General features: G+C 41.1%; 4 protein-coding genes and 1 long non-coding RNA gene across 10 annotated transcripts in view; 2 read left to right on the forward strand and 3 right to left on the reverse strand.

Annotated features, from left to right (window-relative positions):
* The first annotated feature begins 1949 nt into the window (after positions 1-1949).
* On the forward strand, positions 1950-180142 carry taok1a (TAO kinase 1a). Of its 5 annotated transcripts, none has more exons than XM_087977314.1 (20): positions 1950-2104; positions 95197-95420; positions 97516-97587; positions 114737-114838; positions 115607-115652; positions 120497-120593; positions 123487-123600; positions 126729-126820; positions 127789-127882; positions 135359-135440; positions 137321-137488; positions 137958-138164; positions 142545-142679; positions 146061-146297; positions 149753-149881; positions 154028-154231; positions 154603-154842; positions 161508-161720; positions 170623-170805; positions 172349-180142. In XM_087977314.1, exons 2-20 carry the CDS (start codon positions 95289-95291, stop codon positions 172808-172810), a joined length of 3009 nt encoding a protein of 1002 aa, XP_087833440.1. In that variant the 5' UTR covers positions 1950-2104; positions 95197-95288; the 3' UTR covers positions 172811-180142. The 5 variants fall into 5 exon arrangements, with proteins under 5 accessions (XP_087833440.1, XP_087833441.1, XP_043574340.1 ...); XM_087977315.1 differs by lacking the exon at positions 1950-2104 and adding an exon at positions 2121-2254; XM_043718405.2 differs by lacking the exon at positions 1950-2104 and adding an exon at positions 2601-2731.
* On the reverse strand, positions 163773-166512 carry LOC148141871 (uncharacterized). Its single transcript, XR_015752240.1, has 3 exons — positions 166260-166512; positions 164995-165151; positions 163773-163991 (listed from the first exon to the last, which is right to left on the reverse strand). It is a non-coding gene; the product is annotated as an uncharacterized LOC148141871 (long non-coding RNA).
* A 4885-nt stretch (positions 180143-185027) lies between the features above and the next one.
* Positions 185028-194771, reverse strand: LOC122563995 (protein ABHD15-like). The gene is made up of 2 exons (XM_043718407.2): positions 193904-194771; positions 185028-186106 (listed from the first exon to the last, which is right to left on the reverse strand). Exons 1-2 carry the CDS (start codon positions 194671-194673, stop codon positions 185629-185631), a joined length of 1248 nt encoding a protein of 415 aa, XP_043574342.2. The 5' UTR covers positions 194674-194771; the 3' UTR covers positions 185028-185628.
* Positions 194772-252615: 57844 nt separating this feature from the next.
* Positions 252616-253605, reverse strand: LOC122564214 (armadillo repeat-containing protein 10-like). Its single transcript, XM_043718909.1, has one exon. The coding sequence runs from the start codon at positions 253603-253605 to the stop codon at positions 252616-252618; it is 990 nt and encodes a 329-aa protein (XP_043574844.1).
* A 25728-nt stretch (positions 253606-279333) lies between these two features.
* The window catches only part of tp53i13 (tumor protein p53 inducible protein 13), a 48831-nt gene continuing 39806 nt past the window's right edge, over positions 279334-288358 (forward strand). Inside the window, exons 1-2 of one of the 2 annotated variants that reach the window (XM_087977331.1) lie at positions 279334-280963; positions 284076-284150. In XM_087977331.1, the coding sequence (XP_087833457.1) occupies positions 280808-280963; positions 284076-284150 (231 nt within the window). In that variant the 5' untranslated portion in view covers positions 279334-280807. The remainder of the gene's footprint in view (positions 280964-284075; positions 284151-288358) is intronic. The other variant, XM_087977330.1, reaches the window with a different exon arrangement.

Here is a 288358-nt window from a genome sequence, read left to right on the forward strand (position 1 = left end):
AGGGGGGGAGAGAGAGAGTGGGGGGAGGGGGGGGAGAGAGAGAGTGGGGGGAGGGGGGGGGAGAGAGAGAGTGGGGGGAGGGGGGGGAGAGAGAGAGTGGGGGGAGGGGGGGGAGAGAGAGAGTGGGGGGAGGGGGGGGAGAGAGAGAGTGGGGGGAGAGAGAGAGTGGGGGGAGGGGGGGGAGAGAGAGAGTGGGGGGAGGGGGGGGAGAGAGAGAGTGGGGGGAGGGGGGGGAGAGAGAGAGTGGGGGGAGGGGGGGAGAGGGGGGGAGGGGGGGAGAGAGAGAGTGGGGGGAGGGGGGGGAGAGAGAGAGTGGGGGGAGGGGGGGGAGAGAGAGAGTGGGGGGAGGGGGGGGAGAGAGAGAGTGGGGGGAGAGAGAGAGTGGGGGGAGGGGGGGGAGAGAGAGAGTGGGGGGAGGGGGGGGAGAGAGAGAGTGGGGGGAGGGGGGGGAGAGGGGGGGAGGGGGGAGGGGGGGAGGGGGGGAGAGGGGGGGAGAGAGAGAGTGGGGGGGAGGGAGAGAGTGGGGGGAGGGAGAGAGTGGGGGGAGGGAGAGAGTGGGGGGAGGGAGAGAGTGGGGGGAGGGAGAGAGTGGGGGGAGGGGGGAGGGAGAGAGTGGGGGGAGGGGGGAGGGAGAGAGTGGGGGAGGGGAGAGTGGGGGGAGGGGGGAGGGAGAGAGTGGGGGGAGGGGGGAGGGGAGAGTGGGGGGAGGCGGAGGGAGAGAGTGGGGGGAGGGAGAGTGGGGGGAGGGAGAGAGTGGGGGAGGTGGGAGGAGAGAGTTGGGGGAGGGGGGAGGGAGAGTTGGGGGAGGGGGGAGGGAGAGAGTGGGGGGAGGAGAGAGTGGGGGGAGGGAGAGGGAGAGAGTGGGGGGAGGGAGAGGGAGAGAGTGGGGGAGGGAGAGGGAGAGAGTGGGGGGGAGGGGGAGAGAGGTGGGGTGGAGGGAGAGTGGGGGGGAGGAGAGAGTGGGGGGGGAGAGAGTGGGGGGGGAGAGAGTGGGGCGGAGAGAGTGGGGGGGGAGGGAGAGAGGGGGGGGAGGGAGAGGGGGGGAGGAGAGGGGGGGGGAGAGAGAGAGGGGGGGAGAGAGAGAGAGGGGGGGAGAGATCGTTGTGTGTTGGGGGGTTGTGAGAGAGAGGGGGGGGAGAGAGAGAGTGGGGGGGGGAGGAGAGAGTGGGGGGGGGAGGAGAGAGTGGGGGGGGGAGGAGAGAGTGGGGGGGGGGGAGAGAGTGGGGGGGGGGAGAGAGTGGGGGGGGGGGAGAGAGTGGGGGGGGGGGGAGAGAGTGGGGGGGGGGGGGGAGAGAGTGGGGGGGGGGGGGGAGAGAGTGGGGGGGGGGGGAGAGAGTGGGGGGGGAGGGAGGAATGGGGAGAATGAAGCCGGGAAGAAAGGGGCAGAATGGGGAGGGGGAAGGAGAAATGGAGGGGGAAGGGCAGTATAGGGGAGCGAAGCGTCAGAATGGGGAATGAGGAGGAGAAGGGGAGAATGGAGGGGGGAGAATATGGGCGGAGATAATTGGTGGGGGAGAAGGTGAACGCGAAAGGGAATCTGGAAGAGGTTCACGGAGAAAGGAGGGAAGAGATAGCGGAGAGCGGGGAGGTGGAGCTCCCTGGGTGGGGGCGGGGCTGGGGTGTGGGGGCGGGGCTGTGGTGTGGGGGCGGAGCGAGAGCGAGAGCTGGAATCTCGCGAGGGGCAGCGCGCGGGGCGGGTGCACGGGATTTGCGGTTGGAGCGACAGCAGAGGCAGAGGGAGAGGGAAAGGAGGAGGTGGATAGAAATAAGTCCCTCCATCAAGACCCCATTGAAAACAAACAAAAAAAAACCCTTTTAAATATATATATATATATTCACACACGACATCGAAAACACCAGGCGGGGTTGTCCCTCCGTTTTGCTTTTGAAGGTGTTTGGGGGGGGGGGGGGGGAGGGGAAAGTGAAGGCGGAGAAGGAAGGGGAGGGGATCCACCGAGAGACTCAGGGCTGGAGTTGCCGAGTTCGTCTGCTCTCCCTGTACCCGGGGGAGGGCGGAGAGACCGCCAACTGGGGCGGATGCTGGAAGTGGCGGCGGTGGTGGCTGCGGCGGCCGGAGACGGGGAGGCCGAGAGCAGTCTGTGAGGTAAATGTGCGCATAATCCGTCCCTTCACTTCCGCCATCTTGAGGGCGAGAGAGAGAGAGAGGGGAGAAAAATTGGGAGGAGTTTTTTTTTGCTCCACTTCTGACAATTTTCTCCTCGATTTGTGGCCGGATTGCAGCCGCTTCACATTGGTGAGTCCGAGGGTTTTCTTATTTTCTTACCTTTCTCCCCCCCCTCCTTCCCTCCCCTCCCCTCCCCTCCCAGTAAAATTATATCATTCACCACCCCCCACCCCCCCACACACACACCCTTCAAACCACACCACCCTCTTCACCCATAAATTCTCCTCAATGACTGTATATTTTAATTAGGGAGAAATGCAAGATTCCGATGCCCCAAATTCCTTCTCTCTCTCTCTTTCCCCCCTCCCCTCACTGTCTCTGACTGCAATGCTGGTACGAGCTTGCGTACATCCGTCATGTCTGTTTGTCAGAGAGGGGGAGAAAAAACATTAGGATAAAGAAAGCCTTTATTAGAATGGCAGCGTCTGTGTTTTTCACCACTTTTTTTTGAAACGAATGGTTTTCACTCAGCTGCGGGTCGTTATTAGTTGAACGTTTTTCGGGTGTTTACAAACCTGCAAAAGAGTCGTGACAGTATTCTCGAAGGTTGGTGTTTACGATCCTTTTTTTCCAGAGAATTTTATGGGCCCCCTCCCTCTTTTTTTTTTGGACCGTGTAAATGACAGATTTGTCCTTCAATTACAAAAAGCAAGCCTTCCCCCACGCCTTCTAGTTCTGTCAGTATTGATAAATACTGCGCTGCATTGAGAATAATTTAAAAGTCCAATATAGGGTGAGGGAGGATTGTAATCATGCTGAAAAGGGGTACCTTCATTTTAATGTTTTGATATCTGAATTTGGGATATAAAGTTCTCCAACATAATTGTAATGAGTTAGTCGTCGTTTTGAGTAAAATAAAACAAAAGCCATAAACCGACCTTTAACTTGTGCAATGCTTGACATTTTGCTAGCCCTAGATGTTTATGATTTATTCTTAGATTGTGTAAACTGTTGATTAATATAGGCTGAACAAAATATTTTTGAACATAAATTGCTAGAATTCCGTAAACTAATATATCTGGAGTAAATTGTATTATTTTCATGTCATTTTTTATCTCAAAAAATGATTACCTACAATATATTTGTCTTCAAGGAGATTGTGGTACAGTGTTAATGTCAATGGACTAATAAGCCAGAGGTGCAGAGAGGGTTCACTCCCAACTTGCTGATGAAATTTAGGTTCAACAAATTAATAAGTATGGAATTGAAAATTAGTGTCAGTAATGATGAAACTGTCAATTGTCATTTAAAAAAAAAATTAGTTTACTAATCTAATTTTGGGCAAGTGTTCGGAATTCCTTAGCTGGTCTGGCCTAAACGTATCACCAGAATCCTGAACTACCCTCAAACTGCTGAGGAAACCACTCAGTTGCACAAAACTGTTATAAATACCAAATAGACTTCAAGAAAGTGTTTCATAATCATCATCTCAAGGGCAGTTATGCTAAACAAGTAGGGATATGGTTGTGATTTCATTCCAGATTTTCAACATGATACACAATCTCTGAATCAATATGTATAGAAATATTAATATTTCAAGGAAGTAATGAGATAGTATTGGAAACAACTGATTCTGATTGATGTTTCTCACTCTATGAACCTGTAAAGTCTTGTGCAGCCTGTGATAAATAGTGGTGATGACACATTTGTGGTTTGATGTAGATAATCCTGCAAGTTAACTCCAAATTCATAGTTATTCATTGCATTATGAAACGAGGGAAAAACTGCAGAAGGTATAACACCTGACCCTTGACTCCTCCCTGCTCACAATCCAAGGTCCTAAAGTCTTTCCAGGTGAAGCAGCATTTCACCTGTACCACCTCCAATTGTGTGTATTGTATTTGCTGCACTCAACATTGCTTACTTTACATTGGAGAAACTAAACGCAGACTGGGTGACTTCTTTGTGGGACACCTCTGGTCTGTGCACACGCAGGACCATGACTTTGCCATAGCCGGTCATTTTAACACCGTGTCATGCTCGCATGCTCATCCGCCTATCCTCTGGATGTAGATTTACATCCAGAACTCAACCTGAACTACAACTCTTCTCAAAACTCGCTAAGGCTTATCCTCTGCTTGCTGCATTGTTCCAGTGAATCACAGAGCAAACTGGAGGACCAACAGCTCATCTTCAGACTAGATACTTTACAGCCTTCTGGACATAATATTGAGTTCAACACTTTTAAATAACGAACCAGCTCCCATATCTTCCCTTTTTTAGCTTCTTATTGGGTCCTCTCTTCCCTCACCCCATCCCAATGAGATCTAGCTGTTCTTTCATGTTTGGTGGGAGACGCACCATTGTTCTGCCATTTTCATATTCTGATTACTTAATCTGAACTATCAATATGTTTCTATGTCAACACCCTATTTCTACTAACCCACCCCCCAAAAAAAATTAGCAGAAATACTGTCCCTCCACATTTCACTTCAGCTCTGATGAAGAGTCATGTGATAGTGAAGAAGGCATTTGGTATGCTTTCCTTTATTGGACATAGTATTGAATGTAGGAGTTGGGAAAACAGGATATTGGTTAGGCCGCTTTTGGAATATTGTGTGCAATTCTGGTCTGTCTCCTATCGGAAGGATGTTGTGAAATTTAAAAGGGTTCAGAAAAGATTTGCAAGGATATTGCTAGGGTTGGAGGTTTTAAGCTCCAGGGAGAGGGCTGAATAGGCTGGAGCTGTTTTCCCAGGAGGCTGAGGGGTGACCTTATAGAAGTTTATAAAATCATGAGGGCCATGGATAGGGTAAATAGACAAATCTTTTCCCTGGGCTGGGGAAGTCCAGAACTTGAGGGCATATGTTTATGGTGAGAGGGGAAAAATTAAAAGGGACCTAAGGGGCAACTTTTTTTATGCAGAGGGTGGTGTGTGTAGGGAATGAGCTGTCATTTGAAGTGGTGGAGGTTGGTGCAATTTCATTTAAAAGGCATCTGGATAGATATATAAATAGGAAGGGTTTAGAGGGATATGGTCCAAGCGATGGCAAATGCGACTAGATTAGGTTAGGATATCTGGTCGGCTTGGACGAGTCGGATTGGAGGGTCTGTTTTCATGTGTGTCTCTATAACTCTTATCTAGACTTGAAACATTACTTTGCTGTCTCTCCATGGATGCTACCTGACCTGCTGTGATCTCCAGCAGTTGTTGCTTTCAGTAAAAGGAAAATCTAGCATGTGTATACATGGAGAATAATGATTTCTGGGAATTGTAGCAAAGCACTATTCTGAAGGAGGGATTCAGATGACAGAAAATTGTGAACATTTTAGACCTATCATCTGACCCCCCCACCGTTAGTTAACTGCTGTGCCATTTCTATACATATTTTTGTTCAATGAGGATTTTTTTGTTCAGTTTTGACTTTTCTGTGAGACTGTTGACTGCAGCTGCAAGTTTGTATTGTATGCTGGTACAATTGCAACATTTAAGAGGCATTTGGATGGGTATATGAATAGGAAAGGTTTGGAGGGATATGGACCGGGTGCTGACAGGTGGGACTAGATTGGGTTGGGATATCTGGTCGGCATGGACGGGTTGGACCGAAGGGTCTGTTTCCATGTACATCTCTGACTTTTAAGTTCATGGAAAACTTTTCATTGGTGTGTAGGTATGCCCTCACTTTTATAGTCTGGAAGTTGGAGCATGGGAGAATTACTTTCAGGATTTTTACAAAAAAGTATGATGTTTAAACCTGTGCAGAACATTTCAAGGCATCTGTAGTTGAACAACTCCTGAACGTTAAATTTGAGTGAAGTTTAATGATTAAAATGCTGCATTTAAGTAGTAAAGAGGGGATTTTGCTGGTAATTTAACATGGGTGAATTCTAAACTAAATCTATTACTATACAGTGAAGGAAGTATTTGTAATAGCTAAATTGATATACTGCTTGTATTGAACCTAAATAAAGAAATATTAAATTCTATAATTTCAGGTGGCATCATCAGGAAGAAAATAGTATAATTTTATTACAAGGTTTATAGAGGATTATTTAATTGTTAATCATCCAAATGATTATTTGTCACAAGTTATCCGTTTTGACTTGGAAGTTGGAAAATGAATACTTTTCACAAAATTCAAATTTGATTTTGCGAAGAGAAAACTATATTTTTAAATATAAAGTTATTGAACAGAGACCATGCATTTATAGGTTTTCCAATTAATTAATTTGTTAGTGACCATTTTAAACTTTAAAAATTCCTTCTAAAATGCAATAACATTTGCAAAGAGATGTCTGACAGATTTCTAAAGAGTCACTATTAAATTTTCAACAAAATCTATGTAGTTTGTCATATCTGCGGAATTCTTAAATTTCAGTTCTATCAAATAATATTACTATTTCTTTTGTTTACTCTTTATTCATGGGGAGGGATGAAAGATCAATCCTCTTGTTACTACTTCAAAAATCTCAATCAAGTTTGTGATATGAGATTGGGTTGGGATATCTGGTTAGCATGGTTGAGTTGGACCGGAGGGTTTGTTTCTGTGTTGGTGGGCGGCACGGTGGCACAGTGGTTAGCGCTAGACCCGGGTTCATTTCCTGCCTCAGGCGACTGTGTGGAGTTTGCACATTCTCCCAATGTCTGCATGGGTTTCCTCCAGGTGCTCCGGTTTCCTCCCACAGTCCAAAGGTGTGCAGGTCAGGTGAATTGGCCATGCTAAATTGCCCGTAGTGTTAGGTGAAAGGGTAAATGTAGGGGTATGGGTGGGTTGCGCTTCGGGTCGGTGTGGACTTGTTGGGTTGAAGGGCTTGTTTCCACCCTGTAAGTAATCTAATCTAATCTCTGACTCTGTGACTCTATAACTGAAAAATCCGATGATGTGCAGAGTGCAAATTAGCATAGACTTACTAGACAAAACCTCTATACTTAATACTGGATTATTGGAAATGTCTCCTGGTCTGTCAGAATAGTGAAAGCAAGCACTGATATCTGTTGACTGAATTGTATCTTTTTTGAGAGGCTTATTTGCAATTTTAGCTGTCTGCTGTCGGCAGTTTGCATATATCGGGGTGCAATTTTTAAAATTACTGTTACAACAGTCCTTTGAATTGCTGTTTTGAGATTCTGGAGGCTTAATTTTAAGCTTTGTAACTAAGATGTTGCAGAGATCTCAAATTACCTTTGCTAATTGTAGAAGTAGCATTTGAATTAAAGCACGTGTTAAAAAAATTCTCAAAGCACATGATGTTTATCAAAAAATAACTTTGACCTTGACCAGTAAGTTTCTCATTTTCATTTTTGAATATTCCCTGCATTATTTCATGTAAAGTTGACATTTTCTATGAAGGAAAGATGCATTTTCGCAGAGAATATTCTGCTGATTCAAATTTACTGATCCAGATGGAGAAGGGTTATTAAAAATTATTTTGTGGTATTCTAGATTTTTGCCTTCAGTATTCTGATTTTATTTTAAAAATGTTAGATTTTTTTTACTTTTTTCCCTTTTTTTAAGATTGCGTAACTCTTCTTTGGTTTACAAATACAACCTAGAAGCAATTAATTTGTTGATCACAAGTTGGCAATGCCACATCAATTGTGTAAACTGTACATGATTGAAGGTGAAAGTTTAATTCTCAAGATGAGGATGTCTGGTCTTAGGAATAACAACTTGAGGTGCTGTATTTGTTTCAGCTGTTGCTATTTAGGAAGGGACAAAACAAAGTCAGCCAAGACTTGTACTCACCGCTGTGCTTTAATTTTTGCTGGAAGATATGCATTTGGGGTGTTTGATTAGATATAATCAGGGTTGATAATGCACTTCACTATTGATTAGCTTGCCAATATACTCGCACATGGAGAATGATTTAGCCTACCATTGCTTTTGAATTGTACACTAGCAAAGGATTGTCTTTTCAGGGTGAGAAGAAGGAAAATAAACATTTGTTCTGTGGACAGGATTTCTTTTTGATGAGGGAGGTGGTCAAATTTAAGGTAAATTTTGTGGCAATTTTTACTTGAAACACTTTAAAATCTATTCAGCCAAAGATACATAATGCAATTCTTGGTTGTCAAGTCTCCAAAATGTGAGATTGTTGCTCTTAAGCATTTTTCATATCATGTTTTAGTTCTGATTCTGATCACATTGCAAGGTTTGTGAAGGTTTGTAGCTCAGGTTGAGGTTTAGGGTGTAGGTTTGCTCGCTGAGCTGTAGGTTTGAGATCCAGACGTTTCATTACCTGGCTAGGTAACATCAGTGGCGACCTCCAAGTGAAGCGAAGCTGTTGTCTCCTACTTTCTATTTATATCTTTCTCCTGGATGGGGTTCCTGGGGTTGATAGATGGCATCTAGATCTATGTTGAAAATGTGTTGCTGGAAAAGCGCAGCAGGTCAGGCAGCATCCAGGGAACAGGAGAATCGACATTTCGGGTATAAGCCCTTCTTCAGGCTTATGCCCGAAACGTCGATTCTCCTGTTCCCTGGATGCTGCCTGACCTGCTGCGCTTTTCCAGCAACACATTTTCAGCTCTGATCTCCAGCATCTGCAGACCTCACTTTCTCCATCTAGATCTATGTTTGTTTATGGCGTTGTGGTTGGAGTGCCAGGCCTCTAGGAATTCTCTGGCATGTCTTTGCTTATCCTGTCCCAGGATAGATGTGTTGTCCCAGTCGAAATGGTGGTTTTTTTTCATCCGTGTGTAGGGCTACGAGGGAGAACCACCTATACAACGTATTCATGAAGAACGGATGCTCAAAAAATACAGTGCGCAGATTCCTCAAGACCAAACACAGCCAGAAATCCTAACCACCTTACCATACATCAAAGAAGTTTCAGAAATGACAGCTAGACTACTAAGACCCCTCAGAATCCTAGTAGCACACAAACCCACCAACACTCTCGCACAAACTAACAAACTTAAGACTCAGTATAACCCATGGACAAAACGAACATCATCTACAAAATTCCATGCAGGGACTGCCACAAATACTACGTAGGACAAACAGGAAGAAAGTTAGCCACCAGGATACACGAACACCAGCTAGCCACAAAAAGACACAACCCTGTCTCCCTCGTAGCCCTACACGTGGATGAAAAAAAACACCATTTCGACTGGGACAACATATCTGTCCTGGGACAGGCTAAGCAAAGACATGCCAGAGAATTCCTAGAGGCCTGGCACTCCAACCACAATGCCATAAACAAACACATAGATCTAGGTGCCATCTATCAACCCCTCAGAAAATGAACAGGAAATGACATCACCACAAACCCCAGGAACCCCATCCAGGAGAAAGATATAAATAGAAAGCAGGAGACAACAGCTTCGCTTCACTTGGAGGTCGCCACTGATGATGTTACCTAGCCAGGTAATGAAACGTCTGGGTATCAAACCTACAGCTCAGCGAGCAAACCTACACCCTAAATCTGATCACATTGTTTCAGTTTTGACTGTTTTGGTTATTTGATATTGTTTCTGGACTTTTTTTTTAAACAACCCTACTCGTGTACTTTTTCTGTTTTGTAGAATGGTACAATTTAGATTTTTTAGTTAATACAAACATTTTGACTATGCTTTGTAGATGGTATTTTATGATGCTTGGGTCTTTGTATTACAGTAGGCCTGAACAAGAAATAGACTTCAATATTATTGTTTGGCACAATGCATATTCAAGTTAAAAATGACATGACACAGCACAATTTAACATTAAGTTGTATTTGATTTAACTAAATGTCAAGCTGACTGGGGCAACACACACATTCTATGACGGGCGAAACAAACACACGCATGAGAGTTCTTAGAAGCATGGCATTCTAACCAGACTCCATCAATAATCACATCAATTTAGATCCTATCTACCTTCCCTTGAAAAGAAAAATAATCAAAATGACATCATCCACCTTAAGAAACTAAGACCTATAAATAGAGAGGTGGGGCATACCACCCACGCTTCACCGTAGACACTCACTGATGATGTTACCTAGTATGGTGACGAAGCGTCTGAAAACAAACCTTCAAGCTCAGTGAGCTAACATACTTACCATCAACCTGAGCTACAAATCTTCTCAAATTGCTGAGCAGAATTTTTAAAAAGGTTTTTAACTCAAAAAGTCTTTACTTGCCCAGATCGATAAGTTTGCCTTGAAAGTTGGACCAAATTATGAATTGAGGCTTCAAAGTTGATCAATATTGAGTTTGACTTGCAATGTTGTTTTCTGTGCTGATTGCCAAACTAGAAATAAGTAAAGTTAGTAGTTAGCTGATAAATAGTATAAAAAGAAAATATTAAAGTGACAACTAATGTTAAGCTTGTTTGTAAATCTAGTTATATACGTCTTGAATTTCTGTACAGATTTTAGCAGAAACTCAAAGGTTCAGCTTTCTGACTAGTTTGTTTCTACTGTGAAGTTATTCTGTTTTTATTACAGACACAATTTCACTTCCTTTCAACTACTATGTTTTTCACTAATAACACAACAATGATAGAAAACAAATGAATAATTACGAACATAACTAAATCCAATACCCAAGTCTTTCTGTAGTGAATAGCGTTACAGGATTTGGATAGGAAGCACATTGAGTAGTATTAAAATCTGCAAAGGAATTAACAATAAAGCTGAGCATTCCTTTTTCAAAAGGATAGGATAGATTGCTGAAGAAAAGATATGTAGTGATAAGGGCATTGAGATTAAAAAAAAGAACTTGATCAATAGGATAACAGCAGTTGCTGGGTGGGTTATGAACTAGTACAGATCGGATTGAATAGTCTATTTTATGTTATCATTTCTAAATGGCATATTAGCTGTCTGCCTTGCAACTCTCCCGATACCAAATGTGCTACTACTTTACTTAGGACTCCAGGAACAATTTTTGGGCTCTTCACTCCTTCGGGCATTTAAACTTTGCCTTAACTCTGTGCATCACTTTACCCTTGGGTGTTAACTTATTTAGCCATGATGCTGAATATGCACTGATGAAACACACTATTCATTCTATACCCTCTAAATTGCTTCAGTATGCTCATATCCTGACCTAATTTAGCTGGGCATTCTTCCTAAATCTTTGGGCTTCTGCTTCTCTTGTGTCCGCTTGGCTCAGCGATAGGCATTTTACCTGAGTCAGAAGCTTTTGGATTCAGTCTCCATTCAGGACGTGAGAACATAATGTATGCTAATATTTAATTGAATTCTTGAAAGTGAAATTGACTTTCCTTGGAGATGTTAAACTAATGCTCCATTTCCCATTTTGGTGGATACATACTCGCCTGTGGGACTTTATGGATTGCTGAACTCACAAGGGGAAGCCACCTTATAGTGTGGAGTTTTAAAGTTTCCATCTAAGTTTAATGCAAAAGAAAAGTGCAGTGCATAGAAACAAAAAAGAGAAAGTCATTCATTCTGTTAATGGGCAGTTTTCTCAGTCCCAAAATAAAGTTTATGACTTTGTCAGAAATTAAAGCTCTGATTATGCAAAAGTTCCATTGATATATTTTAGCAAAATGACCAGAAGTTCATAGTTCCTCGAAAGTGGCGATGCATATGGATAGGATAGTGAAGGTGATGTTTGGTATACTTCCCTTTATTAGTCAGATCATTGAGTATCGGAGTTGGGAGTCATATTGCAACTGTATAGGATATTATTGATTAGGCCACTTTTGGAATGTTGTGTGAAGTTGTCTCCCTCCTATTGGAAAGGTGGTGTGAAACCTGCAAGGGTTCAGAAAAGATTTACAAGGATGTTGCCAGGATTGGAGGATTTGAGCTATAAGGAGAGGCTGGATAGATGGGGGCTGTTTTCCCTGGAGCATCGAAGGCTGATGGGTGACCTTATAGAGGTTTATAAAATGATATTGGACGTGAATAGGGTAAATAGACAAATACAACTTTTCCCTGGGGTGGGGGAGTCCAGAACTAGAGGGTATAAGTTTAGGGTGAGAGGGGAAAGATTTAAAAGGGACCTACAGAGCAATTTTTCATGCAGAGGGTGGTGCGTATATGGAATGAGCTGCCGGAGGGTGTGGTGGAGGCTAGGACAATCGCAACACTTAAAAGGCATTTAGATGAGAAAATGAACAGGGAGGCTTTAGAGGAATATGGGCCCAATGCCGGCAAATGGGATGAGATTAGGTTAGGATATTTGGTCAGCATGGACAAGTTGGACTTAAGGGTCTTGTTTCTGTGCTGTACATCTCTATGACTCTAAATATTGAGCAAAGTTCTGATCTACTGTCAAACATCAGCAAAAACAGATTAATTTGTTCACTTGCTTCATCGCTGTTTGAGAGACCTGTGATGCTGGTACACTTATGAATGGTAACTTCATCTCTGAAAAAGTCTTGGTTGACTGTGCAGTATTTTGGAATATTCTTTTGATGTGAAGAAAACTAAGAAATGCAAGTTCTGTATCTTTGTTAAAATTCTTCTTGAAATCTATCTTTTCAACCTATTTTTTGCACATACCCAATAATTTCTCCAAAGTGCCACAAGCTTTGTGCATTTATACGTTAACTTTCATGTAAAATATGAGCTACTTGAATTTTGTTTGCAAACAATGTAAAGTTTGACCATGTTCCTGATGTTTTGTATTTAACTTTATGGCACACAATTTTTGAACGGCCCTATGTAACTGACTTAAGCTACTTAAACAATCTTCGTCAATCTTTATTTAATTAGAATCTGAGATGTATAGCACAGAAACAGACCTGTCGGTCCAACTCATCCATGCTGACCAGATATCCCAAACTAATCTAGTCCCGTTTGCCAGCCCTTCACCCATATCCCTCTAAACCCTTTCTATTCATATACCCATCCAGATGCCTTTTAAATATTGTAATTGTACCAGCCTCCTTCACATCCTCTGGCAACTCATTGCATACACGCACCACCCTCTGCATGAAGAAGTTGCCCCTTAGGTCCCTTTTTATATTTTCCCCCCTCACCTTAAATTTATGCCCTCTAGTTCTGGGCTCCTTCACCCCAGGGAAAAGACCTTGCCTACTTACCCTATCCGTAGCCCTCATGATTTTATAAATCTTTATCAGGTCACCCCTCGGCTTCCAACACTCTAGGGAATAGGCCCCAGCCTATTCACCTCTCCCTATAGCTCAAACCCTTCAACTCTGGCAACATCCTTATAAATATTTTCTGAACCCTTTCAAGTTTCACACCATCTTTCCAATAGGAGAGAAACCCGAATTGCATACAGTATTCCAAAAGTGGCCTAACCAATGTCCTGTAAGGCCGCAACATGATTTCCAAACTCATATACTTGATGCTCTGACCAGTAAAGGTAAGCATACCAAATGCCATCTTCACTATCCTATCTATCTGTGACTGCATTTTCACTTGCGCTCCAAGGTCTCTTCGTACAGCAAAACTCCCCAGCAAGACAGTTGTGCTAGTATTGAGGTACAAAAAACATTGTGAAATTGATAAAAGTGGCAAATCTTTTGAAAAAACAAGACAAAGGTAATTAAGCTGTACATTTTTCATGGTGTATGAATTTAGCTTTTGGATTGGATGGGTTCTTGAAACTTCAAGTTCTGCAGGGTAGGGTGAGGGAACAGGGCAGACTGATTTGCTCTGCAGAGTCAACGTGGACTCTGGGCTGCTTAGACTCTTTTCTTGTGGCATAAATAACTTTTGAGTGTTTCTTGACCAAGATATATGTCATGGTTAATGTTGAAAGACTTGTTTATCTATTTTCACAGTCCAGAGAATATTTGTATATAGTAAACAATCATCCACAAGCAACAAAAAAACTCAGTTCCTGGTTGGTGTGCCGGTGTTCTGTAATCATGAAACTGACCATCAATAAGTTCATACTGACGTTGTTTCAGTGTAATAAGACCGTACGTCATCCATTTCGGGGAATGTGGGAGGTGACCGTTTTGTGTGTTTGCACGGTATTACAAATAATATTACTGTATATGCTAATTATTTATTCAAGGTCAGGCATGCTTCAGTGTTACAGAAAATAATATCTAACTTTGTAAATCTGTGGACTGTATCAATACTCTTTTACAATGAAATCGAGCCATGCTGTTGTAACAAGGTATGATGCAGTGGCTTCGACATTACTTGGTAAAATAGTTAACAATTCACCAGTGTAGAATACTACTTCAGTACCAAAGTTTGTAGTATTGATTTAGGTAGCCTTGATTATATCTCATTTAAAGCTCTGGAAGAGTTGTCATTTTCAGTTGAGAATATAATCCTCCTCATACTTATTATTACCAACTGCATTACATGCCAAACATGATTTTGTAATCTCTCCTCCCAGACAAAAAAGTTGTCATTTTTGGTTGGTTAATATTCTAGAACTGGTGCTGGTGTATTAAATTCCATGTTTTCAAATGTAAGCTTAGCTTTGACACTAAATTTACTAGTCACTCAATAAAACAAGGCTGGCAGTATAAGTATGGTTTATCTTCCTTTAAACAGCATCTGAGTTGAGATATCCTTGATTGGTCAGTGTCCACATGTCAAGCTGGATTGAAGTTTTGTTTTCCTTTAGCGGCCTTTTTTTCCCCCAAGAAGGTTCAGCTTTATACCAGAGTTTATGGATGATGTGCATGCACATTTAGCTACATTGCTGGAGTTGTTGCACTTTGTCTTTTTGTCTTTGCAGTAAAGATAAAATAATTGTATTATCATTAACTTGGTAAAATTATAGAATATAGAATTTTTAACAGACTATATTAATTTGTTTCAAAGTTTCAAAATTTCTAACATCACAGTCTAGTGTTTGTAATACTTGCTGATTAGGCTGGAAGGATCACAATTAGAGCCAGCAACAGCTGCAAAGCAAAAAAAATTCAATTGAAACTATTTACAAATTTTTTACACTGTTAGAATTCCATTGGGAGTTTTTTTGGTACACTTTGTTTTTGAAAGCCATTGGTGCAAGTAATTAAATGACCACTGACTGCATGTTAACATTCTCATCCACGCAAAAAGCAGAATCTAGTGTAGGATATAGCGGCTAACTGACAACAACGAAATCAGATCATTGTGAGCAAATAGATGATTTGTAATCTGCCAAATGTTCAACTTTATATCAGTACTCTTGCATTTGCTGAGTATAGTAGTCAAAAGCAATTCTTTCTGCAGGAGAAAGATTTTTTCCCCCAAAATTCTTGTGAAATAAAATAAATGAAGCACTTTAACAGATTTGCTTCCTCAAATGATGAGACAAACATTTGTAAAGGCTTTTTTAATATATTCATCAAAATGTTTATTAATTAGGAATATTTTGATGTCTGCTCTAGTGCCTATTAAGTATAGCCACCTGTGTGTTTGTGTGTATATATGTGTGTGTGTGTATGTATATGTATATATAATATATACACCATACGCGCGCACGTGCGCACACACGTGCGCGCACACACACGCACGCGCGCGCACACACACACACGCACACACCAACCTTTTCAGAGATGTTATTACACATCACTGGAGCAGGTGGGACATGAACCTGTCTCCTGGCCCAGACTGGGGAACCCTGTCCTTGCACCCACAAGAACCACCAGTTTATGCTCACAGCTCTGGAAGCAGGGTGTTGTTAGCTAGCCAAAGAAACAGAGCCCAAAGGTCAACCTAATGTATCATGTGTGAGTAAATAATCCTTGAAAACATTGGATTTCAAAGTTGAGAACTCTGTGTAATAAATTAAAGATGCACTGTTGACTGTCATTTTAGGCAATGATACCTGAATATATATACCTAAAGTATGTTTCACATTCTCGGCTAATTTAGCTGGAATTTGCAAAGGCACCATTTGTGGTTCTATTTTTTGAACCTGCAAGAAAGAGAATTGGCCATGCTTATTGCTCACTAGTAAGACCTTTATTAGTAAGTGTACTTGCATGGTTTTTGAATAAGTTGCTTCTTGATACTTTCTACATTCAAGTTGCATACTGATTCTTAAACTATTCAGTTTCACATAAATCTGCGTTACAAAAGTATTAGGGGCCTTTAATTTTTTTATAGAGAAATCCGAGCACCCAGTAATTAATTTAGTGAAGTATGCCACACGTGTTTGGTTTTTTTAATAAAAACCAAAAACAATAGTTGAACAAAGTAAACACTATAGCTTATAAAGGCTAATTCTATAAACTCAGTTCTACTTTTTACTTCCTTTCAAGAGTGTGCTTTGTCTTATGAAATCTTAAAGGTCTCGCCACTTTTACTGGCACCAGTCTAAAAGATATGCCACAGACATCCGAATTTATTTTAATTTTGGTATTCCCAGTTGGATACTATTCCTGGTGGCATAAATTACACACAGAAAATTACATTAACTTTTGGCTAAGCCCTCCTCCAGTTTTCTTTAAAGGTGTCATACTGTTTATTCTTAGTTTGCTTTGATGGCTTTGACACAGCTCTTCCAAAGGTAACTATTGAAATTGACTGCTATCTAGTGCAAGACTGAGAATCACTGATTTCTCCCACTAACTGCAAGCCAGAGCAAATCTTTTGGCTACTCTTCCCTCCTGAAATCCAAACTGAAATGCCTTTTTTTTTTGCAAATACACATGGATAAACTAACTGGAAGCACCTTCTAACAAAGGTTCACTCTGAATTCCTGCCAAGCTTGTTGACGGAATCTTTGTTAAAATTGTTCTTAACTATCAATTCTGGTATTGCAAGACAAATGTAGGTCAGTTTTTGTGCTTAAATCTAAGTTATTTAGAACTGCATTTGCATCGCAGGTATTTTTTGGTTTCTCAAGCCGATGCTCCCTTTATCTGCAGTTAGAAATTTGTTCCTTAAAATTCTAAAACCTGAGTAATAAATTTAGTTTTTTGCTACACTCAATGAGGTAATGAAGGACTGTATGCACTTGTGGAACTTACTTTTGGCAAAATCTAGGATCTCCAGCTGAGAATGGAAATGGCAAACTGTGTAGTCAGGTTGGCTGGAGATTTTTGGGGAGAATGGTATGAGGAGGACCATTGTATCTCTCTTTTCTAAGATTTGAACAATTGCTTAATTGTTCCTTTCTCATCAAACAGTTATTTGTCACAGAAAACGGGCAAATGTCCTTAAGGAATGACTACTTCAGTGACATGGCATTGTACTGACCATCATACCATTTAAAAAATCAATAGTCACATTATCTTTTTCATTGTATTCTCACAGATTACAGTAAAGTCAGTGGGTCTGTCATCCGAATGTCAGTGACACATGACAATCAGTGATGATTAAGGAAGTGTTTCATGTGTATTCATCTATGAATAGTCATAACTGTTTTAGGTATTGGGAGGCAAACTAATTCACATGATCAAACATATTGTCTGTCAACAAACCAAAGTTGCTCTTTCTGGTATGTCACTGTTTAAAGCTATGGAAGTGAAGCAACACTGTTTCCAAACCTTGCTGTAATTAAGCTTTGATTTTGATTATATTACTCGTTTTTCTGTAGCTGCTGAATCTGATTGGGATATGGTTTCATGATACTGACACTTTTCTATTATATCTCCCGACTGATGATTATTCATGCTTAAACTCATTCCATGACTTTTGGCAGCTGATTTGACTGTATAAAACAACAGAATCAATCTTCATCTGTCTTTAATTTTGCTTATTAATACTGAATATGAACCTTGGTTACATTCACTATTTTCCAATCTAAAGAACATTCTCTGGATCTAGGGAGCTTCAGAAGATTAAAACCAGTACATCAACTATCCCATTAACCACTTCTTTTAAAACTGTGGATGAAGTTCGTGCTGACTTGTTCTGCTTGTCCTTCCAACAGTTTGCTCAGTATCACTTCCTCAATGATTTTAACTTTCTTGATGTCCTCCTTCCCTTCCAAGTCTTCTGTAGTAGAGTTTAGAACAAATTCCTTGATAGTGTATAAAGGTAGCAAAAGCACCTTGTTCCATCAACTCCCTTACTCATTCAATTCTCAGCTCCTTTTTTCAAAGTTGCATTCAGAGGTCGCTGTTTATGTGCTTTGAAACTAAAGTTAGCTCAGCCCAAAGTAGAGAAAACTTTTACTCTGATTTCTTTAGAATCTTAGAATCCCTAGTGTTGAAAGAGGCCATTTGGTCAATCAAGTCTGCACCAACCCTCTGAAGAGCACCCCACCCTGTCCCTGTGACCCCATAGCTGCTCTCAACTTGAGAGCTCAAACTTGCTCAAGTCTGGATGAAATTTAAACTTAACAGTGCATTACAATAAAATATTAAACTTGAAATATAGACAGTTAGATTTTTAGGAAGAGATTTAAGAATTCCCTTACTCACCTACTTTGTGCCTGAACTATGTTTCCACAATCTTTGGTTTAAAAATTATTTTGCCTGAAGCTGATCCTATCCACAAAGTTGGTCGCTCTCCAGATCAACATGATGCCATTTGCAGCCATTTGAAGAGGCTGTTCAAATTATTGAGACGCTTTGGAATAGCTCTGTTCTGGAGAGTCAGTAGGCAGATAAGATCTACCCATTTTAACAGTCCTCCAGTGAGAAGTGCTTGTATGTCAGGATGTCTCTAATACAATGAACGTACAAATTTGGCCATTTTGATCTACCCACTAACTTTAATGAGTTGTGTGTTATGTCAGAATGTATAACCTGCAGATTCAGCTGAAGTTGATCTTGTACTGGACATTGAGCTTGTGATGAGCATGATATATATTTGAGCTAATGTTAAAAATGTTCTTTCACTTTTATTTATATGGTGGACTTGGCCGTCATATGATTAAGTAAGTTAGCTGTTTGCAGTCAGAAATCCAGAAGAAGAGTCTCAACATGATTATTGTAATCGGGCAACAGTATCTTTTGAGGTATTTGTAGCTGAGACTTGTAATGTGTGCATTGCGCTAAAGACTTGATTAATGAGTTTCAGACAGGTTCTCACTGACCCACTTCTAATTTGATTTGATGTCCTTGTACTTTGAACTTATAGTTTTGCAGTGCTGCATAGTTAGCTCTTCATCATGGCATAAATTTGACTTGACTGAAGTTCATGCTCCTATTATTTGAATTGTGCAGTTTTGTTGAAAGATTTGTATTGTTAGACAAGTGACTCACTTGATGAAAGGATGCAAGGTTCTTATTTGATTAGAAACTGTACAAGATTTCATGTGTCATGGGAAATTTAAGTGATTATGCTGATTTATTTGACATATACCTTTGAATGTTGTTAAATTTGTTCCCAATCAGTTGTTTTTATCATTGCTTCAAATTTTATTTCATCTTCAATGAGCACTAAATTAACTTCAAGCTCTAAAGTAACATAGGCTAAGAAATGTTGATTTATCTATAAATTTACACATGCAAGTGTAGTAGATGTTAGTCTGAAATATTCAAATGCAATAGCCAACACAACATATTGAAGTTTCAATAAATGGAAGGCTCTGAATGATTTTTATTGCTCAATGAATAAAGAAACATTTATGTTGAGTTTATTACTACTTTCTGTCGAGATTTTCCTTTATTCTCAAGGTTCAACATGAACTGGAAAATTGGAGTTTTCTAGGGTGTGGATGCACAGCTGCATTTCATTTGTATCTTCTGTCTTACTATGGAACCACATTTCTAACCCTTGCCCTGGGGTAGAGAAACAAGCTATAACCTTTTGGCCTGTGAAGCACAAAAGAATGGACAGATTTCACTTGTGCAAGCTTTTGAACCTGGGCTTTAGGATGTGAGTTTTACATTCTTCTTTACCAAATTGGGGATTCCTAATTGTTTTAATTAAACATTTTCAGATGTATTCACTACAGGATTAATTCAACTTAAAAAGTATTGAATCAGAAGCTGACAACATAAAATCTTATTGCTACAACTGCAGAGTGATTCTAATTGGTTGAAGACTTCATCCAAAAAGGGAGCATTAATCAGTTTTGATATGAACCTTCAAACTTCTATCACTTTCATTTGGGCCATCTCTGACTCTTCCCCTCCTTAACATGTCTTTCTCTCCATTTTCAGGGCTAAGCTGTCTACTATCATGCATTGGAAATACACCAACTCCCACAGCTATCTTGACTACAATTCCTTACATCCTGCTTTCCGTAAGGACTCCATTTCATTCTCCCAGTTTAGCCAACTCCAGTGCGTCTGTTTCAGAAATAGAGAAAATAGGAGCAGGAGTACATTTGGTAATTCTTTCCTCTTTTAAATGTTACAACCTTGCTAGAAATGCTGGTATTTTATCGTACAAAGGCTATTATTTATAAGAGAGCCTTAATGGTGAGCGGTGGCAATTTTTTCAACCTGGGAGAAGGGAGCAGTGCAGCATAAGGTCCACATGTGCACTTCCAGCAGAGGTCACTGGGTATGTTCTGTAAAAGTCTTTTCCCATGTCGAAAGTAGATATATGAACCATGCCAAACCACAAGTGTAATTCATTGCCTATGACTGTACTGTAATAAGAGAAACCATAAATAAACATTCTCATTATAGCATACACCTAATTATAACATTTATATAATAACTCTGGTTATAGTCATTTAGGTTTTGTGATGTTGAAGATTGAAGAGAAATTTCAAATTTATTGAAATTTTGGTTAAAAATATTTAATATGAAACATGAGAAACCAATTGATTCTAGTTTATAAGGTCACGGTCTTGTTAGAGTCAAGGGCCTGTCTTTATTGCCATCCCTAATTTCTCTGTATAATGTAGTGGTGAACTGCCTCCTTGAACCACAGTGGTCCGAATGGCAGAGTGATGCCCACAATTCTTTTAAGAGGGAATTCCTGGATTTTCACCCCACAACAGTATAGGAATAGTGATTATAATTCCAATGAGGATGGAATATAATTTGGAGGGTACCTTGCTGATGATGTTCCCACGTATCTGCTGCTCCTCTTCTAGGTTTTGAAATGTGCTTTCCATAGAGTTACTGCAGTGCATCTTGTAGATGATACACTTTGCTGTCAGTACGCATCAGTGGTGAAGGGAGTAAATATTGGAGGTGGTGGATGGGGTGCCAAACAAGCAGACTGATTTTGTCCTACATGCTTTCAAGCTTTGAGAGAATTGTTGGAGCTGCATCAATCCAGGCAAGTGGAAAGGATTCCACCACACTGTCTTGATTTATGCCTTGTAGATGCTGGACCAGCATTACGGGAAACAAGAGATCCTAGGTGCAGAATTCTCAGCTTCTGATCTGGTTTTGTAGGTACAGCATGTATATGGCGAGTCCAGTTCAGTTTCTGATCAGTAGTACTATCCCAGGATGTTGATAGTGGAGAATTCATTGAAGGTCAAAAAGCACTGGTTAGATTCTCTCGTTGGAAATGCCATTGCCAGGAATTTGTGTGACACAAATGTTGCGAACACATCAGTTCAAGGCTGAATGTTGTCCAGGTCTTGCCTCAAATATGCAGGGACTGCTTCAGTATCCGAGTACCACCAAATGTTCTGAACAAGCACCTCCATTTCTATCATTATCGTAATGGGGAAAGTCATTGATTCAGCTGAAGGCAGTTGGGCCTTGAGGAGCTCTTGCATTGAAGTCCCGGAGCAAGAATGCTTCATCTCCAATAACGAAACCATCTTCCCGATAGATGAAAGAAGGGCTGTAGATGTCATATACATGGACTTTAGTAAGGCGTTTGATAAGTTTCCCCATGATTAATGGAGAAAGTCAAGTCACATGGTGTGCAAGGTGGTTGAGCAACAGGAGATAGTAGTAGTTGAAGCGAGTTTCTCGAAATGGAGAAAGGTGACCAGTGGTGTACCACTGGGATCAGTGCTGGGGCCACTGTTGTTTGTGATATACATAAGTGATCTGGAAGAGGACATTGATGGTCTGATCAGTAAGTTTGCAGATGACACGAAGATTGGTGGAGTAGCAGAAAGAATAGGGGACTGTCAGAGAATATAGACAAACTGGAGAGTTGGGTGGAGAAGTGGCAGATGGAGTTCAATCCAGGCAAATGTGAGTTGGTGCATTTTGGAAAATCTAATGCTAGAGCGAACTATACTGTAAATGGAAGAGCATTGGGCAAAGTTGACGAGCAGAGAAATCTGGGAGTTCAGGTCCATTGTACCCTGAAGGTGGCTGTACAGGTGGATAGAGTGGTCAAGAAGGCCTTCATCGGACAGGGTATTGAGTATAAGAACTGGCAGGTCATGTTAAAATTATACAAGACTTTGGTTTGGCAGCATTTAGAATACTGTGTACAGTTCTGGTCACCACATTACCAAAAGGATGTGGACGCTTTAGAGAGGGTGCAGAGAAGGTTTACAAGGATGTTGCCTGGTATGGAAGGTGTTAGCTATGAAGAGAGGTTGAGTAGGTTAGATTTGTTTTGATTAGCAAAAAGGAGATTGAGGGGGGACCTGATTGAGGTCTACAAAATCATGAAGGGTATAGGCAGGGTGGATAGAGGTGAGCTTTTTCCCAGGGTGAGGGATTCAATAACAAGAGGTCATTTGTTCAAGGTGAGGTGTGAAAAGTTTAAGGGGGATACGTGCAGAAAGTACTTTACGTAGAGGGTGGTAGGTGCCAGGAATGCGTTGCTGGCAGAGGTAGTAGAGGCAGGCACGGTAGATTCATTTAAGGTGCATCTGGACAGATGCATGAGTAGGTGGGAGCAGAGGTTTACAGATGCTTAGGAATTGGACGATAGGTTTAGACAGTGGATTAGGATTGGCTCAGGCTTGGAGGGCCAAAGGGCCAGTTCCTGGGCTGTAAATTTTCTTTGTTCTTTGTTCCTTTATGTTAAACATGAATTCAGCAAGTGGAAAGTTGTCCCCTCATTCTCATTGACTCCAGTTTTTCTAGGGCTTGATGCTGTACTTGGTTAACGGCTGCCTTGATGTCGAGGGCAGTCACACTACTTCACTCTGAGATTTTATCTCTTTTGTTTGTTTTTTGGATCAAGACTAATGAAATCATGAGCTGAGTGGTAACAGTGGAACCCAAACTAAGTGTCAGTAAGCAGGTCATTTCATTACAAGTGCCATTTGATAGTACTATGTCAAAAGTTTTTTTTCTGTCATTGCTGATGACTGAGGGTAGTAATCATCTTATTGGTTATGCAAGTAACTTTCCTGGTCAATTTTCTATATTGCTTGGTACTTTCCAAGGTTGTATCAGTATTGGAATAGGTTGGCTGAGAATAGGGCTATTTCTGGAGCATGTTTTCAGTACCGCAATTGATATTATCAGAACCAATAGCCTTTGCAATATCCAGTGCCATTTTTTGTTATCACATGGAGTGTATCAAAAGACTTGAAGAATGTTATCTCTGATGCTGGGCACCTCCAGGAGGAGGCAGAGATGGATCATCTCAATATTTCTGGCTGATTATTGTTGCAAATGTGTCAGCCTTCTCTTTTGGACTCTTGTGCTGGCTGCCTCTCCCAGGTTTTCTACAGTTCCTAGGACAAAGTTGGGGTGGATGAGCCACTGAGCCCCACAGTAGACTACATTCTTGTTCTACAAATTTGGTCATGCTTTTTTTTTGGGCAGTCAGGGACTTGAATGGTGAGGACTGAAGTGCCTCTGATGTTTGGCTTTGAGCCTCATTAGGATGGCTTCTGGCAAGATTAGCAACAATTTACATGTATGACGCAGTTGAAAACTGGATATCAAGAAAGAAGTCAAAATCAACGTGAAAAGCACAGCCACAGTTGATTGGTTGTACAGAGGAACCTCGATTATCCGAACGAGATGGGATCAGTTAATTGATTCACTGCCTCTCCTCTGGGGCTTGGAGTTTTCTGAAATTTACTTTTTCTTCACTCTGCCTGCCTTGCTCCCCCTTTGTCTCAGGGTTTGTTTCTGAGGAGACGCCCATTTTTTTGTGTAACGAACCTGCAACATTGTTGAAGCCTCCAGCCTTTCCTCTCTCTTCCACCCCGCCCTGCTGCCTTTGAGGTGGTGAGTCTCAAAATAGCGCGTGCACACGCAGCCCCACACAACTGTTGAGCCTTCTCACTATAGTTTTTGTTCCCCATGGGTCTGTATGACGACTTGTACGTTTTCTGGATTACGAACAAATAATCTGATTAAGTTAAGCATTGCCTCATGTAGGTTCTTTGGTGAAATTGGTGAAGAACCCTCGTGCCCCAATTTTCAAAATACTTAATTCTAAACCACTTGGGTTTTCCCAGTTTATATTCACTTGATTGAAGATTACTGTTAAAATAACATCTTCATTTTTTTCTCTGTGAAAAGGTATAATTGTCTTTATGTTGACCAGGAAATTCTATAGCATACTCCAAGTTAGAGATATCTGCTTCTAGGTTGATGATTTTGTTGACCCTTTGTGTTTCTATGTGACAGCACTACAATGTCTCCTATTTTGTCTGGTGTCACTTCTAAAGGCAGCATTTCTGAAATTTGTTGCGGTTTTCATCCCTTGAAATTAGCCACAAATCTGCTTTACCCTCTGAGAGAGTTCCCTATTGCAACATAAACCTCTACTTCTGGTGATGTGTATAACTCAACTATGGAAGAAAACTGGAAACTTGCATGCATTTGGTTGGTGCTATTACAATTCAGCTGTGGCCATGATATTTTAAAAATGTATTTAATATTTTTATGCATTTGCATTTTAGATGTTTTTATATTTTATATCACTTTAGAAGTGAGAGAACTGGAAGCAAATTGATAGATAAAACAAATTGACCTAAAAATCCATTATAATCAACAGTCACCATTGGCCTGAAGTTGTTTTAACTTTTTAAGTAATTTTCTATTAATTGCATTTTTATCTTTGAAAAAAAAACCTGAATGGACATAAATGAAAACTTACATTCACACTGAATGTGATAATGCAAAATATTGTTCAAAATCTGAATATATTTGTAACATTTTCCAATTCTGTCAGAACATGACTCTTCCTCTGTCCAAAGATATTGCTCAAGTTCTCTCTCTTTCAGATTCAACGTCAATAGTATTTTGTCTTTATATTGCATGGATTTTATTTTTACTTTGTGAGATGAATATTTGTCAACTATGGCAACACTAAATATTGTACAAGGCTTCATCCTGGTTCCATCATCCTTTTGCAGCTGTGTAATATTATTGCTGTATTTGTTTTAAAAATGTCAATGCCATTGTTGAGAGCTGACCATTGCAAATAGACAGTGGAAGAGAAATTGATTGCATTTAGACTAATTATGTAAATGTTGCAACTATATAGTAAACCCAGCCAAATCTTGGGAGAATAACCTTTCTATTTATAGTACCAAAAACAAGTATGTCCCCTTTAGAGGGCATTATAATATTATTTTCAGATTAGTGGTGCTGGAAGAGCACAGCAGTTCAGGCAGCATCCAAGGCAGCAAAACTGAATATTCACCTGTGGAAGGTTCTCTTTTAAAATTTTCATTGAAACCTGAAGGAAGTGTTGAAATCTGTTTCTGGTTGAAACAATAAAATCATGTTAAACTGACTTTGCTATAGTTTATTTGGGATGTGAAGTTTTGATTTTGAATTTTAGATATCTTCTCAATTTATAGTAATATTTTTGTTTCAAGCTACTGCTAATTGATTTTCCTCCCCTTATCTTGCCTTTTGTGACTTGTTTAATAAGGCATCTGTCATCCCCTGGAGCTTTACCTATGTACTTATAGTTCAGACTTGGATTTGGTCGACAATTTTGGAATTAGGGAGACTTGTATCTGTTTCCTTGGCTGCACTGAATCAGAAAGCCAATTAAATGCTCAGTTTAATTCCTTCACCTTTTCATTGTCTATCTCCATAAAAATGTTGAAAATAGAAGCAGGGGTAGGTCATTCAGCCCTTCAAGACTACTCCACTATTTGTTCGGATTATGACTGATTTACTGTCTCAACGCCATATTCCTGCTTTCTGTCCATGCCCCTTGATGCCTTTAAAATTAACAAAGAAATCTCTCTCGTATATATTCAGTGACTTGTCCTCCAGAGCATTCTGTGGTAGAGAATTCTGCAGGTTCACTACCCTTGGATGATTTTTTTTCCTCAAGAAATCATACTGTTATCAAATTGCTTTTTGTGTATAGAAATAAGTTTACAACCATCATTATTCCACACATATGATCTCAATTGAAAGCTGTTTTGACAATGAAATAAGTTTTGTCTTGCTGGATTTGGAGTGATGGCTCCCTCAGTTTTTTTGAGGGAATGACTGAGTGACTTGTTTAAATGTATTTTTGTTTTTGCATTGCCATTTAGATAAGTGAAATGGTCAAAAGTCAAATGACACCAGGTTATAGTCCAGGGTTTATTTGAAATCACGTGCTTTTGGAGTGCTGCTCCTTCGTCATGTGAAGTTGAGAATGTGTATAGGGTATGAGCAGGTAGGAAAGAGTTAAGTTTTGAGTGTTTGTGAAACGAGGTTCAGCTGAGCATGACTCAGATCAGATAAGAACTTGCAGTTAACAGTGGGGTGCTGGAGGCAAGGGTAACGGGTGAACAAGGTGGAAAAGCATTCATTATGTCGAACCATTTAACAATATTGCAAACATTCAGTATGTAAGGTCCATTTAACAAGGTGAAAAGTATTCAATGTGAGGTGGGGTGCTGTACCTCTCTATGACACTAAATGATAGCATGTCAGAAGGGTCTGTCAGAAAAGTTGTTATAAAATCACCTGGACAAAAATTTGACAGTAACAGCAGTCATTTCTAAAGTGCTACATAGATGAATGATGTTGGGCAACATTTGTACTGCCTAGTGTAAGAACCCAAAATCTTGCTTGAGTTGATATTCAAAATGCCACATCAAGGTACAACACCAATCCACAAAGCTTGTGAAATATTGAAAAATGTATCAAAATTGTAAAATAGAAAGCTGCAAGAATGATTTTTTTTCAGATTAGGAAAAACTGGAGAAACTTTAACTCTTCAGGTTTTGACAAACATATCTGAGAACTGTAATGGGTTAGTATTTGCCAAGAGCTTGTGGCTTTATTTTTCATTGCTTTCATTATTTCAAGATACTAACAGCAAAAATCAGGAAGAAACATTTCAGTGAAAGAGGGACCGGAGACTATAGGTTAAGTCTAATGATGATGGCTGTGTTTGCTGCCACCGAGGAGCATGCGTAGCAGCAGCAAAATCGCTGAAATAAGTTGAAATAGAAACATGATTTTAAAAACTGAAAGAAACCATAAAAATGAAAAAAAAAAGTGAAGAAAACAAAACTGTTTAAATAGAATTTTAATTTTTAAATTGTCCACATATGCATTTAAAGAAATTGAGGTGAGCATGTACAGGCAGAATTTATCATCAGGTGGTTGGTGTAAACAGACCCATTCAATGGGGAATAAACATAAATAGAAAGTTTTCCTTTACCAAATACTATGCACAAGAAAATGAGTGTTTATTAGAGAAATGGAGGCGCAAGATTTGTATTCTTTTAAGAAAATTCTAGTTGAAGTTTTGATCGAATGAATTAGGATGAGCCAAAAGATCTTTCTCACTATAATTATTTGATGATTGCGGATGGTTGTCATCGTTTTCCATAATAAAAATAACTTTTGTTTCAGTCACATTTGGGTCCTCCAAGCTAGTTTCTAAGATTAGATACAGCAGTGCTTTCTTGACTCTGATCTTCTGATTGCATCTGAATATTAGGTACTGGGCATCATATGCTTTGTAGGATTGGATCTTTGTTGTGAGCTGCTCCTTGCTTCTTATTATCTCTGTTAGCTATTTCCTCCCTCCTGTTACCAGAACTTGAAAGCCTACATGCACTTTCAGATTTGCAAAGAGTTTGCGACTTTATTTTTCATTGCTGTTTACTATCTTGAAATAATGAAAGCAAAAATCAGGAAGAAACATTTTTAAAGCATGTATGTTGTACTTGATGTAAATTATGGTAGGAGGTAGCAAAGAAAGAAGGCAATATTGAGAGCAGTGGCTTGGGAAAGCTTGTAGAATTAAAAAGGAATGCTCTGTGGTATCTATTTTAAGTTATATAAATTTACAAATGGACATATGACAATACAGAACTTGAGCATTGCTGAAAGGAGAGACATTGTTAAAGCAGTTCATCTTACATGTAAAAGGAAAACAACATTTGAGATGAGAGAAATAATTAGCTGGTGGATTCTGGTAGAAACATTATCGCGGAGAATTCAGCAGATGACGATTGGTTCAGTTTTGTTTAAATTTAAAATATGCAGGTTCGCTGTGATTGGCAAAGAAATTTCCCTGAGAAATGAAGCAAAGTATGGCTGTCAGCTGTTTTGTTAAGCTGAAACAGGAACTGTGCTTGTACATTCTTTCTGTCTGCATAGAACAGGGCCCTATGTATTAATATGTTTAGCTTCCAGTATGCACAAGTGTGCCACACTGAGCCTGACTAATGATCTTAAACTGGTTGTTAGCAACATTCTCCACAGACTCCGTATTATTTAGCAAATGCTATTCAACCACAGAATCACATCAAATGCTGGTTGATAGCACAGGCCAGTTGGGCACGGTTAACTCCTTGATTGTTGTGAGCTGCTGGACCAGTATGCTGTTTGATATGATCTGCTGGTCTTTGGGTCATGCAACGTACATTTTTAAATTCATTCAGGGGATGAAAACATTGCTGGCTGGGACAATATTTATTGCATTTCTTAAATTGTCCAGAGGACAGTTAAGAGTCAGCCACATTGTTGTGGGTCTGGAGTTACATATTGACCAGACCAGGAAAAGATGACATAAGTGAACTAGGTGGATTTTTCTGACAATCATCAAAAGATTCATGGCCATCATTTGATTCTTCCAGATTTTCTGTTTATTGAATTCAAATTCCACTGTGGTGATATTTGAACATGGGTGCCCAGATCATGATCTGGGTCACTGGATTAACAGTCCAGCGATAATATCATTTAGGCTATTGCCTCCCCCATAAATGTATCTGCCTAGCATCACACTGACACAGAAATTTATTTCCATTCCTTAGTGTCCTGGTTGAGAAATTGGCCAGGGGATTCTCTCCTACAGTCTACCACAAACCTACCTTCACTGGATTTCCTATAGGCTATCAGCCTGTGTAAGGTTGGTTTTTCAGCAACCTCACAAATAGGGCCCAAGCAGATTGTTTACCCTGCAAGCTTGATGAAATGGGGCACATCAGAGCTATCCTATGGGATAATGGTTACCCTGATCAGAGTATTTCTGGCTGTATACTGTATTGCACAAATTCATGAATGGATGCAAAGGTGTCACTTTTGGTCTTGATATGTTCCCAATATACTTCCAATTATGTATGTCAAAAATTTGAGCAGCAGTCAAAGTGGGCTGCTTCATGACTTTACTCTCCAAGGCAACAGTGTTACGATGGAGTCCAGGCTGAAATCTGCTGAGTTACCTGATCTCAGTATATTGCATTGTGCCACCACTGAAATACCTTGTTATTTAAAAACATTTTTACATATTAAGTAGTCATGACTTGAGGCTAATTGTCAATGATTATGGTGGAAGCGCAGATGGTCAGTAAACTTACAAAAAAATTGAATAGGTGCTCATGGGAATTAGTGTTACAGGAAATAATCCAGCGAAAGGGACTGACCAACTGCTATGCATGGAGCCACTATAGATGATCACCCTTCTTGTGATGTAACAGCAATTTAAAAACATCAGTTCTAACATACACATGCATTGTGAGGACACAAACATAATGTAAGCACATGCATCTTTGTGGTCCCTAATAGCCCATTAGTGTTTGATTGTCATTTGGATGAGTAGACCAACAGTGGTTCAACACCTTCACAAAAGATTGCTTACCTTCATGTACACCCTGACCTGAGAGAGCCTGGTACTTTATAAGGCTTGCTCTTTTAGCACAATTTAAATAAAAAAGGCTAACTCATGCAATTTGTCAATGTGCAAGGAAGTTTTATTCTATTTTGCCTTTTTTACTTTTGCTGCAATACTGCCATAATAGGAATTACAGTATAATTGGTCAAAGTTCATAGATAAAATGTTTGTTTAGCTTTACTGGAATTTCCTTTGTGTTATAATGGCTCTTCATAAAGAAAATGTGCTGTATTTAGTCCTTAATTTGCTTTTCACAAAAATTACAGTAGTGTAACTTGTTTATATTTGAATTTTATAATGTTTAAAGGCACTTTGTGACAGTATCATATATTTACTTTGATATTTTACAAAAGAACTTCATTTATTGTCCAACTAATTAAACATAGTTCCTAAACCTTATGTAGGGGTGGGGAAAAAGATCTCATTCGAATCTCTGTTTAAGTTGACTTAGTTGGTCAATGTTTGCACGTAGATAGGGGTTCTTATAATGAGTTCTGAAAGATATGAAAGTCCTCAAAGGTTGATTTGCAAATCAATAAATTGCATAGTTATTTCCAGTGCTAGCTGCTACAGATGCATGTTTGAGCATCAGATGAAGAGGAAAGTAAGGTTTGATTCTGGACTCTGCCATATTTAAATATGGTAGGCATTTCTCACGAACACAAACAGAAATTGCTGGAAAAGCTTAGCAGGTTTGGCAGCATCTATGGAGAGAAATCAATTAGCATTTTGGGTCCAGTGACCCTTCCTAAGGACTCATTTCTCTCCACAGCTGCTGCCAGACATGCTGAGCTTTTCCAGCAATTTGCTTTTGTTTCTGATTTCCAGCATCTCCAGTTCTTTAGGTTTTTATTCAGCATTTCTCACTAACAAGGCTTGCATTGCAAGTGTCCAAATGTTGCGTGGTGCTTTTGGAACTCTATTGTTCCAAGCAGACAATACCTTTTGAGAGAAAGGCAAATGATTAGCACAAAAAATGGCAAGAAAGTAGTGGTAGGATAGTGGTAACAAGCCAAAGGTGCATGTTCTATATCTCCACGTTACCAAACCTCCCAAGACAATTAGCAGTTATTAGTTTTGCCCTTGAAAGTTTAAATTTCCATGCTGTACTATTTTGGTGCTTCTCCCAATTCTTCCTTCTATGTTTTGAAAATTCTCAGGACATCCCTTCCTGAGATATTTTGAAAGCCGGATGCATAAAATTATTCCCTTGCAGTTTTTGTTGTGCTGAATCATAGTAAAGTTCCTTTGCTGCAGTGAACTTGATGCTGAGATGCCTTTCATTTTAGTAGAGAAAATTAATTTTCAAGTTTATCGTACTTTGTATTTTTCATGACTTAGATGGGCAAATGTATTGGTAATTTTAGGAAAATTGGTGTAGTACTATAATGCTACCTTACATTACGTAGGCTAATATTTTCAGAAGAAATCCAAATACTTAGCTTTGCTTCTTTGTTTTTCTGCTTATGCCTGTATATGTGAAATTCCATTTTTTGGGGTCAGAGGCTGGTTATAGGTAATTCCTTTTTTGTTTCAAGAACAAGATGTTTATAATGTAACTTTGAAGTTGTGATTTGGGTTTTTTGCTCTTAGATTTCAAATTTGTTTGATTAAAATGAAACTATATTTTCCTCTAACTTGGGGAGTATAATTTTCAACTGATTTCTGCAGAATTATGTGCGTTAAGTAGAAATGTTGCTGTTCACTAAGATGAGAGCACTTACAATTTTAAAAATATTTCTAAAACTAATGCGTCCAAGAACGAGAAACCTATCACCAAAAAAATCTTGCTACTCAATGGCATGCTGGGTTATTAGGTTATGCAATGTATATATTGTGCTTCAGTACTAACTAGTAGAAATTGTAATCAATACTGTCCAAGTTAAAGTATTTCATGTGTATACTTACCTGAATTCTGTGACGATTCAATGTGAAGCTTGTACAGCATTCAGAATTCAGGCATAAATTTATCATAGTACACTAGCATGCAGCTTCCCATTTTTGTTCAGCATCTGTGAATGGTACTTTGACTTTCTCATTATGATTGGAGAGAGTATTAAATTGTACAGGACTTTCCAATCCAATTCTTTCTAGATAGATGCTGTTTGACTTTTGCTTTGACTTGTAGTGATGAAGCTCCTTTTAGAGATTGGACATGTTTTCATTTGGACTGAAGTAAATATCCTTGATGATCATGCTGATCATTGCATAAGTGGTAGGCTATGACCATTTCCATAAGGGAGAGTCCAGCCAACTCCCCTTGACACTCAATGTAATCTGTCTCCATTAACTAGAAACAGGGACAAAGCATATAATTACTGTGGCAATATGAATAAGTCAGAGGCTAGGAATTAGTACAGTATTTACTTCCTGAATCCCTAAAGCCTGTCACCCATCTGCAAAGCACAAGTCAAGTTTGTGATAGAATACTCTCTACTTAGCTAGGTGAGTGTGGCATCAGTAATAGTCAAGGAACTCGACACCATCCAGGGCAAACGAACCTTAAACATTCATGCTTCTACTACTAACACCCAGTGATAGAAGGGCATACCATAAGGACCTTCTAAACCTGCGACCTCAACCACCCAAGAGCAGCTGCACGTTGGAATGCCAGCACCTGCAAGTTCCCCTTAGTATATTCACTATCCTGAATTGGAATTTTGTTGTTTCTCTTAATATTGAGAGATCAAAAATCCTGAAACTCTCTTCCTGACAGTGCTGTGTCAGCATCTGTGCTGCAGAGCAGTAGTGCTTCAAAGAGGTGGCTCACCAATGCTTCATTAATGCTCTGTAATTACAGATGGACAATAAATATCGGTCGAGCCAGTGGCATCCTGTGAAAGAATTTGGGGATAAAAAAGTCAAATACTGAAAAAATTTAAATGGTAGTAATAAATTCCACTTAGTATTTTATGCACTCTGTATGAGTCAAGATTACTAATCCATTGCACAGTTCTCAGAATGAAGCATTGATGCTGCCTCACACTGATGATGCTGAGGTATGTTGTCCCTGCTTGTTGGTGAAAGTGAAATTTGTTGTCCATTTCTTGTGCCCAAGTACATAATTGCATCTCTGAACAGGTTGCTTAGAAAATATCTATTATCATTAATTGCTGCTGCCACTAAAAGTCATTCATAAATATTTCTAAACTTGATAATGTGTTTGATTGCCAATTTGAGTTTTTAAAAATACTTTATTAGGCTACTTTACTAATCCAAGAACCAGTCAAGTAATCAGAAACCGATACTGCTAATTATTTGACCTCATCTATTTGCTCTGATCCGTAAGTATTCCAAGAATCCTGGATTGGAGGTTCAGGAAAAAAAGCAAGTTGAGAAAAGAATAATGCATTTCTAATTCTCTCTTTTTGCTAGTTAAATGTAGCACAACAGTTCACACAGAAAAATCTAAATTTTAAAAAAAACAACCAGCCTTAACAGCTTTAAGAACTTCATAACTGAATATCTTTATATTTAATTTTTTTATCTTTATCTGAATCTACTTTGGAAGTCATACTACTAATGCTTTTATTCAGCCAATTATCACAATTCTTTTAGGATGTTGCATCTACTTAGGCGTTTCTCACTGAGAAATAAATTAAAATAAAAAGTAATTTGTAATGGGCTATTTGTTTTCCGAAATATTTTTTGTAAATGCTTTCACCCTTTTAACGCGTAAAGGCATCAGAGGAAGTTTGTGTAAGAAAGAAATGTATTAAAGTTATGGCCTCATTATTTAATAAAAAATGGGTTGCATCATTTTCTGGTCTCATCACTATTGAGACAACTTGAGACAACAAGTCTTCCTGGCTTTTTGTCAGAAGTAAGTTTAATGCTAATGACAAACACCTACAGAGTGTATTGTTTAGATAGCATGGATTTGGTAGTAGAATTGATATCATACCAATTAGAGGTTAAAATAGGTAGATTTTGAGTTGAGAGCCTAAAATATCATCATTGTTTCCACCGATTAGTTAATGAAAATAAGGAAGTAAAGAATTATGAGATCCCCAGACCAGATGATTTCTTCCTTTTTCAAAGGGTGTTTTAGAAGAAGTAGGTGAGAATTTGACAGATGTCCTAAGCCAAGTATCATGTTCCAAAATTCTTTCAATGGAGGATCATTTCTTGAATTAGAAAATTCCACATACCACACACTATTTACAAAAATTGGAAAGGAAATCAGGGAATGATAGGCCAATCAGGCTCCTATCTGTTGTTGTGAAATGAATAGAGCCAATACTATTAAGGGTAGGAGACTTTCAATATGTCAAATGGATTTAAAATATCACAGCTGAGACCAGTGTTTTGAAGAGGTGGTTAAGTAATAGTTAGGAAGACTTAGGGAAGTTACTTGTTTGTCAACTTCAAGAAAGAATTTGATGCTTCTTATAGGGTTCTGCTGTCTGCAGTTGTAGTTTATGGAACTGGAAACACATTGCATCCTGCCAATTTGTTAGTCAGCCGAACAGAGTAGGGGGTACATTTAATTAGTGGAATATAATTAGTCGTGTCCTGTAAAATCTGTTGGGTTCTGAACTATAGCAAATGTATTTTGATGTATGCAAATGAGAGATCATCCACTTAGGAACTGAAAAAGACACAGCAGAGTACTTCTAAATGTTGAAAAGCCAGAAACCATGAAGGTTTACAGAGTGGGTTGGAGTACGCAGATTATCAAAATGTCATGAACAAATATCGAAAATAATCAAAATAATGGAATACTGACCTTTCTAGAAATCAAAGGGGTGGAAGACATACTGTAATTATATGGATACCTGATTGGACCCCCTGAACCATTTGCTATACTACTTCTGAGGAAGGACATTTTGGCCTTGGGAAAAGGTGCAGAGTAAATTTACAGCACACTACTTTGAGCATCCAATTTGGAAAATTTATACATGTCCAATTTGTAGTCCTGAAGTTTATTAAAGGCTTATCACACTTTCCAAGATTTTAATTGAAAGGCATTGATGAGAAAGAGAAATTAAATCTATGGGTTAGGGAAACTAGGATTAGTTGGCAGAGTCTAAAAATTAGAGTCAGAGTTTTCGGGAGTGCAAGTAAAGAATACTTCTGCCCAAAATAGTTTGTAGAAATTTGGAACTTTTTTTCCATTAACAGGAATTTGTTAGATCAGTTAGTTTTAAGTGAGGTGTATAGATTATTGTGAACTAAAGGTATTAATGGATATAGGACAAAGAAAGGTATATGGAATAAGGTTGCAAATTTATTGTGAATAACAGAAATTAAATGGCCTGTATTCCTACATGAAAATCTTTTGTACATATCCCAACTTGATAAAATTCAGTATAATTTGTAACACCGTCACGAGTCATTGTGGAATTTGTGGTAGAAATATAGCTATTAATTTTCATCACTATTAAAGGATAAATCAACTCAAGAATTGATGTCCGAGTTACTGGTATTATCAGTACTCAGTTATATTATGAAGAAATTCAGATTTGAAACAGGTTGGGATAGTGTGAAAGTGCCGACTAAACATGTCAAAACGTTTGGGTCAATTCATTCAAATATAAATTAATTTTTACTGGCATACTGAAACTTAATTGCTTACAAACAGCTTTATTGGCACTGAAAATTACCTGCAACAATGGAATCACATTCATCACTAAGAGATTTGACAAAATGAAACTGTTTTAATTTGCCTTGTCATATCACTCCATCTTCCCTCTCACTTTCTTCATATTGTTTGATATTGAATTAAGTATTCTAACTCTCACATCATGGTTGTTTTAGTCCCAATATGAATTCTTCATTCTCATTCTTTAAGGAAGATTACATTTGCTGTCATGTTCATCCAGTCCCAGTTTCAGATTTCCAGAAACTGCAAATTCTATTGCAGAAGCCCATAGTAAGTCAGTATTCACTGCTGACCTCAAAATCTGGGCCATTATTTTCAAAGCATCTGTTGGTGTAAAAGTGTTTTTAAAAAATTGCCTGAACTGGAGTTTACATTTGTATCAAACCAGAAGGTGTTACAACAATGGAGTAAATTGTTGAATACTCGGGTTTGATGTGTATTTTGCTTACAAATTATGTTGCACTGAGAGGTGCATCTATCTCATTTGAACCTTGATGGCTTTTCCGTAGTTTATCTATGATTAATGTGATGCAGTAATTGTGTAAATGGTAATTACAAATGTTGGTCTTAGGTAGATCATGCGTTAATCATTGGCCAAACAAATCATTAGTATGTATGCTTTTTATTTGGTCTTATCCAATAACATTATACAGTACAAGACACGAGGCATGTGGCTAATATCCCCAGTTCCCATGTATATATCTTTAAAAATGTGTAAAACTACTTGATGCATTACTTAGTTGGCTATTGTGTAATGAATGGAACATTTTCTATTGTTATGAAGGTTTAGGTGTGTACTTTACCTTTTGACAGACAGCAAGCTGGCAAGGAACTGGGTAAGGTCCTCAGGAATGTCACTGAACAAAGAGACCTTGGAGTACAGGTTCTATTTTGGGGCTTCTTGAAAGTGGAGTCACAGGTAGATAGGATGGTGCAGAAGGCATTTGGTATGCTTTCCTTTATTGGTCAGAGTATTAAGTACAGGAGTTGGGAGGTCATGTTGCGGCTGTACAGGACATTGGTTGGGCCACTGTTGGAATATTGTGTGCAGTTCTAGTCTCCTTCCAATCGGAAAGATGTTGTGAAACTTGAAAGGGTTCAGAAAACATTTGCAAGGATGTTGCCAGCGTTGGAGGGTTTGAGCTACAAGGAGAGGTTGAATAGGCGAGGGCTGTTTTCCCCGGGTCATCGGGGCTTCTTGAAAGTGGAGTCGCAGGTAGATAGGATAGTGGTCTATAAACCTTAGAGGTTTACAAAATCATGAGGGGCATGGGTAGGATAATTAGTGTCTTCTCCCTGGGATGGGGAAGTCCAGAACTAGAGGACATAGGTTTAGGGTGAGGGGGAAAGATATGAGAGACCTAAGGGGCAACTTTTTCACGCAGAGAGTGGTACGTGTATGGAATGAGCTGCCAGAGGAAGTGGTGGAGACTAGTACAATGGCAACATTTAAAAGGCATTTGGGTGGGTATATGAATAGGACGGGTTTGGAGGGATATGCTGGCAGGTGGGACTCGATTGGGTTGGGATATCTGGTCAGCATGGAGAAGTTGAACCGAGGGGTCTATTTCTGTGCAGTGCATCTCTATGATTGACTGAAAGCATAGTGTGCTGAACAATTTAAAAACATATAACATTTGGTTGAAACAGCTGGAGTTGTATTGCCATGGAACAATCAGTTTAAATTATGCCCCAGATACTAAAATCCAATTGAATTTGAACATTGGTTTTATGTCATCTCAAACAGTAATGAAATGTCTTGCTGTTTTGGGGCATAAAACTGGACATTTTGAACAGTGAGGGGGAGAATAGCAAAGAGCGTCAACAAGTACAGACTGCTAGCCGAATAGCTCTCTGAAAGGTTGTGCAGCAGAAGATTGAAGAAAGATGACCCAGGAACATACAGAGGAAAATTTACAAAGATGAATCGACAACTGGCTGGTTTTTGGAGTGAGATATTTTTCTTGTAAATCTTAATTAGGTTTTTTTTTAATCAGACTAGTATTGTAGAGTGGGGGTCAAAGATAAATTTAAGAGAAAGGAATTGTAAATAGTTGTTTTAATGTTTTCTGTTGAACTTAAAGAATAAAATTGTTAATTTTAACTTTAAATAGTGAAATCTGGGATAGTTCTTTCCTCAAAATTTAACAGTTTATGGCTGAGGTGAGCTTCTGTGTCTGGTTTAGGTTAGCAAAGGGTTTTACCCTGTTGTAATACTATTACAAAGGTTTTTGTAAAATAGTGCAAATTCAAGCGTTCTAACTTGATCTTAAATGCACATGGTTACTTAAATAAAGTGTTGGAAGCCAAGCTAACAAGGCAATGTTGCTAGATGAATTAAGTCAATTTAATCATTTTTAAGATTAATCTTACTGATAAAGAAGCTAGTGGAAGTACTGAAGGAAACTATACATTGCATTTATAAACTCCAGCTTAACTTAAAAATAAATTGAGCAAAATACTGATGCCATTCAAGCTCAGCTGTTCCATTTCCAATGGGCTGACTGATTCCATTCTCCAACTTGTCTTTTTTTAAAATAAAAGCTTTTTCATTTTTTTAAAGTCACTTTGCCTGTTTCTCACTTCTTGTATTTTGATGCCATTGGAAAAAAAAACTGAAATGTTTCCATAGGTGCTAACTGCTCTCTAGTACTTGGTGCACTTAGGCATTATTCATGTTTGATAATGTACTGTTCAACTATGATTGGGGTGATGGGGAGATGTGACAAATACAAGTGAATTAATCAGAGTACTGGCATGCACTTGCAACAATCACAAACACTGGATACTCTATCCCCTTTTTTCAATCCACGATGCAGCAAGACTGTTATGCTTTCATCAACATATAGGATTAAATATCAGATCTTTTTTAGTCCATATGAAACATTTGTTCACTGCAAACTTGTAAAGCTACCATGGAAACTACTGCACCATGGTTAATTCTTAATCAGTTTTAGAACTTGTGTTTTTCGCCCCCAAGACTGCTGCTTGTCCGAAGGACCAATTCTGTCCTGTTTATCAAGTCAATAGTTTCTCAAAATAATCAATAGATTTTATTTTTAATCAGGTTAGAAACTCATTTTACTTCCTTAAAAATTAAATACGTTGCAAATTTCTGTTAGATGCTTCTCAGGCTTTAGTTCTGACACACCATATTCTAAACTATATTCCTAAATGTGCATCTTCAGTAATAATTCTAATCCCTACTGAGAGTGAAATCAGAATTCTGACTCCAGTAAGTTAAAGTTGGAGATTAATTGACATTTGACTTGATTGACTCCTGACATGTTGCTGATTTCTTTCGTCAGGTGAGGAGAACTTCCAGTATTTTCTGATTTTATTTTGGGTTTCCAGCATCTGTGATGCTTTGCTTTTGCTTAACTGGATTGATTTTGTTCATCTGGAATCATGTTGTTTAATAATTATTTGTTGGGCCGAAGTTAATACTTTGTTAATATAGCCGTGATTCAGGTTTTAAAGTATTGCATTTCAAGAGGTTTGCATGCAGTCAGTGCACTATCAAGTTTTAAAAATAGAATGGGGAGAAAGTATGCCACTTAGTATATTGGTGAGAATTTAAGAATTGCAGTTTTACAATAGGTGCATGTTTTTATTGGTGACTTTAAATGAACAGCTTTGTGTTTTGTTTTGAATCCAACTCTGAAGGTTTGGATCAAGTGGGTATTCACCTCTGGCCCTAAATTAAGGCATCTTGAATAAATGCTATAACTTAGATAAATTGATTGTATTCATAAATATCATGAATCCACCTAGATTCACAGTTCACTGGTCTTAAATTTAAAATTGTTACCATCTGAAAAGTTGTATAGAGCAACTGTTTAACTGTATTAATGTTTTACAGAATGCTGACATCAGTTTGTGTATTTGTATGTTTAGTGTACATATATTTTGGAGAAATCCATTCTGGAATTTTTTTATTCATTCACAGATTGTAGGTATCTCTGATCCAGTATATATTGTCTATCCATATTTGGCCTTCAGAAGGTAACCTGGGCAGTGTTTGTAGAGGAATAAGATGGTGTTATTTTCTGGGTCTGTAGATTGTGAAGGAGCAAAAATGGCCTTTGCAGTGATATGTACTTCTTGTCAGATGTGGGAGTTTAAAGAGAGTTTAAAGGTTACTGTGGATTATATCTGCCATAAATGCAGTTGGATGTGAATCTTATCAGATCGTGTGGATCAGTTGGAGAGACAGATAGAAGCGATGAGGAATTTGCAACAGCAACAGTGTGTGATGGATGGCAGTTATAGAAAGGGGGGAAAAGTCTCAGAAACAGTCACATAGATGGGTTAACTCCAGGAAGAGTAAGCGAGGTAGGCAGCTAGTGCAGGAGTCTTTTGTGGATATACCCATTTCAAACAGGTATGCTGTTTTGGAAAATGTAGGGGGTGATGGATTCTCAGGAGAATGTAGCACGAACAGCCAAGTTTCTGGTATTGAGACTGGCTCTAATACAATGAGGGGTACGTCGGCTTCCAAGAGGTCAATTGTGTTAGGGGATTCTGTAGTCAGAGGTACAGACAGACGTTTCTGTGGCCAGCAGAGAAAAAGCAGAATGGTGTGTTGTTTCTCTGGTGCCAGGATCAAGGATGTCTCAGAGGGTGCAGAATGTTCTCACGGGGGAGAGAGGCCAGCAGGAGGTCATTGTCCACATTGGAACCAACGACATTGGAAGGGAAAAGGTTGAGACTCTGAAGGGATATTACAGAGAGTTAGGCAGAAATTTAAAAAGGAGGTCCTCAAGGGTAGTACTATCTGGATTACTCCCAGTGCTACGAGCTAGTGAGGGCAGGAATAGGTAGATAGAGCAGATGAATGCATGGCTGAGGAGCTGGTGTATGGGAGAAGGACTCACACTTTTTGATCATTGGAATCTTTTTTGTGGTAGAAGTGACCTGTACAAGAAGGTCGGATTGCACCTAAAATGGACAGGGACTAATATACTGGCAGGGAAATTTGCTAGAACTGCTTGGGAGGATTTAAACTAGTAAGGTGGGGGGGGGGGGTGGGGGGGGGGAGGGGGGGTGGGACCTAGGGAGATAGTGAGGAAAGAGATCGATCTAAGATGAGTACAGCTGAGAACAGAAGTAAGTCAAACAGTCAGGGCAGGCAGGGACAAGGTAGGACTAATAAATTAAACTGCATTTATTTCAATGCAAGGGGCCTAACAGGGAAGGCAGATGAACTCAGGGCATGGTTAGGTACATGGGACTGGGATATCATAGCAATTACAGAAACATGGCTCAGGGATGGTCAGGACTAGCAGCTTAATGTTCCAGGATACAAATGCTACAGGAAGGATAAGAAAGGGAGGCAAGCGAGGAGGGGAAGTGGCATTTTTGAGAAGGGATAGCATTACAGCTGTGCTGAGGGAGGATATTCCTGGAAATACATCCAGGGAAGTTATTTGGGTGGAACTGAGGAAATAAGCAAGGAACGATCACCTTACTGGGATTGTATTATAGACCTCGAATAGTCCGAGGGAAATTGAGAAACAAACTTGTACGGAGATCTCAGCTATCTGTAAGAATAATTGGGTAGTTATGGATTTTAACTTTCCAAACATCGACTGGGACTGCCATAGTGTTAAAGGTTTAGGTGGAGAGGAATTTCTTAAATGCGTTCAAGACAATTTTCTAATTCAATATGTGGATGTACCTACCAGAGAAGGTGCAAAACTTGATCTACTCTTGGGAAATAAGGCAGGGCAGGTGACTGAGGTGTCAGTGGGGGAGCACTTTGGGGCCAGCGACCATAATTCTATTAGATTTAAAATAGTGATGGAAAAGAATAGACCAGATCCAACAGTTGAAGTTCTAAATTGGAGAAAGGCCAATTTTGACAGTATTAGGCAAGAACTTTCAAAAGCTGATTGGGGGCAGATGTTCGCAGGTAAAGGGACAGCTGGAAAATGGGAAGCCTTCAGAAATGAGATAACAAGAATCCAGAGAAAGTATATACCTGTCAGGTGAAAGGGAAGGCTGGTATGTATAGGGAATGCTGGATGACTAAAGAAATTGAGGGTTTGGTTAAGAAAAAGAAGGAAGCTTATGTCCGGTACAGGCAGGATAGATCGAGTGAATCTTTAGAGTATAAAGGCAGTAGGGGTATACTTAAGAGGGAAATCAGGAGGGCAAAACGGGGACATGAGGTAGCATTGGCAAATAGAATTAAGGAGAATCCAAAGGGTTCTTACAAAGATATTAAGGACAAAAGGGTAACTAGGGAGAGAATAGGCCCTTCAAAGATCAGCAAGGCGGCCTTTGTGTGGAGCCACAGAAAATGGGGGAGATACTAAATTAATATTTTGCATCAGTATTTACTGTGGAAAAGGATATAGAAGATATAGACTGTAGGGAAATAGATGGTGACATCTTGCAAAATGTCCAGATTACAGAGGAGGAAGTGCTGGATGTCTTGAAATGGTTAAAGGTGGATAAATCCCCAGGACCTGATCAGGTGTACCCGAGAACTCTGGGAAGCTAGAGAAGTGATTGCTGGGCCTTTTGCTGAGATATTTGTATCATCGATAGTCACAGGTGAGATGCCGGAAGACTGGAGGTTGGCAAATGTGGCGCTACTGTTTAAGAAGGGCAGTAAGGACAAGCCAGGGAACTATCAACCGGTGAGCCTGACCACGGTGGTGGGCAAGTTGTTGAAGGGAATCCTGAGGGACAGGATGTGCATGTATTTGGCAAGGCAAGGACTAATTCAGGATAGTCAACATGGCTTTGTGCGTGGGAAATCATGTCTCACAAACTTGATTGAGTTTTTTTGAAGAAGTAACAAAGAAGATTGATGAGGGCAGAGTAGTAGATGTGATCTATATGGACTTCAGTAAGGCGTTCGACAAGGTTCCTCATGGGAGACTGATTAGCAAGGTTGGATCTCATGGAATACAGGGAGAACTAGAAATTTGGATACAGAACTGGCTCAAAAGTAGAAGACAGAGGGTGTTGGTGGAGGGTTGTTTTTCAGACTGGAGGCCTGTACCAGTGGAGTGCCACAAGGATCGGTGCTGGGCCCTCTACTTTTCATCATTTACATAAATGATTTGAATGTGAGCATAAAAGGTACAGTTAGTAAGTTTGCAGATGACACCAAAATTGGAGGTGTAGTGGACAGCGAAGAGGGTTACCACCGATTACAACAGGATCTGGACCAGATGGGCCAATGGGCTGAGAAGTGGCAGATGAGTTTAATTCCGATAAATGTGAGGTGCTGCATTTTGCGAAATCAAATCTTAGCAGGGCTTATACACTAAATGGTAAGGTCCTAGGGAGTATTGCTGAACAAAGAGACCTTGGAGTGCAGGTTCATAGCTCCTTGAAAGTGGAGTTGCAGGTCGATAGGATAGTGAAGAAGGCGTTTAGTATGCTTTCCTTTATTGGTCAGAGTATTGAGTACAGGAGTTGGGAGGTCATGTTGTGGCTATAGAGGACATTGGTTAGGTCACTGTTGGAATATTGTGTGCAATTCTGGTCTCCTTCCTATCGGAAAGATGTTGTGAAACTTGAAAGGGTTCAGAAAAGATTTACAAGGATGTTGCCAGGGTTGGAGGATCTGAGCTACAGGGAGAGGCTGAACAGACTGGGCCTGTTTCCCGGGAGCCTCGGAGGCTGAGGGGTGAACTTATAGAGGTTTACAAAATTATGAGGGGCATAGATAGGATAAATAGGCAAAGCCTTTTCCCTGGGGTCGGGGAGTCCAGAACTAGAGGGCAGAGGTTGAGGGTGAGAGGGGAAAGATATAAAAGAGACCTAAGGGGCAACGTTTTCATGCAGAGGGTGGTACGTGAATGGAATGAGCTGCCAGAGGAAGTGGTGGAGACTGGTACAATTGCAACATTTAAGAGGCATTTGGATGGGTATATGAATAGGAAGGGTTTGGAGGGATATGGGTCGGGTGCTGGCAGGTGGGACTCGATTGGGTTGGGATATTGGGTTGGATATCGGCATGGACGGGTTGGACCGAAGGGTCTGTTTCCATGCTGTACATCTCTGTGACTCTAAGTTTTGTCCAATCAATAAACTTCTAAATTGTACTGCCTAAACAATTGAGTCATTTGTAAACAGCAATCAATGGTCCTAAAATCAAACCCTCGTGGGACCCCATTCAGGTTATTCAAAAATTATTTTCCTTTAACAAATTAATACTTGGCTAATGTGAAAGCTGTCAGGAAAAGTATTTCCAAAATATAGAACAGCAAGAAACCAACAAAATGTTTCCTGTGCTCTTGCCATTTAAGAGGCATTTTCAGTTCATATTTAAATCTCAAATATTTGTGGGAAACAAATGCAGAATATATTTGTTAATATATTCTGCAATGAAACTTTCCAAATAAATCCATCGGAATGACAGTGGCAACTTTGGTAAAGATCAACATTGTTTGAATTTGCAATATGAAAGGGAGCAGTGAAGTCTTAACAATTAACAGAATTTAACCAGCTCAGCTGCAAGTTCTAATGTTCTCTAAAAACATCAAACTCAAAACGCACTCTTCTTTTTGTGAACACTCTGCATTAAAAACACAGCAGCAAAGATATTTTAATACAATACTCTCATCTGGGGCTCAAGGCACTCAATCAATTTGTTTTAAGATTACAAGTTTGATAATTTAATAAAGGACATAATCTTATATAATTTCAATGTAAAAACTAAATCTACCCAATTATGTAACCCACAAAACGCATTGAATTGAGATCCTGATTCACATAAGTCAAAACACTGACTTAAAGGAATTTTCTGAGCCAGTATTTTAACAAATCAAGATAATTAAACATAAAACACTCTCAGCATGGCACAATTTACATTGAAACTTTGCCCCCCAACCCAAGTATTAGTACAACCTTAATTTTGGCGTTTTTTGTTTTTTTTTTTTGCATCCTCTTGCTGAAATTACACTTCTACACATTCCATCTATAAGAAAAAGACACACCATCTACCCCTGGGGGATTCAATTTCTTGCAGGTCAGTAGAGAAATTAACTCTTTAATATAGGGTTTGCCTTGTTTTTTTGTGAATGGGACATAACTGGGCAATTTTCCCACAGTACTAGGTAACTGCCAGTGCTGTAGCTGTACTGCAACAGCTTGGCTAGGATCATATGTTGTGTAGTACAAATCATCAGTATTATTGCAATGTTGTTGGGGCCTTTAACTTGTGCACTATCTAGTGTCTTCAAGCTTATGCTTATGTTGGGTGAATCAAATTGGTTCAAGGCTGGCATCTGTGATGCGCACCGCAGGAGGAGGTAGAAGCTGAGGAATGATTACAGTAGTGGGTTGCCGTTGTTGCCATTTCCCAATGTTATTGGGTATTATCTTTAGACAGAGGATAAGGTTGCCATGTGCTTCATAGTGGTGATATTTTCTTCTTTGCCTTGGTTTGGAAATACGTTGAAACTGAACACGTTTTAGCGCTGCTTTTAGGATATGGTACTTTAATGTTAAATATTTTTTGATTTTGGTCAAAGCTGCATGAGCATAACACTGTGGCAAGGGTAATTTTCCAGACCCTTTCCTTATGGTACAAATTCACTGTTTTTGACAGCCTTTCCAATGTATGATTTCTGTTAAAACCTTAATATAAAGTTGAATAGCAAGTTTTATATTGTGGTTATTTCATAGTTTTCAGAAAATTGTTTTGCATAATTCTCATATTACCAGGGACAACTTCATGCTGCACATATCAAGTAGCTTCTTTATGATGAACAACAACATCATATTTCAAAGTAATTGGATCTTCTATGAAGTGGATGCAGTGATAAAGGGAAGTCTTTCCCTTATCGCTCTTCACCACCTTTCCTCACTGCGGTTAATTCATACTGTTGCTTCCATTTCCTGTCAGCTTTTACCTCATGTGGCTGAGTTTTACTGGAGCATATCTTTCCTAACATGTCATTAGATAAGCTCTCTTCTGCACCCTTAGCTTCAAAATTTATCATGTGCTACAATTGTCAAAACTATAAGCTGCTAATGGCTTGGAAAGGGGAACTGGTGGTCCTGCATTCCAGGACCACCAGTATTTTCCCTTAAACAATGGAACTGAGAGGGGCGTGTGTTTAAAGGTCAGATTGGATGTAACAAAAGGGATAAAAAGTAAACGGAGATTGGTTCAGAAGGAAAGAAAAGTGAGGGAAAGAAATTGACATTTTTAACATTTCCAGCTCAACAATTGACTACATAGAGTCATAGAGATGTACAGCATGGAAACAGACCATTTGGTCCAACTTCTGGATTAGTGGTGCTGGAAGAGCACAGCAGTTCAGGCAGCATCTAAGGAGCTTTGAAATCAACGTTTCGGGCAAAAGCCCTTCATCAGGAATAAAAAATGGGTTTTCGGTGTCTTTCACCTGTCATCTTAAATCTATGTCCTCTAGGTTTGGACTCTGCTACCCTGGGGGAAAAGACTTGCCTCTTCACCCTATCTATGCCCCTCATGATTTTATAAACTTCTATCATGTCACTACTTGGACCGAAAGGTCTGTTTCTGTGCTGTACATCTCTATAACTCTATGACACTTCTCAGCCTCCAACATTCGAGGGAAAGCAGCTCCAGTCTATTCAGCTGCTCCATATAGCTCAAACCCTTCAACCCTGGCATCATCCTTGTAAATCTTTTCTGAACCCTTTCAAGTTTCGCAACATCCTTCCGATAGAAGGAAGACCTGAATTGCATACAATATGCCAAAATTGGCTTAACCAATGTCCTGTGCAGCCGTAACATGACCTCCCAACTCTTACAATCAGTGCATCGACCAATAAAGGCAAGCATACCAAACGCGGCCTTCACTCTTATTTCTACCTGTGACTCTACTTTTTCAAGGAACTGTGAACCTGCACCCCGAGGTCTCTTTGTTCAGCAGCATTCCTCAGGACCTTACCTTGATTTGATTTTCCAAAATGCAGCACCTCATATTTACCTCAGTTAAACTCCATCTCACATTCCTCGGCTTATTGGCTCATCTGATCAAGGTCTCATTGTACTCTGAGGTAACGTTCTTGGCAGTTCGCTACACCATGAATTTTAGTGTCATTGGCAAATGTACTGAACATACCTCCTATGTTCACATTCAAATTACATATATAAATGACAAAAAGCAGTGGACCCACCACCAATCCTTATGCACACCGCTGGTCACAGGCCTCCAGTCTGAAAAGCAACCTTCCACAACCATCCTATGTCTCCAACCTTCAAGCCAGTTTTGTGTCCAAATAGTTTGCCTTGTATTCTGAGAGATCTAACCATGCTAACCAGTCTACCATGTGGAATCTTGTCCAGTGTCTTACTGAAGTCCATATAGATCATGTCCACCACTCTGCCTTTGTCAATCCTCTTTGTTACTACTTCAAAAAAACTCAATTGAGATAGTGAGACATGATTTCCCATGAAGAAAGCCACGTTGACCATCCCTAATCAATCCTCGGTTTTCCAAATGCATGTAAATCCAGTCCCTCAGGATCTTCCCCAGCAACTTGCCCATGAATGAGATTGAATAGTTTAACTTGTTACCCTTCTTGTCCAGAAAGATTGATTAACATTGAATGAAAACTATCAACTTATTAAGCTGTGTGTGCTGTTAAATTCCAGTTTATAATTTTCTGTGGCAAGTTTAATGAGTGTTCAGTGTACAAATCCAATAAGTTCCTAATGATAGTGAAGACTCTAATGATGAGATGTCTTCCACATAAAGTAACTGACAGAGCAGCATAATTTAGAAGGGTGATGAATAAAAAGCAAATAGGAAGAAGGCTTTTTCATTCACATAGTGAGTGAAAGAGTAAGGTTGATTAGGGAGCAAAAAGGAGATTCCAACATGGAAGTTGGTGGACATCACTGAAATGTTTAATTAGTACATTGTGTCTGTATTTACCGTGGAAGCAGATGCTACCCAGACTATGACATAGGCTATTTATTCACTTCTGTCACTGGAAGATTTCCATGAATCAGTTATTGGATAGACTACTGCTTAAAGTTGGCAAAGTATTAGGATGAATTCAACAATACTAAAGGTAGACAATAGGTGCAGGAGTAGGCCATTCTGCCCTTCGAGCCTACACCACCATTCAATATGATCATGGCTGGTCATCCTTAATCAGTATCCTATTCCTGCCTTATCTCCATAACCCTTGATTCCACTTTCCTTAAGAGCTCCAACCAACTCTTTCTTAAATGAATCCAGAGACGGGGCCTCCACTGCCCTCTGGGGCAGAGCATTCCACACAGCCACCACTCTCTGGGTGAAGAAGTTTCTCCTCATCTCTGTCCTAAATGGTCTACCCCGTATTTTTGGTTCGGCACTCACCCATCAGCGGAAACATGCTTCCTGCCTCCAGAGTGTCCAGTGCTTTAATAATCTTGTATGTCTCAATCAGATCCCCCCTCAGTCTTCTAAACTCAAGGGTATTCAAGCCCAGTCGCTCCAGTCTTTCAGCGTAAGGTAGTCCCGCCATTCCAGGAATTGACCTCGTGAACCTACGCTGCACTCCCTCAATAGCCAGAATGGCTTTCCTCAACTTTGGAGACCAGAACTGCACACAATACTCCAGGTGTGGTCTCACCAGGGCCCCGTACAGCTGCAGAAGAACCTCTTTGCTTCTATACTCAATCCCTCTTGTTATGAAGACCAGCATACTATTAGCCGCCTTCACTACCTGCTGTACCTGTATGCTTACCTTCATTGACTGGTGTACAAGAATACCCAGATCTTTTTGTACTGCCCCCTTACCTAAATTGATTCCATTTAGGTAGTAATCTGCCTTCCTGTTCTTGCCACCAAAGTGGATGACCATACATTTATCCACATTAACCTGCATCTGCCATGCATCTGACCACTCACCTAACCTGTCCAGTTCACCCTGTAATCTCCTAACATCCTCCTCACATTTCAACCTGCCACCCAGCTTAGTATCATGAGCAAATTTGCTACTGTTATTACTAATACCATCTTCTGTATCATTAATATATATTGTAAAAAGCTGCAGTCCCAGCACTGATCCCTGCGGTACCCCACTGGTCACTGCCTGCCATTCCGAAATGGAGCCATTTATCGCTACTGTTTCCTGTCAGCCAACTAACTTTCAATCCAAGTTAGTACTTTGCCCCCAATATCGTGCGCCCTAATTTTGCTCACTAACCTCCTATGTGGAACTTTATCAAAAGCTTTCTGAAAGTCCAGGTACACTACATCTGTTGGATCTCCCTCGTCCATCTTCAGAGTTACATCCTCAAAATTCCAGAAGATTAGTCAAGCATGATTTTCCCTTCATAAATCCATGCTGACTCTGACCTATCCTGTTACTACTATCCAGATGTGTCGTAATTTCATCCTTTATAATAGACTCCAGCATCTTTCCCACCACTGAGGTCAGACTAACTGGTCTATAATTTCCTGCTTTCTCTCTCCCACCTTTAGTAAAAAGTGGTACAATATTAGCCACCTTCCAATCTGCAGGAACTGATCCCGAATCTATCGAACTCTGGAAAATAATCACTAATGCATCCACGATTTCTCGAGCCACCTCCTTCAGTACCCTGGGATGTAGACCATCAGGCCCCGACGACTTATCAATCTTCAGACCTAACCGTCTCTCCAACACCAATTCCTGGCAAATATAAATTCCCTTCAGTTCAGGTCCTTCAGCCACTGTTACCTCAGGGGGATTGCTTGTGTCTTCCCCAGTGAATACAGATCTGAAGTACCAATTCAATTTTTCCATTTCTTTGTTCCCCGTAATATATTCCCCTGTTTCAGTCTTCAAGGGCCCAATTTTAGTCTTAACCATTTTTTTGTCTTTCACATACCTAAAAAAGCTTTTACTATCTTCCTGAAAATAGTAATTGCTCAGGCACTGGCCATAAATTTTTCAGTGTTCTGTAGGCTTGGGGATGATGCCAGAAGGCTGGAGAATAACAAACATTACATTCTTACTTAAAAAGAAGAATGGATCAGCCCAGCAATTACAAACCAGTCAGTTTAACTTTGGTGATGGGAAACCTGTAGGAACAATATTTGGCCTAGCATTAATAGCATAGTAATGTGGGTGAATTGAAGACAGCCAGCATGGATTTCATAAGGGAAAATGTTGTTTAACTTGAAGTTTTTTGAAGAGTTAAAAGAGACAATTGATGAGGGGCAATGCTGCTGATATGTCCAACATGGACTTCCAAAAGGCCCAGCACAAAAGTGTCAGCTAAAATAAAAACACATGGAATAAAAGTGACAGTAGCAACATGGATGCACAGTTGGATGAGTAATGGCCAATGGATATTTTTCATGCTGGAAAAAGATTTATCTGAGTTCCCCAGGAGTTGGTATTGGAATATTTCCATTTCAAAGTTTACAAATGATACATGGGTGTATAATGTACAAGTGCAAAAGGTTATGCTTAACTTGTATATTGCACTAGTTAGATGTCAGCTGGCATTTTGTTTTATTGTTCTTGGTGCCACTCTTCAGGAAGGATGAACACATTGGAGATGGTGCAGAAGAGGGATTTGAAACTTCAGATTGTGAGGACAGATTAGAAAAATTGGGACTATTTACCATGGAGAGGAGAAAGCAAAGTATTCAAACAGTGAGACTTGATGGGGAGAGATTGTTCTTGTTCATAAAAAGGTTGAGAATGAGAAGGCACAGTAATTTGCTGAAGAAGCAAATGTATTGAGGAAAATACTTGTTCACACAGTAATTAGGCTATAGAATGTAATGTGTAGAAGTGTAGAGAGGCACGCTCAGTCAAGTTATCCAAGACGTTATTGGATTTTTTTCCTATTGAAATAATGTCAGGTTTCAAGCGAAAGATAAAAGAATGGCACTAAGTCGTAATACTCGTTTGGAGAGCCAATGCAGATATGCTGGGCTGAATAGCCACCTTCAGCACCATAACAACTCTGTGATTACGTAAAATTGACCAGAAAATCTGACTATTAAATTTAATCGTATCTCTTTAGTCTTTGAATTTTGCTGGCAGATCATATACTTAATGATAATGGCATGTGTAAATAATAAATTTTTTTCAGCACAATCCATTGGTTCAAGTTTCTCCTTGCACCCAGTTTTGTTCAGCTACAAATTGCTTCTCTTTTTATCCATATTTTTAAAAAAAGTTGTACTGTCACTTTCTACTCTTAATTATTGTTTCTTCCAATACTCTGCTGTAAAATTTTGCCTGTTTTAGTTTTCGTTCATGTCAGAAAAGTGATTCACCCAAAGATGATTTAACTTGGCAGGGTCAAGATGTGGTGCTGGAAAAGCTCAGCAGGTCAGGCCTTTCCTGATGATGGGTTTAAGCCCGAAACCTCGATTCTCCTGCTCCTCAGATGCTGCCTGACCTGTGCTTTTTGCTGCACCACACTCTTGACTCTGATCTCCAGTATCTGTGGTCCTCACTTTCTCCTCTCTCTTAACTTGGCAGGGTACTGTTGATGTTGACTTGTTGATTGGATTGGGTTTAGGTAATTAAGGAGTGAGGGATCTAGCCAGTGGCCAGCAGAGTGTACTAAGACTATGCCCTGGACTATAGGCCAATAATAGATGGCGTGTACTGGTGTGTTGATAAAAGTTAGTGTGTGCGGAGTCCAGCAAGGTTTCTGATGCAAAATGGAGGGTGGTGGAATCTAGTTGGGGGTACAGGCACAGTATTTCAATCATGAATGAAGGTTAGGTATAATGTAGGTGAAACTGTAGCACAGTTCCTTTAGGATCCTTTAGGATATCTGTAGGAGTACTGGCCAGCATGTATATAATGTTTGGTGTATAATCCTTGAATCTTAAAATTACTGCTTGACAATTTGTGAAGCATTCAAACAGCAAACTCTGATAGGAATAGAACTTTTTATTGTATGTCCTATATCCTGTGAAATTGCTTACAGTGAATCAAAGCATATGAAAATAGAAATTAGAGGCAAGATGTAGATCTGACATCATTTTTAGGAGGAGAAACAGGGTTAACATTTCAGGTCTGTGACCTGTCAACAGAACTGCCAACTGTTTGTGTCTCTGCATGTTGCTAGGACTGCCAAATATTTTCAGCATTTTCTGCTTTTACTTTATTTTTTGACTTATCATCTAATCTCCACTAGTAATGTATTTTAATTAGCCAATGTGTACCTGAACTTGTCAAAGGAAAATACTTAGTTGAATTGATGCTGCTGTTAGTTAATAACTCATTGTCTTCAATACCCAAAGTGCAGAGTTAAATTTAGCTGGATGGTAAAGTGTGGGCACAGTGAAGGTACAAAGTGATTTACAAGTCCATTTACGTATGGAAATTGAAAAGTACAATTGAATGCTGGCCTTTGTCAAGAAGTATACTAGGTGTTACAAGACATTTTTTAGCTGTAAAAAGCCCTGGTTCAAGTAATTGAAAAGATATCAGGAATGGGTGATTGGCATTATTAAGATACACTGTATGGAGGAAAATACGGCCGTTTAAAATAATTAAATTTGAGCAGTAAAGCCAAAATATTTTTGAAAATGTTTCATTTTTCATTTCTAAAGTCTCTAATGAAAGTTTCTTCTCTTACAGTACCCAAATATCTCAAGTTGTTGATTTTGCTACCTATGCTAAATAATATGCGATAATTTTATTATAGTATTAAAGGAATGTTAAGATTCAACAAGCAATGATCAGTAAATTTAAATCTTATTTAACAGGAGGCAATCTAAGCTTCACTGTGGATAGAACTATTAACATTGCTATTTGATATGAATATGATTAGAGCAATAGCACAGACATAATTTGTTAATTCATAGGTTTCTCTTTATAACTTTTGATTCTTCCTTTTTATGTTATTGTAGCATGTGAGAAGATTTAAACATTTCTTTATATATCTCAGATGCATTTAGCCAATGTTATTTTCTTATAAAGAAAAAATTACTGTGGGTCCTGAAAATCAATAATAAAACAGAAAATCCTAGATTTTTTTTTGCTATGTTGTGGAAAGCATCACTTGCATTAACAGCAAAATTATGTTCTGGACACACTTGAATGAACTAATGATTTTATTGTTTCCAAAACAATGCTGTAGTTTCATTTCACAAAGAAAAGGTTACTTATTTTCTATAGCTTTTGAAATGTGAACTAAATATATTTTTAGTTTTTTATGTTTGATAACAACAAACCAATCCTGTTTCTATTTGGAAAGAATTGAAACCTTACCTAGACTCCACACAGTCATCTTGTGTTTATTTTTCACACATGAGCAAGAGGTGTTGAATTTGGATCAGTTTACTTCAGCACAAAACAAAATGACCACATATTTATTTGAACGCAGTAAAATATAGGCCAGTATGCATATGTGCCAGGAACAGGTTAGTTAAGTTGCTTAGTGTTGATGTTACTGCCATCAAACTTCAAAATATTGTTTCTGAAGTGGATTGTAGAAAAAATTTTGGGTTTCTTGAAGCAGATTAGTTAGGAACCTATTTTTGTGTGATGAAACTGACAACGCCAATGGGCTTGAGTATTACTGAAAACAACAAATGCTGAAGATCATGGCTGCTCAGACAGCATCTATAGAAAGAGAGCAAGCTAACCTTTCGAGTCTTGATGGACTTGGACATTAGCTTGTAGGGTACGTGATCTTATATTTTCAGTTGTGATTATACTTGTGAGCCATAATCTTGGCTCAGTATTTTTTGCAATGAACTGTGATTGGTTTATAGTTTCCATTGTAACTGGTGATGCCAAAACACCAAACTCTTGTTTTTTGTTTGCTGGTGTTCAGTGAGATGTACTGACATTAATAAAGGCTTTACATTGTAAGATCTTAATAGTAAATAAATTGAAAGGTGACTATTTGGCTTTTTGTGAGGTTTTGTTAGAATACTTTAAAATTTAATCTTCCTTTTTTTCAAATATTTTCCATTAAAAGATCAATTAATCTGTGCCTCAATCTTAACTTGCGACTGGTGTCCTATACTACAGCACTTCCTTTTGCAGATGCGTCTTTAATATTAGCCTAATGAATATTTTGAATTCTTATATCACTGCTATCTCACTCTTGAGCTATTTGCCTATATAAGCACAAATTTTGTTCTCATCTTATGATTTTATCAACTACTACTACTACACATGTTCAGAAATTATGTAATAAACCTCTTCATTATCAGGGGTCATTTCATTGTTGTTCCTCTTAAAACAAAATCTATGTATAAACTCAAAAAATAACATGTACATCCTTCTAAGTCTCTCTAATTGGAGCTACACTCACTTCAGCATTGGTTCCCAAATCTTTATATTCATGCTGTCCTGTTCTACATATACCATACACTAACCTTTCAAACATACTACTTGAGGAATTTTATTGAATGCTGTTTGAAAATCTATATGTGGTATATCAACTCCATACCTTTTGTCTGTATTCAGTTACTGCTTCAAAAAATTAAATTTGAAAAGGAAATCTTTTTAAATATGTAGATAATTGATAGACGTACAATTCTAAATACTCAGTGGTTTTATTTTAAGTTGTGAATTCTGCAAGGTTTTCTATTAGCTAGCCTATAGTTATATTTTCCCACCACGTGGAATAAAGGTGTCGCCATGGCTATACATATTCAGTTCAAATATGCATTCTGTATATTTGTGGATTTAAAAGCCTCTGGTGTCTTCTGACTTTCAGCAGGTGACAGATCTGGCTTGAATTAAAAAAAATCAATTGTTTTTCTACAGTTGTTTGTACTAATCACTATTTATCTTCAGGTTCACCTTTGTTTGCATCTTAAATTAATAGTATATGAATCAGCCTAGGTTGGTTTACCACTTTTTGTAACATTTGACAGTACAGAATCGGAGACAACATACATTAAGTTTGTAGATTGAATTATGGCATTTATGCTTCTGATTTTAAATACTGCAGATCATATTAGTTTTGATAACAAACACCTCAATATGAAGCGAAAGCTAAATGGAAATCAATATTCAGATTTTAAAAACAAGACTTTGTAGTTATATTTTCATTTTCAGATAAAAATTTTGATCAGTGACCACTTTCCTCTTGAAGATGGTTATAGTTTTTTGAGTTAGGCATGCACAGTTAACAGTCAATGTAGTCAAAAAAATAGCCATTTTCTCAAGCTTAACTGTCGATTCACTTAACCGTGTCAAGTAATTCCTCTAAATGAATGTATCATCGATCATAGTTGTAAATTTAACTTTGTGGAGATGAAATGCTGTCCTTAGATTGGACTGTATAAGATGAGAAGAAGGGTGTTTTATGTTATAGCTTGAAAAGACAACAGTTAAAATGTGCCATGTTCATGTGCCTGACCTCATTTGGATTAAATCTGGGCCATTTGAAAATTAAGTGGGACAAGTCAGTCCTTCATTACCAGTACCAAGGGCAAGTTGGATAAGTTTGCCCAAAAGTGATCTGTTGTGTCAAAGTACTGTAATTTCTATACTAAGAAATACAGGGGTCTGCAGTTTGTGAAAATCCAATTTACAAACACTCATACTTAACATACAGGGGTGTATTTACATGGATTTTAAATTGAATGTTTCCTCGTACTTATGAATGGTTATTTTATATTGGCTGCATTATTTTCTGCCTTGCATACAAATTGACTTGTTAATGAAATCCAGAATGGAACCTATTCGCAACCTGAAGACTTATTCACAAATAAGAATTAGATTTCTCTATTTTTGTACAAAGTATGTTTAGAATATGAAACATTTTCTTATTTGTGGCTTGTTTTAAGCCATAGATCACCAACAGAATTGGTGGCTCCATTCTGATTTCAGTGTTCATTTGCCCCCATGCCACTCTGTTATTCATCTGGCTGCACAGTTCTCTTTTCTGATTACAAGTAGCAGGACTTAGTACTTGATGGTAAGGTCCTGGGAATGTTGCTAAACAAAGAGATCTTGGAGTCCAGGTTCATAGTACCTTGAAAGTGGAGTCGCAGGTAAATGGAATAGTGAAGAAGTTGTTTGGTATACTTGACTTTATTGGTTAGAGCATTGAGTACAGGAGTTGGGAGGTCATGTTGCGACTGTACAGGGCATTATTGGTATGGCCACATTTGGAATATTGTGTGCAGTTCTGGTTTCCCTCCAATAGGAAGGATGTTGTGCAACGTGAAAGGGTTTAAAAAAGATTTATAAGGACGTTGCCAGGGTTGGAGGGTTTGAGCTATAGGGGGAGGCTGAATAGGGCTGATTTTCCTGGCGTGTCGGAGGCTGAGGAGTGAACTTAAGAGGTTTATAAAGTCATGAGGGGCAGGGATAAGGTAAATAGACAAAGTCTTTTCCCTGGGGTCAGGGAGTCCAGAACTAGAGGGCATATATTTAGGTGAGAGGGGAAAGATTTAAAAGGGACCTAAGGGACAATGTTTTCACACAGAGGGTGGTGCGTGTATGGAATGAGCTGTTAGAGGAAGTGGTAGAAGCTAGTACAATTACAATATTTTAAATGGCATCTGGATGGGTATATGAATAGGAAGGGTTTAGAGGAATATGGACCAAGTGCTGGCAAATGGGACTAGATTAGGATATCTGGTCAGCATGGGCATGTTATTCCAAAGGATCTGTTTTATGTTTAAAGTGTCTGTGGATGCCAAGCATCTTAGAGTTCGTACTTATATGTGTTCTGAGATGTTAAAGGGTTAATTCATTCTGCTGGCCTGCAAAATAATTGGATATCCCGAGGATAGGGTAGCATGTCTTTGTCTTGCAGGTAGAATGTAAAAACGTTACATTGCCATCTCCTATCATTGTCTGTCCAAGGGATAGTTCTGTTAAATTTTTGGAGAGCAGTCCATATATTGTACCTAGCAAGCTAATAGGTGCCTGCAAGAGAGAAGGCCAAAAGTCATCAAAAAGGTTTTCATGCAAAAACAAACTCTTGTACAGAAGCTACTATTGAGTTGGTGGATGCACCACAAGTACCTTTGATACATCATGGTTTTTTAAAAAAAATATCTTTAAATGCAAGAAGCATTTCAAGCAACTCAAGGCCAAGATGTTTCATGAATCTGTGCATTTATGATATGATGGGAATTTCTGTTGAAAGGTACAATACAGAGTGAGTATAGACATAAGGAGAATTCTGTAGTGTGCATTTTTCACATTTAATTTAATAATTGTCTTAGGAAATTCCAAACTTGATGGAAGACTAAGATGTTTAAGATAGTAGCCAAAAGAATTGTTTTAAAACATTGGCCAATTTGGTAATCTCTTCTATTTAATGGTTAGCGTGCACGCATGCGCTATGTTTTAAAAAAAAAGGAATGCTAATTCAGAAACACACTAATTTTCTGTTATCTATTTTCAATTGTTGAGAGGTAGTGCTGACAATCCTGGTTTGGACATATTATAATGCCAGGTAGTGGTAATGGTTGGTGAGTCAGATCCCAGAGTGAAACTTGGCTCAACAGATCATAAGTTTAACTTTTGCATTTGATTACTGTGGTTTGTCGCCACTGAACATATTTACATAAGGATGCCAATGTTCTTTTGTTAAATAACACAAGTTTATTATACTTTTTTTGAAAACAAAAATCTATATTTGACAGTTTAAAAAGCAGAACAAAGTTTCAGTCTATTCCCAAGTATTATCCTTTTCAGGTATTCAATTCCTGTGAAGTGTTACTCTAGTCTTAATACTTCATTACAAACTGACTCCAAATGTGATGGCTTAGAGGTGTTCTAGTGGCCTAGATTGCTTTTCGGTTCTGAGAGCCTAGAAAATTTCTTTGCAACTGTAATGGCCTAAACAACCACCACCACGACACACACACACACACACCTTTCCCCCCCCCCCCCCACCCCCGGGAAAAAAAATCCGGCAATGCAGAAAGCTCGATACAAACTCTCACAATTTAGAGATTTCAGAAATCAAACTGTTTAAGTCTAGAGCTTTCTGCCCAACTTCCTTTCTGCTGGGATGAAACTGAACTACAAAACCTGATTCTTCTGACTCCCTCAATCTGTGTTATGGTACCTGGTCTGTTTTACTGGCCATCGAAGCTAACTGTAAAACCTCATCAGTTAACTCCATAGGTATCTGATTGAAGCATTTAACTTAAATCACTTTTTATTTTGGAAAAATGTAGTTTGTTCATAGCTCCAAATGACTTTCTGACCTTTAAAAGTATCTGATGTGATTGTAACCTCAAAACTGCAATATTTCTTCTTTCTATTTCAGAATGCTGCTACAGTGCATGAGGACCAACAAATCCATTAGCCTTGTTAATTAAATTTAAAATCTGTGAACGTAGACACCTAAATCTTATTGCTTGTGCACAGCTTCTATTCTCATCACACTTTATTCAATCAAAAGTAGATGACCCCCACACTTCCCTAAATAGAATTTTCCTGCCGTTCCTTTTTTTGTTTTTGTCACTGACCCTTTTCAACTCCAGCACTCACCTCCCATTTATATCTGTACTTTCTAATTTAGTATCACCTGAAATAGCTGTTTACAACTCTGTTCCTTCATTTAAAGATGTGCAGGTTAGGTGAATTGGCCATGCTAAATTGCCCGTAGTGTTAGGTAAGGGGTAAATGTAGGGGTATGGGTGGGTTGCGCTTCGGCGGGTCGGTGTGGACTTGTTGGGCCGAAGGGCCTGTTTCCACACTGTAATGTAATCTAAAGCATTCTTAAGTAAAGTGCTGAAACTCCAGTGCAGAGATCATCCTGTCAAATGGAAAACATTCACATTATTCCCAGTGTGTGTCTGCTGCCTTGCAGAGTGCTGCCAATTTATGTCACCGGATTCCATGCATTTTATTTTTGCTAACCTCTTGTGCAGTGCCTTTATCATGTACCATCTGAATATCTACATAGTCAAGGTGCATAGACACTTGGCTAGCTATGACCATCTGAAAAAAATCAACTAGCTTAGTTAGTCAAACTTAGCATTTATAAATTGCTGGTATAGTTTTTTTTTTACAGAACACATACTCAAATGTGAACATTCAGTTCCTTCTCCAAAACTTAAACTAAGCTCTTTAAATATATGGCAAAAACTGCAGCTATTATGCCTATGCTGAGTAGGAGTGTATTTAACAAAAGCAAACTCAATCTTGTGCTGTTGCTCGCCTCTTTAATTTCCTATTACTCCATCATTGATACAAATGGTCCCTGACTGTGTTCCTTGTGTACTAGGTCGCTTATGCAAGCTTTTCTTTGCTGTGAGGAAAGATCCAACCAAACTCTCAAAATTGCATAAAATTCCATTGTTAGAAACGGTATCCCTAAAATGATCTCAATGTTTCCCTTCTCCTGTCTAAAGCATTAGAAACCTTTGCGGTAATCTTGAAATTTAGTTCACCAAAAAAAACCTGAAATTATTAATACTGTTTTAGAGGCCCAGTGCTGTCCCAGAACTGACTCCACCCGGGTTGGAACAGCTGTAGTTGACTTTTTTGCTCGACTTGTTTTGGCTCAGTGCACTGGCTGAGTTGAGTCATGAGTCTCTGGACACCTAATAGGCCAGTTCTTTTCCTACACTCTTCAGTTAAACCTGAAACAAGTTGGCTCCTAGTATGGCACTGTAGCAAAGAACAAAAATCAAACAAACGGTGGAAACTTATTACAATCCAACCTAAATGGCCTCATCGGGTAACGATGAATTACAGCCTCTGCAGTGCTCATTGGTCCTTTTGAAGGCCACTATCATACCAGTAAACACAGCATATTCCCTTTCAATGGACAGCTGAGTACAGATGAAACCACAAAAGAAGGGTGGACAGTTGGATACTATGAATCCCTCAAAGTCCTGCTACTTGGACCTGTTGATAGCTACTTTGGCAAGGCTCACGAGGAGGCTCTGTGGCCCCCCTGACTTGGTTTGCATGTAGATCAAGTGTGTGAGCCTGAAGTGTAACCAAAAGCTTTTCTAGCTTCCCCTGCCCACTATTGTCCACTATTTCCTACTCTAGCCTATCCAATTATGAACATAGGCAATTTATTTTACAGGTGAATCTTTTGTAATGTGTGTGTGTGTCCCATTATCTACCCTATTCAGAATATTCAATTTCATATTAATAGATTTTAGCCCTTGTTATCTGTATCTATTTTCAAATGTCCCGCTTAATGCCTCTTCTGCAACAGCACTGTGCTCTGCCTCACACTAGCTAAAACAATGTTATTAGAGATACCATTCCATTTCATAAGGAACAGCCGTTCATAATCTTAGTATTTTGTTGACCCCACTATGAGCAGATCTGGGCAAATCTCACCTGATCCCTCAGCACCAGCTCCGTAGCCAAGAAAGCCCAGCAGCATCTCTACTTTCTGCATAGACCGAGGAAAGAACCCCGCCCTCCCCCCAGCAAACCACCTTCATTGAGAGTACCCGGAGTTGTTGCATCACTGCTTGGTTTGGCAATTGCACCATTTCTGATCATAAGACCCTACAACAGTGCGGACAGCTGAGAAGATCATTATGGTCTCTGTCCCCTCCATTACAAACATTTACACCACATGCTGCATCCAAATCGTCAAGAGCATTGTGGAAGACCTCACACATCCCTCACTCAAACTCTTCTCCCTCCTGCCATTTGGCAGCAGATACTGGAGCATTCGGTGTCTCATGGCCAGACAGTGCAACAGTTTCTTCCTCCAAGCTAGCAGGCTCCTTGACACTATGATCGGACTCTCTCTGATCTGAAATTCTTTGCATGACTTTGAATTGCTGTTAGAACAATGTCAGTTAATTATCATTCTTTACACTGTAATTTAAGTGTTTTGCACTTATGCACTTTATGCCGCCCTTTGTGTGATCATGTAGCACCTTGGTCCTGAAGGAATACTGTCCCGTTGTTTTTACTGTATCCATTGTATATTGTAGAAATGACAGTCTACTCTACATCACACGTTAGGATATATTGGTCTTTGTGGGAATACAACATAGGTTTTTAGGAGCGATACATTGTCTTAAGGAGATAAGTTATGAGGAGATATTGTAAGAGTTGGGCCTGTTTTCTCTAGAAGTTAGAAGGTTAAGGGATGATCTGATTGAAGTCTTCGAGATGTTAGCAGGAAAAGACAGGGGAGATAAAGATAAACTGTTTCCTGTGATTGGTGATTCTAGAGCTAGGGGGCTATACTCACAATTAGGGCCAGAGTGTTCAGGAAATATGTTAGGAAGCACTTCTCCACCCCTTTGGTAGAGGTTTGAAATGCCCTTCCACAAACAGCAGTGGTTCATAGTCATACAGCACGGAAATAAATCCTTCGGTCCAACTCGTCCATGCCGACCAGATATCGCAACCCAATCTAGTCCCACCTGCCAGCCCCTGGCCCATATCCCTCCAAACCCTTCCTAATCATATGCCCATCCCGATGCCTTTGAAATGTTGCAATTGTAGTAGCCTGCACCACTTCCTCTGGCAACTCATTCCATACCACCCTCTGCGTGAAAAAGTTGCCTCTTAGGTCTTTTTTATATCTTTCCCCTCTTGCCCTAAACCTATGTCCTCTGGTTATGGATACCCCCACCCCAGGGAAAAGACTTTGTCCATTTATCCTATCCAAGCCCATCATGATTTTATAAACCTCCATAAAGTCACCCCCTCAGCCTCTGATGCTCCAGGGAAAACAGCCCTAGCCTATTCAACCTCTCCTTATAGTTCAAATCCTCCAACCTTGGCAACATCCTTCGATATCTTTTGTGAACTTTTTCAAGTTTCACAACATCTTTCCGATAGGAAGGAGACCAGAGTTGCACGCAATATTCAAACAGTGGCCTAACCCATATCTGGTACAGCTGCAACATGACTTCCCAACTCCTGTACTCAATACTCTGACCAATAGAGGAAAGCATACCAAACGCCGCCTTCACTATCCTATCTACCTGCGACTCCACTTTCAAGGAACTATGAACTTGTACTCCAAGGTCTCTTTGTTCAGCAACACTCCCTAGGACCTTACCATTAAGTGTATGAGTCCTGCTATACCTCCAATTTTGGTGTCATCTGCAAACTTACTAACTATACCTCTCTTGCTCACATCCAAATCATTTATATAAATGATGAAAAGTAGTGGACCCAGTACCGATCCTTGTGGCACTCCCCTGGTCACAGGCCTCCAGTCTGAAAAACAACCCTCCACCACCACCCTCTGTCTTTGAGCTAGTTCTCTATCCAAATGGCTAGTTCTCCCTATATTCCATGAGATCTAACCTTGCTAACCAGTCTCCCAGGGGAACCTTGTCAAAGCCCTTACTGAAGTCCATATAGATCACATCTACCGCTCTGCCTTCATCAATCCTCTTTGTTACTACTTCAAAAAAACTCAATCAAGTTTGTGAAACATGATTTCCCACGCACAAAGCCATGTTGACTATCCCTAATCAGCCCTTGCCTTGCATAATACATGTACATCCTGTCCCTCAGGATTCCCTCCAACAACTGGCCCACCACCGACGTCAGGCTCACTGCTCTATAGTTCCCTGGGTTATCCTTACCACTTTTCTTAAACAGTGGCAACATGTTAGCCACCCTCCAGTCTTCCGGCACCTCACCTGTGACTATCGAAGATACAAATCTCTGTCAGAGGCCCAGCAATCACTTCCTTAGCTTCCCACAGAGTTCTAGGGTATATCTGACCAGGTCCTGAGGATTTATCCACTTTTATATGTTTCAAGACATCCAGCACTTTCTCCTCTGTAATATGGACATTTTTCAAGATGTCACCATCTATTTCCCTACGTTCGATATCTTCCATGCAAAATACTTGTTTAGTGTCTGCCACATTTCCTGCGCCTCCATACAAAGGCCGCCTTGCTGATCTTTGAGGGGCTCCATTCTCTCCCTAGTTACCCTTTTGTCCTCAATGTTTTTGTAAAAACCCTTTGGATTCTCCTTCACTGTATTTGCCAAAGCAATCTCATGTCCCTTTTTTGCCCTCCTGATTTCTCTCAAGTATGTTCCTACTGCGTTTATACCCTTCTCAGGATTCACACAATCTATCCTGTCTATATCTGACATATGCTTCCTTCTGTTTCTTAACCAAAACTTCAATTTCTTTAGTCATCCAGCATTCCCTATACATACCAGCTTTTCCTTTCACCCTAACAGGAATGTACTTTCTCTGGATTCTGATTCTCATTTCTGAAGCCTTCCCATTTTCCAGCTGTCCCCTTACCTGCGAACATCTGCCCCCAATCAGCTTTTGAAAGTTCTTGCCTAATACCATCAAAATTGGCCTTTCTCCAATTTAGAACTTCAACTTTTAGATCTGGTCTAACCTTTTCCATCACTTTTTAAATCTAATAGAATTATGGTCGCTGGCCCCAAAGTGCTCCCTCACTGACACCTCAGTCACTTGCCCTGCTTTATTTCCCAAGAGTAGGTCAAGTTTTGCACCTTCTCTAGTAGGTACATCCACATACTGAATCAGAAAATCTTCTTGTACATGCTTAACAAATTCCTCTCCATCGAAACCCTTAACACTATGGCAGTCCCAGTTGATGTTTGGAAAGTTAAAATCCACGCACATAACCACCCTATTATTCTTACAGATAACGGAGATCTCCTTACAAATTTGTTTCTCAATTTCCCTCTGACTGTTAGGGGGTCTATATACAATCCCAATAAGGTGATCATCCCTTTCTTTCTTTCTTTCTTTCTTTCTTTCTTATTTCCACCCAAGTAACTTCCCTGGATGTATTTCTGGGAATATCCTCCCTCAGCTGTAATGCTATTCCTTCTCAAAACGCTACTCCCCCTCTTCTCTTGCTTCCCTTTCTATCCTTCCCGTAGCATTTGTATCCTGGAACATTAAGCTGCCAGTCCTGCGCATCCCTGAGCCATGTTTCTGTAATTGCTACGATATCCCAGTCCCATGTTCCTTACCATTCCCTGAGTTCATCTACCTTCCCCGTTAGGCCCCTTGGATTGAAATAAATGCAGTTTAATTTCTCTGCTTTATCCCTGCCTGCCCTGACTGTTGGACTCGCTTTTGTTCTTAACTGTACCAGTCTCAGATTGATCTCTTTCCTCTCTAGCTCCCTGTAACTCTTTCTTCCCCCACCCCCACAGCTTACTAGTTTAAATCCTCCTGAGCAGCTCTAGCAAATCTCCCTGCTAATATATTAGTCCCCTTCCAATTTAGGTGCAATCAGTCCTCCTTGTACATGTCACTTCTACCCCAAAAGAGATTCCAATGATCCAAAAATGTGAATCCTTCTCCCATACACCAGCTCCTCAGCCATGCATTCATCTGCGCTATCCACCTATTCCTGTCCTGACTAGCTTGTAGCACCTGGAGTAATCCAGGTAGTACTACTCTCGAGGACCTCCTTGTTAAACTCCTGCCAAACTCTTTCTCATCTCCTTCAGAATCTCAAACTTTTCCCTTCCTATGTCGTTAGTTCCAATGTTTACAATGACCTGCTGGCCCTTCTTCCCCCTTGAGAACATTCTGTCCCTTCTCTGAGACATCGTTGATCCTGCACCAGGGAAGAAACACACCATTCTGATTTTTCGCTGCTGGCCACAGAAATATCTGTCTATACCTCTGACTACAGAGTCCCCTAAGACAATCAATTGATTAGAACCTGATGTACCTCTCATTACATTAGAGCCAGTCTCAATACCAGAAACTTGGCTGTTCGTGCTAAGTTCCCCTAAGAATTCATCACCCCCTACATTTTCCAAAATACCATACTTGTTTGAAATGGGGATAGCCACAGAAGGGTCCTGCACTACCTGCCTACCTCTCTTATCTTTCCTGGAGTTAACCTATCTCTGCGTTCCCTGCCCCCGCCCCGTAACTGCCATCCATCACATCCTCTTGCTCTTGTAAATTCCTCATTGCTTCTAACTGCCGCTCCAACCGATCCATTCGATCTGGTAAAATTCACAGCCAAACGGCTTTTGTTGCTTCTGTAATTCTCAATAACCCGTAAACATCCGACAAGAAGAGCATATCACTCTACTAAAGGCCATTTTTGCTTTTTTCAATCTGCAGACCCAGAAAATAGCACTGTCGTCTTATTCTACAAAACACTGCTCCAGAGTAAATTAATACCTATGGCTTATATTTTAAGTTTAATCAAGAGACATAGCTCAATAAAACATATAATCAAGGAAGAATCCACTGTACTCCCAACTGCAGACTTATTGTAAGACCATGCTTAAAATCCACTTATCTGTTTCTATGCTGTGACGTCTCCCAAACAGGTTCCTCCAAGATCTGTTGTGAATTTCACTCTTTCTCCTGCACTGACTTCACCATGTGCTTCCTTTGTCTATCATCTTCCTTTTAAAAGTGCTGTTGTTTTGACTTTTTTTTTCCCCTCAAGTTCTAAAACAATGCAACAGCATATAAAACAGAAATTGCTGCTCCTGGAATTAGAGGAAATCACCTCCAACACCTAAAATACCTCAAAAAAGGAGCATCTGTTACAGCCAGAAATTGTTCCTGTCCTCCATCTTGGATCACCCAGAATCCCTTGCTGGATTCTAAATCTGAGAAGAATAAATTTGTTTAGCAAAGGTATTAAGGGATATGGGCCAAAGGGCAGTATATTGAGTGAGGCCACAGACCAGCTGCGATCTCCTTTGGATGGTGGAACAGGCTTAAGGGGCTGAATGGCCTACTGTTCCGATGTTCTTAGCTGTTATACCAAAGATGTCTTTGCTAACGGAGGCATGCATAATAGCTGTGTATCTAAACATCTGCATGCTGAATTGATCATGACGGCGATTTCCTGGGCTTCCATATTTTTTCTGCAAGGTCATCTGCAAGTGAGACATGAGGTTGCTAGACATTGACAACTGGAAGACAGCCAGTGACGTCATGAAACCCTGGAGTTTTTGTTTGTTTTGAAGAGCATTGGAAGAGATGAATAGAAACAAAAAGCTCAGCTGGTTGAGAAGAGGGCCCTGAGAAATCAGGCCAGTGAATAGTGACCTTCTCAGTCTACTCTTCGTCGACAGAGACTGCCATGCCAGAGTGGAGTTCCTGACCTACACCTGCTTAATGCAGAAGTGACCACTGCGATGCAAACCATCATCTTGAGAGATGGAAGGCTGCTGCTGCCACCACCACAAATGATAAGTGAGCAGTTAATCTGTTTTAGACCAAGTTTGGTTGTAAATGAATGGTGGATCATACTTTTTCAGGTAGACATATAGGCAGTGTGAATGTGTTTGAAACATTTTGAAACTGCTTTTATTTAACTTCACAATACAAAATTAGTACAGACAGCATATTTAATTTTGGGGCAATAACTCGGATTGGCATCTAATGAGCGTAGGCAGTGAATAATTTGGAAGGAAGTGGCTGCCCAATTAGAGCTGGATTTCTGCCTCCTTACACTAATGTGTTGATTTGTTTTGTTTATTTTTAAATGAGCCCTTGTGAAGCTGACCTTAGTATTCTGTCCTTGGATTCTTGAAGTCCTCTGGACAGATTTGACCTCAATTTCTTTGTTTCTCTTAATCCTGACTCATTTGATTGTTCTGTGTATAAATTCTATTGAAGTTATTGCCTTCATCATGATGATGTATAATCTGCTTCAGAGGTGTTTTAGCATTCACTATCAGTGAAAAACCACAGTGTTAACCATTATTTCTAGAAATGATTGAGGAACTTTAAAAACAAAATATCTAGCGAGTTTGCTACATCACTATAAAGCAACTTTACATGCTGTGAAACACAATATCCAAGAATATTAATAAATCTAAATTGCATAGAAAGAAAACATGATCAATAAAATTATGTATTTGAGCTGGAGGATGTTTTAAAATGTGAAAGATGCACTGGGGATATTATGAACAAAAAGGTTTACATGAAAATGTTTTGTTCAACTCCTTAACACAGGATTTAAATTTTCTAAAGCATGTTTGAGGCTGTTATACATTGTTAAAGCTTGAATGCAAAATGCTGCTGACTTGGTTCTTAATAAAATGCATAATTGTTAATATGTGAGCCTTGACATTAAGATCAAATTTATCTATAAGATTTATTAAAATAGCTATGATCTGTAATCTGGGAGGTTAAAACAATGACTGCAGATGCCTGGAAACCAGATTCTGGATTAGTGGTGCTGGAAGAGCACAGCAGTTCAGGCAGCGTCCAAGGAACAGCGAAATCGATGTTTCGGGCAAAAGCCCTTCATCAGGAATAAAGGCAGAGAGCCTGAAGAATGGAGAGATAAGTTAGAGGAGGGTGGGGGTGGGGAGAAAATAGCATAGAGTACAATAGGTGAGTGGGGGAGGGGATGAAGGTGATAGATCAGAGAGGAGAGGGTGGAGTGGATAGGTGGAAAAAGAGATAGGCAGGTAAGACAAGTCCGGACAAGTCATGGGGACAGTGCTGAGCTGGAAGTTTGGAACTAGGGTGAGGTGGGGGAAGGGGAAATGAGGAAACTGTTGAAGTCCATATTGATGCCCTGGGGTTGAAGTGTTCTGAGGCAGAAGATGAGGCGTTCTTCCTCCAGGCATCTGGTGGTGAGGGAGCGCCGGTGTAGGAGGCCCAGGACCTCCATGTCCTCAGCAGAGTGGGAGGGGGAGTTGAAATGTTGGGCCACGGGGCGGTGTGGTTGATTGGTGCAGGTCTCCTCCCAATGTAGAGGAGACCGCATCGGGACCAACGGATACAATAAATGATATCAGTGGATGTGCAGGTAAATCTTTGGTGGAAGGCTCCTTAGGGCCTTGGATAGAGGTGAGGGAGGAGGTGTGGGCGCAGGTTTTACAGTTCCTGCAGTGGCAGGGGAAAGTTCCAGGGTGGGTTGTAGGGGGGTGTGGATCTGACCAGGTAGTCACGGAGGAATCGGTCTTTGCGGAAGGCGGAAAGGGGTGGGGAGGGAAATATATCCCTGGTGGTGGGGTCTTTTTGGAGGTGGCGGGAATGTCGGCGGATGATTTGGTTTATGCGAAGGTTGGTAGGGTGGAAGGTGAGCACCAGGGGCGTTCTGTCCTTGTTATGGTTGGAGGGGTGGGGTCTGACGGCGGAGGTGCAGGATGTGGACGAGATGCGTTGGAGGGCATCTTTAACCACGTGGGAAGGGAAATTGCGGTCTCGAAAGAAGGAGGCCATCTGGTGTGTTCTGTGGTGGAACTGGTCCTCCTGGGAGCAGATACGGCCGGAGGTGGAGGAATTGGGAATACGGGATGGCATTTTTGCAAGAGATGGGGTGGGAAGAGGTGTAATCCAGGTAGCTGTGGGAGTTGGTGGGTTTGTAAAAAAAAAAAAATGTCAGTGTCAAGTCGGTCGTCGTTAATGGAGGTGGAGAGGTCCAGGAAGGGGAGGGAGTGTCGGAGGTGATCCAGGTAAATTTAAGGTCAGGGTGGAATGTGTTGGTGAAGTTGATGAATTGCTAAACCTCCTCCTGGGAGCACGAGGTGGCGCCAATGCAGTCATCAATGTAGCGGAGGAAGAGGTGAGGAGTGGTACTGGTGTAATTTCGGAAGATCAACTGTTCTACGTAGTCAACAGAGACAGGCATAGCCTGGGCCCATACGTGTGCCCATGGCTACCCCTTTGGACTGGAGGAAGTGGGAGGATTCGAAGGAGAAATTGTTAAGGGTGAGGACCAGTTCGGCCAAATGAATGAGTGTGTCGGTGGAAGGGTACTGTTGGGGATGTCTGGAGAGGAAAAAAACGGAGGGCTTGGAGGCCCTGGTCATGGCGGATGGAGGTGTAGAGGGATTGGATATCCATGGTGAAGATGAGGTGTTGGGCGCCGGGGAAACAGAAGTCTTGGAGGAGGTGGAGGGCATGGGTGGTGTCTCGAACGTATGTGGGGAGTTCCTGGACTAGGGGGGAATAGGACAGTGTCGAGGTAGGTAGAGATGAGTTCAGTGGGGCAGGAGCATGCTGAGACAATGGGTCGGCCAGGGTGGTCAGGCTTGTGGATCTTGGGAAGGAGGTAGAACTGGGCAGTGCGGGGATCCTGGACTATGAGGTTGGAAGCTGTGGGTGGGAGATCACCTGAGGTGATGAGGTTCTGTATGGTCTGGGAGATGCTGGTTTGGTGATGGGGGTGGGGTCATGGTTGAGGGGGCGGTAGGAAGAGGTGTCCTTGAGTTGGCGTTTGGCTTCAGCGGTATAGAGGTCAGTGCGCCAGACTACCACTGCACCCCCTTTACCTGCTGGCTTGATGGTGAGGTTGGGATTGGAGCAGAGGGATTGGAGGGCAGTGCGTTGTGAGGGTGAGAAGTTGGAGTGGGGGAGGGCAGTAGACAGGTTTAGGCGGTTAATGTCCCGGCGGCAGTTGGAAATGAAGAGATCGAGGGCAGGTAATAGGCCAGCGCGGGGTGTCCAGGTGGATGCAGTGTGTTGGAGGTGGGCGAAGGGGTCCTCTGAAGGTGGGCGGGAATCCTCATTGTGAAAGTAAGCTCGGAGGCGGAAGCGATGGAAGAAGTGTTCGACGTCACGGCGTGTATTAAATTCATTGATGTATGGACGGAGGGGGATGAAGGTGAGTCCTTTGCTGAGGACTGATCGTTCGTCCTCAGTGAGGGGAAGGTCTGGAGGGATGGTGAAAACTCGGCAGGGCTGGGAGCTTGGATCTGGTGTGGGTGTGGAGCTGGGAGTGGGGGCGGAACCTGTAACCGGAGTGGGTGTGATGGTAGGGGGAATGGGGGTGGAGTCATGAGCAGGGGTAGTGTTCCCCTCGGGGTTCTGGGGGGTGGGGATAGTGACAGTGGGATCTGTGGGGGGGCGTGTCTGTAATCTGTCCGCTTTACAGGGCATGCTAAGGATAATAACGAAGGGCACCAATCAAAGATACACTTCTCCCTCGTCCCAAGAAACTCTACAAACCCCTGTAAATGAATACACACCAGGAGTTGAACTAGAAAAATACTACATGTACTGAAATAAAAATGGAATGTATTGGAAACACTCAGAGGGTTAGGCAGCATCTGGAAAGAGAGTAAGGTAAGGATGAAGCTTTAGATTGATAAATGGACTTGAGTTATGGACCTGATATCACTTCCCATTATGTGTTCACCCACTAATCCATCAAAACCATCTGCTTGGCAACATTATTGGTTAAGTTGTTAAGTATAACTGTCGTTTGTGGACATGTTGGATCTATTACAGAAATTGTCGTAATGTAAGAAATCAAATAAAACTCCATTTGGAGGTGTCATTTAACAGTATTGATGTCGTGTTATCCTAGGCATTTCAGAAATTTACATTGTACAAGACAATAACACAAACATGTCTCCTACTAATGGTGACAGAGCATTTAAAATAATTATTTATTCTTGAGATGTGCATGTTGCTGACTATACCAGCATTTATTCCCCTTCCCAAGTTATCCTTGTGATGGTGAGTTGCCTTTGTGAACCGCTGCAGTTCATTTAATGTTAGTCGACCCATAACACTGTTTAGAGAGAGAGTTCCAGACCTTTTAAGAAGTGACATATTTCCAGATAAGAATGGTGAGTGGCTTGGAGGGGAACTTGCAAGTGATGGTGTTCCCATGTACCTGCTGCCCTTGTCATTTTCGGTGATAGTAGTTGAGTTTGGAATGTCCTGTTTAAGAAGCTTTGGTAACCATCTGCAGTGCCTCTTGTCGATAGTACATTGTGCAACTGACGTCGATGGTGGAGGGAATAAATGCTTGTGGATGTGGTGTCAATCAAGTGGCTTCTTTATCCTGTATGATAAGCTTTTGAGGCTTGTTGGAGCTACACACTCAGTAAAGTGAGGAGTGTTCCATCACATTCCTGACTTGTGCCTTATGAACAAGCTTTCAGGAGATGGGAGGTGAGTTACTCACTGCAGGATTCCTAATCTTCAACTTGCTGTTACAGCCATAGTTTTATGTGGCTAAGCAAGTTCATTAATAGCCTCCAGGTGATGCTAGTGCAAGATTCAGTGATGGTAATGCTATTGAGTGTCAAGGATTGATGGTTAGGTTCTGTCTTATTGGAGGCAAAAGTGAGGACTGCACATGCTGGAAACCAGAGTTTAGATCAGAGTGGTGCTGGAAAAGCACAGCAGGTCAGGCAACATCAGAGGAGCAGGAAAATCGATGTTTTGGGCAAAAGCCCTTCATCAGGAGTAGAGGCACGGAGCCTCCAGGGTGGAGAGATAAATTGGGGAGGGAGGGTGCGTTGGGGTTGGGGAGAAGGTAGCAAAGAGTACAATAGGTGAATGGGGGTGGGGAAGGAGGTGATAGGTCAGAGGGGAGGGTGGAGCAGATAGGTAGGAAGGGAGATTGGCAGGAAGGACAGGTCATGAGGACAGTGCAGAGCTGGAAAGTTAAAACTGGAGTAAGGTGGGGGGAGGGGAAATTAGGAAACTGAGTTTTCAGGAACTGTTGCGTTGCAGTGATAGAGTCCCTACCTCTTGGCAAGGAGCCTGGGATCAGATCCCACCTGCTCCAGAGGCTTGTGATAACAGCTCTAGACAGGTTGATTAGAAAATATTTACCTTCAGGAACTCCCTACCTCAGAAACAGGAGGCATGAGTTCAAATCCCATTTGCTCCAGAGATGTGTAATAACATCCCTGAACAGGTTGACTAATAAGAATTAATAATTCTGTAGGAATGCCTGCAGAGGTGGCTTGGAGCTGAGTTAAATGGTATGATGTGCTGATTTTGCAACATTTATTAATAATCACCCTTGAGGTAGCAGTTATGAATTGTCTTTTTGAATAGCTGTGGTCCAAATGTTGTAGGTGCACCCATAGTGCTGTTAGGAAGAGAATTCCAGTAATATGACCTAGTGGTCATTGCAAGTCAGAATTGTATGCAGTTTGGAGGGGAATTTGCAGGTGGCAGTGTTCCCACATATTTTCTGCTGTTGTCCTTTTTGGTAGTAAAGTCACATGTTTGGAAGGTGTCGCCACAGGATACTTTTTGCAAGTTACAGCGGGGCATTTTCTATTTAGTACATGCCATTCTGCTGTAACACTCGTTTAGCTAACACTAATTTGCTGTAACATAATTGATGAATTGGGGAAACTGTTTTTAAAGTGTAAACTTTTAAAACGTGTGTTAGCTGTAATGCGATTGCATCGTCAACTCTAGTGCTGTTTTTAAAGCACGCATTTTTTTATAATGTGTGGCTGCACAAGAATGCAACCATAGCGTTATAGAAGAATTACATATAATAAATACTGTGGCCATTCTGCATTAGTAGTGAAGGGAGTGAATACTTAAAATGGCACATAATGCTAATTAAATTTGACTGTTTTGTTCTAGATGTAGTTTTTTAGTGTTGGAACTACACATCCAGATAGGTGTTCTGTTGCAATTGTGACTTATGTGTAAAGTTAGTATCTTGATTATTGATAGACTTTAAGAAATCAGGAATTCTTAATGCCAAATTCCTTATCTCTGACCTACTGTTCTAGCCGCATTTATATGACTTGTCCAGTTAAAGTTCCTGGTCAATGGTAATCCTCCAGAATATCAATGGGGAAGTTCAGCGATGGTTTCTTGTGCACCATCTGATTTTCCTTAATTGAGTAAATGGCAAACCAGACACTGTTTTGTTTACTGTATTTGTATTGCATTCTTTACATTGACATACTGATATTGTAGTGTATTTTCTTCAATTCTTAATCGAGACATCAATTAACTTGCACATGAAGTCAGATTGCAAAGATCTCAGTTGACACTGGCCATTAAATTTAAAAATTGCATTTTTAGCACAGCCTTCATCTTCAGTGACGCTTACATTGTCTTCTGAAGATGTCATACTGGACTTGAAATATTAACTCCGTTTCGGTCTCCACGGACGTTGCCAGACCTTTGAATTTCTCTAGAATTGTTAGTTTCAGATGTCCAATATCCATAGTATTTTGTGTTTATTCTTACATTATCTTGATTTATTGTATAGATTTTTAAGTGTGAACTTATTAAAAATTCTCCAAACTTATGTAGTGATGTTGAAAATAAGGGAATTGCTCAATCAAGAAACCTTTTGTGCCCTCTAAATTTGAAGTGGGCAGATGAATGTATTCCATATAAAATCTCATTTCAATGCGATATGTTCATAATAGATCCATAAGGAAAGGGCTTTTGTGGCGTAATGGTAGTGTCCCTACCTTTTGAGCCAAGAAACCTGAGTTTGAGGCATAATGGATGTAGGTTTGCTCGCTGAGCTGGCAGGTTCATTTCCAAACATTTCATCACCCTACTAGGTAACCTCTTCAGTGGGCCTCCGGGCGAAGCACTGCTGATAATTCCTGCTTTCTATTTATGTGTCTGGTCTCTTTGGGTTGTTGATGTCATTTCCTGTTCTTTTTCTCGCAGTGGTAGATGGCGTCTAACTTGGTGTTTGTTGATAGTTGCAGTTGGAATGTCATGCTTCTAGGAATTCTTGTGCATATCTCATGTGTGTATGTTACATACAGATAAAGAAGGACACCACTTCGACTGGGACAACACATCCACCCTAGGACAAGCCAAAAAGAAACATGCACGAGAATCCGGTTTCCTCCCACAGTCCAAAGATGTGCAGGTCAGGTGAATTGGCCATGCTAAATTGCCCATAGTGTTAGGTGCATTCGTCTGAAGGAAATGGGTCTGGGTGGGTTACTCTTTGGAGGGTCGGTGTGAACTTGTTGGGCCGAAAGACCTGTTTCCACACTGTAGGGAATCTAGATATACCTAGAAGTATGGCATTCTAACCAGAACTATCAACAAACACATTGAATTAGACCCCATGTCCCAACCCCTGAGAAAAAGAATAGGAATTGACATCACCAACCCAAAGAAACCCAAACATATAAATAGAAAGCAGGAATTATCAACAGTGCTTAGCCTGGAGGCCCACTGCAGTTGTTACCTAGTAGTGTGACAAAACATCTGAAAATGAACCTGCCAGCTCAGCGAGCAAACTTAGATCCAGAACCTCAACCTGAGCTACAAATCTTCTCAAAACATGTTGAGGCGTAATAGTAAGCATGGAATTCATCAAAAAAAACCTCAAGCAACAAATTGGTAACTTTTTAAAAAATTCCTTCATGGGATGGGCACATTTCTGGCTAGGCCATATAGCAGTTAATGAGTCAGATATATTGCTGTGGGTCTGGAGTCGCATGGAGTTCAGACCAGGTAAGGATGGTAGCTTCCTTCCCTAAAAGACATTAGTGAACTGATTTTTTTTCTGACAATTGTCAGTGGTCGTCATTAGATTCTTAATTCCAGATTTTTATTGAATTCAAAGTCTGTCATCTTCCATTTCAGAACTTAAGTGAATAAGTAATGGAATTTGCCAGTGAAGGGGGTGGCATCTAGGCTGAGCTTAGGAGTTAAATCAGCTACCTTCCCCCTCCCAACTCCACCTCCTCCCATTTATCACTCAGCCCCGATCCACAAGCCTCATTTCCTGATGAAGGGCTTATGCCCGAAACATCGATTCTCCTACTCTGATGCTGCCTGACCTGCTGTGCTTTTCCCGCAGTACTCTTGACTCTGACCTTGGATTATCTTTGGTGTGGCACTCTGAGTTGGCCACTTGAGAATTTGCATGGAACTGAGTTGACTTGCAGCTTTGGGGTCTCCTGCTTTTCCTGTTCTTTCTCTTGCCCCTTTTCATGCCCTGATCCTTGCCACCGACCCCCTCTCTTTCTCACCCCTTCTCTCTCCAGCCTCAGCTGAATCTACCAGCCAGTGTAAGGCCAACAACTTATCCTTCTACAACAGTAAGGTGAGCTGGCAAAACTCCATCCACTGCAATCTATCATTGAATGATGGTTTTAAGAAGGTACCTTGGGTTGAGGGCAATCTAGGTAAAAGGCCCATTCCCCAGGTCCTGTTTCATTCCTCCTGTAGATGCTGGAACTAAAATGAAAGTGGAAAGTTTTTATGGGCAAATACACCACAATGGCTTCAGCCTTGTGCCGTTCATTGGTTATTTCCTGCTTTTGCTAGAGAGGCTCATCAGTAAGCCTGCAGCAGGACACATGGAAGAAGAAACTGCTTTTAATTAGAGAAGCACCCTGCAAAATCTGAGTGAGGTGAAAATTAAAGCAGATGTTGGGCTATATGAAATGCTCTAGTGGACTATGAGACCCTCGGGCTATAGGTTGGGCACTGCAACTCTACACCAATTTATTATTCATAAGATCTTAAAGCAGGTTTTATTTCTCTCATGTATTTTGTAGACTACCAAATTGTAATTGATGCCACTTTGTTAGGTATAAATCTGTTTCCTTGTTGATTTAGACACAAACATTATTTGGCCAAGAATTTAGTGCCCTTGTTGACTTATGGCCAAATGTTTTGAGATCCTTCTTAAAGGATAGTATCCTGTTAAGGCAAAATCTGAGAAACTGGTGGAAGTATGTTTCTTCAAATTAAAGCTGCAGGATAAAATTATATAACAAAATGTGATGTTGTTTTACTTGATACCCAAAAACAGAGTCTTGACATAAATATTACTTGCATGGAAGTGAACAGATGAAGGAAACAGGGAAAAAAGGTTAGATTTTGACTTTGAGCATTAAAGTGATGTTACTTTACAGCCAAGCTGTTATCCAGTGTTCATTCCTTGTTAAAAAGAGTACTGCTAATTATCTGACATCATTTCTTTAATCCTGATGGGAGTTTATTAGGAAATAATATGACCTACTTGGGAAAGAAAATCCTCCAATCACCCAATAAACCTAGTAAAATAGGTTTGAGTCTTGCATTTTCAAGATCATATAATTTGATTAAAATAAGTTAGAAACACCATTTCCTAAGCTTGGTTGCAAATGTACCCGTTCCATCACTTTTGAAGTTTTTGAAACACTAAAGGACATGGAGTGCAATTTTTTTTTGTTTGAAGAATGTGATTACCCAAATCCAGACTTAAACTTTGAGCAATACTGTTACAGAATATAGTTGTTGTCATGTTGACATGGAACTATATCTCCTTTCCTGCTAGAAACTATGTCTCCTTTCCTTTGGACCTCTATGTTGCACCGACCTGTGAAGCCAGTCTGAAACCCATCTCACCTACACTATTTCATTTTCATCCATATGTCTATCTAATGACCATTTAAATTCCCTTAAAGTTGGCGAGTCTACTACTGTTGCAGGCAGGCCATTCCAAGCCCTTACTACTGAGTAAAGAAACTACGTCTGACATCTGTCCTGTGTCCATCACCTCTCAATTTAAAGCTATGACCCCTCATGTTAGCCATCGCCATCTGAGGAAAAAGGCTTTCACTGTTTAACCTATCTAACCCTCTATCTAACCTATCTTGTGTGTCTCAATTAAGTCACCTCTCAACCTCCTCTCTCATGAAAACAACCTCAAGACCAACAATCTGTTGATCAAAATGCTGAAACTCCCTCCCTCATCAATACTGAAAGTATGTCAACATAAATGGTGTACAATGCTTCAGAGGAGCAATTAGGGATGGGCAATAAATGCTAGAACCCTGCTATGAAAATACCATCCCTTGTGCAAGTTTAAAAAATTGACAGATTTGATAGTTTCTACATAGTGTAAATGGGTGGGGATTGCATAAGAAGTCTATGTAAACCCAAATGCTCTGTTTAAGTTGGGACATAACAAATACATTGTCAGTGAAAATCTGTATAACATAAATACATGTGGTTTTACATCTCCGAAGAATCAGCTACTTAAAGGCCGTATAAGTTCAGTGTGGGTGTTTCAGTTCAGTGCAGTGGTGAGTTTTTACTCCTGTTTCCAAAAGATCTGTTTCCATTGGCAGGTTTGAATTTCATTAACCTCAAATTTTACTTTTCTAATTGAAATATGTCGGAAAGCCAAAGGGAAGTACGAAACTGGTCAGTGCGGTTTGCTTATCAAGTCTGTAGATCTGAGTTGGTAGATGGCAGATAATATTATAGTTTATTCCAAAAAGTAATAATATACAGAAGCAAGAATAAGTCAGTAGGTATCCATAGTAAGTATTCCTTCTGTTACAAAACTGATTTACTCTGTGACCTGAGCCTATGGTGAAAGGTTGGAGATGGGAAATTAACTGATTGTAACTTATTAACTTTCTGAATTAAAGAATACATTTGTTTAGAACTTTTCACAGGTGTGAGGTATTGCAAAGTGCTTTACAACCCATTAGGTACTTAAGTTCTTTTGTGATTTAAGAAGTGTGTTCTCAAATTTGTGCTCACCATCAAGTCATATCTAATCTCTTTGTAATATTGACTGATCGACCAGCAGTGTGCTACCAAATGAACCACGACACGCGTTTTATAGAACAAGAAACTGAAGTATCATGCAATAATAGCCTGGCCTTTTCCAGAGTTGGCTGTGCAATAACTCAAAAGATTCCTGCACAGGTCATGCATTAGTTGGCCTTTTTAGCAACTGCAGAAAAGAATTTCAAATGGCTGTGCACTTAAACAGATCATTTGCGTACTACTGAAAAAAAGTTAGACATTTTGCCATTAATGCCCCTTATTTTCAGAGATTGACGCAAAAAACAATTGCAAGTTAAATAAAATCCAAGTACCATGTATTGTGGATGTTGGAGATTTGAAATAAAAACTAAGTCTAATGTTGGACTTAATTTTAACTCTTTCTTCATAGATAATGCCAGACCTGTTGAATTTCTCGAAAGATTGAAAGTTATCCTTTTATAATTAATAAAACCTGTTTTACTTCAGTTTAATGATTTCAGTAACAGATATAAAACAAATCCAATCAGGTCAAGCAGGTTATAATTTATGTTTGAAAGTAATGAATTTTGAGGGTTACGGAGTTGGACGAGAGAGTGGGACTTCGATTGCTGGTACAATCACAGTGGACATCACGATCAAAAGTGGACTTTGGACCCCTGGAAAATGGCACCAGGGAGAGTTTTGGGGGACAAGGAAATGACTGAGGAACTGAACTACTTTGTGTCAGTCTTCATGGTGGAAGACATGAGTAATATTCCAAAAGTTCAAGTGAGGGAGGAGGTAGAGCTCAGTATTGTGGCATCACCAAGGAGGAAGTGCAAGAGAAACAATGGCCTGAGGATGGATAAATCACCTGGACCAGATGGATGACACCCCAAAGTTCAGAGGGAGATAGCTGAAGAGATAGTGGATTCGATAGTGGGGGCATTAGTGGTGATGTTTCAGGAATTGCTAGAATCGGAGTCCCAGAGGACTGGAAAAACACTAATGTGACACCCTTGTTTAAAAAGTGAGTAAGGCAAAAGACAGAAAATTACAGCCTAACCTTGGTCGTGGGTAAGATCCTGGAATCCATTGTGAAGGATGAGATTTCTGACTACTTGGAAGTGTATGGTAAAATGGGGCAAAATCAGCATGGTTTCATCAGGGGTAAGTCATGCCTGACAAATCTGTTGGAATTTTTTGAGGAAGTAACGAACAGTTTAGACCAAGGAGAGTTGGTGTTAGCTACCTGGACTTCAAAAAGGCCTTTGACGAGGTGCTGCACAGGAGGCTACTGAGTAAGATAGGGCCGGTTGGTGTCAGAGGCAAGGTGTTGCATGGAAAGTGGTTTGGCTATCTGGCGATAAGTGTTCTTCTCTGGATGGCAACCAATGACAGTTGGTGTTCGCAAGGCTCTGTGTCAGGGTCACAGCTTTTCACTTCATACATTAATGATCTAGATGAAGGAACCAAGGGCATTCTGGATAAGTTTGCAGATGATACAAAGATAGGTAGTGAGGCAGATAGCATTGAAGAGGCGGGGAGACTGCAGAAGGATTTAGACAGCTTAGGAGAGTGGGCAAAGAAATGGCAGATGGAGTACAAAGTGGAAAAGTGAGAAGTCATGCACTTTGGTAGAAAGAATAGACGCATAAACTTCTTTCTAAATGGAGAGAAAATTCAAAAGTCTGAAATGCAAAGAGTTGGGAGTTCTAGTCCAGGATTCTCTCAAAGTTAAACTTGCAAGTTGAGTCAGTATTTAGGAAGGCAAATGTAATGATGGCATTTATTTTGAGAGGCTTTGAATATAAAAGCATAATGTACTTCTGAGGCTCTATAATGCTATGGTGAGATCACATTTGGAGTATGGTGTTCAGGTTTGGGTCCCATATTTCAGAAAGCTGTACTGTCTCTAGACCGAGTTCAAAGGAGGTTCATGAGAATGGTCCCAGGAATGAAAAGCTTAATATATGAGGAGCGTTTGAGGACTCAGTTTATACTTGATGGATTTTAGAAGGATGAGTGGGGATCTAATTGAAACATAATACTGAATGTCCTGGACAGAGTAGATGTTGGGAAGATGTTTTCGTTGGGAGGAGAGACTAGGACCCAAGTGCATAACATTAGAGTAAAGGGATGACCTTTCAGAATAGAGATAAGGAAAAACCTGTTCAGCCAGAGAATGGTGAATCTATAGAATTCATTGCCACAGAAGGCTGTGGAGGCCAGATCATTGACTATATTTAAGACTGAGATAGGCTCTTGAGTACCAAAGGTTACGGGGAGAAAGCAGGAGAATGGGGTTGAGAAACTAATCAGCCATGGTTGAGTGATGGAGCAGACTTGATGGGCTGAATGGCCTAATTTCTGCTCCTCTGTCCTATGGTCTTATAGGTCGAATGGCCTCCTTCTGTACTGTGAAGTTCTATAATCCTAAGAAATTGGGCAGGGGAAGGGAGGTCTTTAAGCCGTTTGAGCCTGCTTTGCTATTCATTGAGGTAATGGCTCATCATCACCTTTAACACCATTTACTAGTACCACAATAGTGCAGAGTAATTTAAGCAGGTAGATCTATCTGTATTCTTAAATATGCAGAATTGTAATCTTGTCAGACAGGTACCATAAGAGGGTTAGTCTTCTCATACACCTGCACATGCACCCTCACCCCCATGTTAGGATTAAGGAGTTCACGGTCATCTTGTCCAATATCAGCTGCTCCCTCCATCATCTCTAAGCCGAAAGTTTTAAAAGTAATACTGCTTTAAACTTAATACTTGCTAAAATGAGGCTCAATATTGAGGAGGCTTGATATTGAGGCAATAGATCATCAGTTAAGTTATTTATTTCATTTTGTTTCTGTCCTCCTGGGGAGATGAAGTGCATTCATGCGTGCTCTTTTTTGGATGGTTTGCTCCTTAATTTTAACTTTAAACCTGAATTAGAAAATGTAAAGTTTCTGTTCCACTGAGAAGTGCCTAAAGGTGTTGTTTTTTTGGTATGCTTTGGGAAGCAGTTGTATTAAGAAAAAAAAGCAAGATCTTGCAGTTGTAATACATCTTTCTCAATAAAACAATTTGCATTCATTCTGGCAATTATGATTATTGTGTATTGCATTTAATAATTCAGGAAATTAGCTGCTTAACTTTTACACTTTTCGTTATTAATATAGTGATGAAATCCTATAGTTGGCTTAACTTAGTCTTCAATTTTTGCATGTCATGGTTTTTTTAATTGTACAAGGTCTCTACTCCATTGTTTTAATATGATTAAAGAAAATTGGCAAACTCTTCACTGAAACATTCTCCATATATCTACTTTCCTTTGTATTGGTTACAATCAACTTGGAAATAATGGAAGATTTATGCTTGTGCCCCAAGAACTGCCCTAATTCAAGAACTTGCATGCAATTCAGTGTGACATAAAATTTAGATTTCTTTTCAACAGTGTCATATTTATAGAGTCATAGTCATACAGCACGGACGCAGACCTTTCGGTCCCTCCGGTCTGCGCTGATCAGATATCCCAATCTGACGTAGCTCCATTTGCCAGCATTTGACCCATATTCCTTTAAATCGTTCCTATTCATATACCCATCCAGATGCCTTTTACATGTTGTAATTGTATCCACCTCCACCACATCCTCTAACAGCTCATTCAATCAGCCATGATCTTATTGAATGGCAGAGCAGACTTGATGGGCTGAATGGTCTACTTCTAGGTCTTATGATCATCTTGACGTACTTTCCTACACAAATCTATTTGAATAATGCTATTATCAAAAGGTTTTAAAGCATAAATAAATTTCCTAACACATTGCATGTTATACTCTGTTGATATCTGAGTTAGAGAAAAGAATTAGAATTAAGTTTAAAAGTGCATGGGGCTCTGAGAATCAGTCATGTTGGTACAGAGAAAACTGGCACATTATGGTGAGGGCATATGGTTGGCTGTTGAGTTCACGAGCATGTAATTTAATTTTTTATTGGTGTTAAGCACTTCATGTGGATTGTGAAATGTTGGAACACGACAAACATCTGTATGATGATTCCAATTTATTGAACCTTGAAGGCAACTTGTGGCTTCAGGGAATTAGATTTGTTTTAAAATCCTGTCATGATATGTAAACGTTAATATTGAAAGTGATTTTCTAAAGTCAGACTATTAAAAAGTCTGTAATTACAATCAACTTTTAATATTATAATTTAAATTCACAGTTGTTTGCATCCCACAGAGGTGTGTTAACTTCTGTTGGATCATCAATTTATTGCAACTTTTCTGTATAATACCATTTAAGTTTTTGAAAATATTATTGGGTTTCATATTAAATTTGAAACTACCTATATTTGAGAGAAATTAGTGTTCTTTCTGAAGATTTAGCATTCTAATCAAATTGTTTATTTTGAGATTTTGTGGAACTAAGATATGTAGTTAATTACATGTGTGTTATTGCACAAAGACATTTAGCTTTTAACATGCAGTACAAAATATTTGTGATGCAAGGCCTAATCTGCCATATGCAAATATATGCTGAGGCATTGAGATCACAAAATGCAGGCTGTGGCATTGAATTTGAAACCACGTCAACAGCATTTTCTCTTCATACTCCGCTTAATATACGCTGATGTCTGCAAGGCAACATCAAGGTTTTTGTTGGTGATAAGGAATGGTTTAAGTTTAGAGTAATGGAATAGTTGCCTTCCAAATTATAGAATGTAAAATCTCAAACTGTAAAAACAATGCTTTGCCTTTCCTTAATATTAAGGGAACCACTATTACTACTACCAACTTTGTGGGCAGCTTCAATCATTGTGATTTAAATGTTGCCAAACTGTGTCAACATTACTTCAGAAACATCAGTCTTTCTGATAAGTTGAATCTTGATGGCAGCCCTTCTTAGTAACTAAGGCTCTTGCTTTTTGTGAAAGGAAGTTGGTTGGTGGGAATTGGAGCAAGGAGTGTGTGACTCTTATGAGTGATGATGTAGACAGATCTTTTACAGTAAAAATGAGCAGCCAAGTTGTTTCAAAAAAGGTTTTCCAGATTTCCAGGAGTGGCACGGTGGCTCAGTGGTTACCACTGCTGCCTCATATCACCAGGGACCAAGGTTTGATTCCGTCTTCGGGCAACTGTCTGTGTGGAGTTTGCACACTCTCCGTGTCTGCGTGGGTTTCCTCTGGGTGCTCTGGTTTTTTCCCACAGTCCAAAGATGTGCAGGTCAGGTGAATTGGCCATGCTAAATTGCCCATAGTGTTAGGTGCATTTGTCAGAGAGAAACTGGTCTGGGTGGCTTACTTTTCGGACGGTTGGTGTGGACTGGTTGGGCCGAAGGGCCTGTTTCCACACTGTAGGGAATCTAATCTAATTTCCCAGGTGGTCATTAACCATTTCATTCAATCAACTTGGTGCTTTGAGGTGACATTCAATTCCTGGGCAGAAAGTTTTGAGCTAAGGTTAGGAACATGTTAACAGTTATCAATACAAAATACTGTTCATGAGGGCTTCCCTCCCTAACACATGGTAAACTTGTTTGTATTCAAAGGAAACTTCTAAGGGATAATAAAATTACTTGGCTTACTGTTGAATCTTTTGGATGTTTCTGGCTGAAAAGAGACCAGCAACCTATTAAGTCTTGATCAGCTAATGAATTTTGAATTTAGAAGTTGGAATATTGTAATTTAGAGCAACATGGAAAACTACTTTTACCATGTATGTTATGAAGAGAGGAATGTGACAGCATTTTGGGTTCTTAACTAAGTCAAGAGTCACATGTTGCCAAGTTGTAGTCCAACCGATTTATTTAAAGATGCCAGCATTCGGAGCGCTGCTGCTTCAGGTGAAGTGGACAGTGGCGTACAGGCACAGAACATGTAGGCAGAAAGATAATTCCAGTTTGTTGAGAATATCAACAGGCAAGCACAAATGTGAGTAGAGTATCGACAGGCTGAATAGCAAGTCTTTGCAGGTATTCGAGCGTCAACAGATTAATACAAATGGTGTGAGTCAAGTGTCGACAGCTGAATAGCAAGTGAAGGATTTCTCTGCCTTAATTAAGCATTTCATAGGCCATCCCTTCACTTGGTTTTCAGCTTACGATGTTTTACTCTCACTGTTTGTTTGTATTAATCTGTTGACATTCTTGACTAGCTGCAGAGACTTATTATTCAACCTGTCGACACTGTACTCACGTTATTTGTACTTACCTGTTGATATTCTCAACTACCTGGACTACCTTCCCATTATCTCTCCACCAATATAGTTTTTGTGCCTGTGAGCCTCCCTCCACTTCATCAAGCTTATTTTAAATAAATCTGTTGAACCAAAACCAGGTGTTATGTGACTTTTGACCCCAGCCCAACACTGGCATCTCCACATCATGGGTTCTTAACTGATCTATCTCACTGTTTATCACTGAATTGGATGATTCTTTGAGTGGCTTCAACCTCCAGTGCAGATTGGAGCCAAACAGTCTTTTCACGGAATGCTCATAGTGCTCACTGTTGGTAGTTGCATCAAATTTGAAACAGACACTTGAGTTTTGATTTTGATGGTAAAGCAGTTCAAAGTGGCAGTTTTAGTTTGTTTAACTTCAGTGAAATTAAACAAACTAAAACACTTTGGATGAAGAATGGTGAGATGTTCCTACATCTATTGGATGCAAGTCTTCAACTAGGCCATAACCCTACTATAAAAGTCTATAACACTCAGTTGTGACGTAAACAAGAAAGATAAAGGCCTGAATGTTCTTTTTCAATAAGCACTCTCATTTGAGTTTGGGGCAAATGCATATTTTTTGGCTTCCATTGAGTACTTTCAGTAAATAACCTTTTTATGAATGCTTAGTAATGTGTCAGAAACTCAAACTAAAATGTTTGATTTTGGAGGATTGTAGCAATTTAAGAGTAATTCTATATGCTATGCAACAGGGGCTTTTTTTTGTTCTGAATACTTTACCTATGTAAGCTATTTAGAACAATAAAAGGAAAAATTTTAATGCCCTGTCATTCAAACTTAAGATAGAAACCAAGCGAGAGAAAAATTTTGAAGGAAGTGAGAAATTGAATCTAAATACTTAGTGAGTTAGATGTGGGGAATATATATACTACATGTGCACTTGCTGCTAAAAGAATAACTGGTGGCAAGAAGTGATTATTTTCTGTAGTAACAAAAAAGTGATACAATTTTATAACTCAAATCTTTGTTTTAGGAAAGTATTATATAATTTTACCTATAGAAGAAAGTTATCGACATTCTTGGGTGACTTCATAAAGAGCTTCAGTTTATAGTTATCAGCCTAATCCCAGTTTTAGGTTATGACAATTCTTTGGAATCTTAGCTTTCATGTGCTGCCAAATTTGAAAGAAATAATTAATTCCATCCATATCCAATTCAATTTTACATTCTCACCTCTTGTCCTAAAAAGCCCTCTCTGAACTCCATGTTCCTAGTAAATAATTTTGTGCTGTAGGATAAAATAGTGATTACTTTTCACTGCAAGTTTATCAAGGGACAGTTTGCAGTCAATTAAGAATATATCCGTGATTTGTGCAAAGCTTCAATAATTTGTGTAAATTAAGAAAGGGATTTCCTATTTCTCCATTATCAAATATCTCTAATCAGTAAACTTGAATTTGAAAACCAATAAGAAATCGGTTACTGGTGCTCAGTATTAATTTTATATTCTGTTTATACAAACAAAAAAGTGATGGACAAAAATATAAATTTAGTTTGTGTGTGTAATTTTTGTTTTTCTAAGCATGTAATAATGCCACAAAAAGACAATTTCTCTGAAGTCAATAAATTGAAAAGGAACTTCTCATTGTTGACTTCTCATACTTCTGTGACCACAGTCTAAATGCACTGAAGTGCAGTGGGTCACATGGACACCCCTGCTGTGCAGATGCAGGATCAGCATAGCAAACATTCTTCTGAGAGTAAAGCGTACACTTACTGAAGACATTTGTCAAACAATAAAGCCAAACAGAAGTGAAGCCACTAAAGAAGCCAAAGAATAATCCCCTCAGCTGTCTTCCTGATTGTGCCATGTGACTTCATGTCATGCTGGCAGCTCACTCTACTAGCCAAATCAACAGATGTATGGAGAACTGCATGCTGGGAAAGCAGCAGTTGTTCTTCAACAACAGTGTCCTTTGTAAAAAGCCACACTGCAAAAAGATACAACAGTGTGACATCATCTTATCCGAAGAACATTACTGTTCTTGATTTTACTGTGTTCAGAATCCTTCTCCCCCCCCCCCCCCCCCCATCATTTTAAATTCATACTGTGATCATATTGTCTATTGTTCAGTAAAATGCCCTGAAATGTTTCAGAATTTATTTTTATTAATAGTGAGTACAACTCTTATATTCGATGCATTTTGTCAGCAGCATTGTATAGTCTGGTAAATGCCATATAGCAAGTTTTTTTTTGATGAATAACAGTTGCTGTATAGAAAGAAGTTTCAGTTATCATCGTGCCCTTTGTGTACACAAAGAATGAAGTTATATTACTAACTAGATCTTGTATTTTGTGTGGTTTAAGATTTGGAAAATATTAAAAAGGGAGAAATATTAAATGTAATTTGCAAAATTGTGGACCTCCATAAATGTGTATGCTATTTAAGGAATCTGTTAACATTATTGTGTTGCTTCTGTTACAGATGTTGGATGTAATTGAAATTTAGATATTTTGACTAAGGTGGATGCATTTAAGCTGTTTTCCGATGCATCCAAAAAACATGCCACTATTAACATGACCAATTGATTAGTTTTATTTTTGCCAAGAAGAGATCGTCATAGTCGATTTACCTTAAATCGTGGCTTTACTCTACTCATGAGCTTTCCATCCTACAGTGAATGCCTAATTCTAAGACCTCAGTTTGATTAAACTTTTATCCTTTCACAGGATGAGTGTTGCTGGCTAGATGTTAATGTTTATTGCTCATTCCAAATGGCCTTTGAGAAGGTGCTACTGATCAGGTTTCTTGATTGATTGCAACCCATGTGGTCGAGATCAGTGGTTCCCAACATTTTCAGTATCAAGGCACACTTCAGTGAAACACCATTCCATGGCGCAACGACTTTTCAGCTGATTTCGTTGCTCATAAACTTCACATTTACATGAATTTGCTACAGTTGTGGCCTTAATAGAGAAGTTTCTAATATAGTGCATACAACAAGCTAAAGAAGAATCCGAAGCTTTAATGTTTCAAATCCACGAGAAAAAATACACCATCTTCAACTGTAAGTGCAGACACAATTTCAAAGTCTGCTCAACTCAACTATTTGCCAACAGGTAAGGGGAAAGCAACATCTCCTGTCCATAAAAATCCAAAGGTCAGACACTCTTATTGTACTGTCTCTGAATAATTCTTGCTTTTTTTTTGGCTTCAGATATTTCATTGACTGCATTAACAGAGGAAGTTCTTCTTTTGACAAGAAACCTATCTATTTTTTCTTCGAATCTAATCTAGCACTTAGATCAGTGACCCAACGAAAAGAAAATTGTGGCGATATGTACAGGCAGACAGGCCAGTTCAGCAGTGGTTCAGTTGCGCAGCGATACAATCCTCAACGATTGTGCATGCACAGACCAAATTTGTAAACTTGCGGATTTTCCATCATCCAAATGTGCAGTATCAAATCCTCGTGCGTGGTATGGGAAGTCAATTTGAAGCGGCGCTTTTTCTCAACAATTTGGCAGTGCATGGACTTCTCACAGAACACCTCTGTTGCCTTCTCTGATCTTGTTCCATCCACAGGACTGTTAGAAAGGAAGCTTTAGGATTTTGATCCAAAGGTAGTGGAGGAATGATGTAGTAGTTCCAAGTCAAGATGACAAAGGGCTTAGAAGGGAGCTTGCAGACTGTGGTGTCCCTTTGCATCTACTGTAGTTCTTCGTGGTAGTAAAGGTGAGGGATTTAGGTGCTGTCAGTGGAATTTGAGTTGTGCAGTGCGCCTTCAGTGCATTTTTCTTGTAGATGGCAAACACTGCAATCACTGTGTCTGTGGTGAAAGGAGTGAATGTTGAAGTCCGACTGATGGGATGCCAGTTAAGCATACTGCTTTATCCTGGGACAATATCAAGCTGCTTAAATGCTATTGGTGCTGCACTCAACCTGGCAAATTGAAAGTATCCCATTACACCCCTAACTTGTGCCTGGCAGATGGTCAACATAAGTTGTTCATTGCAGCATTCCTATTCTCTGGCCTGTAGTTGTTGCCCTATTAATTATATAGCTGGTCAGTGATAAGCCCCCCAGAATGTTAAGAGTGAAGATGGCATTCAGTAGTATTACTATCAAGGGAAGATATTTAGATTCTCTAGTTGAAGGTGTCATTGCCTGGGATTTGAGTGGCAAGAATGTTTCAATATTGGAGGAGTCTCAAATAATGCTAAACCTCATGCAATTAGATTAGTATAGGTTACTTAGTGTGGAAACAGGCCCTTCGGCCCAACAAGTCCGCACCGACCTGCTGAAGCGCAACCCACTCAGACCCATTCTCCTACATTTACTCTTTCACCTAACACTACGAGCAATTTAGCACGGCCAATTTACCTAACCTGCACATTTTTTGGATTGTGGGAGGAAACTGGAGCACCCGGAAGAAACCCATGCAGACACTGGGAGAATGTGCAAACTCCACACAGTCGCCTGAGGTGGGAATTGAACCCGAGTCTCTGGTGCTGTGAGGCAGCAATGCTGTGCCACCGTGCCGCTTTAATTGTTAATGAACATACCAGTTTCTGATTTAATGATGGAGATGAGGTCATTGAAACAAGTATTGATGGTTGGGCCCATGAGACTACTCAGGAAGTTCTGCAGAGATGGATCTGAGATGATTGACCTCCAACAACCACAATCAGCTTCTTTTTGTGCTCTGTATGAACCCAGTGTGAGTTTTTGCCTGATGACTCCAGATTAATTGGGGGTGCTTGATGCCACAATAGGTCAAATGCTGCTTTGGTGTTAGAGCAGTCACCCCCACGTCCCCTCTTGTTTCAGCCTTATTAACCATTTTTGGACCATATCTGTGATGAGGTCAGGAACTAAATCACCAGGTAGGTGTCACTTGATAATACTGTATACCACATCTTCCAAAGTTTCCTGATGTTTGTGAATGTACTTACCGGAAAGTATAATTAGCAGGTTGGATTTATCCTGTGTTTGTGGACAAAACATGTCTGAGCCATTTCCTGTGTTTCAGGTAAATGTGTTTCTGTACTGAAACAGCTAGGCTAGAAATGCAACTAGTTCGAGAGCACAAGTCTTATTGTTGAGGTGTTGTTAGTATCCATAACTTTTGCAGTACTATGTGCCTTCACCCATTTCTTATATTTGAAATGAATCAGGTTGGCTGAAAGCTAATATTTGTGATACTGGGAGACCTCAGGAGGAGACCAAGATGAATCATCTCCTTGAGACCTCTGGGTGAAGGTGATTGCAACTGCTTAGGCTTTGTTTTTTGCACTGATCACTAGATGTCCATCATTGAGAATGAAGTTATTTATGGAGCTTCCTCCTTTAGTTATCATTATCTCTCTTTATATGTTTAACTACTAACATTCACAATTGAATGTGCCAGGGTAACAGAACTTAGATCTGATCTGTTGGTTGTGCGATTGTTTAGCTCTGTCTGTCCTATACTGCTCATATTGTGGCATTTGGATAGTCCTAGACTGTAGTTCTATCAGTTGAGACTTCATTTTTAGTTATGCATGTTGTTGCTCCTGACATATCTTCCAGTGTTCCTCATTGAACTAAGGTTGATGTTCTTAGCTTGATTGCAATGATAGAGTAGCGTATATGCCAGGATATGAGTTTATGGATTGTGGTTCAGTAAAATCCTGCTACTGATGGTCTAATGAATGTCCAGTTTCGCATTTCTAGATAAGTATGAAATCTATTTTGCATGTAGATAGTACCACACAAAACAATAGAGGGCATTTCAGTGTGAAGACAGGACTTTGTTTCCATAAGGATTGTGTAGTAGTTACTCCTACCAATTCTGTCATGAACAGATGCATCTGCAACAGGTAGATTTGTTGGGTCCTTTTTCCTGAGATCCTTGCATACTTGATGCAACTGCAGACGTTCTGTGAATGACTAAAATTTTATTAAGCACAGTGCAGAACAAACTTTCTGGAGGAACTTTAACATACACTTCGCCGGGCTTGCGGAGACGTGTCAAAGATCTCTCTGAACAAAGGGACAGTTCTTCCTTTATACAAAATCTTTACATCACAGTCAGTAATGCCAACAAGACAACCCCACAGTCACATGCCACTCAAGACACAATGCAGTGACCACATCATTTCCAGAAACAATATAATGTAAATCATGCCTTAATGGTCAAATCTGTTATGAATGTTTTTAAACTGTAGGAAGTAGTCAAAATTCCAACTGTATTGTGCTTATTGATCTCTGAATAGGATGATGCAATTTTTTTACTCTGAATAACTAGGAAATGGCCATGCAAGTGGCACTGGCGAGGGATGGGAATGTAAATTCCTTACAATCTACCTGTAAGTCAGAGGCATCCCACCCTAGCCTCGGGACATCCAATTTCCTGCAAGTCAGCTGAGCAAATTAACTCTTTGATAGCTCAGATTTCTGTGAACAAGGTCAAAGATTTGTTGTCTTCCTTACTACCTAACAAAGGCTCAAAATAATTGGCTAGAAACATCACTCAAGCTTCAATATCTCCTTGAAGGCAAGAGTTTTAGCCTCTACCTGTTGTTGTAAGTTACTGAAATCCTTTTGGGGTCTTATGCTAGTTGTAGTGTCATTACCTCTGGGCCAGAAGGTCTGGGTTCAAGTCCCACTTGTCTTGGAGGTGGACCACAGCATGTCTGAGCAGGTTGATTAAAATAATTAGCATCTATGTCTTTTCGGACTCACCTAGTTCAGTGATCAGTAATTCTGTGAAGTAAATGTTGGTGATGGGCTTTGAAGACCCCCATCTAGAGTATGTCAACTCCCTCACAATTGTAAACAAAAGTGTTAACATCATTTAGGGCCTATCTTGCAATGGAACAGGATACACTCCGGAATGGTGATGGTGGCATCTGGGACATTAAAGTATGACTGCATGTCAGATGGATATTTGACTGGCCTAGACACAAGGTCCCAGACATCAGTAAGGAGGATTTCAAAGTCCTTGTCAGAGGTGCATCATTGTACCTGGTACTAGTTTGATACAGTGTGGTCAGGCCAGTTTCATTCCTTTTTAACTCTGTTGCAGTTTGCTACAACTCAGTGGCTTGCTAGACCATTTAAAGGGCATTTGAGTAAATCATAAATACGAAAGATTGGTTACTTTGAGGGATTGTTTTTCTGCTTAATTCAATGATTAAATTTTTTTTAAAAACTGGTGCTGGAAATCAGAAACAAAAACAGATATTGCTGGAAAAACTCAGGTCTGGCATCATTTGTAGAGAGAAATCAATTTAAAATCAGTCAACTCTCTCCACAGTTGTTGCCAGACTTGCTGCGTTATTCCAGCAGTTTGTTTTTGTTTGTGATTAAATGATGGTTTAATTTAGATTGAGCTATATTCTGCAAGAGGTCTCCTTGTTTGTCAGCTGGGCAAAGCATTTCCACCCAGGACCCAACAACTGGCAATAGTAACCTGCACCAAGAAAATGGGGGGGAGGGGGGTATTATTGAAGTCAGTGATTCGTGTTTGAGATGCTGGTCCATGAATATAGTGAGAGCGCGAATTGGCTTTGGTCGTGCTGTTTCCCATATTGTCAAATAAACTGCCACAATTTACTGTGCAAGATCATTGTCACATTAAAAGGTTCACATACCTTAGGAAGTAGAAAGGAACCATTTTCAGAGTGGGTTTTTAAAAGCTGAGAATATACAGACAGATTTAAGAAATAGACTGGGAAATTCGATTATTAAAAATGCTAAAAAGTTGACACTGATGTTGAATCATTATATAATTTAAGTATTCAATTCAAAACATTGTTAGCAGTCAAAAATGTTGTGCATCTGTTGTGTTGAAAAACATTTAGTATTTAGTTGAGCCATATGAGAAAAGTGCAAAAACATGGCAAAAAGATTTATCCCTTATAGAGGGCTTCCCAAATTGGGAACCAGCACCCCAGGTGGGATTGTGATCTGAAATTTTGGGTTTGTGAACTGTGAAGAAGCAATGGCTGTCACGGAACTGTATGAATTCATAAGTTGTTTTTGTGCTCTAGAAGAGAGACCACAACCCAGTCTTTCAAGTTTCCTCTTCTCCAACCCCTGTCCAATCCCCCTCCCCAGTTCTCAGGGGTGGTGACAAATTTCAAGAGTCAAAATGGGAACACAGTATAAGAATCATAGTCACACAGTATGGAAACAGGCCTTCAGCTAAACTGGTCCATGCTGCACTACCTTTTACCTTTGGTTAATGAAATTTTATTAATTTAAGGTTTAAAGTTAATAGTTGATCGCACATCAGCTGCTGACTGTGGAGTTGATCAAATGAATGTAAGACTGTGATTGTGCAACTCTGACTCTGTTCTCTCCTGATAAGTGTGAACATCATGTCAAGACTTTTAGAGCTTTCCCTTTCCTTCCTTCTGTTTCCGTTTTTCTTTGTGAACACCCCCACCCTGTACAACATCCTGTGGGAAACGAAATTCCATCTATATTCTCACTTCTCCTTAATATCTTGAAATTCAAATGAATCAGCTCAATTATCTAAATTTCTGTGAAAACAGCGCTAGTTTGTGTAATCACTCTTAATTTTGGAGTAACTTAACATTGCTTTCGTTTCATGCTCAGTATATCCTTCCAAATTTGTAATGTTAAGAAATGTAAACAATATGTGGTCTAACCAAAACATCATATAGCTATTGTGTAAGTTTGAACCCTTTGCATTCTAGTTCTGTAGATATAAAGGTCGGGATTCCATTAAATGTTTTGATTTCCTTGTACTTGGCCAAGTCTGCTTTGAGCATTATCCATTCAGAAAGTACTCTGACCTATCCTTTTTCGGTCCAAAGTGAATGATCTCTCACTTGAGTGCATAGAAATCCATTGGTCGTAATTTTACCAAATCACTAATATTGTTTTGATTTTATGTTTCCATCTGCATTGCTTACAATGCCACCTCTCTTTGTGCCATTGTTCTCTTTCCAATATATACATACACCAATTAAATAAGCAATTTTCTATGTTCTCTTTACTATAAAATAAAGCCATGTAGCAATGTACCTGATCCACTGTTTTGGCTTGACTCATCTTTGGTGAGATTGAAGAACCACATGCTTGAATGGCACAAATATGGAACAGTTCTGGTCACAAGATGCATCCCTTGGTTATATTCCTTTGCAAATATATGCCACAGTGGCAGCTTTCATAAAAGTAAGACACTCAGACTGCTTAGAGAAGTTATTGATGCAATTAAATCAGAAAAGATAAAGGACTCCCAGCATTGGGAATGAGAGGTGTTGCTAATTTTCCTGTGGTTTTGCGTTTTAGTTTACTTTTTCCTTTATTGTTGTTGTCCTTATTTTCTAAGAGATTTGTCTCTCATTTCATATTTGCCTGGAAAGAAACATTGTGGTGAAATAAGAAAAAAAATTCAGTAACATGGGAGAAGAAGTTATTAGATCAGATAAACCACGCCTTTGATCTTAACTATGTTTATCTTTCTAATTTCTTTATGAAAATATATCTTGATGAACAAGTAAGTGTTCCATCAGGAGTTGGGGTAAATTAATATAGATATGAGTACTCAGGTTATTAAAAGCAAGCTCACAAGTACAAAGTGTTCAAAAAGAAACATGTTGTCTTATCAAAGAACTTTGACTCAATATTTAAAACAAAGAAAGTTTACAGATCAAGCCTTTTTACAATATTGTAGCAGTTCTGGATATCTTCCCTTCAAAAAGATATTACTGGAAAGATGTCGAGGATGAATTAATTGAACAATGCACCTGGCGAAATTGGATACAGTGAAATGATTTACTTAAGGTATTTAAGGTAAACTGTCAGGGTGGAACGGCTATGTTTTTGCCTTGTTAGAGTAATCCAGAATATTATCATAGAAATTGAGGCGATCCACTATAATAAATGCAGGGCTTTTTTCCACACAAGTAGTATTAAAGTTTCGTAACTACCCCAATAGATCATAGTCAAGGTCATTTGACATATTTACAAGCAAAAAGATTCTTGATTCACTCAATTGCTGCCCCCTTCCTGTGTTCCTCATGGTTTTTAACATGAAAATGTTTGTGTGGAATAACTGACTGCAACAAATATATAATGCTTTTAGAGGCATTCCTAGATCTTATACAGCAGTTATTTATACTTGAAATTTATATTTGTTATAAGTAGTTGCAGAAAATCAAAAAGACAATGGTAACCTTTATATCTAGAGGACTAGAATTAATTTATTGTTGTCACGTGCCGCGATACAGTGAAAAGTATTGTTTTGTGTGCTATGCAGGCAGATCATGCCCTACGTATTGCATTAGGTAGCAGAATAGAGTGCAGAATATACTGTTACAGCCGCGGAGAAGTTGTAGAGAGATCGATCGATCCAAATTAACATTTGAGAGGTCTGTTCAGCAGTCTGAGAACAGCAGAGAAGAAGCTGTTCTTGAATCTATTCATACGGGGATTCAAGCTTTTATATCTTCACAACGGAAGAGGATAGAAGAGAATATAACCGGGATGGAAGGGGTCTGATTATCTTGGTTGTTTTCCCAAGGCAGCGGGAAGCATAGATGAAGTCAATGGATGGAAATCTAGTTTGCATGATGGACTGAGCTGTATTCAGGATACAAGGAGGTAGCAGTCAATCTTTAGCTCTTTAAAGCCATGGTTAAATCACACAAATACCGTAATCAATTTCATGCAGTACACCTTTGGAAACACTTCTTTGTCTTGATACATGTGCGGAATGGTACAAGGATTTTAAGGGTTACCTTATGACAAGAAGTTAGTCTCAAGTTATAACATAGTATTGTTCTGATTAGCTTTGGGGATATTAAGTGGAACAGAGTGTAGTTAGGAACAATCTTCACTGGTTTGGGAATGTCCACCTTTGGGAGTTGGAATGCAGTGTGAATGAATTGTCTTAAAATTTGAACATTTCAAGACTGAAATCGAAAATACTTCACACAAGTGGGTGGTAAAAGTTCAAAATATTCTGTAACAAATGACAATTGATTGATCAATTGCTAGATTTTTGTTATCCAAAGATATTTAAGAATATGAGGCAAAGGTAGTAATTGCAGATCAGCTACGATCTCATAGATGGTGGAATTGACATACTAGACTACTCTTGCACCTGTATTCCTTTTGACTAAATTATTCAGTTTGAATAGCGACTAAACCTACATAGTTTATGTTTATACAATTTCAAAGTTATCAGATCCTGTGGGGTTCAAATTCTGGCTAACTTGTGATCTAATGGCAAGTTAGGTTAGATTCCCTACAGTGTGGAAACAGGCCCTTCGGCCCAACCAGTCCACACCAACCCTCCGAAGAGTAACCCACCCAGACCCATTTCCCCCTGACTAATGCACCTAGCACTCTGGGCAATTTAGCATGGCCAATTCATCTGACCTGCACATCTTTGGACTGTGGGAGGAAACCGGAACACCCGGAGGAAACCCACACAGATACAAGAAGAATGTTCAAACTCCACACACAGTCGTCCAAGGCTGAGAATCGAACCTTGGACCCTGGTGCTGTGAGCCACTGTGTCGCCCATGAAGAAAATTTGTTTCTTTTTATTTGTTTTGCTTGTTGCAAATAAGGCAAGATTCTATATTTCTGTATTCTGTTAGAAATATACTTTTTTCCCTTTTCTTTTCACCTTGAATCTAAAAATTGATATTAATCTCTCCTGCTATGTTGTCACTATTGTGCCTGCCTACTTTTGGCATTGCTCTGTGCTTGATGAAGACGTAAAATATAAACGATCATGACATAATGTGTTCCCGTGACAGTAAAGACTTTTGGTCCATATTGCCATATTACAAGTGTGTTGATGAATTTGTATGACTGGAATTTTACTAAGTATGACTATTTTGAAAACTTTCCAATGAAATATTCAGACTTAGTCATTGCAATATCTCATTACTTTAATTCATAGCTTCCTCTTAAGAACATTCTCATTCAAAGTGTCGTCATGTTTCAACCACCACCACCCCCGCCCCCGTCAAACAGAATGCACAGACACAATGTTTGCCTCCTTCATCTTTATTCTGGGTCCCGGAGGGAGAGAGAATGGTTGCCCATGTGCACAGGGGTGAGAGTTCATGGTCTTCCCTGAAACAGCCGTTTGTCAAGGAATTATGTAGTCATTTTACAGGGAGGAGCAGCCAGATAAGGCAACATACATATTGATTGGGTGACTGTTACAATCAGCGAGTGTCAATAGTAAAGATTAAACCATCTGCTACACAATGAATAACTGGCTTCACAATGAATACTTTTCACCTTATTAAATTAACCTCGCATACTGAATGCTTCTAATATTGTTAAATGGCTTGATATAATGTCTGCTTTTCCACCTTGTTAGCTCATTACTCTTGCCTCCAGCACCCTATTGTTAACTGCAAGTTATGAGTCATGCTCAGCTGAGCCTCTTGTTTAAAAAAACTCAGAACTTAACTCTTTTCCTGCCTGCTTATACCTTATGCACATTCTCATTACACATTCTCAGGATTTGCAAATTCAATAATTTGCAATTTTTATTTTTCAGTTGCTCATGTTCAAGAGACCTCATTCATGCAGAGGCATCAAGAATTAAGGCATTGTGAACACAGATAGTCAGACGGCTAACCACACAGTAGGATGCCATCAACCAACAGAGCAGGAAGCCTAAAGGACCCAGAAATAGCTGAACTGTTCTACAGAGACGATCCTGAAAAGCTGTTTGTGGATTTACGAGAAATTGGCCATGGCAGCTTTGGAGCAGTTTATTTTGTAAGTATGTTATTGTAAAAGAATGAAGTTAGGCACTTTTTCATTCTGGACAAAAGTTATGTATTTCTTTTAATTACTGTCTTGCACTTCATTTTTTAAGAAAAGCTGTTGTATGGTCTTGCCATCTGAATTATTTTGCCTTGTTTATCCATCCTTATGTAGAGAGTGAGGACTGCAGATGCTGGAGATCAGAGTCGAGAGTGTGGTGCTGGAAAAGCACAGCAGGTCAGGTAGCATCCAAGGGGCAGGTGAATCGACATTTCTGTTTGATTCTCCTGCTCCTCGGATGCTGCCTGACCTGCTGTGCTTTTCCAGCACCGCACTCATGACTTTACCCAGCCTTATGGCTATTATGTGCTAAAATTAATGCTTTTTAAAACCAAACACCTGTTTTAACATGTTAAGACACACATACATAGCAGGTAGGACTTAAACCCAGGCCTTCTAGTTTTAATGCATGCGCTAAGGTGGCTCTAATTGTAAAAACCGAAAGAACTGCAGATGTTGTAAATCAGAAACAAAACAGAAGTTCTTGGAAAAGCTCAGCGGGTCTGTGAAGAGAAATCAAAGGTAACATTTTGGTTCTGGTTCTGAGGAAGGATCAGCAAACCTGAAACATAATAACTGCGATTCCTCTTCACATGCTGCCAGACCTGCTGAGCTTTTCCAGCAGCTTCTGGTTTGGCTCTAATTGTGCCACCTTTATATTTATAGTTGAAATATATTAGCTTACTAAAGCAGACAGAAAATCCTATGAAGTATCCAGCTCCTCAATGTTCTTAATATCCTGCTCGCATCAGTAGACACTTTCACTTCCAATAATTAAAGCATGTTCTTGAAGTACAGTTTTAATTCTCTTCCTGTAGAATGTAATTTGCCCTGTCTCTGAAATTCTAGTTGTTATTTGGATATTAGCCTCAAATCCTTGTTAGCTTTCATTAAGTAAGTTATGTAAATAATTTGATTTGTTACTGCAGAAACTTTTCTATCTAACAACCTTTTTTGTTTTTTGTGGAAATCTCAATGAAATTTTCACCCTACTAACTTTATGTATATCAGAAGGCATGCATGCTTACTGTTGATTCATACTTCATTGTACAGGCCATCAACAAATTCTGCAGTTCAAAAGTATTAAGAAAAATATTCCTTTATGAAAGGCTATGGTTGTGGTGAGGGAGAAAAAAAGCCAAAGGCTTGCCTTTTTTTTGGTGAAGGCTCCCACATTGCTATGTTTGGAATAAGTATCAGTGCTTATTTGGCAGGGACAGCATTTAAAACTGAAAATAAATTCTTTATTTTTCTCATATGAAAAGAAAAAGGTGAACATGGATTTCATGTAACAAGGTTGTTTTGAGATAAGACTGCAAGTTGTTTGAAAAGATTGTTACAACAAGCCACTGTGTGCAGGCAGCAGTTGAGTAGAATTCAGTGTTAAATGGTATAATAATTAATGACTTAATGGATTGCTATCAGCTTTGAGTTTCCAAGTCCAGGACAACACAGATGAGTCTCCCGCTGCATGTGCTTCAACTCAAAGATGAGAAACAATTGGAGAGACACGGTGGGGAGGAAAGATTACCAGAAGTTACACTGTTATAATGGATAGCTAGAGACAGATAGTGGGACATGAGGCAGGAAATCTGACCATTTGAATAGTGAAAGGAAGGCTTAGTTGGGACCCTGCAGAAAATGCATAGGGGTGGAATGATGCCTGAGTATTTGCAAAGATGCCTGAGTATGGTAATATGTAAGTTGTAAATCACAAGTAAAACTGGGAAACATTTTGTTAAGAGAGGAATTTGTCCAATCTTCAGGTTCAAAAGGTCAAATGGTGTGTCAACACCAACAGTTAGAGGGCAGATAGGGAGTTTAAAACGTGTGAGGACCTTGCCAAGAGGTTTTCTGTTGCTTGCACAGAACAGCAAATGAGGATCTCCCTGTCTAGCCCAAATCGGTTTCAAAGATTAGCCCCTATCTGATCAAAAGTATTTAATTATGGTTGTTATTTTTGTGTTCGGTACTGCTTTGTTACTTTTATTTTAATATTCAGTATCATTTCTTGAACTTTATAATATTCTACTTTAAATCTTTATAGGCACGAGATGTTCGCACTAATGAAGTGGTGGCTATCAAGAAAATGTCATATAGTGGCAAACAGTCTAATGAGGTGAGCACATTCCAAAAATATGTTTTGAAGAAATTTGAATGCATAATTTCTGCTAGTTGCAATTAAGAAAGAAGCAAGCACATGGGCAGATGGGATCACTAAGTTCTACAGAATGCTGAGAGATGGAAATAGAAGAATTTGCAAGTCAACCATAAGCATTTCTAGAAGCTGTATGTACAGGTAGAGGATTCAGACTGCAAATCTGTTTGGTCTATTTGCTGACAATGAGATAGAAATCAGAGTACTTGTATGAATTTGGACCTGAGCTTTATACTTAGGCCACCAATAGGACATTTTGTTAGAGACATGCCTGAACGGAAATTTGTATTGGTTAGCCAAGTTTGATTTGTATTTTTACGTGTCTTTATTATGTTGCATGTGTAACACTACTTGAAATGTGACACCTACATTGCACGTCAAGTGTAATGTTTTGTACAAAATATGTAGCCACTTTGATTGTGAACTTCACACTTTTCCTACAGTGTCTTGTAGAAATTCCATTAAAAGTAAGAATTTTTATTGTGCATTTTTTGAAAATCAATTGCTGATCAGACTTAGTTTATTGTTAGGCATGTGTAACTTTATGAATGCTAGTTACTTTTCCACTGTACTTTGAAATTGTGAGAGAAATACTTCGGAGCAAGTATGAAAATATCATAGGAGTCCAGTTTAGTGTTTTCAGTTGCATTATTAGAGGAAACTAATTCTGCATTCCAAGTAATTTTTCCATTGAAACTAATGTTCTTTATCACAGCAATGAAATTGACCAAATTCCACTAAATCTTTCAGGCTTAATTATTCTGTCTATCTTTCAATTAATGTGTTGCAGATTTTCTTTAATAACTTAAAACACAGTCCTGCATTAAGGTGAAATCTAGGTATTAAACAAAAGTATAATACTGATTGGCTTATAAAAGGGCTTGCGCGTCATCAGGAAATCTCTTAATACCAGATATTCAGTTAATTGAAGTGTTGTAGAGTAGAAAGTGTTATGTGGAGCATGCCTGCACAAAGGAAATGAGATATATGGCCATTTAATCTGGCATTGTTTGAGAAATAAATCTTGACCGTAACAGGAGACATCCTCACTTTTGTTTGACTTAATGCAAGGGATCTTTTACATCTGCCGGAATCAGCAGATTTAGTTTGTAAGGTTGTAAAAGCAATAATCCCCAGCAATCCAATACAGCATTCAACTATCATTCTGGCATGTGAACTCAAATAAGGTGCTTGAAGCCATAATTTTCTGAATAAGGTAAGTGTGTTGCTAGTGAGCTAAACTGATATTAGCAAAACTGACTTTTTATGAAATGATTTAGTAAAAAATCTTAGAAATTGATAAAAGACTACGAGTCCAATAACTTCCTAAATCCATAATCCTAATTTTTGCAGCTCACTGTGCAATGCTGTACTTTTTTTTTGTTTTCTACGGTTGTGTGGTCTTTCCATGTTATAAATCATTCATCCACTTCAAAGGAATGATGCATTGATGAATTGTGAATTTTAGGAGTAGATTTAATGTCCATCATATATCAGTTTTTTTTTTTGCATGAGACCCTCCAGAAAGAAGCATTAATTTTTTTATACCCTCCATTCAATTCTATTTCCATATATACATAAAATAAATTTCTGATACATATGCTATAAGTAGTCTATTACAAAAACTATGTATACATTATCTCCATGGGTACAAATAATTATCATTTGATGCCTGTGTTGCCTTGTGTAATTTTGTTTTTTTTGGAATCGGACATTGCTCACTTATTTGGACAATGTATTCTGCACCAAAGTAAACCTACCATGATTTACATAATTGCACCGTAACTGAGATTACCTGTTTCAACCTCCATAATGTCACTCCAATTACCCTGGTCTCAGCTCAAACCCTCTTTCATGCTTTTGTTACCTTTTAGACCTGACTACTGAGTTGCAAAATTCTCCGTGGACTTGATTGTGTTGTTGCCTGCTCAGGTGCTTTTTAATATGACTTTCCTTGGAGCAGCAACTGACTTGTCAGAACTACCGCTGGGTGCTTTAGCTAAAATCAGAAACTCAACCTGTGCTGAAAAAAGAGAACACATACTACCAATACATAGTTAAGCTTGGAATAAATAAGTACATGGAAGTGAGATTTTGGCACAGCCTCCATCCAGGAAACTGACTGGGGAAGGGAGCAGAGATGAATATGCTCTTTGTCCAAGTCACAACCCTTTAATTGATTCAGGTAGCAACATGCCTTTTGATTCAGAACTGTTATGTATTAGTTATGTGTAGTTAGTGTTACGTTTCAGATAAATTTTATTAAATAAATAGTTTGGAAAGCTAAGTCATCTAGGTAAAGTTGGAAACAGTTTGATTCAAACATTTTGCACAGTGGGAAAATTAAGCTCTAATATAGCACTGTGATTAATAGTAGTAACTGGTGGTGATGTTCCGAAAGGAACTTGTAACTCTTGAGCTATATTGAAAAAGCTGTGCAAAAGTCAGGTGAAAGACTATAAGAAAAAAGCATTTTTCAAGCTTCAGTCAGTATTTACATTTTCCATTTAATATTCAAATTGACTTGAGCTAGTTAAATCTTCTGTGAGAACAAACAGTGCATATTTTAAATGTTTTTAGTTCAAATTTATACTTACTGTTGTTTGGAGAAGGCATTCACAAATTAAGAGGAATATAACTTCAGAGCAGTTTTCTAAATGTATTCCGAAGCTGCATATTTTCATCATTTTAGCTGAATTTGATAATATTTTTCCTGTTCTTAGTAAAATCAACCAAAATGTAGTTAATACAGCTTAGATCATGACAATGTATTAACAAAGGATATGCAAACTGCTTTTGAATAGGTATCATGTTAGTGCTGTATAATTCCATGTGTACATCTGAACATTAACATAACACAGTACATGTTTTTAAAAAAAAAATTTGCTTTGCATTTCCTGTTTATAACGCTTCCTGCAACATTTTTTTTCTCTCAATAATGGGATTGTCCATCCTTCGTGTGCTTTGCCTGAAGGCAAATCCTGGGCTGTTGTCTGACAGTGCTTTATCCTGAGCTGCTTTTCTTGGCAGTTTCATCAGTGGTTTACTGTTGGCTTCCACAGTCAGGGGAAGGGGAGGAGGTAGGTCCTAAGTCTACCTCAGCCAGAACAGTAATCAAAGTTTGTGAGAACATTAGTAGCTTGGATGCTCATTGTTGTGGTTCTGTTCGCTGAGCTGGGAATTTGTGTTGCAAACGTTTCATCCCCTGTCTCGGTGACATCCTCAGTGCTTGGGAGCCTCCTGTGAAGGGCTTCTGTGATCTTTCCTCCGGCATTTGTAGTGGTTTGAATCTGCTGCTTCCGGTTGTCAGTTCCAGCTGTCTGTTGCATATTAGGTCGGTATATTGGGTCCAGGTCGATGTGCTTATTGATTGAATCTGCGGATGAGTGCCATGCCTCTAGGAATTCCCTGGCTGTTCTCTGTTTGGCTTGTCCTATAATAGTAGTGTTGTCCCAGTCGAATTCATTTTGCTTGTCATGTGTGTGTGTGGCTACTAAGGATAGGTGGTCGTGTCGTTGCGTGGCTAGTTGGTGTTCGTGGATCTGGATCGTTAGCTGTCTTCCTATTTGTCCTATGTAGTGTTTTGTGCAGTCCTTGCATGGGATTTTGTACACTACGTTAGTTTTGCTCATGCTGGGTATCGGGTCCTTTGTCCTGGTGAGTTGTCGTCTGAGAGTGGCTGTTGGTTTGTGTGCTGTTATGAGTCCTAGTGGTCGCAGTAGTCTGGCTGTCAGTTCAGAAATGCCCTTGATGTATGGTAGTGTGGCTAGTCCTTTGGGTTGCGACATGTCCTCATTCCGTTGTCTTTCCCTTAGGCAGCTGCTGATGAAATTGCGCAGATATCAGTTTTTGGCGAATACATTGTATAGGTGTTCTTCCTCCTCTTTGCAGTTCTGGTGTACTGCAGTGTGTTGCGGCCCTTTTGAATAGTGTCTTGATGCAACTTCTTGTGTGTGTGTTGGGGTGACTGCTTTTGTAGTTCAGGACTTGGTGTGTGTGTGGCTTTCCTGTATACCTTTGTAGTGAATTCTCCATGAGGTGTTCTCTGTACCATCACGTCTAGGAATGGGAGTTGGTTGTCCTTTTCTTCCTCTCTCGTGAATCGGATTCCTGTGAGTGTGGTGTTGATGATCTGGTGTGTGTTCTCTATTTCTGTGTTTTTAATGATTACAAAGGTGTCATCCACATATCTGACCCAGAGTTTGGGTTGAATTTGTGGTAAGACTGTTTGTTCTAATCTTTGCACTACCGCTTCTGCTATGAGTCCAGAGATGGGTGAGCCCATGGGTGTGCCGTTGATTTGTTCATATATTTGGTTGTTGAATGTGAAGTGTGTTGTGAGACACAGGTCCAGTAGTTTGAGTATGCCGTCTTTGTTGATAGATTCAATGTCCTGTTGTCTGTTCTGTATGTCCAACAGGTTGGCTATTGTTTCTCTGGCTAGGGTTTTGTCGATAGAGGGGAACAGTGCCATTACATCGAACGAGACCATGGTTTCTTCCTTGTCTGCATGCATATTTCTAATGATGTCCAAGAATTCCTGTGTTGATTGTATAGTGTGTCTGGATCCGCTGATCAGGTGTTTCAGTTTCTGCTGTAGTTCTTTAGCCAGTTTGTGTGATGGTGTCCCTGGTAGTGATACTATGGGTCTGAGTGGGATGTCTGGTTTGTGCACTTTAGGTAGTCCATAGAATCTGGGGGTGTTGTTGCTTTCAGGTTTCATTCTTTGTAGGTCAAACCTGTTTATCTGTCTGTTTTTTTTTGTAGGTTCCTCAGTGTGTTGTTTATCCTATTGGTGAGCTGTGGGATGGGGTCAAACTCCCTTTTTTGGTAGGTGTTGGTATCTGCAAGTAGTTGTGCTTTTTTGGATGTAGTCTGCTTTGTCCAGGATGACCGTCATTCTGCCTTTGTCTGCTGGTAGTATGATTATGTTCTTATCGTTTCTTAGTGATTTTAGTGCTAGTGATTTTCATTATCGTTAATTTCAAAACCACCAATCAGGAATGGACCCGGACCATAGAACAGGCTGTCACCATAGGACAGAACAGGACCACACCGCAAGAAAACGGCACTAAAAGAAAAAATGGCCGAACTAACACACAACAGAGAGGACACCACAACACACACCTGGGTTAGAAACCTCTCCCACAGACAGCTCTCAGACACGGAAAGAACAATACTGGCCAAGGGACTCAACTACAACCACAGGGACGCCAAGACAGCAGACTTCCTAGCAGCACTAGAATGCACACTCAGGAACAATGGACTGACAGAAGAGACACAAGAAACAGTGAGACAAAGTATCGTACCTCTGATAACAAGGAAAAGACAAACACATAATCTCAACACCAAGGACAGGGAAGCACTAAAATCACTAAGAAACGATAAGAACATAATCATACTACCAGCAGACAAAGGCAGAATGACGGTCATCTTAGACAAAGCAGACTACATCCAAAAAAGCACAACTACTTGCAGATACCAACACCTACCAAAAGAGGGAGTTTGACCCCACCCCACCGCTCACCAATAGGATAAACAACACACTGAGGAACCTACAAAAAAAACAGACAGATAAACAGGTTTGACCTACAAAGAATGAAACCTGAAAGCAACAACACCCCCAGATTCTATGGACTACCTAAAGTGCACAAACCAGACATCCCACTCAGACCCATAGTATCACTACCAGGGACACCATCACACAAACTGGCTAAAGAACTACAGCAGAAACTGAAACACCTGATCAGCGGATCCAGACACACTATACAATCAACACAGGAATTCTTGGACATCATTAGAAATATGCATGCAGACAAGGAAGAAACCATGGTCTCGTTCGATGTAATGGCACTGTTCCCCTCTATCGACAAAACCCTAGCCAGAGAAACAATAGCCAACCTGTTGGACATACAGAACAGACAACAGGACATTGAATCTATCAACAAAGACGGCATACTCAAACTACTGGACCTGTGTCTCACAACACACTTCACATTCAACAACCAAATATATGAACAAATCAACGGCACACCCATGGGCTCACCCATCTCTGGACTCATAGCAGAAGCGGTAGTGCAAAGATTAGAACAAACAGTCTTACCACAAATTCAACCCAAACTCTGGGTCAGATATGTGGATGACGCCTTTGTAATCATTAAAAACACAGAAATAGAGAACACACACCGGATCATCAACACCACACTCGCAGGAATCCGATTCACGAGAGAGGAAGAAAAGGACAACCAACTCCCATTCCGAGACGTGATGGTACAGAGAACACCTCATGGAGAATTCACCACAAAGGTATACAGGAAAGCCCCACACACAGACCAAATCCTGAACTACAAAAGCAACCCCACACACACACACACACACACACACACACACACACACACACACGAAGTTGCATCAAGACACTATTCAAAAGGGCCGCAACACACTGCAGTACACCAGAACTGCAAAAAGAGGAGGAAGAACACCTATACAATGTATTTGCCAAAAACTGATATCTGCGCAGTTTCATCAGCAGCTGCCTAAGGGAAAGACAACGGAATGAGGACATGTCGCAACCCAAAGGACTAGCCACACTACCATACATCAAGAGCATTTCTGAACTGACAGCCAGACTACTGCGACCACTAGGACTCATAACAGCACACAAACCAACAGCCACTCTCAGACAACTCACCAGGACGAAGGACCCGATACCCAGCATGAGCAAAACCAATGTAGTGTACAATATCCCATGCAAGGACTGCACAAAACACTACATAGGACAAATAGGAAGACAGCTAACGATCCAGATCCATGAACACCAACTAGCCACGTAATGACACGACCACCTATCCTTAGTAGCCACACATGCAGATGACAAGCAAAATGAATTCGACTGGGACAACACTACTATTATAGGACAAGCCAAACAGAGAACAGCCAGGGAATTCCTAGAGGCATGGCACTCATCCACAGATTCGATCAATAAGCACATCGACCTGGACCCAATATACCGACCACTGCAACGGACAGCTGGAACTGACAACCGGAAGCGGCAGATTCAAACCACTACAAATGCCGGAGGAAAGATCACAGAAGCCCTTCACAGGAGGCTCCCAAGCACTGAGGATGTCACCAAGACAGGGGATGAAACGTCTGCAACACAAATTCCCAGCTCGGCGAACAGAACCACAAGAACAGTAATCAAACCCATGCTGTTAGTTTGCTTGATGCTTCAGGTTAATACTATGCTAACTGGCTTCCAATAGGATTATATATCTAAATGAAATTTCCATTTTATAATTGGAAAAATATGTAATTTCTATGCTGGTTTGCTGAACTAATTGACAGTTCTCAAAAAGATTTATTCAATCATTTCTTTGTAAATGACATTTCTGATATAGTTTTAAAAGGAATAAAAAAAAAAGTTGAATATTTTACCACACTAAATTTATCGATTGATTTGTTTTAAGTACCTCTTTAATAATCTCTATTTAAATTTTGTCTCAATATCGAGGATGTGGTGGAGGCTGGTACAATTGTAACATTTAAGGGGCATTTGAATGGATATATGAATAGGAAGGGTTTGGAGGAATATGGGCCTGGTGCTGGTAGATGGGACTTGATTGGGTTGGGATATCTGGTCGGCATGTACGGGTTGGATCGAAGGGTCTGTTTCCATGCTGTACATCTCTATATGACTCTATAATATCTCAATTGTTCCCAAACGTTTAGGGTTTATCCAGTGTAGTAGGGAGAAAAAGACTAGCACTTATGCTATCACTTTATTGACCAATGTCATAGCGCTTTACAGTCAGTTTGTTTTTGTTTTGAACTGTAGTCTCTTGCAATATGGAACTCTAAATAGGAGCAGTTTTAATATGTGATTTGTAAAATTTCTCAATGTAGTAATAGCATTTAACATAGCCGAATTGGGCATGTTTTCCATCTGTCACTACATATGTTTATTTGGATGCTTCAATATTATTTGAAGCAAAGCTTTAAGACCACTTTCAAAATGTTTAGGATACTTAAATGCCAAATACTCATCAAACTAATAGGTTCAATCCCCATGGTCCAGTAAATAATTTAGTTTAATAAATGCTATTTTACCTGTTCAGTCAACGTACATCAAAACTCTGATGCCACACTGGACACATCATGAGCTCCCATATTGTTACAAAACAGCAGGAGCAAAGAAAATATGTAAAAGCAAAAGGAAAGTTATTTATTTAGGTTCTATTTAAATAGAGAATGCAAGATCAAAACCTAAGAAAGGTTTATTTTTGACATGCCTGAATATTTAGAACTCTGGTTCTTAGCTATTAATCCTTCAACAACACGGAGGAATTTTTTTTTCTATTCAATTCATTGAAGAAGTGTCTTAAGAAGCTGGTCAGATTGTTTTACTTTCCATTCAAATTTTTCTGAAAAGGATATTTGTTTTAACGCCTGGATTCCTGACCGTTTTGCGAAATTCCAGTCGTAACTAGTTATATTTCCTTTCTGACCATGTATAGCACAAGACAAATAATAATGATCTTGAGTTTGCAAGGTTTTTGACAGTGAGCGATCAGAGGCAGCAATTGGTGAAATCATTTCATTTGATTAATTTTAACCTTATTATTTTTGTTCCAATGCTGGTAACCTATAAAACATTAAACCTCTTTGAAGAGATGAGACTGGACTTTTATATTGAGATCTGCATAATAACTAGTACTGAACAATCTATCCTGTCTTATGGACATTATTAAATTAATTACTAGATTTTTTTAAGGTAGCTTTAAACTCAGCTTCTATATTCCTTCCATTTGTACATTTGAATCTTTGGCTTTTAATATTTTTATTAAAATGATTAATACTTTTCATTTCTTGTTGGCTATTCATCTGAATTCTTTAACTTGTTTGATAGCTTAAATAGTTTGATAACAACGCTAAGGTTTGATGCTAGCAATCCCCATTAAACAACACTAAAATTAAGCTCTTGTCATAGAGATCAGTGCAATTTTCTTCAAGGCTAGTAACAAAGAACCTTGCTTTGCTCTAGACCGTACAGTCCTGGCCCATGTTGGAAATTTGTACAGTTTGAGTTTAATCTTTCTTAAAAATCTTTCTTACATTTGACTTGCTGTTTGAGATGTCAGGAAGAATTTTATTATTGCAGTATTAAACTTAGCTAAAATAATTAGCAAAAGCATTTTATTTAATCCATACTTGTGCCTACGTTTTATTCTGTTTTTCAAATATAGTTAAACATTAGTTTTAAGAATTCATGTCGTTTGTTACCACATCCATAACATTGTTCAGTGTTTCCCCATTCTCAGCTCATGCTTCTGAAAATCTCATCCGCATCTTTCTTTACCTTAGACTCAACCAATCCAACCTACTCTTTCTGGTCTTCCATGTTTGTACTCTGTAATCCAACAATATGCCTGTTTCTTAAGTTGCAGCAAGGCATGCTCTCTGACTTGCATTGACTCCCAGTCGAGCAGGATCTTGATTTTTAAAATGCTCATCTTTGATTTCAAATCCCTCTGTGGCCTTGCCTCCTTAACTTTGCCCATATCCCTCTTAAAGCCTTCCTATTCATATACCCATCCAGATGCCTTTTAAAATATTATAACTGTACCAGCTTCCACCACTACTTTTGGCAGTTCATTCCATACACAGCATCCTCTGCATGAAAAAGTTGCCCCTTAGCTCCCTTTTAAATCTTTCCCCCCTCACCTCACCGTAAACTTATACCCTCTGGTTTTCGACTTTGCTACCCTGCAGTAAAGGACCCTATTTACCCTATCCATGCTCCTTATGATCTTGTGGTCACCCCTCAGTCTTCAACACTCCGGGGAAAATAGCCCCAGCCTATTCAGCCTCTCCCTATAGCTCAAACCCTCCATCCCTGGCAACATCCTTCTAAATATTTGCTGAACCCTTTCAAGTTTCACAACATCGTTCCTATAGCAGGGAGACCAGAATTGCAAGCACTATTCCAAAAGTAGCCTAACCAATGTCCTGTACAGGCACAACATGACCTCCCAACTACGACAGCATAACTTTAGTTATCTGAACTTCAATTATTCAAAGTTTGGATTATCCGAACAAGATCTGAGTCCCATAAAACGTTACCAGTTATCCGAACAAAATACTATCTGCCCATCCTATTCCGATAAACACCTTCACTATCCTATCTACCTATGACTCCACTTTCAAGGAACTATGAACCTGCACTCCAAGGTCTCTTCGTTCAGCAACACTCTTCAAGACCTTACTATTAAGTTTATAAGTCCTGCTCTGATTTGCCTTTCCAAAATGCAGCACCATTTTGGCCCCAAGTTCTGAAATTCCTTCTTTTAAGGCACTCTTTAAATCTTCCCCTTTGGCCAAACTGTTGGTAATTCAACCTAATGTTTCCTTTTGTGATTCATTATCTTTTTTTGTGTGTAATACTCCTGTGAAGCAATTTCAGACATTTCATTACACTAAAATCACTGTGCAAGTTGTCATCACCTGTTTTGAATGAATGCTGGGTTTCACTATCTATTTGCATATGGCAACCAAGTTTAGATAAATCGGCATTTCAAACAACTTTTCAACTGAAAGTTAAACCTTTACAGTCAAGATCTGCTATAAAAGTTGAAAGTTAACACTACCTAGATAAAGTTTTTAAGGATACAGAAGCAGTTAACATTGGACAAAATGCAGGTAAGATGGTGCAGAAAACAATTTGCAACAATATAATGATTCCTAAAATCTGTGGAAGGAATGTAGCAAATAATTTGTAGCATGTTATCTGACTTTTGACCTAAAGAGGTGTCACTCTAGGTCAAAGAGGGTTTGCTCTAGTACCCTAGTATCATGTTAACCTTCGAATGAGCACTTTCATATCAACATTCATGTTTTTTTGACTGTTACTGACACACCACTGTTGTGATGTTGATCATAGCATCCATACAATAAGTAATGCACAGTGTCTCGCATGTTAAACTGTAGGCTTGTTGAGAAATTATGATATACATAACTAAGCTGGGAACTTGTAAAAGATTCTCAAATAAAGTGCAACAAGCTTCACACATTCGTTTCAATGTTTTTAGATAATGCTTTAACATGGTAGTTAACTGATACTAAATGTTATATGCTGATTTTTACTTTTTGAGTTACTCGCAGTTATTCACACCAAAACAGTCCGTTGTTGCTTGAGTACAACAGATGAACAAAACTCTGCGTCTGTGATAGTTGTCTTTTCAATTACAATAGCAGAATTCTTTCCCAGATTACTGTGGTATCCTTTGAGTAACAACCCTTACATCAGAATTTACATTTTGTGCCAAATTACTGCATGTGATCTGACAATAGACATAAAGGTTTTGTGGCAATAAGAAAAGCACGACTGAAATGCTCAAGTGGAAAATCATGCATGTTGAGTTCTAAAATTGTGAATTCTACTGTCATAGCAAGTGATATTTAAAATTTTAATTGTGATAATTAATAGCTCTAATTTTTGAAAGTTATCAATAAATATGCTCACAGAAATATAGGGCTGAATTTTAACAAAACAGTTGGCTCGCTGTCGATTTCAGGGAGTCATGAAAGGTTTCTCTCTGTGAACTTGGTTGATTTATCTTATGCAATTCTGTGCTACTCACTTCATTGTGTATGAATTATGTATATTATACCTCTACGGCTTAGAACACGTGCAGTCATGCTCTCACCAGCAGTGGAAGCACTCGCCAGTGCCAGGACCTTCCAGGATTTATGCTCCTATGCCTCACACTATTGTGCTATATTTAAAGCCCAGCTGTGCACCAGGTCAAAGACTGCCATCCAGGAATTGCCCTTCACATTGCATATAGTAGGACGGGAATGAAAAAGAAAAGCTTCTGAGAGCACATAGTTGGCCCGCGTGACTGTTCACTGGAAATAGAATTTCATAAGCAAAGTTGTATTGTCTTTCTGCATCATCATCTGTCTGACTGTCACAGTAACTATCGTTGCAGTAGCGACACAATACGGGCTACTTGTCCTTTACACCATACTATGTTAGAACCCTGTCTGAAGGAGTGCTCCTTTCCCTAACACCCGACATAGAATGCCAACTTGTCTTTGTTCTATTTGGGGGCATCACATCTTGTAAAGCCTTCAAGCTGGGGTTCAAACAGTTTTTAACATTAACTTTTAATTGAACAACGGGCATTGAGAAGAAACTACAAGCAAGAGAAAGGAAAACAGCTCCCACATCCAGCTTCAAGGTCATAGAGCAACCGCTACTGAAATAATAAATATCCTGGTTCTCTGGGAGTTTGACCGCATCCATTGAGGCTGCTTTTATTGGTCCAATCTTTTTTAAAAAGAAACCCAAGGCATCTCAAACTATTTTCTTTATTGGCTCAGTGTAGACTGCTCACCACCATAGTAGTCTCGCATGGCACACTTGACACATGATACATAGTTAAAATACAGACAAAAAAAGGAAATAATTGGCATAGCAGTATCAAAACACTTAACAAAATAATAAACTACTCATTAACTGTTCCACTATAGTAGCATCCCATAAGCGCACCCTTGGCAAAGACAAGTCAGTAAAATAGGTTTCACATATGCAATTATAGCATTGAGAAGAGAACCCATCTTTTAATTCTAACAAAGGGAGAGATGTAATGGCTTTCACTAGCCCAACAGCTATTGATAGCTAAACAAAAAAGTCTTGTTTTTCTGGTAGGTTGACCCCATCCATTTAGGCTGCTTCTGGTGTTCCAAATTTTTTCAAAAAAACTAAGGGATTTGGACCAAAAGGTCTGTTTCCGTGCTGTGCTAGTATATGATAGTATAGACTGTTTACTTAATTGCTGTGGTTCTGTTTGCCGAGCTGGAAGTTTTTGTTGCAAACGTTTCGTCCCCTGTCTAGGTGACATTCTCAGTGCTTGCGAACCTCCTGTGAAGCGCTTCTGTGGTGTTTCCTCCGGCATTTATAGTGGCCTGTCCCTGCCGCTTCCGGTTGTCAGTTTCAGCTGTCCGCTGTAGTGGCCGGTATATTGGGTCCAGGTCGATGTGTTTGTTGATGGAGTTTGTGGAAGAGTGCCATGCTTCTAGGAATTCCCTGACTGTTCTTTGTTTCGCTTGCCCTATAATGGTAGTGTTGTCCCAGTCGAATTCATGTTGCTTGTCGTCTGCGTGTGTGGCTACTAAGGATAGCTGGTCGTGTCATTTCGTGGCTAGTTGATGTTCATGGATGCGGATCGTTAGCTGTCTTCCTGTTTGTCCTATATAGTGTTTTGTGCAGTCCTTGCATGGGATTTTGTACACTACGTTACTTTTGCTCATGCTGGGTATCGGGTCCTTCGTTCTGGTGAGTTGTTGTCTGAGTGTGGCTGTTGGTTTGTGTGCTGTTATAAGTCCTAGTGGTCGCAGTAGTCTGGCTGTCAGTTCAGAGATGTTCTTGTATGGTAGTGTGGCTAGTCCTTTGGGTTGCGGCATGTCCTCGTTCCGTTGTCTTTCCCTTAAGCATCTGTTGATGAAATTGCGAGGGTATCTGTTTTTGGCGAATATCTTGTATAGGTGTTCCTCTTCCTCTTTTTGCAGTTCTGGTGTACTGCAGTGTGTTGTGGCCCTTTTGAATAGTGTCTTGATGCAACTTCTTGTGTGTGTATTGGGGTGGTTGCTTTCATAGTTCAGGACTTGGTCTGTGTGTGTGACTTTCCTGTGTACCTTTGTGGTGAATTCTCTGTTCGGTGTTCTCTGTACCATCACGTCTAGGAATGGGAGTTGGTTGTCCTTTTCTTCCTCTCTCATGAATCGGATTCCTGTGAGTGTGGAGTTGATGATCCGGTGTGTTTTCTCTATTTCCGTGTTTTTAATGATTACAAAGGTGTCATCAACGTATCTGACCCAGAGTTTGGGTTGAATTTGTGGTAAGACTGTTTGTTCTAACCTTTGCATTACTGCTTCTGCTATGAGTCCCGAGATCGGTGAGCCCATGGGTGTTCCGTTGATTTGTTCGTATATCTGGTTGTTGAATGTGAAGTGTGTTGTGAGGCACAAGTCCAGTAGTTTGAGTATGCCATCTTTGTTGATGGGTTCAACGTCCTGTTGTCTGTTATGTCTGTTCAGCAGGTTGGCTATTGTTTCTCTGACTAGGGCTTTGTCAATAGAGGTGAACAGTGCCGTTATGTCGAATGTTTACTTAATTGGCTTGAAGCTGAACGCTTGATACTTCTGTCTCAACCTCTCCATTTAAAAAAAACTTGTACAAAATTCATCCCTTAAAGCCATGGTTTCGTCACATCTATCATGTACAAATCCTGTTTCTTTCAATAAGGTCGTGCCTCATTCATAGAAAAAGAGAAAATGTGTGGAGGAGTAGGCTATTCAGCCCTTCAAGCCTGTTCTGTCTTTCTGTATGATCATGGCTGACCATTCCCTGTTCCTCTCCTCATGCCCTGTGATCTAAGGACTATACCTAACTCCTTCATGACCTCAACTGCTTTTTCAGGCAGTGAATTTCACATGCTCTTCGTTCTCCAGGTAAAGAAGTTTCTCCTCATGTCGGTCCTAAACGTCAATGAGTAAGCCAAACCTACTCAACCTGTCATCGTAAGACGGCAGCTATCCACCTCCCGATTCCTGGAGCCAACCTGATGAGCCGTCCCTAGATTGCCTTCAGTATCGGTATACCTTTCCTTAGATAATAGGATAAAATATGGTCTGACTATTCTTTATATAGTTTCAGCAAGACCACATTTTATCCTATTATCTAAGGAAAGATATACCGGTACTGAAGGCAATCTCGGGATGGCTCATGAGGTTGGCTCCATTCCCTTTTGAAATAAAGGCCAACAGTTGTTTTTCCAGCTGTATTACGCACTGACCTTGGATGCTAGCCTTTTGTGATTTGTGCACAAGGACTCCGAAATCCCACTGTGTTGCAGCTTTCTGTAGTCTTCCCCAAATTAAATAACATTCAGTATTCTATTCTTCCTGCCAAAATGTATAATCTCAATTTTTTTTCACCACATTATATTCGATCTTCCAAGATTTTGCCTATTCACTTAACCTGTCTATATCCCCCTAAAGCAAGACTTTAATGACCTAGATTAGATTAGATTCCCTACAGTATGGAAACAAGCCATTTTGCCCAACAAGTCCACACTGACCCTCTGAAGAGTAACCCACCCAGACCCATTCCCCTACCCTATATTTACCCCTGACTAATGCACCTTCTACTATGGGGAGTTTAGCATGGCTAATTCACCTGACCTGTACATTTTTGGATTGTGGGAGGAAACCAGAGCACCCGGAGGAAACCCACGCAGACACACTGAGATTGTGCACACTCCCTGCAGATGGTCGCCTGAGGTGGGAATCAAATTCGGGTCCCTGGTGCTGAGAGGCAGTAGGGCTAACCACTGAGCCACTGTACCACCCTCAACGTAAGTTTGAGCTGATTAAATGACAAAGATTTGTCCATGTCAGTGTCTGAGATTCACTATTCCAACAAAGTCCAACAACCACCTCTTGGCTTTCCACAGCAATGCCATTTATGAATGCCTATCATCAACATAACATAACTTGAAACATAGCATAATTAAATTGAAAATTAGTTGAAAATTTATTGCTGTTCGTCCACTGTTGGCTTAAAATGCTGAAACTCACTAGCTACCAGCAATATGGATATAACTACGCTTTGTAGATTGCAGCTATTCAAAGTCTTACCATCACGTTCCAGGGCAAATAGAGATGGGCAATAATTATGTGGCCTTTCTCGCACTGCCCACTGCCATAAATTAATTCTAAAAATAAATTGATGTTATGGTGCTCTTCTAGTACCCTGGCCAAATTTCCATCCCATGCTTTACCTAAATTTACAACCGTGATTTCCAATTCTTTTAAGATTGTATTGGGGATACTTTTTGGTTTTCAGGGAATACTTGAAAAAGTTGAGCTAGAAACCAACAATTTTGAAAATAAGGATTTTCAAATTCTGTCCAATATCTATTATCTTTCTCACCTTCTTAGGATCAAGGTCCATTGCTCTCATGGTATATAGGAACATCTCTGAACAGGTTGATTACAAAATGTCTAAGGCTGTTGCGTGCATTGGAAGTGTCCCTATCCCTAGATCAGGAGGTTGATGAGGAAATATTTACCTCTAAATTCGTTATTGGTGAGGTGGACCTTGTCAGAAGTATCAGCTTGTGTTACAGCAGAGTCTATTTACTCAGCTAATGACAATCACAGCTTAATCAAACAGTCGAGTTATACAGCAAGGAAAAAAAAGGCCCTTCGGTCCACTGTGTCAATGCTGACCAATAAGCACCAAACTACACTAAATCCCATTTACCCATATGAATTCTAGCAAATTTAACTCATGCCTGAAACTGACAGTTTCCTGAAAATAGTCGGGTTATTTCTCTGATAAATGAAATATGCTGGTGAGAATTCTAGGAAGAGGATAAGCTAACACTGATCCTTATCACTAAGCCAGGAACCCCAGGTTCAAGTCCTATCTCCTGTATCGATGTGCAATAACCTTTCTGAGTAAGTTAATTGAAAAATCTATAATATTTAATTTGGAGGCAAATTGTGAACAGAAAGCAAAATGAGTGCAAAAGGAAGATGAGAATCAGAAAGGAAGATGAGAATCATGAGACATTTAAAGACAAATTAAAAGTTTTTAAAAGAAAATTCAAGAACAATTCAATTATGAAGTGAAACCTCACATTCCTAAAAATTAAGTTTCAGTGCCAGAAAAGTTACTGGTAATAATTGAGGTGACCATAAAATTAAAATTCACTTTATGAAAATGGGCAAACTCTTTCACTTCTGGCAGGCTTAGTGAGTGTCTTGTTGCTAAGTACCCAAACTTTCAGTTTTATGTGATCCCATGACAAGATACCAATATCATGAAGCTTCCGGAGAAATGAGAACTTCTTGATTTTTGCATTTCATTGCATGTATGACTTTTCTGAAGTGGCTGACATATTTACTAATGTTGTTAACATTTTTGCTCGTATTGTTATTGTGAAATTTATTGCAATATCTTTTATCCTTTTGGGTATCTTTTCAACTAATTTCAAATATGGTTTCAACTTTGATAAATAATTACATACATTTCTTACAGAAATGGCAGGATATTATCAAAGAAGTCAAATTTCTACAGAAGTTACGACATCCAAATAGTATTGAATACAAAGGTTGCTATCTGAGGGAACATACCGCCTGGGTAAGAAACTTACTGTACCAATATGTGAACTGACTGCACACAACTGTGTATATTAATGAAGTATCTAAGAGACTCGGCCATTTGTCTGGAATGTAGTTTCAGCCTTATTTTTGTGTGGTGGTTCAGGCAGACTCTTAAATAGGCTACAATTATTAAATGATTAGATTAGGTTATCTACAGTGTGGAAACAGGCCCACCGCCCCTCCGAAGAGAAACCCACCCAGACCCATTCCCCTACCATACATTTACCCCTGACTAACGCACCTAACACTATGGGCAATTTAGCATGGCCAATTCACCTGATCTGTGCATCTTTGGATTGTGTGAGGAAACCAGAGCACCCGGAGGAAACCCCAGCAAACATGGGGAGAATGTGCAAACTCCACACAGACAGGCAGGAATCAAACCCAGGTCCCTGGTGCTGTGAGGCAGCAGTGCTAACCACTGAGCCACCGTGCTACCCTTTTTGTTTGTTCATAAGCACAAACATTGAAATGGTTAATACAAAAATAATTTTTTTGCATAGATCTCCTTAACCAGTTTGTTTTTTGGGTACTGTGTTCAAGATGAAACTTTTTTTTACTTGTTCAATAACACACTCCAGCATGATAATTTTCAAATGATGGAAATAAAAGATCATTTACTTTTCATCAAATATATATGCAGTGTATATTTGTGTTTATTTTAGCTGCTGCAGTACATTTTTTCTAATATGAGATTGTGAATATGTAGAGATTGTAGTTTTATCAGCTGGTTTTCTTTTTACAGCTGGTCATGGAGTACTGCTTAGGGTCAGCTTCAGATCTTCTGGAAGGTAAAAATTTTCTATTGTCTACTTGGAAGTTGATCTTTTCAAATATGTACACAAACATTTTGTATAATATTGGATAATTGACAATTTTTCATTGGTGTACATTAAATAAAGCCTAGCAAAGATTGCTTGATGGGCTGATGGCTGATCCTCAGATTTATTATGATTTAAAATGATCAAATTTAACAAATATGTTGTTCAACACTTTCAAACTGTATTTCAAAACATTGAATTCAGTATGACAAAGTATTGTCTGTGCAATGACATTACACAATTATAGTGATTTATAGATTTTGAAGATTTAAAGATTTTGAAGTTTTAATGAATGTTGAAGTCGGGACTTGCTACCAGCATTTTTCAGAACTGGGATACCAAATTTACCATAACTTATTGATTTCAAACTGAACCAATTATTTTTAAAAGATATGTACTAGGAGCAGGAGTGAGCTACTCAGCCTCTCAAGCCTGCTAAGCCATTCAGTAAGATCTGATTATTCCCTATTTCTGCGTTTCTGACAACCTTTCATTCCCCATGTTTATCAAGAATTTGTTTATTTTTGCTTTAAAGATATTCAAGGACTCTGCTTCCATTGCCTTTTGAAGTAAAAGTTCCAAAGTTACTTAAACCATTAAAGGCAAACATTTATTCTCCTTGATGTTTTAAGTGGGCAACTCCTTATTTTTAAACAGCAACTGCCAGTTCTAGCTTTTCTAACAAGAGGAAATCTCTTTCCATGTCCACCCTATAAGGACCTGTCAAGGAAATTGCATGTTTCAGTCAGGTTGTCTTAGCTCCAGGGGTACAAGCCCACCCTGTCCAACCTTTGTTCATAAGACAGCCTGACTAGTCCAGCTAACATCTAGTAAAAACCGAAAGAACCGCTGATGCTTGAAATCAGAAACAAAAACAAAAATTGCTGGAAAAGCTCAGCAGGTCTAGCAGCATCAGTGGAAAGAAATCAGAGTTAATGTTCAATGACCCTTCATCAGAATTGATAGCTAGAAAAATGTGAAAAATCACAACACACAAGTTAAAGACCAACAGGTTTATTTGGAAGCACTAGCTTTCAGAGCACTGATCCTTCATCACGTGGTTGCAGTGAAGGATGAAGGAGCAGCGCTCTGAAAACAAGTGCTTCCAAATAAACCTGTTGGTCTATAACCTGATGTTGTGTGATCTTTAACTTTGTACACCCCAGTCCGACAACGGCACCTCCAAATTAGGAAAATGTTGGTTTTTATGCAGAAAGTAGGGTGGGATGGAGGAGATAAGGAATAAATGAAAGGTGGCGATAGAGCCCAATGTGAGAGAAGACCTTGGATAGACAAAGTGGTGGAGATCAACCTAGGAGAATGAATAGCTACCAATAGTAATTATTAGTGACTAGAAATGAGCAGTGTGTAATAGCAGACCATGTTATAATAGTATGTGAGAGGGTTCTGGTAAGGACATGGAGAAGGTGACTCAAGCCTTAAAATTGTTGAACTTGATATTGAGTCCAGAAGGCTGTAGAGTTCCCAAGCAGAAAATGAGGTGCTATTCTTCCAGCTCATGCTGAGCTTCACTGGAGCTTTGCAACAAGCCTGAAACAGATGTTCGGTGGCGAACATGGTGTATTGAGGAGGCAGACAACTGGAAGCTTAGGATCTTTTTAGCAAATGATGACCTATACATTGAGAACAGTCAATTTCTCTTCCCCCTTTCACCCATTCCAACCAATCTCTTGAACTAACTGCACTCTGTGCTGTCACATCCAACCCTGACTTTGTAATTAAGCCTGCTGTCAAGGGTGGTGCTGTTGTTTGGCAGGCAGAGTGTCAGCTCTTCAATACCGCTCTATTTCCCCTGGACCATGACCCCACCATTGAACATAAGATCATTGTGTCTACTACAGTCACTAATCTCATGTCATCTGGTGATCTCTTCCCTCACTGCCTAGAAGCTCATAGTTTCTCAGCCCACAGCTTGCTTCTACCTCCTTCCCAAAATCTGCAAACAGGACTGCTCAGACAGACCCATTGTTTTTGCCTGCTCCTACCCTACAGAATTCCTACCTCAATTTGATTTTATTCTCCCCTTGTTCAATTCCTTCCCACTTATATCTAACGCTTTACGTCAGTTTCAGAATTTCCATTTTAAGGGGTCCAGCTGCTGTTTCCTTAACATGGATGTGCAATCCCTTTACACATCCATTCCCCCTTCAGGATGATCTCTGGGCTGTCTGCTTCTTCCTGGAATAAATGCCTGAACCTCCCCCATCCATCACCACCCTCCTCCGCCGAGCTCATTTTCACCCTCAACATTTTCTCTCTTAACTCATCTCACTCTCTTCAGATCAGGGAGGTAGCCATGGGTACCTGCATGGGCCCCAGTTATGCATGTCTCATTGTGGGGTACGTGGAACGTTCCTTGTTCCGGTCCTAGTCCGGCACCCACCATTCCACCTTTTGTCCAGAATTGGAAAGGTTTATCAGTTTCACTTCCAATTTTCACCCCGTTCTCACCTTCATCTGGTCCATCTCTGACTCCTCCTTTCCCCCTCAACATCTCTGTTTTCATTTCTATGGATAGGCTGGTCACCAATATTCACTACAAACCAGCTGACTCCCACCATTACTTTGATTCTACATCCTCACCCTGCTTCCTGTAAAGACTCCCAGTACCTTTGTCTCCATCATCTTTGTTCTGTTGATGCCAACTTTGACAAAGGGGTCTCTGGGATATCCTCCATTTCCTCATCCGAGGATTCCCCAGCCTGATAGGGTCCTCAGCCTGGTCTGACCCATTTCCTGCATTTCAGCCTCCACCCACCCCCCCACTTCCTTCGACAGCAGCACTACAGTCCTTGTTCTCACCTACCGTCTCACCAGCATCCACATCCAGAGGATCATTAACTAACATTTCCTCCACTTCCAACAGGATGCCATCATGAGACAAATATTCCCCATCCCTCCTTGTTAGCCTTCCACAAGCACTGTTTCCTCTCGAGCACCCTGGTCCACTCTTCCTTCACTCCCAGCAGCTCTTTGGCATCTTTCCTTGCAGCTGCTGATGGTGTAGAACTTGCTCTTTAACTTCATCCCTTCTCAGTATCCAAGAGCCCCAACATGCCTTCCAGGTGAAGCAGTGCTTTATCTGCACTTCACTCCGTGTAGTCTACTGCATTTACTGCTCATAATGCAGTCTTCTGTACATTGGGGAACTAAGTGTAGAGTGGGTGACTGCTTCACAGAACACCTATGCTTTGTCTGCAAAGAAACACCCTGAACTTCGAGTTGCCTGCCACTTCAACACACCAATTTGTTCCCTGGCCAGCATCTGTCTTTAGGAAATGGGATCTGTGATTTCTTGAGCTTGGAAGAATGAGAGGTTATATGGGGGGTGGATATTGAGAGATGCTTGCCCTGGTTGGTGACTCTAGACTGTCATGATAAGCAACAGGTTACTTAACACTGGAACTTTCTCTTTAGAATTTTCTACCCCAGAAGGTAGAAAGGTAGAAGATCAATCATCAAGCAGGTTCAAAATTAATAGGCTTCTGGAGACCAATGTCACTAAAGGGATATGGTGTTGGCACATGAAAATGACATTGAGGAGATGATCGGTCATGTTCTCAAGTGATAGGGCAAGCATGGTGAGCTGAATGGTGTATTCTTTCTGTTTGCCTTTGCACATCTGACTTATTTCCAACCCATGAATTGTATCCATCCGTGTCTGACAAGTTCCATTGTTTCTTCCTTTTTACTACATTTTGCACGTGATCATTGTTTTGAGGGCCTGAATGTTACACCCACAAGTGACTTTGTGCCTTTATCATTTCCCTACCCAAAATGCTTCTCCATCCTGGTTTTGCTGAATTTGAATCATCCGGCTCTTTTGTGCTAAAAGCACTATGATTATTTAAGAGAGCCAGACCACCAAATTTCCTTGCTTCCTGTCCTTCCTAAATGTCATGTACCTTTTTAATGTTAAGATCAAAATCAGTGATCCTGTAGCCATGCCTCTGCAATAGCTTTCAGATTATACTATGTATTTCTCTTTATTAGTTCATCTGTTGTTTTGAATCCTGCATGCACTCAGATACAGAGCCTTCAGTTTTGATGGTTTATTATTTTTATAGCCTCTTGTCTTATCTATTTATTTTCTCTTAAATTTGCATTCTGTATCCCTTCTGGTCATGGTTTGTTTCAGTTCCCATATTGTTGCCATTCTGTGTCATCTCATATGAAACCTTTAACATTTTAATTCAGTAAAAATAATGTTTGTACCAAGAAAATTTGATTCTGATCCATTTATTCCATTTGACAATTATTTTAATTGTTTTGATGTATTGCACCAGTGTGAAAAATTCCGCTGTTCCTCACTCCATCTTCTCCAGAAAATCAAAACTATTTGTATGCTGGTTGCATGGTTTTCATAGTAAAATAATAGCTGAAACATAGCTCCATTTGTCTTGCTTTAATACTCTGTTAAAGCTTTGTTTCAAACATATGCATTTAGACTGTTCCCTTTCCTAACTTACCATGGGCCTTGCTCATGATTATATAAATCCTTATTGTCTTTTGATTCTCCAATATAGCAGATTTTGAGATACAAGATCTTTATCCTTTATATAATCTCTATAATGCATGCCTGGGTGTAAGAAGTTTATTTTTCCTTTCAGGCATAAGTAATTAAGAATTGTCCTTCACCTTGAGCAATTGAAATTTAATTAACACTAATTTGAATTTGAAGAAAATGTTTTGTGAATGTTTTCATTGTTTTAATAATTAAGGAGTGCCAGTTTTAGTTTATAGTATTAAATGTGTCTCAAATAGATCATTTATCAGGTTTTGTTTCATTTCAGTTCATAAGAAACCGCTTCAGGAAATTGAGATAGCAGCCATTACACATGGTGCTCTGCAAGGCTTAGCTTATTTGCATTCTCACAACATGATTCACAGGTAAGCCTATGCAGAGGAACACTGGGTCAGGGTAAGAATATTTTAATACATAACATATGAGTCGACCTTTCAATATCAGATTTGTGTCACAGCCAACTTTGATGTATTTTAGCAACATAACCAGAGGTTGTCAGCTGTAAGCTATACTATATCAATGTTGATCTGAAGTCTGCATCAATTATATGGGCAATTTATAAGTTTAGCAAGACATTAAATGGAGTTTGAAAATCAGATTTTATAATATAAGCAAACACATTCTGCATGCTGATGTATAATTTTGGTGTCTTGCAATTGCAATCATGCTTTTGGCATCCTCAATTGCAGTGATAATTTTACAATTAACAATAGCGAATAAAATTTATTTGAAATCACTGAGATTTGGTAAATGTTCTTCTATTTATCCAGTTCCACTGAAAATGTGGATCGTTAGGAAGCACTGATCATTTAATAAAGGAGAAAAGGTGCAAATCATAGTGTTCACAATAGCTTGATATAATATTAGCTCTGAATTTGCAGCAGTAATTACAATTTGTTCGCCTTTAGTTCTCTAGTAAATGTTTGCCTTTATGGGCTGTAGTTTACCACAGCAATATAAATCAAGTAGCATTTAAGTGCATAGAAATCTGAAGCAAAAATCCAGAAATTGCTGGAGAAACTCAGCAGGTCTGGCAGCATCTGTGGAGAGAAAGCAGAGTTAACTTTTGGAGTTCAGTGACCCTTCAGAATGTGTTCTAGTTCTGAAGGGCTACTGGACTCAAAGGTAACTCTGTTTTCTCTCCCCAGATGCTGCCAGGCCTGTTGAGATTTTCCAGCAATTTCTGTTTTCAGATTTCCAGCATCCACAGCTTGTTCTTTTATTTTTGCATTTAGAAATTTATCTATTTTGACATGTATGTGGGAAACATTCATGCTGCCTAATTGTTTGGAGTTGAACTTAATTTTAAATTCAGAGTGCAATAGTCTAAATAGTTAGTCTGGTCTACAAAATTTTGTTTGGATTGCATATTTTAATTTGGTTTTATTTAAAACTAGGAAGCACTCATTCTCAAAGCAGTAGCCTCACAGGATCATAATAATTGTACTAGCAGATTTGTATTTAGAGAATTGCTTTCACAATCTCTGGACATCCTGAAGTGCTTTACAGTTAATGAAATATTATTGAACTATATTTGTTGAAATTCAGAAAATGCGATAGTTTTCACACTCCAGGTGCCCACAAACAGCAATGTGGTAATCTAGTCATGATCAGTAGGCACTAGGTGAATAATAAATATTCACCTAGTGAATAATAAATAATAATAAATACACCAAAGTGAATTTCTCTTTGATTTAGTGCAATTGGAACATTTTACGCCCAATGGGAAAGACACATAGAAACGTGGTTTAACACTTATCTGAAAAGCTGCTGAATGTGCTATCATCAAGAACATGGCAATGGATTACTGACAAAATGTCAATGTATCTCTTGCAGTTTTCAAAATCAATTCAGCATTAAATGCCACTGCACTTTGGTAATAGCACTGGATTAGCTGTTTTTCCCAAAATATGTTCAGGCCAAGTTTTTAGTTTCTTGCATCAATCTATGAATTTATTTGGCCACAAATCTGAAAGTGCAAGTTGGTGGCATAGCTCAAAATCCTTTATTTCTTCCAACTAATTTAACTTACAACTTGCTATCCTCAGACTGGGGTGAATTTTATTACACTTTTGTCAAAAAAGCATGATCATTCATCATCTTTCTGCCACTCTTGCACTTGTTGACTTCTGGCTCTCATGGTTGCCAAGTAGCTATTATCCATATCTGACATTGCCAAAACTGTCACAGGAAGTGGATATCGCAGCTAAACTTGATCTTTCCTTCACACAGTAGGCACTCAAGTTGGGGGATTGTGATCATGAGCAGGATTTATGGCTGATTTTTCCCATACTTGCCCTAGATGCAGCAGTCAGTTGTCCTGCTGCCAGATCCTATTTAACTCATCCTGGTCTACATCACTCAACCATCAGCAAGCTGAATTTCCAAATGTTTTATGCAGAAATGGTCTCTCAGAATAGAATAGCCTTTATTGTCAGATATATTCAATGAGTATAGTGAAAAGTCTATACATTGCCAATTACAGTGCTGATTTAGATACAAAAAAAAAGCTGATCCCAGGTACTTTTATAAGATTTGGACAATGCAGATAATAAAAGGTCCAGCATTCCAGAAGTGAAAGTTCAGTACAGCAAACCACGCTGGCACCTAGCTTCCGATCTGCACCAGGCCCTGGCTCCACTCACCAGCGACACTGCAGGATGCCAGAGGGTTGTCACACTACATTCGGAGATTGCCACATCATGCCAGCAGACCCTTACGTGAGGAGGCAGCTGTGCAAGGTTGGGAAGTTACCAAGCCAACACTAGGAGGCTGTTGCGCGAGGTTGCCATCCCACGCAGTGAGGCCAATGCGTCAGGTGAGGCCAAGAATCACTCGCTGGAGGCTGGAGGTTGAAGAGAAAAAAAACAAAAGCACTGAGAAGAAGTTTAAAAAAAAAAGGAAGAAAGAACAGGCAGAGTGGGTGAGCTCTGTCTGGAGCATCCTATTCTGTCCCATCTTGTAACAAACTTGGCAACTATGTTCCATAAAGCAGATCAAAACGGTACGTTGCCCAAGAAATTTAGGCACAATGTAAACCAGGAAGGATTCTATAAAACACTCATGGCATCTTTCCTTTTTATATTTTCATCTAATATTCTTTGGCCACGTACCATTTTAATATATTTGCTTTAAGCCACAAATATTTAGAACATTGTATTTACTAAAGTTTTTTTATATTACTAGCCTTGAGCAATATTGAGTTAAGTACTGAATTTATTGAGTTATTTAATTGTATATTACTTGTCTTATAATCAGGGACATAAAGGCAGGTAATATCCTCCTGACAGAACCAGGCCAAGTGAAGCTAGCTGATTTTGGATCAGCTTCCATAGTATCTCCTGCCAATTCATTTGTGGGAACACCATATTGGTAAGAAGTTCTCTTTAATGTCATGATCATTTGTCTTCAATGTCATAGTTTTAGTTAGAAGCATACATGCAAACATTCATACGACCAAAAGAATGCCACTCAGCTCTTCAAACCTGCTCCACCATTCAGCGAGATCATGCTGATCGGATTTTACCTTCATCTTTACATCCTGCTACCCCTGATAATCTATCTTCCCCATAGTAAACAAGAGCATCAAATAATCAAAAGAACTAATTTGGCTATCGTTGGCTATGTATTAGAGAATCTTGTGTATTTCCACGACCCATTGAACAATGTCATCAGGTGTCACCACCTTGCTTCTGGTGGGACCATTTATAATGAAGATGCTAGATAAAGTGCAGTGCAAAACGTCCTCTCTGGCTCAGATGAACGGGAAAAAGGTTACAACTACTTGACTTGTCACCAAGTTTTAACACCACCCCTCAAGATCTTGTGGACAATGACAATACCCCAAGGTGCCCACATTAATCAGGATCATGTCCAGCCATCCACTAGGGGTTATGAGAGAGTTCCAGCAGAGAAGGATAGAAAAAGAATCTAATTCTGCTCTTTGGAACCCTATGTCTTAGGGTACCTTATTTTATGTGCTCAAAGATCTGCAGGTTGATGATCAACCTGTTCAATCGCATGCAAAAATTCATGGTTCTGTGTGAGAATCATCACTGAATTGAGTAACAGCTAAAGATGACAATATTTCTAACCATTGAATTAAAACAACACTGAAGCTTGTAGTGTGTGCCACTATTTTGAGCACTATAAAATTATATTGACAAAAGCAAAAAATGCATTTCTTATGCCGCTTTTAATAACTTGATGTTTCATCATTGGGCATTCTCTTAATATTGAATGCACGATTTCAAAACCATTTTTGCTATATAATGAGAATAGGAGTTGATTTAAGTAGGTTTGCATTTAAAGGTGAGATTATAGGTAGTGTTTTTTTCATTTTGCTTTGGTAGTGGAAGTACATAATATCTGCAAAAATGAATATTGAAGATGTGGAATAAGAGTCTTTTTGGGCTCAATGTTAACTTTGTTCCTCGCTCCACAGATGCTGCCAGATCTGCTGAACTACTTCAGCACTCTGTTTTTGTAAAATGTTTTCACAGTAGTTTCATTAATAGAATTGTTTCAGAATACATGGGTGTGGATTCTCTTTTGAAGTTGCATCAATAGACTGCAATATTTTTATAAAAAAGGCAAACTTATTAAGAATATTTAAACCTTCAACAACAAACTTCTCCATAATTTTTGTCTTGTCATTAATAAACCTGGACAACATTGCACATCTTTAACATGGAAACATAGGAGCAGAAAGGAGGATGTCAGTCAGCTTTTTGAGCCACTCTGCCATTCATCGTGATCATGGCTGATTATCCAACTCAATACTGCTTGCTCCCTTTAATCTTTGATCCCATTCGCTCCAAGTGCTCTATCTAGCTATATCTACATTCAATGTTTTGGCATCAACTACTTCCTGTGGTAATGAGTTCCACAGGCTAACCACACTTTGGGTGAAGAAATGTATCTTCATCTCCGACTGAATTGGTCCACCCCGAATCCTCAGACTGTGACCCTGGTTCTGGGCGCACTCACCACTGGGAACAATCTCCCTGCATCTACCCTGTCAGAATTTAATGTCTCTGAAATCCCTCCCTAATTGTCTGAACTCCATTGAAAACAATCCTAACCTAGTCAATCTCTTCTCTTATACATCAGTTCCACCAACCTGGAATCAGCCTGGTAAACTTTGCACTCCCTTGAGAACAAGAGCATCCTTCCTCCGTAAAGGAAACCAAAACTGCACACAGTACTCTAGGTGTGGCTTCACCAAGGCCACTTGGTGTATAACTGCAGCAACACATTCCTGCTCCTGTACTTGCAACCTCCTGCAATGAAAACCAACATATCATTTGCTGCCTTTATCACATGCTGCATCTGCATGCTTACCTTCAGCGACTGGTGCAGAAGGACACTTTTGACTTCTATTGCTCAATGCTCTGCCTGGCATTGTACTCAACAGTAAGTTTCAGATTAGCTGCTTAGTCAGTGCAGACATAAATGATTTCAGCTGAGACAAAGGTGGGAGTATTTTCTTAGTTTAAATATTTCTAAGGGGCACATCATCTGAACTTGCTACTTCTGCCCATTATCACCAACTGTTGCTGCAAAGTCTACATGCAGAGTTTGGATAGGTAAATGTAAATTTGTTCAGGTATTGAGCTTGCCCTTGATATAGCATCCTTCTCCCTAAAATCAAATAATTTTCTAGGAGAAAGTGAGGTCTGGAGATCAGAGATGGAAATGTGTTGCTGGAAAAGCGCAGCAGGTCAGGCAGCATCTAGGGAACAGGAAAATCGACGTTTCGGGCATTAGAAGGGCTAATGCCCGAAACGTCGATTCTCCTGTTCCCTAGATGCTGCCTGACCTGCTGTGCTTTTCCAGCAACACATTTCCATCTCAAATAATTTTCTAGGCTTGCACGTGATGTATGAGCACTTGATTAAGTACCGGAGCGCTGCTGATGTCTGTGGAACTGCATTGAGAAGTTTGGAATTACAATACCTATTTAAGTGAAATTGTCACTAATTACTCAAAACTTACAAGAATAAAATGTTTGTAACAGGCCTTTTTTCTCAGAACCTGGTGTTTGTGCATTAGCATTTTTGATCAAAGCTGTAAAACATAATTTATCATCAAACTGGAGCATGCTTGTGAAGTCCTCATTTCTTCATGGTTAATGGATATAATTGAATGAATAGCATAAATTAACTGTGTAATATTAAAACAGTCCATTTTAAGTTAACAAGTGTTTTAATATCTTAAACTAAATATTTTGATGAAGGGAAAACCTGGTTATCTGAAAGTTCAGTTCTTATTTGTTGCTTTTAAAGAAAATTGGATAAATAGTTCTAAGGGCTTGTATTTGAAATGTGCTGTTTTTGATTTGAAACTAATTTCAGCACTTTGTTATATCAGATATAAACTACTGACTCTTGTCTGTTATAAAGTTTGGAGCTGTAATTCTAATGCTAACATAGTAACATCAGTAAAATGATTTTTTCAATGCATGTTTATCAAACTAGAGTTATATTTTGTTGAAATAGGATGGCTCCTGAAGTTATCCTTGCCATGGATGAAGGACAGTATGATGGCAAAGTAGATGTTTGGTCCTTGGGAATTACATGCATTGAATTAGGTAAGTCACTGCAGTTAACAAAGTGTGAAGCGAGTGAGTCAGTGCTTAAATGTATTGCACATGTGAGGTTATCCACTTTTAGAAATTATCTGAAGGTTAGGCAATGGAGAAATAAAATCCACTCTGGGTGTCTTTGTACACAATCTGAAAGTGAGCATGCAATTGTGGCAGGGAGTGAAGGTGGCATATACTTTGTTGGCATTTATAGTGAGAAGATTCAAATAAAAGAGTGGAGGTGTCTTGCTGCAATTGTATCGGGCCTTGGTGAGACCACAGCTGGAGTATTGTGTACAGTTTTGGTCTGCTTAACAGGACTCGTGTTCTGGCCATGAAGGGAATGCAACAAAGGTTTATTGGAATGGCAGGACTGATGTACGAAGAAAGACTGGATTGTTTAGGACTATATTCACTGGAGTTTAGAAGAATAAGAGGGTTAACTCATAGAAACCTAATAAAATATGACACAACTAAATAGGGTAAATATAAGAATGATGTTCCTGATGACTGGGGAATCCAGACCCAGGGACCAGAGTATAAGAATACAGGTTAGCCATTTAGGACTGAGGTGAGAAGAGATTTCTGCATGCAGGGAGTTGTTAACCTGTGGAATTCTACCACAGAAAGCAGTTGATGCAAAGACATTAAATGCTTTCATTTAGGAGCTAAATATAGTTCTTGGGGCTAAGGGATCAAAAGGTATGGAGAAAAAGTGGGAACAGAGTACTGAGTGGTACTCAGCCATAATCATACTGAATGATGGAGCAGTCTCAAAGGGCTGCTCCTACTTTGTTTCTGTAATTAAAATGGCTTGGAGAGAATGCTATAGTTACACAAAATAGAATAGGATGTGCTTGAAAACTTAGTGTTTAAAATGATTGAAATCATACTCTAAATTAAACTTTAACACTGAAAATTATAATTTGTTATTATCAGTTGTGAAATCTGATTACTTCTACCTTTGCCCACAGCGGAGCGAAAACCACCTTTGTTTAATATGAATGCAATGAGTGCCTTATATCATATAGCACAGAATGAGTCACCTGCTCTTCAGTCTAATGAATGGTGAGTACACGTTTGGAGGTCTGAGATTTTGTGTTGAAACAGATGTTTCTAAATCTAAATAGTTGCCAATTTAAGAAATACTTGTCAATCAATGAAGGTTTATCTTTAATCCTGACTGTTTAAACAGATTATCCGAAAATGCACTGCATAATCTTTAAATACTATTTGTATATTTTTGAAGATGTTAAGTGTTGAGGATTACATTTGTTTGAATGATTTTACTGTCTTTAAAAAGTATTGTATGACATTTACGTTGATTGTAAAAGACAAAATTGAATTCATTCAGACTAATGGCAGCATTGTAATAAATGCTGGAGTTTAAGCAGTCCAGTGGATAATTCCTACTGATTTTTAAAGTAAATATTTTATTTGACCATAGCATCTGTTATATAAAACTCTTAACATATTCATATTTTTCTGGAGTGAAGAAATTCTGATCATCTTAGTACTAAATGTTTGACCTCAATCCCAAAATTGTGCCTTGTGTTTTAGATTGCTCAGCCAACAGAAACAGCCCCAATGTCTACTCTATCAAGTGCCTTCCCAATGTTATATGTTTCAGTGAGATCACCTCTCTTTCTAAGGTCCAGAGAACTTGGGTTTAATTTACTCAGCCACTCATCACATGACAATACTGACACCCCAAGGAACAATCCAGTGAACATTTGCTATACTGCCTCCACAGTTAGAGATAATGGACTGGAGACTAAAACTGCATGCAGTATTCCAGATGTAATCTAACTGAAACCCAGAGCAATTGTAACAAGACCTCTTTATTCCTGTGCTTGACTTGCCTGTGATAAAGGTCAACATGTCATTTCCCTTACTAATTGCTTGCTACATCTGAAAGCCAACTTTGAATTCCTTGTACAAACACACCCGAGCTTTCCTAAACATTAACATTTACAAGCCTCATACGCTTTGAGAAAACCATATTCATCTCTTATATTCTTGCAACAAAACTAACCTCAATGATCCCCCTGCCACTCAACCCTTTTTCATACATTACACACTCCTTCTCCTCCTCTTTCCCCCCCCCCCCCCACCTCCCATTGTTTTCTTTATTCAGCAAACGTGGAAACTTATGTGGCTGTGCATAATGGGAAAATCATGTAAAGGCATAGACATCTAGAGCATGGAAACAGACCCTTTTGGTCCAACTTGTCCATGCTCACCAGATATCCTATGTATACCATTTGCCTGCCCATATCCCTAAACCCTTCCTATTCAATACCCATCCAGATGCCTTTTAAATGTTGTCATTGTACAACATCTCTTCCTGTGGCAGCTCATTCCATACATGTATGACCCTTTGTGTGGAAAGGTTGCCCCTTAGGTCCTTTTTAAATTTTTCCCCTCTCTCCCTAAACCCTCTGCCCTCTAGTTCTGGACTCCCCTACCCTGGGGAAAAGACTTTATCTATTTACTCTATCCATGCCCCTCATAATTTTACAAATTTTTATAAGTTCACCTCTCAGCCTCCGAAGCTCCAGGGAAAAACAGCCCCAGTCTATTTAGCCTCTCTCTATAGCTCAAACCGTCCAACTGTGGCATCATCCTTGTAAATCTTTTCTGAACCCTTTCAAGTTTCACGACATCCTTCCTATAACAAGGAGACCAGAATTGCACACACTATTCCAAAAGTGGCCTAACCAATGTCCTGTACAACCGCAATATGACGTCAACTCCTATAATTGATGCGCTGACTAATAAAGGCAAGCATACCAAATGCCGTCTTTACTATCCCACCTGAGACTCCACTTTCAAAGGAACTATGAACCTGCACTCCAAGGTCTCTTTGTTCAGCAACATTGCCCACTTACTATTAAGTGTATAAATCCTGTCCTGATTTGCTTTTCCAAAACGCAGCACCTCACATTTATCTAACTTAAACCCCATCTGATCAAGATCCTGTTGTACTCTGAGGTAATCTCCTTCGCTGTCCACTACATGTTATGCATGTTATTTTAATTCTGTCCGCATTCACTTAAGCCATCCTTCTTAAGATTTGTGATTGATGTTATGATAGGATTTTCAGCATTAATTCCCAACTTGTAACTTAAAGCGTTTTATGTCTAATTTTAGTTTAAATAAGAATATTGTTTTATTACTCCAGTATTTTTCTTTTCAAGCAAATACATTACGGTCATTCTGAAAATGTTTTTAATTTTTTATCTAATTCGCATGAATTGGCCTGATTCACATTGAAGTCTTATTAATTTAAGCATACCAGAGGATTCCAACATCTATAACTTTTGCAATTTTGGGTTTAGGGACTAGTTTACTGCTTAACTTTCCTCCTCTGAACCCCACTTAACATATTACTTTAAACACTTTACAATAAAATCTTTTCACAGAAATTTAAGCCTGAATGTTTGTCATCAATGCTTTCAGGCTTTTATTTTTCCATTAATCCTATTGACCTTCTGTACATCTAAATTTTTGGTGACGATTAAAGTTTTGCAGTTTAATATTTGTTACTGATTATTAACTGTTTATTTCTGTTTATCATAGTTATATATTTTTTTGTACTTCGTATACGTTACTTTATTTTCATTCCAAATGGTATAGGATTCTTTGTTTTTAGCAGTCTTATGAATGTTTTAGTGTTTTTGTATAGATTGATATAGATAGAGCTTAGATTGAGCGAAAAACTATCTAGCTAAAGAGATGGTGCAGGAGGGATGGCTTTAGATTCTTGGATCACTGGGTCTGTTTCTGGAGAGATGGAACAATTCAGACTGGTTGTACTTCAATCACAATGGGGACACCATTCTTGTGGTGAGCAGGTGGGGGTAGTGGGCAGCAAGTGCAATTAGCAGGGGTTTAAACGATTTTGGCAGGGTGATGGAATACAGAATGGAAGTGAGAAATGGGGTGTACATCGACAAATGGAGAGGAAAATTCAAGTCTGTCTGGAAAGCAGAGCATATATAATCCAGTAACATGGGAGCAAGGCTGGAAGGCATTTATTTTAATGCATGGAGTCTTTTACATTAGAAGAATTGAAGGTGCTGACTAATGTGTAGAGTAATTATATTATTATTATTATTATTATCATGAGACAATTGAAGGGGCACAGGTGTAGATAGAGGCACACCTGTAGATGTATGGTATTTGAATTAACAGAAGGCATTTGAAAGCATGCCACAAAGGCTATTGCAGAAGGTAAATGCTCAGAATGTAGGAGTGACATTAGTACGGATGTAAGACACGCTGGCTGGCAGAAAATAAAGAATGCATGAATGGATCTTTGTCTGATTGGCAAGGTTTGTCAGAGTCCCAATGAGGCCTCCCATTTTTACAGTTTGCATTAATGACAGATGAGGGGGGAAAAGGCATTTAGCTAAGTTCCCAGATGACACCATAATAAGTAGGAAAGTAAAGTAGGAAGATGTTGAATTTGCAGAAAGGTATCGATCGGTTAAGTGAGTGGGCAAAAATGTGGCAGATGGAGTCTAATGTGGGAAAATGTGGATTTGTTCACTTTGGCAGGTAGGACAGTGTGCTACTTAAATGAGGAACAATTGTAGACCTCTGAGGTACAACCTAATTTAGGTGTTTTAGTGCATGGGTCTCGAAAGGTTTTTATATGCAGATGCAGCCCATAATCAAGATAGCTAATGGGATGCTTTCCTTTATTATGAGAGGAATTGGACATAAAAGTTAGAATGTTATCTTTAGTTATACAGGGCATTGGTGAGACCACTTCTTGAATAATCTGTTCCTTAAATAATGAGACTAAGATTGCAATGTAAATGCACTGGAGGTTTTGAGGATGTGAACTAGACTATCTTAAAGGAGGGGTGTTTTGACTAAAGTGCACAAGATCTTGAATTGTCTTGACAAGGTGAATGTGAAAAAGATGTTTCCTTTTATGGATGAATCCAGAACCAGAGGATACTGTCTTAAAAGTTTAGGACAGATATGTGGAGAAACCTTTTCCCTGAGGGTTATGCAAGTTTAGAACTGCCACAGAAGATGAAGCTAGTAGATTCTTGTTATATAGGGTAATCGGGGGGGCATTGAAGGAGACTGAAATATGGAATTCAAAATATTAGAGATCAACCACGATCTTAATGAATCATGAGGTATGCTTGAGGGGCCGAATAGCCCACTTCTGCTATTTCATGTTAAATACGCAGGTCAGCAAAATGTGTTACCATTTAATTTTGATTATTTTAAACGATTTGTGATGATAAAAGTTATAAATTATGATGCTCTTTTTCTTCACCTTTGATATAGCAAAACCATAAGCGTGCTTCTAGTTCACGGTGCACAAATCAATGCAATTTATTTTTCAGTTTATCGGTGAAAGTTTAGTTTCAATGTAGAAGAAATGAAGTCTTTTTAAAGTGTTGCCATATCAGAAACAAAGTAGAAAGGCAGCACATTTTTATTTGTAAATTTGAATACTTGGAAAGATTATTTTTAAAATCCAAGTGCTGTATGCCAGTCTGGCTCCTTCCCAGAATTTGATTATTGTGCATCTTAATTAGTTCTTGCAGACATCTAATTCATGATTCAGCAGACAAACAAAGCCAAAAGGTCACTACTTCTCTTGTTTTTGGTTCCAAATTCCTAAACTTTTAGAACAACCAATGTCATTTATTGTTCATGATAACAAGAGTTCAGAGACAGTATGTTCCTGTTATAGTGAAGGGCAAGGCTGGTAGGTTAGGGAATACTGCATTCCTAAAGAAATTGAGGTATTGGTCAAGAAAAAGGAGGCATATGTCAGGTATAGATAAGAGATCAAATGAATCCCTAGAAGGGTATGAAGGCAGTAGGATATACTTTTAAGAGCGATATCAGGAGGTTAAAAAGGGGACATGTAATAGCTTTGGCAAATAGGGTTAAAGAGAATCCAAAGGGATTCTACAATTATATTAAGGACAAAAGGCTAACAAGGCAGCGAATGGGGCCTCTGAAAGCTCAGCAAGGCAGCCTGTGTGTAGAACCAGAGGAGATGGGAGAGATACTAAACAAGTATTTTGCATCAATGTTTATTGTGGCGAAGGAAATTGAAGATACAGCATGTGTGGACATCCTGAAAAATGTCCAAATTACAGAGGAGGTAATGCTGAATGTCTTAAAAAGCATAAACGTGGATAAATCTCTGGGCCATGATTAAGTGTACCCTAGAATTCTGGGAAGTGAGTGAAAAGATTGCTGGGTCCCTTGCTGAGACATTTATATCATCAATAGCCACAGGTGAGGTGCTGGAAGACTGGAGGTTGGCTAATGTTGTGCTACTATTTAAGGAAAGTGTTAAGGAAAAGCCAAGGAACTGTAGACCTGTGAGGTTGACATTGGTTGTGGGCAAGTTGTTGGCGGGAATCCTGAGGGACAGTGTTTACATGTATTTGGAAAGGTAAGGACTGATTCAGGTTAGTCAACATGACTTTGTTCGTGGGAAATAGTGTCTCCCTAAGTGGATTGAGTTTTTTGAAGAAGTAACAAAGATTGATCTGGGCAGAGTGGTGGATGTGATCTTTATGAACTTCAGTGAGGCATTCGACATGGTTCCTCATGGTAGACTGGTTAGCAAGATTAGATTACATGGAATACAGGGAGAACTAGCTATTTGGGTTCAGAACTGGCTAAAAGGGAAAAGACAGAGGGTGGTGGCGGAGGCTGTTACCAGTGGTGTGCAACAAGGATCGGTGCTGGATCCACTGCTTTTTGTCATTTATATAAATGATTTAGATGTGAACGTAAGAAGTAATGTTAGTAAGTTTGCAAATGACACCAAAATTGGACGTGTAGCAGACACAGAAGGAGGTCATCTCTTCGTACAGTGGGATCTTGATCAGATGGACCAATGGGCTGAGGAGTGGCAGATAACTGAGGTGCTGCATTTTAGAAAGGCAAATCAGAGCAGCACTTATACACTTAATAGTAAGGTCCTGGAAAGTGCTGCAGAACAAAGGGGCGTTGGAGTGCAGGTTCATAGCTCTTTGAAAGTGGTGTCACAGGTAGATAGGATAGCCAAGAAGGCATATGGTATGCTTTTCTTTATTGGCCAATATAGGAATGGGGAGGTCATGTTGTGGCTGTACAGAACGGTGATGAGCCTGTTATTAGAATACTACATGCAATTCTCGTCTTCCTGCTATAGGAAGGATGTTGTAAAACTTGAAAGGGTTAAGAAAAGCTTTACAAGGATGTTGCCAGAGTTGGAGGGCTTGAACTACAGGAGAGGCTGAATAGGCTGGGGCTATTTTGACTGGAGCGTTGGAGCCTGAGAGGCAACATTAGAGATTTATAAAACCATGAGGGCCATGGATAGGGAAAATGGACAACTTCTCTTCCCTGTGGTAGGGGAGCCCAGAATTAACAGGCATAGGTTTAAGGTGAGAAGGGAAAGATATAAAAGGGACCTGAGGGGCAACGTTTTCATGCAGAATGTGATGCATGTATGATATGAGTTGCCAGAGGAATGGTGAAGGCTAGTACGATTACAGCATTTTAAAAGGCATCTGGATCAGTACAAAAATAGGAAGGGTTTACAGGGATTTGGGCTAAATACTGGCAAATGGGACTATATAGGCTATCTGGTCAGCATGGACAAGTTGGACTGAAGGGTCTGTTTCCATGCTGCATATCTCTGACTCTATCTAAATGCTTTATGCTGCAACAGTGCAATAGTTTGAATGGTCTGAAAGCATACTAATCTCCCGTATAGAGTTTTAACCTTACAGGTATTCACCAAAAAAATCATCATTTTGTGAAAGTTGTTTGCTGTATTTCTGAAGTGTAGTTAGTGCTGTAATATTGGAAACACAGCAGCCAAACTGTACACAGCCAGGACCCACAAGCAGAAATGTGATAATCACTAGATGATTTGTTTTAACAATGATGACAAAGGGGTAACTATCACCCTTACCATTGGAACATTTGGATCCATTTGACTGGGGCTGTTTCGGGCATCTGCTTAATGTTATTTCCAAAATACTACATTTCATACAGTGCAATACACTTGGAAGTGAAAGTGCTTGCTTGAAATTAGTTTGTAATAATTTCCAGTTATGTTTTATACACTGCTGTGAACTGCAATCATTTTGTCCCAAACATGAATGGCAAATATACAGTAAATCAACAAATCTGCCATGAGTACATGACCATGGATCATAAGTGGTTCTTATTTGCTGAGATTATACTGTCCTTCCAGCTCAGTGAGCTAATTTACATCCATAGCATCAACTTGAGCTACAAATCTTCTCAAAAATCATTATGCTGTCCCGTTATTATAGAATGCCAAATGTTTGAGCTTTTTGTTATAGATTGGGTATTTTTATCAATAACAATATTATTGTGATAAATATAAATGTTTGTACAATCTATGTAAAGTATCAATGACAATTTCCAAGTCAAAAATTTGTGGGCTAACTCAACTATGTTGTGAAACATTTTACTGAACAGACTTTATATAAGTTTGACACTCACTGAATTGTTTTGTATGTTTTTCCCCAGGTCTGACTACTTTCGAAACTTTGTAGACTCATGTCTTCAGAAAATTCCTCAAGACAGACCCACTTCAGAGGAACTTCTCAAAGTCAGTAAGATTCTGTAATCCGTGCAAATCTATTACTGATTTCTTAAGCTATATTCTATTAATCAAAGAATTTTGACTTTTTAAAAATTTGATAACATTAGTTATTCTGCAGAAATTTAATTAGGCTAAATGATATATTTGAAGTTGTACCAATATTGAGAGTTGGGGCAGAACATACAAGATGCAGAACGATTGAAACCCAGGTATTCCCCTCTGTAGCCTAATACAGTATACTAGTTTATCCCAGTAGAATATAATTGAAAAATCACCTTTTGTGTTTTGTGTGGAATTAGTTCTAGATATTCTGTTGAGTTTTTATAAGACACTTTTGAGAAGGGATCTTTAGAAACTGAGATTGAAAGTCAGAAAAGCAACCCTTTTGGGTGTCTTAAAATCAAAACAAGGAGTTTCCATATAATTGTGATAGTTTTTCATCTGAAGTTGTGATTTCACTTTGATGCACACTAAGTAGCATTTCTGACTTCAGAGCCTACAATTCACATTTGAGAACTTGGGCTATTTTGTAATGACTATATTCTGCATGTTTCTTCAAATTCTTTGCATGACAGTTTCATGTTCTGTTCTTTGAGTATTAATCTCTTCAAATGTTTTATATTGCATTTTGAATAAAAACCAGCATAAGGTAGTAGATGTACGTATTGCACTGGCAACCGGAAAAAGTCCTTTGGAGTTAAGTGAAAAATTAATTCCAAAGTCAAGAATAAATACATTACTGTTGAAAATAGCAATACTTCATATGCATTTTCTCTGTGGATTAATTGAATTAATTGAGGTTGTTGATTTAAGAGATTGTTGGATTAATAAACAGATGAATTGAAGAAAGCGAAAAGTTGAAGCAATATACAAATATTTTTCTTAGAACTTTGGCCTGATTATTACTCAAATTTGTTATTAGTGCGATAGTTCCTCTTCATGAGGGGCATTAGATTCATGAGGGGCATTGTTAATTTTTTGTGACTTGATGTAAAATGTTGGCAAATAATTCTGGCAACTTTTGATTCCTCACCAGTGCTGACTTTTTAATTGTTGGCCTTTAAATAATTAGCTGCTAGTACTCCATGCAGTAATTTTTTTTCTGTGGAGTATTAACTTCTTAAGTATGTTCTTTTTGCACAAATGATTACCAGTTCTAGATTTTGGTGCAGAAAGTAATGCTGCTAATTTTGGCAGTTTAAGAATGTACTCAAGTGAATGAACTTTATGCTTTCCCTTTCAAGTCTACCATTTTTTGCAAACCGAACCATATTTGATATCTTTATTGTTCACCTATTCATCTGAATAACACAATGGCTTGGAATACAATCAGTGGTAAATCATTTGAGACTTTTTTTTTTAAAAAAAACATATGTACTTTTCCTTCCCCAAGCTTTTATTTGGGGTAATTGCGTAATGCCTCAGTTCAATTTAAGTGTCTTTAACGAAGATGTGAAACCAAAACCAAACTATTTTACTTGCTGTGAGAAAGCTATTGAGAGCAGAGCAAATTGAGAGGTAATATTCTAGGAGGATTGTTATCAGGAATGTCCCGGCTTGGCAGAAAACAAGGGTTCAGAGAAGATGCAGTTGTTCTCATCCAACACAGCAGGTAAAAGCTGACATCAAAGGGCATAGAACTTAAGAGTCTTGAAAATAAATTAGAAAATTGTGGAATAATGCTATGACTGATCTGAATTTGAATATTCCTACAATTGAATGTATGGTCAATTCTGAAATTATTGGATGAGTTCATTCTTCAGAATTTCTTCTGCTTTTAAAGTTAAATGCAAGACCAATGGTAGTGACTAGTTATATTTGGCAGGATTGTAAAAATTGTTATCCTGATACTTTATTATAACTTGTCACATCTGTTCAATTTGTAGCATGCTTTTGTTATTAGAGAACGCCCTGAAACAGTGTTAATAGATTTGATCCAGCGGACAAAAGATGCTGTCAGAGAGCTCGATAACCTCCAATATAGAAAGATGAAGAAAATCCTTTTTCAGGAAGCACATAATGGGCCTGCAGTTGAAGCCCAAGAGGAAGAGGAGGTATGAAAGATTTGGGTGATCATAATTATTGTTTTATTTTGAATAGATCAATGTTGTGAACAGAGGTTCTGTATTTTAATTTGAAGAAAATTGTCATTTGTTTCCTTGAATTTTTTGATATTACAATACTTTTTTTTATTTCACAAAAGCTGGAAGTCTATTTGTGACACAAATCTGAGCATCCTGATATATGTTAAATTACTGTTGTGTTAATTTAAAAGTTGTAGAATTCTCTTTTGGATTTGTCTACTTTAGTAAATTACAGAGAGTAGGATGGCTTCAGATTTAATGTGTTTCAACAAATATTGTATGTTCCTAGTTAATGTAAATGATTTTTACTTGACAAAAAGGCATGCTTTGTTGTCAGATATAGTTTGGTTGTTCTCTTTAGTCTGTTATAAATTCAAAATACAGTTTTGGTAGCTATAATGGTTATTGCGTTCTAATATTCTTATCTTCTACCTCAAAGGAACCTGAACATAGTGTTGGTAGAACGGGCACAGTTAACAGCGTGGGGAGTAATCAATCGATACCAAGCATGTCTATCAGTGCTAGTAGCCAAAGCAGTAGTGTCAATAGTCTTCCAGATGCTTCGGATGATAATAGTGAGATTGCCATGATGCAGGAGGGAGATCATACAGTGATGTCAAATAGCTCTGTTATTCATCTAAAGCCAGTAAGTCTTTTTTCCCTCAATTCACTTTACTTAGAATGCATGTAGATATTTTGCATATTCTGAATATTGGGTGTAATGGAAACATTTTTGGATGTCTTTGAAAAATCAGTGTTTATACATTTCTGCACAAGTGTAGAATAATCAAATATTTTTTTCAAAAGCAAGTTGAAGGTTTTCTCAAAAGGTTTACAAGTTGAATTAAGGCGGTGTTTCTTTCAATTAAGCTACACTGAAAAATTGGAAACTAACAATTAATGCTATGCCTTAAAGGGAAATAATCAGTAATACGTATAGGATCACTTAACATTGTTTTGTTTTCATATGTGCCACTCAACCAGGTTTTTGTTTTTAACTAAAGTTACATCTGTATCTTCTTTCTTTGATTTACTTCATTGGTGTGTACATACCTAAGGTTTTGTGCAAAAACAGTTCAAATGTTTACTCAATCTAACCAATGACTTTGACCAAGCGATTGGAGTAAATTGTGTGACTGGGTGCCTTTTTTCTCTTCATTAAATTTACAGAATGCACTGAAATAGATCTTCCTCAACCCTGGCCAAAATATGAAGTTTTTTTAATCTGTACAACTTTTACCTGGGTCACTTTAATTTTGTTGAACATTACTCTACTCAGATGAAGGCAGTAATGGAAAGTTTTTGTTGCAATATGTGAAGCCAACCTGAATATAATCTAGGATTTTGCCATCATTTTCTGAACTAATTGATAATATTTATTCTCTAGGTCAAACAAGTAAAAATGGTAGCATTGATTAAGTGTGAATGTAGCCTCTGCCAGCTTTACAAAAAAAAAATCAACTTGCACTACCAAATTCCAGTTCAAGCTGCTGCTCAACACTCTTCCTCACTTGGTATTGTTTGTAGTTGGTTATGATTCTCTACTTATGTTCATAGTTTCAAAACTGCATTGTCTAATCAAGTAACTAAAGGTGTAATTCAGTGTGAGGATGTAAAAGCAATATTAATTTTATCACTGTCCCAGTAAAGTAGTTCTTTCTATTGCCTGAGATCAATGGTTCATTAAATCTGGCTTGAGACAAAACTTGCAGGCTCAGCAAAATCTTCAACACCTGAATACTTGCACTCATTCATTCTGCCATCTTAACCTTCCTTACACACTAACATTATCTCCCCAAGGCTCAAGAACCTGAGTGCAGAAGTCTTCCACCCTCCATTCCATCCCACTAAATTACTCCATCCTCACTTCATGCTATAAATGAGGCAAACTGATGGACCACTTAGTGTCTGTATTTGAACCTACAGTTACATGTCTGCTTTATTTTGAATTATTCTCATTCCATCTTTATTGTGTAGTTTTTATTCCATTCCTTCCCCTTTCCTGATAAGAAGTAATTGTATCTGTGAAGATGGATATATGCTGAGCTTTTTTCCTAACAGCTTATTGCTCAACATCCTGTAAACAATGTGCTAATCTCATCAACCCAGTGCAAACTTCAAGCATAAATTCTTGCTATTTTAGACAAGTACAGGGATGAATTGCTGTGAGCTGTTTCTATGCAGTACAGTCTTCCAGTCCAGTTATTTTGACATTTATGCTCTACATGAGACACTAACTGCAACTCCATTTTTCCTCATAACTCCTGAACATCTACAGCCTTAAGGTAGAAGTACCACTTTCACCTTCCTGTAATTCATTACCGCAATGATTTTCAAATTTTCTTAGCTGCTCCTTTAGCAGTTTTCTGATGTTTGAAATAGCTCTCTCTTCCTTTTTCTGTCCCTGCCCTTGCAGTGGCCCTTTCCCTGCAGCCTCCTTTCCTTGTCTGTGCCCTTGCAGCGGCCCTTTCCCTGCAGCCTCCTTCTCTATGCCCTTGCAGCTGCCATCTCCCTTTCCCTCCTTGCCCTTGAAGCCACCCTGTCCCTTTCTCCTCCCTACCCTGTTGTCAGGCTATCCCATTCGTCTCCCTGTTTATGCAGCCGCCCACTCCCTTTTTCGTTCCTCCCTTGCAGGTGCCCTTTCCCTTCCTGCCCTTGCATCTTTCCCCTCTCTCCCATCCATTTTTCATGTCCTTATTTTCATCAACACCTTGTGGCCTCACTGTCCACTCCCAGTGCCTTGTGCCTCTTGCCAATTTTGCAGATTTAACAACCTCTTCTGGCATGCAGTTGTCTGCCTCCAAAAAGGTAGTTTTTGATGCTTCCTCCCAGTATCAGCAAAAAGACTGCACCAATGATTAGCTATCCTTCCGCACCATAGCTTTTGACCTCATGAGGCACTTGACTCCAGGAACCCCCCACCCCTCCCAAATATGCACACCAGCTCTTTGCCTCTCATCCAGTTCCTTGCCGTTTCTATCCATTCTATCTATGTGCAACTTTTCTTTGATTAATTTTCCCTGTAAATGAGTGTTTGAAAGTGATTTGAAATTTCAGGCAGATTCACTTGTCACCTTTGATGTATTTGAACATTACTATCCTCCTCCTGTAAAGGGGTTGCAGCATAAATCCATTGTCAGGCACTGTATTATCCCATTTAGTTTTCCTGCTGCATTTATCTTGTTAAATGCATCTTCTCCTCCTGGGAATGGATGTACTGCAAATAATTGTAATACAAACACAAGCAATTGTCCACTTTCCAACACTTATGTGAAATCTTTCCTCTGTGCTCCATCTTGTGGTGTTTTGAAAACTCAGAAAATTCAGTTTTTGAGACAATTAAGGTTGCAATCTCTTAGGCATTCTACCCCCAGACATACTGAGTCATCTGTATGTATTTGTGTTCAATTCATTCTCGAGTTTGGTAAAAAGACTAATATGCATTTTAAGATTAATCAAAATTTTTCTTGCATAAGCTTTGTCTCTTTTTAAGACAACATAATTTAACCATGATTTGGAGATGCCGGTGTTGAACTGGGGTGTACAAAGTTAAAAATCACACAACACCAGGTTATAGTCCAACAGGTTTAATTGGAAGCACTAGCTTTCACCTGATTATCACCTGATGAAGGAGCGTCGCTCCGAAAGCTAGTGTGCTTCCAATTAAACCTGTTGGACTATAACCTGGTGTTGTGATTTTTAATTTAATCTTGGTTAAGTTTGAGATATTAATCCAGGTTACTTAAAATTTGAAGTAAATTGTAGCTGAGTTCTTAAATTGCCTGTTTCTTTTTTGAAATTATTGTTACACTCATTTTGACTAAGAATTAAATACTGCTGAAAATGTGTTGCTGGAAAAGCGCAGCAGGTCAGGCAGCATCCAAGGAGCAGGAGAATCGACGTTTCGGGCATGAGCCCCCCTTCAGGAATTAAATAGTTTGGTTTAAATTTTTAACTATTAGTGTCAACCTCAGACGTTTGAAAAAAATTGGAAATTTAATACTACAGCATTTGGAGTTGTCAGTATTAGGGGATCAATTTTTTTTAAAAAGTTCATTAACTAGATCAGGGCGTCGCTAGCTAGGCAGCATTTATTGCCCAGAGGGCAGTCAAGAGTCAACCATATTGCTGTGAGTCAGGAGTCACATGTAGGGCAGACCAGGTAAGGATGCAGTTTCCTTCCCTAAAGAACATTTGTGAACCAGATGGGTTTTTCCTGACAATGAATTCATAGTCGTCCTTAGATTCTTAATTCCAGATACTTATTGAATTCAAATTCCACCATCTGCCGTAGCATGATTTGAACCCGGTCCCCGGAATGTTGCCTGGGTCTCTGAATTAACAGTCTAGTGATAATGCCAATAGGTCATCGTCTCCCCATAAATGAGATTAATTCAGTGCTTTTTTGACTGCACATTGACATTTGTTAAGATTAATATCAATTAATACGAAGTATTGTGAAAGCTGCTATAAGTTACAAGCCTGGGCCTTAATTTTCTAGTTTTTTTACAGTGGAAATGTATCCCAAGCAGTGCTGGGGATATCCACATAGTAATTTTGTTCCATGGGTTTTGCTAGACAGTACAACCTAAATAAAGTTGAGTGTGGCCTTGGAGTTCTACTGCAGCACGAGATTGCTGCTATCCTCCGTGTTGTTGATTAAAGTGTTCAAACAAATTTAAATTAGTTTTGATCCTTTTTCTGATGCCCTATGTAAGGGAACCATGTGAGAGCAAGCCCTTAGGCTGTATTTTTTGGCTTGTGTCTCATTCACACTTGAACTTTTGAATGTAACAGGAGGCCCTTGAATGCGGCATATTTCTCTGATTATCACACCCACAGATGGGTAGCTTATTTTGTGCTGCTTGGCCTAGGGTGTTGTGGTCTCAAAGAAACTAGGGTGCATCTACAGTGGATGAGTACTGTTTACTATTTAGGAAAATGAAAAAGAAAATCTATGCAATTAAAATGTATTTTTATGGCTGTTTTTGATCACTTAATTTTTCTTGCTTTCTCTACTTGTCAGGATCATGATCACTATGGTGAAGAGGTTGACCACAGACGTGGAGGTTCAGAACCTCAATCACCACCTCCAGTTTCACGCCATAAATCACACTACCGAAACAGAGAACATTTTGCCACAATACGTACAGCTTCTTTGGTGAGTAACTTCATTGGGAAGCCAACTGCAGTATTTGAGATTACTCCTGTGAAAAATGCAAAAGTAATTGTATTTTTTGAGGATTTCACTAGCAAGAGAGATGGTGGATTGATAAGTATCCACTTTTGGAAATGTTATTGACCAGACCAAGCCCCCTCAAAACATGTCAAGGAGATAGCCTAGACCCTAACTTTTTCTTACTTTAAAGGCAGGTGCCAGGTGTTGCACGTTGATGCAATTTAATCAAATTACCTGGCCTGAAACAAAACACAATTTATTCATGTACTATCATTAAAGGACAACAAAAGAACGAAATTGGAATACTAACATAATTCAATTAGAAAACTTAACAGAATAATAAATTATTTAACTACTAAACAGTAACTGTTCCAATATACTAACATCCCATAAACATGCCCTCGGCAAAGGCAGATTCAGTAAAATAGTTTCGCATGCATTGGCAACAGGAAGAGAATCCTAGCTTTTAGTTGTAACAAAGAGAGATGTAGCAGTTTTCGCAATCTCAATAGCTACTGAAAGCTGAAATAAAAATCTTGGTTCTACGGGAGCTTGACCCTACCCATTCCAACTTTATTTTTAAAAATCCAAGCCATTACAAGCTGCTTGCTTTATTGGCTTGTGGCAAACTGTTTAATACCTCTGTCTCAACCTCCCTTCGTAACAAAAAGGACAACATTCACCTCTTAACGCTGTAGTATCGTCACAGAGATTACAGTATTCGCAAAAATGAGATTACACCAAATTAGAGGTGCCTTTGTGACATGATAAGCCATTTTGGAGATGCAAAGGCAAAACATGGAGATAAAGGGAATGTTCTTTGATTGGCAAGTTCAAAGTGACTTTCCTCACTTAAAAGTATTTCTGTACAATATTTTACTAGACACTTTAAATAATCATTAGTACATTATTGGTAAATTGCCTGTGTGTTATTCATGGAGAGTTGATAAACCTAACTTTTTTGAGAGAAGAATGAGTTGGACAGAGATTTCAGGAATTCTCTAATGCGCCACCTACTGGATGTGACCAGAAGCTACATTTTGCAGGATTTCCATTTTATTTGCCACTTTTAATATTTATTGTAACATAAAAATGTAACTTAAAATTGATACATTAAAGACTGTGCTAGGAAATTATGTTTGTGTAATAAACTTAGTTGATCTCCCAATACAATGCTCATGAAGAGTCATGATCAAGCTCTACCTTCAGATAAAGTAGGTCAGAGAGCAAACCAAAACATGGTTGCAGCTTCCAAATGCAATTCAGTCCTCCATTCAAATTGGCATTCTCTCAGACTTGCTATTCTCCAATCACTCATTTGTCCCTCACCTTGCTCCCTTTGTGTTCTCTTGATCCCATAAATATCCAACTATCTAGCTCTTCCTATAACTCGTAGTTTAATGACTGCCCCTACTTTTTCCTTTGCAACGATTAATTCAACCCATGTATTTCTATCTTGTACCACATCTCACTTCAGAGGAACATGATAACTAGGAGCAGGAGTAGGCAATTCAGTGCCTCAAGCCTGCTTTGCCTCTTAGTATGATTTTGGCTGATTTAACCTTAGCCTCAAATCCCCTTTCTAGCTATAACCTCTCAACCCAGTACTAACTAAAAATCTGTCTGTCTCCTTAAACTTGCTCACTTGACTGGCTCCCAGCACACTTGGGGTAGTGAATTGCACAAATTCATGACTCTTTGAAAGAAGTACGGTGGAAAGATTTGAAATTAATGGGGAACGAAAACAGGAAATTATAGACATCTGTAGCAGGGAGCATGTGAGAGTCCATTAAAAAAAAATTAATAGCAGAGCCCTGTAAGACAGTGACAGGATTGGACAGAGACAGCATGGATTTCTGAAAATGAAATCATGCTTGACAAGTCTGTTGCAATGTTTTTCATACTGGAATAGGATTGATAAGGGGGAGCCAGTGGATGTGGTTTACTTGGATTTCTAGAAGGCTTTTGATAAGGTCCCACATAAGGGATTTGCATGTAAAATTCGAGCATTTGGGATTAGGGATAAGGTTTTTGATATAACTAAAGAACTGGTTGGCAGATAAGAAACACTGGGAATAAACAGGTCATTTTCTGAATAGCAGGCAGTGATCGGATGAATATCGCAAGGGTGAGTGCTTGAACCACAGTTATTCACAATGTGTATGAGTAATTTAGATGAGGGAAATAAATGTAATATCCCCAATTTGTAGATGAGACAAAACTGGATGGGAGGGTGAATGAGAAGGATGCAGAGATGTTTCAGTGTGCTTTGGACAAGTTGAGTGAGCAGGGAAAATGCATGGCAGATGAAGTATAATGTGGATAAATATGAGGTTTTTTCACTAAAACAGGGAGGTGGATTTTTATCTGAATGGCAATAGGTTACAAAAGGAGGGAGGTCTGATTAAACTCTACACAAAAATAAAACAATAACTGTGGATGTTGATTATCTGAAACAAAAGCAGAAATTGCTGAAGGAATTCAGTATGTCTGACAGCATCAGTGGAGGGAATTAACATTGAGTCCAGTGACCCTTCTTCAGAACATCTGAAGAAATTTTAGTTTCCTGATGGAAAATGTTGCAAATGCAAAGTAATTTTCTCTTTTATTTCAGAAATTGAGAATATAATTAGATCTTGCAGTCAGATTGAGAGATCTTCCATTACAAAATGTGGACATAAGCTTTTGTAATGAAAATTATGGACATAGAAGTATAACAAAAATCTGACAACAGCACATAGGCTTTTAAACATCTATTTGCACTGTTTTAAGATCATTAATATAGATTTGAATTCTGTCTTTTGACTTCCAAGGTAATTGAACATTTTGGCACCAATGAAACTTTGGGCTTTCAGGACTTATGGAAAGTTTCTCCGTAAGAAATGGAGAAAATTATTTTTCAAAACACATTGGTATAATGGAAAAAGAGGTATCTTCCATAAATATAGTAGAGCAACCTGTTCATCCTATCTTGTTTGCCGTAAAGTTACTGCACCAAACTATTCCTGCTTCAGGTTATCTTTGAACTTGTTTTAAATTTTTTTGAAAAATGTTGTAATAGATGATGAATTTACTTTAATGGCATGCAGCAAAGATATCAATTGGTCATCTTGGCATAAAAGCTAATTGAGTGAATTCTGTTTGCGCATCATAATTTAAGATTGTCATTGATGCTTTTTTAATTTGCAGTTTTTAAAAAAACTATGCACCCATAATTTTGTGCAAAGTGTTGAATACTACTGGAAAATTTTGCTGCAGGTAGTTTGAACAAACGTTAAAAATTTTCAGAGGGTATTTTGAGGTTTTCATTGTGGTTCGTGGCTATTAAGTCAATGCATTGCTTTATTTATAAAACCTTTTCAGGTTACACGGCAAATACAAGAGCATGAGCAAGATTCTGAGCTTCGGGAGCAGATGTCTGGTTATAAACGCATGCGACGCCAGCATCAGAAGCAGCTAATGGCGCTGGAGAATAAGCTCAAAGCAGAGATGGATGAACATAGACTACGGCTTGACAAGGAGCTAGAAACACAACGCAACAGCTTTGCTGCAGAAATGGAAAAACTTATTAAAAAACACCTTGGTATAATGGAAAAAGAGGTATCTTCCATAAATACTTACCTCCTTACTTAGTGCAGTATTTCTACTGATTGACGTATTGATGTTTAAGTTGACAGTGTGGTTAATACTGTGACCTGGGTAAAATTGCTAATATATCAGTGTCTGATTGTGGCTTTGCATTGATATTTGGCTTTACAGCACAATTCACTTTCATGTTGACCCTTAGTGAATAGTTTAAACTGACATCGTCAACCTGTTTATTGCTACAAATTAAAGAAACCTCCCATACCTCATAACCTGGGAAAACTGAAAACATGGAATTAATATGTCATCCAGTTGAAATAACCAGAAAGAACGAGCATTATACTTCCTTCATCTTCAGATAACCATGCATGCTGTATTTGCACTGAAATTAACAGAAAATACCAATAGTAACAGTACATGTTAATTGAAACCTTTTTTCAAACCTGGTCCTCTAAGGATACAACTTTAGCAGTAACATGACAAACGCACAGCTTGCAATGCAATCAGGTTTCAGCTGCTCTTCTGGTGAGAATCCTGTCTGATGAAAATCCTTGCTATAGATTTGTGCCAACAATGGAAAAGTGTTGGGAAAAAGAAATTGCTAAACAGCAGGAAAACCTACATTTAAAAATGATTTAGAGGTGCCATTGTTGGACTGGGGTGTACAAAGTTAAAAATCATATAACACCAGGTTATAGTCCAACAAGTTTATTTGGAAGCAGTAGCTTTCGGAGCGCTGCTCCTTCAGGTGGTTGTGGACCACAACCACCTGACAAAGGCGCACTGCTCTGAAAGCTAGTACTTCCCAATAAACTTGGTGTTGTTTGATTTTTAACTTTGTACATTTATATAGTGTCCTTAATGTTGAAAAATATCCCATAGAACATCACTGTAGTGTAAATTAGTGCCTGAGCCAAAGCAAGGTATGAGGAAAGATTATTAAAGCTTTTGGCACATGGGTAGTTTTCAAAGGGGATACTGATACTGACACTGGGGAATGAGATGGGAATTTAAGAGCACATAGGACAACAGTCTGGATTTGATAAAGGGGTAGGGTAGGCACTAAAGGTTTGTGGAATGTGTAGTTGTAACAGCATTTATGGATTTTGTAGGAAGGAATTCAAACATGAAGATTTTAATGTAAATTTGAAGTACTATAGGTCAGCAAGCACAGTGCTGATGGGTGAATAGATATGAACTTATTGTTGGATAATATGTAATCAGAGTTTTGAAGAGATTTATAGAAGGTAAAGGATAGGAACCTGGCCAAGAATGCAAAGGAATGGTCAAGTCTGAAAAAGATGAAGGAAAGCATTTCATAATGCATTTGTTTTTGTGTTTAAGGTGGTTATCATTTTATGATTTCAAGGCCTCAATCATGCCTTTGACTTAATTTTGTCCAAACGGTTCTGAGACTTTTGCAACTTTACTGTCTTAGTCTTCCAGCTCCTTACTGGTTCCTAGTATTTACCTGCATTGCTTTTATCACCTACTGAATGTAAGGAGGAGTGAACTGAGGGGTGTGACAGCTGAGTTCATGATAGGCTCATTTATGGTATCAAACCAGTGCTATAGCACAACCAACAGGTCAAAGATGCACAAAACAGTCAAATGGATGCTTATTTTCTACTATAACAAACTGCGCTGTGCAATTCTAAACTAATTACATTTACTGACTGAATATTTAGTAGGTTAAACTCAGCCGGAGCTGTATTGGTAAATTCAGAATTCCTTAGTGTGCACTTTTTGAAAATTAAGTCATGTGTCATTTTTGAACTTGGGCATTTGTAACATTATTTCACTGTGTAGAAACTATCAAACTAACTACTCATTGTCATTAAAAACTCATCTCGTTCACAAATGTCCTTCCAGGAAAGGAAATATACAGTTCTTACTGGTTTGGTTTACACGTTACTCCAGACTCAAATTGACAGTTGTTATCTTCCCTCTACAATAGCCTTGCAAACCATTAAGTTGTGCCAAACCAGTACAGAAAAATTGAAAGATACTAAGACTAAGTAGACTGCCCAGCATTGACCCAGGTGCCTGTATCTTCAGTGGCACACCGTGCTCAGCCAACCCTGCAAAATCCTCTTTAACATCTAGGAACTTGTGCCAAAATTAGGAAACCTCTCTCACTGACTAGTCGAGCAACAGCCTGAGATACTGAATTCCACCTTATAGCAATGTCCCACACATGATCATTGCTATTCCTGGGTATGACCTGTTCCATTGGCAGGACATGCCCATCAAAGTTAGCAGTCCGTATCAAGTGACACTGGGTATCCTTAACATGGTCTTTGGACCTAGAGGTTTCATACATGAGCAAATGGTCACTGTGGTGGGCCATTCACCACCTGTCTACTGTCTACAAAGCACAAGTCAAGATTAAGATGGTTTACACTTCACTTACCTGGGTGAGTACAGCTCCAACGTTGGCAGTTTCTTCAATCAGGATAAAGCAGCCCTGCTTGATCTGCACCTCATTCAGCAATAGTAGGCAGTGGTGTGTACCATGCACAAGATGGATCACATCAACCTTGCCAGGCTTCCTCCAGCAACACCTTGTAAACTCCTGACGAGTCACAGGAAAGGATGAAGACAGGAGACATGTCTGAACACCATTGCCCTCCAAGCCAGCATCGACAATATAATCATTCTTTAAGGGTCGTTGCATCCAAGATCTGAAACCATGGCGGCACGGTGGCGCAGTGGTTAGCACTGCTGCCTCACAGTGCCAGAGACCCGGGTTCAATTCCCGTCTTGGGCACCTGTCTGTGTGGAGTTTGCACATTCTCCTCGTGTCTGCGAGGGTTTTCTCCAGGTGCTCCAGTTTCCACCCACAGTCACAAAGATGTGCAGGTTAGATGAATTGGCCATGGTAAATTGTCTGTAGTGTTAGGTGAAGGGGTAAATGTACAGGAATGGGTTTGGGTGGGTTGCTTTTCAGAGGGTCAGTGTGGACTTGTTGGGCCGAAGGGCCTGCTTCCGCACTGTAAGTAATCTAATCTAATCAGGTGGCAGTACCTGCAGAATGATGTCAGTAGTTCATGGGGCTCACCACCACCTTCCCCACACTCATTTCATGAAAGCAAAAAAGGCAAGTTTGTAGCAATGCTTACATTAGTGTTCCTTTTGCAAACATTTTTGACCTCTGAGGGACTGATCTTTGTGATTCCAGGAAAACAGCTTAGATTTTAATTACTGGAGGTTTTAGTGAGGGTTTTTAATCACTTGAGGGTGGAGCAATAGTGTAGATTGGTTTTATGAAACATTCTTCTATTATTGACATTGCCAAAGTTCCTTTGATTGCCGAGCAGTTAATATACGATTCACATCCATGCACCTTGATAATGCTGCTAGATGTTTATCTGGGAGAGAGAGCGACTAAAGTCTAGTTTTCTTTAGAAACGGTGGTTCTAAAAAGGAATCTATTCTTTTGTCTCAAAATTTGATTTTGTCATTTTAAGACCAAAGCAGTTTCTACTGAAGAAAAGAAATTTCAGCAGCACATACAGGCACAGCAGAAGAAGGAATTAAATAGCTTTCTTGAATCACAGAAGAGAGAATACAAGCTACGTAAGGAACAACTAAAAGAGGTAAAAAGATGCCTATATACCATTTATATTAATGAATAATCTTCTTCAGAAAGTCAGCACAAACACAAAGTTGGATCTGTGTTGGAACTGTTCTGTGATTCTGCGAAAACTTTGTGGGTCAGGTCATTTGTATGATGTGTCTCTAAACTATTGGCCTAGTAACATTAACAACACTGTTTTGCAACACGTATCACAGTGAATTTTCCATTATTACAAATCAAAAGACTGACTTATGAAAATCGAGAACTGGTGGTACTCCTTTCATGTTAGTGTGCAGTACAAAGATTTTTTTAAAAATGAAATAAAAATACTTGGTTTTATTTCATCTTTGCGGATGAGCTGTCCATGTGCCTTATTTATTTTCCTTTTTTTTCCCTTTGGTACACACAGAATCGTAAAAATTCACAATACAAATGGAGGGCATTCGACCCACTGTGTCTGTTCTGGCTTCCAAGAAAGCATCCCAGCTAGTCCTAATCTGTAGCCCTATCTCCATAGCCCTCTAATTTCATCACTTTCAAATATACATTCAGCTCTCCTTTGAAATCTTCGATTGAACCCACCTTCACCAATCTCCCAGGCAGTGCATTCCAAATCCTAATGACGTTTATTCTCATCTCACTGCTATCTCTCTTGCTGACAAACTCTGAAATTGTGATTTCCTCCTCCCACTCCACCCCACCCTAGTGTCATAGTGATGTACAACATGGAAACCGATCCTTCAGTCCAACCCGCCCATGCCGACTCGATATCCCAACCCAATCTAGTCCCACTTGCCAGCACCCGGCCCATATCCCTCCAAGCCCTTCCTATTCATGTACCCAGCCAAATGCCTCTTAAATGTTGCAATTGTACCAGCCTCCACCACTTCCTTTGGCAGCTCATTCCATACACGTACCACCCTCTGCGTGAAAAAGTTGCCCCTTACGTCTCTCTCTTATCTTTCCCCTCTCAACCCTAAACCTATGCCCTCTAGTTCTGGACACCCCGACACCAGGGAAAAGACTTTGCCTATTTACCCTATCCATGCCCCTCATAATTTTGTAAGCCTCTATAAGGTCACCCCTCAACCTCCGATGCTCCAGGGAAAACAGCCCCGGCCTATTCAACCTTTCCCTATAGCTCAAATCCTCCAACACTGGCAACATCCTTGTTTCATAAGTTTCACAACATCTTTCCGAGAGGAAGGAGACCAGAATTGCACGGAATATTCAACAGTGGCCTAACCAATGTCCTGTACAGCCGCAACATGACCTCCCAACTCCTGTACTCAATACTCTGACCAATAAAGGAAAGCATACCAAACGCCGCCTTCACTATCCTATCTACCTGCGACTCCACTTTCAAGGAGCTACGAACCTGCACTCCAAGGTCTCTTTGTTCAGCAACACTCCCTCGGACCTTACAATTAAGTGTATAAGTCCTGCTAAGATTTGCTTTCCCAAAATGCAGCACCTCGCATTTATCTGAATTAAACTCCATCTGCCACTTCTCAGCCCATTGGCCCATTTTGTCAAGATCCTGTTGTAATTTGAGGTAACCCTCTTTGCTGTCCACTACACCTCTAATTTTGGTGTCATCTGCAAACTTACTAACCGTACCTCTTATGCTCGCAACCAACTCATTTATGTAAATGACAAAAAAGTAGAGGACCCAGCACCGATCCTTATAGCACTCCACTGGTCACAGGCCTCCAGTCTGAAAAACATCCCTGAAGAAGGGCCTGTGCCCGAAACGTCGAATCTCCTGTTCCCTGGATGCTGCCTGACCTGATGTGCTGTTCCAGCAATAAAGTTTCAACTGAAAAACATCCCTCCACCACCACCCTCTGTCTTCTACCTTTGAGCCAGTTCTGTATCCAAATGGCTAGTTCTCCCTGTATTCTATGAGATCTAACCTTGCTAATCAGTCTCCCATGGGGAACCTTGTCGAACGCCTTACTGAAGTCCATATCGATCACATCTACTGCTCTGCCCTCATCAATCCTCTTTGTTACTTCCTCAAAAAAACTCAATCAAGTTCGATGGACATGATTTCCCATGCACAAAACCATGTTGACTATCCCTAATCAGTCCTTGCCTTTCCAAATGCATGTACATCCTGTCCCTCAGGATTCCCTCCAACAATTTGCCCATCACTGACGTAAGGCTCACTGGTCTATAGTTCCCTGGCTTGTCCTTACCACCTTTCTTAAACAGTGGCACCATGTTAGCCAACCTCCAGCTTTCAGCACCTCACCTGTGACTTTCGATGAGTTGCTTACCTAACAACTTTACTCTGTCAAAATTGTTCGTAATTTGAACACATCTCAATAAGGCCACCTCTTAAACTTCCTTGCTACAAGGAGAGTAAGTCCAATCTCTTTAATGTTTCATTGTCTCTAAAATCCTTCATTCCTGGTATCATTCTCGTAAATTTCCTTTGAACACTCTCCAGTGCTTTAACATCATAAGATCTGAACCCACTACTCCAAATGTGGCCTGACCAATGATTTGTAGAGGTGTAGCATCGCTTCTTTGCTTTCATGCTCTGTGTCTCTAGTTAAACCCAAGAATCCATAAGCTGCCTTAACCACTGTTTCAACTTGCCTGGCCACCTTCTGAGAGTTATGCACATGAACGTCAATGCCCCTCTGCTCCTGTACATTGTAACAATGAGCCTGTATTATTTCTGTATTTCTTTTACCAAAATGCATAACCTCACATTTGTCTACATTGAAATTCGTTTGCCAGATGTCTGCTCATTTGGCCAACTGCTCACCATCATTCTCTCAATTCACCATTCTGCTTAGTTTAGTATAATCTGCAAATTTAGAAATTTTGCGCTCAGCACCCATCTCCAAATCATTTATTTAAATTTAATTAATATAAATTATGTATGTTATGTAAATATAACTAACTATACACCAGCTAGATTTATGTAGAGTACCCCAGGCTACCAGATCTGATCCGCTATTCCAGCTGTAAAGAGGCTGGAAAGGATGTAAGCCAAGAAAATAGTTCTTTGGACTGCCAGAAGTCTTCAGGTTTTTCAAAATACAATGCAACTAGACATCAATCATTATAGCCATATTGCCACCTTAGCAATCATTGTATTCTGAATAGATAATTTATACTGTGTGTCAGCAATTAACTTCTGCTTATACTAATTATGTTGGTTCAGTCTCCCAGAAAATTGACATTAAATTTTTAAAAGTTAATTAAATTGTAGATGCTTATCTCAAAAGTTCAAATAAATTTCAGTCCAAATTGAAAAGAAAAATGGCTCAAGACTATCCAATGCATATATGCTAATCTTATTTTTGAATGCATTCCCAGTTAATGTTAATACCTTTGAAAGATTAAAAAGGTCATGACAAATTTCTGGAAAAAAATTTCAGAATATAATTCATGATTGTTGAAAGCTCCTCGACAACTTCCCAGAGTATTCTAGCAAGCACTTAACAACTGCATCTATTCTCATGCTTTAATTATCCCCCATATTTCTCCTTGTTCAAGTTCTAAGACTGGAAATGATCATCCTAATTGGTTAGGCCACTTTTAAATGACCCCTAACTTGACCCCTTTCCATTCAGTGTCTGTGTCAACAATGTTTCTACCATCATTCTAAAATTTATAATTTACCCTTTTTTTTTATTGTTGCAAATAACATCCTGAGGAATTTGTATCTTAATTCTGTACTTTGTGTTTAAATTCAAGATAAGAAAACGAGTAAAGATTCCCACTATCTGTGGCATAACCTCTTATTGTCCCAGCTCTTGTGTTAGCATTCTTTTTAACATTTCCTCATAGCTCAAAAAGTCAATCAAATTCATCAGCACAGCTGTCCACTTTTAAGACTTTTCCCAAAATCAGGGTATACATTTTATGGGCAATTCATAATTTAAATCTTGTATGATAGCATAAGTATTTAGCATTGAAAATATACTGATCATTGACATCACTGAGTGCAGAAACCTGAATGTTGTGTACTGACTGTACCAATAAAGACTATGAATCTGATTGCAATTTCTAACTAGCAGTATTACCATAGTTACAAGGAAAAAAATTAAGAGAATAAAGAATGGTAGATAATGATTTTAACAGGTTTAGTTGTTGCCATAGAATGTATACGTAACTGAATGGTTTTTCTCTTTACTTTTGACAGGAGTTGAATGAAAATCAGAGCACTCCAAAGAAGGAGAAACAAGAATGGCTATCAAAACAAAAGGAAAACTTCCAGCATTTCCAGGCTGAAGAAGAAGCCAATTTACTGCGGCGCCAGCGCCAGTACCTAGAACTGGAATGTCGACGTTTCAAACGGAGAATGTTACTTTCACGCCATAATCTTGAACAGGATTTGGTGCGGGAGGTATGTTGTTTAATGCATATTCTCAAATGATTAGAGAGTATGACTGTGTTGCATAGTATTTCAATGTAATCATTGTGTTTAATCAAGTACAATTTTGATACGTTGACTATCTATACATATTGATAACAGTATGCTTCTTTAAATAAAAATAAAGAAATTGACCTGAAGTAATACTAAGCTTGTACTGTTGCTGTCTATAGATAAAGGCAATATTGGGGAAAAAACAGGTACGTATCTTCAAGATGAGCAGCTACCTTCTGTAAGAAAAAGAAACGCATGATGTTGGATTTCATGCTGTATGTCTCACCGAATTGAACACCAGACATTTATATGATGCCCTCATATTTTACAGTAGATATTCTTTGTTTTAGGAGTTAAACAAGAAGCAAACACAAAAGGATCTGGAGCATGCTATGTTGCTGCGCCATCATGAGTCCATGCAAGAACTAGAATTCCGCCACCTCAATACTATTCAGAAAATGCGGAGTGAGCTAATTAGACTGCAGCACCAAACTGAGCTCACCAATCAATTGGAGTACAATAAACGGAGAGAGCGAGAGCTGCGGCGAAAACATGGAATGGAAGTCCGGCAACAACCCAAAAGTCTAAAGGTACTGATAGCTGTTTGAAGTTAAGAAAAAAATTAAAGTAGACTTGTTTCTCTTTTATGTTTATGTTTCTGTCTCTGTACGTGTCTCCCCCTCTCTCCCTCCACTACATGTGTCCTGCCGCTATGCATCTAAGAGTGGGACTTGAATTAGATTACCGTAGTTATTACACTTGAGCTGTTGTGTGGTGATGTGCAAAACTGGGTCAATGAACAATTCTCTTCCTTCACTCAAACTCTTCCTTGAAGGCACAGCCAAAATTGTAAGTTTTCTTTGTTATGGAGTGATGGAGATGAGAATTTGTCTTGCCATGGTACAATGATGCCTAATCTAGAGTTTTATAGATTCTAGTCAACCAGAATGCATTTTGTATCAGCTTACATAACTAAAAATTTAATCAGTTTATGCTCTTATCATTTCTTCAGTTATTTGTCTAAGCCTCATTTGTTTTCCAGTATTGTTCCTTTTTTAATTTATTTGTTTCAAAGGATATGCATGGCATGCCTCATAGCTTGGCATATCCTCTACTCAAGTATTACCATCAACCCAAGTTCAATGGAAAGTGCAGGAGGGCATGCCAGGAGCAGTAACAAACATACCTCAAAATGAGGTGGCAACTTAGCAAAGCTACTACTTGCATCCAAACAGCATAAGCCGCAAGTGATAGGCAGCGCTAAGCAACTCCACAACCAATGGATCAGATCTAAGCTCTGTAGGAGTTCGTCAGAGTAGTGTCCGATGCCCTACCATCTTCAGCTGCTTCATCAATGACCCAGTCCCTTCCAACCTCCCCCCAAAATATTGATACAGTCAGAAGTGGATATGTTCACTGATTGTATAATGTTCAGCACTATTCATGACTCCTCTAAACTGAAGCAGTCCATGTTCAAATACAGCCATATCCGGATAATATGTAATTTTGGGCTTACACATGGAAAGTAGCATTTACAGTACACAAACAACGTGCAATGACCATATACAATAAGAGACAATCTAACCACTGCCCTTTGACACTTAATGGTGTTACCATCACTGAATCCCCCACTATCAACATCCATGGGGTTACTGTTGACCAGATACTCACCTAGACTCACCACATGAACACCGTACTGATGTTCAGTGGCAGCAGTGTGTTACAATCTACAAGATGCACTGCAGAAATTCCTTAGAGACCACCTTCCAAACTGATAACCACTTACGTTCTAGAAGGTCAAGGGCAGCATCTTCATGGGAACACTACCACCTGCAAGTTCTCTTCAAGCCACTCACCATCCTGACTTGGAAATATACCGCTATTCTTTCACTGTTGCTGGGTCAAAATCCAGGAATGCCCTCCCTGATTGCATTGTGGGTCAGACTAGAGCACACAGACCGCATAGGTCCAAGAAGGCAGCTCGGTGGATTCTAAGCTGCTACCAATGATTGAGGTCAGGCTAACCAGCCAGTAATGCTCACATCCCATGAGTGAATAAAATAAATTCTGTAATGGTTAGTTTATCAACAAGGTAGGGCATTCCTGAGATCCAGTTATAGGATTACGGTGACTATGTTAACAGTTAAAGCATTATCATGGTCATGTCACACCATCCCCTGCTCCTTATTGTTTGAAGCATTGAGGTGTAAAGAACATATGGCATTGGAGGCAAAATTAGGCCATTTGGAACATTGATTATGCTCTGCCATTTGCTCATGGTTGATATGTTTCACAACCCTATTCTCTAGCCTTCTCCATATAACCTTTCCAACCCCCTTCCTAATTGAGAGTCTATCTATCTCTGTCTTAAATACATTGGACTCCACAGCTCTCTGTGGCACCGACTTCCACAGATTCACCACCATCTGGCTCAAGAAATTCTTCCTAATCATAGTTCTGAAGGGTCATCCCTTCACTCTGAAGCTGTGGCGCAGGACTTAGTCACTCTTACTAGTGGAAACATATTCTCCATGTCAACTCTATCCAGATTATTCAATTTTCTGTAACTTTCAAGAAGATTCCACCCCCATCCCCTCCAATCTTTCTCTACTCCCACCAAGTTTAGAATCCTCATACAACCAACCCTTTACCCCCACCCTCATTCTTGTAAACCACTTCCAAATATCCATCCTTAGATATGGTGGCAAAATTCCAAATTCGGTCTGATCAGAGCCTTACAGCCTCAACAGTACATCCCTGCTCTTGTATTCTATCCCTCACAAAATAAATGCTAGCGTTGCATTTGCCTTCCTAACTGCCAACTGAGCCTCCATGTTAACCTTAAGAGAATCCTGAACTAGGATTCCTTACACTCTATGCTTTGGTTTCCAAAGCCTTTTCCTATATAGAAAATAGTCTACGCCTGTGCTCTTCCAATCAAAGTGCACAACCTCACTTTTCCACATTGTATTTCATCTACCACTTTTTTGCCCAACCTCTTAGCCTGCCCAAGTCGTTCTGCACCCTCTCTGCCTCCTCAACACTACCTATCCCCCCCATGTATTTTTGTCTTCAAACTGAGCAACAACACCCTCAGTTCCTTCAACCAAGTTGTTATATTGTAAATAGTTGTAGTCCCAACTCTGACCCCTGTGGAACTCAACTAGTCAACAGCTGCTGTCCTGCAAAAGGCTCCTTTATCCACACTTGCAGCCTTCTGACAGTCAGCCAATCCTCTAACCATGCCAGTACCTTGTCTGACACCATGGGATTTTATTTTATTTAGTAGCTTGCTGTATGCCATCTTGTGAGACCTAGTGGAAATTCAAATGGATCACGTTCACTGGTTCTCCTTTGTCTAACTTGCTCATTATCTCCTCAAAATATTCTAACACATTTGTCAGGCATGACCTTCATTTAAAGTCATGCTGAGTTGGCTGTATTTTACATGTACTTCCAAAAATTGTGCAAACTCATCCTTAGTGGATTCTAAGCTGCTACCAATGATTGAGGTCAGGCTAACCAGCCTATAATTTCCTGTTTCCTGCCTCTCTCCTTCCTTACTTAGGAGTGTTACACTAGCCATGTTTCTGTTATATTTTATCTTCTATGTTTTGGTTTGTTGTTCTGTATTAAGGCGGCACCAGAGAGTGGCGACACTATACAACACTTTTGTCTCTTTTAAACAGAAACGCTCTCAAATCTTTCTTTATACGACTAGCTAGCTTGCCCTCGTACTTCATCTTCACCCCCTGATTTTTTTTTAAAGTTGTCCTCTGGATAAAAAAGGCTTTCCAATCTTGTAGCTTCTCACTCATCTTCACAACATTGTATGGTTTTTGTTTTGCTTTCTACTTCCCTTGTCAGCCATGGTTGCTTCATCCGCCCTTTAGTATGTTGTTTCTTCCTTGAGGATGAATTTCTGCTGCGCCTCCCAAATTACCCCCAGGAAACTCCTGCCGTTGCTGTTCCACTCTCCTGCTAGGATCCTCCTTCAATCAACTCTGGCCAACTCCTTCCGTATGACTTTGCAGTTACCTTGACTCAATTGTAATACATTTCGAAAGTGTGGTGCTGGAAAAGCACAGCAGGTGAGGCAGCATGCGAGGAGCAGGAGAATTGATGTTTTGGGCATAAGCCCTTCATCAGGAAATTTAGTCTTGTAAATTTAGTTTCCAGCCCAGATTCCCTTGCAGCCAAGACCCTGTGATGCTTGCAATATCCTACCCACTAATTTCAGACTGCGTCACACTGACCTTGTTTTGTATAATGAATGCATTTTAGTACAACGCCCTCAGTCCTGCGTTGACCACCTGCCCACCTCATAATTGTTTCTTTGTATTGCTGTGCCTGAAGGTAGATTGCTGACTGTTCTATTAGGGTGTTCTGGAAATGTTAACCTCTCCTGAGGTCCCCTTCTCATTAAATGTTTCCATCACTTCCTATGCAGCTGTGAACCACTCTCCTACCCACCATTTTAATTTAAAGCCCTGTCTGCAGCCCTAATTAGGTGATTCAGTCAGACTTGAGTCCCAGCGTGATTTCAGCTGGAGCCCACCCCATTGGAACAACTCCCTGCTTCCCTTATACTGGTGCCAATGTCCCATGAATTTGAACACATTTCTCCCGTACCAATCTTTGAGCCATGCGTTTTCCTCTTTATTCTTGTTTACCCTATAGCAATTAGCTCGTGACTCAGGTAGTAATCCGGGGATTATTACCTTTTTGATTTTGTTTTCTAATTTAGCTGCTAGCTGTTCATATTCCCTCAGCAGAGCTTCTTTCCTCTCTCTACCTGTATTGTTCACACATACATAGACCATAACAATTCAATCTTTCCCCTCTGACTCCATGGTCTTCTGCAGACCAAATGAGATATCTTGAACAAGGGCAACAGGCAGGCAATATGGTCTTTGGGACTCTTTGTTCTGGTCACATTGAACAGTGTCTGTTCCCCTGACTGTGCTGTCCCTGATTACAACTACATTTTTGTTTTGTCCACCCTCTTGAATGGCTGTCTGTACCACAGTGCTGTGATCAGTTTTCTCATCCTTTCTACAGCTCCTTGATCTCATCCACACAGGGAACAAGAATCTCAGACCTATTGGACTTGAGGTCTGAGTCTCCTTCAGCATTACCTCCTGATTCCCTCTAAATGCCTCACTCATAGTCCCAGCCTCCTGTCCCTGATCACTCACCGAATCTGGGTTAGTTAATCTAAGGGCTGTGACTGCCTCCTGAAACAATCCAGATAATTCCTCCCCCTCTTTGTCAGTATTCAAACCTTGCACTCCAGCTCATCAACTCTGAAGCCAGAGTTCCTCAAGCGACTGATGCTTGCTCCAGATTTGATTGCTATGACACACAAGGTCCACCAGCTCCCATATCATTCGGGTACAATTGACCCTGCATCTCTATTTTGTTTACTTAGCTCTTAATTTGCTTTTTTTAAAATTCCTATTGGTCTTTTAGTTTGTAACATAATATTTCTCCCATTTACCTTTAATCAGAAGGGAAACTATAATAGTTGCTGTGGTTCTGTTCGCCGAGCTGGAAGTTTTTGTTGCAAACGTTTCGTCCCCTGTCTAGGTGACATCCTCAGTGCTTGGGAGCCTCCCGTGAAGCGCTCCTGTGGTGTTTCCTCCGGCATTTATAGTGGCCTGTCCCTGCCGCTTCCGGTTGTCAGTTTCAGCTGTCCGCTGTAGTGGCCAGTATATTGGGTCCAGGTCTATGTGTTTGTTGATGGAGTTTGTGGACATCCATCAACAAACACATCGATCTGGATCCAATATACTGGCCACTACAGCGGACAGCTGAAACTGACAACCGGAAGCGGCAGGGACAGGCCACTATAAATGCCGGAGGAAACACCACAGAAGCGCTTCACAGGAGGCTCCCAAGCACTGAGGATGTCACCTAGACAGGGGACGAAACGTTTGCAACAAAAACTTCCAGCTCGGCGAACAGAACCACAGCAACGAGCACCCGAGCTACAAATATTCTCACAAACTTTGAACTATAATAGTCAAAAAGCGTGGTGCTGGAAAAGCACAGCTGGGCAGGCATCATCTGAGGAGCAGGAGAATCGACGTTTCGAGCATGAGCTGTTCTTCAGGATTTTTTTCAGATTCCTGATGAAGAGCTTATGTTTCAACTGTTGACTCTCCTCCTCAGATGCTGCCTGACTGGCTGTGCTTTTCCAGCACCACACTTTTCGACTCTGATCAGCATCTGCAGTCCTCACTTTCTCTAATAAACTATAATAGTTAAGTTATTTGCTATTGCCAACCATTAAATTTGCAGTTTTCCTGTGATGTCACTTTGTGTGCTAAGCTCCCAATCCTGGACTTCAGTTTTTCCTATTTAAAAATATCTTGCAAAATGTGAGCCAGAAATCAAGCAAGAAGCAGCTCTTCCCCTCCGCACCAGATTCCTAAATTCGTGTTCCCAAGCTACATACTCATTTGAGCTGCGTCTCACTCCTGACTGTGCAAACTTACTTAGAGATTTAAATGTCAAAGCAATGCATCATAGAAAATAAAGTTAAAATTCCATAACTTGTAGCCCTTCATTATTTCTTCAAATTTTTAAGTTGATAGTTATAAATATTCCTCTTGGATGTTTTATCTTAAATAAAGTATTCCTCAACTCTTGGTTAGTAAAGTTGTGCCAATGCAAATAGCATCCTTTCCCTTTAACTATTTCTTCAAAATTATCTACACTTGAATAAAAACCACTATATTAGGTTTAATTCCTGCGAGTTAGCTTCCAGGAGAATTTGTTGGTTAAAGCTATTCTCACTAGGTCGCTCACTGCTTGTGTTACTGGCATCAGCTCACTAGATTTCTGATGAAAGGAAGGAGCAAACTTGTTTGGTCAGTTTGGGACAGAGAAATGCCAAATGTCTTATAATTTTTCTTGACTTATAATGGGAAATATTTGTATTGGCTGTACTTCTTCCTTTGATTTTCACAATCAGTCAGTTTGTTTGGAAAGTAACAGACCAGGAGAACACTTAATTTATTTGAATGAAAAAACAAGTTCTGTATTTTAATTGTAATGGATAATTCATTTTAAAATAAATATTTAAAATTAAACTGCATGGTATAAATACAGTATATATTTTTACAAGTATGTTTTCCAGTCATTTGTCCTTGCATTTCTATTACAGAAACTTTTTAAATCCAGTCTTGAAAATATGTCTTTCTGTTCTGTCGATAAAAGGTGTTTGAAACTAGTTTTATGTATTCTCTAGTCAAAAGAGCTGCAAATCAAAAAACAATTCCAGGACACTTGCAAGATTCAGACAAGGCAGTATAAGGCACTTCGCAACCATCTGTTAGAAACTACACCCAAAAGTGAACATAAAGCTGTGCTGAAACGACTGAAGGATGAACAGACACGGAAACTGGCCATACTTGCCGAACAGTATGATCACAGCATAAACGAAATGCTGTCAACTCAGGCGGTAAGTATAAAATTAAATTTTAACAGATCTAATTTTGTTCAGTTGGGTGAATAGCTCCTTACATTGGATTTATGATTGTTTATTTTCAAGTGGAAGAATGGTTTGCGATCTTAAGTATCGAAACCACGTGACATTTAGGAAGGACAGGACAAGTTGGAAGAGTAGCTCTGTTGATTAATAATAGCACAATAGGGAGAGATGTCCTAAGTTCAGGAAAGCAGAATTGCTGGAAAAACTCGGCAAGACTGGCAGCATTTGTGGAGAGAAAGCAGAGTTAATGCTTTGAGTCCACTGACCCTCCTTGAGAACTGATTTGTAACGAGGAAAGAATTGGTGTATATATACTAAAAAAAGTAGTGCGGTAGGAGAGGAAAGAGTAAATATAGGTGGAGATGGAGCCCAGAGAGAGCACAACAGCTGAGCAGACAAAGGAATATGTAAAGGTTAACCTGGGAGAATCAATACCTGCTAATGGAGTAGCTGAGAATGGGTTGATTGTGGTAGCAGCCCATGTGTGATGACAAGAACGTGTGTGTGAAGGTTGGGGTAAGGATATGGGATAAAGTTAAAAATCATAGCACCAGGTTATAGTCCAACAAGCTTATTTGGAAGCACTAGCTTTCAGAGCTCTGCACCTTCAGGTGGTTGTGAAGTATAAGATCGTAGGACACAGAATTTATAGCAAAAGTTTACAGTGTGATGTAACTGAAATTATATACTGAAAAAGTGTATAATTTCAGTTACTTCACACTGTAAACTTTTGCGATAAATTGTGTCCTACGATCTTACACTCCGCAACCACCTGATGAAGGAGCAATGCTCTGAAAGCTAGTGCTTCCAAATAAACCTGTTGGACTGTGACCTGGTGTTGTGATTTTTAAATTTGTACACCCCAGTCCAACGCCGGTACCTCCAAATCATGACATGGGATAAGGCATTCTCAAGCCTGAAACTTGTTAAACTCAATATTGAGTTCTGAAGGCTACAGAGTCTGCAAGCAGAAAATGAGATATTGTTCTTCCAGCTTGCAAGCCTGAGACAGAGATGTTGGCCAGGGAACGTGGCGGTTTGTTGAACTGGCGGGCATCAGGAAGCTTGGGATAATTTTTGCGAACAGAACGTAGGTGTTCTGCAAAGTGGCCAAAGAGATTTGGATGTAGATAAAATGAGGAAAGGCATGAAGTAACTTGTGGGAGTGGTGTACAGCCTACCTAGTAGTAACTATGCAGTAGGATGGAGTATGAAGTAAGAAATAATGGGAGCACTAATGATGGATCACTCTCCATTTGCCTGGATGAATGGCACCCCATTAACACTCAACAAGCTTGATACCAACTAGGACAAAGCAGCCTTCCACATCCACGGACATTTATTCCCTCCAAGATCAATGCTCCATAGCAGCAGTGTGTACTGTCTACAAGGTGCACTGTAGAAATTCCGCACGATTCTGTAGAAAGCATCTTCTTGACCCACAGTCACCACCATCTCGAAGGCCAAGTGTGCCATAAACCACGGCAGTGGCATAACTTGGAAGTTCCTCTGCGTTCACTATCCTGACTTGGAAATATATCACTGTTTCTTTGGTGTTACTGGGTCAAAATCCTGTAACTTGCTCGCTAACGTTATTGTGGACATTCTTCGTCGAATGAACTGCAGTGTTTCAAGAAGGCAGCTCCCACCACTTTCTCAAGGCAACTAGGAATGGGCATTAAATGCTGGCCGAACCCCACATTCCATGAATGATTCTTTTTTTTAAAAAGCATCACAATGACAAGATTTTAAGCAGACAGTCTTGGTGCTAATAACAGGAAAGCAAAAGTTTTTTATGTCAGTTTAATGTCTCCTCTGTCTTTGGATGTGATTTTAAACCGAGGCAACAAATGGATGCAGAAGGTTTCATGGCACATGTTTCAAAGAAGAACAGGGAACTGCCAGTGTCCTGGACAGTATGCATCCCTAAATGGGAATCTGGAATTCAAAGCAGATACCAAGAATGGTAGACCTATTCCAAAGAACCAAGTGATCATATTCTCTGATAACCCCGTATTTCTTTCCAACCAAAATAAATTAAATGGTCACTTGCCTCCTTGATGTTTGTGGCACAACATGAAGAATTGACTCTCATGTACTTATGCAAAACATTTGTTTTTATTTGTTGTAAAGCGTTATGAATTCCTATTTTCTCTAATGTCCTATGATGATCCATATGTTGCGGTGGAGGAAGTAGAGAAGGACAATTCTCTATTTAATTCTCTGCTCAACGACTGAAACCTAGGATTAAAATAGAAGAATACCTTGAGAAAATATACAAATCTGGAATAAATTGTGAACTTTAGATATATTTGAAGTAACTTTGCCATCAACAGTAACCAAATGTGTGAGCTTGCATTGCAAGCCTCGATTGCACTTTCCAAAAAGAGATCAAATTTGGGAAGATATGATCAACCAGAGTAGAGACAAGGCAAGAGCAAAATCTATTAATATGGAAAATGGTTGACAGTGACAGGAAAGACTACAGATTTCAAATCAGAGTAAATCAATAGAAGGGTTCGAGTTTACCAAATTAATAAAAGGTTCCATCTAAATTCATGTTGCATTTGAAATAAAACGCATGAACTAATAACACAAATAGTAATAATTAAGTGTGTCTGATGACCATTATAGAGACAAAGTAGACAAGCAGGAGGCTGGAAGAACACAGCAAGCCAGGCGGCATCAAGAGTTGGAGACGTCAATGTTTCAGGTATAACCCTTCAGTACTGAAGAAGGGTTATACCCGAAATGTTGTTTTCTCACCTCCTGATGCAGCCTGGCTTATGTTCGTCCACCCTCCTGCTTGTCAAGTTTGATTCCAGCATCTGCAGTTTTTTTTTCATTAGAGTCAAAGCTATTGCATTATATTAATTGTGACTGAATTTTGAAAGGTATATGAAGTCAAGATGTGGAGGGGGAGTTTCTGTTAACCGGTTATATTAACAGGGAGAGATTATCTAGATTTAGGAACTGGAATATAGAAGCAGTTTAGGTAGAGATGAGAAATGAAAGCTGAAGGACACTTGTGGGATTGATGTATAGGTCTACAAACAGTAAAAAGAAAGAAATAATAGGAGCTTGTCACAGTGATAATCATGGAAGATCGTAATCTGCATATAGACTGAAAAATCAAATGTGTATTCATATGCAGTCCATGACCTCTGCCACTGGAAGAATAAGGACAACAGATGCATGGGAACCCACCACCCGAGTTACCCTCCAAGCCCCACATCAGTCCTACCTTTACTGTTGCTGGGCCAATATCCTAGAACTCCCTAACTAAGAGGGTACCTACAACTAATCCACCGCTGTATTTCAAGAAGGTAGCTCATCATCATCATCTTAAAGTCACTTATGAATAAGTAATAAATGATAATCTAGCCAGTGATGTCTTTGCCCTGTGAAAGAAAGAAAATAAGAATAATGTGGAGTTACATACAGTAAGTTGTACAGAACTGATCCTGCTCCTCTAAGCTCCTCATGTCATTCACTGATGCACATTCTGTTTTATCGTTAAAGTGGCCACTCAATATCCAAGTTAACTTTTTTTTGCTGCCTCTTTGGGGAATGGCCTTTTCACTTTGGTGTTACCAAGATTAGAAATAGGGAATCATAGACATGAAAGGTAGTATATTGCTTTGTCTATTATATTTCTACTTGAATGTTTTTCATCGAATGAGGGAAGAAAAAAATTCTCTTGGATATATAAGTGACAGTGAGTTCTGTAAAACCCTGATTCATATGAAAATAAACTGAATTGATCGATCTGAGGGTAGAGGTTTAATTATAAACAGCGTTATCAGGATTTGTCTTTTCAAAAAATATGCTGAAGGTTTTTCCATCTCGTTTCCAAACATTTGTTAGGGATTTTGTCAAAGCATTCAAAAATGGACTTCTCCCTATGTCTGTGTGGGTTTCCTCCCACAATCCAGAGATGTGCAGGTCAGGTGAACTGGCCATGCTAAATTGCCCATAGTGCTAGGGGCATTAGTCAGGGGTAAATGTATGGTAGGGGAATGGGTCTGGGTGATTACTCTTCGGAGGGTTGGTATGGACTTGTTGGGCCAAAGAGCCTGTTTCCATACTGTAGGTAATCTAATCTAGATTAGATGACCAAAAGAGAGTAACTATCTTGGTTAATGGATCATACGTGAAAGTTTTGTAGTTGGACTGGTTGTTCTCAGTTCTATTATTTGAGTTTACACGTGCAATCTGCTTATTTGTGTAATTTGTGATAGAATTATTTTAACTGTTTCTAATTTACATTAACCATTCAAAATATATTTTAATGGGAATTGTATTTATCTGTCAGTATGTTAACATCTAAAGTTGAATTTGTAAGTCGAATTTAGTACAACTGATATAGCTCTCAGTTCATGTTTGCAGTAAAAAGTACTTTGAGGCTTACTTCAATTTGTGAAGCTTCTATTGGTTTAAAATAGTAAAAAAAAGTAGTTTATGCAGTAGAAACGGAGAATACAAAAGTCAGATTGTTGCATCACTTACATAAAGTAATAGTAGGTCACTGAGATGTTCTCCACATGTTGGTAAAGAGTCTCTTAGCAGCAAAGATCAGGCTTTTTGCTATTTGCTTCACATTGCGGTTGCACAGACTTCTTATGGGCCTGTCAGCAGATTTCCAGTCATATAAAGAATCTGTTTCAATGCGGAACTCTGTAGACAATGTATGGCTTCTTTCAATAGCAAGCAAAGCAAAGATCTTTACTCAATTAGATTGAAGAATTCTCTTAAACTATGAAGAGCCTAAACCAGAATTTAAAAAAAAAACACACACAATACAAATTACACTTACTGTGACCAAGGAATTGAATAAAAATTGGGAATTCTAAATAAGATTCATGGAAAGAGATGAAATATTTTTAAAATTAATTTTCTTCTATAGAATTAAGACTCTATACTTCTAGGAATTAAATTTTCAGGACAAGGGAGATAGTTCAAAAGTAATCACCATTTATTACATCTCTAACATTTGCAGTTGTTTTTACTACAAAAGTAATGGGAAATACCCATGTCTCTGATCGTGTTTTCCGTGTCCTTAAGGGGGAGGGGGAGCAGCCCGAAGTCGTGGTCCACATTGGCACCAATGACATAGATAGGAGGAGCGCTGAGGATGTTAGGCAGGCTTTCAGGGAGCTAGGTTGGAAGCTCAAAGTTAGAACGAACAGAGTTGTTGTCTCTGGTTTGTTACCCGTGCCACGTGATAGAGAGTCGAGGAATAGGGAGAGAGAACAGTTAAATGCGTGGCTACAGGGATGGTGCAGGAGGGAGGGATTCCGGTATTTGGATAACTGGGGTTCTTTCTGGGGAAGGTGGGACCTCTATAAACAGGATGGTCTGCACCTGAACCTGAGGGGCACCAGTATCCTTGGTGGGAGGTTTGCTAGTGCTCTTGGGGGGGGTTAAACTAACTCTGCAGGGGCATAGGAACCCAGACTCTAGCTTTAGGGTGCAGGACCTGGAGTGTAGGGAGGTTAGGAACATGGCATCAATTTCAAAGGAGGGTGCCTGTAAACAGAAAAGTGGCTTGAAGTGTGTATACTTCAATGCAAGAAGTATACGAAATAAGGTAGGTGAACTTGCAGCGTGGGTTGGTACCTGTGACTTTGATGTTGTGGCTATTACGGAGACATGGGTAGAACAGGGACAGGATTGGCTGTTGCAGGTCCCAGGGTTTAAATGTTTTAGTAGGGTCAGAGGTGGGGGTAAAAGAGGGGGAGGTGTGGCATTGCTTGTCAAAGATAGTATTACAGCTGTGGAAAGGACGATGGATGAAGACTCGCCATCTGAGGTAGTTTGGGCTGAGGTTAAGAATAGGAAAGGTGAGCTCACCCTGTTAGGAGTTTCTTACAGGCCTTTTAATAGCCCTAGAAATGTAGAAGAAAGGATTGCGAGGATGATTCAAGAGAAGAGTGAAAGTAATAGGGTGGTTGTTATGGGGGACTTTTAACTTTCCTGATATTGATTGGGAAAGCTATAGCTCAAGTTCGTTAGATGGGTCAGTATTTGTCCAATGTGTGCAGGAGGGTTTCCTGACACAATATGTAGATAGGCCAACAAGAGGTGAGGCCATACTGGATTTGGTTCTGGGTAATGAACCAGGCCAGGTGTTAGAATTAGGGACAGTGACCACAATTCGGTGACTTTTACTCTAGTGATGGAGAGGGATAAGTGTGCACTACAGGGCAAGAGTTATAGCTGGGGGCAGGGAAATTATGATGTGGTGAGGCATGACTTAGGATGTGTGGCTTGGAAAAGTAAGCTTCAAGGCAAGGGCGTAATTGATATGTGGAGCTTGTTTAAGGAGCAACTATTGAGTGTCCTTGATAAGTATGTACCCGTCAGGCAGGGAGGAAAGGGTCGTGTGAGGGAGCTGTGGTTTAATCAGGAATTGGAATCCCTTGTTAAATGGGAGAGGGCGGCCTATGTAAAGATGAGGCGTGAAGGTTCAATTGGGGCGATTGAGAGTTATAAGGTAGCCAGGAAGGACCTGAAGAGAGAGCTAAGAGCAGCAAGGAGGGGACATGAAAGGTCCTTAGTTGGTAGGATTAGGGAAAACCCTAAGGCTTTCTATAGGTATGTCAGGAATAAAAGAATGACTAGGGTAGGAATAGGGCTTATGAAGAAGGGCTTATGCCCGAAACGTCGATTCTCCTGTTCCCTGGATGCTGCCTGACCTGCGCTTTTCCAGCAACACATTTTCAGCTCTGATCTCCAGCATCTGCAGACTCCACTTTCTCCTCTAGGAATAGGTCCAGTCAAGGATAGTAGTGGGAAGTTGCGTGTGGAGGCTGAAGAGATTGGGGAGACACTGAATGAATACTTTTCGTCAGTATTCAATCAGGAACAGGACGTTGTTGTCAATGTGAATACTGAGTCACAATTAAGTAGAATGGATGGCTTTGAGGTATGTAGAGAAGAGGTGTTGGAAATTCTGGAAAGGGTGAAAATAGATAAGTCCCCTGGGCCTGATGGCATTTATCCTAGGATTCTCTGGGAAGCAAGGGAGGAGATTGCAGAGCCATTGGCCTTGATTTTTATGTCCTCATTGTCTACAGGAGTAGTGCCAGAAGATTGGAGGCTAGCAAATGTGGTTCCCTTGTTCAAGAAGGGGAGTAGGGATAACCCTAGTAACTATAGGCCAGTGAGTCTCATTTCTGTTGTGGGCAAAATCTTAGAGAGAATTGTAAGGGATAGGATTTATGAACATCTGGATAGGAATAATGTGATCAAGGATAGTCAGCATGGTTTTGTGAAGGGCAGGTCGTGCCTCACAAACCTTATTGAATTCTTTGAGAAGGTGACTAAGGAGGTGGACGAGGGGAAAGCGGTAGATGTGGTGTATATGGATTTTAGTAAGGCGTTTGATAAGGTTCCCCATGGTAGACTACTGCAAAAAATACGGAGGTATGGCATTGAGAGCGAGTTGGAGGTTTGGATTAGGAGTTGGCTGGCTGGAAGAAGACAGAGGATAGTAGTTGATGGCAAAGGTTCATCTTGGAGTGCCGTCACTAGCGGTGTTCCGCAAGGATCTGTTTTGGGACCATTGCTGTTTGTCATTTTTATAAATGACCTGTAGGAGGGGTTAGAAGGTTGGGTGAGCAAGTTTGCGGATGATACGAAAGACGGAGGAGTTGTAGACAGTGAGGAAGGATGTGGCAGGTTACAGCGGGATATAGATAAGCTGCAGAACTGGGCAGAAAGGTGGCAAATGGAGTTCAATGTAGCTAAGTGTGAGGTGATTCACTTTGGTAAGAGTAACAAAAAGATGGGGTACTGGGCTAATGGTCGGATACTTGGTCGTGTGGATGAGCAGAGGGATCTTGGTGTCCATGTACACAGATCTTTGAAAGTTGCCACCCAGGTAAATAGTGCGGTGAAGAAGGCATATGGCGTACTGGCTTTTATTGGTAGAGGAATTGAGTTCCGGAGTACTGAGGTCATGTTGCCATTGTATAAGACTCTGGTGCGGCCGCATCTGGAGTATTGTGTGCAGTTTTGCTCGCCATACTATAGGAAGGATGTGGAGGCACTGGAACGGGTGCAGAGGAGGTTTACCAGGATGTTGCCTGGTATGGTAGAAAGATCGTATGAGGAAAGGCTGAGGCACTTGGGGTTGTTTTCATTGGAGAAAAGAAGGTTTAGGGGTGACTTGATAGAGGTGTACAAGATGATTAGGAGTTTAGATAGGGTCGACAGTGAGAATCTTTTTCCACGTATGGAGTCAGCTATTACAAGGGAGCATAGCTTTAAAATAAGGGGGGGGGGTAGGTATAGGACAGATGTTAGGGGTAGGTTCTTTACTCAGCGAGTTGAGAGTTCATGGAATGCCCTGCCAGTAGCAGTGGTGGACTCTCCCTCATTATGGGCATTTAAGCGGGCATTGGATCGGCATATGGAGGATAGTGGGCTAGTGTAGGTTCGGTGGGCTTGGATCGGCGCAACATCGAGGGCCGAAGGGTCTGTACTGCACTGTATTCTTCTATGTTCTATGTTCTACCCAAAGTTCACAGTCTTTAAGTGCTGAATCAGCAATAGAGATTTATGTGGGCAGGCACCTGTAGGTACAATGTGACTGATATTACTACAGTAAAATCTGAGCCAATATTTTGATGTTACACAGAAAGCTTTCAAGTCTACAGGATGATGCAGAAGTATTTTTTTTAAAAACAGAATTAAAGCCAAATATGTATTAAACCAAAATTGAAGTACAGTATTATAGAAAGATTTAACACTTCAGGTCATATGTCTCTCTCATTCATACATTGCAAAGCCACGAATAGCAGATCTGAGCAATCAGTCCATCTTAATTTCAAATATTCATTATTTATTCTATTTTCACTTTTTACAGTTACGTCTAGATGAAGCTCAGGAGGCTGAATGCCAGGTTTTAAAAATGCAGTTGCAGCAGGAGCTTGAGCTGCTTAATGCATACCAGAGTAAAATAAAAATGCAGACTGAGGCGCAGCATGAGCGTGAACGCAAGGAATTGGAGCAGAGAGTCTCATTACGTAGAGCCCTACTAGAGCAAAAGGTACTGTGTGATGCTTTGTCAGTGAAAATTAACATGCTAACCTATTCCCAGCATTTCAACCATTATCCAGTGTTTTAAACGAGCTGTAAGAATCCTTTTCAATTAATTACTGCTTGTGAACTCTGTCTTCCTGATTCAGCTATAAACATTTATATTTGTATTTTAAGAACTTTGACAATTTCATAAAGTTTCAGCAATTTTAAATTTATTTTTGAAGAGTTTAAGTAATCAATTCCTTCCGCTAGTTCTTTTATGACCTCGATGCTGTGATAACTAACCTTTCAGAAATGCTTTTGTAAAAAAAAATTCCTCTTTTGTACAACAAACAGTTTGTAATGTCTAGTTACATAGTTTAGCTATTCATTGGTCTCCTGATCTGTGGGGAACTGAGGTGCACTCCACAGCAGGTCTTGGTGGACATGTTGGTGTATGTGTTCCACACATTGGGAATAATGGTCATAATTGTACTCCACGTTATCCCTCATCTTCCTCTTCTGAGGCAAGTGGGCGGATTGTCTCATATCCTGCCTGAGTTGAATGCTGTGCACTTTTATTGAGAAAGGTCGAAACCAGGGGCCCCAGCTGTTGGATCAGTGGTGAAATGTAGCTTTTTATCCTGTATGTGTACCATAATTCTATCCATCTTTGATGGCTTCTTTAAGGGAAAGAGCCTGTGAAACTGAAAGCACCTAGTTTAACCCCTCGTAACTTAAAAGGAATGCTCCACGCTTTTCTGCGTGAAGGAACATTGAAACAAATCTGTAACTTAGTTCCAATATATAAAAAATGCATTTAACACTGGAGGCAGGTTTTCTTAGATATATTTCATAAGTCTCAAGGATTCCTACACACGTTCAACCTTTACCGCTTTTTACACTAGCTTTATTTTGGAATGGACATTACTTAAAACCAGATCAATGTCACACGTATTAATAAATAGCTGACATGCTGCAGACAGATATTTCACTGCTCTGAATAGATGACTGGATTAGAAGTTCCAAATTACACAGTTGTGTTGGTGAAGGCGCTGTGACAAGTGATCAAACAGTTGAGTGTAAGCCATTATTTCTATCAATTTTCTGACTTATAGGAGCTTGACTGTCCCGGTTGCTTTCGTTAGTCAAGGGAAACATTAATGGCATTAGAGTACACATGCAAGAAGTTCTGAGATAGTCTAAATATTTGTTAGTAAAATATTACTGCATTCCTGCTTTCATTGATAACCAGATGATAATACTGTGCCAACAATCCAGTGCAGTACTACTGCTTCCTGCTCAAAATTGTAATTACTATCCGGAGCCTAGAGAACAGTTCATGACAATTTAGAAGCTAAAGTTATTTCAGTTGCATAAACATATGTCATTGCATTGTTTTACTATGCTGCATATTAACAATATGTTTAATCTGAAACAATTTGCAAGCAATATTTGGAAAAAGTTTTACAGTATTTTGTAAAATAATGTGCAGAGGATTTATCATCAGTCTTTGTAAATTAGTAAACTGATTGTGGTTTCATATCTCCCATTTGTATTTTCCATTTTAGATTGAGGAGGAGATGTTGGCACTACAGAATGAACGCACTGAGAGAATACGAAGCTTACTGGAACGTCAAGCCCGAGAAATAGAGGCTTTTGACTCTGAAAGCATGAGACTTGGCTTTAGCAACATGGTCCTTTCTAATCTGTCTCCAGAGGCTTTTAGCCATAGTTACCCTGGCGCTACCAGTTGGTCTCATCACCCTTCTGGAGGAGCAGGGCATCACTGGGGTCACCCCATGGGTGGCCACCCTCCAGCCTGGGGTCACCCTATGTCAGGTGGATCCCAACCTTGGGGACATCCAGCTGGCCCTGTTGTTGCTGTGCCCAGAGGAGGTGGTGTGGGGGTCCGCAACAGTCCCCAAGCTCTCAGACGAACAGCTTCCGGAGGCAGATCGGAGCAAGGCATGAGCAGGAGCACAAGTGTCACATCGCAAATTTCAAATGGTTCACACATGTCTTACACGTAATTTTAATAGGTTGGGGGAACAGTTGTATAACTGCTGTCTTGCCTCAATGCTCTGCAAAAACCGCCCATTATGCATCATTTTGAAAGCTTTCTATTGGTACTGCGGTTGGGATTAAGAGTGTGGGCATGTTTGTCTAGCCTTTCAGGAAAACACATCTTTTATGTTAATACAGATTTTTTTCTTTTGTCAACACATCATACATTATCTGTTTGATCAGCCCTTGAAAAAAAAATGTAAAGGAAGACCAAAAGATAATTCTTGCTGAGCCTTGTTCTCTCCAGTTGGTGGCATTGTGGCACCATTACATCCCATTTCTTGTCGTCATTTAGCAGTATATGTTTCAAGGTGGTGGTATTGGGAATTTTCTTCATTTAAAAAAATACTTCTGGTTGCCATTTACTTCTGCTGGCCATCAGACACATACTTTTTCAAGGGCTGAACCAGTAATTTCACCAGCTGCTAACTGACGTTATATTTGTTTGCCTGAGGCATTTATCTGCTGAAGTAGGTATTATATGGAAAAAGAAGTTTAGATTCTATTTCTTGGGCAGAAAAAGTATATAGTGAACAGACTGGAAGTTGGGCTGATTTGAAGTGGGACCGAATTAAAGTCTGGTACAAGCATTTGGTATTTATGTACAGCCACAAACCTGTATTTGTTTACTGGTCAGTTACTCATCTGGCATTAACCCTTTGCTACATTATCTGTGAATTATTTAGCCACTAACATGTCTAGAGTATGGAACTAGTTAATGAGGAATATTAATGTTAACTAATGCATAACAATGATGCCATAAGTAATTCGCCAAATAATAGATTAAAGAAAGACTGCCTTTTGCTAATTGTTTTGATTTCCCCCACTTCATAATTTTCAGATTTATTCATTGTGTACAACATTTTTCTTTTTGCAAATCTTCCCACCACCTATTGAGCATGCTATGTGGCTCCAAAATGGTGTAACTGCATCATAGTAAACATGCTCCAAATTTAAGGTGTTTACAAACTACCATAGAAAGCAGTTTTAAACTCTACATATTAAAATTAACAGTACATTACCATTACCGATAGAAACCACATATATTGTTCTTAAAACGGTTTCGATACAGAACACTATTTTTAAATTACACAGATAGTATAATTTTATTTTTTAATAAGTAAAAGTTAGAGTGTTTTTGTAATAGGCTGTTGTACAATGTGTTCTGACTTTTGGCACATTTCAATAAGGACTTTACATTGTGCGTGGTCTATGAGTTGTACAATAATCTATTGCCACTATACTGTGAACATTATTGTCCCTTCAGAAAGAACACTGCAGTAAGTAAAACGCTTCCCTAAAATTCAGGTTACATCGGAAAAGTTTGTTTTTAAATTGAAGAATGTATGTATCTGTAAATATGTAGTAAATTGGAATTGCTGAGCTGCCGGCCTAGTTCCTGACTCTTTTTATACTGAATTTAGGTTCTGTCAACTAAAAACAAGAACTTAGTGCCATTATTAGCACCAGTGAGCATGCCTATGACTTTTTAGCTTTCTATGTATCACTATTACTACACTGTAGTATAATGTAACAAGTCTTAAATGTGTTATACAGACAAGAAAATACATCTGAAAGCTATGCTTGCTTCCCTTCCTTACAGTGCTGACTGACTGGGCAGTAAAACAATTCCTTGTATATACTGCATTTCACATAAGAACTACTTCTGGTGTAAAACTTATGGTGAAATGGCATTAAATCTTGCCAATAATCTAGTTTGTTATTTCATGCGACATTGTGCAACTCATCACTTACATTTAGTTGTCATTTCTTTTGCCAAAATTATCAATATTGGTAAGAGGGAAGACTAGTTAAGTGTTTTCACACCTTTAACTTCACCGTTACTTTGGCACAGTTTGAATTTTCCCTCCCATCTGACGCCATGTGATTGGTTTGTTTGTTTCCTTGGTTATAATTTTAATACTAGAAATTCATGCCCAATAAAGTGTTGCCTGCACTCTAAGCAATTCTAAATTATTAAAAGAATGTCAGGAGAACCAAGTGCTGAGAACGGCGCATTTTTCAACTTGCACTTAAGCAATGGTACAGTGATTTTTTTTTAAGCAGCTGCTTGGATAATGTTTGCTCATGGAAATTCTTATTTCAAAATTTCAGATTTGTAGTCAACATTGCTTAGATCATAACAGATCATAAATGTTGTCTACTTTGATATTTGAGATCAAGCAGTCTGGTGTGAACCTTACTGATTGAAGTATTTTTGTTGGTTCGCTAAGATCGTGATTAACTGACTTTGCATGCATATTTTATTGGACAACATCAGTGAGTTATTATTCCAGAGTTTCTTCTGTTCTTACATTGTTAAAGATGACATACAAAAATCACTTAGGCAACAGTGATCTAAAGCAGAGCTTGCTACTTTATCACAGACTTATTGGCTTATAGCTACTGATGTTTAAAACTGAGAATGTTTTATTTGTGAATTGGAGTTGGTGACAGTTTAGTCATTTAAAATTACATTTTTAATGTCATTTTGTTTTAGAATCTGTTACATAATTCCTCTAATTTATTAGTAGCTTCTATTTTTTAATAAATTTAGTGTCTCATTTTTAAAAATGGACTATATAAGGCTCTGTAAATGTTCATTTTTACTTTTGATGATGCAAATCCTGAGAATCTGTTGTACAAAGTTAGCTACATGATCTGCAAAATACCTCGATCAGTGTTGCTATGACCAGCTTCTAGGTATTCATGAGAGTGTGCCCAAGGATTCTACTCCTATTTAGCTGTATTTTCCCTTCCCAAGCTAGAAATACATGGTTCCTACTTAAGACTCCCTGGTTATACCACGCAGATTGGAAATTGACCTTGGGGAGAGGTTAATTGGTAACCTGCCATTGCATCATGCAGCATGTTAAAATTCAGCACCCTGAGCCATCACACAATAATTAGCACACTGAGAGCAACAAGAGTAAAGATTCCATTTTCTCTATCATTCATCTCTGCATATGGAACAAAAATTCAAAACTTAAACAGTGAGCAAAAATTGGTGGAAAATGAACACTATTCAGTGAAATTCATTATGTGCAATGAGTGGGAATGTTTTGGATTCCACGAGTGCTATTAGAAAAGAGTGAATGTCAGCAATGAGGAATGCTGCACCCTTTAAATGAGATTCTGATTGCTGCTCTGTATAATTGAAAACCAATTCTAAATCTTAATTGCTGAACAATTTATACATTTGACATTCATTTTATATATAAGATGCCACATGAGTGAGGGGGAAGGAGGATATCTAGTTATAGTTCAAATGTGTCTCAACAACCTTATGGTATTTATTGGGTAATTCTGAGCATGTAGGTTGCCTCCATCTTATGTAATGTTTGTATTAAAAATTGTTCTAAGTACCATTTTAGTATGAAATACAAAAGAAAGAAAATATCAATCCCTACTGCTCCTTCTGTCAATCTTGTGTGTTCTAACTTTGCTTCCATTTAGTAACTCTTCCTGACTGCTCAGTAGGTACCTGACCACTTGTGCCATTAGCCTGAATATGCAACTCAACCACAGGAAATTGACTGAAAAGTATGTTTTCTAGTTACGGTACTCACCATATTTGATGTTAAGGCTGTGGAAAACCATTTTTCACACCTAGGTGACATTTGAAAGAGTTGAAAATGGAGGAGATGCCAAGAATTTATTTAAGTCCATATGAAAGTATTCATGTCTTCCTGAATGAAAGAAATGTACTGTCAGTCACTGCATATAGTGAGATGAGTAGTGATACAAGGTGCTCCCTAGTTTTACTTTGGAACTTAGACTTGTTAGAACAGTGTGGTTTGGTGGTTAATGATTTGCATTAACATGTAACACTGAGTTAAGTAGATTTGCAAAGAAAAAAAAGCTTTTTCCAGTACACACACGAGTTAGTGAGAGTCTAATCTGTAATCCAGTTGGAGTTCTATTTGGCAGGTGAAAACATTAATTATCTGGCTTTGTTTTTTGTTTCATTTTTAATTAGTTTGCATAAAGCATGGTCTGACTGCTAAAGTGCAGTTTTAAATTCAAGTATAATTCTTCAATTTTCTAATCCAAACCAACTGTTCAGGTGGCTGCTACATGGGGGGGGAAACAGGTAAAAAGACTGAATTCTTTCTGGTTAACTCTCCTCCATTAACTATGTAGATGCATCTACTAAGAGAAAAATGCACTTCATTAGATTATTCCACCCTCATGTAGGAATCCTGCAAAGTAATAAAGCACATTTTAGGAGAAGGCAGGATGATATCTAGTGTTGAATCCCATGAAGTCATTGAGTACAAAGAGAAGAGTTTACCATTAAAGTCAAATTACTATGTACATTTGTTTCAAGAAAAATATTAATCAAAAATGTCTACAGTATTGCATTGTATAATTAACTTTGGCATTTTTTGATGAGACAATATAGTTGCCAATTAATGCTATATTGTGAAGTAGCATCGTAACAGTACAGTTTACAAAAGTGACTTCACCATTTATTTGCAGTAATATAAAGACAACTGCAGTTGCTGGAAATCTGAAACAAAAAGTGTGCGCTGGAGAAACACAGGTCTGGCAGCATCTGTAGAAAGAAAAGCAGTTAATGTTTCAAGTCCAATGAGTCTTTGGTTGAGGGGTGGGAGCGAGGAGTGTGTGTGTGTGTGTGTGTGGGGTTGGGTAAAAGTTGAATGCATGGTGATGTGCCTAGAGAGACAGAGCACATCTGCAAGGTTTTTCCAACCGTCTAAAGGGCATTCAGCTTTACTGGTCACAATCAAACTCATTTACAGTTGAAGATCTGGGATTTTCTTTATGAACCACATTGAAGGATGATGAATAATGTAATCAAGATTTCAGCTTTATGAATAACAGTATGTTGAATGTTTTGAATCTCCATACGGCAGAACTGATGCTAAAGGTTCTTATGATAAATTACCAAACAGTTTATAAATCCCTTCAATTATGTAAGGTCTGGTTAGGAAATATGGGGTTCCACAAGCTGCGACTCTTCTCTGCTTAGCATCCTCTCAAGGCCGCATTGCTTGCTTGGAGTCTGTGACTTCTTTTGACCCTGGTTGTGCAGAGAGAGAGAGAGAGAAGGTGCTGCCCTGATGTCTCCATCTTGCAGTTTTCTGCCTCTTTGTTTCTTCACTCTTCTGTCTTTTGGCATCATGGCTGTGTACTCTATTCCCCCTGCCCCGATTCCACCTTTAGGAGTAAATTACTGCACATGCTGGAAACTGTACTGAAAACAACAAATCCTGGAGATCACGGCAGGTTAGGCAGCATCAATGGAGAGAAAGCAAGCTAATGTTTCAAGTCTAGATGAATCTTCTTTAGTGCTTTGGTGAACAGTCATCTGGATTTAACGTGAACATACATTCTCTCCATAGATGCTGCCTGACCTGCGATGTCCAGCATTCTTTGTTTTCAGTAGATTCCACCCTTCCCCAGCAATCTTCAGTTTTGAAGAGTCACTGGAGTCGAAATATTAACTCTGTTTTATATCACTAGATGCTGCCAGACCTGCTGTATTTCTGTATCATCATTCTGCATTGTTTGAGATTAGTTGTGTTGATTTTCATTTAAATTCTTGGGTGGAAGCATTATATCGCTCCCTACATAGCTATTGAATGTAAAAACAAAATTGCATCAAGGTTCAGAATGATTCTGTAGATCAGTGTTGTCTAATTGAAATCACTAGTGGCAGTGAAACCAGTTCAGCCAAATGCCCTGATTAGTGGAAAATGCCTGCCATGTACCTATACAGTGCAGATTATGAAAAGTTAAATATCCCACATAGTGCAAATGAACATTGGGATGATATGCTCAGTATGTATTACTTTTAATTTCTAATCAAAAACCAAATAGTCACAAAGGGATTCCCATTTAGCCATATGTGGCTTAGTACTTGACAATATGGCTAAGGATAAGTTGCATTCAAGATGAGGGCATCATGAAGTTGAACAGTCAAAAATAATATTAAGTAGATTTGGGAAGTGAACAAACAAAAATGTGTATCTATATATAATAATTTGTTGTTTAATCCAGGGATGTTGCACAGCTTTCTCTCCAAATAAGCTTTTGCTTAAACTCTGGAATGCTCTTTATCTAGGTTCACTGTTAAAACAATGATTGGACATTGCTGCCAAACAGTCAGGACTGGCAGAAAGGGAGCTCACAAAGATCAACCTAGCGCTAAAATCTGTGGAATATTCAACAGTAGGTTATTATGGTATCGTAGTAATCTGTTAACGTGTAGTACTGAGCTTACCCATCATTGAGGTAGGGAATGACTACATACTGTTTGGTAAGGTAATCTAATGTTCTTAGTTATAAAAAATCCCTTTTCTCTTGCTGTAGTTGTCGCTGGCTCTGAACAAACAAAAATCACAACTCTTACTGGGGATTCTGATAAATTAATGCAGTTCCATTTTTAAAAGTATAATAGTGCATATAATGAAAGATGGCCTAATGACTTGACATCTTGTAAATGCATAATTTTATTAACAATTTCTTTGCATTAGGATATTTATATGGTGTAAAGGGTTAAAGAAAACCACTAAACCCGCACAGTACTTGAAGAGAGGGTATTTGTACTAAAATACAGATGTTCATTACTAACTACGCTATCAGAATCCCTTTTGTTTTAGTATGCAACAAAAAATAGTTTAATGTGCATTAGTAATGAATGAGGGACTGTGAGAAATGTTAATATTGTACATTTTAAATAGCTTGCAGGAATTGTGACAAAAACTTGAGATTTCTAACATAAACATTAAAAATGTTTTAACACTAATCACATGGGGTGAAAACAACACATCATGAATGTATAACCTAATCTAACCTAGAGCAACTGGCTGGTTTTAACAAATCAGACAGCGTGTTTGAGCTTATTCAACTTTATCTCTTTACATTTCTATTCTATTTTGGACTTCTTATGTTCTCGGCATAATTCTGATTTTATTTGCACATATATGGTAGAAGAATCTGAATTATAAATTTTAACAACCAAATTTACTTTAATCATTTTTTTAGAAATATGTTATTCCAGTCGTTGATAGCCGGTTACCAATAAGTTCCTTCATTTACTGGTATTCTTTTAAAAATTGTACAGTAAAAATGTCAGTATTCTGGTAACTTCTGGTTCAACATACATTAGCTCATATAACCTGTATTAATTGTATAGATTGTGAAGTTAAGCTGTTACCAAGTGTCAGAGAAAGAGAATAGGGTCATATGTAATATTTTGTTTGTAATTATCCTTTGTATTGTTACAAAGGAGATGTTAAAATCAACTGTAATAAAATAATTTTAGTACAGCTTGTGTACTTTTGCTCATTTATGTTATTTCAGATGGCTATGTTGTAAACTTATGAATTCTTTATGATTCAGAAACCTACATCATTTGATTGTGTTTGATCTGATATAAATGTAACCATGCTGATATCACTAATTGAATCAATTAAGATTTGGAGATGCCAGTGTTGGACTGGGGTGTACAAAGTTAAAAATCACACAACACCAGGTTTTCGTCCAACAGGTTTAATTGGAAGCATTAGCTTTCGGAGTGGCACTCCTTCATGAGGTGATAGTGGAGGGTTCAATCCTAACACACACTTTATAGCAAAAATTTGCAGTCTGACGTAACTGAAATTATACATTGTCTGTTAAGCCTTTCATCTGTTAGAATACAGTGATAGTTTCACTTCTTTCATGTGTAAATCACAAAACTTTTTTTTAAAAAGTTGCATTCTCTGGTTAGCTGTTAACAATGGTGATAGCTAGACAATAAATCACCATTGTTAACAGCTAACCCAAGAATGTAACTTTTTAAAAAAACGTTTTGTGATTTACACATGAAAGAAGTGAAACTATCACTGTATTTTAACAGACAATCAGTTTTTCAATGTATAATTTCAGTTACATCACACTGCAAATCTTTGCTATAAATTCTGTTACGATTGAGCCCTCCACTATCACCTGATGAAGGAGCATCGCTCCGGAAGCTCGTGTGCTTCCAATTAAACCTGTTGGACTATAACCTGGTGTTGTGAGATTTTAATTTTGAATCAATTAAGTACATTTCAGAACTTTTAAGTTGGCCAATTTTCCATTATCTAATTAATGAAGACAATTTAGTATTACATTTTTTTGAATACCAGTTTGACTTTGTTTTTAAAATGTACACCCTCGCTTTTGGGGATTTTTGTTCACATCTGAATATTCATTTTAATTTACAGAAATGAGATGTGCCTTGGGTGTTGGAATTTCTCTCATTATTTACAAGTGTTGATTTGTTTGGACACCATCTATTGTAAACTACAGGGCTTGAATCTTTATCTCATTTAGAGTCATAGAGATGTACAGCACGGAAACAGGCCCTTCGGTTCAACTCGTCCATGCCAACCAGATATCCCAACCCAATCTAGTCCCACCTGCCAGCATCCGGTCCATTTCCCTCCAAGCCCTTCCTATTCATATATCCATTCAGATGCCTTTTAAATGCTGCAATTGTACTTAGCCTCCACCACTTCCTCTGGAAGCCCATTCCACACAAACACCACCCTCTGTGTGGAAAAAGTTGCCCCTTGGGTCTCTTCTGTATCTTTCCCCTCTCACCCTAAAACTATGCCCTCTAGTTCTGGACTCCTCCACCCCAGAGAAAAGACCTTGTCTATTTACCCTATCCATGCCCTCATAATTTTATAAACCTCTATAAGGTCACCCCTCAGCCGCCAACGCTCCAGGGACAACAGTCGTAGCCTCTCCCTATAGTTCAAATCGTCCAACCCTGGCTACATCCTTGTAAATCTTTTCTGAACCCTTTTAAGTTTCACAATATTCTTCTTTCAGTTTCAATAAATGTACAGTGTTTGTACATACGTAAACTTGTAGATGTAGGAAAACAAATTGCAGGCTTGATCTCCCTGAAAATAACCAATTCTGGATGCTTTCTTTTTAAATGTGAATTTTATATTTAGAGGGATGAATGACATTAGTGCTAGAAAATGAAGCACTTTCATAGGAATCAGGCTCAGGCTGTTCATTCCATCATTTTACTATTTACTCGAGATAATGTTGATCTCTATCTTTTGTTATAATCTCACTGGACAAGTCAGATTCCAGACTGAAATCTGGCATGATAGATTGTTTTCTTTCTAATTTAACGAGGTGGTCTTTCACTGAAACACAAGCATGCAAGGTTTTATCGATGAGTTTATTATGCAAGAGCAATGAAGATGAAATAGAATAAATCAAATTATTTAGATTATGCAATTTTAAAGATTTTGAAACATGCTAAAATACAATCTTATGTCCCTACAACTTCCTTCTTTAATACTGAAGCACTAGAGAATCTCTTCACTATCACATCCAGGTTTAGCTTAACTTTTGTTAATTCCCAGTCTTGAGAATTTGATAGCCTCCTCAAATATTCACAGAACTTAGACTATTTCAGTTTTAATTATTCCCTTCAGGATTCTAACCAAACACTTCTGGTCTGGAATTTTTAAACTCCTTAAACTGAAGAAACCTATTTCTTAACAGTGAGAAGCTATCTTCTTTCTTCAAGAGACATTTTTACATGTCTACCTACTGTCTAAGCTATGGGTGTCTCTGCTAAAATAGACTCCCAATCCTTCTAACTGGAAGCAGTATAATGCACTTCACTATCAAACATTTTATAAATGATTTGAATCTACAATCTGTGATTATGTCACTGGAGGTACTTTTCCAATTAATCTGTTCAACAACATTATTACACACCTCTGGAGCAGGTGGGCCTTGAACCGAGCCTCTGACTCAGGTCGAGATGCAACGATTATGCCACAAGAGCTCTACAAATAATTTTTCCTACTTTCAATTGTATTAAGAACACTTCTGCATATAAAGTGGTTTTATTTTCCTAATCACCAAATTATTTGTGTTTTTTCCTCCATCTATTACTACAACCAGTAAATCACCTGTGTTTTCCAATTGATTAATTTACAAGCAAAGCCTGTTAAGGGTAATGCAGACCATCAAGTGGGAGGGTCAAAATCAAAATGATATTGGAAGGGAGGATTTCACTTATTTTATATTCATAAGTGCTGTTACACACAATTGATTTTTTTTTCCTCCATCACCAAATCACCCACTTTTTTTTTCATCTGTTATAAACTGTAAATCTCTCATGTTTTCCAGCACTTTGCTGTTTGTTCTTTGGCCATAAATTCCACCTAATGCCAGTAAAACTCCATTACTTTCCAGAAAGTCCCTCTTTCTCACCCGGATTGTTTAATAAAAACACAGCTTCAAAATAATACTGCTAAGATAATCAATGAACTCATTCATACACAGATTAAAACCCAAATGCAAGTAGTTCAAAATTCAAACCTAAAATATATGTAAATCACACACCTTGTATCACCTCACCCCAAAGAATGACAATTGCCAAATGTTCTCAATTACAGGGAATCCAAAACCAAGTGTCGCAGTCTAAGGATAACGGGTAGGCTTTTTAAGAGAGATGAGAAATTTCTTCACCGAGAGTGGTGAACCTGTGGAATTCTCTGCCACGGCAAACAAGGCCAATAATATTGAAGACTTTCTAGAAATTTGTAGCTAAAGTTGGTAGGACTAAATGGATCAATGTACCAATTTGGATAATTAGCCATGATCATATTTAATGGTAGAACAGACTCAACAGACCAAATGGTCTACTTCTGCTCCAATATTCTATGTTGCTATGTGTTTCTATGTTACTCCCTCACTAATATACAGTTGCAGTAGTGTGTGCTGTCTACAAGACACATCGCAGTCATTGACCAAGGCTGCTTCTATAGCACCTTTGAAATCTGTGACCTCTATAACCTAGAGCAGCTGACGAATGGGAACACCACCAAGTTCCACTCTATGCCATACACCATCCTGAATTGGAACTATATTGCCATTCCTTTGTCATGGGGTTAAAATCCTGGAACTCTCTCCTAACAGCATTCTGGATGGCCCTACACTGCAGGGAACAGTTCTGAAGCCGTTCTAGGAGACAGCTGACTACTACCATCTCCAGGGCAAATGAGAGATGGACAATAGCCTAACCTTTGAATGATTTTTTTAAAATTCACTATTGAAGAGCAATGAATGCAGAAACCTGAGAATGTAAGACACTTTTGCCAAATGGCTGTTTTCCAAGAGTATTGGGATTGTCTCTGCTCTGGACAAGGACATCACACATCTATCTTGTATCTTCCTTCCACAGTATGTTAACCGGCCTTCAGAACATAAGGCAAGGCTTTGCCAGGCTGGATATTAAGATGGTGTTGGATAGTTCTAAAACCTAATTCATAATGGCAACATGTTTGCATGATTTAATGGTAAATTAACCTCCAAGTGTATCATGCTGTTGCATTTAGCTGATGTCCAAGGTCATTCATTGAAACAAGAAAAGCCATCTTTCCAATTTGATATAGTTTCAAAATGATCAACTGATTATTTCTGCTTTAAATGGGAAATCCCATAAGAGACAGGGTTTGCAACAGTACTTTGGCTGCAAAATCTGTTAATAAGCACACAAGGGAAAATTATAAATGTTGAAATATGGAAAATTAATCTGGGAGTACAAGGCATATCTATCAGCGCATGGAAGCAGAGAGATGAATTAACAGTTCTCTTGGCCCTCCTAGTTCTGATAGTTTGGACTTTAGGATAATTTGTCACTGGGTGAAGATAAAATGGGGTACATGCAATTGACATACCACTACTCACTTCACCTAATCTTTTCTTCCATTTTCTTAAACAGCAGTAAATATGAATAATGGGAAAATTATTTGTATATTTCCCATATCTCACCATCAACTAAAATCAAAATCTGACCCTTAATCAGTCCTTAATAAAATATTTCAACAAGTTTTAATTTCAAATTTCTCCTTGTGCCAGAGTCTAGGAATAGAGGGCATAATCACAGCTAAGGGCTGCCCATTTAAGACAGCTGAGGAGGAAGTTCTTCCGAGAGCAGTGAGTTTGTGGAATTCTTACAGCAGAGGGCTGTAGGAGTGGATATATAAATATAGATTGTTAAACAGTAAAAGGAATCAAAGGTTGTGAGAAAGAACAAGAAATTGGAATTGAAGATGATCAGATTAGCCACGATTCCACAATGATAGAACAGCTGGGCTGAATGGCCTACTTCTGCTCCTACCTCGTGGTCAAATGGCACAATTTGATTTTTGCATCTTGGTTGGGGTAAACTACAGCAGTATACAATAGAAAATAGTTTAATGTTTAGTATAGCAAAAATTAATTTGTATTTAAAAGGCTTTTGGATGGGTATGTGAATAGGAAGGGTTTAAAGGGATTTGGGCCAAGTGCTGGCAAATGGGACTAGATTAATTTAGGATATCTGGTCGGCATGGACGAGTTTGACATGGCACGGTCTGTTTCCATGCTGTACATCTCTATGACTCTGTTTTTGTACATTAACAAATAAAACACATCGCTTTGATCTTGCAAAGCAGTTGTATAACTTAACATTTGTTTATACTTTTGAAAAGTATTCCACACTTAATGTTATATTTTATGGTTTATAATTTAAAAATAAGTTCTGAAATGTTTACAGAATGCATTTAAAATGTATTAAATAGGCATTCTAATACCTAAACAATATCTCTATTCTAATACCTAAACAATAGACCTATTTTATATGTATAGAAATTGGATCTAATAATTCTATGCTTCATCATTTGCTTTATATTTAAGGATTGATAACCAAAGAGACAATTTATTTCATCTTGTATACTATTGTTGCCAGTTAAAAATCTCATGAATATTATGAGAATAAACATTCTTTTTTGTGAGTAGTAGCTCCCCTCCTTTTGTGGGACGCCATTGACATTTTTCTTCTGTAAACACGCTTTGTCCTTTCTTCAGTCCTAAAAAAATCACTGACTGATTTAAAGTATTCCAATACAGCTTCATGACTCCATGAGGAACAGCTGCTATTTAAAAAGCCACAATGTCCTCCATGCTTGGTTAACAAAAGGAAGAAATAGGGGTTGGTTTCAAATAACTCAAAAGGCAATGTAACCTCTGGATTGCCTCTGTATGGGTCATCTTTGCTGCAGATGCACAGAAGAGGGACTGCAACCTCATCCACATCCCTTAATGGATCATTTTTCTCCCAATAGGAAGCCCAGCTCAAACTATTGAGCTTTGACTGACAAAACAATGCTTCCTCCAATTCTCTCAGAGTGCAGCTTCTGAATAACTTCTCTGTATCTATCATTTCTCCAAGAGCAGTGGCGTATCTAGAAATATAGAGCAATAAAGCTGTGAAATTCATGAAAAGACCGATACATTTTGTGATACTTTGTGACTGTGTATGATTTTAGATGGAGACCATTTAGAAAGGGTCGTGGGGTGCCAAACCAAATAACTGAGAATAAGCAGAAAACACAACCAACAGAATACTAAATTACCACACCAATTTTGTATAAGTTGCTTTAACAGTTGTTACTCCATTACTACAGTCAGTTTTGGCCACCATGACAGAGGGCAACCTCTAAACCATGGAAACAATGGTAAAGAATCTGATTTCAAGTGTCAAAGTACATGGTTACAGGGAAAGATTAGAAAAACTGAGGCACTTCTACAAAAGCCAAATTATATTTGACAAATATTTAAGTCAAAAACAAGGCAAAACCAAACTTCAGAGTAAAGTTAAAAATAATGACTTGTATTTATACTGTACCTTTAACAAGTATAGGCCATCTCAAAGCCCCTTCCAGCCAATAAAATACTTTTGAAGTGGACTTATCGTTAAATTGGAAATGGAGTAATCAACTTGCGCACAGCACATTATTCCTGCTAACAGCAAATTATAATTGTGATGGTGGTTGGGGGATAAATATTCACAGGACACCATCTTTGCAGTTCAAAATATTGCAAAGGAATCTTTAGCTTTCATTTGAGATGGTAGATTCAATTTAAACATATCATCTGAACAAAAGTACTGTACTGGAGTGTAGCTTTGAGTTCAAGTCCTAGAGCAGAACTTGACCACAGCCTCTAACTCAGGTGAGAGTACTATCACAGCTAATGCAGGTATATAATACAGGTATAGATACCAGGTCAAGGTGGTGTACAGGAGAGTATTTTAAAATCAACTTGTTTGGACACTAAACAAGTGTGATTTGAATCCTGAGGCAGGGACTCCACTACTGCACCACATGTCCTTAGGCAGAGATTAAAACTGGTGAATTCTTCCAGGTACGTAATGATCAATATTTGGCAAGGCGATTGTGGGGGTGGGTGGGGGGGGGTGCACAGATGCTTTTACCATTTGAAAAAGATACAAACTGAATGTCTGGAGTACACTCTGCTCCTTTTAACTGAGTCCCTCCTCCCTGACCTATCACCTTCATCTCCTCCACTCACCCATTGTACTCTATGCTACTCTCTCCCCACCCCCACCCTCCCCTAGCTTATCTCTCCACGCTTCAGGCTCTCTGCCTTTATTCCTGATGAAGGGCTTTTGCCCAAAACGTCGATTTTGCTGAAGCTCCTCGGATGCTGCCAGAATTGCTGTGCTCTTCCAGCACCATTGATTCAGAATCTGGTTTCCAGCATCTGCAGTCATTGTTTTTACCTAGATATTACTACTGTCTGCCTCCAGTCAGTGATAAACTTCTTACATATTAGTAGGAAATGCGTTCTCATTTGAAAATTTTTCTAGCATCCTACAATTGTGACCAAAGATATTTCACGTTCAAGTTATTGCTTTTGAAATGCAGCAGCTGTCACAAGGGACAGCTTAAACACAGCAACCATTTTATATCAACAAGAACCAACTGCTGCTTATTTGAGGGGGCAGCATTGGCTCTGGCATAAGAGGTACTTCCAGTTCTTTGGATAGTGCTCGGAATCTAATATTTCATCGAGTGAACTTTCTCCATTCATGTATTACAGTAACCAGGCTCACTTGTGAGTTGAACCCGAATGTGGAGCTCAACTGCAGATTTCTCTTTAAACCACCAAAAGAAAAATTATATTTAGATGTGGGTGTGTTTTCTAAAACTTCCAACTGTTTTAGTAACTACATATCTCTCAGCTGGATGAAGTTTCTCAGCAGAGTTTATCTCAAACTGCGTCAGATTACAGAGTTCACCAGTCTTAAATTCCTGCAACTCCATATTTATTTGAGTTAATATATAACTATTGCAAAGATTGGAATTGGTGACCAAAGGATTTGAGGTAATTTTGTATATCTGTTTTCCAGGAGTGTTCTTTCTGAAGACGTTACATTTGGTGTTTTTCTTCAGTGAGCTATAGAGAAGGTCCTTAACTTGCAGTTCATTTAACAGAATTATATTAGTTTACAGCTTAGAATGAACTGACATCTTGGGCCGAAGGTTCAAAGGCTAAATTTCACTTTCCCAGCTTGAGTAGTCAGTGGGTCAAGTGGGTTATTATAGAACATGTCCAATATTAATTCAATGGATGTAATAATTAGAAACTCTAAGGCCTACTCCTATCAAGCTGCCTCTGCTTTTCAGTAAGGTCATGTGTGAACTTTTACATCAATTCTATTTTCTCACCTGTTCCCTCTTTCTTTATTATCTAAAGGTTTACTGATCTCAGTCTTTAATGCATGGAAACACTGATTATCCACAACTTTCTGCAGTTAACTAATTTAAGTATTTACAGTTTTTTTTTAAGACATTTTTCGTCATCTGAATTCTAAATGGCTAAAGTATTTTAGGATAAAAATGGTGACTCCTAATTTTGACTATACAGCCAATGGAAATAACTTTTCAGCATGTGCCATCCAGCCCTTTTAAGGAATGTATAAGTTTAAAAAAAATCACTCATTCTTCTAAACTCCAGACAGCAGTGAAACATTCTGCTCAATCTCTTTTCATTGGAAAAATTTGTCATTTCAGGAATAAATCTGGTAGCACTTGGCTTCACCCCTTCCAAGGCAAGTATATTCTCCTTTGAGTAAGAAGGTCAAAGGTGTACAGAAATACACCAAATGTGGTATCATCAGAGCCCTAAGTAATTCCAGCAAGACTTTATTTTTATTTTATTCTAAGATTCTTGTAAATCATTTTCCTTCCTAATTGCTTGCTGTACTGACCAGCATGTCAACTTTCTGATGGATACATACTATCGTTGTGTAATGTTCCAACCATTTCTGTACCCAGCTGCCCAAAAAAAACCTAGTCCAGAATTAATCCTTGAACATATTTGAAATCACCTGTCTAGTTTTCAATATGTCCTTAATTAACTCATTAGTCATTGAGGAAGCATTGTCTCATTGTCCAAAGGGAGGGACAAATAATTTATCCTCCATGTAAAGTATGTATTTATTTCATTATGGAATTGGACTTGGGTTATTTCAATGATTGTGTAGGTTACCCAAAAGTTTTGCTGCCTTCAGATTTTAAAACTGCCTTGGCGTTTTAAAACTAAGTGGGATTTTACTTTGTGTTCTAAAAGCACATGAGTCTCTTCAATAGAGATGCAATGGAATGCATAAGAGCAATCAAATTTATAACATGGGCCCATCTGAAGACAAGGCTACAAGAACAGACTAGTAACATTACTTATGAAAAATGATTTTAAAAAAGTAGTTCCCTTCAGATTTCTTCACAATATTCTCACAGGATATGCTGAGTATAGTAATTTCAATGAATTTTCATGTCTTTTGATTCATCGCCTCTCAACTGGACCAGCCATTTAAATACTGGGTACTACAGCAGTCGGAGGCTGGGAATTCTGTGGCAAGTAACGTCTCCATCTTCAAGGCACAGGTGAGGAGTGTAATGGAATATTCCCACACTCAAGCAGCTTAACACCATCGAGCAGAAAGCAATCCACTTCATTGGCATTCTCCCCCCCCCACTCCCCCCCCCCCCCCCCCCCCCCCCACACCACCTTAGAGTCAGAGCATTTCCACAGCATGATAAAAGGCCCACTGTGTCAATGCTGGTCTGCAAGTACCTATATATTCTAATTTCATTTTCCAGCACTTGGCCTGCAGCTGTGGTGTTTTAAGAGCTTATCTAAATACCTCGAGTGTCTTGAGGGTACCTGCTTATACCACCCTCTTAGGCAGTGATTTCCATTTACCCTAGGATGAAAGAAAAAATCCTCAAATCCCCTTTCAACCACCTGTTCCTGACCTTAAAACTGTGCCCCTTGAATACAGACCCCTTTTAAGGGAAAGGTTTATGCCTTTCTACAGAGCATAGCAGCAGTCGCTGGTGTACCATTTATAAGAAGCATGCTAATAAATCACTAAAGCCCTTTGACAAACCCATAAAGCCTCCTATTTAGAAGGGCAGGGTGCAGAGAAGCAAGCCTGTAAGTTCTCCTCTGAGCCACACATCTATCATCCTGCCTTCATCTTCATTTGGTCACAAGCCTAAATTCTCACCTAAACTGCACCGAGGACTGCAGTGCTTAAAGAAGTGGAGGTGGACAAAGTTTAAAATCACACAACACTAGGTTACAGTCCAACAGGCTTATTTGGAAGCACTAGCTTTGAGTTCTGCTCTTTCTTCAGATAGCTGTGGTGCAGGATCATAAGACACAGAATTTATATCAAAAGATCAGTGTCATGCAACTGAAACGATATATTGAACAAACCTAGATTGCTGTTAAGTCTTTCATCTTTCAGAATGGTTTGCAGGTTTCAGTTCATTAATATGTAAATTCCAAAACTACTTTGAAGTCACATTATCGACATAACTTAAGGTTTTATAAAAAAAAATTGACATCTCTGCTCAGACAATGTATTAAAGGTGTGAGGTTAGAATCTGTCTGTATCCCAATCTTGAGTCAAACTGCTTCTACTTCCAAAGTAGGAATTTATAAAATGTTACATGGATTGACTGCCTGCAGACTGTGCACTTTTTGAGCAAAATAGAATGTATCTGCAATCACAATTATGCAAAGGCAGATACACCTCAGACTGTGTGTGTATCTGTGTACATGTGGTGGGGGGGGGGGGAGGAGAAGAGAGAGAGAGAGAGAGAGTGCACATGTGAGTTTGTATATGAGTATAAGCCTGAGAGTGAGAGAGAATGTAGGGGGTGTATGTGTGTGCTTGAGAGACAGCGTGGGTATGAGAGGGATCTGCGGTGTGTGCGCGCATGAGTGTGACGGAGTATAAGCCTATGAGAGGGTGGGTGTGTCAGAGAGCGTGTATGACAGGGTCTGCATGAGTGTGTGAGCATGTAAGAGTGTGTGTTTTTGTGCGTCAGAGAATGTATAGTGTAGTGAGGTCACCTATAGCCAGGTTCTGGACCCATGAGGATGGCCTCAACTTGGACCTTGGGTTCATGTCACAATACAAGTGACCCCACTACACTATTCACTCACTCACTCACACACACACACACCCACCTCACAGGCTTATACTCTGTCAGAATCTCACAATCTCTCATTGCACTCGCACTCACGCACATGTAAGCCTATGAGGTGTATCTTGCCTTTGCAGAATTGTTTTTGCAGATATGTTCTATTTTGCTCAGAAAGCACACAATCTGAAGGCAGTCAATCCATATAACATTTTATAAAATCCTACTTATTACCTTTATTACATTGTCTGAGCTGAGATGTCACTTCTTTTATAAATAAAGCCTTAAGTTATCTCGAATGTGACTTAAAAGAAGTTCTGAGATTTGCATATTAATGAACCAAAACCTGCAGCCTGTTCTAAAAGATGTCAGCAGCAATCTAGGTTTGTTCAATATATCGTTTCAGGTGTATGAAAGTGATGTTTTGCTATAAATTCTGTCTGTATCTTATGAAACAGCTCCTTCATCAGGTAGCTGTGGAGCAATGGTCTGAAAGCTAGTACTTTCAAATAAACTTGTTAGACTATAACCTGGTGTTGTGCGATTTTTAACTTTGTGCTTAAAGGGGCTCCTGCCCGAAATGTCGATTTTCCTGCTCCTCGGATGCTGCTCTTCCAGCACCACCCTAATCTTGACTCTAATCTCCAGCATCTGCAGTGCTCACTTTTGCCTAGCCCACTACCACCACCTGTCGAGAGTTAGGGGTGCACAACAAATATTAGGCTTGGTAGTGGCACTCTGGTCCCATGAATGAGTTCTACAAAAACAAAGTTGATTTCAGCACAGTGTCTATGTGAATCACTGCAATCAAATTGAGACAGTGTTATAAAATTACTTTTTAAACATCAACCTGTTCAGATATATATAACACATCTCAAAGGCGGGTGGGATATGAACCCAGATTATCTGGGCCAGAGGTAGGGGTACTATCTAGCACCACAAGCTTCCATGAGCTGGTGTTATATGGCAGTTTATACTGAAATGTCTATCAAAGTGCAAAGCTTTACTAATCTCTAGAACTGCCTTGTCACAGTTCAAGTGGATAATGATACTTTATTGAATTGTCTAACATTGGGCTTACTGTTTTGTTTTCCTGTCAATGTTGCTGAGAAACCAGACTCAACAGCCATCAAGGACTGTGTTCCTGCCAGCAAGCAGTTGTTACTTGGGGCTTTGACTTGCTAGTTGCTAGTTTATTGTTGCTGCCGTGGTGTAAACAATTCTATTGAGGCAGAGCAGAGCATCATAAACAGACAAAATGAAATTTACATTTAAATTTGATAAGATTCCTCTGATATTTTGATTTTTGTTAACCCTGAAAGGACATTTACATTACTTTCATTTAGATTAGATTCCCCAACAGTGTGGAAGCAGGCCCTACAGCCCACCCCGACCATCCGAAGAGTAACCCACCCAGACTCGCTTCCCTCTGACTAATGCGCCTACCACCATGGGCAATTTTAGCATAGCCAATTCACCTAACCTGCACATCTTTGGATTGTGGGAGGAAACCGGAACACTTAGAGGAAACCCACGCAGACACGGGGAGAATGTGCAATCTCCACACAGATAGTTACCCAAGGCTGGAATCGAACCTGGGACCCTGGCGCTGTGATGCAGCAGTGCTAACCACTGTGCCGCTGGAATTAATTTGTTCACCTTAAAATAGTAAGGAGTGGGTGACTTTTTTTGAAAGTTGGGTCGGGGATCCCTGGGCTGTTTTTTTTGTTCACTTGTGGAATGAAGGTGTCACTGACTAGGCAGCATTTATTGCCTATCCCTAATTACCCAGAGGGCAGTTACAAGTCAACCATACATTGCTGTGGGTCTGGAGTCACATGTAGGCCAGACTGGGTAATGATGGCATTTCCTTCTCTTAAAGGACATTAGTGAACTAGATGGGTTTTCTGACAATCGCCTCTTAATTCCAGACTTTTTGCTGAATTCAAATTCCATTTATGCCATGGTTGTATTCGAACTCAGGTCCCTGGAACATTATCTTGATCTCTAGATTAACAGTCCAGAGATAATGCTGCTAGACCATCACCTCAGTATTTCCTAGTTCTTCTAGCATCAGTCACCCATGCCCTGATTAATCTTTGGTAGACTTACTGTGGGTGGGAATGGTGTTGTTTACTTTAAAATGTAATAAATGTTGGCCTCACCAGCAAATGAATAAATGGGAAAAAAATTCTTGCTGAAAGTTTTGGGAGATTCCCACTTCCCATTCCAATTCTGAATTTAGGGGGACCCCACTGACCACACCAATCCCAAATGTTAAAGATCCTACTTAACATTCCAATCCCAAACTTTAGGTATAATCTACCTGCCAACCTAATCCTGATTTTTTGTGAATCTCACTTCCCATCCCAATGCTTGAGTTCAGGGAAACCTGCCACGTTCTAATTCCATAGTTTGGGAATACTGCCTCCCCTCCCAATCCTGGAGTTTTGGGAATATGGATTTTGGAAATGTCACCTCCCATTCCAATCCCAGAATTTAGGGAAAACTGCCTCCTATCCCAACCCCAGACTTTTGGGGATATGGCTTGAGGGAATACCATCTCCCATTTCAATCCCAGAGTTTAGGGAATACTGCCTCCAATCCCAAAGTTTTGGGAATACGGCTTTAGGGAATACTGGTTCACATCCAAATCCCAGAGTTTAGGGAATACTGCCTCTCCAGTCCATAACTGATTTTAGAGAAATCGCCCGCCCCTTCCCCCAGTGCGGGAACTACCTGCTCAGGCTGGTTTTCTGGTAGCACAACATGAACCAGCGGTAGAGGCCGTTCGGCCCATTCTCCAGCCACTGCTGGCACCGGAGGATGGGGGAGATGAAGGCGGCTGCCGTTATGTGGCTGGAGGAGCCGCACTCGCCCAGGTAGGACAGCAGCAAGGCCGAGCCGGTGCTCTCGCTGGCGGCGAAGAGAGGGGCGAGCGGGTGCTTGTAGCGGATGTAGCTGACGGCCTCCCGCAGGTCCGAGGGGTCCCCGAGGGGCAGCAGGCGGCGGCTGGTGAGCGGCACCCCGTTGTGGAGGCGCCGGTTGAAGAGCAGGGGCCGGTAGCCGCGGCGGAGGGCGAGCTGCAGCAGGCGGCGGCAGTGACCGCTCACCGCCCCCAGGCTGTTGGGGATCACCAGCAGGACAGGCAGCGGGGAGGGGGAGCCCCGGTCTCCCACCACCCCCACCCCCCCTCCGCGGACAGCCCAGTCCAGAGCGATCACACCCCCGTCCGACATCTGAAGGTGCTCCCGCACCAAGTGCAGGCTCCCGGCTCCCGGCCACACGCCGCTGCACACGCTCTGCAGGTGCGGCCAGCCCGCCCGCGGGAACAGCCAGAAGCTCTTACAGTTCTGTGTCAGGTAGCTGGCCAGAGCTGAAGGCTTGCAGATCAGCTGCGGCACGCTGTCCTCCTCGTCTGCCTCCCGAGTCGCTGAAGTGACGGTGAAGTACAGTCCGAGCAGCAAAGCGACCAGCAATAACCAGACAGCAATGTCCCAGATCAACATTTCCCACCCCTTCACCAACTGGGGCAAGAGCTGAAACCGCCAGAGTGCGGCACACAGTCCAAACTTCCACCCCTCTCCTGGAAGATCAATTCAGACTAGTGAACTCACCAAGAGTGCACAGTCCAAACTTGCACCTCTCTCCTGGAGGATCAGTTTATATTAGTAAATTCACAAAGAGTGCACAGTCCAAACTTTCACCGTTCTCATGGAGGATCAATTCAGATTAATGAACTCACCAAGATTGCAAAATTTTTTACCTATTCCCTAGAGATAAGTTCAGAATGGTGAATTCACCAACAGTCCAAACTTCCACCTCAGTCCCCTCTTCGAAGATAACTTGGTAGTGACTTGTTCTTTCAGCCTTAGGATGACCTGCAGTCATTCCGGAACACTGTAACCAAGTCCGGAACTCCAACTCTTTCTCTTTATCCTTTTCTCTGCGTAAATTCATCCAAATTTGCGGGGGGGGGGGGGGGAAGAATCTGTCTTTAGGATCTTGAGTGTAAACTGCGTATCGCTGGTTTGTTTTTGGAGAGCTGTCTTGATGGGAATGGAGGAGGGATATGTGTGTGTGTGTGTGTGTGTGGGGGGGGGGGGGGGGGGGGCGGTAGGAGATGTGGATGTAAATCGCCAAGAGCTCATCAGTTCACCTCTTGGCTTTTTGACCTCTTCCCTCGAGCTTCTCGATCGGTGCGAGTTTTACTTTGGAAAGTGTGTCTCCTCCCCGCCAAAAAAAACTTTCGCTTTCAGAATCATCTGTCTGTAGGAATCTCTTTAAATCAACCTTCATTTGTGTCGCGTTCTTTTGAAATGTGCTAAGGGACCTCAATCAGACAATCACTTTGGAAATTCAGCCAAACATTCCCGAGCTCAATTGCGCACAGCAATACCCCATTAATAGGCAACAATGTGAATGCACATTTAATTTGATTGCTGGTGATGATGGTTTTAGAATAAAAGCAGAATGGCTACACCATAGAAGCAGACCACTTGGCCCATCCATTCCATGCCAGCTCTGTGCAAGAGCCTCACTTCTTCAGTCTTTATAATTTGGGGATACTGGTGTTGGACTGGGGTGAACAAAGTCAGAAGTCACATGACACCAGGTTATAGTCCAACAGGTTGATTAGAAATCACAAGCTTTCAGAGCGCAGTTCCTTCCTCACTTCACCCAATGAAGGAGCAGCACTCTGAAAGCTTGTGATTTCAAATAAACCTGTTAGACTTTAACCTGACGTCCTGTGATCTCTGTCCTCATCCTTTATAGTAGCATTGTATTTATTTCTCCTCCATCTTATAATTAGTCAGTGCACTTTTGAAAGCAAGGATTCACCTCAATATTATTTTTGTTTAACAACCAGGAGAAGGTGTAGACTATTCAGTCCCTGGAGTCTACTCCACCATTTCATAGTATCATGGCTGACCTCATCTCTGCCTCAACACCATTTTACTGCCCATTCTCCATAATCCTTCAACTCATTACAGGTACACAATCCTTTATCTGAAATTCCAAAATCTGAAAAGCTCCAAAAACCGAAATTTTTTTCATGAAGTGTGCAGTTCATTTTGGCGAGCGAACAGGTGACCCAACTCCTCACCCACTCAAACCACTTCACTCAGACATGACATGGAGGAGTTGCCCAGCACTGGCATGTGTCAATTGTGTCTCAGCGCTCGGACTGTTCACACGTGCATCTGCTGTTTAGATAACCTTTTAAAAATTTCACTGTGAAAATGTCATTTGTTCCAGAATCCAAAAAATTCTGAATTCCGAACAACAACTGGCCTCAAGGATTTCAGATAAAGGATTGTGTACCTGTCTCAATATTCTTGAATTTGATCAGTGTTCCAGTGTCCACTGCATCTGGAGTAGTGAATTACAAAGGTTCATGACACTATGAAAGAAGTAATTCCTCCTCCTCTGTTTTAAATCTGCCTCCCTTTATCTTAATACTATGACATCTCATTCTAGATTGCCCCACAACAGGAAACATCTGTTCTATGTCTACTTTATAAATCCCCATTAGTATCTCATATGCCTCAATTAGAACCCCTCTCATCTTTCCAAACTCGAGTGCATATCGGAGGACTGCAGATGTTGGAGATCAGAGTCGAGAGTGTGGTGCTGGAAAAGCACAGCAGGTCAGGCAGCATCCAAACAGCAGGAGAGTTGATGTTTTGGGCAGAAGCCCTTCATTATGAAATTCTGCCTGACCTGCTGTGCTTTTCCAGCACCACACTCTTGACTCTAGTGCATATAAGCCAAAACTGCTCAATCTCTTCTCATAAGACAAGCTTTCATCTCTGGAATTAATTTAGTGACCTTTCACCGAACTGCCCACAATGCAACTACTTCCTTCCTCAAGAAAGGGGACTACATCTGCCTGCAGTACTCCAATTGTGGTCTCACCAGTGCCTTGAACAGTTGCATCACTGCTTCCCTGCTTTTATGCTCCAATCCTTTAGCAATAAATGGCAAAATTCCATTTGCTATCTTTATTACCTGCTATACCTGCGTATAAGGTTTCTGCAACTCACGCATGAAAACACCCAGATCCTTGAGCACAAAGCAATTTGAAGTGTCCCTATAATTTGATAAAACACTGCCTTTTTCCCTTCTACCCAAAATGGATAATCTCACACATATCCACGTTAAACTCCATCTGCTGAGTTTTGGCCCTTTAACCTCACCTATTCATATCCATTTGTAAGTTTCTTATTTTTTCACTGTAACTTACTTTCTCATCTATTTCAGTGTGACAAGTTCTGCCAGACCTGCTGAGTTTCTCCAGCCCTTTTTTTTTAAATTTTGAGTCTGCCTCCTTTGTGCTTTCAGACAGCATATTCCAGATTGTAGCCATTCCCTATACAAAATCATTTTGCTTTGTGACACCTTGGTTCTTTTGCCAATCACCTCAATTTGAAGTTCTTTGGTTCTGGACCCTTCCTCCAATGGGAACATTTTCTCTCTATCTCCTCTATCTAAAATCCTCCTGATTCTGAAAACCTCTATCTCTAAAATCAATTTGTGTCACTGCAATCTCTCATCCTTGGAAGAATTTTCATAAATCTTTCCTGCATCATAGAACATAGAACAGTACAGCACAGAACAGGCCCTTTGACTCTCAATGTTGTGCTGGCCTTTTATCCTACTCTAAGATCAGACTAACCTACATTCCCTTCATTGTACTATCTTCCATGTGTCTATCCAAGAGTTGCTTAAATGTCCCTAATGTATCTGACTCTACTACCTCCATTGGCAATGCATTCCAGGCACCCAACACTCTCTGTGTAAAGAACTGACCTCTGACATCTCCCCCAAACCTTCCTCCAATCACCTTAAAATTATGCCCCTCATAGTACACAATTCCGCCACGGGAAAATGTCTCTGGGTATCCACTCTTTCTATGCCCCTCATCATCTTGTACACTTCTATCAAGTCACCTCTCATCCTTCTTCTCTCCAATGAGAAAAGCCCTAGCTCCCTCAACGTTTCTTCATCAGACATGCCCTTCATCAGACATGCCCTTCTCCTCTGCACCCTCTCTAAAACCTCTACATCTTTCCTATAATGAAGCGACCAGAACTAGACACAATATTCCAAATGTGGTCTAACCAGGACTCTACAGAGCTGCAGCATAACCTCATGGCTCTGAAACTCAATTTCCCTGCTAATGAAAGCCAACACACTATATGCCTTCTAAACCACCCTATCAACCTGGGTGGCATTTTTGAGGCATCTATATACCCCAAGATCCCTCTGTTCCTCCACAATACCAAGAATCCTGCCTTTAACCCTGTATTCTGCATTGAAATGCGACCTTCCAAAGTGAATGACTTCACACTTTTCAAGGTTGAACTCCATCTGCCACTTATCAGCCCAGTTCTGCATCCTGTCAATAGGGGCCATTGATTTGAAGCCTTTCTATTCTGCCTAAATTGTAGTGCCCAGATTAGATGCAGTTAAAATTGAACCAGTGTTTAAAAAGATCGTCATGAGTTCCTTGCTATTGGATTCCATCAAGTCCAGAATCCGATTTTTTGTCATCTAATAACCATCACCATTAAACGTACCCTGTAACCAATTGAATTTTAACAAGAAAAGCCCATTATGGCCAATGCAAACCATCAAAGAGAGGGTGGGGCTTAGGGAGAGAGGGCAGGGACTAATTCAAAATGGAGTTGGAGGGGAAATTAAACCACTCTATCCCCCGTGGTGCCCACTTGTCTCGAAAAACATTGAGAGTATTGATGGACACCGCGTACTCCTTCTCCAAAGGTACAAGCATTTTCCATATGCTTGTTAAAATTATTTTCTCCACCTGCCTCTTGATTGGTTCAATTAAATCTGCCTCCACCACATTTCCAAGCAGTATATTCCATAGCCTAAACTACTCACTGTGTGAAAATGTTTTTTCTCACATCACCCTTGCTCCTTTAGGACATCACTTTAAATCTATGCCCTCTACTTCTTGTTCATTTTTTGAGTCAAAACAGCCATTCCCTATCCAGCCCTCTCATAATCTCTGTCAAGTATCTCCAAGGAAGAACAGTCCCAATTTCTCCAATCTATCCTCAAAACTAAAGTTCCTCATTCCTGGAAATATTTGTGCAAATCATTTCTGCACTGTCTCCAATGCATTCAGCACCCACAACTGTATACAATACTCCAGCTATGGTCTAACAAGCATCTTGTACAATATTAACAGGAGCAAAGGTACAAGAGCAGGGAGGTGAACCTGTACCAGACACTTGTACAAGCTGAACACACTGTATCCTTTATTAACTGCTCTCTCCATTTCTCCTGCTACCTTCAATGATCTGTGCACTTATACAGTCAGGTCCCTCTGTTCCTATACCCCTTTAGAATTATACCCCCTTTTTTACATTGATTTTCAAAATTCTTGCTACCAAAGTGCTGCCTTATCTGACACCTATCTGCCAACTCCAGCAACTTGTCAGTGTCCTTTTGGAGTTCCAGTCTGTCCTCCTCTCAGTTTACATTCTTCCAAGTTTTGTGTTAACTACAAATGTTGAAATTAGTCCCTGCATACCAAGATGCAGATCATTAATATATCAGGTAAAGCAAAGATCTCAATATCAACCCTTGGACAACACCACTGCGAACCTCCTCCAGCCCAAACAATATCCAGTGACCATTACTCTCTGTCTCCTATCATTCGGCAATTTTGTATCCAAGTTGCTACTTCCCTTTTGATACCATGACCTTAACTTTCGGGACAAGTCTGTTGTGCGGCACTGTATTAAATCCTTGCTGGCGATCCACGTATATCACATCAACTGCAATACGCTCACCAAGTCTTTACTTTACCTTTTCAGTAAACACCAAGTTAGTTAAATACAGCTGCTCCTTTGGAAATCCATACTGACTTGTTCATCATCGACCCACCTTTTTCCATGTAAGTACTAATTCTATTTTAAATAATTGCTTCCAGAAGCTTCCCTCCCACTGAAGATAAACTGGAGTGTAATTGCTGGGATAATCCTTACAACCTTTCTTGAACAAAACTGTAATGTTTTCAATTCTCCAGTCTTCCAGCGGCTGCCCAATTCCAGGAAAGATTGTTAAATTATGATGTGGCATCAGACTGGGGTGGGCAAGGTCAAAAGTCACATGACACCAGGTTATAGTCCAATAAACACATTGGACTATAACCTGGTGTCATTTGACTTTTGACCTAAAAGATTATGGCCAGTGAGCTCACAATTTCCAACCTCACTTCCTTCAAAATCTTTGGATGGATCCCATCTGGTCCAGGTGACATACTTTAAATACCAACAGTCCAGATGTAAGTTTGCTTGCTGAGCTGGAAGCTCACCGGAGGCTCACTAATGATGTTACCTTGTACGGTGACGAAACGTGTTGAAAACAAACCTTCCAGCTCAGCGAGCAAACTTACATCTAGAACCTCAACCTGAGCTACAAGTCCTCTGAAAACTCGCTACAAACAATCTATTCCAGACTTCTTACTTATTAATTTGGAACCCTGGTAGTGACTGTGTTTCCTCCTCTGTCACTGTGATCTGGGCAGAATCCTTCTCTTTTGAAAGACAGATGCGATGTACTCATTTTAACACTTAAGCTATGCTCCTGCCTCCATGTATAACTCCCCTTTTTGGTCTTTATTCAGTCGTACTCTTTTCACCCCCATATTACTCTAAACTCTTTCTATTCATACACCCATTCAGATGCCTTTTAATTGTACCAGCTTCCACCACTTCCTCTGGCAGCTCATTCCACACATGAACCACCCTCTTTGTGAAAAAGTTGTCCCTTAGGTCCCTTTTAAAGCTTTACCCCGCCCCCCCCCCCCCCCCCACCTTAAACCTATGCCCTCTAGTTCTGGACTCCCCCACCCCAGGGAAATGATCTTGGATATTACCTTATTCATGCCTCTCATGAGTTTATAAATCTCTTTCAGGTCACCCCTCAGCCTCTGACCCTCCAGGGAAAACAGCCCCAGTCTATTCAGTCTTTCCTTATAGCTCAAATCCTCCAACCCTGGCAACATCCTTGTAAGTCTTTTCTGAACCCTTTCAAGTTTCACAATATCAGGGAGATCAGAATTGCACAAAATATTTCAAAAGTGGCCTAACCAATGTCCTGTACAGCCATTACATGACCTCCCAACTCCTGTACTCAATACTCTGACCAATAAAGGAAAGCGTAGCAAATGCCTTCTTCACTATCCTATCTACCTGTGACTCCACTTTCAAGGAACTATGAACCTACACTCCAAAATCTCTTTGTTCAGCAACACTCCCAAAGCCTTACCATTAAGTATATAATTCTTGCTCTAATTTGCCTTTCCAAAATGCAGCACCTCGCATTTATCTAAATTAAATGCCATCTGCCACTCCCCGGCCCATTGGCCCATCTGATCAAGATCCTGTTGTACTCTGAGGCAATCTTCTTTGCTGTCCACTACACCTCCAATTTTGGTGTCATCTGCAAACTTACTAATTATACCTCCAATGTTCATATCCAAATCATTTATATAAATGATGAAAAGTAGTGGACCCATCACTGATCCTTGTGGCACACCACTGGTCACAGGCCTCCAGTCTGAAAAACAACCCTCCACCACCACCCTTTGTCTTATACCTGAGAGCCTGTTTTGTATCCAAATGGCTCGTTCTCTCTGTATTCCATGTGATGTAACCTTGCTGACTGGTCTACCATGATGAACCTTGTTGAATGCCTTACTGAAGTCCACATAGATCACATCCACCGCTCTGCCCTCATCAATCCTCTTTGTTACTTCTTCAAAAAACTCAATAAATTCAGTGAGATACGATACAAGGTTTAGGGGAGTGAAATGAGACCCTGGGTGGGAGAGATAATGTAAATCCATCTGATTTCTGTATCCATCTGATTTCTGTGTTGTTGACTTACTAATTAGTTCCTTATTTGCCAATGAACAACATTGTTTTAGAGTTGAGGTTACCTACAGTACGTTAGTAGCTGCATGGAAATATTCATGGCTAATTTAAAACATTTTGTGTTTGGGAAGAGCTATTAATTCTAGAAGTTTTAAACAACTCTGTGTAAAGTTTTTAAATGGAATTGATCCAAACCAAACTTGACATCACACTAAAGTTATGTTTGATGTATATTCCCTCCATTTAACATAATGTAAGAGTGTTATAAGATAGAGGAGTGTCAAAATGGGAATGTAATAAATTCTAATGCTTTTGGTTTCTCTGCTGCATAGATAAACTGTTTCATTTTGGTGTTTTTGTTAAATTACATACATATACAGATGACACCATCGTATCAAATTTGTAAACCCAAATTTAAATGTCAAAGAGGTAGTTGTTAAATTAGTTACTCACATACACAAAAATGAAGAGCGTTAGAGTGTATTTTTAATGACCATATAAACTGGTGTGGGTAGTGTAGAATAGATCAGAGGAAGAGGTCATGCATTACCCAACTCCAATTAATTATGATGCAAATGAGCTGTCGGAGATTTTTTTGAACAACAGGAGTGACAGTTCTCATAGTGGTGAGTCATAACAAATTTAACAAACATTATTTTGAGACAGTGCTTTTTAATTAATATAACACATGAAAGAAAGGAAGACATGCTTTTTAAAAGTAATTTATCAGGTTCCTTGGATGTGCCTCAATGTTTCATGGGCATCCAATAATGACTGCAGTTATGTAGGTAAATGTAGCAGCTATTTGCTGTACAGCACGAGCCTATAAATAGCAAATGCATAAGAAAGCATTGTCATAAACACATGCTCACACTTCAAACTGAAGGCTGCAGTGAAAACAACACTGCGTATCATGAGATGCCTTGCAGCAGCACGCAGGTGAGATGACTATTTAGGAAGATAAGTAGCAATGCTGGGCTCAATTTCAAGGGGTTTGGAGTACAAGAGTTGAAAAAGACTTGGTTTTAGTGAGACCATACCTGGGGTGTAGAATGCAGTATGAATATGCATGCAATCTTGTACTTGTTTCTTTGATAGTAGACAAGCAGGGGACTGGAAGAACACAGCAAGCCAGGCAGCATCTGGAGGCGGAGAAGTTGACGTTTCTGGTGTAACCCTTGTTCAGGAATGGAGGTCATAGCTGCAGATGAAGATGGGGGGAAGGATTATGGATGAGGAGAGGGGTGGAGTCGTGAGGTGGAGATTGGTGAATACCTGGTTGGTCGATGGGAGGAATGAATCCAGTTGGTAGCTGGAAGGAAGGGTTAATTGAGGGATGGAAGGGAGGAGGCCAGGCTGGTTACGGAGTTGGGAGATGGGTGGGGAGGTTATTTAAAATTGGAGGACTCAATGTTGACTCCTCCCTGTTTCCTTGATAAGACAACGTTCTCATCCCAGAAGTCAATGATGAGAGATTAAGTAAATTGTAACTCGATTCTCAGAGGTTCAGAAGAGTAAGAGATGATCTAATTGAAAAATGGAAAATTCTGATGGGGCTTGGCAGGTGGTCACTGAGAGGGGATTTTTCCTTGTTGGAATCTAGAACACTGGAACACAGTCTCAGGATAAGGAAATGATTAGTCAGGACTGCGGTGGGAATTTTGTTTCACCCAATGGATTGTGAATCTTCAGAATCTGCACCTGCTATTGTTGAATATATTAAAGACTGAGCTACGCAGCTAAACAAACAGGAAGATGACATTGAAGCCAACGACCAGCCTTATTAAGTTGCAGAACAGGTTCAGTGTGCATTGTATTTTACTCCTCCATTCATGCATTATACTTCCTTGTCTCATAATTGATATTTTCTATTCTCTTGAGAGTATTATTGGTTCTTTCAAGATATTAGTTCAGTCCCGATTCTACATAACATTTCAAAGCAATTCATAGTACAGCAATTTCTAAACAGTTTTACAGGGCATGTAACCATATATGTTAATCCAATGTTTTGATGCATATAATTAGATTATTAGTTCAATTCTTAACATAATGTGCTGGTTCTTAAACTTTCACATAACACATAAACTACGGTACTGTGTAATTGCTATTTCAGTAAAAGGTGTCAGATCTTATTTAATTTGGTTAAATGCTGAATGACTTTTGACTTTATCATGATTTGCTTAACCATACTATTGACCAACCAGAGCTGGTTTAACCAAATAACTTAACAGTCCCACCTTAGCACATCCAGGCAAGATTAGCGATCATACTTTTATAAGGTTTCACAGAAACACCAAGAAATATCAATGAATCTTGCATGAAATATTTCCCCTGAGAATTGAGTGATTTGTGCCATTTCAGTATTTTAAAAGTTTTAATGAACATAATATAACCATACAATATATAATGTATTTTGTTATCTTATAGATACAGTATTAATATAAAATCTGTTATTTAAAAAAAGTACTTCAGAGATTACTTATTGTCAAATTGATAAACTAAGCACAATAAACTTTTAAAAAATCATTGCAGTGATAAGGATTAGAAAATGAAATAACCTTTCTGGGGCATCGTGGTCACTTAATGGTTAGCACTGCCGTCTCACAGTGCCAGGGACCCAGGTTCGATTTCACCCTTGAGTGACTGTGGAATTTGCACAAGGAGTTCTCCCTGTGTCTGTGTGAGTTTCCCCTGGGTGCTCCAGTTTCCTCCCATGGTCTAAAGATGTGCAGGTTAGGTGGATTGGCTGTTCCGTATTGCCCACAGTGGCCAGGGATGTGTAGGTTAAGTGGATCAGTCATTGGAAATAGAGGATTACAGGGAATAAGGTTATGGTAGGATGGATCTGAATGGGATGGTCTTATGAGAGTTAGTGTGGACTTGATGGGACGAATGGCCTTCTTCCACACTGTAGGGATTCTATGATTCAAAGTGAACAGAACTCCACAAATGGTTCACCAGTTCTGGAGATTAATGCAGTGACCTAAATTTGGGGGGAGGGATTATAATTGGAAATTGTAATTTTTTAAAAAATTAGTTTTTTTGCAACCTTAGTTTACAAATAAATCAATTGAAGTTTTCAATCAGGGATATTTGTATTTAACTCATAATTTTGTACCATTCTTTAAGACTGAATATTGACAATGCTAACACAGGGAATAATTTACTCATTTGTTAAGGTAAATAATGGGCACAGTGATTGGTATCTTGAAGGGAGGCTCCTCATTTGTGTCAGCATTTTAACCAGCACTTTAACCAGTGCATTGTCAAAATATGGTGTTGGCAGGTGTTATGATCATCCTTGTTTGTGCAAATAGAAATGTGTAAAAAAATGGATCAAGTCCAGAATTGCAGAATGCTTGCTTTAAAATGGCAATGCATTAGCGAACTGGAGGTATATTTGAACCTTGTTGCTCTGATGGTTGAATCATTATAGGGAAATGTTTACAAGAGTCAGCAATTTGCATCACTAAATCTTTATTTTCACAACGTATGTTCTCTTCTACTTGTGGGGCTGAAATGTCAAAGATTCCCATGTCGCTAAGTTATAGGCCCAGTTTCTCAGCTTTGAATTGATCTCAAAATCTATGCTGTGAGATGGAAATGCATGTTCAACTTTATATTGTAATAAATTAAAAAGTGGTTTAATTCAACCCTTTTGAATTACCCTTTTGCATTACCCTTTTGAATTTTACTCTTTTGGATGTTCTGTCTTTATGGTTTAATGTTGTACTTGCAATACATTACATATTTTACAATATTTTGAATGGTATTTCTCATGCCAGTTGTTTTCAACCACTGGCTCTCTCTGCTGGAAAGGTAAAGTAATTTGGACATGCAATTATAGCTGTGACTCTGAAATGGTTCACTGAGGAAATCAAGTGAATCTGAGGGATTCAAAAGTTGCCACACAGTTGCATTGAGTCTTCTGTACAAAATTTAGTTTCATGCTTGCAATCTTTAGTTTCCCACTTTGTTTGAGGAATAATCTGCTTTACATATATATATATTTGTTGCAATTAGCACTTCATTATGGGGTTACCTTAATAAGCCCATATATAGCCATAGACCCAAATTGAGAATATGGACCTGAGACTCACAGTCAAGGTTTCAAACATAATAGGTTAGTCATCCATGCAACCACCCAGATAATAGTCTGGTTGAAGTACAAACATATGTTTATCCAAAAAGAAAGTTTGGAAAAGGTCAAACCCGTCACTTATTTGAGTTGATAACAGATCAACATTAAAAGGGGCTAGATAAAATTCAACTACTTTTCTCTCCCCAGGGTCTCAGATGGGGTTAAAAAGGTAGTTTCTTTATGAAATTTTGAGAGGGTTACTTTATACACCTTTAAACAGTTTACAAATTCAAAGTAGGCTCTGGGGCAACACATTCCTGATTCTAAGCCTTGAATTGCTCTCCTTTAATTCTATAATAGGCAGGTTATAGCCTCAGCTTGGCAATGTGTTAATCAGAACTTAACTGCAATAAATCTGTGTAAATGCCAGTTAATAATCCTTACAAAGGTCAAACAAAGTTTTGTGGTACATTACTCTTTTGGTAATGGGGCTAAGGTGGCAGCTCTTCAATGCCTTTATACAGTAATGCCTTAAGTAAGACAGAAGAGCTGATTTTGTAAAATATTCAGCTTCCAAGGTCATGTGAGCCAAATCTACCTGATTGCTTACAATAGAACAGCAAAAACTCTTTATGATTGCAGTCAGTTCATGACCACAGGAAAGAATTGTTTTTACAACTTACCTGCACCTTACAGAGAACAGTGAATGAGTAAAATTTGAGGCTATCAATTGAGGATTGGAATGTGCTGGCAAATGGGAAATCCGTGTCCTCTCCTCAAAGCAAATCTTTTTACTTATCCTTTATTTTTAAACTGAGAAATCAAAATGTAAAGCCTTTGCACTTTGTGAAAAGCCATTTCAAACAATGTTACATTCACCAAGAAAGCCTCCATTCTGGCTGTAAGAGCTGCTCCTTTTTTTTGAGGTATTTTAGGTGTTGGAGGTGATTGCCTCGAATTCCAGGAGCAGCAATTACTGTTTTATATGCTGTTGCATTGTTTTGGAACATTGGAAAAAAAAGTCAAAACAACAACAGTTTAAAAGAGAGAAGAGCAGACAAATGAAGCACATGGTGAGGACAGTGCAGGAGAGAGAGAGAGAGAGAGAACCTGCACAGTTACTGCCTTTGCTGTTTGAATTCGTGTATCGCTGGACATTGGAGTGCATCTGGGAAAATTAACAAACAGTGAATTTCACAACTAATCTTGGAGGAACTGTTGGGCGAAGTTCACAGCACAGAATCAGATAAGGTAATTGTTGTTTTAAGTCTGTCCAAGAGAAAGGCTGCAGTAGTGAGTATAGTGGATTCTTTCTTGATTATATGTTTTTGGAGAAAAGTCTCTTGATTAAACTTAAAATATAAGCCCTAGCTATTAATTTAACCCCTGACGAAGTGTTTGTAGAGGAATAAGACGGTGTTATTTTCTAGGTCTGTAGATTGTGAAGGAGCAAAAATGGCCTTTGCAGTGATATGTACTTCTTGTCAGATGTGGGAGTTTAAAGAGAGTTTAAGGGTTACTGCGGATTATATTTGCCATAAATGCTGTTAGATGCGAATCTTATCAGATTGAGTGGATCGGTTGGAGACACCGATAGAAGCGATGAGGAATTTGCAACAGCAACAGTATGTGATGGATGGCAGTTATAGAAAGGGGGGAAAGTCTCAAATACAGTCACATAGATGGGTTAACTTCAGGAAGGGTAAGAGAGGTAGGCAGCTAGTGCAGGAGTCTTTTGTGGACATACCCATTTCAAAGAGGTATGCTGTTTTGGAAAATGTAGGGGGTGATGGATTCTCAGGGAACGTAGCACGAACAGCCAAGTTTCTGGTATTAGGACTGGCTCTAATGCAACGAGGGGTACGTCGGCTTCCAAGAGATCAATTGTGTTAGGGGATTCTGTAGTGAGAGGTACAGACAGATGTAACTGTGGCCAGCAGAGAAAAAGCAGAATGATGTGTTGTTTCCCTGGTGCCAGGATCAAGGATGTCTCAGAGAGGGTGCAGAATGTTCTCACGGGGGAGAGAGGCCAGCAAGAGGTCATTGTCCACATTGGAACCAACAACATTGGAAGGGAAAAGATAGAGATTCTGAAGGGAGATTACAGAGAGTTAGGCAGGAATTTAAAAAGGAGGTCCTCAAGGGTAGTAATATCTGGATTACTCCCAGTGCTACGAGCTAGTGAGGGCAGGAATAGGAGGATAGAGCAGATGAATGCATGGCTGAGGAGCAGGTGTATGGAAGAAAGATTCACATTTTTGGATCATTGGAATCTCTTTTGGGGTAGAAGTGACCTGTACAAGAAGGACAGATTGCACCTAAATTGGAAGGGGACTAATATACTGGCAGGGAAATTTGCTAGAACTGCTTGGGAGGATTTAAACTAGTAAGGGGGGGGGGGGGGGGGACCCAGGGAGATACTGAGGAAAGAGATCGATCTGAGATGGGTACAGCTGAGAACAGAAGTGAGTCAAACATTCAAGGCAGGCAGGGACAAGGTAGGACTAATAAATTAAACTGCATTTATTTCAATGCAAGGGGCCTAACAGGGAAGGCAGATGAACTCAGGGCATGGTTAGGAACATGGGACTGGGATATCATAGCAATTACGGAAACATGGTTCAGGGATGGGCAGGACTGGCAGCTTAATGTTCCAGGATACAAATGCTACAGGAAGGATAGAAAGGGAGGCAAGCGAGGAGGGGGAGTGACATTTTTGATAAGGGATAGCATTACAGCTGTGCTGAGGGAGGATATTCCTGGAAATACATCCAGGGAAGTTATTTGGGTGGAACTGAGAAATAAGAAAGGGATGTTCATCTTATTGGGATTGTATTATAGACGCCCCCCAACAGTCAGAGGGAAATTGAGAAACAAACTTGTAAGGAGATCTCAGCTATCGGTAAGAATAATAGGGTAGTTATGGTAGGGGATTTTAACTTTTCAAACATCGATTAGGACTGCCATAGTGTTAAAAGTTTAGATGGAGAGGAATTTCTTAAGTGTGTACAAGACAATTTTCTGATTCAATATGTGGATGTACTTACTAGAGAAGGTGCAAAACTTGACCTACTCTTGGGAAATAAGGCTGGGCAGGTGACTGAGGTATCAGTGGGGGAGCACTTTGGGGCCAGCGACCATAATTTTATTCGTTGTAAAATAGTGATGGAAAAGGATAGACCAGATCTAAAAGTTGAAGTTCTAAATTGGAGAAAGGCCAATGTTGACGGTATTAGGCAAGAACTTTCGAAAGCTGATTGAAGGCAGATGTTCACAGGTAAAGGGACAGCTGGAAAATGGGAAGCCTTCAGAAATGAGATAACAAGAATCCAGAGAAAGTATATTCCTGTCAGGGTGAAAAGGAAGGCTGGTAGGTATAGGGAATGCTGAGTGACTAAAGAAATTGAGGGTTTGGTTAAGAAAAAGAAGGAAGCATATGACAGGTGTAGACAGGATAGACCGAGTGAATCCTTAGAAGAGTATAAAGAAAGTAGGAGTATACTTAAGAGGGAAATCAGGAGGGCAAAATGGGGACATGAGCTTTGGCAAATAGAATTAAGGAGAATCCAAATGGTTTTTACAAATATATTAAGGACAAAAAGATAGCTAGGGAGAGAATAGGGCCCCTCAAAGATCAGCAAGGCAGCCTTTGTGTGGAGCCACAGAAAATGGGAGAGATACTAAATGAATATTTTGCATCAGTATTTACTGTGGAAAAGGATATGGAAGATATAGACTATAGGGAAATAGATGGTGACATCTTGAAAAATGTCCAGATTACAGAGGAGGAAGTGCTGGATGTCTTGAAACGGTTAAAAGTGGATAAATCCCCGGGACCTGATCAGGTGTACTCGAGAACACTGTGAGAAGTTAGAGAAGTGATTGCTGGGCGTCTTGCTGAGATATTTGTATCATCGATAGTCACAGGTGAGGTGCCGGAAGACTGGAGGTTGGGAAACGTGGTGCCACTGTTTAACAACGGCGGTAAAGACAAGCCAGGGAACTATAGACCAGTGAGCCTGACCTCGGTGGTGGGCAAGTTGTTGGAAGGAATCCTGAGGGACAGGATGTACATGTATTTGGAAAGGCAAGTACTGATTCGGGATAGTCAACATGGCTTTGTGCATGGGAAATCATGTCTCACAAACTTGATTGAGTTTTTTGAAGAAGTAACAAAGAAGATTGATGAGGGCAGAGCAGTAGATGTGATCTATATGGACTTCAGTAAGGCATTCGAAAAGGTTCCCCATGTGAGACTGATTAGCAAGGTTAGATCTCATGGAATACAGAGAGATCTAGCCATTTGGATACAGAACTGGCTCAAAGGTAGAAGACAGAGGGTGGTGTTGGAGGGTTGTTTTTCATACTGGAAGCCTGTGACCAATGGAGTGCCATAAGGATCGGTGCTGGGCCCTCTACTTTTCATCATTTACATAAATGATTTGGATGCGAGCATAAGAGGTACAGTTAGTAAGTTTGCAGATGACACCAAAATTGGAGGTGTAGTGGACAGCGAAGAGGGTTACCTCAGATTACAACAGGATCTTGACCAGATGGGCTATTGGGTTGAGAAGTGGCAGATGGAGTTTAATTCAGATAAATGCGAGGTGCTGCATTATGGGAAAGCAAATCTTATCAGGGCCTGTACACTTAATGGTAAGGTCCTCAGGAGTGTTGCTGAACAAAGATACTTTGGAGTGCAGGTTCATAGCTCCTTGAAAGTGGAGTCGCAGGTAGATAGGATAGTGAAGGCGGTGTTTGGTATACTTTCCTTTATTGGTCAGAGTAATGAGTACAGGAGTTGGGAGGTCATGTTGCGGCTGTCCAGGACATTGGTTAGGCCACTGTTGGAATATTGCATGCAATTTTAGTCTCCTTCCTATCGGAAAGATGTTGTGAAACTTGAAAGGGTTCAGAAAAGATTTACAAGGATGTTGCCAGGGTTGGAGGATCTGAGCTACAGGGAGAGGCTGAACAGGCTGGGGCTGTTTTCCCTTGAACGTCGGAAGCTGAGGGGTGACCTCTTAAAGGTTTACACAATTATGAGGGGCATGGATAGGATACGTAGACAAAGTCTTTTCCCTGGGGTCGGGGAGTCCAGAACTAGAGGGCATAGGTTTAGGGTGAGAGGGGAAAGATATAAATGAGACCTAAGGGGCAACTTTTTCACGCAGAGGGTGGTACGTGTATGGAATGAGCTGTCAGAGGATGTGGTGGAGGCTGGTACAATTGCAACAATTAAGAGGCATTTGGATGGGTATATGAATAGGAAGGGTTTGGAGGGATATGGGCCAGGTGCTGGCAGGTGGGACTAGATTGGGTTGGGATATCTGGTCAGCATGGACGGGTTGGACCGAAGGGTCTGTTTCCATGCTGTACATCTCTATGACTCTATGTTGATACATCTTAGAAATATAAGAATGTTGGGTCAGTATTATTCCAGTTAGTCCTTGTACCTTGCTCCACCATTCTCGATCATGGCTGACTATCAATTGTAACACCATTTCCCTGTGACTGCTATATTCCTTGAGTTGTTAGTATCTGAACAGCTATCAATTTCTGACTTGTACATACTCAGGAACTGAATTTCCACAGGGGTTCGAGATAGAGAAGATTTGATTCTAAGAAGATTCAAAGGTTTACAACCCTTTAAGTGAAAAATATCCCCATCAACTCTCTTAAATTCTTTGTTCAGAATCTGTGACCCTTGGTTCTGGCAGTCTCTTAGAGGGTTATTTCTTGCCTGGGTATTTGAAATGTCCGTAAAATGTTCCAGAACCAACATAAATGTCAGTAACTGAAGGGTGATCAATCAATCACTTGCTGAGGCAAGTCATGGATGTCCAGAAGCTGCCTAAAAATGATCTACAAAGAGGTACAGTAGAATAGGAGTTCACTTGCACTACTCTTTTTCAGAATGGTGCAAACAGACATTTTGGAATAGGTTAGTGCGACATTATGTATCCAACAGGGACATTTTAAAGTGTCTAATTTCTCATTTTTATTTTATAATCAGTTTTTTTTTCTTTTGTTTAGTGGTGGAATTCATAAAGAATGACTCCTGTAAATATAACAGAAAATATCTTTGTACTTAGTTAGCGAGAAAATCATTGAACAAGAGTTCAAGCATTCTTTTGTTTTTTTTTATTACAGTCATGCTCTCAGTGTGAATCAGGTTTTATGAAGAAAAATATTTTAATCAATATCTATATTCATTCTTGTTACCTGTAAAAGCTATATTCACAAATATTCAATTAAATGTAGAAAACAAAGTAGGCTCATTTTGGACATTATGTTTTGGCTGTATTACTTCAAGAGTGATTGCTTTAATCACTGCAATTTAAATCTCATTACAGAGTGTGTAACTAATCTATACCTAGCTACCAGCAAGTCCTTTGTCATGTAGGTTTTCACTTAGTGAAAAATGTGTAATTAAGTTTGAAATAATGATCAGTTTACCAAATTGTAAATCAAATCTTTGACCTGTTCCCTCAGAGGGACCTCTTGATATATTGATCACCATTACACAGTACTTAACAGCATTTGATTAATTCTCCATTCTGAGGTAGGTAGCTCCTGTAATGATGCACTGGTATTCCCTGGTATCGAATTCCAGTGATTTCATTTACATTATGGCTGTTTACTTAACAGTGTTTACTGTAGAGTGACAGTGTTTACCGTCTAGAGTGTGATGCTAGAAAAGCACAGCAGGTCAGCCAGCATCTGAGGAGCCCTTCATCAGGAGAGTGACAATGTTTACTGCAGAGCAGATCTAACCCAGAGTAAAAAGAGGTTTCCTTGTAAGTAAAACTGTTTGAATAGGGGGTGAGAAAAGGCCAAATATTTCCAAATATTGCATTGACATCAGGGCTTGAAGAGTTGTGTGTGAACATGATGTTAAATTTTTTTTGTGAGGTGCTGCATAAATCAACCTAACCTTGATACTTCCTTCAAATACACAAGGTGATACTGGCTTTCACAACATTGACTGCATTCACATGAGGAGATAAGAGATAGAACCATTTGAAATCAAGAGTTTGTGACCTGGCTGTTGAAAGGCCATTGTCGTCATCTTTGTGAAAACACAAACTCATGGCTAGAAACACAAGGTCAATTGGGAGGCAGGCAGGGTTCCTGCTGTTCTTACAGCAGTAAGGGCTGGCTGCATTTTCACAAATACACCATTACCAAACATTTGAAGCTTCCAACTAAGTTGTCTATCTTAAAGGTGTGCAACCTTCATGCAAGAAATGTCTCAAACCACATTTTGCTTGTGACCCTACAAGCCACACATTATTTCTACTATCCTGCTATTGCGTGGGATGCACGTGATAACTTTTACTGCAACTGATGTCTTTGTCCTGAGTTGAAAATAATCAGATAAGATTTGATGAACACTCTTATAAGGGTAAAGGGTGAAAACAGAAATGCTGTAAATCCTTTTAGCACCTGCAAAGGGAAAAGACAGTTTAAAGTTTCAGATGCAGATCTTTTATCAGAACTGGGTTCAAAGTTCATCGAGTTGAACAGTGTAGCAGTGCAAAGAGCCCCAGAGGATTTGATGAGTGTAAGACTTGCAGCAACTGCATTTAGATAGTGCCTTCAACTTAATAAGATATTCGAAGGCAGTGCTTCCCAAACTTTTTTGCACTGTGATCCCAATTTGAAGCTTGAGCATTATCACAATCTCTCGGTGATAGTGGGTGGTGGATGGGACCTAATAGAGCAAGGGCACAGCTCTTATAACTTGGTCTGAGCTGTATGGTGGTCATTGCTATCTTAGAACTCATGTCCCTACATTTTAGCTCTTGACCCCACTTGGAGTCCTGACACTGTTCTAAGGTGCTTCACAGGAGCACTGTAAATCAAAATTAGACTTCAAGCCACACAGAAGATAATTTTTGGGGATATAGCCCAAAGCTTGATCAAGGTGGAAGGTTTTAAGAAGCTTCATATAAGAGAGGTGAAGAATCTTCGTGCTGTAGACTGGGAATTCCAGAGATTAGGGCCTAAGCAACTGAAAGTACCAATCCTGCAATAATTACAATTGGGGATGCCGTCCGACCAGAATTAGAGAGGTACTGTCATTTCATAGGATTGTAAGGCTGGAGCAGAATACATAGACAGGGAGGGGATAGGTTGTGAGCTATCTGAATTCGCAAGTCGAGATATTACTTGACTGAGTGTGGATGTAGGTCAGTGAGCAAAGAGACAACGAATGAATGGAATTTGTATTGAGTAGGGAGATAGGCTGCAGAATTTTGGATAACCTGGGGTTGATGGAGGGGAGAATCTGGGAGATGGCCAGGACCATTTTAGAATAGCTGAGTGTAAAGATGAATAAGAGTTTCAGCAGCAGATAAACTGAGGTAAGGACCAGGTTGGGTGATGTTATGGAAGTGGCAATGACAGTCTTAGTGTGGATAGGTGTTTCAAAGCTTATCTCAGGGTGATATGTGCTACCAAGGCTGCAAATGGTCTGCTTTAGCTTCAGATTATCTTCAGAACAATGGATCTAATTTGATTTATTATTGTCACATGCACTGACTAACAATGAAAAGTATTGCATTGCGTGCTATTCTGACAAATCATATCTTTATTAAGTACATCAGGGTAATAAAACAGAATGCAGAATATAGTGTTACAGCTATAGAGAAGGTGCAGGAAAGATTGACTCTAATATATGGAAGGTCTGTTTGTAAGTCTGCCATTCCTGAAGAAGGGCCTGTGCCCGAAACGTCGAATCTCCTGTTCCCTGGATGCTGCCTGACCTGCTGTGCTGTTCCAGCAATAAAGTTTCAACTTTGATCTCCAGCATCTGCAGACCTCACTTTCTCCTTGTAAGTCTGATAACTGGGAAGAAGCTGTTCTTCAATCTGTTGGTATGTATTGGATGGAGTTTGGAGTAGGGACCACGTTTAGTGGTAGGAAGCTTCTGCTTATCCCGTACTCGATTTAAACAAAGAGTCTGACAATGTGGAAACAGTGGAGGAGCCAAGGGATGGTGACAAGACATTTGTGAAAACTACTACTGTACTTTCGGAAGATGTCACATGGGGTAGCATGTAGGTGAGAGATAGGAGGGAGCTAAAGATAGATCCTTAGAAAATACCAGATGTAATAGTATGGGAGCAAGAAGAGATGTCATTGCACTTCCTGGAAATGATTAGATGAAGTATATTGAAACTAGGTGAGACCAGTCCAGAGAGGCTATTGGAGGATCATAGCGTTTCTGTGGTGCAGAAGGAGTCCATCTGGCCTACCTTTTCTGTATCAGCTCTTTGAATAAACAGCTAACCTTGCGTGATTTCCCTGCCTTCGTCCCATAACCCTTAACTATTCATGGTGTGGTCATGAAAAACAAGATGAAATCTCATAGAAATGTGTAAAATTCTAACAGGATTTATGCAGCAAGGGTGTTTCTGATGACTGAGGATTCCAGAACCAGGGGTCACAGTTTGTGGATACAGGCATAGGTGATTTAGGACAAGGATAAGGAGAATTATCTTTACCCAGAAAGTGGTGTGCCGGGGAATTCTCTGTAACAAAATTGTCAAGACCAAAATACTGAATGGTTTCAAGAATAAGGTATAGTTCTTGGGGTTAAGGGTAGGGTAGGGTATGAAAGTGGGAATAGAGTCTGGATTAGATGATTACTAAAGACCCTCGGACAGCACCTTCCAAACCAATGACCACTTCCATCTAGAAGTATAAGGGCAGCAGATACATGGGAACACCACCACCTTCACATTCCCCTACCAGCCACGACCATCCGACCTTGGAAATATATCACTGTTCCTTCACTGTTGCTGGGTCAAAACTCTGGAATTCCCTCCCTAATGGCATTGTGGGTCAGCTAAAGCAAGTGGACTGCAGCAGTTCAAGAAGGCAGCTCACCACCACATTCTCAAGGGCAACTAGGAATGGGCAATAAATGCTGGCCAACCAACGATGCTCATGTCCCATAGATGAATTTTAAAAAAGCCACAGTCATATTGAATAGTGCAGCAAGCAAGAAGGGTCAAATGACCTGATCCTATTTTCTATGTATCCATGACCCTGTGTAGGAGGAATAGTTTCCCTTTGTTCTAGTCACATGACAGGAAACCATTTGTGACTTCAATGAGAACTGTTTTGATTCAATGGTGGGAATAGGGGGACATCCGATTGGAGAGATTGAGATGGGGAGGTCTGAGAAAAATGGATACAGATTTGGAAAATGACAAATTCCAGAAGTGAGAACTTCAGTTACTTCGACAGATTGAAGAAGTTAGGAGAGACAAAGGTTGAGTGGAGATTTGAAAGAGGTGTGAGAAATTACAAGGTGTGTAGACAGAGCAGTTAGGGAGAAACAGTTCCCACTTGTGAGGGGGATCATAAATGAGGGGGGGGGGGGCACATATTTAAAATAATTCTAAAAGATGTGCATGTTAGGTGGAATGGCTGTGCAGGTTAGTTGTTTTAGCCATGGTAAATGCAGGGTCACAGGGACAGGATAAGTGGGTGGGATGCTCTTCGGAGGGTCGGTGTGGAGTTGATGGGCCAAATGGCCCACTTCTATACTGTAGAGATTCTACATTTCTATAAAAGAAACAAAACGCCCCATGAAAATAATTCTTTTTCACACAGATAGTAATGTGGTGGAGGCAAGTTCAATTAAAACATGCAAAAGGGAATTAAGCTATTCCCTGAAGTGGAAAAATGTGCAGGAGAAGGCAGGAAAATGGCACTAAGTGAATTGTTCATTCGGAGTATTGGTGCAGAAATGATGGTCTGAATGACCATCCACACTGTAGGTATTCTGTCATTCTGTGCATTACGTGATCTGTGCAGGATAAGTTTCAGACTTGACATTGGTCAAGGCAACTGCTTAAATATTGTATTTCATTCTGGTTATTAAATCCAAGCTCCAGAAGCAATATTAAGAAAGGCTCCAAAACAGACTCTCAATGTCAAAGGATTGAGTTATGAGACAAGATTAGAGAATCAGGGACACTTCAACCTTGAAGGGAAGCTCTCAAAGCTGAATGATGGCAGAAAATATGTAGACATGTCCAAGATACTACTTGATATAGGAAAAGATAAATCTGTACCATTATTTCAAGTTGCAGGATAAGGGGACTTACAAATTTGGATTAAGATAGAAAATACTGAAATTATTCAGCAGTTACTTTTGGCAATTAATGTCTTAGGTGAATGACTTTTCATTAGAATTTGACTTCTGGATGGATTTATGGTTCATGGTTGGGAGGGAGATGTGTTAGAGAGACAGCATTTGATGATTGCTAGACTGAGGTTGATACACCAGAAAACACAACAAGTCCTATCGGTGGCTTTGATAGTGACGTTAACAGAAGTGGGCCATTCAGCCTGTTGAATCTACTCTGCTTGTCAATTAGAACATGGCTGACCAATGTCACTTCCCCACATTATCTCCAGTTCCTTTGGTGTTCATGATATGGAGATGCCAGTGTTGGACTGGGGTGTACAAAGTTAAAAATCACCTAGCGTTACATTGTACTTTGCTCAATAGCTGCATGAATCCACGTAAGACTCTGTTAACTCAATTTTTAGATAATAATCAGTCTGAACATTATGACATAGACAGTAGCACAGAGGGGTGCTAATACCCAATACATTGTCTGGGCTGACACCAATTGCTAAAGTTCACTTGAGAATGTAACTTTTAAAAAAAACGTTTTGTGATTTACATATGAAAGAAGTGAAACTAACATGGTCATTCTAACAGATGAGAGACTTAAACAATCAAGGTATTTTTCAATGTATAATTTCAGTTACATCACACTGTAAACTTTTGTTATAAATTCTGTGTCTTACAATCTTATACTGATGAAGGAGCAGCACTCTGAAAACTAGTGCTTCCAATTAAACCTGTTATACTATAACTTGGTGTTTTGTGATTTTTTTCCTTTGGTGTTGTTAGTAATCAGTATTCTATCAATTTCTGCCTTGAACCTGCTCAAAGATAAGCTTCTCTCGGGTGGAGGATTCCAAAGATGCATCTTAGGTCCAAGTCAGAATGAAGAGAATGAATGCTGGAAGTTCAGAGGGAGATGGGTTAGACTGAGTGAGGGGAAATTGAGATAGGTAATAGGGATAGTAGAAAGTGAGGACTGCAGATGCTGGAGATCAGAGTTGAGAGTATGGTGCTGGAAAAGCACAGTAGGTCGGGCAGCATCTGAGGAGCAGGAGAGTTGATGTTTCGTGCATAAGCCCTTCCCAGGAAAACTGATGCTGCCTGACCTGCTGTGCTTGTGCAGCACCACACTCTGGAATGGTGTTGAGGTGTGTGTGTGTACTTTGAAGGGCAGACGGGGTGATGTGTGTGTGAGAGAGTGAGAATTCAGTATTTGTTGTAACTAGTGGAGGAGTAGGGCAACAAGAAGAGTCCCTCCTAGCTCAGTCGTAGCTGTAGAGAGAGCAGCTGGACGGGGATTGCTGAATATCTTAGAGATATTAGTAATCATGGGTGGATCTGAAACATTATGGGTAATGTCTTAATAGGAATCCATGTGGAATATGTGGCAAGTGGATTTAGTCATTGTACAAAGTGGTGTGCCTGTGGAAATGAATTGAGGTAGGAATCTCATGAGGAGGGAAATCAAAAGTGATGAAATGGGAACACGTATGACAGACAAACTGTCAAGAGTTAAAAACAGAACATCTTCAAGATTCTTCATTCCTGGAAGAGAAGATGCTGCTATAAATGCTGCTATAAAAGCAAGAGTGCTGCTATAAATGCTGCGATAAAAGCAGAATGGTGAAGATGCTGGAAAGTTGTAATCATTACAAAACAAAACACTAAAATGCTCAGTAGGTCTGGAGAGAGAAAGCTTTCACATTGCAGGTTAATGAACTTTCATCACAATTTGGCTCTAGCCTTCAATATTCTCTTGGACATAGTAATATATGCAGTAAGTGGACTTGAATGTTCCACATTTAGTGCTGTATCAGTATGGCCAGATAAAGTGACCACAATACCCAGAAGTGTAACAATAACCCCCCCTTCTGTCCTTGACTGGATATTCACATCTTCAACACCAACATGCACCTCTCCAATCTTTCAGATGCAGGCCAAAATCAAACTTGGTAAGAAGGGGCCAGGTTTAAATACATCAAAGGTTTATTTTTTTCAATAAAACAAATGTTATAACATTTTAAAAGATTTCTACATGAGGTGAGGACATCGCTGGCTCGGCCAACATCTATTGCTAATCCTTTAATGCCCGGAGGGTAGTTAAAAGTCAACCACGTTGTTGTGGTTCTGGGCCAGACTAGGTAAGGACAGTAGATTTTGTTTTCTGAAATACATTGGGGAACCAAATGAGTTTTTAAGCAAAGAATTGTAATGGTTAGAGGGTCATCATTAAGCTTGCTTTATGTTGAATTCAGATTTTACGATATGCTATTGTGGGGTTTGAACAGGAATCCCCAGAATATTAGCTTCAGGTTCTCGGCTTTGAAACCTGATGCAATTTTTTTAAAAATCCATTTGTGGGATGTGAGCATCCCTGGCTGGCCATCATTTATTGCCCTTTCATAGTTGCCCTTTCGAAGGTGGTAGTGAGTTGCCTTGAGCTGCTGCAGTCAACATGCTGGAGGGTGACCCACAATGCCCTGAGGGAAGGAATTCTAGGAATTAGACCCAGCAACAGTGAAGGAACAGCGATATATTTCCAACTCAGGATGGTGAGTGACTTGGAGGGGAACTTGCACGTGGTTGTGTTCCCATGTATCTGCTGAGTGTCGTTGGAGCTGCACTCCTCCAGGCAGGTGGGGAGTATTCCATGGGGCGGCATGGTGGCTCAGTGGTTAGCACTGCTGCCTCACAATGCCAGGGGCCTGGGTTCAATTCCTGCCTCGGGCAACTGTCCGTGTGGAGTTTGCACATTCTCCCTGTGTCTGTGTGGGTTTCCTCCAGGTGCTCCCACAGTCCAAAGATGTGCAGGTTAGGTGAATTGGCATGTTAAGTGCATTAGTCAGGGTGGGTTGCTCTTCGAAGGGTCGCTGTGGACTTGTTGGGCCGAAGGGCCGGTTTCCACACTGTAGGGAATCTAATCTAACCTAATCACACTCCTGATCTATGCTTTGTAGATGGTGGACAGGCTTTGGAGAGTCATGAGATGAGTTACTTGATCTGGTATTACTAGCTTCTGACCTGCTCTTGTAGCCACTGTGTTTATGTGGCAAGTCCAATTATTATGTGTCACCAACTTCCCCACTTAGATTCACTCAGCACAGCACTGTTGCCATGTAACAATACAAAATGACAGAAATGTGACATATTTTCACATCAGTGTGTCACCTTGCCTGAATTTTGCAAATTAATTTCTAGACCTTCCCCCGCTGCTACATTCTAACCTTCAGCCAAAGCTGATCCTGAATTCTCTGAATTAAACATCTAACTTGGAGACTGTTCGCGAGGAGAAAGTGAAGTCTGCATATATTGGAGATCAGAGTCAAAACGTGTGGTGTTGGAAAAACATAGCTGGTCAGCAGAGAACATCTCCAGGACATACACCCCACTGCCCTGTGGCCAACCACTTCAACTCCCCCTCCCACTACCCCAGGTTCATGCAAGTCCTAGGCCGCCTCCACCACAAAATCCAAGCCACCCGATGCCTAGAGGAAGAACGCCTCATCTTCTGCCTCGGGACCCTCCAACCATACAGGATCAATGTCGATTTCACAAGTTTCTTTATCTCCTCTCCCCCCATTTTATCCCAGATTCAACCCTCCAACTCAGCACCGCCCTCTTGAAGTGTCCTACCTACCTATCTTCCTTCCCACCTATCCACTCCACTCCTATCGCCTTCACCCCCAACCTCCAACTACCTATTGCATTCCTAGCTGCCTTCCCCCAGCCCCACCCCTTCCCATCTATCTCTCAGCCTCCTTGGCCCCACCCTCTCACATTCCTGATGAAGAGCTCATACATGAAACGTCAACTCTCCTGCTCGTCGGATGCTGCCTGACCGGCTGTGCTTTCCTTTAGCATTTTTGAGACTTTGACTGTAACAAGCTAACATTAACATTGATCAAACATTAATTAACCAATGACTGAAACTAAAGGTTACATACTTAACGTAGTCATCAACATGATTAAAGTATTATTTATGAAATGCTTTTACTTTATATCTACCTTCTGGCAAATATGGAACAGTCAGAAAGTTAGTCTCACCTCTCCCCACTGCTCAAAACCAAAACTTTCCAAGTCTTTCGATAATCATTCCACTCTCCCTGACTTTTCCTGGATATGATTACCAGGGCAGGCAAATCCCCCTCTCCTTCATCGTGATCTAGAATTCCAGAGGTGCCTGGACTTGATTCTATTATGAGCTAATCAGTCCTTGGTAAAGTTGTTTTCTTCATAGAGAGCTTTATCTCTGCTCCCCATCATGTCTTAGAACAGTGAAGACTTGTTTCTAGGAGACTCCCAATTCTTCTTCCTGCCTGTTCTCACAACAGCTATCCTTTTTTTGTGTGTGAGATATTAAAGTTTCTAAAACCGGCACCTGACACCTCAGTGGAATTGTATTTACATGTCCCTCCCCACGGCAACCTGAAATCAAGCTGATGAGCTCATCAGGAATTCACCATCCCCCTTTTTTCAAGGATATTCTGCTTCACTTTAAGCTAAAGGGGCAACTTTTTAAAATAATAATTTTGTAAAGTACAAAGTTATGACACAAACCATTGAGCCCACCAAGTCCATGCTGGAGTTTATGCTCCACTTGAGCCCCCAGTCACCTTTTCTCATCTAAATCTATTATTGCAACTTTTTTTCGCCCCCTTCATGTGTTCATTCAGCTTCCTATTACCTGAACCACTCCTTGTGGTAGCGAGTTCCACATTCTCACCACTCTCTGGGTTAAGAGGCCCCTTCTGAATTTTCTATTGGATTTCTTGGGAACAGTTTGAAATTGATGGCCCCTAACTATGCTCTTTCCCATAACAGGAAACATTCTTTCCGTATTTGTTCTTCAAAACCTTTCAACATTGTAGAACCCTCTATTAGATCACCCCTTAGTCTCTTTATCACTTAGAAAGAAACTCAGTCTTTTCAGTCAATCCTTTCCTGATTGGTTTACCCCTGCATTTCTCATACTACCCTTTTACCTCTCTGCACCATCTCCACTGCCTCAAGATCCTTATTATGATGATCAAACCTCCGATCAAATGTTTGGTTTAACCACATGGCAAAGCTTTCCCTGTTAGTTAATAAACTGCAAGAACATTCACCCCACTACACCTACTCTACACTGCAAAAGGACCATTGCATCAGTAGGACACACATCAACTAGAGGCGAGATTCAAACTCGGAGATGAGCTGCAATGTTAATCAAACTGGATTTATTAATTTTCAGCTCTGATCACATTCTTACAGGGTATTTTTAAACTTGATTTGCAATCGGAGGGAACGTTAGATTCAATAACCAAGAGGTGGTGACGTTCAGAGTGAGGAGCAGCAGGCTGTTCACACTCGGAATGTAATAACACCACTACACCTTGAAATGTGTTGCGTTGCTTGTGAAAGAAATGAAAAGCGATAATTAAATGCAGAACCAAATTAGCTTGGATTCATCTCTAAGCAAGATAGTACATTGGTAACGTAACTATGCGCGAGGCAAGTGATTTCAGACTGTGGGTAGAAAAATAACAGAGTAGGAATTCTTGTTCAGTCTCCAAACCTAGATGATTCCTAATGAAGGGCTTGTGCCTGAAATGTCGATTTTCCTGCTCCTCGGATGCTGCCTTACCTGCTGTGCTTTTCCAGCACCATTCTAATCTTGACTGTAATCTCCAGCATCTACAGTCCCCACTTCCACCGAGATGATAATCAACTTTGCTCCATCTCCAACTGGCTTGATCCGATATGTCACACAGTTGCTGATGGCAGTGGACCCAGTTCAGGAAAGTTCAAATGTGGCATAACCTCAAACATGAATGAAGCAACTTCAATCTGACATAAATCAAGCCTTTCGAAGAACGAAAGGATGCATAAATGGTTGAAAACTAGGGAAGTTTCTGGAAGTGGAAAAGATGGAAACAGTAAATTGTAAATGAAGCCATGGTTAATGTGAAGTTACTGAAGTCAATATTCAGATCAAAGAATTACGTGTGAGGAGGATGCTGAACTGATTAGATTACATTACAGTGTAGAAACAGGCCCTTCGGCCCAACAAGTCCACACCGACCCGCCGAAGCGAACCCCACCCATACCCCTACATTTACCCCTTACCTAACACTACGGGCAATTTAGCATGGCCAATTCACCTGACCCTGCACATCTTTTGGACTGTGGGAGGAAACCGGAGCACCCGGAGGAAACCCACGCAGACACGGGGAGAACGTGCAAACTCCACACAGTCAGTCGCCTGAGGCGGGAATTGAACCCGGGTCTCAGGCGCTGTGAGGCAGCAGTGCTAACCACTGTGCCACTGTGCCGCCCACAAACTGTTGCTATGCAGCTTGTTTAAACTTCATAGGAGCATGATTCACAGGGGGGTCTGAGCGGGAATGGGACAGAGAGGTAGCAAAAATACAGAGGCATGGGTGTTTTGGGGTTGTACTTTGTTTGAAGTGAAGTGGTCACTTTTGGTTCCTTCAATGGGGAGAAGATTGCACCACAAGCAACAAATGTACTGTTTGGTTGGAGGAAGAACAAATAAACCGTGATATCACATGGAAGGTTATTCTGGAGCTCCTGTAGGTAGTGTGGGCATCTGCTGCATGAGGCAGACAACTGAGCACAACAAGTAAGACTGGGTTGAGGAAGCAACACAGGAAATTGAAGGAAGGGATGATGAGATTGGTGGAGGTGTCACATAAATGGATGCAGTAGCGGAGGATCCAGATTTGAATAAATGCTAGAAAACAGAAATTGCAGGAGAAACTCAGCAGATCTGTGGATTCAAGGTTGATATGACTCTTCTCAAGTTCCAAAGAAACTCTGATATTGCAGAACCTGATGTGTATGATTTTAAGGTTTGTTTTTACAATGAAGGTCAGATCGAAGTCAATTACAATTCGAGACAGAAGTGGGAGAGCCAGTCATTCTTTTACTAATCTTGAATTGTTCCTGCAACTTGACCAACTGGAAGGACACTGGCAGCAAGTGTATGACCTTCACCACCTTCAAGCCACTCTGCTGACCTGGATCTTTTCTTTCATTGTGCTTGGCTTAGTCTCATGGAACTCCCACTCTCACAACACAGTCGTCATCCTACATCCCAAGACTGCAATGGTTCAAGAATTGATTTGGAAATGTCAGCACTCCGAAAGTTAGTGCTTCCAATTAAACCTGTTGGACTATAACTTGGTGTCATGTGATTTTTAACATGGTTCAAGAAGGCAGCTCATCGCCACTTGCTCCAGATCTATTGCTTCTACAAGACCTATTCAGGTCCAATTGTGTTTTAACAAGATTCACAGAATTTATTATATTTATAACAAGTCCAAAAGAAGGATATTCATTATAAGTAGTGGTTTTCAGCCAATCCAATTTGAAACACTAGCTTGCACTTCAGGTTGGCTGGGTATATGTCTCCCATCTCTTCTGTTAACTGAAGTTGTCCTTTGGTTTTTGGATTTTGCTGTGTGCAAACCCATTAAGAATCACTGTTTCTTTACTATTTAGTCACTACTGCATGATCAGAGATATCCTGTCAAGAATACAAGCTGCTCCAGCATCAGAAACTATGTACAGTCTGTATAAAACGGTCAGTACATGGAAACAATCAGCAAATACTAAACTGAGGTAACAGAATACACATAAAGATAGAACCTAATGCATTCATTCATCACATATAAAAAGGCTAAAACAACTACAAACTCACCGCAGAACCTGATTCCAAGGTTGTATGCACATATTTTATAATAAATAAAATCACCCTAATTACTCAGAGAACAGTTAAGAGTCAGCTATACATTGCTGTTTGCTTGGATTCACCCATAATCCGGATCAGGTAAACTCAGCATATTTCCTTCCCTGAAGGTCATAAATGAGTTTTTACAACAATCAGCAGTGATAACTTTCAGCCAGCTTTTTAATTCCAGATTTCTATTAAGTTCAAATTTCTGCACCCACCACCGTAGGACTCAAACCCTTATCCCCAGAATATTAGTCTGAGGTTCTAAATTGTTGTCGAGAGTGTGATGCTGGAAAAGCACCACAGGTCAGGCAGCATCTGAGGAACAGGAGAATGAACGTTTTGGGGATTGTTGTTGAGTAAAATTATCACTATGCCACTACGTCATATTTTCGTATCTCTTTTACATACTTAAACTGTATTTTTGTTCAAATGAGCTAACTTTGAAACTGAAATCATTCTAAAAGACACAGAGCTGTGCCCTGAATGAAAACCTTAAAGCATTTTAAACGTATTTGCCAAAGCTTGCTTCATCTGGAACCATGAAAGCAGCCATTAGACCATTGACAATGCTTTTGACCTAGACCATATCACTGTTCATTCTTACAGAAAGTGTTTACAATTAGGCAAGTGTAAATAAAATACAGCTCAGTACCTCACTTGCTTAAACAAGTCAAAATGATTAATTATTGACAAATCTAAGCAGGAGGTCATTGTCCACATTGGAACCAATGACATAGGAAGGGAAAAGGTTGGGATTCTGAAGGGAGATTACAGAGAGTTAGGCAGGAATTTAAAAAGGAGGTCCTCGAAGGTAGGAATATCTGGATTATTCCCGGTGCTACGAGCTAGTGAGGGCAGGAATAGGAGGATAGAGCAGATGTCTGCATGGTTAAGAAGCTGGTGTATGGGACAGGAGGATGGGAAAAATTTCTGGCTGGAACAGCTGCTCCTTTTTTGAGGTATTTTAGGTGTTGGAGGTGATTTCCTCGAATTCCAGTGGCAGCAATTCCAGTTTTATACGCTGTTGCATTGTTTTGAAACTTGAGAGAAAAAAGGTCAAAACAACAGCACTTTGAAAAGGGAGAACAGACAAAGGAAGCACATTGTGAGGTCAGTGCAGGAGAGAGAGAGAGAGAGGAAGAAACCCACTTTGCTAACTGACAGAGCAGTGAACCTGTACATTTACTGCCTTTGCTGTTAAATTCATGTATCGTTGAACATCAGAGTGCATCTGGGAAAATTAACAAACAGTAAAATTCACAACTGATCTTGGAGGAACCTGATTGGGAGAGGTCACAGCATAGAGACAGATAAGTGAATTTTAAGCGTGGCTTTAAAATAAATCTGCAGTAGTGAGTAGAGTGGGTTCTTTCTTGATTATATGTTTTACTGAACAATGTCTCTTGATTAAACCTAAAACATAAACCATAAGTATTATTTTAACCTGGAGCAGTGTTTGTAGAGGAATAAGACAGTGTTATTTTCTGGGTCTGTAGATTGAAAGAAGCAAAAATGGCCCCTTTGTGCTTTTTGTGATGTGCTCTTCTTGTTGGATGTGGGTGTTTAGGGAGAGTTTACGGGTTATTAAGAATTACAGAAGCAACAAAAGCCGTTGGTTGTGAATTCTATCAGATCAAATGGATCAGTTGGAGGAACATAGATAGAGTCATAGAGATGGACAGCATGCAAACAGACAGACCATTCGGTCCAACCTGTCCATGCCGACCAGATATCCCAACCCAATCTAGTCCCACCTGCCAGCACCCGGCCCATATCCCTCCAAACCCTTCCTATTCATATACCCATCCAGATGCCTCTTAAATGTTGCAATTGTACCAGCCTCCAACCACATCCTCTGGTAGCTCATTCCATACATGTACCACCCTCTGCGTGAAAAAGTTGCCTTTAGGTCTCATTTATATCTTTCCCCTTTCACCCTAAACCTATGCCCTCTAGTTCTGGACTCCCCAACCCCAGGGAAAAGACTTTGTCTATTTATCCTATCCATGCCCCTCATAATTTTGTATAAAGTCACCCCTCAGCCTCCGACATTCCAGGGAAAACAGCCCCAGCCTATTTAGCCTCTCCCTGTAGCTCAAATCCTCCAAACCTTGTAAATCTTTTCTGAACCCTTTCAAGTTTCACAACATCTTTCCGATAGGAAAGAGACCAGAATTGCACGCAATAATACAACAGTGGCCTTACCAATGTCCTGTACAGCCACAACATGACCTTCTTCACTATCCTATCTACCTGCGACTCCACTTTCAAGGAGCTATGAACCTGCACTCCAAGGTCTCTTTGTTCAGCAACACTCCCTAGGACCTTACCATTACGTGTACAGGTCCTGCTAAGATTTGTTTTCCCATAATGCAGCACCTTGCATTTATCTGAATTAAACTCCATCTGATCCAGATCCTGTTGTAATCTGAGATAACCGTCTTCGCTGTCCACTACACCTCCAATTTTGGTGTCATCTGCAAACTTACTAACAGTTAGAGGCAATGAGGAATTTACAAGAACAAGGGGATGTGATAGATGGCAGTTACAGGGAGAATCTCAGATACAGACACAGAAATGGGTTAACTCCAGGAAAGGTAAGAGAGGTAGACAGGTAGTGCAGGAGCCTTCTGTGGCTATCCCCATTTCAAACAAGTATGGTATTTTGGAAAATGTAGGGGGTGATGGATTCTCAGGGGAATATAGCACAAACAGCCAAGTTTCTGGTAATGAGACTGGCTGTAAGGCAATGAAAGATACGTTGGGTTCCAAGCGATCGATTGTGTTAGGAGACTCTCTAGTCTGAAGTACAGACAGACGCTTTTGCAGCCAGCAGCGAAAAATCAGAATGGTGTGTTGCTTCCCCACTGCCAGGATTAAGGATGTCTCAGAGAAGGTACAGAATTCAAAGTTTGTGAGAAGATTTGTAGCTCGGGTGCTCGTTGTTGTGGTTCTGTGCGTTGAGCTGGGAATTTGTGTTGCAGACATTTCGTCCCCTGTCTAGGTGACATCCTCAGTGCTTGGGAGGCTCCTGTGAAGCTTCATAGGAGGCTCCCGAGCACTGAGGATGTCACCTAGACAGGAGACGAAACGTCTGCAACACCAATTCCCAGCTCAGCGAACAGAACCACAAGGTACAGAATGTTCTCACGGGGAAGAGGGGCCAGCAGGAGGTCATTGTCCACATTGGAACCAATGACATAGGAAGGGAAAAGGTTGGGATTCTGAAGGGAGATTACAGAGAGTTAGGCAGGAATTTAAAAAGGAGGTCCTCGAAGGTAGGAATATCTGGATTATTCCCGGTGCTACGAGCTAGTGAGGGCAGGAATAGGAGGATAGAGCAGATGTCTGCATGGTTAAGAAGCTGGTGTATGGGACAGGAGGATGGGAAAAATTTCTGGCTGGAACAGCTGCTCCTTTTTTGAGGTATTTTAGGTGTTGGAGGTGATTTCCTCGAATTCCAGTGGCAGCAATTCCAGTTTTATACGCTGTTGCATTGTTTTGAAACTTGAGAGAAAAAAGGTCAAAACAACAGCACTTTGAAAAGGGAGAACAGACAAAGGAAGCACATTGTGAGGTCAGTGCAGGAGAGAGAGAGAGAGAGAGGAAGAAACCCACTTTGCTAACTGACAGAGCAGTGAACCTGTACATTTACTGCCTTTGCTGTTAAATTCATGTATCGTTGAACATCAGAGTGCATCTGGGAAAATTAACAAACAGTAAAATTCACAACTGATCTTGGAGGAACCTGATTGGGAGAGGTCACAGCATAGAGACAGATAAGTGAATTTTAAGCGTGGCTTTAAAATAAATCTGCAGTAGTGAGTAGAGTGGGTTCTTTCTTGATTATATGTTTTACTGAACAATGTCTCTTGATTAAACTTAAAACATAAACCATAAGTATTATTTTAACCTGGAGCAGTGTTTGTAGAGGAATAAGACAGTGTTATTTTCTGGGTCTGTAGATTGAAAGAAGCAAAAATGGCCCCTTTGTGCTTTTTGTGATGTGCTCTTCTTGTTGGATGTGGGTGTTTAGGGAGAGTTTACGGGTTATTAAGAATTACAGAAGCAACAAAAGCCGTTGGTTGTGAATTCTATCAGATCAAATGGATCAGTTGGAGGAACATAGATAGAGTCATAGAGATGGACAGCATGCAAACAGACAGACCATTCGGTCCAACCTGTCCATGCCGACCAGATATCCCAACCCAATCTAGTCCCACCTGCCAGCACCCGGCCCATATCCCTCCAAACCCTTCCTATTCATATACCCATCCAGATGCCTCTTAAATGTTGCAATTGTACCAGCCTCCAACCACATCCTCTGGTAGCTCATTCCATACATGTACCACCCTCTGCGTGAAAAAGTTGCCTTTAGGTCTCATTTATATCTTTCCCCTTTCACCCTAAACCTATGCCCTCTAGTTCTGGACTCCCCAACCCCAGGGAAAAGACTTTGTCTATTTATCCTATCCATGCCCCTCATAATTTTGTATAAAGTCACCCCTCAGCCTCCGACATTCCAGGGAAAACAGCCCCAGCCTATTTAGCCTCTCCCTGTAGCTCAAATCCTCCAAACCTTGTAAATCTTTTCTGAACCCTTTCAAGTTTCACAACATCTTTCCGATAGGAAAGAGACCAGAATTGCACACAATAATACAACAGTGGCCTTACCAATGTCCTGTACAGCCACAACATGACCTTCTTCACTATCCTATCTACCTGCGACTCCACTTTCAAGGAGCTATGAACCTGCACTCCAAGGTCTCTTTGTTCAGCAACACTCCCTAGGACCTTACCATTACGTGTACAGGTCCTGCTAAGATTTGTTTTCCCATAATGCAGCACCTTGCATTTATCTGAATTAAACTCCATCTGATCCAGATCCTGTTGTAATCTGAGATAACCGTCTTCGCTGTCCACTACACCTCCAATTTTGGTGTCATCTGCAAACTTACTAACAGTTAGAGGCAATGAGGAATTTACAAGAACAAGGGGATGTGATAGATGGCAGTTACAGGGAGAATCTCAGATACAGACACAGAAATGGGTTAACTCCAGGAAAGGTAAGAGAGGTAGACAGGTAGTGCAGGAGCCTTCTGTGGCTATCCCCATTTCAAACAAGTATGGTATTTTGGAAAATGTAGGGGGTGATGGATTCTCAGGGGAATATAGCACAAACAGCCAAGTTTCTGGTAATGAGACTGGCTGTAAGGCAATGAAAGATACGTTGGGTTCCAAGCGATCGATTGTGTTAGGAGACTCTCTAGTCTGAAGTACAGACAGACGCTTTTGCAGCCAGCAGCGAAAAATCAGAATGGTGTGTTGCTTCCCCACTGCCAGGATTAAGGATGTCTCAGAGAAGGTACAGAATTCAAAGTTTGTGAGAAGATTTGTAGCTCGGGTGCTCGTTGTTGTGGTTCTGTGCGTTGAGCTGGGAATTTGTGTTGCAGACGTTTCGTCCCCTGTCTAGGTGACATCCTCAGTGCTTGGGAGGCTCCTGTGAAGCTTCATAGGAGGCTCCCGAGCACTGAGGATGTCACCTAGACAGGAGACGAAACGTCTGCAACACCAATTCCCAGCTCAGCGAACAGAACCACAAGGTACAGAATGTTCTCACGGGGGAGAGGGGCCAGCAGGAGGTCATTGTACACATTGGAACCAATGACATAGGAATGGAGAAGGGTGAGATTCTGAAGGGAGATTACAGAAAGTTAGGCAGGAATTTAGAAAGGAGGTCCTCGAGAGTAGCACTATCTGGAGTACTCCCGGTGCTACGAGCTAGTGAGGGCAGGAATAGGAGGATAGAGCAGATGAATGCATGGCTGAGGAGCTGGTATATTGGAGAAGGATTCACATTTTTGGACCATTGAAAACTGTTTTGGGGTAGAAGTGACCTGTACAAGAAGGACGGATTGCACCTAAATTGGAAGGGGACTAACATATTGGCAGAGAGATTTGCTAAAGCTGCTTGGGAGGATTTAAACTAGTAAGGTGGGGGGTGGGTGGGACTCTTGGAGATAATGACGAAAGATTTCAATTTGAGACTGGTACAGTTGAGAACAAAGGTGAGTCAAACAGTTAGGGCAGGCAGGGGCAAAGCAAAGAACAAGGTAGGACTGATCAATTAAACTACATTTATTTCAATGCAAGAGGCCTAACATGGAAGGCAGATGAACAGATGAAATCCATCCAGGGAAGTTATTTGGGTGGAACTGAGAAATAGGAAAGGGATGATCACCTTGTTGGGATTGTATTATAGTCAGAGGGAAATTGAGAAACAAATTTGAAAGGAGATCTCAGTTATTTGTAAGAATAATAGGGTGGTTATGGTAGGGGAGTTTAACTTTCTAAACATAGACTAGGACTGCCATAGTGCCAAAGGTTTACATGGAGAGGAATTTGTTAAGCATATACAAGAAAATTTCAGTATGTGGATGTACCTACTAGAGAAGGTGCAAAACTTGACCTACTCTTGGGAAATAAGGCAGGGCAGGTGACTGAGGTGTCAGTGGGGGAGCACTTTGGGGCCAGCGACCATAATTCTATTAGTTTTAAAATAGTGATGGAAAAGGATAGACCACATCTAAAAGTTGAAGTTCTAAATTGGAGAAAGGCTAATTTTGACGGTATTAGGCAAAAACTTTCAAAAGCTGATTGGGGGCAGATGTTCACAGGTAAAGGGACGGCTGGAAAATGGGAAGCTTTCAAAAATGAGATAATGAGAATCCAGAGAAAGTATATTCCTGTTAGGGTGAAAGGAAAGGCTGATAGGTAAATGGAATGCTGGATGACTAAAGAAATTGAGGATTTGGTTAAGAAAAAGAAGGAAGCATACGTCAGGTATAGACAGGATAGATCAAGTGAATCCTTAGAAGAGAATAAAGAAAGTAGGAGTAAGAGGGAAATCTGGACGGCAAAAAGGGGACACGAGATAGCTTTGGCAAGTACAGTTAAGGAGAATCCAAAGGGTTTTTACGAATACATTAAGGACAAAAGAGAAACAAGGGAGAGAATAGGGCCCCTCAAAGATCAGGAAGCCGGCCTTTGTGTGGAGGCGCAAGAGATGGGGCAGATACTAGCAGAGTATTTTGCATCAGTATTTACTGTGGAAAAGGATATGGAAGATATAGAATGTAGGAAAATAGATGGTGACATCTTGAAAAATGTCCATATTACAGAGGAGGAAGTGCTGGATGTCTTGAAACGCATAAAAGTGGATAAATCCCCAGGACCTGATCAGGTGTACCCTAGAACTCTGTGGAAAGCTAGGAAAGTGATTGCTGGGCCTCTTACTAAGATACTTATATCATCGTTAATCACAGGTGAGGTGCCAGAAGACTGGAGGTTGGCTAATGTGGTGCCACTGTTTAACAACGGCGGTAAGGACAAGCCAGGGAACTATAGACCAGTGAGCCTGACGTTGATGGTGGGCAAGTTGTTGGAGGGAATCCTGAGGGATAGGATGTGCATGTATTTGGAAAGGCAAGGATTGATTCGGGATAGTCAACATGGCTTTATGCATGGGAAATCATGTCTCACAAACTTGATTGAGTTTTTTGAAGAAATAACAAAGAGGATTGATGAGGGCAGAGCGGTGGACATGATCTATATGGATTTCAGTAAGGAGTTCGATAAGGTTCCCCATGGGAGACTGGTTAGCAAGGTTAGATCTCTTGAAATGCAGAGAAAACTAGCCATTTGGATACAGAACTGGCACAAAGGTAGAAGACAGAGGGTGGTGGTGGAGGGTTGTTTTTCAGACTGGAGGCCTGTGACCAGTGGAGTGCCACAAGGATCGGTGCTGGGTCCACTACCTTTTGTCATTTATATAAATGACTTGGATGTGAGCATAAGAGGTACAGTTAGTAAGTTTGCAGATGACACCAAAATTGGAGGTGTAGTGGACAGCGAAGAAGGTTACCTCAGATTACAACGTGATCTTGATCAGATGGGCCAGTGGGCTAAGAAGTGGCAGATGGAGTTTAATTTAGAAAAATGACAAGTGCTGCATTATGGGAAAGCAAATCTTATCAGGGCCTGTACACTTAATGGTAAGGTCCGAGGGAGTGTTGCTGAACAAAGAGACCTTGGAGTGCAGGTTCATAGCTCCTTGAATGTGGTGTCGCAGGTAGATCGGATAGTGAAGAAGGCGTTTGGTATGCTTTCCTTTATTGGTCAGAGTATTGAGTACAGGGAGGCCATGTTGCGGCTGTACAGGACATTGATTAGGCCACTGTTGGAATATTGCATGCAATTCTGGTCTCCTTCCTATTGGAAAGATGTTGTGAAATTTGAAAGGGTTCAGAAAAGATTTAGAAGGATGTTGCCAGGGTTGGAGGATTTGAGTTATAGGGAGAGGATGAACAGGCTGGGGCTGTTTTCCCTGGAGCATCAGAGGCTGAGGGATAGCCTTATAGAGGTTTATAAAATTATGAGGGGCATAGATCGGATAAATCAACAGTCTTTTCCCTGGGGTGGGGGAGTCCAGAACTAGAGGGCATAGGTTTAGGGTGAGAGGTAAAAGAGACCTAAGGGGCAACTTTTTCATGCAGAGGGTGGTATGTGAATGGAATGAGCTGCTAGAGGAAGTGGTGGTGGCTGGTACAATTGCAACATTTAAGAGGCATTTGGATGGGACTATGAATAGGAAGGGTTTGGAGGGATATGGGCCAGGTGCTGGCAGGTGGGACTAGATTGGGTTGGGATATCTGGTTGGCATGGACAGGTTGGACCGAAGGGTCTGTTTCTGTGCTGTGCATCTCTATGACTAACACTCTGTAACTCAATTTTTTTTAATTTTAAAAATATACTTTCTTCATAAAATTATTTTGATATCTATGCAATTGGTCATGCCATTCTTATGCACATATTGCATTTCTTTTCATACAGAGATCGGAATTAATCATTCGTATATACAAGTCTGTACACTGACCATCCAGATATTTTGCTGAGGTGTTAGCAGGGTTCAGTTGCTGAGTAGGCCCCCTGGTCTTCTTAGGCAGACGACCTTACACAGTGGTCTTTCCCCACCACGCCTTGGCGGCAGCTGCCCCAAGCTTCAGCGCGTCCCTCAACACGTAGTCCTGGACCTTGCCAGTCCGCAACACACAGTCGGGGTCAACTCCTTGGAAGATCAACAGGTTTCGGACAGACAAAAAGGCGTCTTTGACCGAGTTGATGATCCTCCAGGCACAGTTGATGTTCGTCTCTGTGTGCGTCCTGGGGAGCAGGCCGTAGAGCATGGAGTCCCGCGTCACGGAGCTGCTCGGGACGAACTTCGACAAACACCACTGCATTCCTCTCCAGACTTGCTTTGCGTAGGCACATTCCAGAAGGAGGTGTGTGACAGTCTCGTCCCCCCCTTTGAGGGCAGCGTGAGGTGCGGCTGAGAGTCCGGGCGTGCATAAAGGATCTCACAGGCACAGCCCTTCTCACCACCAGCCAAGCCATGTCTTGGTGCTTGTTGGAAAGTTCTGGCGATGAGGCATTCTGCCAAATGGCTTTGACAGTCTGCTTAGGGAACTGCTTGATAGGATCCGCCCTCTCCTTTTCCCGAAGGGTCTCCAGGACACTACGGGCTGACCACTTCCTGATGGACTTGTAGTCAAAGGTGTTTTTCTTCATTAATTTCTCCACGAAGGGCAGGTGATACAGAACGGTCCGACTACTCGGGGCGTACCGCGGCAGCGAGGCCAGGCCCATCCTTCGCAACACCGGGGACAGGTAGAACCTCAGTACGTAGTGACACTTGGTGTTTGCGTACCGGGGATCCATGCACAGCTTGATGCAGCCACACACAAAGGTGGCCATCAGGGTGATGGTGGCATTGGGCATGTTTTTCCCCTGATGCCCAGATCTTTGTACAGCGAGTCCCTTCGGACCCGGTCCATCTTTGATCTCCACTTGAAGTGGAAGATGGCCTGGGTGACTGCAGCGGCACAGGTTCTGGGAATAGGCCAGACCTGTGCCACATATAACAACACTGACAGTGCCTCACACCTGATGACCAGGTTTTGTCCCATGATGGAGAGCGACCGTAGCTTCCATCTGCCCAGTTTCTGCCTCACTTTGCTGATACACGCCTCCCAAAACTTGGCGCACGCCCCAGCCCCCCCGAACCAAATACCCAGCACCTTCAGGTGGTCGGTCCTGACGGTGAAGGAGATCGAGGATTGGTCGGCCCAGTTCCTGAAGAGCATGGCCTCGCTCTTGCCTCGGTTTACCTTGGCCCCCGAGGCCCATTCGAACAGGTCACATATGCACATGAGACTGCGCACGGATAGCGGATCTGAGCAGAAAACGGCGACGTCATCCATGTACAGGGAGACCTTAACCTGCAGGCCCCCGCTGCCAGGAATAGTCACCCCTCTCAGGCTCGCATCCTTCCTGATGGACTCGACAAATGGCTCTATGCAGCACACAACAAGCCAAATGGGACTACATTAATTTAGCATATCTGGTCAGCATGGACAAGTTGTACCAAAGGGTCTATTTCCATGCTGTACAACTCTATGACTCTAAATGGAAGGAAGTCTCACTTTTTGCCCACACACATAACAACATAGCCATTTACATCGCATCCTTAACACTTCATACAATGAAAGGTGTTCAGGAGGTGAGAGAGGTGGGGAAAACTGTCCCAACTCCAGGAAAGTATGCAGAACCTGCTCCTGCTGCAGACGATGGGGGTGGATGTCACGGAGGACCTCAAGGAGGTGAAGGGCCAGCAAGCCTCGCTCTTTGCCTCGGAGGCCTCCAAGATAATCTTCCGGTCCAGGGTCCGCTTGGTGGAGCAGCTCACGTTTCTTCTTCCAGAAGGTGCACAAAGAGAGCTCCGTGCTCAGCAGCCTGAAGGAAGAAGATGGCTCGATAGCATCATCTCAGGCTGACATCATGAGGATCAGTAAATCCTTCTATGCCAGTCTGTATGACGCGAAGCCGACCGACAGCGCGGCCTCTCAGTCATTCCTGTCCTCTATCACGGAGGTCTTAGACGACAGAACACGGGAGAGGCTGGACCAGCCGCTATCTCTGAATGAGCTGACCAAGGCCCTTGAGTTCTTCGAAAAGAATAAAACTCCCGGAAGCGACGGCTTACCGGTCGAGCTCTATTCCACTCTGTGGGACTTGATTGGCCAGGACCTGCTGGAGGTGTATGTCAATATGCTTCGGGCAGGTACCATGAGTGAATCCTTGAGGAAAGGCATCATCACCCTCATCTACAAGTGGAAGGGGGAGAGGGAGGAAATCAGAAATTGGAGACCATTCTCACTATTAAACACGGATTACAAAATTTTGTAAAAGGTCATTGCCAACCGGGTCATGTCTGCTCTGGGGTTGGTGATTCACCCTGACCAAACCTGTGCTGTACCGGGCAGGAAGATCACTGAGGGTCTCGCACTCCTCAGGGATACGATCGCCTACGTGCAGGACAGAGGGTTGGACACCTACCTGATCAGCCTGGACCAGGAGAAAGCCTTTGACAGGATATCACACACATATATGAGGGATGTTCTCTCCAAAATGGGCTTTGGGGAGGGAATCTGCAATTGGATCAGACTGCTCTACACCAACATTGTCAGTGCAGTCTCAATCAATGGGTGGGAATCAGATAGCTTCCCAGTCAGATCTGGAGTCAGGCAGGGCTTCCCTCTCTCTCCTGCCTTGTTTCTCTGTAATTCAATTTTTTTTAATTTCAAAAATATACTTTATTCATAAAAATATTTTGATGATCTGTACAATTGGTCATGCCATACATACATAAACATTCCATTTTTTTGCATACAGAGATCGAATAATCATTCATGTATGCAGGTCTCTACATTGACCCTCGTTATACTTAGCTGAGGCGTCAGTGGGGCCCGATTACTGCGTGGGCCCCCTGTTCTTCTTTAGGCAGGCAGATGTTACACGGTGGTCTTTCCCCACCGCGCCTTGGCGGCCATTGCCCCAAGCTTCAGCGCGTCCCTCAACATGTAGTCCTGGACCTTGGAATGTGCCAGTCCGCAACACTCAGTCGGGGTCAACTGCTTCAGCTGGAAGACCAACAGGTTTCGGACCGCCCAGAGAGCGTCTTTGACCAAGTTGATGATCCTCCAAGCACAGATGATGTTCGTCTCAGTGTGCGTCTCGGGGACAGACCGGAGAGCACGGAGTCCTGCGTCACGGAGCTGCTTGGGACGAACCTTGACAAACACCCCTGCATTCTTCTCCTCTGTAACTTGATTTTTTTTATTTCAAGAATATACTTTATTCATAAAACTATTTGGATCTCTATACAATTGGTCATGCCATTCTTGTGCACACATTACATTGCTTTACATACAGACATCGAAATTTATTTTTCCTATATACAAGTCTGTACATTTACTATCCAGCTTTTCTGCTGAGACGTCAGTGGGGGCCAGTTTCTGAGTAGGACCCCTGTTCTTCTTTGGCAGGCAGACATTACACGGTAGTCTTTCCCCACCGCGCCTTGGCGGCAGCTGCCACAAGCTTCAGCGCGTCCCTCAACACGTAGTCCTGGACCTTGGAATGTGCCAGTCTGCAACACTCAGTCGGGGTCAACTCCTTCAGCTGGAAGATCAGCAGGTTTCGGACCGCCCAGAGAGCTTCCTTCACCGAGTTGATGATCCTCCAGGCACAGATGATGTTCGTCTCGGTGTGCGTCCCGGGGAACAGGCCGTAGAGCACGGAGTCCCGCGTCATGGCACTGCTCGAGATTAACCTCGACAAACACCACTGCGTTCCTCTCCAGACTTCTTCTGCGTAGGCACATTCCAGAAGGAGGTGTGTGACAGTCTCGTCCCCCCCCGCAGCTGCTTCGAGGGCAGCGTGCGGTGCGGTAGAGAGTCTGGGTGTGCATAAAGGATCTCACAGGCAGAGCCCTTCTCACCACCAGCCAAGCCGTGTCTTGGTGCTTGTTGGAAAGTTCTGGCGATGAGGCATTCTGCCAAATGGCTTTGACAGTCTGCTCAGGGAACCGCTCGATAGGATCCGCCCTCTCCTTTTCCCGAAGGGTCTCAAGGACACTACGTGCTGACCACTTCCTGATGGACTTGTAGTCAAAGGGGTTTTCCTTCATTAATTTCTCCATGAAGGACAGGTGATACAGAACGGTCCAACTACTCGGAGCGTTCTGCAGCAGCGAGGCCAGGCCCATCCTTCGCAACACCGGGGACAGGTAGAACCTCAGTACGTAGTGACACTTGGTGTTTGCATACCGGGGATCCACGCACAGCTTGATGCAGCCACACACAAAGGTGGCCATCAGGGTGAGGGTGGCATTGGGCGTGTTTCTCCCCCGTTGCCCAGATCTTTATACATCGAATCCCTTCAGACCCGGTCCATCTTTGATCTCCACATGAAGTGGAAGATGACCCGGGTGACTGCAGTGGCACAGGTTCTGGGAATAGGCCAGACCTGTGCCACGTATAATAGCAATGACAGTGCCTCACACCTGATGACCAGGTTTTGTCCCGTGATGGAGAGCGACCGTAGCTTCCATCTGCCCAGTTTCTACCTCACTTTGCTGATACGCTCCTCCCAAGACTTGGCGCAAGCCCCAGCCCCCCCGAACCAAATACCCAGCACCTTCAGGTGGTCGGTCCTGACGGTGAAGGGGATCGTGGATTGGTCGGCCCAGTTCCCGAAGAGCATGGCCTCGCTCTTGCCTCGGTTTACCTTGGTCCAAGAGGCCCGTTCGAACTGGTCACATATGCACATGAGTCTGTGCACGGACAGCGGATCTGAGCAGAAAACGGCGACGTCATCCATGTACAGGGAGGCCTTAACCTGCAGGCCCCCGCTGCCAGGAATAGTCACCCCTCTCAGGCTCGCATCCTTCCTGATGGACTCGGCAAATGACTCTATACAGCACACAAACAAGGCAGGAGAGAGAGGGCAGCCCTGCCTGACTCCAGATCTGACTGGAAAGCTGTCTGATTCCCACCTATTGATTGAGACTGCACTGACAATGTTGGTGTAGAGCAGTCTGATCCAATTGCAGATTCCCTCCCCAAAGCCCAATTTGGAGAGAACATCTCTCATATACATGTGTGATATCCTGTCAAAGGCTTTCTCCTGGTCCCAGGCTGATCAGGCAGGTGTCCAACCCTCTGTCCTGCATGTAGGCGATCGTATCCCTGAGGAGTGCGAGACTCTCAGTGATCTTCCTGCCCGGTACAGCACAGGTTTGGTCAGGGTGAATCACCGACCCCAGAGCAGACCTGACCGGGTTGGCGATTACCTTTGACAGAATTTTGTAATCCGCTTTCAACAGTGAGATTGGTCTCCAATTTCTGATTTCCTCCCTCTCCCCCTTCCGCTTGTAGATGAGGGTGATGATGCCTTTCCTCATGGATTCACTCATGGTACCTGCCCGAAGCATACTGACATACACCTCCAGCAGGTCCTGGCCAATCAAGTCCCAAAGAGCGGAATAGAGCTCGACCGGTAAGCCGTCGCTTCCGGGAGTTTTATTCTTTTCAAAGGACTCGAGGGCCTTGGTCAGCTCGTCCAGAGATAGCGGCTGGTCCAGCCTCTCCCGTGTTCTGTCGTCTAAGACCTCCGTGATAGAGGACAGGAATGACTGGGAGGCCGCGCTTTCGGTCGGCTTCGCGTCATACAGACTGGCATAGAAGGATTTGCTGATCCTCATTGTTCAGCCTGAGATGACGTTATCAAGCCATCTTCTTCCTTCAGGCTGCTGAGCACAGAGCTCTCCTTGTGCACCTTCTGGAAGAAGAAACGTGAGCACATCTCGTCCTGCTCCACCGAGCGGACCCTGGACTGGAAGATTATCTTGGAGGCCTCCGAGGCAAAGAGCGAGGCTTGCTGGCCCTTCACCTCCTTGAGGTCGTCTGTGACATCCACCCCCATCGTCTGCAGCAGGAGCATACTTTCCTGGAGCTGGGACAGTTTTCCCCGCCTCTCTCTCACCTCCTGAACACCTTTAAGAAGAAGGACCTCTTGATGTTCCCTTTTACTGTTTCCCACCAGTCCGCTGGGGACTCAAACAGGGGCTTCACGGTTCTCCAACCTGCGTAGTCCCTCTGGAGTTCCTCAATGTTTCCCGGAGTCAACAGCTTTGTGTTCAGCTTCCACGTTCCCTTACCAGCCCGCTGCTCGTCCTGTAGGTGACAGTCGGCCAGCAGGAGGCAGTGGTCAGAGAAGAACACCAGCTTGACGTCGGTGGATCTGACCGAGAGTGTTCGGGACACAAACAGGTAATCTATCCTTGAGCGGATAGACCCGTCTGCCCGTGACCAGGTGTATCTAAGCCGCGCTCTGTCTGCAGGGGTGCTGAAGACGTCGTGCAGCTTGGCATCTTTTACTGTGTCCATCAGGGCTCTGGACGTGGTGTCCAGTTTACTGTCCCCCCCCGCCGAATTGTCCATCTGCATCAATGATACAGTTGAAGTCTCCGGCCAGAATGACCGGCCTGGACGTAGCCAGCAACAGTGGAAGCTGCTGCAGGACGGCCAACCATTCACTCTTACCCACTGGGGCGTACACATTAATCAGTCTCAGGGGAGCATTCCTGTACATGACGTCGGTGACGAGGAGGCGCCCGCCCACCACCTCCTTAACCTCGGAGATGGTGAAGTTGCCTCCTCGCAACAGGATACCTAGGCCGGCTATCGTTGCCCCGACCAAACTGACGGCCCATGGTCTCACAAGCTCGACCATCTCCTGTAGCTGCTGAGGTGCGGTATCCCACACTCCTGCAGAAACAGGACGTCGGCTTTAACGTTGGCTAGGAAGGCCATCGTAGAAACACATCGTGTAGCCGATTTGATGCTACGCATATTGATGCTGGCAATTCTTATCCTCATTTTAACAGTTTACGAGGTTACCAGTATCCATTTGCTGCTGGTCTTGCCCCTCTGGGGTAGCTGTGTGCATCCCCATGGTGACGGCAAACTGCTGGACCCTCCCAGGGCTGAGGTAGCTGTCCGGCTCCACGCTGGAGCCATTTCCCCGCTCTGGTGTTTTCGGGTCGGGCCCAGGGTCTGCACCGGCCAGTTCTCCATCTGACAGCGGAGCTGTCACAGGACCGCTGCTCCCAGTTACCTGGAGCTGTGGGCCAGTGGGTACCTCTTGGTTCTCACCAGGTGGGGGGAGGCCTTTACCCATCCCCTCAGAGGGATTGTCTTTTCCTGCTTGGGCGGTGCTGCCCTCCTTTTTCCCCAGGGCACTCTGTCTCTTCCTCTGGTGACGTCTCTCCTTGCGCCCGTCCTCAACGTCAGAAGAGCTGTCTGTATCCTCATCGTGTAGGTGTCACTTCCCCCTTCGCTGGGTGGCTTTGGGGGCCTGGTGAGGTTTCCTCTTCCTGCTTTTCACAGTAATCCAATCCTTTGCCTCCTTTGTTCCCTCCTCTTCCATTTCCTCCGTCTGTCTTGAAGGAGCTTGGATCGGCTGCTGCACCTCCCCGCTGTCTGCCGTCTGCTCCGCTACAGCCTGCCCTTCCTTCTGGGTGCCTCCAGACACCGTTCCTGTGCTGGTTTGTGGTACCGTGCTGGTCTTAGGCGGTCCACAGCTCGTGTTGCCACCTCCGGCCATCTGTGCGTAGGTGGCGGCCCTCGTCTTGGGCAGGCCTTGTACATGTGGCCCGCCTCTCCGCACAGATTATAGTTCTTGGCCTCCTTACATTCCTTGGTCGGGTGGCCTTCCTGCTTGCAGTTTCGGCAGACAGTCACCTTACAATCTGCCGCCATGTGGCCTGATCTCCCACAGGTTCGGCACACTTTCGGCTGCCCTGCGTATGTCAGGTAACCTCTACTTCCTCCGATGGTAAAGCTGGAGAGTTTTCCAATGCCGTCCTGATTGTCAATCTGCAGAGATCACGCCATCAGTGCCTGCCTCCCAATTGTCTTCATTACTCATTCTCAGATGTCTTTGTAGCAAAGGTATGGACATCCCACAGGTCATGACCCAGTGGCTGGTTTACAGTACAAAGAGGTCTTTGTGTATATGGCTGACATCATCTGATGAACTGGCTGAGCCATTGTGGATGTTGGGTTAGTTTAATAATGAGTGTGTACTGACAGAATAAGCACATTCCAGGAGCCCTGTGTAGGTGACTTTATCCTTTGAAGAGATGGCAAGAAAACATCTGAGACAGTGAAGGTGCAAGTTGTTTGGCCTTTTCTACTGTTCAGCAAGTTATCTCAGTTTTACACCTGTGTGAGGACACAAGGCTTGTTAGACAGGCATTTCAGTCAGATTGCATTTCATTTCAGTTCCAGTCTTTTACTCAGCTCAGACATTACCACTGCAGTTTTTGCAATGATCATGTTTTTGACAACATCAAGTGACATATAGTTGGTGGTAGTAGAGTTTAGCTATGTGAAGCTATCAACAGTTTCCAGAGTCACATTGTCACCTTACTATCAATCAGTGTTGATAATGTCCTAGACCATAATACTTATTATTCCTGATGCAACTTTAAAGCCAATCTCTTTGCAGTCTGTCCATTGGCCTTGAAGTGTCTTACTCAGCATGAAATGTTGGTGTCGCATCATTTGCAGACTGCAACTCACTGAGGACTTGGAGCAGTTTTGTTTCGAATCTCAGGCAGATGAGGCTGACCAACTATCTGCTAGTAATGGTGTGGAAGAAAGTACCCTATGTAGATGACCTGAAGGCATATGACAGCAGCACAGAGAACTATATACGAAAGAATGTCAGTGCCAGAACACCACAAGAAGGCTGAAGTGTAAGGACAAGGAGGTTATGCTGCAGTTTTACAAAACCCTAGCTAGACCCTACTGGAGTACTGAAAGCAGATGTGGTCACCACACCTTAGGAAGGATATCTTGGCCTTGAAGGAAGCTTATTGTAGGTTTACAAGAGTGATACCTGGATTTCAGGGGTAGTGAGGTAGGTTTATACAATTTAGGCCTGCTTTATCTAGAATTTAGAAGGTTAATGGTGATCTGATTGAAACCATCAAGTTAATAACAGGAAAAGATAGGGTGGACAAAGATAAATATGTCCTCTGGTTGGGGATTCTAGAACTAGGGGAGCATAGTCTAAAAATTTGGGCTGTACTATTCAGAAGAGATGTTAGGAAGTAGTTCTATACACAAAGCATGCTAGAGATTTGGCTGCTAGATCAGTTGTTAATTTTAAACCAAAGATGGGTAATTTTTTGTAAAGTAGAAGTATTCAGGAATATGGGTCACAGATCCGCCATGATGGAATGGCATAACTCATTCGAGGAGCTGAATGGTCTACTCCCGTTCCTATGTTCAAATGTTCATGTGGCTCTTACCCATCAGAAAGTGGAGATCACACTGAGCAACTCTGAAGGGCAGTGAATTTTCTTCAGCAGTTCAAATAAATCGCCATCGCTCACATGGTGAAGTAAGGTCGTTGAAGGCAATCTACATTGTGATCTCCTTTCTTCAAGACGTTTATCTTACAACTGCCAGGCTCAGAGGATTATGTCAATTATGGATCTTCCAGTTTATAACCACACTGGGGTTCAGTATAGATGTACTGGACTGCTGACATTATTGGATCCCATTAAGCGTGAATGAGTTTTATAAAATGATAACAATTATTGCTATTGCTGCTGTCATATTCATTCTAATTTAAATAAAAACAAACTAAACTGGAAATCTTACTGACCTGGACGGTGATTTAACCTGAAAAGGAAGTGCTTTGTTGCCTGATGTGAATGATTATGACAGCCATCAGAATGAGAGCAAGAAATTCTGGGGATTGCCCTTGCTCCACGAATTAGTACAAAGAATGTGTCTCTCACAGTTTTAATTTTCTTTTTCAAATTTATGACCTGCTCTTGAAAGTAACATGAGAACGACTTTTGGAAAGAATAAAGTTGAGCACAGGTTTTTACTAACTCTGTTGTTGCTGAAACAACATGCACTAAGACATTGGAGAACTCTGCACCATATGGAACTACCACATTTCCAATCTTGACTCAAACTTCAGGGTTATAATGGCCTTTAGAAAGAGTTTCTTGATGTGAGTCATTTCCACATTTATTATAACTGGGCATGTCTTAATATATGGTTTCCATTAGCCTGATGGGAAATTAATTGAATTAATTACTAATTGAGAAAATAAACATTTGTGTTAACAGATAAAGTCACCATAGTCCTACCAGACCATACGGCTGCGCTCTCATTGGAGAGATAGAGATTTGGTGGTGGTTTAACCTGAATGTCACAATGCCTCAGGTGAGGGATAAGGTTTTGAAGGAGAGTTGTTCACAGTAACATCAGCTAGTGCACGAGCTGAACCCATGCTGTTAATATTTCTTTGTATTGGAAAGCAACCAACTAAGCTAATCAACCACTTTTCACAGGTATACCCAATACTGATAAAAAAAAGTCTGGTTTTACTTCAATCATGTGGTAAGTGAATGTTTACCCTGCAGCCCAGGTATCTCATTATTTTACTGTTGGGATTGTGCAGGGATCTTCTGAATCCATGATTAGATTAGATTACATACCTTACAGTATGGTCACAGGCCCTTCAGCCCAATCATTCCATACCTCTTAAGAGCAACCCAACCAGACCCAATCCCCCACCCTATATTTACCTCTAACTAATGCACCTAACATTATGGGCAATTTAGCATGGCCAATTCACCTGGCCTACACATCTTTGGATTGTGGGAGGAAACCGCAATACCTGGAGAAAACAGACGCAGACACGGGGAGAATGTGCAAACTCCACACAGACAGTCGGCCAAAGCAGGAATTGAACCCAGGTCCCTGGTGCTGTGAAGCAGCAGTGTTAACCACTGAGCTACCGTGCTGCCCATGAGCCACTGTGCCCCCAATGATGGACCAATTGTAAATCACTGCTAGGATGGCAATAGAGTCAGAAAATCTTAATTGCTCTCGAAGCTTGGAGCATTGGGAAGTGAATATTCAAGCTTCTGCATTCCACAGTCTGTCTTTGTACCCATCCTTGTTTCTGAGGTTTCAGCAATGGATTTCCTTTGGATTGGTCCAGGCTTATTGGCAATGTGCTACAGTGCCCATAAGCCTGCAGGATGGCTGACCAGGAAACTCTCATGTTCCTAATGCCTGCCATCTGAATGATTGAAAGGATTATCAACCTGTTTTATCCACAGACCTCTTGGCATGGGGTTTGAACATGGACCTTCTGTCCCAGACATAGGGATGCAACCACTGCATGAGAAGAGCTCCTACACTACAGTACTATAATCAGACATAATTAAGTGAAATAATGTAAAGTTTGATCTTCCTTTGCCATCGATCTTTCCCTCCTCATCATCCCAGTGCTTTTCTATCATTTTCGAGCCGTCTTTCTATGAAACCTTGTCTCTCCTTTTTGTCATTCCCTCTCTGGGACGCACGCTCTCCTTCCTTTTGTTGCCATCTTCTCTGCTTCTCGAACTCTATTTTGGTTTTAGTGCTCCCTGTTTTGAATCCCTATCTGGCTTCCAGCTTCTGGCACAAATTTAGGAATGTTTAGGAGCTGAGGTGGAGAGGGTCGAGAGCGTCAAGGTCCTAGGAGTGATGATAACCAACTGTCTGTCCTGGTCCTCCCACGTGGATGCGATGGCCAAGTAGGCACAACAACACCTTCCTTCTTCAGGTGGCTAAGGAAATTCAGCATATCCATGAGGACCCTCACTAAACTTTATAGATGGACCATAGAAAGCATTCTATCTGGGTGCATCACAGCTCGGTATGGCAACTGCTCTGCCCAGGACTGTAAGAAACTGCAGAAAGTTGTGTGCGCAGCCCTGGCCATCACGCAAGCCAACCTCCCACCCATTTACACTTCTCATTGCCATGGAAAGGTCACCAACATCATCAAAGACCCCTCCCACCCTGGTTGTACTCTCTTCCAACTTCTTCCATCAGGCAGAAGATACAGAAGTTTAAACCCACGCAGCAACAGTTTTAAGAGCAGCTTCTTCCCCGTTGTTATTAGACTGATTGGACCTTTCTACCTTCAAATCTAATGTTGATCTTGCTTTTGTGCACCTCCCATGCAGTGTAACCGGTAGGCCTTACTCTGTCTAAACACCCTGCATCCATCCAGGCAAGTGGGAAGTATTCCATCACACTCCTGACTTGCGCCTTTAAGATGTGGACAGGCATTGGAGAGTTAGGAGGTGCATTGTTTGCCACAGTATTCCCAGCCTGTGACCCACTCTTGTAGCCATTATGTTTATATGGTGTGTCTAGTTGAGTTTCTAGTCAATGGTATTGATAGTAGGAGATTCAGTCATGGTAACAGCATTAAGTGTCAAGGGGTGGTGGTTAGATTGTGTCTTACTGATGATGATCATTGCCTGACATTTGTGTGGTGCAAATGTCACTTGTCCTTTTTAGCCCAAACCTGGATATCACCCAGATCTTATTACATTTGAACACGGACTGCTTCAGTATCTGAGGGGTCACGAATGGTGCTGAACACTGTGCAATCATCAGCAAACATCCCCATGTCTGACCTTATGATGGAAGGAAGGTCATTGATGAAGCAGTTTAGATGGCTGACCAAAGACACTACCCTGAGGAACTCCTGAAGAGATGTCCCGGAGATGAGGTGACTGACCTCCGACAATCGTAACTACCTTCCTGTGTCCCAGGTATGACATCAACCACTGGAGAGTTTGCTCCCGATACCTATTGATGCCAATTTTGCTAGGGCTCCATGATGCTATGCTCGGTCGAATGTGGCCTTGATGTAAGGGCTGTCATTCTCATCTCACCTCTAGAATTCAGCTCGTTTGTCCATATTTGGACCAAGGCTATAGTGAGGTCAGGTGCTTAGTGGTCCTGGTGGAACCCAAACTGGGCGTCACTGATCAGTTTATTGCTGAGCAGATGCTGCTTGATAGCACTGTTGGTGACTTCCATCACTTTATTGATGATCAAGAGTAGGCTGATGGGGTGGTAATTAGTCAGTTGGGTTTGTCCTGCTTAATGTGTACAGGCCATTCCAGAGTTATTATCCACGTTGTAGTCTAGATGCCAGTTTGGCTAGGGGAGCTGCAAGTTCTGGAGCACAAGTCTTGCTGGAATGTTGTCAGGACCCATAGCACTTGTGAGTTGTTAATGGTATTACTAGGTGAAGTTTAAAATGTACTGCAGTCCGTCCTTTCAGTCTTATTAAGTTCTCAGTGCAGAAAGCCATCACCAACATGATTCATTAAGCAATTGAATTAATTTGAAAATAGCTAACCTTACAGTGTGCACAGTGTGTATGTTTTGTCTTGGCAACTCTCCAATTAGTGAGATGATGGTTTGCTGTGTCGGTATGGCTCTGGAGACACATTCTGGTCAATCTCTGCCAAACCTACAGCAGAGCGAACCTGTGGCCTTGGAAAGGTACAGGATTCTGCTTACTCTGTCTCCTTTTCTCGGTTAGCTCAGCTATCCATTTCTGCTTACCTCCTTCATTGTCCTTCCAAACAGTCAGCTTCCAGAGGTTATACAATTTCATTATTTTTGCCTGTTGTTTAAAAAGAAATTCCAATGGCAATTAACGTCTGAAGGAATGTATCTCCATATTGGAAGAAGTTTGTTTTCAATATCAGAGGGGTTGTTTAATTGAAATTAAAATTTATCATACTGTAAAAATATCACTTAGACTTCAATGAACAAGCTATATTTTTTTTGGTGGGTAAAAATCATGAAAAGGTGTCCAAGTTATTCCTTACTGAGTGTATGTGCTGATAGATAAATCTCCTTTACATGAATTCTATAATATTAAATTAGATACTTTAAAATGTTGACAGCCTGTCTAGTTTGTAACAAATGGTGTCTTTCTTTTCCTGAATGATCTTTCATTTATTTTATTCTTCTCTTCTCTGATTAGTCAAAATTTCAAAACTAAAAGGGTACATGCTGTAAATTTTAACATCTCAAAAATGCAATGATCAACATAAGAAGCAACTGTTTGCTTCTCCCTGAGAGTGATGCATATGCAAGCTTGAATTTTACTTCTTTCAGAGACTGTTGCCAATGCAGATGTGGCAATGTTCAATTCACTTATTACAACTCTAGAAAAATGAGGAAAAGGATAACGCAACATAAAGTTAAATAACTATCTCTGCTGGCTATGAAAGGAATTCTGTTCCATTAGCTTGGTTTCCTTTGTCACACCTCACACTCTTTGCCTTCTATATAACAATTAGCTTTATTACATTATTACCCCTGTTTATCCTTGAACCGACTATTGTTTCTACATCTGGAGAGGTTTCTCTGACATCTCTCGCATTCCTGATGGAATACAAATTGCATCTTATTTTCCAGTACTCCTTCTTCCATCTCAAGTTTTTAACTCTAGCTTTTCTCTCCTCCCCCACCTCCCTCCGCCACATGGTAATCTTCATTCTTTCTCTAACTAATTAATATCTATTAAGACATAGCTAAATGATTGAACACAGTAATGAATGGGGATCTCAGGTTGCACAGGAAGTGGTTGAAAAGTCAAATGTAGGTGTATGCCTTAGTAAGAGGAGGAGCTCACTCTGTAAGTGAACATTATCAAGCTTTATTCAACATAACTATTTATAGTAGAGGACATCTTGTACAACATGACAGCCTCAGGTTCCAGTTCCATGTAATCTTCATTAAGATGTATCTCATTTTAAACGTGTTCAGTGGCTATTCTCAGTATAGACGTATAATTAACCTACATCTCCCCAACTTCTTTTGTGATAGCCCTTTCAACCATTAACATTCGATCATGAGCATTTACCTCCTCTCTCGCACTTCCACCTGCTCCCCAAAAAGTCTTTCACTTGAGGCACTAGCCTCCAGCAACATTCTCAGCTCTCACCCTGAAATGAAGACAGAGTATTGGCGAGACAGACTGAAGGTTAACTGTGCAATGACTGTACAGAATGCTGACGTCACATGCAAAGTGGACGGAGTAAGTTGCTGTTTTTTGCTTCAGAGTAAAACAGTTGGATTTGAGGTCTCGCTAGGGACAAATGCAGGAATTACGCCTCTACTGACTCAGTAATGCCACCCAATCGTTTCAACTTCATTGGCAGATCCTTCACTTTTCAAAGCCTGATGGAAGTGGATGGAGGAGCGGTTTGTGGTGATGTAGGAGCAGGAGAAATGGGGTGCCCCCAGTGAGTGAATGGGAGTTTCAGAGGGCAGGAAGGATAGTAGTTGAGAAGGAGGTTCTTGAGAGCTGGTGGGTGGACCTGATGTGTGCAACATTGACAGCTGTATACCATGAAGCTTGTACGAGGCATATGCAGCGGCAGAGTTAGATAAAGCCCCTCTTGTGGTGGTTTCCCTGAAGCAGCAGTTTGGGGGGAATGGAGTGGGTGACACCCCACCGAGGGAAAATGCTACATTCAGTCTTGAGAGTGGTAGACCATGAACTCTGAGAAGATGGGTACAGTAGCAGAGATGGAGTGAGGTAGCAGAGAGAAGATGGTAGCACTTACATTGATGGAGCAGAGAAGATCATGAACCTTCTTCCTACGGCACTGTTTATTCTATTTAACACAGAATGTAGGTCTGCTCTGAGCTGCTTTCTCTCTGCATCTGCTGGTGTGGCCTCTTTTGATGACTGGTGGGACAAAAGATAGTTCTCCTCTCCACCACAATCATCCATTAGGACATCCAGGTTCCAGTCTGTGAAGTCGGGACCTAACGTGACCTCTGTGGGCTGTTTCCTCAAGAATAAGGTGCAGGATCCCAGTGTGAAGGCCAGTCTTTGACATAGTGTCAGACATAGTGGGCGGCATGGTGGCACAGTGGTTAGCACTGCTGCCTCACAGCGCCAGAGACCCGGGTTCAATTCCCGCCTCAGGCGACCGACTGTGTGGAGTTTGCACATTCTCCCCGTGTCTGCGTGGGTTTCCTCCGGGTGCTCCGGTTTCCTCCCACACTCCAAAAAATGTGCAGGTTAGGTGAATTGGCCACGCTAAATTGCCTGTAGTGTTAGGTGCAGGGGTAAATGTAGGGGAATGGGTCTGGGTGGGTGCGCTTCGGTGGGTCGGTGTGGACTGGTTGGGCCGAAGGGCCTGTTTCCACACTGTAAGTAATCTAATCTAAAAAAAAAATACCATGCAATGGTGAGTATTCCTGCTGCAACTTACCAGGAGAGAGGTGTGCTGGAGCCCGTCGTATAATGAATGAGGTGAAGACTACATACCCTTAGGGTGCCATGAATTTCACTCAACAAAATATTTCAGCTAAAAATGGGAAAATTCCACCTGATGAATCCACAGGAATAATTGAAAAAGACACAAAAAACAGAGCATTTGAAATCACGACTGCCATTTTTCTGCTGATTCAATGGCTTCCAACAAAGTGCTCTAACCTGATTGGATACTATTTTTGCTTCTACGTGACTAAAGAATAATATAAAATCCCAAATTAAAACATTAGGTACTGATAAAAGTAGCCACCATATTGTTCTTGTGAATCTATTATTTAAAATATATTAACAACTGAAATTGAGATGACTGATACATTTACCAAATAATCAAGTACAATTTAAAGCATGGGCAGTAATACTGCCGCTCGTTAAACAACCAAATGATATTGGACTTCTGCATGAATTACTTGTGAAATCAGACAGCAGCAGTGATCTTTAGTTCGAAGTGGATGAAGCACAGATTGATAAATTTGTGTTTAGCAAGTTAAAATAATTCTGTGTTTGTACTAATGAGTACCATCAATTCAACGATTAGACTAAAAGAATCCTGAGAAGACGATAGGATTAAAAATAATGAGTCTCTGGACTTTAGCTACTACATTACCTCAGGTCTGGAAAAGAAAATCTAATTAAAGTCAGAGTCCATGTGACAAAACCGTAATACTTATACAGAGACCAGAATTGATACTGGGAGCTTGTAACAAAATGTAAAAAGCTAGTGAAGAAAGGGTAGCAGAGCTGACAGAAATTTAATTAAATGTCAGTATAATTTAATCAGGAGGCATGAAGTTCTAGAATTTTTGTAAAATTTTTGTGAGCATATGACAGTGTTGCATCAGAAAGGATGAAGGCCTGCTTGTGAATGGAAGTTTGTTACATTGAGAGAATATCTCCGCCAAATTTCTGAAATCCAAAAAATGGTCAAATAACTCACATGAAACTGTCTGGAACTTAGTGTTGGAAATTGGGATCCCCATAAACCTCAATTTACTTAGTATTCCATATTTCATATTTCATATGATTGCTGATACATAAACTGCATATTCAGTACTTTCAGTGTATCTTAAATTGTGTTCAATGACGGTCCATATTACATCAGATCACATTTCCAAGGCATGTGGAGGAAACGGGATGTTCTATGTATTATCTCCTCCCCTCACTTCCCTCAGTTGGATGGTCTCATAGAGCAGATTGTTTGTAGTAAAATTCATAAACATTAACTATAAAGTGACTTGTCAAGACTTTCAGATAGCTACTCCTCCAGGTAATGGCTTTACCCTCATTGGCAGCTCATGTTTAGGAGGCGGATCCACACCATTCTTCCCTCCTTTACTCTCACCACCCCTCAACCATATGGTCATGGTGTATTGTTCGAAAGAAGGGAGGAGATGGAACAATGATATGATCAATGAGCCTGCAGACAATGATCCCAATGTGAACCAGGCCAAAGCATGCAGCTTTGAGATTCACATATGAGCAAATGGGTTTGTGGAAAGGTAATATGCTGTTGTATCAAGTTTAAGTTATTTGACATTCTAGTGAGCAATGGTCAAGTCCTGTGAAGAAATAGATGACGGATTTGAATTGCATTTTGTCAACTTTGCATCACGTTGGATGATGAGTCAGATACTGAAGATATCATGCTTAACAACAGTCACACATCAATGACAAATGATGAACATCCATCTGGAAACACAGATCACATACTGCAGAGTGAAGCTAAACTTCAAATCATGATGACCAAATCCAGCCAGGGTATAAATCCACCAAGCCATTAACTGAAATGTGTAAAGACAACATGTCTATATGCATTCCTGATACATGTTAAGGGGAAAAGGGTTCCTGGTCTTTAAAGGAAAAGGAAGGATATTGTATTTTGACACAGATACCAGACCAGACAGACCTGTACATTTAAGATGTTCTAGTATCAAGGTACCCAATCTTCACTGTCTCTGTGTAATGGAGTCAGTGTTGTTATGTACATCAATGTTTTTAAGCACAGCACTATATGTGTAGGTCTGTGATACTGTAGTCACGCAATTAATGTTGTAAATAAATTTCAAGATATCTGCCTCACAAGAACATCACTCTTTGTGGTATATGCTACATGGGTTTATGTATAGAGTTAACCACAAATGACATCAGCCACCATCCAGTTATCTTTCAATGGCAGGCAGAGAGAACAGAGCAGCCTGGAAAGCAATCTCATTCACCTTATCCCATGCCCCAGTTGGAAAAACCAGCTGAGCTCCTGTCTCATTCTTCTTCTGTGTGGCCAACCACTTTATATATGGCTGTCAAAATTGGTTCCTGCATTTATAGGCATTTAAAAAAAAATCACACTTTCAGTTTACGCTTTCTTATTTTCTCTTTTTTTATGTGTATATATATATTGAAAAGTGTCAATTCTCTTCACCCTAAGTTTGTGACTATCCGGGCAGCCTGCAGCTTAATTCTGTCGTCTGGGGAAGCCATTAAATAGATAAGCCTGCTTGAGAACTGAGAGTTGGGACCAAACAGCAGGACAAACAGTGAGTCCTTGCAATAGATGTGATTGTTTGATCTGTAGGGGAGACTTCTCCTGATCTCGTTCAGATTGCTTATTAATAAGAGGAGATCATTGAGAATGTCTTGACGCTGGAAATAGTTGAATAGGAAAAGGAAAGATGCTTCAATTTGCACATTGAACATGTCAAACGTCAGCTCCAGGTTGGTGGAAAAGTTGATGAGGATCTGCAGCACTTGGAACTTGATGCTGGATGACCCTGTTTGCAGCAGGAGGAAGAAGTCTGGGATGGCATGTTTCAGCATGAGATGGTTCTGGTGGTTGTGGGACATCTTGGTGAGAAACCTCAGACACGGCAACTGTTCAAATTCTTGAAATATTGACGTGGTTAATTTCAGAACCTGAGGGATATATTTCACCAGCAGATCACGGTTTACCGGATCATTACTGAGGAAATTGAAAACCGTCACAGCGCTAGACTTGATGTAATTGAGAGGATCATCCAGTGACTCTGCAATGATGGAAATTCCACCTTCGGAACGGAATAGCTCCTGGCTGCTTGAAAAACCAGGAATGCGGTAAATGCTAGTTAGGATTGTCCCTCTAATGACAGGATCTTTACTTTCATGAAGAATAGTCAGAACTGTCTTCAGATCCTGAAGATTCATCTTGACAGAGTTTGATGAAGCAGAATTTGATGAAACTAAATGGTGTCCCACAGCACCAATACTGTCCAAGGTACTGTTGCCACTCTTATCAATGAGTAGGTCTTCATCGTCCTCCTGTGGAGTGACTAGTCCTGATCGAATCGCTCGGTACAGTAAATACACAGCACCAGCACCTGTTAGAATCCCTATTAACTTCTTCCTGCACGCCTCATCGAAGAGTTCCACCATTTTTCAAACTGGTATTCAGATAGCTTTCCCTGTTGCTGTGTTGAGCAAACTTGACATCAACCTTCTGTAACTTCTGCACTGTCCAAGACATATTGTTGCAAATGAATCCTGCATTCTGCGTGTGTGCTGTGCCTTTTGAATTTTTGCAATAATCATGTCATAAAGATCACTGACATCATAATGGTGGACATACCTGATACAGCGATGACAAGTTAATGGGATGGATAGTTTGCAGTTAATACTGGGCCACAGCACAGCGAACACACAACTCATTAGTGATGCACTTCAGTAACAACATGCTTCAGAATTCTTGACTCTATACCTCCATGATTGTTTGCTTTCCCAGAGGAGTGGCATGGTGGCTCAGTCATTAGCACTGCTGCCTCACAGTGCAAGGGACCCTGGCTCTATTCTAGCCTCGGGCGACTGTCTATGTGGAGTTTGCACATTCTCCCCGTGTTTGCGTGGGTTTCCTCCGGGTGCTCCGGTTTCCTCCCACGATCCAAAGGTATGCAGGTTAGGTAAATTTGCCATGCTAAATTGCCCATAGTGTTCAGGGATGGGTAGGTTAGGTGCATTAGTCTGGGGTAAATGCAGGGGAATGGGTTTGGATGGGTTACTCTTCAGAGGGTCTCTGTGGACTTGTTGAGCCGAAGGGCCTGTTTCCACATGGTAGGAATTCTATGTATGTCCATATCTATATCTATAATTTCATGAACACCTTCCACCCTGACCTCAAGTTCACCTGGACCATCTCAGACACCTCCCTCCCCTTCCTGGACCTCATAATCCATCAACGGTGACCGACTCAACGCGGACATCTACTTCAAACCCATCAACTCCCACAGCTACCTGGACTACACCTCCTCCCACATCTTCTTTTAAAAACCCTATCCCTTACACTCAATTCCTCTGCTGCGACATCAGCTCCCAGGAGGGAACATCCCAGATGGCCTCCTCCTTCAAGGACCACAATTTCCCATCCCACATTGTCAACAATGCCCTCCAGCGCATTTCCTCCACTTCTCGCACCTCCGTCTTTTAAATCCACCCCTCCAACCACAACAAGGATAGAAACCCCCTGGTCCTCACTTGCACCCGACTAATCTCCAAATACAACGCATCATCCTTTGCCATTTCTGCCACTAACAGTCACACCCCACCACCAGAGATATATTTCCCTCCCCACCCCATCAGCATTCCACAGAGACCATTCCCTCTGCAACTCCCTCGTCAAGTCCACACCCCCCACCAACCCACCCTCCACTCACGGCACCTTCCCCTGCCACCGCAAGAGGTATAAAACCTGTGCCCACATCTCCCCACCTCACTTCCATTCAAGCCCCAAAAGGATACTTCCACATCCAGTAAGAGATTTTCCTGCACATCCAACATCTCATCTACTGTGTCCGTTGCTCCCAATGTGGTCTCCGCTACAGTGGGGAGACAGGACGCCAACTTGTGGAATCTTTCAGAGAACACCTCTGGGACACATGCACTAAACAACCCCACCGCCCTCTGGCCAACCACTTCAACTCCCTGTCCCACTCCGCCAAGAACATGCAAGTCCTGGGCCTCCTCCACCACTAAATACAAGCCACCCGACACCTAGAGGGGGAACGCCTGTATCTTCCACCTTGGGGAGAAAGTGAGGTCTGCAGATGCTGGAGATCAGAGATGGAAATGTGTTGCTGGAAAAGCGCAACAGGTCAGGCAGCATCTAGGGAACAGGAGAAACGACGTTTCGGGCATTCCTGAAGAAGGGCTAATGCCCGAAACGTTGATTCTCCTGTTCCCTAGATGCTGCCTGACCTGCTGCGCTTTTCCAGCAACACATTTCCATCTCTTCCACCTTGGGACCCTCCAACCACACGGCACCAATGGCGATTTCATCAGTTTCCTCACCTACCCTCCCCCCCCCCCATCCCAGATCCAAACCTCCAACTCAGCACTGCCTTCTTGAACTGTCCTACCTGTCCATCTTCCTTCCCAACTATCCGCTCCACCCTCCGCTCCACCTATCACCATCACCCCCCCACCTTCATCTACCTATCGCCTTCCAAGCTCCATCACCCCCAGCTCCACCCCCCTCCCATTTATCTCTCAGCCGAAGGGCTTATGCCTGAAAAATCAATTCTCCTGCTCCTCGGGGTCTGCCTGACCTGCTGTGCTTTTCCAGTGCCACACTTTTTAACTCTGTCACAGCCAGTGACAACGATATCTCATGAATGAATTAAAAGAAACCTGTGAATTCATATTCAATGTCACACCTATTGTAAAGTGGGATGAATAGAATAACAGGATTTACTTTTCTAACTGAAAGATAGTGATAGAATAAGAACAGTGACAAACCAATCTGACAGCACTGGGAATTACCTTATATTTTTTCCATTTGTTCTTCTATTGAAGCAGCACATGATAGTGAAATTTCACAAGTTTGCGCATACATGAGTTTGGACACCAGGTGGCACCTTTTAGCCACCATCCTCAAGCTTTTCTGAAAGAAGTCGAGCTGAAAATACAGGGCTGGTCTATCACGGACTGCACAGATTATGAAGGTCTATCAAGGTGCATACCCTTCTGAACTGCTAAGTACATTAAATGCTAATAAGAAAAAAACTTGTATTCCTGTTTCATGTCCCTTGAGATTTTAAATCTAATTAATGTGCAACAGCATGCGATTATGATAAGATATACATTTTCATTTGGCCTGATTTTCTGAAACTAAAGTTTAAGTTGGATACCTTCAGCTAGTCACTGAGATGGGGAAAGAGCTGATGTTTTGATAGAATCCTTCATCAGAACTGAATTCCTCCAAAATTTTCACCCACTGGCAGTCTTCTGGTTTCTGATAATGTTCTGCACCAGGGTCGCCACGTCTGCATTGAGCGTCGACTGCTGTAGTGTCAGGAACTCCACTCTGGCATTGCAGTCTCTGTCATAGAGTCATAGAGATATACAGCACAAAAACAGAGCCTTCAGTCCAACTTGTCCATGCCGACCAGCTATCCTAACCTAATCTAGTCCCATTTGCCAGCACTTGGCCCATATCCCTCTAAATCCTTCCTATTCATGTACCCATCCAGATGTCTTTTAAATGTTGTAATTGTACAGCCTCCACCACTTCCTGTGGTAGCTCATTCCATACACTCACCAACCTCTGCGTGAAAATGTTGCCACTTAGGTCCCTTTTATATCTTTCCTCACTCATCCTAAACCTATGCCCTCCCCCATCTCAGGGAAAAGACCTTGTCTATTTATCCTATCCATGCCCCTCATGATTTTATAAACTTCTTTTTAATCTATATAACTATAGGTTATAACTGTATAACTTTTCTTAAATAGTGGCACCACGTTAGCCAACCTCCAGTCTTCCGGCACCTCACCCGTGTCGATCGATGATATAAATATCTCAGCAAGGGGCCCAGTAATCATTTCTTTACTTCCCGCAGAGTTCTAGGGTACATCTGATCAGGTCCTGGGGATTTATCCATCCTGATGCGTTTTAAGACATCCAGCCCCTCCTCCTCTGTAATATGGACATTTTTCAAGATATCACCATCTATTTCCCCACATTCCATATCTCCTATGTCCTTTTCCACAGGAAACATTGATGCAAAATATTCATTTAATATCTCCCCCATCTCCTGCAGTTTCACACATGCTGTCTTGCTGATCTTTGAGGGGCCCTATTCTCTCCCTAGTTACCCTTTTGTCCTTAATGTATTTATAAAATCCCTTTGAATTCTTCTTAACTGTATTTGCCAAAGCTATCTCATGTCCCCTTTTTTCCCTCCCCCGATGCCCCTCTTAAGTACACTTAGTATGGTAGTATGGGCTGAGGTTAGAAACAGGAAAGGAGAGCTCCCCCTGTTGGGAGTTTTCTGTATGCCTCTGAGTAGTTCCAGAGATGTAGAGGAAAGGATTGCAATTATTACTCTGGATAGGAGTGAGAGTAACAGGGTGGTTGTTATAGGGACTTAAACTTTCCAAATATTGACTGGAAATACTACAGTTCAAGTACTTTAGATGTGTCTGTTTTTGTCCAATGTGTGTAGGATGGTTTCCTGACACAGTATGTAGACTGGCCAACAAGGGGCGAGGCCACATTAGATTTAGTACTGGGTAATGAACCTGGCCTGCTGTTAGATTTGGAGGTAGGTGAGCACTTTGGTAATATTGACCACAATTCGGTTATGTTTACTTTATCAATGGAAAAGGATAGGTATATAACTCAGGGCGAGAGTTATAGCTGGAGGAAAGGCAATTATGATGCGATGAGAGAAGATTTAGGATGCATAGGATGGGGAAGAAAGCTGCAGGGAATGGGCAGAATTGAAATGTGGAGCTTATTCAAGGACTAGCTACTACAGGTCCTTGATAAGTATGTATCTATCAGGGAGGGAGGAAGTTATTGAGTGCGGGAGCCATGGTTTACTAAAGAAATTGAATATTTTGTCAAGTGGAAGAAGGCGGCTTATGTTAGGATGAGATGTGAAGGTTCAGTTAGCGTGCTTGAGAGTTACAAGGTAGCCAGGATAGACCTAAAGAGAGAGCTAAGAAGAGCCAGAAGGGGACATGCAAAGTCATTGGCAGATAGGATCAAGGAAAACCCTAAAGCTTTCTATAGATATATAAGGGATAAAGGAATGACTCGAGAAAGATTCGGGCCAGTCAAGGATAGTAGTGAAAGGTTGTCTAGTCTAGAGATGTACAGCACGGAAACAGACCCTTCGGTCCAACTCGTCCATGCCAACCAGATATCCCAACCCAATCTAGTCCCACCTGCCAGCCCCCAGCCCATATCCCTCTGAACCCTTCCTATTCAGATACCCATCCAGATGCCTTTTAAATGTTTCAATTGTACCAGCCTCCACCACTTCCTCTGGCAGCTCGTTCCATACACGTATCACCCTCTGCGTGAAAACGTGTGTGGTGTCTCAGGAGATTGGGAATACGCTCAATGAATATTTTTCATCAGTATTCACACTGGAAAAGGACAATGTTGTTGAGAAGAATACTGAGATACAGGCTACTAAATTAGAAGGTATTGAGGTTCACAAGGAGGAGGTGTTAGCAATTCTGGAGAGTGTCAAAATAGATAAGTTCCCTGGGCCAGATGAGATTTATCCTAGGATTCTCTGGGAAGCCAGGGAGGAAATTACAGAGCCTTTGGCTTTGATCCTTATGTCATCATTGTCTACAGGAATAGTGCCAGAAAACTGGAGGACAGCAAATGTTGTCCCCTTGTTCAAGAAGGGGAATAGAGACAACCCTGGTAATTATAGACCAGTAAGCCTTACTTTGATTGTGGGTAAAGTGTTGGAAAACTTTATAAGAGATAGGATTTATAATCACCTAGAGAGGAATAAGTTGATTATGGATAGTCAACATAGTTTTGTGAAGGGTAGGTCATGCCTCGAAAACCTTATTAAGTTATTTGAGAAGGTGACCAAACAGGTGGATGAGGGTAAAGCGGTTGATGTGGTGTATATGGATTTCAGTAAAGTGTTTGATAAGGTGCCCCATGGTAGGCTATTGCACAAAATATGGAGGCATGGGATTGAGGGTGATTTAGCAGTTTGGATCAGAAATTGGCCAGCTGAAATAAGACAGAGGGTGGTGGTTGATGGGAAATGTTCATCCTGGAGTTCAGTTACTAGTGGTGTACCTCAAGGATTGTATAAATGACCTGGATCAGAGAGTAGAAGGATGGGTTAGTAAATTTGCAGATGATACTAAGGTTGCTGGAGTTGTGGATAGTGCTGAAGGATGTTACAGATTATAGAGGGACGTAGATAAGCTGCAGAGCTGGGTTGAGAGGTTTAATGTGGAAACGTTTGAGGTGATTCACCTTGGAAGGAGCAACAGGAATAAAGAGTACTGGGTGAATGGTAGGATTCTTGGTAGTGTAGATGAGCAACAAGATCTCGGTGTCATGTACATAGATCCCTGAAAGTTACCACCCAGGTTGATAGGGTTGTTAAGAAGGAATGCGGTGTGTTAACTTTTATTAGTAAAGGGATTGAGCTTTGGAGCCACAAGGTCATTCTGCAGCTGTACAAAACTCTGGTGCGGCCACACTTGGAGTATTGTGTACAGTTCTGGTCACTGCGTTATAGGAAGGATGTGGAAGCTTTGGAAAGAGTTCAGAGGAGATTTACTAGGATGTTGGCTGGTACGGAGGGAAAGTCTTATAAGGAAAGGCTGAGGGACTTGAGGCTGTTTTTGTTAGAGAGAAGAAGGTTGAGAGGTGACTTAATTGACACATATAAGATAATCAGAGGGTTAGATAGGGTGGACAGGGAGAGTCTTTTTCCTTAGATGGCGATAGCTAGCACAAGGGGACATAGCTTTAAACTGAGGGGTGATAGACATATGACAGATGTCAGAGGTAGTTTCTTTAGTCAGAGAGTAGTAGGGGCATGGAACACACTGCCTGCAACAGGAGGACATTTGCCAACTTTAAGATCATTTAAATGGTCATTGGATAAACATGGAATAATGGAATAATGTAGGATGAAAATGGAATAATGTAGGATAGATATGCTTCAGATTGGTTCCACAGGTTGGCACATTATCAAGGGCCGAAGGGCCTGTATTGCATTGTCATGTTATATACTTTATGCTCTATACTTCTACTGCCTTTATAGTCTTCTAAGATTCATTTGATCTCTGTTGTCTATCCCTGATATATATCTTCTTTTTCTTAACCAAAACCTCAATTTCTCTAATCACCCAGCATTCCCTACACCTACGAACCTTTCCTTTCACCCTAACAGGAATATACTGTCACTGAACACTCGTTATCTCATTTCTGAAGGCTTCCCATTTTCCAGCCGTCCCTTTACTTGTGAACATCTACCCCCAATCAGCTTTTGAAAGTTCTTGCCTAATACCGTCAAAATTGGCCTTTTTCCAATTTAGAACTTCAACTTTTAGATCTGGTCTATCCTTTTCCATCACCATTTTAAAACTAATAGAATTAAGGTCTCTGGCCCCAAAGTGCTTCCCCATTGACATCTCAGTTACCTGCCCTGTCTTATTTCCCAAGAGTAAGTCAAGCTTTGCAACTTCTTTATTAGGTACATCCTCATACTGAATCAGAAAGTTTTCCTCTCCATCTAAACCCTTAACACCATAGCAGTCCCAATCTATGTTTGGAAAGTTAAAATCCCTTACCATAACCACCTTATTATTCTTAAAGATAACTGAGACCTCCTTAAAAATTTGTTTCTCAATTTCCCGCTGATTATTGGAGGGTCTATGATACAATCCCGATGAGGTGATCATTCTTTTCCTATACCTTAGTTCTACCCAAATAACTTCTCTGGATATATTCCCAGGAATATCCTCCCTAAGTACAGCCATAATGTTATCCCTTATCAAAAACACTACTCCCTCTCCTCTCTTGTCCCCCTTTCTATTCTTCCTATAGCAATTGTATCCTGGAACATTAAGCTGCCAGTCCTGTCCATTGCTGAGCCACGTCTCTGTAATTGCTATGATATCCCAGTCCCATGTTCCTAACCATGTCATGAGTTCATGAGCCCTCCCTGTTAGGCCTCTTGCATTAAATGCAGTTTAATTGATCAGTCCTACCTTGTTCTCTGCTTTGTCCCTGCCTGCCCTGTTTGACTCGCTTCTTTTCTCAACTGTACCAGTCTCAGATTGATTTCTTTCCTCACTATCTTTCTGGGCCCCTGCCCCCCTCCCCCACCTTACTAGTTTAAATCCTCCTGAGCAGCTCCAGCAAATTTCCCAGCCAATATATTAGTCCCCCTCCAAGTCAGGTGCAAACCATCCTTCTTGTACAGTTCACTTCTACCCCAGAAGAGATTCCAATGATCCAAAAATGTGAATCCTTCTCCCATACACCAGCTCCTCAGCCATGTATTCATCTCCTCGATCCTCCTATTCCTACCCTCACTAGCCCATAGCACCGGGAGTAATCCAGATATTACTGCTCTCGAGAACCTCCTTTTTAAATTCTTGCCTAACTTTCTATATTCTCCCTTCAGAATCTCATCCTTTTCCCTTCCTATATCATTGGTTCCAATAAGTACAATGATCTCCTGCTGGTCCCTCTCGCCTTTGAGAACATTCTGCACCCTCTCCGAAATATCCTTGATCCTGGCACCAGGGAGGCAGCACACCATTCTGCTTGTTCATTGCTGGCCACAGAAATGTCTGTCTGTGCCTCTGGTTAGAGTCCCCTAACACAATCAATCGCGACCTGATGTACCCCTCATTGAATTAGAGCCAGTCTCATGACCATAAACTTGGCTGTTTGTTCTGTACTGGAAATGTGTTGCTGGAAAAGCGCAGCAGGTCAGGCAGCATCCAGGGAACAGGAGAATCAACGTTTCGGGCATAAGCCCTGTTTGTTCTGTATTATCCTGAGAGTCCATCACCCCCTACATTTTCCAAAACAGCATATTTGTTTGCAATGGGGATAGCTACAGGAGATTCCTGCACCATCTGCCTCACTCTGCTACTTTTCCTGGAGTGAACCCATCTATCTTACCATATCTGCAGCTTTTCCCCCTTCCTGTAACTGCCATCCATCACACTCCCTAGCTCCTGTAAATGCTTTATTGCCACTCCAGCCAATCCATGTGGTATGATAGGATTCACAACCAAAGACACTTTCTACAGACATAGTCATCAGTAACATGGAAACTTTCCTTAATCTCCCACATCCGACAGGAAGAGCATATCACTCTACTAAAGGCCATCTTTGCTTCTTCACAATCTACTGTCCCAGAAAATAGCACCATCTTATTGCTCTAAAAAAAACACTGCTTCAGGCTAACTTAATTCTTGTGGTTTATATTTTTAAAATTTAATCAAGAGACAGATCTCAAAAAATATATAATCAAGAAAGAACTCACGCTACTCACTATTGTAGATTTACAGCAAGGCTGCACTTAAAAACTATGCACTTACCTGTTCCCTTGCTATGAACTCTCTCAGGTTCCTCCAAGATCAGTTGTGAATTTCACTGTTTGTTAATTTTTCATCGACGCTCTCTGATGTCCAAAGATACTTGAACTCAAACAGCAAAGGCAGTAACTGTGCAGATTCACTGCTGTGCCAGACAGCGGTGTAGGTTTCTTTCTCTGACCATGTGGTCACTGTCTTTGTCTCTCTTCCTCCTTTTTAAAGTGCCGTAGTTTTCACCTTTTATCCCCCCAACCCCCCCCCAAAAGTTCCGAAACAATACAACAGCATTTAAAACAGTAATTACTGCTCCTGGAATTCAAGGAAATCACCTCCAACACCTAAAATATCTCCAAAAAGGTGCAGCTTTTACAGACACAATTTTTCCCGTCCTCCATCTTGAATTACCCAGAATCCATGGAGAAAGAGTAGACTGAGAAGGTCACTATTCACTGGCCTGATTTCTCTGGGCCCTCTTCTCAACCAGCTGAGCTTTTTGTTTCTGTTCACCTCTTCCAATGCTCTTCCAAACAAACAAAAATTCCAGAGCTCCACAACATCAGTGGCTGTCATTTCATGACCGCCAGCCTCATTTCTTACTTGCTGATGGATTCTGGAGTTTGTTACCCTGTGACCAATTCACCGTACAGGTCTTTGGGTAAACAGCTGACATCCATCCAATAAACATGGCCAGGCCAGGGCAATATGTTTGATTTAGCAATGAGTGTGTGCTTATGAAATGAGCAAACTCTAGACCTTTGAATTGGTGATCTGGTCGCACCCAGATCACATCTGAACAGTGAAAATAGAAACTATTCAGCCCTTTCATCTATTGAGTGTAATATGAGCTGCTCTCACTATTGTACAAGAGTACACTTGTAGGTTCACACTTAGATGCTCTAAGTCAGGCTGCTGTGTTGCACACTTTCTTTGAACACAACAGCTGCAGCTTTTGGGATGCACATGTGGATTTCAGCATGAGATGACTGACTGAAAGAGTCAATATGTATCCAATGCCTTATCATTATTGACCGATCATTATTGACCCATCATTGCATATAAACAAGGTGTGGTGGTAGAGCCTGGATACCTCAATACCCTTCAGCGTCACATTGTCAATACTGATTGATGGCAACATCCTGAATCATGATGTTTGTCTTCCAGATGATTATAAAGATCAAACTTGGGGTTTTAAGATATTTAGCTTAATCGATTAAGTTTGCTTAACCTGGAGATTTTTAGAGACTTTGTACAGTACATTCATACTGCTCATCCAAAAAGGCCAAGATGCTAATTTGTATTTAACTCTTATCTCTGAAAATTGCCATTGTGTTCTATTGCACTATGCAATGATTTCACTCAATGTCAGAACAGTAACCATTCAATAATATGGAGCAGCCACTAGCAAACACCAAATGATTGTATTAGACATGGTACTGTACCTCCATGATGTTGTAATTAAGAATAAGTAATTAATAATAAGTAGTTAATAAAGACTGGACATCATGTATTCTTTCCACTGATATTCTTTTTAATAACTGTCAGCATTTTAAAAATGCTGTGAATTGGCTGGGGGAATGTAACAGTCAATATGAATCCAGTGCCTTATCATTATTGACCTATTATTGCATATAAACAAGGTGTTAGTGAATAAAAGCCTGTACATTTTAAAAGAAGGTGGAGAGAGGTGGGTCTCAGGTTTGGTGTAGGATGTTGGTTCTGGGCAGTTTAGACCCATGGCAGATGTTATCAGGTCCTGGGGGAGAGCGGTGGAATGTTGTTGGCTTGGGGGGAGTGGGGGTGGTGGGAGGTGATTGGTGAATTGGGTGCCCTGTTTAATAGTTTGAATAGCTGGAACCGTTTTAATCCTCTAACTTTTCTCGGATAAGTACCGGCTTAACTGAAAGGGAACCCTTACAATTCTCTTGACTTCATTTGACTCTTCTGCAGGTTTCCAGGCACAGGGAAATTGCCCAAGAGAATCTTCAATCTCCTGGGCATGGAGTCTGCTATGTTTTGGATTCCATGTGCTCCCAATATACAACTCTAGTCTGCACTACTCCTCCTACCCTCTGATCATCAGAATGTCTGGGCACCTTTACCTTTGGGGTTCTGGTGACAGCAGTATTAAACAGTTGTTGCAAGTGATGAATAAATATGTCCCTCTGAGACAGGCAAGAAGTGGTAGATAAAGGAATGTTGGATGACAAGAGCGGTGGAGCTTCTCGTCAAAAGGAAAAATAGCAGACTCCATGCCCAGGAGATTGAAGATTCTCTTGGGCAATTTCCCTGTGCTTGGAAACCTGCAAAAGAGTCAAATGAAGTCAAGAGAATTGTGAGGGTTCCCTTTCAGTTAAGCCGGTACTTATCCGAAAGGAAAAAGATAGCTTACGTAAGGTGGAGGAAGCTAGGGTCAAGCTCAGCTCTACAGGATTACAGACAGGCAAGGAAGGAGCTTAAAAATGGTCTGAGGAGAGCCAGGAGGGGGCACAAGAAAGGCTTGGCAGAACGGATTAGGGAGAACACAAAGGCATTTTACACTTATGTGAGGAATAAGAGCATGGTCAAAGAAAGAGTAGGCCCGATCAGGGATAGAAAGGGAACTTGTGTGTGGAGTCTGAGGAGGTAGGGGAAGCCTAAATGAGTTTTTTGCTTCTGTCTTTATGAAAGAAACAAACTTTGTAGTGAATGAAATCTTTGAAAAGCAGGTGTGGATGCTGACATGGATCGAGATAGAGGAAGCTGATGTACTGAAAATTTTGTCAAGCATTAAGATTGACAAGTCGCCAGGCCCGGACGAGATTTGTCTTCGGCTGCTTTGGGAAACGAGAAATGCAATTGCTTCGCCACTTGCGAAGATCTTTTCATCCTCGCTCTCCACTGGAGTCGTACCTGAGGACTGGAGAGAGGCAAATGTAATTCCTCTCTTCAAGAAAGGAAATAGGCAAATCCCCGGCAATCAAGACCAGTAAGTCTCATGTCTGACGTCTGCAAGGTGTTAGAAAGGATTCTGAGGGATAGGATTTATGACCATCTGGAAGAGCATGGCTTGATTAAATGCAGTCAACACGGCTTTGTGAGGGGCAGGTCATGCCTCACAAACCTTATCGAGTTCTTTGAGGATGTGACTAGAAACGTTGATGAGGGTCAAGCTGTGGATGTGGTGTATATGGACTTTAGCAAGGCATTTGATACGGTTCCCCATGGTAGGCTCATTCAGAAGGTCAGGAGGAATGGGATTCATGGGAACATAGCTGTTTGGATACAGAATTGGCTGGCCAACAGAAGACAGCGAGTGGTAGTAGAAGGAAAATATTCTGCATGGAGGTCTGTGGTGAGTGGTGTTCCACAGGGCTCTGTCCTTGGGCCTCTATTGTTTGTAATTTTTATTAGTGACTTGGATGAGGGGATTGAAGGATGGGTCAGCAAGTTTGCAGATGACACAAAGGTAGGAGGTGTCGTTGACAGTATAGAGGGCTGGTGTAGGCTGCAGCGGGACATTGACAGGATGCAGAGATGGGCTGAGAGGTGGCAGATGGAGTTCAACCTGGATAAATGCGAGGTGATGCATTTTGGAAGGTCGAATTTGAAAGCTGAGTACAGGATTAAGGATAGGATTCTTGATAGTGTGGAGGAACAGAGGGATCCTGGGGTGCAGGTACATAGATCCCTTAAAATGGCCACCCAAGTGGACAGGGTTGTTAAGAAAGCATATGGTGTTTTGGCTCTCATTCACAGGGGTATTGAGTTTAAGAGTTGTGAGATCTTGTTGCAGCTCTATAAAACTTTGGTTAGACCGCACTTGGAATACTGCGCCCAGTTCTGGTCGCCCTATTATAAGAAAGATGTGGATGCTTTGGAGCGTGTTCAGAGGAGGTTTACCAGGATGCTGCCTGGACTGGAGGGCTTATCTTATAAGGAGAGGTTGACTGAGCTCGGACTTTTTTCATTGGAGAGAAGGAGGAGAAGAGGGGACCTAATTGAGTTATACAAGGTAATGAGAGGCATAGATAGAGTCGATAGCCAGAGACTATTTCCCAGGGCAAAAATGACTAACACGAGGAGTCATAGTTTTAAGCTAGTTGGAGGAAAGTATAGAGGGGCTGTCAGAGGCAAGTTCTTTACACAGAGAGTTGTGAGAGCATGGAATGCGTTGCCAGCAGCAGTTGTGGAGGCAGGGTCATTGGGGACATTTAAGAGACTCCTCGACATACATTTGGTCACAGAAATTTGAGGGTGCATACATGAGGATCAGTGGTCGGCACAACATCGTGGGCTGAAGGGCCTGTTCTGTGCTGTACTGTTCTATGTTCTAAACTCTGCCATCTCTGTGGGGGATCACATTATTGGAGCATAGATGCTGTGAAGGTAAACTGGCTTTTTTTGAGTTGAGAAGTAAATAGAATGAACATGTTCTGAGCCATTTGTTGGGATTCTGTTATGGAGAGAAGTGTCTTCAACACAGAAGCAGGGGCGGTACATATTCAAATAAGAACAGTCGCAGACATTACTACGTTATTTTATGACATTGACAATGGGTCTCTAGATTGGAAGAGTTTTTTTTGTCTTGAGCAATGATATTTCTCACAGGCCCTAAGACCATGATGATAAATAGTATTTTTAAAATATATCCAATAGTTGCAGCAGTGATCAGAACTGTGGTTCATACTGCATTATTGGAACCCAAAGCTTCTCATTAATTTAATAGCAAATGGTCAAAGTTCACCTCTTATAATTCATAGAGAACCTCAATGCATCAGAGTGAAGGAGACTTAACATTTTGAGTCAAATATAGTTTCTTCTCAACTGGTAGTGAAGTTATGTTGATGTTCAGTCTATACAAGCACATGGGCCTGGTGTTTCAACTTGTCAATCATTGAGTTGGCAACTTCTTTCTTTGTCTCTGTTTACACAGTATCTGGCTTTGGTCCACTTGTGCACTGAGACTTTAAGCCTCAATCACTCATAGAAGATCAGCCCCTTGTTAGTTGGGGTGTTACCTGATGGCTGACCATTGGAATGTTGTGCCTCTCACCACGTCCATATCAGCCAGTTTTTACACCAATCTTGTTGGACGTATCAGATATAACTGCTGTCCTCCCATTGGATATTGATGTTCTGCATCAAAACTGAAGTCTCCTCATCAAGACATAAACCTGAGCAATATCTGTGGACTCCCTGGAGTAAAGGTCAGGGTCCCCATCTCAAATCCCTGACTAACTCCAAAGGAATGCAAGGCACTATACTTGACACTGACTTGGTTGTAGTGGTTACGAGAAAATTGATATATTTAGACATTAGTCTCCCTCTGTGTTGCATTCCAGATTTTTTAGTCAGAGTTTTCACTTGGTTAGCTTTCAGCCCCCCTGAGGTATCCACAAGGCATCTGGCATATTCAACCATAGCCAGGAGCTTAGTTCCTGAGCATCAGGATGTGCCGACATGCTGGGAGACTGCAGTGTTAATATCTGGGGGGCAAACCTTCTCCAGGTTCCTCAGAAGCTTCAGCCTGGTCTTAACGAAGCTCCCAGTTTTTACATTGCTGCTAGCCAGACAGAAAAGGAGAAACAAGTGGCACACACAAAGCACAAATCATGTTCATCATTCACCCACACACAAGACACATCAAGCTGTTCAAAACACACAATGCGCTAACAAATAAAAGAAAATTCTCAGTCTGACTTTTACAATTTTAATGGATCTAGCCTTATTGCAACAGTTTCACTCCCTTGGACTAAATTCTGTGAAAATAATTGCAATTATTCAGCAACATATGAGCACAGAGCAAGTTTGAAATCATCTTAGTCTCGGTGCTCCTTGTTTTCTTGAACCTGAAATGTTAGAATGTTTATTCGGTTGCATTTGCAAACATTGTTTGTTTCTTTAACACATCTGCTCTGACTGATAAGAGATGAACTTTGACCATTTGCTATCCAATTAATGAGCGGCTTTGCGTTTCAAGTAATACACTATGTACCATAGTTCTGATCACTGGTGCAACTATTGAATATGATATGTTTTTAAAGTATTATTTGTTGTTAAAGTCTTAGAGCCTGTGAGAAATGTCATGGCTTGAGACAATAAAAGCTCTTCCAATCTAGAAACCCATTGTCAATATCTCAAAAGGTATTAAATCTATGACTGCTGTCCTTTAAATGTGTACCTACCCTGCTCCAGTGTGACCTTATTCCAAACTATTTTCCACTTCCTGTGTTAGCTGTCTTTTAGATTATGTATGTCAAGGAATGATATTGTAGACTTTTTAAATCCTGCCCAGCAACTAATAACACACCATGCCAATAGCTGGGACTTTGAAACAAAATGTTTGTAACAGACATCAGGAAGTCAGCATTAAACGAGAGAAAACAGACAGACCAACACATCAAAAGTGCCTGCTTTGGATGAACAAGTATTTTGAATAAAGTGAAACAAAATTGGCAGGAGGACAACTAAACAGAGAGTGGAACACACTTATTGAATGTTTGTTAGATGATATCATAGGTCATCTGAGATCAAAGAGAGACTGAGAAAACAAAGAGCTGAGGGAGAGACATTCTCGCTCCATGGAAAGGCAAATAATTTGGAAAAGACTGAAAACACAGAAATGGAAATCAGATTTGAAATTTAAATATAAATGACATTGAATTGCCATCTCCGGAACCACATAGGCATTTCGCCTCACCTAGGCGTTATTCCCCTCCAATTCAGAGAAGAAATATTCCATCACCGCCACTTGAAAGGAAGGGATCCCCATCACCAGCTCCAAAGGCCATAGTTCCCCTTCTCCCTCATCCAGGCATAGGAGAGGATCACCACTGAGTCATTCCAACAGAGATGTTCACTCTCCCCCACCAGACAAATGCCATTCAACATCTCCACAACCGAGGGTGATGTGTGAATCTATTAGTCCAACACCAGCACAAAGAGTGTCAGTATCACCACCTCGACCACAACCACAGTTAGAGACATTAAAAACCTGCAGATACTGGAATCCAAAGTAGACAAGCAGGAAGCTGGAAGAACACAGCAGGCCAGGCAGCATCAGGAGGTGAAGAAGTCGATGTAACCCTTCTTCAGCACTGGAGGTGGGGTTTGGGGTAGGGGGAGCTGTGTTCTTCCAGCCTCCTGCCTGTCTACTCCACCATGCCATGTGCCACCATTCCCTAGTAATAGGCCAGTTCGGCAAATTTCACAGACCCCAGAACTCAAGACACTGAGAAAGATCACACCAAATCCACGAGCTGTAAGAAGGCCTTCTTCGTTCACATCTACATCGACACTACCAGAACATCTGCCCAAGGAGAGGCCACTTGCCTAAGTCTCCAGCTCACAATCTGTCAGCAGGTCACCAACTCCTATTCCCCCACAAACAAAAACACAAAGAGTGCTTTGATTCGTCCATCTCCTGTGAAGATAATTTATGATACACTAATATTCCTCCACCTGACATTGTTTTCCTATTAGCTTCAATTATTCTCCAAAAATCAAGATCAACAGAGTAAATAAACCCCCACAATAAAATATATTCTACACAATGTTAAGGGACCCTTCATGGCTATTTATGGCAACCCTTGCTGTACTAATGTTTTTGCACAACTTCCATCATGAGGGGCATGGACAGGGTGAATCTTTTTCCCATGGTAGGGGAGTCCAGGACTAAAGGGCGCAGAGGATGGTGCATATATGGAATGAGCTGCCAAAGAAAGTGGTGGAGGCTGATACAATTACAATATTTAAAAGGCTCAGGATGGGCATATGAATAGGAAGGATTTAGAGAGATATTGGCCAAATGCAAGAAAATGGGATTAAATAAATTTAGAGTCAAGATTAGAGTGGTGCTAGGAAAGCACAGCAGGTGAGGCAGCATCCGAGGAGCAGGAAAATCGACGTTTTGAGCAGGAGCCCTTCATCAGGAATGAGGCTGGGAGCCTCCAGGTTGGAGAGATAAATGGGAGGGGGGTGGGGCTGGGGAAAAGGTAGCTAAGAGTGCAACAGATGGATACGAGTTGGACTGAAGGGTCTGCTTCCATAATATACAGCTCGATGACTCTATGAATTAAGATACCGAGATTGAGACACAAGCACTAGGTTTAATCGACAATAGGAATAAAGAGGTGATGATTCTAGTTCACCCCGGGACACTGTCCCTGGGCATTTTTTGTCACATAGTGGGATTAACATAAGAACCACACATGACGATGAAGTAATGGTGGTGTCAGAGTCAAATTATTAAGTACAGCAACCTGCAGAGGCCAGCAGACCATCAGTGGAAACTCGTATAGCTCTAGGTTGCTAAGGGAGTTAAGCAATGGATATTGAAAGAGAAGTAGGAGTAACAAGGTCTGGGAGTGGGGGTGGGGGTGGGATGGCGAAGGATTGGCCCTTATATTGAGGGAAGTTGAAGATTAGGTAGGTTTTACTGTAACTGTACAAGGTGCTGGTGAGACCACATCTGGAGTACTGGGAGCTGATTTAGGGCCCTTGTTTAAGAAAATATATTATTCATTGGAGACAGTTCAGAGCAGATTCATGAGGAAGATCCCTGCTATGGAGCGATTATCTTATGAGCCAAGGTTAGGTGGGTTCGGACTCTGCTCATTAGAAGAATGAGAGGTAAATTCATTGAAACATTCAGATTCTTAAGCAGGTAAAAACTGACAAGATGTTCCCCCTCATGGGAGTGTTTCAGAGCAGAGGGCATAGTCTCAGAATAAAGGGGTGCCAACGTAAGACTGAGATGAGGAGGAATTTCATCTCTCAGAGAGTTGTGAGCCTTTGGAAATTCTTGCCAGAGCTGTGGGGACAGAGTCATAAAGTCATACGGCACAGAAACAAACCCTTTGGTCCAATCAATCTATGCCAAACATAATCCCAAACTAAACGAGTCCCTTCTGCCTTTTCCTGGCCCATGTCCCTCCAAATCTTTCCCATTCATGTATTTATCCAAATGTTTTTTAAACAATGTAATTGTACCCACATACACCACTTCCTCAGGAAGTTCATTCCATACACGAACCACCCTCTGTGTTAAAACATTTGTCCCTCGTGTCTTTTTTAAATCTCTCTCCTCTCACCTCAAAAACGTGGCCCCTAGCCTTGAAATTCCCCATCCTAAGGAAAAGACAACGACATTAACTCTATCTGTACCTTTCATTATTTTATAAAGTTCAAACAGGTCACCTCTTAACCTCCCACACTACAATGAAAAAGTCCCAGCCTATCAAGCCGCTCTTTATAACTCAAACATTCCGTACACAGCTGAACCCTCACCAGCTCAATGATATCCTTCCTATAACTGGGTGACCAGAACTGGACACAGTATTCCAGAAGAGGCCTCATCAATGTCCTGTACATGACTTCCTAACTCCTATATGAAAAGAATTGCGCAATGAAGGCAAGCATGCTAATTTTTCTACATTTAGACTATAAAAACACTTCACAACTTTTAACAGCTCTAATAATTCTCCTCAATTGCCTTCTCTACTCTGAGGAAAATAAAACAGTTGTTTAATCTTCACATAATGAAGTCCCTCATCACTGATTTCATTCACATAATATTCATCTGCACCTTCTCCAAGATCTTGGGCAAATTGTTTCCCCCAGCACCACCTCCCAACAAACTCCTGGCAAACGTTCAAGCTATTGAAAACAAAATGAACTCAGATCTGGACTCACTTTCCAAAGAGAATTGAGAGATTGCTGTGTTTTAGGGAGACATGACGCATTCCTGCTGTACCTGACTGTGCTTTGCAAGCTGAGGGGTTCTCCATATATCACATGGACCCCATGGCGTCCTCTAGTAAAGGCAAAGGGTGGAGAGGATCTGTTTCTTAATAAACACTCCCTGGTACTCAGGCGTGGTGACACTGGTGAGCTCCTTGACCTAGAATATCTTACAGTGAAATGCGGTCCCTACTACCTGCTGCGGGAGTTCACTTCCCCCATCCTGACAGCAGTCTAGATACCACCCAGGTGAAAGTGATGTCCTTGTGTATATTTAAGATTGAGATAGATAAATTCTTGATCAGTTGGGGAATCAAACATAATGGGGGAAAAGCAGGAAAATGGACATGAGGGATATCGAACCAGCCATGATCCTATTGAATGGCAGAGCAGTCTCAAGAGGCCGAATGGCCTATTCGTGCTCCTATTTCTGATTATCTTAAAAGATTCTGCACAAAGAGGGAAATTCCTGCTGTCCTGGTCCACATGGAAAATTATAAAGAGGTTAAACTATGCCTCTCCTGGTCTACTCCTGCTTTCTGCTCTCTTTTACTGGTACCTTCAAGACTCTGAATGATGCCTGGGTGTTCCTTCCCAGTTACCAACATGACTCCAATAATAGATACTAATATTTTAGGTCTGGAAGATATGCTCATTGGTAATCCTGCCCTTTAGAAAGACCCAAACAACTGTGCCAATATTTCTCCCTTAAACCCTTTCTCAAAAATGGCATAAAAGAGAAACCCATTATGAGAGACTGTAGGGAAGATCATAGGAGATTAGATTACTTACAGTGTGGAAACAGGCCCTTCGGCTCAACAAGTTCACACCGACCCATCAAAGCGCAACCCACCCATACCCCTTCACCTAGCGCTACGGGCAATTCCTGAAGAAGGGCTTAAGCCCGAAACGTCGATTCTCCTGTTCCCTGGATGCTGCCTGACCTGCTGCACTTTTCCAGCAACACATTTTCAGCTCTGATCTCCAGCATCTGCAGACCTCACTTTCTCCTACGGGCAATTTAGCATGGCCAATTCACCTGAATTGCACATCTTTGGACTGTGGGAGGAAACCGGAGCACCCAGACGAAACCCACGCAGACACGGGGAGAACGTGCAAACTCCACACAGTCAGTCACCTGCGGTGGGAATTGAACCCAGGTCTCTGGCGCTGTGAGGCAGCAGTGCTAAGCACTGTGCCATCATGCCACCCATAAGATAGAGATCACAGACAGCAACAGTCAGTGGACAGAAGGTAAAATACTGGCATGGGTTTGTGACTGGCTACAGAAGGTAACATACTGGCATGGATTTTTGATTGGCTAACAGAGAGAAAACAAAAACAGAGAGGGGGAATAAATGGGTCATTCTAACAATGGCAGGCTGTGACTAGGGGGCTACCCAAGGGAGAACCTAATTTTTCACAACACTGAACAATGACATGATTTGGAGATGCCGGTGTTGGACTGGGGTGTACAAAGTTAAAAATCACACACCACAAAGTTATAATCCAACAGGTTTAATTGGAAGCACTAGCTTTCGAAGCGCCGCTCCTTCATCAGGTGATGGTGGAGGACACAATTGTAAGACACAGAATTTATAGCAAACGTTTACAGTGTGATGTAACTGAAATTATACATTGAAAAATACAAAGAAAATGGCGTAGTTTTTCGGCTCCTGGGAAGTACTGGACAATGAAGGGTACCCTGTCGGTTGCAGCACGTGTCTGTCTCCTGAGGAGGTCATTACAGTTCCTTGCTGTGGCACGTCGGAACTGGCGGTCCATGAGTTGAGCATCATAACCCGTTCTTATGAGGGCATCCTTGAGTACTTCCAGGTGCCTGTCACGTTCCTCCTCATCTGAACAGATCTGGTGTACGCGTAGGGCTTGTCCATAGAACCAACCAACACTATACACCAGGTACATTGACCCAACCAGCACTATACACCAGGTATATTGATCCAACCAATACTATACACCAGGTACATTGACTCAACCAGCATTATACACCAGGTACATTGACCCAACCAGCACTATACACTAGGTACATTGATGACATTTTCTTCCTCTGGACCCATGGTGAGGAGTCACTGATAAAACTACACAGTGATATCACCAAGTTTCATCCCACCATCAAACTCACCATTGACAACTCTCTACTATCTGTCTCATTCTTGGACATATGCATCTCCATCAAGGATGGACACCTCAGCACCACACTCTACCACAAACCCACAGATAACCTAATGATGCTACACTTCTCCAGCTTCCACCCAATACATATTAAAACAGCCACCCCCTATGGACAAGCCCTACGCGTACACCAGATCTGCTCAGATGAGGAGGAACGTGACAGGCACCTGGAAGTACTCAGGGATGCCCTCATAAATACGGGGTACGATGCTCAACTCATCGACCGCCAGTTCCGATGTGCCACAGCAAGGAACTGTAATGACCTCCTCAGGAGACAGACACGTGCTGCAACCGACAGGGTACCCTTCATTGTTCGGTATTTCCCAGGAGCCGAAAAACGACGCCATGTTCTTTGAGGCCTGCAACACATTATCAATGAGGATGAGCACCTCACCAAGACCTTCCCCATACCTCTACTGCTCGCCTTTAAACAACCACCATACTTCAAACAGATCATTGTTCATAGCAAACTGCCCAGCTTTCAGGACAACTCCATACAACCCTGTCATGGTAGGCGCTGCAAGACATGTTAGAGTGTGGACATGGATACCACCATTACACGTGGGGACACCTCCCACCTTGTACATGGCAGGTACTCATGCGACACAGCTAACATTGTCTATCTCATATGCTGCATGCAAGGATGCCCGGAGGCATGGTACATTGGGGAAACCAAGCAAAGGCTACGGCAAAGGATGAATGGGCACCGCACAACAATCAACAGACAGGAGTGTCCCCTCCCAGTTGGGGAACACTTCAGTGGTCCAGGATATTCGACCTCGGACTTTCGGGTGACCATCTTCCAAGGTGGACTTCGGGACAGGCAGCAGCGAAAAGTGGTCGAGCAGAGGCTGATAGCTAAGTTCCATACCCATAGGGAGGGCCTCAACCGGGACCTTGGGTTCATGTCACACTACAGGTGACCATCATTGCACTATACACACACGCACACACACATATACTTCTGTGGGGTGAATTTGTACTTGCAGAGTTACATTGTACTTTACTCAAAAACTGCATGAATCCATGTATGACTCTGTTAACTCATTTTTTAGATTAGAATCAGTCTAAACATTATGGCACAGACAACAGCACACAGGGGGCTAACACCTTCAACACATTATCTGGGCTGACACCGATTGTTAAAGTTAACCTGGGAATGTAACTTTTTAAAAACATTTTGTGGTTTACATATGAAAGAAGAGAAACTAACATGGTCATTCTAACAGATGAGAGACTTAAACAGTCAAGGTATTTTTCAATGTATAATTTCAGTTACATCACATTTGCTCTAAATTCTGTGTCTTACAATTGTGTCCTCCACAACCACCTGATGAAGGAGCGGCGCTCCGAAAGCTAGTGCTTCCAATTAAACCTGTTGGACTATAACCTGGTGTGGTGTGATTTTTAACTTTGAACAATGACATGAGGGGGAAGCAAATGTAATATTACCACATTTTAGATGATACAAAACTAACTGTGAATGTGTGTTGTGAGGAAGATGTAAACGAACTTGAGGAGGATTTGGACAGCTTAGTGATTGGGCATGAACATGCCAAATGGAACATCATGTGGAAAAAATGAGAAACTATCCACTTGAATTGAATTGAATTTAATTGAATTTGTTGTCATGTGCACAGTGAAAAACTTTGTCTTGTGAGCAATACAGGCAGATCACAGAGCTAAGTAGCATAGATACTAAATAATAGGTAAACAGCGGCAAAACCAAAAACACAGGTACAGGCAAATGTTAAGAGTTTGTGAGTCTGTTCAGTATTTTGGCAGGAGAAACAGATGGGCAGGTTATTTCAAAATGATAAGAGGCTGGAAAGTGTCAATGTGCAAAGGGGCCTAGCTGTCCTTGTCGATAAGTCACTGATGGCTAACATGCAGTTGCAGTAAGTTATTAAGAAGGCTAATAGAATGTTAGCCTTTATTACAAGAGGATTTGAATAGAACAATAGTGAAGTCTTGCTTCAATGGCATAGGGGCTTGGTCAGACTGAAGCTGGAGTATCAAGTGCGGTTTTAGTTTCCTCATCACAGGAGAATCGAGCTGAGAACACAATTAGATCAGCTGTGATCTTATTAACTGGTGGGGCAGGCTGGAAGGACCAAATGGCCTTATACTATGTCCCGATGGGAAGAGAATCCAGATCCAAACAGATGCACTTTGGTAAATCTCGCATTTCAATGGACATTGTTTATTCAGCTTGTGTCTTGCTTATCAGATACAGTTTGTGATATGTTGTGATGCTTAAGATGTAATGAATAATCTTCCTTTCGCTTCCTTAAGCGTTTCTCATGATTGGTAATCCTATCTGAGATTACATAGAATGTAGAATCCTAATAGTTTAATGCACTCTTGTTATGCAATCTCAGCATCATCAAAGTGGATAAGACAGGCATCAGGGGAACTTTGAGTTTCAATTTCATGTTTGAAACTTTATTGCTGGAACAGCACAGCAGGTCAGGCAGCATCCAGGGAACAGGAGATTCGAACAGGAAACCTGAAGAAGGGCCTGTGCCCTTCCTGAAGGGCCTTCCTGAAGAAGGGCCTGTGCCCGAAACGTCGAATCTCCTGTTCCCTGGATGCTGCCTGACCTGCTGTGCTGTTCCAGCAATAAAGTTTCAACTTTGATCTCCAGCATCTGCAGACCTCACTTTCTCCTCTTTCAATTTCATGTGAATTGCTGTTGTCTGTTCAGTCAATGAAGAGATTTGCCTTGTATCTGAGAGACCATACCTTCATGAAGACTCTCGAAAAGGGTTAGGTCACCCACATATTTAAAGCAATGAATAGGTATGGTGAGGTCTGTACAAGCCCTATTTATATTGGTTTAGGATATAATAAGGCACAATTTATTTCCTTTATGATCAAACAGTTTGTATCAAACATCCTGGTATTGACTGTTCAGAAACTGCAAGATCCAGTGTACACATAGTGGCTCATTGTTTATTGAGGGAGATTGTTGATTAATGGGTTGGATTTTCACATGGGCTTCAGAACATTGATATTAGGATCGAGAAGGAGCTATGCGCCTGCATTTAAATGGCACCAATGGTGTAATCTTCCTGGAAGCACCCTCCTGATTGGCTGCCTTCATGTTTGTCACTGTCTTATGGTGAGCGGCATTCAACGTTACCAGTCTGATCAGCTCTGGAGCCTTGCCAGCTCCACAGGGAGAGGGGGCCACTGGTGGGGGAGGTCAGGAATAGGGAGGGCATCTCAACATGGAGCCAATTTCCCAGGGACAGGAACAAATGAAAGTATGATAAGGGTCCACACTCTCCCTTTGAGTGGAACTGGGGAACTTGCACTGATAGATTGTTTGGGCTGGGTAAGGGTTTTCCTGTTCACAAGCCCATCTCTGGTTCATGTAGGTTTTCCCAGCTCCAAGAACCTCCGCCGCCCCCTCAACCTCTGTGAAGGGGTGGAAGGCACCTGGCATTAGCAGGTGGAGGGCTGCTACACTGCCTACAAAATGTCAGGAGGTTACAAAAATGACCATTCCTTTGGCCCCTAGTGATACCATGGTTGCTTTCCTCTCTAGTGAGGATCTAGCAGATAATCATAATCATATTTATCCTGGGAAAATTCCCCTGTGACAGGAACCAATTCAGGTTCTTTACCCCAATCCCACCCACCACCACCAACACCACCCGAGTCCCACCCACAACTACCACCTCTGCCCCTATTCACCCAACACCACCAACACCACCACCAACTCCATCCCAATCCCACCCATCACCACAACCAACACCCCAATCCCACCCACCATCAGCACCAGGCTGGGAAGATTCAGCCCATTATCAGGTTGAGTGAACTGCAGACTCAGACTGAGGTGAACATTTCCATCTTTGCCTCCTACCTTGAAAAGATACGGTTTAGGGAAAGAAATACGCCATTCGGCCCACCAAGTCTGCTCCACAATTCAATGAGATCATGACTGATTTGAAAACCCTCAATTCCAGTTTCCTGCCTCCCCCCCCACCCCCACCCCCCACTTACACCTGATTCTCCTACTGATTAAAAAAACTCTACCTCAGCCTTGGATATACTCAGTGACCCAGCCTCCACAGCCTGCTGCTAAACAATTCGGGAAATCCAGATTTGCTGCATCTCCTGGAGTTCATATGAATAAATTCTAGCCTTGAATCCTTAACCTTGTCACCCTTCTATACAGAAGCTGCAAGAGCTTCCCAAGCACTGCATTCTGCAGCATTTAGTTGGTAAACAGAGAATTTAATTCAGATGGGGGCTGGGCAGTTGTCATATTCAAATTGCTGTTCCTTTCGCACTCTTGTTTTAAGAACAAGCCACTTTCAGGTGATACAGCCCCAGATGGGACACTGAAACAAAAAAAACAAAATCAAATGGTCTTCAGAAACTGGCAGTCCTGGAAAGGAAATGTCTTCAAATCCAGCCACAACATATTTCAGTCTCTGTGGCACCCAGCAATCTCTAAAAGTTTCTACTGCGCCTGTATCAAGTTGGCAGACCCAGTATCACCAATTAGAAGGAAGTGGATGTGACAAGTAGGAGAGCACAGTGGTAATGTCCCTACCTCTGGACGGGGGGAGCTAGGTTCAGCCCCACCAGGTCAAGGGGTGTGTCATAACATCTCTGAGCAATGGTGTGGAATGACAGTGAATAGGTAGCTGGCGGGTTGTGCTGGGAGGAGGGTTAAGGGAATGTTTCGACTCGCTCGCTCCGCGGTTCTTGTGTTTGGCGGCTCCGAGGCGCCGTAGCAGCTGGTCCCAGCGGAATGTGTATCCGTTTGTGCCCCAGCGCCGGCGGCTGCGCTTACACCTGATTGAGGAAGCAGGGGGACTGGGGGAGAGACACCGGGAACAAGGGTCTGAGAGGGACAGAGAGAGACGCAGAGGGCAAGGGGCTGGGAGAAGCAGCAAGGGTGGAACAGGGACATAGACAGGCACAGAGGGCAAGGGGCTGGAGGGAGAGAGTGCAACATTGGGGTACGCGGGAGAGACTGGGACATAGAGAGAGAGACACACACACACACAGGGCTGGGACTGGAATAGAGAGAGAAAAAGACACACAGGACTGGGATAGGGAGAGAGAGACACACACACAGGGCTGGGATAGAGAGAGAGACACACAAAGGGCTGGGACTGGGATAGAGAAAGAGACACACACACACACAGGATTGGGATAGAGAGAGAGAGAGACACACAGCTGGGACTGGGATAGAGAGAGAGACACACAGGATTGGGATAGAGAGAGAGAGAGACACACAGCTGGGACTGGGATAGAGAGAGAGAGACACACAGGATTGGGATAGAGAGAGAGAGAGACACACAGCTGGGACTGGGATAGAGAGAGAGAGACACACAGGATTGGGATAGAGAGAGACACACAGAGAGCTGGGACTGGGATAGAGACACACACACACAGGACTGGGACTGGGATAGAGAGAAAAACACACAGGGCTGGGACTGGGATAGAGAGGGAGACACACACAAGACTGGGATAGAGAGAGAGACACACACACACACACACACACACAGGACTGGGATAGAGAGAGAGACACACACGACTAGGATAGAGAGAGAGAAGCACACACACAGGACTGGGATAGAGAGAGAGATACACAGGGCTGGGACTGGAATAGAGAGAGAGACACCCACAGGACTGGGATAGAGAGAGAGACACCCACAGGACTGGGTTAGAGAGACAAACACACACAGGACTGGGATAGAGAGACAAACACACACAGGGCTGGGACTGGGATAGAGAGAGACACACACAGAGATGGGACTGGGATAGAGAGAGGCACACACAAGGCTGGGACTGGGATAGAGAGAGACACACAGAGATGGGACTGGGATAGAGAGAGACGCACACAAAGATGGGACTGGGATAGAGAGAGACGCACACAGAGATAGGACTGGGATAGAGAGAGGCATACACAGGGCTGGGACTGGGATAGAGAGAGGCACACACAGAGATGGGACTGGGATAGAGAGAGACACACACATAGAGATGGGACTGGGATAGAGAGAGAGAGACACACACAGGGCTGGGACTGGGATAGAGACACAGAGGGTTGGGGCTGAAGCTGGAATAGAGACACACATACACACACAGGGCCGGTGCTGGGATAGAGAGAGAGGCGCACACAGGACTGGGACTGGGTTAGAGACACAGAGGGTTGGGGCTGGTGCTGGGATAGAGAGAGACACACACACCGGGCTGGTGCTGGGATAGAGAGAGGGAGACCAGAGGCAGCGATGGCCAGGAGTCTGAGAGCGAGGCCGCCGTTCGGTGCGAGCCCACTGTCCGTCTGCTCCCGGCCCGATCACAGGCACCTCCCGGCCCCATGGTGAGCGAACCCGGCCTCCTCCTCCTGCCCATCCTCGGACTGTCGTGGGGCCAGCAGGCAGCTATGGTCGGGAAATGTAGCAGGAGCTTGCTGGGGCTCCTGGTCCTCCTGCTTGGTTTGCCAGGGAGGCCGGATCCCTGTGATGATGGCCGGGTGAGTGTAGACAGAACTTCTCCCTCTCCAGCAACTTACTCTCAAACTGTCTGAAACTCTTCCTACAACCCCACGATGGATCACCCGCCCCCCACTGTAATCCCCACTAAGGATCACCCGCTCCCCACTGTCATCCCCCTGTGGATCACCCGCTCCCCACTGTAATACCCCTGTGGATCACCCGCTCCCCACTGTAATCCCCCTGTGGATCACCCACTCCCCACTGTAATCCCACTATGGATCACCCGCTCCCCACTGTAATCCCACTATGGATCACCCGCTCCCCACTGTAATCCCCCTGTGGATCACCCGCTCCCCACTGTAATCCCACTATGGATCACCCGCTCCCCACTGTAATCCCCCTGTGGATCACCCGCTCCCCACTGTAATCCCCCTGTGGATCACCCGCTCCCCACTCCCCACTTTAAACCCCCGCTCCCCACTCCCCACTTTAATCCCACTGTGGATCACCCGCTCCCCACTCCCCACTTTAATCCCCCACTCCCCACTCCCCACTTTAATCCCACTGTGGATCACCCGCTCCCCACTCCCCACTTTAATCCCCCACTCCCCACTCCCCACTGTAATTCCCCTGTGGATCACCCGCTCCCCACTGTAATCCCCCTGTGGATCACCCGCTCCCCACTGTAATACCCCTGTGGATCACCCGCTCCCCACTGTAATACCCCTGTGGATCACCCGCTCCCCACTGTAATCCCCCTGTGGATCACCCACTCCCCACTCCCCACTGTAATCCCCCTGTGGATCCCCCGCTCCCCACTCCCCACTTTAAACCCCCGCTCCCCACTCCCCACTTTAATCCCACTGTGGATCACCCGCTCCCCACTCCCCACTGTAATCCCACTGTGGATCACCCGCTCCCCACTCCCCACTTTAATCCCCCACTCCCCACTCCCCACTGTAATTCCCCTGTGGATCACCCGCTCCCCACTGTAATCCCCCTGTGGATCACCCGCTCCCCACTGTAATACCCCTGTGGACCACCCGCTCCCCACTGTAATCCCCCTGTGGATCACCCGCTCCCCACTGTAATCCCCCTGTGGATCACCCGCTCCCCACTTTAATACCCCTGCGGATCACCCGCTCCCCACTCCCCACTGTAATCCCCCTGTGGATCACCCGCTCCCCACTGTAATCCCCCTGTGGATCACCCGCTCCCCACTGTAATCCCCCTGTGGATCACCCGCTCCCCACTGTAATCCCACTGTAATCCCCCTGTGGATCACCCGCTCCCCACTGTAATCCCCCTATGGATCACCCGCTCCCCACTGTAATCCCCCTGTGCATCACCCGCTCCCCACTGTAATCCCCCTGTGCATCACCCGCTCCCCACTGTAATCCCTTTATGGATCACCCGCTCCCCACTGTAATTAACCTGTGGATCACCCCCTCCCCACTGTAATCCCCCTGTGGATCACCCGCTCCCCACTGTAATCCCCCTGTGCATCACCCGCTCCCCACTGTAATCCCTTTATGGATCACCCGCTCCCCACTGTAATTAACCTGTGGATCACCCCCTCCCCACTGTAATCCCCCTGTGGATCACCTGCTCCCCACTGTAATCCCCCTGTGGATCACCTGCTCCCCACTGTAATCCCCCTGTGGATCACCCGCTCCCCACTGTAATCCCCCTGTGGATCACCCGCTCCCCACTGTAATCCCCCTGTGGATCACCCGCTCCCCACTGTAATCCCTTTATGGATCACCCGCTCCCCAGTGTAATTAACCTGTGGATCACCCCCTCCCCATGGGCGGCACAGTGGTTAGCACTGCTGCCTCACAGCGCCAGAGACCTGGGTTCAATTCCCGACTCAGGCGACTGACTGTGTGGAGTTTGCACATTCTCCCCGTGTCTGCGTGGGTTTTCTCCGGGTGCTCCGGTTTCCTCCCACAGTCCAAAGATATGCGGGTCAGGTGAATTGGCCATGCTAAATTGCCCGTAGTGTTAGGTTAAAGGGGTAATTGTAGGGATATGGGTGGGTTGTGCTTCGGCCGGTCGGTGTGGACTTGTTGGGCCGAAGGGCCTGTTTCCACACTGTAAGTAATCTAATCTAATCACTGTAATTCCCCCTGTGGATCACCCGCTCCCCACTGTAATCCCCCTGTGGATCACCCGCTCCCCACTGTAATCCCCCTGTGGATCACCCGCTCCCCACTGTAATCCCTTTATGGATCACCCGCTCCCCACTGTAATTAACCTGTGGATCACCCGCTCCCCACTGTAATTAACCTGTGGATCACCCGCTGTGGATCACCCGCTCCCCACTGTAATCCCGCTGTGGATCACCCGCTCCCCACTGTAATCCCGCTGTGGATCACCCGCTCCCCACTGTAATCCCCCTGTGGATCACCCGCTCCCCACTGTAATCCCCCTGTGGATCACCCGCTCCCCACTGTAATCCCGCTGTGGATCACCCACTCCCCACTGTAATCCCCATGTGGATCACCCGCTCCCCACTGTAATCCTCCTATGGATCATCTGCTCCCCACTGTATTCTCCCTATGGATCCGGCTACCCAGTGTAATCCCACTATGGATCACCCACTCCCCACTGCAACCCTCTGTGGGTCACTCGCTCGTCACTGTAATCCCCCTATGGATCACCCACTCCCCACTGTAATCCCTCTATGGATCACCCACTCCCCACTGTAATCCCTCTATGGATCACCCACTCCCCACTGTAATCCCCCTATGGATCACCCACTCCCCACTATAATCTCCCTATGGATCACCCACTCCCCACTGTAATCCCCCTATGGATCACCACATTTCTACCTCGATAAAACAGCCCGAGATCCTGCTTTGTTCCACATTGGCAGGGCTTTGCAATCAGTACAGGATTTGGAAATAATGTTCCATTCTGTACAGGTCAGCATCACTGGGGGGGGGGGTCAACTGAGCTCTCTGTAAGAGTAGATGCACAGTGTCCCCACAATGGCATGTTTGTTGGGTATTGACATTGAGAAGCTTTTACTCTTCATTCCACTTGGTGTAACAGCTTGGGTTTGAGTTGCTGGTAACAGTTATATTTTGCTTTGCTGAACATCACTGGTTTCACATTCATGATCGTCCTCTCTCTCTATATTTTTAGTTTAAGCTCCAGATGGATTTGCCCCCAATGGAAGAATATGTCTGCTCTGGACCTACTTGGTCACTTCCGGAAAGGGTAATGAATTGTTTCTCTCCTTAGACAAATAGGATTAGATTAATTTAGGATATCTGGTCAGCATGGAAGGGTCTGTGCTGTATAGCTCCATGACTATATGTAAGGATTTAAAAGCTCCTCTAGAACAGTGGTTCCGTCGGGATGCTCTTAGATTGAAAAAATTGTTTTGTGTGATTGCAATAAAGGTTTCGCTTCTTAAACACTGAACAATGTCTTCAACTTTCAACATGGTTGGCCACATCATTCTGCTGCACTACCTCATGACTGGGATGGGATTGCTATCCCCTGATTTCTTTATTATCCATCTAACTGTAGCTCAGATATCACTTGTGACAACTTTCCCTTGTGGTCCCGCACCATTACCTTCTGGATTCCCTCAAGGATCTACTGTTGATTCCCCCCTCTGTTTCTCATCTATGTGTTGCCCCTGGCAATCAAAAGGCACAGCATTTGTTTTTATGTGCATTGACATCCAGGTTCACCTCCTTACCGTCTCTTCTGACTCCCCCACTATCTATAAATTATCAGCCTGCCATACAATATCCAGGCCTGGATGAGGAGACATTTCCTCCAGTTAAACATTGGAAGCCTGATATTTGTTTTTGATGTTGCTAATCTTTGTTCCCTCGCTCGTGACCTGCTCCATCCTCACTCCATTCCTCTCCCTTGTAACAGTCTGAGGAGAAACTGCATAGTTGATAAATTTAGCTACAAGATGAAGTTTTCAAATTCATCATTGCACCACTTATTCTCACTTGTGCCACATGTCCTAACTTTGCCCATCTCAGCTCATCTGCTGAAATTCTCATTCACGTGTTTTTTATCACTAGGACTCAACTATTCTGATGCATTTCCAAGTGGCCTCCCACTATCTACCCACTATAAAGTTGAGTATATATGAAGTCAATCAAACTGCGCTTGTCTCAACTTGCAGCCAATTCTCCTATTACCCTGTATTTACTGATCTGCACTAGCTTCCAGCAAAGTCTAGATTTTAAAATTCTAATCCTTGCTTTCAAATATCTTGACCGTGACTATTTCTATGTCCTACTTCAACTCTACACCCTTTGGTAAAATCTCTCTTCCTCTAATCCTGAACTCTTTTGGCTTTTCCTTAAATCCATCTACAATCACTCCCTATGGTGGCAAATCCCACTATCTCACTGTGCTGACAAATCCCACTATCTCACTGTGCTGTTGGTGGCTGTGCTTTCAGTTGCCTGAGTGCTCTAGAATTCTATCCACGTAACTCTCCCCCTCACGACCTTGCTTTCTTCATTTCAGACTCTTTATAAAACCTACCTGTTTGAGCAAGAGTTTGGTTCACAGACCGAGTATCTCCTGAGTTAGACCAGTATCATATTTTGAGGAATGTTTTGTCATGCTGAAGCTCTTGTTAAACACTGCTGCCAAATTGCAACGTGGCTAAATTGAGTCATAAATCTGAGGAATGGCAGGCTCCAAATCAGACAAAGGATGACCAAGAAACTGACAAAGAAGGAGAAGCTAGCACGTGAGAGTCAGCTATCGAGTAATTTAGAAACAGATTAAAAGAATATTTTCAATTCTGTAGAAAGGAAGAGATTAGAGAAAGTAAGCATGGGTCCTTCAGAGGAAGAAACATCTAGGATTCTGAAGGGTAAATGTTGAGAGGAGTGGTGGATGTGGGGACAATTACAATATTTAAAAGGCATTGGGATAAGTAGATGAATAGGAAAGGTTTGGAGGAATATGGGCCAGGAGAAAGCAGGTGAGACTAGTCTAGTTTGGGATTATGGACTGTGATTGGACCAAAGGCTCTGTTTCTGTGCCGCATGACTCTATGACATTTCCCCTCATGGGAAAGTCTAGGAGCAGAGGACATAGTCTTAGAATAAAGGGGCACCAACTGAAGACTGAGATATGGAAGAATTTCTTCTCTTCAAGGTGCGAGTGTCTTTGGAGCTTTTTGCCACAGAAAGTTATGGGCGAGTCCTTGTATATTGAAGGCTGAGATAGAGTCTTGATCAGATAGGGAATAAGGGGTTATGGGGAAAGGGCATCGTTGAATCAGCCATGGTCCTGCTGAATGGTGGAGCATGCTCAAGGGGCCGAATGGCCTACTCCTGTTCCAATTTAACAGGAAGGAATAAGGCAATGGCAGAGAAGGTGAATAAGTTTTTTTTTAATCATTACAATAATGGACCTAAGGAACATGTCAGAATTTCTGGGAAATCAAGACACTGATGACAGAGATTGAAAGATGGACTTAAGAATTATAAAGAAAACAGCATTGGAAAAGTTAATGTGACTAAATGCTGACATTGGATCTGTTAAGAGCTGAAAATGTGTTGCTGGAAAAGCGCAGCAAGTCAGGCAGCATTCAAGGAACAGGAGAATCGACGTTTCGGGCATAAGCCCTTCTTCAGGAATGAGGAAAGTGTGTCCAGCAGGCTAAGATAAAAGATAGGGAGGAGGGACTTGGGGGAGGGGCTTTGGAAATGTGATAGGTGGAGGGAGGTCAAGGTGAGGGTGATAGGCTGGAGTGGGGTGGGGGCGGAGAGGTCAGGAAGAAGATTGCACGTTAGGAAGGCGGTGCTGAGTATGAGGGATTTGACTGAGACAAGGTGGGGGGAGGGGAAATGAGGAAACTGGAGAAATCTGAGTTCATCCCTTGTGGCTGGAGGGTTCCCAGGCAGAAGATGAGGCGCTCTTCCTTCAACCGTCGTGTTGCCATGATCTGGCGATGGAGGAGTCCAAGGACTTGCATGTCCTTGGTGGAGTGGGAGGGGGAGTTAAAGTGTTGGGCTACGGGGTGGTTGGGTTGGTTGGTCCGGGTGTCCCAGAGGTGTTCTCTGAAACGTTCTGCAAGTAGGCGGCCTTTCTCCCCAATATAGAGGAGGCCACATCGGGTGCAGCGGATGCAATAAATGATGTGTGTGGAAGTGCAGGTGAATTTGTGGCGGATATGGAAGTGTCCCTTGGAGGGAAGTAAGGGGGGAGGTGTGGGCGCAAGTTTTGCATTTTTTGCGGTTGCAGGGGAAGGTGCTGGGAGTGAGGTTGGGTTGGTGGGGGGTATGGACCTGACGAGGTAGTCATGGAGGGAGTGGTCTTTTCGGAACGCTGATAGGGGAGGGGAGGGAAATATATCCCTGGTGATGGGGTCCGTTTGGAGGTGGCAGAAATGACGGCGGATGATACGTTGTACATGGAGGTTGGTGGGGTGGTAGGTGAGGACCAGTGGGGTTCTGTCCTGGTGGCGGTTGGAGGGGCGGGGCTCAAGGGCAGAGGAGCGGGAAGTGGAAGAGATGCGGTGGAGGGCATCGTCGACTACGTCTGGCGGGAAATTGCGGTCCTTGAAGAAGGAGGCCATCTGGGTTGTACGGTTTTGGAACTGGTCCTCCTGGGAGCAGATGCGGCGGAGACGAAGGAATTGGGAATATGGGATGGCGTTTTTACAGGGGGCAGGGTGGGAGGAGGTGTAGTCTAGTTAGCTGTGGGATTCGGTCGGTTTATAGTAAATGTCCGTGTCGATTCGGTCACCCGAGATAGAAATGGAAAGGTCTAGGAAGGGGAGGGAGGAGTCTGAGATGGTCCAGGTGAATTTGAGGTCGGGGTGGAAGGTGTTGGTAAAATGGATGAACTGTTCAACCTCCTTGTGGAAGCACGAGGCAGCGCCGATACAGTCATCGATGTAGCGGAGGAAAAGGTGGGGGGTGGTGCCAGTGTAGCTGCGAAGATGGACTGTTCCACATATCCTACGAAGAGGCAGGCATAGCTGGGGTCCATGCGGGTGCCCATGGCTACTCCTTTGGGTTGGAGGAAGTGGGAGGATTGGAAAGAGAAGTTGTTCAGGGTGAGGACCAGTTCAGTCAGTCGAAGGAGGGTGTCAGTAGAAGGGTACTGGTTGGTACGGCGGGAAAGGAAGAAGTGGAGGGCTTTGAGGCCTTCGTGATGGGGGATGGAGGTGTACAGGGACTGGATGTCCATGGTGAAGATAAGGCGTTGGGGACTGGGGAAGCGAAAATCATGGAGGAGGTGGAGGGCGTGGGTGGTGTCCCGAACATAGGTGGGGAGTTCTTGGACTAAGGGGGACAGGACCGTGTCGAGGTATGCAGAGATGAGTTCGGTGGGGCAGGAGCAGGCTGAGACAATGGGTGGGCAGTCGGGTTTGTGGATTTTGGGCAGGAGGTAGAAACGGGCGGTGTGGGGTTGTGGGACTATGAGGT

This window comes from Chiloscyllium plagiosum, unplaced genomic scaffold, assembly GCF_037043375.1.
Source record: "Chiloscyllium plagiosum isolate Xiang-an unplaced genomic scaffold, Cpla_swu_hap1 HiC_scaffold_31, whole genome shotgun sequence".
NCBI classification, from domain to species: domain Eukaryota; kingdom Metazoa; phylum Chordata; class Chondrichthyes; order Orectolobiformes; family Hemiscylliidae; genus Chiloscyllium; species Chiloscyllium plagiosum.

What these genes read in the sequence shown, in the direction of transcription:
- LOC122564214 (XM_043718909.1), bottom strand. Translation starts at nt 253,605, where the DNA reads ATGGTGGAACTCTTCGATGAGGCGTGCAGGAAGAAGTTAATAGGGATT.
- LOC122563995 (XM_043718407.2), bottom strand. Translation starts at nt 194,673, where the DNA reads ATGTTGATCTGGGACATTGCTGTCTGGTTATTGCTGGTCGCTTTGCTG. An exon ending in CAGAAAACCAGCCTGAGCAG is followed by an intron (nt 186,107 to 193,903) that starts GTAGTTCCCGCA and finishes CTATATTTCTAG; the next exon opens with ATACGCCACTGCTCTTGGAG.
- taok1a (XM_087977314.1), top strand. Translation starts at nt 95,289, where the DNA reads ATGCCATCAACCAACAGAGCAGGAAGCCTAAAGGACCCAGAAATAGCT. An exon ending in AGCTTCAGATCTTCTGGAAG is followed by an intron (nt 115,653 to 120,496) that starts GTAAAAATTTTC and finishes GTTTCATTTCAG; the next exon opens with TTCATAAGAAACCGCTTCAG. An exon ending in AACAACCCAAAAGTCTAAAG is followed by an intron (nt 154,843 to 161,507) that starts GTACTGATAGCT and finishes TGTATTCTCTAG; the next exon opens with TCAAAAGAGCTGCAAATCAA.